General features: G+C 45.9%; 2 protein-coding genes and 2 long non-coding RNA genes across 4 annotated transcripts; all 4 read left to right on the forward strand.

Moving 5' to 3' along the window:
- Window positions 1-1,090: 1,090 nt before the first annotated feature.
- Window positions 1,091-2,397, forward strand: LOC145881545 (uncharacterized). Its single transcript, XR_014393107.1, has 2 exons — window positions 1,091-1,977; window positions 2,078-2,397. It is a non-coding gene; the product is annotated as an uncharacterized LOC145881545 (long non-coding RNA).
- A 337-nt stretch (window positions 2,398-2,734) lies between these two features.
- Window positions 2,735-46,863, forward strand: LOC123733063 (scavenger receptor cysteine-rich type 1 protein M130). The gene is made up of 15 exons (XM_082978285.1): window positions 2,735-2,752; window positions 13,913-13,942; window positions 14,174-14,249; window positions 14,787-15,221; window positions 15,347-15,625; window positions 16,083-16,394; window positions 16,498-16,586; window positions 16,713-16,742; window positions 43,574-43,603; window positions 43,835-43,910; window positions 44,573-44,878; window positions 45,004-45,231; window positions 46,085-46,405; window positions 46,509-46,597; window positions 46,729-46,863. The coding sequence occupies exons 1-15, from the start codon at window positions 2,735-2,737 to the stop codon at window positions 46,861-46,863; spliced, it is 2,454 nt and encodes an 817-aa protein (XP_082834411.1).
- An 8,770-nt stretch (window positions 46,864-55,633) lies between these two features.
- LOC145881543 (uncharacterized) lies at window positions 55,634-57,456 on the forward strand. The gene is made up of 3 exons (XR_014393103.1): window positions 55,634-55,719; window positions 56,900-57,041; window positions 57,137-57,456. It is a non-coding gene; the product is annotated as an uncharacterized LOC145881543 (long non-coding RNA).
- Window positions 57,457-71,372: 13,916 nt separating this feature from the next.
- LOC106609853 (leukocyte immunoglobulin-like receptor subfamily B member 3-like) lies at window positions 71,373-221,699 on the forward strand. Its single transcript, XM_082978286.1, has 5 exons — window positions 71,373-71,382; window positions 71,482-71,802; window positions 220,925-221,245; window positions 221,349-221,437; window positions 221,565-221,699. The coding sequence occupies exons 1-5, from the start codon at window positions 71,373-71,375 to the stop codon at window positions 221,697-221,699; spliced, it is 876 nt and encodes a 291-aa protein (XP_082834412.1).
- The last annotated feature ends 25,409 nt before the right edge of the window (window positions 221,700-247,108 follow it).

The raw sequence follows: 247,108 nt of genomic DNA on the forward strand, positions 1-247,108 counted from the left end.
CAGGACGGTCACAGCCACGTTCACTGGTTAGGTAGGACACAATATATCATTTAGATAGGAGCAACTGTAGTGATACATGGTTAGGTAGGACACAAGATATCATTTAGATAGGAACAACAGTAGTGATACATGGTTAGGTAGGACACAAGATATCATTTAGATAGGAGCAACTGTAGTGATACATGGTTAGGTAGGACACAAGATATCATTTAGATAGGAACAACAGTAGTGATACATGGTTAGGTAGGACACAAGATATCATTTAGATAGGAACAACAGTAGTGATACATGGTTAGGTAGGAAACAAGATATCATTTAGATAGGAACAACAGTAGTGACACATGCCCTCAATGTGAATTGATATTAATCCATAAATACAGAGCACAAGTACAACCCTTTTTATATAAACATTTGAAGGTAGTAAGAAAATAAACATGAAGTTAATATTTCAATAAGTCACCTGCTAGTAAATCACCTGCTGGTAATAGCTGCGTGACACATTGTAGTGCAGTGACCAACGGTGCTAGTTAGCTCGTCATTAACACGGCTAGCTAAACAAGCAGAAACCTGGTTAACTTGCTGAAATAGGTCTTCAATTTATGAACGGCAAAATAAATATATACATAGCCACATTCGCCATTGACTTTAGGATATATGAACCAGTTTTCCAAAACCACTATTGTGTTATAGAGTTTTAAACAGTTTTTATATACAGAGGAAGAGGACTGGAACCTGCTGTCAGAATATCTCTCTCAGCCTGAGGAGCAGGCAGACCAACTTCCCAAATAGGGGAGAACCACTCAAAACCCACTAGCTCTAGTTAATAACACAGCATAGTAGGCTATTGGTTGACAGACTGCCGCTGATCACATCACCGCCAGCCAGGGACGTCACTAGACATTAATGATTAGGGGGGCTAAGTCTCTTTTAGGGGGTCTGGCATACTCCCTCCGGTCCGTTTATTGTTAGCTAGCAGTCTCAAGCCACAGAAGTAGCTAACGTTAACTTAAACGTTGCATGTACACTAGATAGTGGTAAACTGCTGAGGCCATTGTGACTCGCTTGTGGGCGTGCTGGCAGCATATGGCAGCATATTTGATTGTGCGTCAAGAATTCAGCACAGCAAGTTTGTATGAAGATCTGGTTATTAAAGGGGTACATAGTTCAATAGTAATATCCTCTAAAACGCTCTGGTGACTAACACTTTGCTGCCCTGTTTCCAATTATCCACATGGCTGGCAGAACCTATTCAACTAAGTAAATACATTACAAAAATGTTTAAAAAACAATGTATTATTAGCTAACTAGCTACAGTGCAGGCTAACACAAATTAGCTGCTAAATTAACTAGCTAGTTAGCTATCTTGCCAACGTTATATACTGTATAGATAGCTAGCCAAGTGAATTAAATATCACCAGCTTCCTAACATCATATTAGCTCGGTATCTTGATGTATTTATCACTGTAAAAAACTAACTCCAAATGCATTTGTAGGTAGCTAGCTAACAGCCTTGGAGGGTGAAACGATAGCAGCCCCAACTGTCAAAGTGAGAGAGTAGACTATTCTGGATAGGGAAGGTACTTTTGTGTAGTTCCTGTCCCTAGAAGTAAGGATGGAGATAATAGTAACATTATATTCAGTACGGTATAATTTGACTATAATGAAGTCTGTTTCTTGTGAGGTTTTCGGTGCTCAGATAAAGAGAGCTGTGAAAGCCTGTCTACATATGAAGAGGTCCCAATGAAGAGCAGTGGTTCTCGCTTTAACTACCTTATTTTCTCAATAACAGTCTCTCCTTCACTTCATCCCTCTCCCCTTCTCCCTAAATCCTCTAGGTTATATCAGCTGTGTCGGTGAACCCCTCCTGCATCTGAACTGGCTACATAGAGGGCACAGCATGATCAGATTTGAGAGGTCACTTGGTCAGGTCAACAGGAAGTATTATTAAAGAGATGCTTGACATTGAAATACAGATAGGTCAGTTTTGCATTTCACCTCCTGATTGATGTTAGAATAAAAAATAAAAACGAGGCTTAAATATGCTCTCTCTCTCTCTCCATCTGTCTCTCGTCTGCAGATATGTTTTGATGTGAGAGGATGCCAACCCCCAGTCCCATCATCGCCACCTCACCTGCTTTTAAGAACCTTTGGGCCGACGAGAGACACTATTGTTTAATTGTGATGAACTGAGAGAATATTTAGGTAGCACTGTGATTCATTAATCATGTGCTGCCTTCCCTGCTCCTATGTGCTTACCTCTTTCCCTTTCTGTCTTTTACACCTCTTTCTTCCTCTGTTTTTATAATGCACAACACATCTGCATTGAAGTACAGATTGAACTTGTATTTATAACACTTGGATAAATGAGCTTTTCAATAAAGCATTTCACATTCTCTACTGGTTGAAATGAAGTCTCATTTTTTTGCCCAGAGTCATGTATTCATATCTAAATACATGGCTCTGCTTTGGTCTATTCCATTGATATTGTCAAACTGAACATTACATTGAACATGTGAGTCATTTAGCAGACGCTCTTATCCAGACAGACTTACAGTAGTGAGTGGATACATTTTCATACGTTGCATTGGCAGGACAATTCCATTAGTAGTAGGGAGGAGAGCAGAAACAGCCTAACACCTACGCTGATACTGTGTAACCTGTCTGCAGTCAACTAGCCATCCCGACTGAAGTGAAGGCCTTATTACAGAATGACAACACCTTCTCTTTCGTCGGCATGGCAACCTGTAAACATGTCAGTGGTGTCACAATGTTGCACAACAGCAGCAGAACATTCCATGGAGGGTCATTGTATCATTACACAGTGTCACTGTCAATTCTACTGTATTGGTACATGTGGTATTACAATACATTAGAAGATCTGTAGACGGCAGCATTGAAACAATTTCCAACACATAGTCAACTAGCAACCTGCTTTGTTTCAGTGCTGTTTAAAGATCCCAATTATTTTATTCTGCTGTTAGAGGCCATCAGTAGAGACAGTCAGGAAAATAGTATTTTTTCTGTCAAACCATGGGAAGTGTGTCTATATAGGTAAGTACATATACAATTAGGATTTTACTTTAAGGTTAAATGTACTGTAACTGTCTAGTTGTGAAGAGAATCTAAATATGTTGTTTATTGATCTCCTCTCCATTCTAGCACCATACGTTCTGTTGTTTACTGATCTCCTCTCCATTCTAGCACCATACGTTCTGTTGTTTACTGATCTCCTCTCATTCTAACACCATACGTTCTGTTGTTTACTGATCTCCTCTCCATTCTAGCACCATACGTTCTGTTGTTTACTGATCTCCTCTCCATTCTAGCACCATACGTTCTGTTGTTTACTGATCTCCTCTCCATTCTAGCACCATACGTTCTGTTGTTTACTGATCTCCTCTCCATTCTAGCACCATATGTTCTTCAGAAGCTGGACAGCATATGAATAGAATCCATCTTCTCTCACCCTCTCCCCACAAGACCTACATCACACAAGATGCTTCAGAATAACAACAACAAGCTGGTGAAGTTGCTACCCAACAGGAACAACCATGACAACAACAACAAGCTGGTGAAGTTGCTACCCAACAGGAACAACCATGACAACAACAACAAGCTGGTGAAGTTGCTACCCAACAGGAACAACCATGACAACAACAACAACAACAAGCTGGTGAAGTTACTACCCAACAGGAACAACCATGACAACAACAACAAGCTGGTGAAGTTGCTACCCAACAGGAACAACCATGACGACAACAACAAGCTGGTGAAGTTGCTACCCAACAGGAACAACCATGACAACAACAACAAGCTGGTGAAGTTGCTACCCAACAGGAACAACCATGACAACAACAACAAGCTGGTGAAGTTGCTACCCAACAGGAACAACCATGACGACAACAACAAGCTGGTGAAGTTGCTACCCAACAGGAACAACCATGACGACAACAACAAGCTGGTGAAGTTACTACCCAACAGGAACAACCATGACAACAACAACAAGCTGGTGAAGTTGCTACCCAACAGGAACAACCATGACAACAACAACAAGCTGGTGAAGTTACTACCCAACAGGAACAGCCATGACAACAACAACAACAACAAGCTGGTGAAGTTACTACCCAACAGGAACAACCATGACAACAACAACAACAAGCTGGTGAAGTTACTACCCAACAGGAACAACCATGACAACAACAACAAGCTGGTGAAGTTACTACCCAACAGGAACAGCCATGACAACAACAACAAGCTGGTAGATGCTTCTAGAAAAAACAATCAATTTGGAAACATTATGAAAAAGTTAATGTCACCACCATGGATGTTTAAGTTATATAGTCTACCAAGTGTTAATGTCTCCACCATGGATGTTTAAGTTATATAGTCTACCAAGTGTTAATGTCTCCACCATGGATGTTTAAGTTATATAGTCTACCAAGTGTTAATGTCACCACCATGGATGTTTAAGTTATATAGTCTACCAAGTGTTAATGTCACCACCATGGATGTTTAAGTTATATAGTCTACCAAGTGTTACCCTTTTTTGGATAGGGGGCAGTATTTTCACGGCTGGATAAAAAATGTACCCGATTTAATCTGATTATTACTCCTGCCCAGAAACTAGAATATGCATATAATTATTAGCTTTGGATAGAAAACACTCCAAAGTTTCTAAAGCTGTTTGAATGGTGTCTGTGAGTATAACAGAACTCATTTGGCAGGCCAAAACCTGAGAAGATTCTGTACAGGAAGTCCCCTGTCTGACCATTTCTTGGCCTTCTTGATCATCTCTATCCAAAACAGGGGATCTCTGCTGTAACGTGACACTTCCTACGGCTCCCATAGGCTCTCAGAAGGCGGCAAAAAGCTGAATGGTGGCTTTGCAGGCCCTGGCTGAAAAACATTAGCGCATTTGGATAGTGGTCGATCAGAGAACAGAGACTGGAGGCGCGTGCACGAGGCGACACCATGTTTTTATTCTTTCGTCTTTGAACGAAAACAACGACTCCCGGTCGGAATATTATCGCTTTTTTATGAGAAAAATAGCATAAAAATGTATTTTAAACAGCGGTTGACATGCTTCGAAGTACAGTAATGGAATATTTATAATTTTTTTGTCACGAAACGCGTCGGGCGCGTAACCCTTCGTCACCCTTGGATAGTGTCTTGAACGCACGAACAAAACGCCGCTATTTGGATAAAACTATGGATTATTTGGAACCAAACCAAGATTTGTTATTGAAGTAGAAGTCCTGGGAGTGCATTCTGACGAAGAACAGGAAAGGTAATCCAATTTTTCTTATAGTAAATCTGAGTTTGGTGAGGGTCAAACTTGGTGGGTGTCAAAATAGCTAGCCTGTGATGGCGAGCTATCTACTCAGAATATTGCAAAATGTGCTTTCACCGAAAAGCTATTTTAAAATCGGACACCTCGATTGCATAAAGGAGTTCTGTATCTATAATTCTTAAAATAATTGTTATGTTTTTTGTGAACGTTTATCGTGAGTAATTTAGTAAATTCACCGGAAGTGTTCGGTGGGAATGCTAGTTCTGAACGTCACATGTTCTGTCCTTTTGTTATTCTACTTGAATAAACTCAAGTCTTGAATGTAGTTTGAATTAATTTATTTCCATGTAAGGTTGTTGTTTACAGACACAGCTGTAAACTGACCTGACCCCAACCCTGACATACAACATCAGGTCTGTCGAAGAGGAGGGAGAAGGGTGGAAGTGAGCAACTGGGGGAGACAGGACATGAGGGAGAGAGAGGACTAACTGACAGACTGGTTTGGTAGAAGGAGACAGGACAGGAGGGAGAGATAGGACTAACTGACAGACTGGGTTGGTAGAAGGAGACAGGGGAGGAGGGAGAGAGAGATGAGAGAGAGATAGGACTTATTGACAGACTGGGTTGGTAGAAGGAGACGAGAGGAGGGAGAGAGAGGGTGAGGAACATAGTGTGTAAAAGGTGACTAACTTGTCTCTGCAGATGAAGATAGCTGACGTTGACAGCACCAGGGCTCAGCCGTCTAGTTACCACAGCTCACACTATTCTCTGATCCGTTCTGCATGTTTCCACATAACTGAGTTCCTGCAGATTGTGAAAAACAGGATGTGTCACACACTGCGGTCACACCAAAACAGCTCTTGGCTGTACGCCCAGACTTATCAATAAGTCACACAAGACAAGTTTGTATCAGTGAAAAAACACTAGCATTTAACAACATAAAATTATCTAAGTAACAAAAACAGCATAGCATGTCTAATTTGTAATTTACCACCACACCTGTTTTGTTGACTTGGGTAACAGTCCTCTAGCTTCTACACCACAGAAAGTTAGAGGTGACTTTCCCAAGTCAAGCACTGACAATTAGGTAAGATATTATAGGACACACTATGTGTAACAGCTGCTCTGTCAGCAGTTTCCTGTGGAGTTTTTCTAATGTCAATGTTTCCTGTAGGTAGGTGGGTTTAACCTCTCTAGGCTAGGCGGGACGAATTCGTCCCACCTACGTAACAGCCACGGCTATCCTGTGGTGCGATTTTCAAAACCTTAAAAATCCTATTACTTCAATTTCTCAAACATATGACTATTTTACAGCCTTTAAAGATAAGACTCTCGTTAATCTAACCACACTGTCCGATTTCAAAAAGGCTTTACAACGAAAGCAAAACATTAGATTATGTCAGCAGAGTACCAAGCCAGAAATAATCAGACACCCATTTTTCAAGCCAGCATATAATGTCACCAAAACCCAGAACACAGCTAAATGCAGCACTCACCTTTGATGATCTTCATCAGATGACAACCCTAGGACATTATGTTATACAATACATGCATGTTTTGTTCAATCAAGTTCATATTTATATCAAAAACCAGCTTTTTACATTAGCATGTGACGTTCAGAACTAGCATACCCCCCGCAAACTTCCGGGGAATTCGCTAACATTTTACTAAATTACTCACGATAAACGTTCACAAAAAGCATAACAATTATTTTAAGAATTATAGATACAGACCTCCTCTATGCACTCGATATGTCCGATTTTAAAATAGCTTTTTGGTGAAAGCACATTTTGCAATATTCTAAGTACATAGCCCAGGCATCACGGGCTCGCTATTTAGACACCCGGCAAGTTTAGCACTCACCATAATCATATTTACTATTATAAAAATTTCATTACCTTTTGTTGTCTTCGTCAGAATACACACCCAGGACAGCTACTTCAATAACAAATGTTGGTTTGGTCCAAAATAATCCATCGTTATATCCGAATAGCGGCGTTTTGTTCGTGCGTTCCAGACACTATCCGAAATAGTAAAGAAGTGTCACGCGCTTGGCGCAATTCGTGACAATAAAATTCTAAGTATTCCATTACCGTACTTCGAAGCATGTCAACCGCTGTTTAAAATCTATTTTTACGACATTTTTCTCGTAGAAAAGCGATAATATTCCGACAGGGAATCTCCTTTTCGGCAAACAGAGGAAAAAATCCCAAAGGCGGGGGCGGTCGGGGTCACGCGCATAAGCTAGTGTCTCTTGATCGGCCACTTGAGAAAGGCGATAATGTGTTTCCGCCTGGGGCTGGAATGACGACATTCTGTTTTTTCCCGGGCTCTGAGCGCCTATGGACGACGTGGGAAGTGTCACGTTAGAGCAGAGATCCTTAGTAAATGATAGAGATGGAAAAGAAGTTCAACAAATGGTCAGACAGGCCACTTCCTGTAAAGGAATCTCTCAGGTTTTGACCTGCCATTTGAGTTCTGTTATACTCACAGACACCATTCAAACAGTTTTAGAAAATTTAGGGTGTTTTCTATCCATATGTAATAAGTATATGCAGATTCTAGTTACTGAGTAGGAGTGGTAACCAGATTAAATCGGGTATGTTTTTTATCCAGCCGTGTCAATGCTGCCCCCTAGCCCTAACAGGTTAACTGATCTGATTTGCTTAAAAGTTTGTCACATCATAGAAGTCAGGAAGTATTGAGATAGAAGTAATATAGCCGAGCAGTATTTCTCACTCTCAGTCCACTCACTCATGACAGTACACTTGTTTCGTCAGTGGAGCCCCAGTTAGAGGCAGATATGATACCTGCAGTGATATTGACGATCCTGTTCTGGTGTACAGGTAAGATGCTGTTATACTGATATACACTTGTGACAGTTACTGAGAAATGTTTTGATATTGTAAGATATATTATCATTTGCAGGGTTAGTAAAGAACATGCAACTGGAAGCAGACAGTAAAAATCTGTCTTAAAGCAGGACAATGATGTGATGACCTGTAAATGTACTTTACTGTAGCCTAACTGTCCATCTGGGGACAGGCACTAATGTCAGTTAACTTGTTATGGATAGGGGGCAGTATTTTCACGGCCGGATAAAAAACGTACCCGATTTAATCTGATTATTACTCCTGCCCAGAAACTAGAATATGCATATAATGATTAGCTTTGGATAGAAAACACTCCAAAGTTTCTAAAACTGTTTGAATGGTGTCTGTGAGTATAACAGAACTCATTTGGCAGGCCAAAACCTGAGAAGATTCCTTACATGAAGTCCCCTCTCTGGCCATTTCTTGGCCTTCTACACTTCTTTATTGAAAACTGAGGATCTCTGCTGTAACGTGACACTTCCTACGGCTCCCATAGGCTCTCAGAAGGCGGCAGAATGTTGAATGATGACTTTGCAGGCCATGGCTGAACGAAAACAACGACTCCCGGTCGGAATATTATCGCTTTTTTACGAGAAAAATCGCATAAAAATTGATTTTAAACAGCGTTTGACATGCTTCGAAGTACGGTAATGGAATATTTTGAAATATTTTGTCACGAAACGCGCCGGGCGCGTCACCATTCGGATAGTGTCTTGAATGCACAACAAAACGCCGCTATTTGGATATAACTATGGATTATTTGGAACCAAACCAACATTTGTTATTGAAGTAGAAGTCCTGGGAGTGCATTCTGACGAAGAACAGCAAAGGTAATCCAATTTTTCTTATAGTAAATCTGAGTTTGGTGAGGGCCAAACTTGGTGGGTGTCAAAATAGCTAGCCTGTGATGGCGAGCTATCTACTCAGAATATTGCAAAATGTGCTTTCACCGAAAAGCTAGCGGAACGTCTAGATGTAAGAGGTTGGTGTGATGGTCAGTGTTATTAGAACCAAGGTAAGACCCAAATGCAGACAACAGGAGCAGGCAAAGACAGGTCAAGGCAGGCAGGGGTCGATAGTCCAGAGTAAGGGGACAAAGGTACAGGATGGCAGGCATGCTCAGGGTAGGCAGAGGTCGGTAATCCAGAAGAGGGCAGAGGTACAGATCAGCAAGCAGGCTCAGGCAGAGTGGTCAGGCAGACGGGCTCAGAGTCAGGACAAGCAGAGTGGTCAGGCAGGTGGGCTCAGAGTCAGGGCAGGCAAGGGTCAAAACCAGGAGGACAAGAAAACAGAGACTGGGGAAAAAGCAGGCGCAGACACAAACCACTGGTAGACTCGAACAAATACACAGGGGATAATGGGGAAGATGGGCTACACCTGGAAGGGGGTGGAGATAATCACAAAGACAGGTGAAACAGATCAGTGTGAGACACAATGTTCCCTCTAAATTGCAGATAAATCAGCCAACAGTGAGAAGCACGAGATTGAACTTCACTAAATGTTCTAGAACAGTGGTCACCAACCGGTTGATCTCCATGGCATTCCTAGTGGATCGCCAAACATTGCTGTAAAAACCCACGATAAAGCCTTGTGTTCCTATTAATGGGGGGGTCTCGGGCTGTTGGCAGTAGGTGCACCTGATTCAGTTGCCCTGCACGCCGGGTAGGCAAACTGTTGCCATATTGAACCATTTGATGTGTCTGAATGTACAAACTGCCTTTCTGGCTGGCCCAGAGAGCAAATCAAGTGCACTATAGGGCTACCGCTGGCCAATCGGATGTAGCCAGGAGTGGTATGGTGTTGATATCGTGTAGTCATAGTAACCAGGAGTGGTATGGTGTTGATATGGTGTAGACATAGTAACCAGGAGTGGTATGGTGTTGATATTGTGTAGTCATAGTAACCAGGAGTGGTCTGGTGTTGATATTGTGTTGTCATAGTAACCAGGACTTGTATGGTGTTGATATGGTGTAGTCATAGTAACCAGGAGTGCTATGGTGTTGATATGGTGTAGTCATAGTAACCAGGAGTGGTATGGTGTTGATATGGTGTAGTCATAGTAACCAGGAGTGGTATGGTGTTGATATTGTGCAGTCATAGTAACCAGGAGTGGTATGGTGTTGACATGGTGTAGTCATAGTAACCAGGAGTGGTATGGTGTTGATATGGTGTAGTCATAGTAACCAGGAGTGGTATGGTGTTGATATGGTGTAGTCATAGTAACCAGGAGTGGTATGGTGTTGATATTGTGCAGTCATAGTAACCAGGAGTGGTATGGTGTTGATATTGTGCAGTCATAGTAACCAGGAGTGGTATGGTGTTGATATGGTGTAGTCATAGTAACCAGGAGTGGTATGATGTTGATATGGTGTAGTCATAGTAACCAGGAGTGGTATGGTGTTGATATTGTGTAGTCATAGTAACCAGGAGTGGTATGGTGTTGATATGGTGTAGTCATAGTAACCAGGAGTGGTATGGTGTTGATATGGTGTAGTCATAGTAACCAGGAGTGGTATGGTGTTGATATTGTGTTGTCATAGTAACCAGGAATGGTATGGTGTTGATATGGTGTAGTCATAGTAACCAGGAGTGGTATGGTGTTGATATGGTGTAGTCATAGTAACCAGGAGTGGTATGGTGTTGATATTGTGTTGTCATAGTAACCAGGAATGGTATGGTGTTGATATGGTGTAGTCATAGTAACCAGGAGTGGTATGGTGTTGATATGGTGTAGTCATAGTAACTAGGAGTGGTATGGTGTTGATATTGTGTAGTCATAGTAACCAGGAGTGGTATGGTGTTGATATTGTGTAGTTATAGTAACCAGGAGTGGTATGGTATTGATATTGTGTAGTTATAGTAACCAGGAGTGGTATGGTGTTGATATGGTGTAGTTATAGTAACCAGGAGTGGTATGGTGTTGATATGGTGTAGTCATAGTAACCAGGAGTGGGATGGTGTTGATATCTCTGGCGTACCGTTGGACACTGCTGTTTATCTGTATTATTGCCCTGTCTGGAGAATGTAGCTGGGATCATATTTCTGAATTCCCAGAATGCCCTGTTAGGGTGAAAGAAGTTGAGGAGTCAAGGATCAGGGCTGTACAGCAAGTCTCCTATGTGGAGGTGGTGAAGAGAGTTGAAGGGAAAAGAGGCCACAGTTCTGAAGAAGATATGGAGGTGGATGTACCACAACCAGTTGCAAATGTTATACGTCAATCAAGTGATCTGGATACACTTATTGTGGAAAAGGTGGATTTTGTAGCATTTACAGCCACAGTTATTCATTGTACTGTACATTATTATAACTGCAGCCGAGAAGTTTTTGGGCCTCCAAGACTTACGGCAGAAGCACTTCAAGGACTACTGTCACCAGGAAATGTCCCTCCATCACAGGATCCCTCTGAGCCTGTGTAGGGACCTGATTAAAATAGAAAAGCAGGCTGATTTAGGGAGATAGGGAGGAGAAAAGAGAGGAGAGGAGAGGGGGAGGAGAAGCGGAGAGGGGAATAAGAGAAGCGGGGGGAGAAGCAGAGATGGGAATAAGAGAAGCGGGGGGAGAAGCGGAGAGGGGGATAAGAGGAGCGGGGGAGGAGAAAGGGAGGAGAGGAGAGGGGGAGGAGAGGAGAGGAGAAGAGAGGAGAGGGGGTAGGGGAGTAGAGGACATGAGAGGGGCTGAAGAGAGAGACGAGGAGGGGGGGAGAATAAGAGGGGGAGGGGAGAAGAGGAGAGGGGGAAAGAGGAGAGGGAGAGGAGAGGGGAGAAGAGGAGAGGGGGTGAGCGAGAGAAGAAGAGAAGGAGAGAATAGTAGAGGGGGAGAAGAGTAGAAGAGGAGAGGGGGGAGAAGCGGAGAGGGGGAAAGAGGAGGGGTGGTGGAGAGGGGGAGGAGAGGAGAGAGGGAAGAGAGGAGAGGGTGAGAAGGGGAGAGGAGGAGAATAGGAAAAGAGTAGATGAGAGGTGGAGAAAAGAAGAGGAGAAGAGAGGGGGAGAAGAGGAGACTGGGAGAAGTGAAAATGGAGAGAAGAGGAGAAGAGAGGGGTAGACTAAGAGGAGGAGGAGAAGAGAGGGGGAGGAGAAGAGGCGAGTGGGAGAACAGGAGAGGGGGAGAAGAGGAGAGGCGAGGGGGAGAAGAGAAGAAGAGGAGATGAGAGAGGGGAGAAGAGGAGAAGAGGCGAACAGAGTAGAGGAGAAGAGGAGAAGAGAGGGGGAGGAGAAGGGGGGAGAAGGGGGAGAAGAGGAGAAGAGAGGGGGAGGAGAAGAGGGGGGAAGAGGAGAAGAGTGGGGGAGGAGAAGAGAGGGGGGAGAAGAGGAGAAGAGAGGGGGAGGAGAAGAGAGGGGGAGGAGAAGAGAGGGTGAGGAGAAGAGAGGGGGAGAAGAGGAGAGAAGGGGGAGAAGAGGAGAAGGGAGGGGGAGGAGAAGAGGGGGAGAAGAAGAGAGGGGGAGGTGAAGAGGAGGGTGGGAGAAGAGGAGAGGGGGGTTAGAGATTGGAGAGGGGGAGAAGAGTAGAGGCGAGGGGGAGAAGAGTAGAGGCGAGGGGGAGGAGGAATGGGAGAGAAGAGGAAGAGGAGAGAAGAGGAGAAGAGAGGTGGAGAAGAGGAGGATAGAGGGGGAGAAGATCAGAAGAGAGAGGAGGAGAGGGGGAGAAGAGAAGAGGATATGAGGAGAAGGGGGGAGAGGAGAAGGGGAGGAAAGGAGTGGGGGGACTACCACCTAGTGGCCATAAGTGGAACTGTCCTGTCAGTGTGTTTTTACTGCTGGCTCAAAACAACACATGACCTGCATACATGATATGATTCATGTGTGAGTACTAAAAACATATGAATATAGTATTTTATAGTATATTTATTATATATGTGGGTCTGATAAGTAAACACTCTTAATGTTTAATGTTTTAGCACATTGTTTGCTGTAGCGTTAACAATCATTTAAAACATCCCCAAACCCTTTTTCCTCCTCCACCAAACTTTACAGTTGACACTACGCATTGGGGCAGGTAGCGTTCTCCTGGCATCCGCCAAACCCAGATTTGTACGTCGAATTGCCAGATGGTGAAGCGTGATTCATCACTCCAGAGAACACGTTTTTACTGCTCCAGAGTCCGATGTAGGCGATCTTTACACCTTTCCAGCCGACCCTTGGCATTTCCCATGGTGATCTTAGGCTTGTGTGCGGCTGCTCACCATGGAAACCCATTTCATGAAGCTCCCAACAAACAGTTATTGTGCTGACGTTGCTTCCAGAGGCAGTTTGGAACTCGTTAGTGAGTGTTGCAACCGAGGTCAGCCGCCGTTGTTCCTAGATGTTTCCACTTCACAATAACAGCACTTACAGTTGACCGGGGCAGCTCTAGCAGGGCAGAAATTTGACCATCTGAAAGTTGGCATCCTATGATGGTGCCATGTTGAAAGTCACTGAGCTCTTCATTAAGGCCATTCTACTGCCAATGTTTGTCTATGGAGATTGCATGGCTTGATTTTATACATCTGTCAGGAAGGGGTGTGGCTGAAATAGAATCCACTAATTTGAAGGGGTGTCCACATACTTTTGTATATATAGTGTATGTACACATGGGTGTTGTTGCACCATACCAACGATAAGCCTGTCTTCCCCATCACATCATGAAAGGTCATGTTGATGTTCATTTAACCTCTGTCTCTCTCTTCCTCTGACTCATCCCTTTCTCCTTTGTTTCTCTCTATCTCTCTGTCTCTTTCTCTCTCTTTCTCCTCTGTCTCTCTCTTTCTCCTCAGATCTCCAGGCTCAAAGCGTCAGTCCACCAGGTAGGTAGAGTATAAATCTACAGTGATTATAGCAGTTCAATATTAGTCAACTTTATTATCCCACATGGAGAAATTCATGTGTCCATACAAACCATTGTAAACCCCAATAACAAGTAGTGTTTTATGGAACTACTAATACTTGTCAACCACAAAGCACTACTGCTGTTAGAATAACAGAATCACTGTCATCATCTGTCCTCACCACTGTGTTTTCCTCTCTGCTGTTTACAGCTGAACTCTCAGTCAGACTGGTGGATGGGACCACTTCCTGTTCTGGGACAGTGGAAGTCTTCTACAGAGGAGAGTGGTCAGGTCTATGTCCTGGGTGGTGGTGGGACATGATGAGAGAGGTTAAGGTTGTGTGTAGGGAGCTGCACTGTGGCAATCCTGTAGCTGAATCTAGAGGACCTCTGATTCAATATGGAAGAAGAGGAGTCATACTATTTAGTTGTAGTGGGGATGAGTCTTCTATTAGACAGTGTAACATCATAGGAGGAGACCCTGGTTTCTGTTATGGTGAATATTATCATCATGTGACCTGTTCAGGTAAGAGACTGGTCATATTGAGAGATTTATTTATACATTATACAATATTACCATGTATCATGTTTATGTGTTTTTATTTCATTTAAATAGAGGGAGAGATGTCAGATGTATTTAAACATTATATTTGTGTTTGTCATATTGGTTTATGGGAGATGTTCATGGGCAGATCATTGTAGTTCAGATGGTACTGAAGTGAAGCTGCCTGATGGATGTCCAGCTGTTTATTTTCTATAAAGTGAAGTGAACTCATTCCTGTCTCCTGCCTGCATTATTCCCAACCCTATCCTGAGTGACTAAGAACCCATTTCTACCTCTTACAGTATCAAACATAGCAAACTACAATCTTTTATCCAACATATTTGTGTTTTGTCCTTGACAGTGTCATCAACAAAACTGATTGAATGTTCAACCAAGTCTTTTTCTCCAGAGTCTGTGCGGCTTGTGGATGGAGCTGGTCTCTGCTCTGGGAGAGTGGAGGTGAAGTCCAATCAGTCCTGGGCCTCAGTGTGTGAAGCTGACTTTGACCGGCAGGATGCAGAGGTAGTCTGTGGGGAGCTTGGCTGTGGGGCTCCTGCAGCTCTACAGGGGGGGCTCTATGGAGAAGGTGAGGGTCAGACCTGGGATAAAGAGTTCCAGTGTAAAGGCAAAGAGTCCCTTCTCCTGGACTGTGACACCTCAGACAGAGAAAACAACACCTGTCTACCTGGTAATGTTGTTGGACTCACCTGCTCAGGTAAGAAACAGTTTGTCACTCAATCAACATTGTTTCTCACCTAGAGTGGAGAATATGAGAGACAATATAGATGTGTTTTAGTGAGAAAATAGTAAGATTACTGTCTCTCTCTTTTCTTTTCTTAGAGCCTGATGATGTGAGGCTGGTGGGAGGAGGCAGTCGCTGTGCTGGTGGAGTGGAGCGGTACGACCAGGGAGAGTGGAGGACTGTGGGAGCTGGAGACTGGAACCTGAGGGATGTAGCTGTAGTAGTGTGTAGACAGCTGGGTTGTGGCTCCATTGTTTCAGTTCTACCTGGAGACACCACTAGAGGGAATAACATTATCTGTTCTGGGTCTGAGTCTGTACTGAGGGAGTGTTGGAGAATTTATTATCTCTCTCCTGGACTCACTGTGATCTGCTCAGGTAATAACAAGATATTATAATTATAGTCAACTGATTTCCTTCGTTCATACAACTTCCTCTGCACCTCTCATGATGACTGTTTAGCTTGTCAGTCTGCTATACTAAATAGATCACTCAGTCAAGTAGGAATCAAATACAACTTAAATATCCCAGAATGCTTTTGTATTTGAGTGTTATCTCAGTGAACGTCTCTACTCACTACCACTGTCACATGTCATGTTATTGTCATTTCTAAATGAGGAAAGTAGTTGAGGAGCTACGTTTTCTTTATCTCTCCTCTTGTTCCAGATGTCCTGCTGAAGCCTGATATCAACATATGTTGTCTCAGTGACTGTAGGCCCACTACTCATGTTGCCCTGTGAGGGAGGGTGGCTAGCACTGTTACATGCTGATGTTATTGTCATATCTATAGGAAACTAGTTGAAGAGGTTTTTCTTGTTCTCTTTTATTGATACAGTCCAGCCTGAAATCTCCCTGACTGACTCAATGGGAGGGGTCTCCAGGGGCCACCAGGGGCCCGAGGTGTTCAGGGGCTACAGCTTCACCATCACCTGCTCCACTCAGCCACAGTACCCAGGAGGCTCCTTCCTCCTCACGTTCACCGGCTCCAACAGAACCCAGACCCAGCCAGCTGTCAATCACTCTGCTGCCTTCCTCTTCCCTGCTGCAGATGACTCCCACCAAGGGAACTACAGATGTGTTTATGACAATTATGTTTTCTCTCATGACTTCTCCTCTGAGAGTGAGCTCCTCTCCCTCACCATCACAGGTAACTGAACATGAACCAGACTTATAACTTTGTCATTGACAGATTTCCCACAGATCTATGTGATGATGATCAGTCCCCTCATCAAAGGTGTTTCTGTTTGCAGCCTCTCCTCTGCCAGCCTTCATCATCATCATTGTTGTAGTGGTGCTGATCCTACTGACAGCCATCACCACCTTATACCTGTACTACAAGGTAAAGACATTTACTCAGACGTTACAAGTCATTTAAACTAGAGGGAGAGGGTGAGAGGAGAGGGAGGGAGAGAGAATGGAGATACTAGAGAGTAAATGTCTGACTGTTGGTGCTGTGTCTCCCTAGCCCACCAGGAGGCAGAAGAGAGTGAACAGGGTGAGCAGCATGGATCTTTATGTCAATGCCATGGAGATGGTCTCTCTGAGCTCCAGAGCTGAAGCTGGACCGGGAGAGGAGAGAGCAGCCCAGGGGACGGAGTAGGAGTAGAATGAAGCTGACCCTACATGCTGATCTTAGGTCAGTTTTGTGTTTTAAATGGATGGTCAGCAGTGGACTGGTGTTTAAAATGTGGTGACAAACCTGAAGTGGTTCTAATTTTAATAACAAGTTCAGAATTAGTTTATCTTTCTAGAACCTTGGAAGAAATCTAAAAGGAGTGACTGCAACCACCATTATTCCTTTTAGTTTGGTTTTTACCACCAGAGAAACATGGGGTTCTGGGTAACATGGGGTTCTGGGTAACATGGGATTTTGGGTACATTTATTTTCTCTTTAATTAGTGTCTCTTAGATTCTTTATCTTATTTAGTGTCTCTTAGATTCTTTATCTTATTTAGTGTCTCTTATATTCTTTATCTTATATAGTGTCTCTTAGATTCTTTATCTTATTTAGTGTCTCTTAGATTCTTTATCTTATTTAGTGTCTCTTAGATTCTTTATCTTATTTAGTGTCTCTTAGATTCTTTATCTTATTTAGTGTCTCTTAGATTCTTTATCTTATTTAGTGTCTCTTAGATTCTTTATCTTATTTAGTGTCTCTTAGATTCTTTGTCTTATTTAGTGTCTCTTAGATTCTTTGTCTTATTTAGTCTCTTAGATTCTTTATCTTATTTAGTGTCTCTTAGATTCTTTATCTTATTTAGTGTCTCTTAGATTCTTTATCTTATTTAGTGTCTCTTAGATTCTTTATCTTATTTAGTGTCTTAGATTCTTTATCTTATTTAGTCTCTTAGATTCTTTATCTTATTTAGTGTCTTAGATTCTTTATCTTATTTAGTGTCTTAGATTCTTTATCTTATTTAGTGGCTCTTAGATTCTTTATCTTATTTAGTCTCTTAGATTCTTTATCTTATTTAGTGTCTCTTAGATTCTTTATCTTATTTAGTGTCTCTTAGATTCTTTATCTTATTTAGTGTCTCTTAGATTCTTTATCTTATTTAGTGTCTCTTAGATTCTTTATCTTATTTAGTCTCTTAGATTCTTTATCTTATTTAGTGTCTCTTAGATTCTTTATCTTATTTAGTGTCTCTTAGATTCTTTATCTTATTTAGTGTCTTAGATTCTTTATCTTATTTAGTGTCTCTTAGATTCTTTATCTTATTTAGTGTCTCTTAGATTCTTTATCTTGAAGTGTTTCCATTATTAGTCCATGTATTATTATAATCATCTGGTCATTCTTGGTATTTTGAAACATTTCTCAACTCTCATGATGTTATTGATTATAAATGTTATAATATTGATTATTGATTATGATGTAGATTATTGTTATGATGTTGCTCTCTAAACTGCCATGTAATCAACTGAATGCTTTTAATAAAATTACAGGCTGTCAGTCTTGTGTGATTCCCCTCTTGGACAGACTACAACATACAGTATGAATTAACTGAGATCAGTATTGTGTGATTCCCCTCTTGGACAGACTACAACATATAGTATGAATTAACTGAGATCAGTCTTGTGTGATTCCCCTCTTGGACAGACTACAACATACAGTATGAATTAACTGAGATCAGTATTGTGTGATTCCCCTCTTGGACAGACTACAACATATAGTATGAATTAACTGAGATCAGTCTTGTGTGATTCCCCTCTTGGACAGACTACAACATACAGTATGAATTAACTGAGATCAGTCTTGTGTGATTCCCCTCTTGGACAGACTACAACATACAGTATGAATTAACTGAGATCAGTATTGTGTGATTCCCCTCTTGGACAGACTACAACATATAGTATGAATTAACTGAGATCAGTATTGTGTGATTCCCCTCTTGGACAGACTACAACAAATAGTATGAATTACAGTTTTTTACAATCGCTAGGACCCATTTCTCAATACTTAGGTCACTTTTTCAAAACTCTTCACAGTTCTCCTAACCAACTTTCAGCTTGGCACAGCAGTTCATTTCACATCCAAAATGCACTAAAACTACCAAATCACTTCATACATGTCTCAAATCAACTCGTTCTTCCATAACAGTAGCAAAGGTTGTCACCCAACAAGCACACTGTCACTCATAAAACAACGACCTAAACATCACTAACAACAGGCAGCATTACACAATGTTTTCTATACATAACAATAATGACACCTCTCTACTGTTTAGAATTCACTGTAGTATATGTTACAATAATGACACCTCTCTACTGTTTATAATTCACTGCAGTATATGTTACAGGAATGACACCTCTCTACTGTTTATAATTCACTGTAGTATATGTTACAATAATGACACCTCTCTACTGTTTATAATTCACTGCAGTATATGTTACAGGAATGACACCTCTCTACTGTTTATAATTCACTGTAGTATATGTTACAGGAATGATACCTCTCTACTGTTTATAATTCACTGCAGTATATGTTACAGGAATGATACCTCTCTACTGTTTATAATTCACTGCAGTATATGTTACAGGAATGACACCTCTCTACTGTTTATAATTCACTGCAGTATATGTTACAGGAATGACACCTCTCTACTGTTTACAATTCACTGCAGTATATGTTACAGGAATGACACCTCTCTACTGTTTACAATTCACTGCAGTATATGTTACAGGAATGAATCAGACATTGAGATTGAGGAATGGAGAGTCAGGTGGGAGGAACATAATTCCTCTGTGGGGTTGAGGAGTGGAGAGTAAGGTGGGAGGAACATAATTCCTCTGTGGGGTTGAGGAGTGGAGAGTAAGGTGGGAGGAACATAATTCCTCTGTGGGGTTGAGGAGTGGAGAGTCAGGTGGGAGGAACATAATTCCTCTGTGGGGTTGAGGAGTGGAGAGTCAGGTGGGAGGAACATAATTCCTCTGTGGGGTTGAGGAGTGGAGAGTCAGGTGGGAGGAACGTAATTCCTCTGTGGGGTTGAGGAGTGGAGAGTCAGGTGAGAGGAACATAATTCCTCTGTGGGGTTGAGGAGTGGAGAGTAATGTGGGAGGAACATAATTCCTCAGTGGGGTTGAGGAGTGGAGAGTCAGGTGGGAGGAACATAATTCCTCAGTGGGGTTGAGGAGTGGAGAGTCAGGTGGGAGGAACATAATTCCTCTGTGGGGTTGAGGAGTGGAGAGTAAGGTGAGAGGAACATAACCAGTAACCTTTTCCACTCTTGGTCCGGCTCAGCTTGACCCTGACCTCTGAAATGAATGATTTAAAAAACTGACAAAAGCAAATTAATTAAATTAGATTTAATCTCATCTGCAAAGAGAGTTACACATTTGCATGGAAGGGGAATGTACACTACATGACCAATAAGTATGTGGACACCTGCTCATCTAACATCTCATTCCAAAATCATGGGTCTTAATATGGAGTTGGTCCCCCCTTTGCTGCTATAACAGCCTCCACTCTTCTGGGAAGGCTTTCCACTAGATGTTGGAACATTGTTGTGGGGACTTGCTTCCATTCAGCCACAACAGCATTAGTGAGGTTGGGTGATTAGGCCTGGCTCACAGTCGGCGTTTCAACTCATCCCTAAAGGTATTCAATGGGGTTTAGGTCAGGGCTCTGTGCAGACCAGTAAAGTTCTTCCACATCGATCTCAACAAACTATTTCTGTATGGACCTCGCTTTGTGTACAGGGGGCATTGTCATTCTGAAACAGGACAGGGCCTTCTCCAAACTGTTGCCACAAAGTTGGAAGCACAGAATAGTCTAGAATGTCATTGTATGCTGTAGCGATTAGTTTTCCCTTCAATGGAACTAAGGGGCCTAACCCGATCCATTAAAAACAACCCCAGACCATTATTCATCCTCCACCAAACTTTACAGTTGGCACTCTGCATTGGGGCAGGTAGCATTCTCCTGGCATCTGCCAAACCCAGGCTTGTGGTTCGGACTGCCAGATGGTGAAACGTGATTCATCACTCCAGAGAACGCGTTTCCACTCCAGCCTACGCGTGGCATTGCGCATGGTGATCTTAGGCTTGTGTGCTGCTGCTCTGCTATAGAAACCCATTTCATGAAGCTCCAGACAAACAGTTCTTGTGCTGAAGTTTCTTCCAGAGGAAGTGTGGAACTCGGTAGTGAGTGTTGCAACCGAGGACAGTTGATTTTTACCCGCGATGCACTTCAGCACTCGCGGTCCCATTCTGTGAGCTTGTGTGAGCTACCACTTCGCGGCTAAGCCACTGCTGCTCCTAGACATATCCACTTCACAATAACAGCCCTTACAGTTGACCGGGGCAGCTAAAGCAGGGTACAAATGATGAACTGACTTGTTGGAAAGGTAACATACTATGATGGTGCCATGTTGATTGTCACTGAGTTCTTCAGTAAGGCCATTCTACTGCCAATGTTTGTTTATGGAGATTGCATGGCTGTGTGCTTGATTTTATTCACAGGTCAGGAACGGGTGTTGCTGAAATAGCCAAATCCACTAATTTGAAGGGTGTCCACATACTTTTGTACATACTGTAAGGTGTAGCTGGGTCGGCCCGTCCTCCACCACCCCAACACATCCCACTCAGCTTTAGGATCTTAGTGAAACATTCATTATTGGTTTCAGGAGTGTTAGGTCAAGGCCAGAGTGACAACCCACAGGACAGCAGACCACCAGGACAGGACTGAACAACCCAGCAGCTATTAAAACATGAAGTGATCATGTTTTTTATACAGACTCCTTTTGTCGTACAGTATTCCATATAAGGCATCCTGACCTCATGAAAGTTGACCAGTAAATCAAATCCAGTGATACATAATGAGACATTTCTGCCATCCATTGTGACATTGTTGGAGGATAACCAACCTTCTAATTAATGATAATGCATTTCTGAGCTGCTATAAATGGTTGGTTACATAGTTTCTTCTGATAACAGTCTCTGGTATCAACATTTCCAAGCCAACAAATACAGGGAGAATCTGTAGACATGTTGAGATAAAAGAGCATCCTCTTGACCAGAATTCAGCCAGAATTCACAAGACCATAACATCTGCAAATATGTCCCCTTTTGTGGATGGGGGGTTAATCAACCACAAGGCTACCTTGGTCCTAACTGTCACAGGTTACGTTGGTCCTAACTGTCTCATATGTCCTTCTCCCCCTCTCCTCTTCTCCCCTCTCCTCTCCTCTTCTCTCCCTCTCCTCTTCTCCCCCTCTCCTCTCCTCTTCTCCCCCTCTCCTCTCCTCTTCTCCCCCTCTCCTCTTCTCCACACTCTCCTCTTCTCCACACTCTCCTCTTCTCCACACTCTCCCCTTCTCTCCCTCTCCTCTTCTCCCCCTCTCCTCTTCTCCACACTCTCCTCTTCTCCCCCCTCTCCTCTTCTCCCCCTCTCCTCTTCTCCCCCTCTACCCTTCTCCCCCATCTCCTGATCTCATTCTCCCTCCCATTTATATAATATGCATTAGAAGAGGGGAGGGAGGGAGAAGAGAGTAATGATCAGAACCAGACCGAGGGGAGGGAAGGGGGAGGACCAGATGGAGGAAGGGGGAGAGTGAAAATATAATTTTATCACTGAGTTCTCACCAGTGATGTCATCATAACCAGTAACCTTTTCCTCTCTTGTCCCAGTCCAGCCTGACCCTGACATATAGCATCAGACCTGTTGAGTTGACTTGGGTAACAGACCTCTAGCTTCTACACCACATCCCCCCTTCTCCTGCTCTAACATGAGACCTCATCAGTACTCATTTTGGGTGCTGGTACTGTTTATATTTAGGTGCTGGAACATTAATCCAATATTCTATAAGAGGTGAACTCAAGCAGTAGACAGTTAGAGGTGATATTATAGGACACTATGTGAAACGTTGCTGCTCTGCCAGCAGTTTCCTGTGGAGTTTTTTTAACATATCAGTTTGCTGTAGTGTGTTCAACCACTGATCCAAGATAAGTTGCTAAGAAGTTTATCTCACATCATTGAGCTGAGTCAAGATCAACAAGTCCAACACTATATGCCAGGAAGAGAGAGAGAACTAGAGAGAGAGATGAGCAGAGAGAGAGAGAGGGAGGAGAGAGAAGGGGTGGGGAGAGCAGAGGACAGGAGGGGAGAGAGGAGGGTAGGGGAGGGAGGTGGGTAAGGGAGAGAAAAGGAGAGGGGAGAGGGAGATTTGTGGGGGAAAGAGAAAGAGAGAGAAGCGGAGGCTAGAGAGAAGGTGAGGGGAGAGAGATAATTGTGGATGAGAGAGAAAGAGTAAGGGAAGTGTTCCACAGGGTCCTCCAGCCAGATGGCTCCACTAGGGTCCTCTCAGCCAGATGGCTCCACTAGGGCCCTCTCAGCCAGCTGGCTCCACTAGGGCCCTCTCAGTCATCTGGCTCCACTAGGGCCCTCTCAGTCAGCTGGCTCCACTAGGGCCCTCTCAGTCAGCTGGCTCCACTAGGGCCCTCTCAGCCAGCTGGCTCCACTAGGGCCCTCTCAGTCAGCTGGCTCCACTAGGGCCCTCTCAGCCAGCTGGCTCCACTAGGGCCCTCTCAGTCAGATGGCTCCAGTAGGGCCCTCTCAGTCAGCTGGCTCCACTAGGGCCCTCTCAGTCAGCTGGCTCCACAAGGGCCCTCTCAGCCAGCTGGCTCCACTAGGGCCCTCTCAGTCAGCTGGCTCCACTAAGGCCCTCTCAGTCATCTGGCTCCACTAGGGCCCTCTCAGCCAGCTGGCTCCACTAGGGCCCTCTCAGTCAGAATTCTCCACTAGGGCCCTCTCAGTCATCTGGCTCCACTAGGGCCCTCTCAGTCATCTGGCTCCACTAGGGCCCTCTCAGTCAGCTGGCTCCACTAGGGCCCTCTCAGTCAGCTGGCTCCACTAGGGCCCTCTCAGTCAGATGGCTCCACTAGGGCCCTCTCAGCCAGCTGGCTCCACTAGGGCCCTCTCAGCCAGCTGCCTCCACTAGGGCCCTCTCAGCCATCTGGCTCCACTAGGGCCCTCTCAGTCAGCTGGTGTCTGTAGGAGAGTGTGAGCTGTGTGAACAAAAAGTAGAAGTACAAATGTCAAGGGAAATGAACTAAAGTGATAAATCTAGTCCTAGGTTTTATTTACTGTGGTGTTTGTTCTCCACTGGTTAACCTGTTCTCATCACAACAGGTCACACATTCTGCTGCCATGATTGCACACTGTGGTATTTCACCTAACAGATAAAGGAGCTTGTCAATATTATATTTGTTTTCAAATTATTTTGGGGTCCTTGTAATCTGAGAGAAATATGTGTCTGTTATATCGTCTTACATTTGACAGGAGGTTAGGAAGTGCAGTTCGTTTCCACCTCATTTTGTGAGCAGTGGGCACATAGCCTGTCTTCTCTCTGCCTATGGCGACCTCTCTCAATAGCAAGGCTATGTTCACTGAATCTGTAAATAGTCACTTTTTTTCTCAGTTTTCTATCAGTCATGGTGGGCAGCTAGTTTGCCATCATTTATGTATGTTTGGTTATAATTTGTTTGGGCCAGACTGTCTGAGTGCTGTGCTGAGGATTTGTTGGGTTAGTAGTGGTTTGTGAACTTAGCTTCAGGACCAGCTGGATGAAGGGACTTTTCTCTATGTTCATCTCTTGGCATTTCAGTGGTGGTCTCTTGTTTTGAGGTGGTTTAGAAATTGATGTCTTGTTTCTGGATATTAATTAGTGATGGCTATTAATTAGTGATGGATATTAATTAGTGATGATATTTATTAGTGATGATATTAATTAGTGATGGATATTAATTAGTGATGGATATTAATTAGTGATGGATATTAATTAGTGATGGACATTAATTAGTGATGGACATTAATTAGTGATGGACATTAATTAGTGATGGATATTAATTAGTGATGGATATTAATTAGTGATGGATATTAATTAGTGTTGATATTAATTAGTGATGGATATTAATTAGTGATGATATTAATTATTGATGGATATTGGTGTAATTCTGTCCTACATGCATTATTTGGGCCTTTTTCTCTGTACTCTAAGAATGTTATTGCAGAATTTCTTCATGCAGTATTTAAATGCTGTATTTAATAATCTTGATTGGTTAGTGGACCCAACAGTTTACCTCCATATAGGGCAATTGGTTCAATTGTAGATTTACCCATGATAAATGTTTTATTAAGTAATAGCCAATCAGCGTTGAGCTAAACTGAGTGATCTCAGCTGTGAATGGTCCTGGCGCACAAAAGAAAAGTGTAAAAGGTGTCGTGGACGAATCAGAATTAGTTGGCTAACATAGATAATTAAGATGTTTTATTAGTATAATATGCTTATTTGAGGTACTTGTCATTAGAAAGTGTCCATTGGACTCTGGTGTCTTTTCAGTTGCACGTCTACCTTAGCTGGGGCTCAGACACTTGGGGCCCAGAGAGGGGAGAGGTCAGATTTGTCATCATGAGAATGTGTCTTTACCTATTCTTAAACCATTTGAAGTGATGGCGTGATTAATGGGGAACCAATGACTTGTCTCCACAATGTCTGTGAGCAAGTCACTCCCTCCTTTTCTTTATTGTGGGGAGGATTATGGCAGTGTCTGGACCCTTGTATGTCCTCTGTTAGATCTCGCACTTATCCTGGGATATTATATGGCCTAGAGGCTCACTCCCTCCAGTGAGCCTGTCCAGGAGTAGGGTCAAGAGGGGGTTTGCTTGAGATGGGAGTATCGAGAGATGACAATTGATATATGCCATTGGATGAAATAGTTCTGTTCAATACCGTACCAGGGAGGGATGGTTCTAAGGAGACCAGATACTGGGCTATACCATTAATCCTGTTGATACAGCAGTTACTGTCTGCTGTGTTTTATTGATATCTGTCATACAAAACGTAACCTTTGTGAACTGTTACTAAGTATCTGTGGTTTGTCAATGTACGTTGAAGGGGGTGTATCGTTGCTATAAAAGATCCCTGTAGCCATTGACTAATCACCTTCCTGGTTCATTCGAGAGAGTGCATTAATGAAGGTCAAGAACCTTTGCAAAAGTATCTTAATTAAGTATTAAAGATGTAGTTTAACTCGGACTGGTGTGTTTGTAACTCCTCATTTGGTAATGCAGAAATTAGCCACAACAAAGGATGCCAGTTTGGCTTTGGCATCAAACCAATTATATCACAAGCCAAACGGCATAATTTGAGAAAAGAAATGTACTAGAAAAAATGAACTAGACCCCCACCTGTCTAGAACATAGAACAAGTCTCTCCTCTACCCCACTAGTCTAGTATATAACTCAACTCTCTCCCCGACCCCCACCAGTCTAGTACATAACTCAACTCTCTCCCTGACCCCCACCAGTCTAGTACATAACTCAACTCTTTCCCTGACCCCCACCAGTCTAGTACACAACTCTCTCCCTGACCCCCACCAGTGTAGTACATATCTCTCTCCCTGACCCCCACCCATCTAGTACAAAACTCACCTCTCTCCCTGACCCCCACCAGTCTAGAACATAACTCAACTCTCTCCCTGACCCCCACCAGTCTAGTACATAACTCTCTCCCTGACCCCCATCAGTCTAGTACATAACTCTCTCCCTGACCCCCACCAGTCTAGTACATAACTCAACTCTCGCCCTGACCCCCACCAGTCTAGTACATAACTCAACTCTCGCCCTGACCCCCACCAGTCTAGTACATAACTCAACTCTCTCTCTGACACCCACCAGTCTAGTACATAACTCTCTCCCTGACCCCCACCAGTCTAGAACATAACTCAACTCTCTCTCTGACACCCACCAGTCTAGTACATAACTCTCTCCCTGACCCCCACCAGTCTAGAACATAACTCACCTCTCTCCCTGACCCCCACCAGTCTAGAACATAACTCAACTCTCTCCCTGACCCCCACCAGTGTAGTACATATCTCTCTCCCTGACCCCCACCAGTCTAGTACATAACTCAACTCTCTCGCTGACCCCCACCAGTCTAGTACATAACTCAACTCACTCCCTGACCCCACCATTCTAGTACATAACTCACCTCTCTCCCTGACCCCCACCAGTCTAGAACATAACTCAACTCTCTCCCTGACCCCCACCAGTCTAGTACATAACTCTCTCCCTGACCCCCACCAGTCTAGTACATAACTCAACTCTCTCCCTGACCCCCACCAGTCTAGTACATAACTCAACTCTCTCCCTGACCCCAACCAGTCTAGTACATAACTCACCTCTCTCCCTGACCCCCACCAGTCTAGTACATAACTCAACTCACTCCCTGACCCCACCATTCTAGTACATAACTCACCTCTCTCCCTGACCCCCACCAGTCTAGAACATAACTCAACTCTCTCCCTGACCCCCACCAGTCTAGTACATAACTCTCTCCCTGACCCCCACCAGTCTAGAACATACCTCAACTCTCTCCCTGACCCCCACCAGTCTAGAACATAACTCAACTCTCTCCCTGACCCCCACCAGTCTAGTACATAACTCAACTCTCTCCCTGACCCCCACCAGTCTAGTACATAACTCTCTCCCTGACCCCCACCAGTCTAGTACATAACTCAACTCACTCCCTGACCCCACCATTCTAGTACATAACTCACCTCTCTCCCTGACCCCCACCAGTCTAGAACATAACTCAACTCTCTCCCTGACCCCCACCAGTCTAGTACATAACTCTCTCCCTGACCCCCACCAGTCTAGAACATAACTCAACTCTCTCCCTGACCCCCACCAGTCTAGAACATAACTCAACTCTCTCCCTGACCCCCAGCAATCAAATACATAACTCAACTCTCTCCCTGACCCCCACCAGTCTAGTACATAACTCTCTCCCTGACCCCCACCAGTCTAGTACGTAACTCACCTCTCTCGCTGACCCCCACCAGTCTAGAACATAACTCAACTCTCTCCCTGACCCCCACCAGTCTAGTACATAACTCTCTCCCTGACCCCCACCAGTCTAGTACATAACTCACCTCTCTCGCTGACCCCCACCTGTCTAGAACATAACTCAACTCTCTCCCTGACCCCCACCAGTCTAGAACATAACTCAACTCTCTCCCTGACCCCCACCAGTCTAGAACATAACTCAACTCTCTCCCTGACCCCCACCAGTCTAGTACATAACTCAACTCTCTCCCAGACCCCCACCAGTATAGTACATAACTCAACTCTCTCCCTGACCCCCACCAGTCTAGTACATAACTCAACTCTCTCCCTGACCCCCACCAGTCTAGTACATAACTCACCTCTCTCCCTGACCCCCACCAGTCTAGTACATAACTCAACTCAGTCCTTTCTCAATAGCAAGGCTATGCTCACTTCATTTGTACATTGCACATTTTCTCCTCAGTTTTCTATCATGTAGTCTGCCACCGTGTAACGTCTGTTTAGGGCCAAATAGTCTTGGGATTTTTATATTTTTTGGGAAAATACTTTTTTTTTTATCCGAGAGATATAAGAAAGATCAGGAAACACATTTCTTTCCTACATGTATTTAACCCCTTATTTGTGGAACTAAACTATCTCCATATATACTTGCATAAATGTGTTAACCTGTTATGGCTAGGGGGCAGTATTTTCACGGCTGGATAAAAAACGTACCCGATTTAATCTGGTTACCACTCCTACCCAGTAACTAGAATATGCATATACTTATTACATATGGATAGAAAACACCCTACAGTTTCTAAAACTGTTTGAATGGTGTCTGTGAGTATAACAGAACTCATTTGGCAGGCAAAAAACTGAGAAGGTTTCATGCAGGAAGTGGCCTGTCTGACAAGGTGTCGTTCTTCTTGTCTCTGTTTATTGAAGAGTGAGGATCTTAGCTGTCCCATGACACTTCCTACGGCTGCCATAGGGTCTCAGAAGGCGGTAAAAAGCTGAATCGTGGCTTTGCAGGCTCTGGCTGAATAAAAGTAGCGCATTTGGGTAGTGGCTGGTTACAGTACTGTGAGACTCAGGCTCGTGCCCGCGTCGACCGAAAGCTTTGTTTACTTTCCTCTGTTTAGCTAAATGGACATTCCCGGTCGGAATATTATCGCTTTTTTACGAGAAAAATGGCATAAAAATGGATTTTAAACAGCGTTTGACATGCTTCGAAGTACGGTAATGGAATATTTAGATTTTTTTTGTCACGAATTGCGCCATGCGCACGACCCTTATTTACCCTTTCAGATAGTGTCTGGAACGCACGAACAAAACGCCGCAATTTGGATATAACGATGGATTATTTTGGACCAAACCAACATTTGTTATTGAAGTAGCAGTCCTGGGAGTGCATTCTGACGAAGACAACAAAAGGTAATCAAACTTTTATAATAGTAAATCTGATATTGGTGAGTGCTAAACTTGCCGTGTGTCTAAATAGCTAGCCCTGTGATGCCGGGCTATGTACTTAGAATATTGCAAAATGTGCTTTCACCAAAACGCTATTTTAAAATCGGACATATCGAGTGCATAGAGGAGTTCTGTATCTATAATTCTTAAAATAATTGTTATGCTTTTTGTGAACGTTTATCGTGAGTAATTTAGTAAATTGTTAGCAAATTCCTCCGGAAGTATGCTAGTTCTGAACGTCACATGCTAATGTAAAAAGCTGTTTTTTGATATAAATATGAACTTGATTGAACAAAACATGCATGTATTGTATAACATAATGTCCTAGGTGTGTCATCTGATGAAGATCATAAAAGGTTAGTGCTGCATTTAGCTGTCTTCTGGGTTTATGTGACATTATATGCTAGCTTGAAAAATGGGTGTCTGATTATTTCTGGCTTTTTGAAATCGGACAGTGTGGTTAGATAAAGGAGAGTCTTGTCTTTGAAATGCTGTGAAATAGTCATATGTTTGAAAAATTGAAGTTTTTGTATTTTTGAGGAATTTGTAATTCGCGCCACGCCTATCATTGGATATTGGAGCAGGTGTTCCGCTAGCGGAACGTCTAGATGTAAGAGGTTAAACTGGTACCAGGAGACCTTCAGACGAGTCTTGTAAAGCTTGTGGACGTCCTAGATCATAACAACCTGTACGTGTTCCTGAGAGACTCACCTTTCCATAGTGGGGTCATGTTAGTGTGTCCTAGATCATAACAACCTGTACGTGTTCCTGAGAGACTCACCTGCTGTGGTCTACATTTTGTTCATCATCAAGCAGACCAGATCATTAGAGATGGTGGGAGAGCCTGTTAGGCTGTTTAAAATGGAAGAATATCATTTATATACTGTAGCATGAGACTAATACCTCTATATACATTTTAACAGGATTTGAGTGACGTTTTCTAAATTGTTTTCATAATTAAAATATAAATATATATATAATACATTTTTCACTGAGACATCATGGTGTGTACATCAATTTAAATCCCAACTTGTAAGGAAAGTATGAATAATAAAAAATCAACAATGTATTGGACAGGCCTATGAGGTCTAAAGGTCTGTCTTTCCAAGACATTCTGTTGATCTGCAAGCAGACCTGGTGATTCTAGATGGTGGGAGAGCCTGTTATTTATTCTGTTATGTTTTTCCACTGAAAACCTATCGACCATATAAGTGGATAGGACCCAGATTGCAGTTCCTATGGCTTCCACTAGATGTCAACAGTCTTTAGACATTGTTTCAGGCTTGTATTCTGAGAAATGAAGAAGAATGAGAGCATTTCATGAGGGTCGGTCGAATGAACCAGAGCTTTTTGGCGCACGACCGGGAGTGTGCCCTCCGTTCTTTTTCCTTTGTATTGAATACTCTATTGTCTGGTTGAAATATTATCGATTATAAAGACAATAGACAATCTGAGGATTAATAAAAAAGATTGTTTGACGTTTCCACGAACTTTACCGGTACTATTAGGATGTATTCTACTGTTGTAACCGCCTTTGAGCCAGTGGATTACTGAACAAAACACGCCAACAGTTTTTTGGACATAAAGAGGGACTTTATCGAACAAAACAAACATTTATTGTGTAACAGGGACTCTTGTGAGTGCAACCAAATGAAGTTCATCAAAGGTAAGTTATTCATTTTATCGCTATTTCTGACTTTCGTTACTCCTCTACTTGGCTTGAAATTGTTTGTATGCTTTTGTAAGCGTGGCGCTGTCCTCAGATAATCGCATGGTATGCTTTCGCCGTAAAGCCTTTTTGAAATCTGATACAGCGGCTGGATTAACAAGAAGTTAATGTCAAACGCTGTTTAAAATCAATTTTTATGCGATTTTCCTCGTAAAATAGCGATAATATTCCAACCGGACAACCTTGTATTCATTCAAACAGGTGAAGAAAAACATGGTGGTCTCTCGTGCCCGTGCATCTCCTGTCTCTGAGCCACTAGGCTGACCACTCACAAACAGAGTTTCTGGACCTTGCCCAGAGACAGCAGAGATCCCATTCCACTTTCTGGCGCCTCCAAAGAGCCAATGGAATCCTTAGAAATTGTCACGTAACAGCAGAGATACTGTAATTTCGATAGAGAGGCAACAGAAGGACCAGAAATTGTCAGACAGGCCACTTCCTGTATGGAATCTTCTCAGGTTTTGGCCTGCCATATGAGTTCTGTTATACTCACAGACATCATGCAAACAGTTTTAGAAACTTCAGAGTGTTTTCTATCCAAATCTACTAATAATATGCAAATATTTGACTCTGGGCCCGAGTAGTAGGCTGTTTAATTTGGGTACGTTTTTTATCCAAACTACTCAATACTGCCCCCGGTCCCAGAAAGGTTAACAAGAAGTTAATCTTTATTTGATGTATAACACTTGTATCTTCATGAAAGTTTATTGTGACTATTTCTGTAATTTGTATTTCGCGCTCTGCTGTTGGCCAGATGGGACGTTAAAAGGTTAAAGGTTAAAACAAATCAGGATGCTTGGTGGATGGATTCAGTGTAGATGTTCTGCTGTGTATCGAGGGGTTCATATGAAAGTGGTAGATTTGTAATTCTTTACAAGAGAAAGTTCTGGATTACTTTTCTGTGGGTGACCTCAGGCTACGGTCTTTGACAATTCAGCTACTTTGTTAATTGTCCTACAACTGTCACCTTATGTAACAACTGATTTACTCTGATTGGACTAGATCCATGTTGAGGTGAGACACGTCTGATTGGACTAGATCCATGTTGAGGTGAGACACATCTGATTGGACTAGATCCATGTTGAGGTGAGACATGGAGAGGAGAGGGGGGAGGAGAGGAGAAGAGAGGGAGAGAAGAGGAGAAGAGTGGAGAAGGGTAGAGGGGGGAGGGGAGGAGAAGAAAAGGAGAGGGGGAGAAGAGGAGAGGAGAGGAGAGGAGAAGGGGAGAAGGGGAGATAAGAAGAGAAGAGAGGGGGAGAAGAGGTGTGAGGGGAGGGGAGGGGAAGAAGAGGAGAGCGGGGAGAAGAGGAGAGGAGAAGGGGAGATAAGAGGAGAAGAGAGGGGGAGAAGAGGAGAGGGGGAGAATGGGGAGGAGAGGAGAGGGGGAGAAGAGGAGAGGAGAAGGGGAGGAGAGGAGAAGGGGAGGAGAGGAGAAGAGAGGGGGAGAATGGGGAGGAAAGGAGGAGAAAAGGTCAGAGGGGAGGGGAAGAAGTGGAGAGGGGGAGAAGAATAGAGGGGGGAGAAGAGGGGAGGAGAGGGTGAGAAGGGGAGAAGAAAGGGGAGAAGAGAGGGGGAGAAGGGAGGGGAGAGGGGGGAGGGGAGGAGAAGAAGAGGAGAGGGGGAGAAGAGGAGAGGAGAGGAGAAGGGGAGAAGGGGAGATAAGAGGAGAAGAGAGGGGGAGAAGAATAGAGGGGGGAGAAGAGGGGAGGAGAGGGTGAGAAGGGGAGAAGAAAGGGGAGAAGAGAGGGGGAGAAGGGAGGGGAGAAGGGGGAAGGGAAGAAGAGGAGAGGGGGAGAAAAGGGGAAGAGAGGGGAGGGGAGAAGGGGAGAAGAGAGGGGGAGAAAAGGAGTGGAGAGGGGGAGAAGAGGAGAGGGGGAGAAGAGTAGAGGGGGGAGAAGAGGAGAAGAGAGACTGGGAGAAGAGGAGGGAGAAGAGGAGAGGGAGAGAAGGAGAAGAGAGGGGGAGAAGAGGAGTAGAGAGGGGGAGAGGAGGAGAGGGGTAGAAGAGGAGAAGAGTAGAGGAGAGGGGAAGGAGAGGAGAGGGGAGGGGGAGAAGAGGAATAGAGAGGGGGAGAGGAGGAGAGGGGTACAAGAGGTGAAGAGTAGAGGAGAGGGGAAGGAGAGGAGAGGGGAGGGGAGAAGAGGAGAAGAGAGGAGTAGAAGAGGAAAGGGGGAGAAGAGGAGAGGGTTCAGAAGGGGAGAAGAGTAGAGGAGAGGGGGAGGAGAGGAGAGGGAGAGAAGAGGAGAGGGGGAGAAGAGACGAAGAGGAGAGGGGGAGAAGAGAGGGGGTGAAGAAGGGGAGAAGAGAGGGGGAGAAAAGGAGTGGAGAGGGGGAGAAGAGGAGAGGGGGAGAAGAGGAGAGGGGGAGAAGGGGAGAAGAGAGGGTGAGAAGAGGAGAGGGGGAGAAGAGGAGAATAGAGTGGGAGAAGAGGAGAAGAGAGGCGGAGAGGGGGAGAAGAGGGGAGGGGGAGAAGGGGAGAAGAGTAGAGGAGAGGGGGAGAAGAAGGTTGGGAGAAGAGAGGGGTAGAAGAGGGGGAGAAGAGGAGAGGAGAGGGGGAAAAGAGGAGAGGGGGAGAAGGGGAGAAGAGAGGGGGAGAAGAGGAGAGGAGAGGGGGAGAACAGGAGAGGGGCAGAAGGGGAGAAGAGTAGAGGAGAGGGGGAGGAGAGGAGAGGGAGAGAAGAGGAGAGGGGGAGAAGAGACGGAGAGAAGAAGCGGAGAAGAGAGTGGGAGAAGAGGAGAGGGGGAGGAGATGAGAGGGGGAGAAGAAAGGGGAGAAGTGGAGAGGGGGAGAAGAGAGGGGAAAAAGAGAAGAGGAGAGGGGAAGAAAAGGAGAGGGGGAGAAGAGGAGAGGGGGAGAAGAGAGGGAGAAGAAAGGGAGAAGAGGGGGAAGAAGAGGAGGGAGAGAAGAGGAGAGGGTGAGAAGAGGAGAAATTGAGAAGAGAGGGGGAGAAGATGATAGGGGGAGAAGAGGAGAGGTGGAGAGGAGGAAAGGGGAGAAGGGGAGAAGAGAGGGGGAGAAGGGAGGGGAGAAGGGAAGAAGAGGAGAGGGGGAGAAAAGGGGAAGAGAGGGGAGGGGAGAAGGGGAGAAGAGAGGGGGAGAAAAGGAGTGGAGAGGGGGAGAAGAGGAGAGGGGGAGAAGAGTAGAGGGGGGAGAAGAGGAGAAGAGAGACTGGGAGAAGAGGAGGGAGAAGAGGAGAGGGAGAGAAGGAGAAGAGAGGGGGAGAAGAGGAGTAGAGAGGGGGAGAGGAGGAGAGGGGTAGAAGAGGAGAAGAGTAGAGGAGAGGGGAAGGAGAGGAGAGGGGAGGGGGAGAAGAGGAATAGAGAGGGGGAGAGGAGGAGAGGGGTACAAGAGGTGAAGAGTAGAGGAGAGGGGAAGGAGAGGAGAGGGGAGAAGAGGAGAGGGTTCAGAAGGGAGAAGAGTAGAGGAGAGGGGGAGGAGAGGAGAGGGAGAGAAGAGGAGAGGGGGAGAAGAGACGGAGAGAAGAGGAGAGGGGGAGAAGAGAGGGGGTGAAGAAGGGGAGAAGAGAGGGGGAGAAAAGGAGTGGAGAGGGGGAGAAGAGGAGAGGGGGAGAAGAGGAGAGGGGGAGAAGGGAGAAGAGAGGGTGAGAAGAGGAGAGGGGGAGAAGAGGAGAATAGAGTGGGAGAAGAGGAGAAGAGAGGCGGAGAGGGGGAGAAGAGGGGAGGGGGAGAAGGGGAGAAGAGTAGAGGAGAGGGGGAGAAGAAGGTTGGGAGAAGAGAGGGGTAGAAGAGGGGGAGAAGAGGAGAGGAGAGGGGGAAAAGAGGAGAGGGGGAGAAGGGGAGAAGAGAGGGGGAGAAGAGGAGAGGAGAGGGGGAGAACAGGAGAGGGGCAGAAGGGGAGAAGAGTAGAGGAGAGGGGGAGGAGAGGAGAGTGAGAGAAGAGGAGAGGGGGAGAAGAGACGGAGAGAAGAAGCGGAGAAGAGAGTGGGAGAAGAGGAGAGGGGGAGGAGATGAGAGGGGGAGAAGAAAGGGGAGAAGTGGAGAGGGGGAGAAGAGAGGGGAAAAAGAGAAGAGGAGAGGGGAAGAAAAGGAGAGGGGGAGAAGAGGAGAGGGGGAGAAGAGAGGGAGAAGAAAGGGAGAAGAGGGGGAAGAAGAGGAGGGAGAGAAGAGGAGAGGGTGAGAAGAGGAGAAATTGAGAAGAGAGGGGGAGAAGATGATAGGGGGAGAAGAGGAGAGGTGGAGAGGAGGAAAGGGGAGAAGGGGAGAAGAGAGGGGGAGAAGAGGAGAGGAGAGGGGGAGAATGGGAGAGGGGGAGAATGGGAGAAGAGGAGAGGGGGAGAAGGGTAGATGAGAGGGGGAGAAGAGGAGACGGGGAGAAGGGGAGAAGAGGAGAGTAGAGGGGGAGGAAAGGAGAGGGGGAGAAAGGAGAGGGGGAGAAGATGAGAGGGGGAGAAAGGGAGAAGAGAGGGGGAGAAGGGGAGAAGAGAGGGGGAGAAGAGGAGAGGGGGAGAAGGGGAGAAGAGGAGAGTAGAGGGGGAGAAGAGGAGAGGGGGAGAAGGGGAGAAGAGGAGAGTAGAGGGGGAGAAGAGGAGAGGGGGAGAATGGGAGAGGGGGAGAAGAGGAGAGGGGAGGGGGAGAAAAGGAGAGGAAAGGGCAGAAGAGGAGAAGAGTTGAGGAGTGGGGGAGGAGAGGAGAGGTGGAGAAGAAGTTTGGGAGAGGAGAAGGGGAGAAGAGTGTGAGAAGAGGAGAGCAGAGGGGGAGAGAGAGGAGAAGAGAGGGGGAGAAGAGGAGAGGGGGAGAAGGGGAGAAGAGAGGGGGCGAAGAGGGGGAGAAGAGGAGTGGAGAGGGGGAGAACAGGAGAGGGGCAGAAGGGGAGAAGAGGAGAGGAGAGAGGGGAGAAGAGGCGGAGAAAGAGGAGAGGGGTAGAAGAGAGGGGGAGAAGAGGGGTGAGAGAAGAGAGGGGGAGAAGAGAGGGGGAGGAGAGGAGAGTGGGAGAAGAGGACAAGAGAGGGGGAAGAGGAGAGGAGAGGGTGAAAAGAGAGGGGGAGAAGAGGAAAAGAGAGCGGGGGAAGAGAAGAGGAGAGGGGGAGAAGAGGAGAGGGGGAGAAGAGAGGGTGAGAATAGAATGAGAGGGGGAGATGAGGAGAAGAGGGGGAGAAGAGAGAAGAGAAGATGAGAGGGGGAGAAGAGAGGGGAGAAGAGGAAAAGAGAGGGAGAGAATAAGAGAGGGGGAGAAGAGGAGAAGATAGGGGAGAAGAGGAGAGGGGAGGAGAGAGGGGGAGAAGAAGCAGAGAAGAGAGGGGGAGAAGAGGAGAGGAGAGGGGGAGAAGAGAGGGGAGAAGAGGAGAGGGGGAGAAGAGAGGGGAGAAGAGGAGAGGGGGAGAAGAGAGGGGAGAAGAGGAGAGGGGGAGAAGAGGAGAGGGGAAGAAGGGGAGAAGAGGAGAATAGAGGGGGAGAAGAGGAGAAGAGAGGCGGAGAAGGGGAGAAGAGGGGAGGGGGAGAAGAAGGTTGGGAGAAGAGAGGGGAGAAGAGGAGAGGGGGAGAAGAGGAGAGGTAGAGAAGAGGAGAGGGTGAGAAGTGGAGAAGAGAGGGGAGAAGAGGAGAGGGTGAGAAGAGGAGAATTGGAGAAGAGAGGGGGAGAAGAGGAGAGGGAGAGAAGTGGGAGTAGAGGGGGAGAAGAGGAGAGGGGGAGAAGAGAGGGGGAGAAGAGGAGAGGGGGAGAAGAGAAGGGGAGAAGAGGAGATGGGGAGTAAGGGAGAAAAGTGGGGAGAAGAGGAGAGGGGGAGAAGAGAGGGGAGAAGAGAAGAGGAGAGGGGGAGAAGAGGAGAGGAGAAGAAGGGGAGAAGAGGAGAATAGAGGGGGAGAAGAGGAGAAGAGAGGCGGAGAGGGGGAGGGGAGAAGAAGGTTGGGAGAAGAGAGGGGGAGAAGTGGGGAGAAGAGGAGAGGGGAGAAGAGGAGAGGTAGAGAAGAGGAGAGGGTGAGAAGAGAAGGGGAGAAGAGGAGTAAGGGAGAAGAGAGGGGGAGAAGAGAGGGGGAGAAGAGAGAAGAGAAGATGAGAGGGGGAGAAGAGAGGGGAGAAGAGGAGAAGAGAGGAAGGGAAGAGGAGAGGGGAGAAGAAGGGGGAAAAGAGGAGAAGAGAGGAAGGGAAGAGGAGAGGGAGAGAAGAAGGGGGAGAAGAGAGGAGAGGGGGAGAAGAGGAGAGGGGGAGAAGGGGAGAAGAGAGGGTGAGGAGAGGAGAAGGGGGGAAGAGAGGGGGAAAGAGGAGAAGAGAGGGGGAAGAGGAGAGGAGAGGGGGAGAAGAGGAGAGGGGGAGAAGAGGGGTGGGAGAAGAGAGGGGGAGAAGAGGAGAGGTAGAGAAGAGGAGAGGGTGAGAAGTGGAGAAGAGAGGGGAGAAGAGGAGAGGGTGAGAAGAGGAGAATTGGAGAAGAGAGGGGGAGAAGAGGAGAGGGAGAGAAGTGGGAGTAGAGGGGGAGAAGAGGAGAGGGGGAGAAGAGAGGGGGAGAAGAGGAGAGGGGGAGAAGAGAAGGGGAGAAGAGGAGATGGGGAGTAAGGGAGAAAAGTGGGGGAGAAGAGGAGAGGGGGAGAAGAGAGGGGAGAAGAGAAGAGGAGAGGGGGAGAAGAGGAGAAGAGAAGAAGGGGAGAAGAGGAGAATAGAGGGGGAGAAGAGGAGAAGAGAGGCGGAGAGGGGGAGGGGAGAAGAAGGTTGGGAGAAGAGAGGGGAGAAGTGGGGAGAAGAGGAGAGGGGGAGAAGAGGAGAGGTAGAGAAGAGGAGAGGGTGAGAAGAGAAGGGGAGAAGAGGAGTAAGGGAGAAGAGAGGGGGAGAAGAGAGGGGGAGAAGAGAGAAGAGAAGATGAGAGGGGGAGAAGAGAGGGGTGAAGAGGAGAAGAGAGGAAGGGAAGAGGAGAGGGGAGAAGAAGGGGAAAGAGGAGAAGAGAGGAAGGGAAGAGGAGAGGGAGAGAAGAAGGGGGAGAAGAGAGGAGAGGGGGAGAAGAGGAGAGGGGGAGAAGGGGAGAAGAGAGGGTGAGGAGAGGAGAAGGGGGAAGAGAGGGGGAAAGAGGAGAAGAGAGGGGGAAGAGGAGAGGAGAGGGGGAGAAGAGGAGAGGGGGAGAAGAGGGGTGGGAGAAGAGAGGGGGAGAAGAGAGGAGGAGAAGAGGAGAAGAGAGGGGGAGAAGAGGAGAAGAGAGGGGGAGGAGATGGGGAGAAGAGGAGAAGAGTAGAGGAGAGGGGGAGGAGAGGAGAGGGGGAGAAGAGGGGGAGAAGAGGAGAGGGGCAGAAGGGGAGAAGAGTAGAGGAGGTGGGAGGAGAGGGAGAGAAGAGTGTGACAATAGGAGAGGAGAGGGGGAGAAGAGGAGAAGAGAGGGGGAGAAGAAGGGGAAAGAGAGGGGGAGAAGAGGAGAGGAGAGGGGGAGAAGAGAAAAAGAGAGGGGGAGAAGAGGAGTAGAGAGGGGGAGAGGAGGATAGGGGGAGAAGAGGAGAAGAGTAGAAGAGAGGGCGAGGAGAGGAGAGGGGGAGCAGGGGAGAAGAGAGGGGGAGAAGAGGAGAGGAGAGGGGTAGAACAGGAGAGGGGCAGAAGGGGAGAAGAGTAGAGGAGAGGGGGAGGAGAGGAGAGGAGAGGGAGTGAAGGGGAGAGAAGAGAGGGGGAGAAGAAGCAGAGAAGAGAGGGGAGAAGAGGAGAGGAGAGGGGGAGAAGAGAGGGGAGAAGAGGAGAGGGGGAGAAGAGAGTGGGAGAGGGGAGCAGGGGAGAAGAGAGGGAGAGAAGAGTGGGAGAAGAGGAGAGGAGAGGGGTAGAACAGGAGAGGGGCAGAAGGGGAGAAGAGAAGAGGAGAGGGGAGGAGAGGAGAGGGAGAGAAGGGGAGAGGGGGAGAAGAGAGGGAGAAGAAGGAGAGAGAGAGGGGGAGAAGAGGAGAGGAGAGGGGGAGAAGAGAGGGAGAAGAGGAGAGGGGGAGAAGGGGAGAAGAGAGGGGGAGAAGAGGAGAGGGGAAGAAGGGGAGAAGAGGAGAATAGAGGGGGAGAAGAGGAGAAGAGAGGCGGAGAGGGGGAGAAGAGGGGAGGGGGAGAAGAAGGTTGGGAGAAGAGGGGGAGAAGTGGGGGAGAAGAGGAGAGGGGAGAAGAGGAGAGGTGGGGAGAAGAGGAGAGGGGGATAAGAGTAGAAGAGGGGTAGAAGAGGAGAGGGGGAGGAGAGGAGAGGGAGAGAAGAGGAGAGGGGGAGAAGAGAAGGAGAGGGGGGAGTAGAGGAGAGGAAAGGGGGAGAAGAGAAGGAGAGGGGGAGAGGGGGAGTAGAGGAGAGGAGAGGGAGAGAAGAGGATAGGGGGAGGAGAGGAGAAGAGAGGGGGAGAAGCGGAGAAGAGAGGGTGGGAAGAGAAGAGGAGAGGGGGAGAAGCGAGGGAGAAGAGAAGGGAGAAGAGGAGAGGGAGAGAAGAGGAGAGGGGGAGAAGAAGGGTGGGAGAAGAAAGGGGGAGAAGAAGGGGAGAAGAGAGGGGGAGAAGAGAGGGGGAGAAGGGGAGAAGAGGAGAGTAAAGGGGGAGAAGAGGAGAGGAGAGGGGGAGAAGAGGAGAGGGGGAGAAGAGGAGAGGAGAGGGAGGAGAAGAGAGGGGGAGAAGAGGAGAAGAGAGGGAGAGGGGGAGAAGAGGAGAAGAGAGGGGGAGAAGAGGAGAAGAGAGGGGGAGAAAAGAAGAGGAGAGGGGGAGAAGAGGAGAGGGGGAGAAGAGAGGGAGAGGAGAGGTAGAGAAGAGGAGAGGGGGAGAAGAGAAGGGGAGGAGGAGGAGAGGAGAGGAGAGGGGGAGAAGAGGAGAGGGAGGGGAGAAGAGAGGGAGAGGAGAGGTAGAGAAGAGGAGAGGGGGAGAAGAGAAGGGGAGGGGGTGAGGAGGAGAGGAGAGAGGGGGAGAAGAGGAGAAGAGAGGGGGAGAAGAGGAGAAGAGAGGGGAGAAGAGGAGAAGAGAGGGGAGAAGAGGAGAAGAGAGGGGAGAAGAGGAGAAGAGAGGGGGAGAAGAGAGGGGGAGAAGAGGAGAAGAGAGGGGGAGAAGAGAGGGGGAGAAGAGGAGAAGAGAGGGGGAGAAGAGGAGAAGAGAGGGGGAGAAGAGGAGAAGAGAGGGGGAGAAGAGAAGAGGAGAGGAGAAGAAGGGGGGTGGGAGAAGAGGAGTGGGGAGAAGAGGAGTGGGGAGAAGAGGAGAGGGGGAGAAGAGGAGAGGGGGATAAGAGTAGAAGAGGGGTAGAAGAGGAGAGGGGGAGGAGAGGAGAGGGAGAGAAGAGGAGAGGGGGAGAAGAGAAGGAGAGGGGGAGTAGAGGAGAGGAAAGGGGGAGAAGAGAAGGAGAGGGGGAGAGGGGGAGTAGAGGAGAGGAGAGGGAGAGAAGAGGATAGGGGGAGGAGAGGAGAAGAGAGGGGGAGAAGCGGAGAAGAGAGGGTGGGAAGAGAAGAGGAGAGGGGGAGAAGCGAGGGAGAAGAGAAGGGAGAAGAGGAGAGGGAGAGAAGAGGAGAGGGGGAGAAGAAGGGTGGGAGAAGAAAGGGGGAGAAGAAGGGGAGAAGAGAGGGGGAGAAGAGAGGGGGAGAAGGGGAGAAGAGGAGAGTAAAGGGGGAGAAGAGGAGAGGAGAGGGGGAGAAGAGGAGAGGGGGAGAAGAGGAGAGGAGAGGGAGGAGAAGAGAGGGGGAGAAGAGGAGAAGAGAGGGAGAGGGGGAGAAGAGGAGAAGAGAGGGGGAGAAGAGGAGAAGAGAGGGGGAGAAAAGAAGAGGAGAGGGGGAGAAGAGGAGAGGGGGAGAAGAGAGGGAGAGGAGAGGTAGAGAAGAGGAGAGGGGGAGAAGAGAAGGGGAGGAGGAGGAGAGGAGAGGAGAGGGGGAGAAGAGGAGAGGGAGGGGAGAAGAGAGGGAGAGGAGAGGTAGAGAAGAGGAGAGGGGGAGAAGAGAAGGGGAGGGGGTGAGGAGGAGAGGAGAGGGGGAGAAGAGGAGAGGGAGGGGAGAAGAGAGCGGGGGTAGAGGAGAGGGGGAGAAGAGGAGAAGAGAGGGGGAGAAGAGGAGAGGGAGAGAAGAGGAGAGGGGGAGGAGAGGAGAGGGGGAGGAGAGGGGGATAAGAGGAGAGGAGAGGGAGAGGAGAAGAGGAGAGGAGAGGGAGAGGAGAAGAGGAGAGGGAGAGGAGAAGATTGGGGGAGGAGAGGAGAGGGGGAGAAAAGGAGAAGAGGGGGAGAGGAGAGGAGAAGAGAGGGGAGAAGGGGGAGAAGAGGGAGAGAAGAGGAGAGGGGGTGAAGAGGAGAGGAGGGGAGAAGAGAGTGGGAGAAGGGGGAGGAGAGGGGAGGAGAGGGGGAGAAGAGTAGAAGAGAGGGGGAGAAGAGTAGAAGAGAGGGGGAGAAGAGTAGAAGAGAGGGGGAGAAGAGGAGAAGAGAGGGGGAGAACAGGAGAAGAGAGGGGGAGAAGAGAAGAGGAGAGGAGAAGAAGGGGGGTGGGAGAAGAGGAGTGGGGAGAAGAGGAGTGGGGAGAAGAGGAGAGGGGGAGAAGAGGAGAGGGGGATAAGAGTAGAAGAGGGGTAGAAGAGGAGAGGGGGAGGAGAGGAGAGGGAGAGAAGAGGAGAGGGGGAGAAGAGAAGGAGAGGGGGAGTAGAGGAGAGGAAAGGGGGAGAAGAGAAGGAGAGGGGGAGAGGGGGAGTAGAGGAGAGGAGAGGGAGAGAAGAGGAGAGGGGGAGGAGAGGAGAAGAGAGGGGGAGAAGATGAGAAGAGGAGAGGAGAAGAGAGGGGGAGAAGATGAGAGGAGAGGGGGAGAAGAGGAGAGGAGAAGAGAGGGGGAGAAGCGGAGAAGAGAGGGTGGGAAGAGAAGAGGAGAGGGGGAGAAGCGAGGGAGAAGAGAGGGGAGAAGAGGAGAGGGAGAGAAGAGGAGAGGGGGAGAAGAAGGGTGGGAGAAGAAAGGGTGAGAAGAGGAGAGGAGAAGAGAGTGGGAGAAGAAGGGGAGAAGAGAGGGGGAGAAGAGAGGGGGAGAAGGGGAGAAGAGGAGAGTAAAGGGGGAGAAGAGGAGAGGAGAGGGGGAGAAGATGAGAGGAGAGGGAGGATGGGAGGGGAAGAAGAGGAGAGGGGGAGAAGAGGAGAGGGGGAGAAGAGGAGAGGGGGAGAAGGGGAAGAGAGGGGGAGAAGGGGAGAAGAGAGGGGGAGAAGAGGAGAGGGGCAGAAGGGGAGAAGAGGAGAGGAGAGGGGGAGGAGAGGAGGGGGAGAGAAGAAGGTGAGAAGAGAGATTGGGAGAAGAGAGGGGGAGAAGAGGAGAAGAGAGGGGGGAGAGGTGGAGAGGAGAAGAAGGGGGGAGAATGCGGGAGGGGGGAGAAGAGGAGAGGGAGAGAAGAGGAGAGGGGGAGAAGGGGGGAGAGAGGAGAGGGGAGGAAAGTGGAGGAGAGGGGAGAGGAGAGAGGGAGAAGGGGAGAAGAGAGGGGGCAGAGAGGAGAGGGGAAGAAGCATAGAGGGTGAGATGTGTAGAGGGGGAGAAGAGGAGAGGAGGGGGAGAAGAGGAGGGGGGGAGAAGAGGACAGGAGAGGAGAGGGGGAGAAGAGGAGAGGAGAGGGAGAGAAGAAGAGAGGGGGAGAGGGGGAGAAGAGGAGAGGTGAGGGAGAGAAGAGGAGAATAGAGAGAGAGAGGAGAGTGGTTAGAAGAGAAGAGTAGAGGAGTGGAGGGAGGAGAGGGGAGGATAGTGGATAAGATTGGTTGAGAAGGGGGGAGAAGAGGGAGAGGAAGGGACTTGAGAGGAGAAGAGAGGGGGAGAAGGGGGGAGAAGAGGAGAGGAGAGGAGAGGGGGAGAAGGGGGGAGAAGAGGAGAGGAGAGGGGGAGAAGAGGAGAGAGGGGATGGGAGGGGAAGAAGAGGAGAGGTGGAGAAGAGAGGGGGAGAAGAGGAGAGGGGGAGAAGAGGAGAGTGGGAGGAGAGGAGAAGAGAGGGGGGATGGGAGGGGAAGAAGAGGAGAGGGGGAAGGGGAGGGGAAGAAGAGTAGAGGGGGAGAAGAGGAGCGGGGGAGGAGAGGGGGAGAAGAGGAGAGGAGAGGGGAGGGGGAGAAGAGGAGAGGGGGAGAAGAGGAGAAGAGAGGGTGAGAAGAGAAGAAGAGGGGGAGAAGAGGAGAAGCGAGGGGGAGAAGAGAGGGGAGAAGAGAAGAAGAGAGAGGTAGAAGTGGAGAGGGGCAGAAGAGAGCGGAGAAGAAAAGAGGAGAGAGTGAGAAGAGGAGAGGAGAGGTGGAGAAGAGGAGAGGAGAGGGGGAGAAGAGGAGAGGAAAGGGGGAGAAGAGGAGAGGGGGAGAAGAGAGGGAGAGAGTTGAGGGTAGAGGGGGAGAAGAGTAGAGGGGGAGGGGAAGAAAAGGAGACGAGAGGGTTAGAAGACGAGTGGGGAGAAGATTACAAGACAGTGGTAGAAGAGAGGGGGCAAAGTGAGAGGAGAGGAGAGGAGAGGAGAGGAGAGGAGAGGAGAGAGGGGCAGAAGGGGAGAAGAGGAGAAATGGAGAAGAGGAGGGAGAAGGGAAGAGGAGAGGGGGAGAAGAGAGGGGAAAGTCACTGAGCTCTTCATTAAGGCCATTCTACTGCCAATGTTTGTCTATGGAGATTGCATGGCTGAGTGCTTGATTTATACATCTGTCAGGAAGGGGTGTGGCGGAAATAGAATCCACTAATTTGAAGGGGTGTCCACATACTTTTGTATATATAGTGTATGTACACATGGGTGTTGTTGCACCATACCAACGATAAGCCTGTCTTCCCCATCACATCATGAAAGGTCATGTTGATGTTCATTTAACCTCTGTCTCTCTCTTCCTCTGACTCCTCCCTTTCTCCTTTGTTTCTCTCTATCTCTCTGTCTCTTTCTCTCTCTTTCTCCTCTGTCTCTCTCTTTCTCCTCAGATCTCCAGGCTCAAAGCGTCAGTCCACCAGGTAGGTAGAGTATAAATCTACAGTGATTATAGCAGTTCAATATTAGTCAACTTTATTATCCCACATGGAGAAATTCATGTGTCCATACAAACCATTCTAAACCCCAATAACAAGTAGTGTTTTATGGAACTACTAATACTTGTCAACCACAAAGCACTACTGCTGTTAGAATAACAGAATCACTGTCATCATCTGTCCTCACCACTGTGTTTTCCTCTCTGCTGTTTACAGCTGAATACTCAGTCAGACTGGTGGATGGGACCACTTCCTGTTCTGGGACAGTGGAAGTCTTCTCCAGAGGAGAGTGGTTGGGTCTATGTCCTGGGTGGTGGAGCATGATGAGAGATGTTAAGGTTGTGTGTAGAGAGCTGGACTGTGGGAATCCTGTAGCTGCATCTAGAGGACCTCTGTTTGAAGATGGAAGAAGAGGAGTCAGAATATTTAGTATTTGTAGTGGAGATGAGTCTTCTATTAGACAGTGTGGCATCATAGATGGACCTGGTTTCTGTAATGGTGGATATTATCATCATGTGACCTGTTCAGGTAAGAGACTGGTCATATTGAGAGATTTATTTATACATTATACAATATTACCATGTATCATGTTTTATGTGTTTTTATTTCATTTAAATAGAGGGAGATGTCAGATGTATTTAAACATTATATTTGTGTTTGTCATATTGGTTTATGGGAGATGTTCATGGGCAGATCATTGTAGTTCAGATGGTACTGAAGTGAAGCTGCCTGATGGATGTCCAGCTGTTTATTTTCTATAAAGTGAAGTGAACTTATTCCTGTCTCCTGCCTGCATTATTCCCAACCCTATCCTGAGTGACTAAGAACCCATTTCTACCTCTTACAGTATCAAACATAGCAAACTACAATCTTTTATCCAACATATTTGTGTTTAGTCCTTGACAGTGTCATCAACAAAACTGATTGAATGTTCAACCAAGTCTTTTTCTCCAGAGTCTGTGCGGCTTGTGGATGGAGCTGGTCTCTGCTCTGGGAGAGTGGAGGTGAAGTCCAATCAGTCCTGGGCCTCAGTGTGTGAAGCTGACTTTGACCGGCAGGATGCAGAGGTAGTCTGTGGGGAGCTTGGCTGTGGGGCTCCTGCAGCTCTACAGGGGGGGCTCTATGGAGAAGGTGAGGGTCAGACCTGGGATAAAGAGTTCCAGTGTAAAGGCAAAGAGTCCCTTCTCCTGGACTGTGACACCTCAGACAGAGAAAACAACACCTGTGTACCTGGTAATGCTGTTGGACTCACCTGCTCAGGTAAGAAACAGTTTGTCACTCAATCAACATTGTTTCTCACCTGGAGTGAAGAATATGAGAGACAATATAGGTGTGTTTTAGTGAGAAAATAGTAAGATTACTGTCTCTCTCTTTTCTTTTCTCAGAGCCTGATGATGTGAGGCTGGTGGGAGGAGGCAGTCGCTGTGCTGGTGGAGTGGAGCGGTACGACCAGGGAGAGTGGAGGACTGTGGGATCTGACTGGGACCAGGAGGGTGTAGCTGCAGTAGTGTGTAGACAGCTGGGTTGTGGCTCCACTGTTCCAGTTCTACCTGGAAACACCACTAGAGGGTTTGGAGTTATCTGTAATGGGGATGAGCCTGTACTGAGGGAGTGTGGGAGAAGTTATTATCTCCTTCCTGGACTCACAGTGATCTGCTCAGGTAATAACAAGATAGACTATATGGCCAAAAGTATGTGGACATCAGTGGATTTGGCTCTTTCAGCACACCTGTTGCTGACAGGTGTATAAAATCAAGCACACTGCCATGCAATCTCCATAGACAAACACAGTCAGTAAAATGTCCTTACTGAAGATCTCAGTGGCAAGTCTAGGAGCAACAACGGCTCAGCCGTGAAGTGGTAGACAACACAAGCTCCCAGAACGGACCGCTGAGGGCTGAACCACGTAGAGCATAAAAATAATCCTCTGTTGTAAAACTCACTGCTGAGTTCCACATACTTTAGTCCATGTATTATATCTCCTTCCTGGACTCACAGTGATCTGCTCAGGAAATATCAACATATTATAATTATATTCAACTGATTTCCTTCATTCATACAACTTCCTCTGCACCTCTCATGATGACTGTTTAGCTTGTCAGTCTGCTTTACTAAATAGATCACTTAGTCAAGTAGGAATCAAATACAACTTAAATATCCCAGAATGCTTTGTATTTGAGTGTTATCTCAGTGAACGTCTCTACTCACTACCACTGTCACATGTCATGTTATTGTCATATCTAAATGAGGAAAGTAGTTGAGGAGCTACGTTTTCTTTTTCTCTCCTCTTGTTCCAGATGTCCTGCTGAAGCCTGATATCAACATATGTTGTCTCAGTGACTGTAGGCCCACTATTCATGTTGCCCTGTGAGGGAGGGTGGCTAGCACTGTTACATGCTGATGTTATTGTCATATCTATAGGAAACTAGTTGAAGAGGTTTCTCTTGTTCTCTGTTATTGTTACAGATCTCCTGGTCCAGCCTGATATCTCCCTGACTGACTCAATGGGAGGGGTCTCCAGGGGACACCAGGGGCCCGAGATGTTCAGGGGCTACAGCTTCACCATCACCTGCTCCACTCAGCCACAGTACCCAGGAGGCTCCTTCCTCCTCACGTTCACCGGCTCCAACAGAACCCAGACCCAGCCAGCTGTCAATCACTCCGCTGCCTTCCTCTTCCCTGCTGCAGATGACTCCCACCAAGGGACCTACAGATGTGTTTATGACAATTATGTTTTCTCTCATAACTTCTCCTCTGAGAGTGAGCTCCTCTCCCTCACCATCACAGGTAACTGAACATGAACCAGACTTATAACTTTGTCATTGACAGATTTCCCACAGATCTATGTGATGATGATCAGTCCCCTCATCAAAGGTGTTTCTGTTTGCAGCCTCTCCTCTGCCAGCCTTCATCATCAGACATGTTGTAGTGCTGCTGATCCTACTAACAGCCATCACCACCTCCTACCTGTACTACAAGGTAAAGACATTTACTCAGACGTTACAAGTCATTTAAACTAGAGGGAGAGGGTGAGGGGGAGAGGGAGGGAGGGAGAGAGAATGGAGATACTAGAGAGTAAATGTCTGACTGTTGGTGCTGTGTCTCCCTAGCCCACCAGGAGGCAGAAGAGAGTGAACAGGGTGAGCAGCATGGATCTTTATGTCAATGCCATGGAGATGGTCTCTCTGAGCTCCAGAGCTGAAGCTGGACCGGGAGAGGAGAGAGCAGCCCAGGGGACGGAGTAGGAGTAGAATGAAGCTGACCCTACATGCTGATCTTAGGTCAGTTTTGTGTTTTAAATGGATGGTCAGCAGTGGACTGGTGTTTAAAATGTGGTGACAAACCTGAAGTGGTTCTAATTTTAATAACAAGTTCAGAATTAGTTTCTCTTTCTAGGACCTTGGAACAAATCTAAAAGGAGTGACTGCAACCACCATTATTCCTTTTAGTTTGGTTTTTACCACCAGAGAAACATGGGGTTCTGGGTAACATGGGGTTCTGGGTAACATGGGGTTCTGGGTAACATGGGGTTTTGGGTAACATTGGGTTTGGGTAACATGGGGTTCTGGGTAACATGGGGTTCTGGGTAACATGGGGTTCTGGGTTACATGGGGTTTGGGTAACATGGGGTTCTCGGTAACATGCGGTTCTGGGTAACATGGGGTTCTGGGTAACATGGGGTTCTGGGTAACATTGGGTTCTGGGTAACATGGGGTTATGGGTAACATGGGGTTATGGGTAACATGGGGTTCTGGGTAACATGGGGTTCTGGGTAACATGGGGTTCTCGGTAACATGGGGTTCTGGGTAACATGGGGTTCTGGGTAACATGGGGTTCTGGGTAACATGGGGTTCTGGGTAACATGGCGTTTTGGGTAACATGGGGTTTTGGGTAACATGGGGTTCTGGGTAACATGGGGTTCTGGGTAACATGGGGTTTGGATTATTTTAAGAGAGTAGCTCAATTACGTCTGTTTTGTGTTCCAGAATAAATTGAAGTTTTGAATATATTGCTTTTTGCTTTTGTCTTAGATTCTTATTTAGTGTCTTAGATTCTTTATCTTATTTAGTGTCTCTTAGATTCTTTATCTTATTTAGTGTCTCTTAGATTCTTTATCTTATTTAGTGTCTCTTAGATTCTTTATCTTATTTAGTGTCTCTTAGATTCTTTATCTTATTTAGTGTCTCTTAGATTCTTTATCTTATTTAGTGTCTCTTAGATTCTTTATCTTATTTAGTGTCTCTTAGATTCTTTATCTTATTTAGTGTCTCTTAGATTCTTTATCTTATTTAGTGTCTTAGATTCTTTATCTTATTTAGTCTCTTAGATTCTTTATCTTATTTAGTGTCTCTTAGATTCTTTATCTTATTTAGTGTCTCTTAGATTCTTTATCTTATTTAGTGTCTCTTAGATTCTTTATCTTATTTAGTGTCTCTTAGATTCTTTATCTTATTTAGTGTCTCTTAGATTCTTTATCTTATTTAGTGTCTCTTAGATTCTTTATCTTATTTAGTGTCTCTTAGATTCTTTATCTTATTTAGTGTCTCTTAGATTCTTTATCTTATTTAGTGTCTCTTAGATTCTTTATCTTATTTAGTGTCTCTTAGATTCTTTATCTTATTTAGTGTCTCTTAGATTCTTTATCTTATTTAGTGTCTCTTAGATTCTTTATCTTATTTAGTGTCTCTTAGATTCTTTATCTTATTTAGTGTCTCTTAGATTCTTTATCTTATTTAGTGTCTCTTAGATTCTTTATCTTATTTAGTGTCTCTTAGATTCTTTATCTTATTTAGTGTCTCTTAGATTCTTTATCTTGAAGTGTTTCCATTATTAGTCCATGTATTATTATAATCATCTGTTCATTCTTTGTATTTTGAAACATTTTTTAATAAAGGGGTTTGTTGTTGTTTACCTCTCATGATGTTATTGATTATAAATGTTATAATATTGATTATGATGTAGATTATTGTTATGATGTTGTTAGTAGTATATAGATAATAATTTAATTGATTATAAATGTTATGATATTGATTATGATGTAGATTATTGTTATGATGTTGTTAGTAGTCTAGAGATAATAATTTAATTGATTATAAATGTTATGATATTGATTATGATGTAGATTATTGTTATGATGTTGTTAGTAGTATATAGATAATGATGTTATTGATTATAAATGTAATGATATTGATTATTGATTATGATGTAGATTATTGTTATGATGTTGCTCTCTAAACTGCCATGTAATCAACTGAATGCTTTTAATAAAATGACAGGCTGTCAGTCTTGTGTGATTCCCCTCTTGGACAGACTACAACATACAGTATGAATTAACTGAGATCAGTCTTGTGTGATTCCCCTCTTGGACAGACTACAACATACAGTATGAATTAACTGAGATCAGTCTTGTGTGATTCTCCTCTTGGACAGACTACAACATACAGTATGAATTAACTGAGGTCAGTCTTGTGTGATTCCCCTCTTGGACAGACTACAACATACAGTATGAATTAACTGAGATCAGTCTTGTGTGATTCCCCTCTTGGACAGACTACAACATACAGTATGAATTAACTGAGATCAGTCTTGTGTGATTCCCCTCTTGGACAGACTACAACATACAGTATGAATTAACTGGTCATACATTTGTCAGGAGGTTAGGAAGTGCATCTCAGTTTACCCCTCAGTTTGTGGGCTGTGTGCACATAGCCTGTCTTCTCTTGAGAGCCAGGTACCACCTGTATATAGTCTTGCTATTGTTATTTTTCTGCTGCTCTTTAATTACTTGTTACTTTCATTTCTTATTCTTATTCATATTTTTTTAAACTGCATTGTTGATTGTGGCTCGTAAGTAATAATATTTGATTTGATTTGAGGTCTGCCTATGGCGGCCTTTCTCAATAGCAAGGCTATGCTCACTGAGTCTGTAGATAGTCAAAGCTTTCCTTAAGTTTGGGTCAGACAAAGTTGTCAGGTATTCTGCCACTGTGTTCTCTCTGTTCAGGGCTAAATAACATTCTAGTTTGCTCTTTTATTCTTTGTTAATTCTTTCCAATGTGTCAAGTAATTATCTTTTTGTTTATTCATGATTTGGTTGTGTCACGTCCTGATCCTTGTAAGAGGGCATTTTCCATAGTAGAGTGGTCAGGGCGTGACAGGTGGTTGTTTTGGGTGGTTTTGGTTTTCTGTTTCTATGTGGGGTTTTCTAGATTTCTATTTCTATGTTTCTGTTCTCTATGTTTTGGCCAGGTATGGTTTCCAATCAGAGGCAGCTGTCTATCGTTGTCTCTGATTGGAAGCCATACTTAGGCAGCCTGTTTTTCATGTGTGGGTAGTCGTTTTCCGTTTAGTCGAGTGCACACTACAGAACGGTTGTCGGTCGCTTGTTGTTTTGTTGAAGTGTTTTTTCATTAAAGAAAAGAGTGAGCACTATACACGACCCACGTTACAGGTTGGGTCTAATATGTTTGCTGTCCTGGGGCTCTGTGGGGTCTGGTTGTGTTTGTGAACAAAGCCCCAGTTCCAGCTATCTTAGGGGACTCTTCTGTCTCTCTCTCTCTCTCTCTCTCTGTCTCTCGCTCTTTTTGTCTGTCTTTCTGTCTCTCTCTCGCTCACACACACAGATGAGGGGCTAATAATAACACCTGCTAATTCAAACAGTGAGAAACTACAAACAAACAGAAAGAGAGAAGGGAAGACATCAATGTAGTTATTTATCCTCCATAGACTATGATGTATTGTTGTCCTGGTGTGTAGTTATTTATCCTCCATAGACTATGATGTATTGTTGTCCTGGTGTGTAGTTATTTTTCCTCCATAGACTATGATGTATTGTTGTCCTGGTGTGTAGTTATTTATCCTCCATAGACTATGATGTATTGTTGTCCTGGTGTGTAGTTATTTATCCTCCATAGATTATGATGTATTGTTGTCCTGGTGTGTAGTTATTTATCCTCCATAGACTATGATGTAATGTTGTCCTGGTGTGTAGTTATTTATCCTCCATAGACTATGATGTATTGTTGTCCTGGTGTGTAGTTATTTATCCTCCATAGACTATGATGTATTGTTGTCCTGGTGTGTAGTTATTTATCCTCCATAGACTATGATGTATTGTTGTCCTGGTGTGTAGTTATTTATCCTCCATAGACTATGATGTATTGTTGTCCTGGTGTGTAGTTATTTATCCTCCATAGACTATGATGTATTGTTGTCCTGGTGTGTAGTTATTTATCCTCCATAGACTATGATGTATTGTTGTCCTGGTGTGTAGTTATTTATCCTCCATAGACTATGATGTATTGTTGTCCTGGTGTGTAGTTATTTATCCTCCATAGACTATGATGTATTGTTGTCCTGGTGTGTAGTTATTTATCCTCCATAGACTATGATGTATTGTTGTCCTGGTGTGTAGTTATTTATCCTCCATAGACTATGATGTATTGTTGTCCTGGTGTGTAGTTATTTATCCTCCACATAGACTATGATGTATTGTTGTCCTGGTGTGTAGTTATTTATTCTCCATAGACTATGATGTATTGTTGTCCATGTGTGTAGTTATTTATCCTCCATAGATTATGATGTATTGTTGTCCTGGTGTGTAGTTATTTATCCTCCACAGACTATGATGTATTGTTGTCCTGGTGTGTAGTTATTTATCCTCCATAGACTATGATGTATTGTTGTCCTGGTGTGTAGTTATTTATCCTCCATATAGACTATGATGTATTGTTGTCCTGGTGTGTAGTTATTTATCCTCCACATAGACTATGATGTATTGTTGTCCTGGTGTGTAGTTATTTATCCTCCATAGACTATGATGTAATGTTGTCCTGGTGTGTAGTTATTTATCCTCCATAGACTATGATGTATTGTTGTCCTGGTGTGTAGTTATTTATCCTCCACATAGACTATGATGTATTGTTGTCCTGGTGTGTAGTTATTTATCCTCCACATAGACTATGATGTATTGTTGTCCTGGTGTGTAGTTATTTATCCTCCATGGACTATGATGTATTGTTGTCCTGGTGTGTCGTTATTTATCCTCCATAGACTATGATGTATTGTTGTCCTGGTGTGTAGTTACTTATCCTCCATAGACTATGATGTATTGTTGTGTGTGTGTGTGTGTGTGTGTGTGTGTGTGTGTGTGTGTGTGTGTGTGTGTGTGTGTGTGTGTGTGTGTGTGTGTGTGTGTGTGTGTGTGTGTGTGTGTGTGTGTGTGTGTGTGTGTGTGTGTGGTGATTGATGGGTGTGCAGTGAGTGAAAATGCAGAGCTGATTGATTGGTATGTGTTGAAGTGGTACTGGGCTGGGGAAACGTCTGCATACCTGGGCTGTTCCCCAATAATCTCTCCTTCCTCCCAAAGTGTGCACTTGTTCTCTTCCCTTCAAGGACAGGATTTGACAGGAATTGATTAGAATGGAAACTCATGCTATAACCTATGCCTTCACCAATCCAATGCTTTTACACTTTATGGGGAGTAGTGAAGGAGTGTACACTTCAGGAAGCAGTAAATACTTTTGGGATGCAGGCCTGGCCCAGGCTGGAGGATCTCCACATTGACCACTTGGCAAAGGGTGCCTATAAATTCTGTGGTGCTCTATTCTGGAATATTACCTGGCGTTTGTCGCCCCCTTGTGGAAATAACCTCTTATTGATCTGGCTTAATATAGAGATCTCTGCAGTTTGTACATCGCAGCACACAGTACAAATATTCGAGGTTAAAAGCCTATATTACCATTCTGCTAGCAGCAGGATAATATGCTGTCAATACAACATCAGATTATTTACTTCTAAATAAGAGTCCCCCTGTAAAGACGAGCTCAATTTGGAGAATATCGATTATTTTAACACTGTAGTGCAGTACAACTGTTTTTCACAGAAGTGCAACCACTTTAGAAACAAATAAATTGATAATTTGATGTATTTTAATATTGTATTATTTATACCAGCATTTCTTTAGAAAGTTTCCAAACTAAATACTGGTATGTTGAAAGCTGTTGTGTAGGCCAGTGGTGTAGTGGTGCCTGGAGAAGTGGGTATACAGTACTCTAATTTAGCAAAACATTTTCCAAACGGCCCAGTGAAGGAAAGGCCCCCAGTGTGAAAAATTATATGAGAAACAGTGATATACACTCTGAATGACCTAAAATGATGAATCCCATATTGGTCTTTCACAGTCAGACCAACCCAAGCTGTACTGTTCAGTAGGATAATAGTAGACCAACCCAAGCTGTACTGTTCAGTAGGATAATAGTAGACCAACCCAAGCTGTACTGTTCAGTAGGATAATAGTAGACCAACCCAAGCTGTACTGTTCAGTAGGATAATAGTAGACCAACCTAAGCTGTACTGTTCAGTAGGATAATAGTAGACCAACCCAAGCTGTACTGTTCAGTAGGATAATAGTAGACCAACCCAAGCTGTACTGTTCAGTAGGATAATAGTAGACCAACCCAAGCTGTACTGTTCAGTAGGATAATAGTAGACCAACCCAAGCTGTACTGTTCAGTAGGATAATAGTAGACCAACCCAAGCTGTACTGTTCAGTAGGATAATAGTAGACCAACCCAAGCTGTACTGGTCAGTAGGATAATAGTAGACCAACCCAAGCTGTACTGTTCAGTAGGATAATAGTAGACCAACCCAAGCTGTACTGTTCAGTAGGATAATAGTAGACCAACCCAAGCTGTACTGTTCAGTAGGATAATAGTAGACCAACCCAAGCTGTACTGTTCAGTAAGATAATAGTAGGCCAACCCAAGCTGTACTGTTTAGTAGGATAATAGTAGACCAACCCAAGCTGTACTGTTCAGTAGGATAATAGTAGACCAACCCAAGCTGTACTGTTCAGTAGGATAATAGTAGACCAACCCAAGCTGTACTATTCAGTAGGATAATAGTAGACCAACCCAAGCTGTACTGTTCAATAGGATAATAGTAGACCAACCCAAGCTGTACTGTTCAGTAGGATAATAGTAGGCCAACCCAAGCTGTACTGTTTAGTAGGATAATAGTAGACCAACCCAAGCTGTACTGTTCAGTAGGATAATAGTAGACCAACCCAAGCTGTACTGTTCAGTAGGATAATAGTAGACCAACCCAAGCTGTACTGGTCAGTAGGATAATAGTAGACCAACCCAAGCTGTACTATTCAGTAGGATAATAGTAGACCAACCCAAGCTGTACTGTTCAGTAGGATAATAGAATAACTATTATTGAAACAGAGAAACTGAGTCAGAAATTCACAGGTTTCAAAATTTCTTTCATTTTTTTTCTGGTTTTTGTTCTCAAAGTCTGACTTTTTTTAAACAGAAAAACAATACAATTGTATGTTCTAAGTACATAACAATGCTTAAACCACATCAGGAGACCACGTTTGAGGTTTGGGAAAAATGCTAAATGTTGATTTTTGCGAGTAGTTCCCCTTGAATTAAAGGTTAGTACAGGCACCTAGCACTATTGTTGGATTAGCAGTGTTTATATAGTACAGGCACCTAGCACTATTGTTGGATTAGCAGTGTTTATATAGTACAGGCACCTAGCACTATTGTTGGATTAGCAGTGTTTCTGTAGTACAGGCACCTAGCACTATTGTTGGATTAGCAGTGTTTCTGTAGTACAGGCACCTAGCACTATTGTTGGATTAGCAGTGTTTATATAGTACAGGCACCTAGCACTATTGTTGGATTAGCAGTGTTTCTGTAGTACAGGCACCTAGCACTATTGTTGGATTAACAGTGTTTCTGTAGTACAGGCACCTAGCACTATTGTTGGATTAGCAGTGTTTCTGTAGTACAGGCTCCTAGCACTATTGTTGGATTAGCAGTGTTTATATAGTACAGGCACCAGCACTATTGTTGGATTAGCAGTGTTTATATAGTACAGGCACCTGGTGTAACCAACTTCACACAGCCCCCCAGAAGAAAGGCACACGGACACCCACACTTCAGGTTGACTCAGTTTTTATCTGCAGTAAAAGATATCAAACAGTGATGACAGGCATTGACAGGACAGTCATATGTTCACTGCTCTCAGACTGAATCGACAAAGTGATTGTATAATAGACATGCGTTGAGTTTAGAAAATAACCAAAAAATACAGAAAAGCAGTAAAATAAAACAGTGATGACAGGCACTGACAGGACGGTCACAGCCACACGTTCACTGGTTAGGTAGGACACAAGATATAATTTAGATAGGAACAACAGTAGTGATACATGGTTAGGTAGGACACAAGATATCATTTAGATAGGAACAACAGTAGTGATACATGGTTAGGTAGGACACAATATATCATTTAGATAGGAACAACAGTAGTGATACATGGTTAGGTAGGAAACAAGATATCATTTAGATAGGAACAACAGTAGTGATACATGCCCTCAACGTGAAGTGATATTAATCCATCAATACAGAGCACAAGTGCAACCCTTTTTATATAAATATTTGAAGGTAGTAAGAAAATAAACATGAAGTTAATATTTCAATAAGTCACCTGCTAGTAAATCACCTGCTGGTAATAGCTGCGTGACACATTGTAGTGCAGTGACCAACGGTGCTAGTTAGCTCGTCATTAACACGGCTAGCTAAACAAGCAGAAACCTGGTTAACTTGCTGAAATAGGTCTTCAATTTATGAACGGCAAAATAAATATATACATAGCCACATTCGCCATTGACTTTAGGATATATGAACCAGTTTTCCAAAACCACTATTGTGTTATAGAGTTTTAAACAGTTTTTATATACAGAGGAAGAGGACTGGAACCTGCTGTCAGAATATCTCTCTCAGCCTGAGGAGCAGGCAGACCAACTTCCCAAATAGGGGAGAACCACTCAAACCCCACTAGTTGTTCTTTCAAAGAAAATAATACAAAAATGGTAAGTCCGAAGAACTCTCGTATTACCAACCTTACTACAATGGCAGCAAATATTTTTATCAATTCAGTAACACATAATGAAAGGAAACGTTAATTATATCACCCCTTTTCCTGAAGTGAATGGTTTCACCCACTACTCTCCCGGAACTGAGGCGTTGAGATCGACGTTGCGCGCGAGGTTGATGGAAACTCTACATTTTCACTTTGTTACACCTTTGGTGAGCAAAACAGCTAATAACTTAGCTAAATACTGACATTATCCTCAATCGAGATATCTGTCCGTCGTTTCAGCTCCAACTGAAGTTAAAGGTGCATTTCAGACACACATGTTCGTGTCTATTCAGGATGTAGTGTACTCAGACTGTCTAGCTCTAGCTAATAATACAGCATAGTAGGCTATTGGTTGACAGACAGCCGCTGATCACATCACCACCAGGCAGGGACATCACTAGACATTAATGGATGGGGGGGCTAAGCCTCTTTTAGGGGGGTCTGGCATACTCCCTCCGGTCCGTTTATTGTTAGCTAGCAGTCTCAAGCCACAGAAGTAGCTAACGTGAACTTAAACGTTGCATGTACACTAGATAGTGGTAAACTGCTGAGGCCGCCCATTGTGACTCGCTTGTGGACGTGCTGGCAGCAAATGGCAGCATGTTTGATTGTGCGTCAAGAATTCAGCACAGCAAGTTTGTATGAAGATCTGGTTATTAAAGGGGTACATAGTTCAATAGTAATATCCTCTAAAACGCTCTGGTGACTAACAAACTGCTGCCCTGTTTCCAATTATCCACATGGCTGGCAGAACCTATTCAACTAAGTAAATACATTACAAAAATGTTTTAATAAAACGATGTATTATTAGCTAACTAGCTACAGTGCAGGCTAACACAAATGAGCTGCTAAATTAACTAGCTAGTTAGCTATCTTGCCAACGTTATATAGTGTATAGATAGCTAGCCAAGTGAATTAAATATCACCAGCTTCCTAACATATTAGCTCGGTATCTTGATGTATTTATCACTGTAAAAAACAAACTCCAAATGCATTTGTAGGTAGCTAGCTAACAGCCTTGGAGGGTGAAATGATAGCAGCCCCAACTGTCAAAGTGAGAGAGAAGACTATTCTGGATAGGGAAGGTACTTTTATGTAGTTCCTGTCCCTAGAAGTGAGGATGGAGATAATAGTAACATTATATTCAGTACGGTATAATTTGACTATAATGAAGTCTGTTTCTTGTGAGGTTTTCGGTCCTCAGATACAGAGAGCTGTGAAAGCCAGTCTACATATGAAGAGGTCCCAATGAAGAGCAGTGGTTCTCGCTTTAACTACCTTATTTTCTCAATAACAGTCTCTCTCCTTCACTTCATCCCTCTCTCCCCTTCTCCCTAAATCCTCTAGGTTATATCAGCTGTGTCGGTGAACCCCTCCTGCATCTGAACTGGCTACATAGAGGGCACAGCATGATCAGATTTGAGAGGTCACTTGGTCAGGCCAACAGGAAGTATTATTAAAGAGATGCTTTACATTGAAATACAGATAGGTCAGTTTTGCATTTCACCTCCTGATTGATGTTAGATTAAAAAATAAAAACAAGGCTTAGATATGCTCTCTCTCTCATCAGTCTCTCGTCTGCAGATATGTTTTGATGTGAGAGGATGCCAACCCCCAGTCCCATCATCGCCACCTCACCTGCTTTTAAGAACCTTTGGGCCGACGAGAGACACTATTGTTTAATTGTGATGAACTGAGAGAATATTTAGGTAGCACTGTGATTCATTAATCATGTGCTGCCTTCCCTGCTCCTATGTGCTTACCTCTTTCCCTTTCTGTCTTTTACACCTCTTTCTTCCTCTGTTTTTATAATGCACAACACATGTGCATTGAAGTACAGATTGAACTTGTATTTATAACACTTGGATAAATGAGCTTTTCAATAAAGCATTTCACATTCTCTACTGGTTGAAATGAAGTCTCATTTTTTTGCCCAGAGTCATGTATTCATATCTAAATACATGGCTCTGCTTTGGTCTATTCCATTGATATTGTCAAACTGAACATTACATTGAACATGTGAGTCATTTAGCAGACGCTCTTATCCAGACAGACTTACAGTAGTGAGTGGATACATTTTCATACGTTGCATTGGCAGGACAATTCCATTAGTAGTAGGGAGGAGAGCAGAAACAGCCTAACACCTACGCTGATACTGTGTAACCTGTCTGCAGTCAACTAGCCATCCCGACTGAAGTGAAGGCCTTATTACAGAATGACAACACCTTCTCTTTCGTCGGCATGGCAACCTGTAAACATGTCAGTGGTGTCACAATGTTGCACAACAGCAGCAGAACATTCCATGGAGGGTCATTGTATCATTACACAGTGTCACTGTCAATTCTACTGTATTGGTACATGTGGTATTACAATACATTAGAAGATCTGTAGACGGCAGCATTGAAACAATTTCCAACACATAGTCAACTAGCAACCTGCTTTGTTTCAGTGCTGTTTAAAGATCCCAATTATTTTATTCTGCTGTTAGAGGCCATCAGTAGAGACAGTCAGGAAAATAGTATTTTTTCTGTCAAACCATGGGAAGTGTGTCTATATAGGTAAGTACATATACAATTAGGATTTTACTTTAAGGTTAAATGTACTGTAACTGTCTAGTTGTGAAGAGAATCTAAATATGTTGTTTATTGATCTCCTCTCCATTCTAGCACCATACGTTCTGTTGTTTACTGATCTCCTCTCCATTCTAGCACCATACGTTCTGTTGTTTACTGATCTCCTCTCATTCTAACACCATACGTTCTGTTGTTTACTGATCTCCTCTCCATTCTAGCACCATACGTTCTGTTGTTTACTGATCTCCTCTCCATTCTAGCACCATACGTTCTGTTGTTTACTGATCTCCTCTCCATTCTAGCACCATACGTTCTGTTGTTTACTGATCTCCTCTCCATTCTAGCACCATATGTTCTTCAGAAGCTGGACAGCATATGAATAGAATCCATCTTCTCTCACCCTCTCCCCACAAGACCTACATCACACAAGATGCTTCAGAATAACAACAACAAGCTGGTGAAGTTGCTACCCAACAGGAACAACCATGACAACAACAACAAGCTGGTGAAGTTGCTACCCAACAGGAACAACCATGACAACAACAACAAGCTGGTGAAGTTGCTACCCAACAGGAACAACCATGACAACAACAACAACAACAAGCTGGTGAAGTTACTACCCAACAGGAACAACCATGACAACAACAACAAGCTGGTGAAGTTGCTACCCAACAGGAACAACCATGACGACAACAACAAGCTGGTGAAGTTGCTACCCAACAGGAACAACCATGACAACAACAACAAGCTGGTGAAGTTGCTACCCAACAGGAACAACCATGACAACAACAACAAGCTGGTGAAGTTGCTACCCAACAGGAACAACCATGACGACAACAACAAGCTGGTGAAGTTGCTACCCAACAGGAACAACCATGACGACAACAACAAGCTGGTGAAGTTACTACCCAACAGGAACAACCATGACAACAACAACAAGCTGGTGAAGTTGCTACCCAACAGGAACAACCATGACAACAACAACAAGCTGGTGAAGTTACTACCCAACAGGAACAGCCATGACAACAACAACAACAACAAGCTGGTGAAGTTACTACCCAACAGGAACAACCATGACAACAACAACAACAAGCTGGTGAAGTTACTACCCAACAGGAACAACCATGACAACAACAACAAGCTGGTGAAGTTACTACCCAACAGGAACAGCCATGACAACAACAACAAGCTGGTAGATGCTTCTAGAAAAAACAATCAATTTGGAAACATTATGAAAAAGTTAATGTCACCACCATGGATGTTTAAGTTATATAGTCTACCAAGTGTTAATGTCTCCACCATGGATGTTTAAGTTATATAGTCTACCAAGTGTTAATGTCTCCACCATGGATGTTTAAGTTATATAGTCTACCAAGTGTTAATGTCACCACCATGGATGTTTAAGTTATATAGTCTACCAAGTGTTAATGTCACCACCATGGATGTTTAAGTTATATAGTCTACCAAGTGTTACCCTTTTTTGGATAGGGGGCAGTATTTTCACGGCTGGATAAAAAATGTACCCGATTTAATCTGATTATTACTCCTGCCCAGAAACTAGAATATGCATATAATTATTAGCTTTGGATAGAAAACACTCCAAAGTTTCTAAAGCTGTTTGAATGGTGTCTGTGAGTATAACAGAACTCATTTGGCAGGCCAAAACCTGAGAAGATTCTGTACAGGAAGTCCCCTGTCTGACCATTTCTTGGCCTTCTTGATCATCTCTATCCAAAACAGGGGATCTCTGCTGTAACGTGACACTTCCTACGGCTCCCATAGGCTCTCAGAAGGCGGCAAAAAGCTGAATGGTGGCTTTGCAGGCCCTGGCTGAAAAACATTAGCGCATTTGGATAGTGGTCGATCAGAGAACAGAGACTGGAGGCGCGTGCACGAGGCGACACCATGTTTTTATTCTTTCGTCTTTGAACGAAAACAACGACTCCCGGTCGGAATATTATCGCTTTTTTATGAGAAAAATAGCATAAAAATGTATTTTAAACAGCGGTTGACATGCTTCGAAGTACAGTAATGGAATATTTATAATTTTTTTGTCACGAAACGCGTCGGGCGCGTAACCCTTCGTCACCCTTGGATAGTGTCTTGAACGCACGAACAAAACGCCGCTATTTGGATAAAACTATGGATTATTTGGAACCAAACCAAGATTTGTTATTGAAGTAGAAGTCCTGGGAGTGCATTCTGACGAAGAACAGGAAAGGTAATCCAATTTTTCTTATAGTAAATCTGAGTTTGGTGAGGGTCAAACTTGGTGGGTGTCAAAATAGCTAGCCTGTGATGGCGAGCTATCTACTCAGAATATTGCAAAATGTGCTTTCACCGAAAAGCTATTTTAAAATCGGACACCTCGATTGCATAAAGGAGTTCTGTATCTATAATTCTTAAAATAATTGTTATGTTTTTTGTGAACGTTTATCGTGAGTAATTTAGTAAATTCACCGGAAGTGTTCGGTGGGAATGCTAGTTCTGAACGTCACATGTTCTGTCCTTTTGTTATTCTACTTGAATAAACTCAAGTCTTGAATGTAGTTTGAATTAATTTATTTCCATGTAAGGTTGTTGTTTACAGACACAGCTGTAAACTGACCTGACCCCAACCCTGACATACAACATCAGGTCTGTCGAAGAGGAGGGAGAAGGGTGGAAGTGAGCAACTGGGGGAGACAGGACATGAGGGAGAGAGAGGACTAACTGACAGACTGGTTTGGTAGAAGGAGACAGGACAGGAGGGAGAGATAGGACTAACTGACAGACTGGGTTGGTAGAAGGAGACAGGGGAGGAGGGAGAGAGAGATGAGAGAGAGATAGGACTTATTGACAGACTGGGTTGGTAGAAGGAGACGAGAGGAGGGAGAGAGAGGGTGAGGAACATAGTGTGTAAAAGGTGACTAACTTGTCTCTGCAGATGAAGATAGCTGACGTTGACAGCACCAGGGCTCAGCCGTCTAGTTACCACAGCTCACACTATTCTCTGATCCGTTCTGCATGTTTCCACATAACTGAGTTCCTGCAGATTGTGAAAAACAGGATGTGTCACACACTGCGGTCACACCAAAACAGCTCTTGGCTGTACGCCCAGACTTATCAATAAGTCACACAAGACAAGTTTGTATCAGTGAAAAAACACTAGCATTTAACAACATAAAATTATCTAAGTAACAAAAACAGCATAGCATGTCTAATTTGTAATTTACCACCACACCTGTTTTGTTGACTTGGGTAACAGTCCTCTAGCTTCTACACCACAGAAAGTTAGAGGTGACTTTCCCAAGTCAAGCACTGACAATTAGGTAAGATATTATAGGACACACTATGTGTAACAGCTGCTCTGTCAGCAGTTTCCTGTGGAGTTTTTCTAATGTCAATGTTTCCTGTAGGTAGGTGGGTTTAACCTCTCTAGGCTAGGCGGGACGAATTCGTCCCACCTACGTAACAGCCACGGCTATCCTGTGGTGCGATTTTCAAAACCTTAAAAATCCTATTACTTCAATTTCTCAAACATATGACTATTTTACAGCCTTTAAAGATAAGACTCTCGTTAATCTAACCACACTGTCCGATTTCAAAAAGGCTTTACAACGAAAGCAAAACATTAGATTATGTCAGCAGAGTACCAAGCCAGAAATAATCAGACACCCATTTTTCAAGCCAGCATATAATGTCACCAAAACCCAGAACACAGCTAAATGCAGCACTCACCTTTGATGATCTTCATCAGATGACAACCCTAGGACATTATGTTATACAATACATGCATGTTTTGTTCAATCAAGTTCATATTTATATCAAAAACCAGCTTTTTACATTAGCATGTGACGTTCAGAACTAGCATACCCCCCGCAAACTTCCGGGGAATTCGCTAACATTTTACTAAATTACTCACGATAAACGTTCACAAAAAGCATAACAATTATTTTAAGAATTATAGATACAGACCTCCTCTATGCACTCGATATGTCCGATTTTAAAATAGCTTTTTGGTGAAAGCACATTTTGCAATATTCTAAGTACATAGCCCAGGCATCACGGGCTCGCTATTTAGACACCCGGCAAGTTTAGCACTCACCATAATCATATTTACTATTATAAAAATTTCATTACCTTTTGTTGTCTTCGTCAGAATACACACCCAGGACAGCTACTTCAATAACAAATGTTGGTTTGGTCCAAAATAATCCATCGTTATATCCGAATAGCGGCGTTTTGTTCGTGCGTTCCAGACACTATCCGAAATAGTAAAGTGTCACGCGCTTGGCGCAATTCGTGACAATAAAATTCTAAGTATTCCATTACCGTACTTCGAAGCATGTCAACCGCTGTTTAAAATCTATTTTTACGACATTTTTCTCGTAGAAAAGCGATAATATTCCGACAGGGAATCTCCTTTTCGGCAAACAGAGGAAAAAATCCCAAAGGCGGGGGCGGTCGGGGTCACGCGCATAAGCTAGTGTCTCTTGATCGGCCACTTGAGAAAGGCGATAATGTGTTTCAGCCTGGGGCTGGAATGACGACATTCTGTTTTTTCCCGGGCTCTGAGCGCCTATGGACGACGTGGGAAGTGTCACGTTAGAGCAGAGATCCTTAGTAAATGATAGAGATGGAAAAGAAGTTCAACAAATGGTCAGACAGGCCACTTCCTGTAAAGGAATCTCTCAGGTTTTGACCTGCCATTTGAGTTCTGTTATACTCACAGACACCATTCAAACAGTTTTAGAAAATTTAGGGTGTTTTCTATCCATATGTAATAAGTATATGCAGATTCTAGTTACTGAGTAGGAGTGGTAACCAGATTAAATCGGGTATGTTTTTTATCCAGCCGTGTCAATGCTGCCCCCTAGCCCTAACAGGTTAACTGATCTGATTTGCTTAAAAGTTTGTCACATCATAGAAGTCAGGAAGTATTGAGATAGAAGTAATATAGCCGAGCAGTATTTCTCACTCTCAGTCCACTCACTCATGACAGTACACTTGTTTCGTCAGTGGAGCCCCAGTTAGAGGCAGATATGATACCTGCAGTGATATTGACGATCCTGTTCTGGTGTACAGGTAAGATGCTGTTATACTGATATACACTTGTGACAGTTACTGAGAAATGTTTTGATATTGTAAGATATATTATCATTTGCAGGGTTAGTAAAGAACATGCAACTGGAAGCAGACAGTAAAAATCTGTCTTAAAGCAGGACAATGATGTGATGACCTGTAAATGTACTTTACTGTAGCCTAACTGTCCATCTGGGGACAGGCACTAATGTCAGTTAACTTGTTATGGATAGGGGGCAGTATTTTCACGGCCGGATAAAAAACGTACCCGATTTAATCTGATTATTACTCCTGCCCAGAAACTAGAATATGCATATAATGATTAGCTTTGGATAGAAAACACTCCAAAGTTTCTAAAACTGTTTGAATGGTGTCTGTGAGTATAACAGAACTCATTTGGCAGGCCAAAACCTGAGAAGATTCCTTACATGAAGTCCCCTCTCTGGCCATTTCTTGGCCTTCTACACTTCTTTATTGAAAACTGAGGATCTCTGCTGTAACGTGACACTTCCTACGGCTCCCATAGGCTCTCAGAAGGCGGCAGAATGTTGAATGATGACTTTGCAGGCCATGGCTGAACGAAAACAACGACTCCCGGTCGGAATATTATCGCTTTTTTACGAGAAAAATCGCATAAAAATTGATTTTAAACAGCGTTTGACATGCTTCGAAGTACGGTAATGGAATATTTTGAAATATTTTGTCACGAAACGCGCCGGGCGCGTCACCATTCGGATAGTGTCTTGAATGCACAACAAAACGCCGCTATTTGGATATAACTATGGATTATTTGGAACCAAACCAACATTTGTTATTGAAGTAGAAGTCCTGGGAGTGCATTCTGACGAAGAACAGCAAAGGTAATCCAATTTTTCTTATAGTAAATCTGAGTTTGGTGAGGGCCAAACTTGGTGGGTGTCAAAATAGCTAGCCTGTGATGGCGAGCTATCTACTCAGAATATTGCAAAATGTGCTTTCACCGAAAAGCTAGCGGAACGTCTAGATGTAAGAGGTTGGTGTGATGGTCAGTGTTATTAGAACCAAGGTAAGACCCAAATGCAGACAACAGGAGCAGGCAAAGACAGGTCAAGGCAGGCAGGGGTCGATAGTCCAGAGTAAGGGGACAAAGGTACAGGATGGCAGGCATGCTCAGGGTAGGCAGAGGTCGGTAATCCAGAAGAGGGCAGAGGTACAGATCAGCAAGCAGGCTCAGGCAGAGTGGTCAGGCAGACGGGCTCAGAGTCAGGACAAGCAGAGTGGTCAGGCAGGTGGGCTCAGAGTCAGGGCAGGCAAGGGTCAAAACCAGGAGGACAAGAAAACAGAGACTGGGGAAAAAGCAGGCGCAGACACAAACCACTGGTAGACTCGAACAAATACACAGGGGATAATGGGGAAGATGGGCTACACCTGGAAGGGGGTGGAGATAATCACAAAGACAGGTGAAACAGATCAGTGTGAGACACAATGTTCCCTCTAAATTGCAGATAAATCAGCCAACAGTGAGAAGCACGAGATTGAACTTCACTAAATGTTCTAGAACAGTGGTCACCAACCGGTTGATCTCCATGGCATTCCTAGTGGATCGCCAAACATTGCTGTAAAAACCCACGATAAAGCCTTGTGTTCCTATTAATGGGGGGGTCTCGGGCTGTTGGCAGTAGGTGCACCTGATTCAGTTGCCCTGCACGCCGGGTAGGCAAACTGTTGCCATATTGAACCATTTGATGTGTCTGAATGTACAAACTGCCTTTCTGGCTGGCCCAGAGAGCAAATCAAGTGCACTATAGGGCTACCGCTGGCCAATCGGATGTAGCCAGGAGTGGTATGGTGTTGATATCGTGTAGTCATAGTAACCAGGAGTGGTATGGTGTTGATATGGTGTAGACATAGTAACCAGGAGTGGTATGGTGTTGATATTGTGTAGTCATAGTAACCAGGAGTGGTCTGGTGTTGATATTGTGTTGTCATAGTAACCAGGACTTGTATGGTGTTGATATGGTGTAGTCATAGTAACCAGGAGTGCTATGGTGTTGATATGGTGTAGTCATAGTAACCAGGAGTGGTATGGTGTTGATATGGTGTAGTCATAGTAACCAGGAGTGGTATGGTGTTGATATTGTGCAGTCATAGTAACCAGGAGTGGTATGGTGTTGACATGGTGTAGTCATAGTAACCAGGAGTGGTATGGTGTTGATATGGTGTAGTCATAGTAACCAGGAGTGGTATGGTGTTGATATGGTGTAGTCATAGTAACCAGGAGTGGTATGGTGTTGATATTGTGCAGTCATAGTAACCAGGAGTGGTATGGTGTTGATATTGTGCAGTCATAGTAACCAGGAGTGGTATGGTGTTGATATGGTGTAGTCATAGTAACCAGGAGTGGTATGATGTTGATATGGTGTAGTCATAGTAACCAGGAGTGGTATGGTGTTGATATTGTGTAGTCATAGTAACCAGGAGTGGTATGGTGTTGATATGGTGTAGTCATAGTAACCAGGAGTGGTATGGTGTTGATATGGTGTAGTCATAGTAACCAGGAGTGGTATGGTGTTGATATTGTGTTGTCATAGTAACCAGGAATGGTATGGTGTTGATATGGTGTAGTCATAGTAACCAGGAGTGGTATGGTGTTGATATGGTGTAGTCATAGTAACCAGGAGTGGTATGGTGTTGATATTGTGTTGTCATAGTAACCAGGAATGGTATGGTGTTGATATGGTGTAGTCATAGTAACCAGGAGTGGTATGGTGTTGATATGGTGTAGTCATAGTAACTAGGAGTGGTATGGTGTTGATATTGTGTAGTCATAGTAACCAGGAGTGGTATGGTGTTGATATTGTGTAGTTATAGTAACCAGGAGTGGTATGGTATTGATATTGTGTAGTTATAGTAACCAGGAGTGGTATGGTGTTGATATGGTGTAGTTATAGTAACCAGGAGTGGTATGGTGTTGATATGGTGTAGTCATAGTAACCAGGAGTGGGATGGTGTTGATATCTCTGGCGTACCGTTGGACACTGCTGTTTATCTGTATTATTGCCCTGTCTGGAGAATGTAGCTGGGATCATATTTCTGAATTCCCAGAATGCCCTGTTAGGGTGAAAGAAGTTGAGGAGTCAAGGATCAGGGCTGTACAGCAAGTCTCCTATGTGGAGGTGGTGAAGAGAGTTGAAGGGAAAAGAGGCCACAGTTCTGAAGAAGATATGGAGGTGGATGTACCACAACCAGTTGCAAATGTTATACGTCAATCAAGTGATCTGGATACACTTATTGTGGAAAAGGTGGATTTTGTAGCATTTACAGCCACAGTTATTCATTGTACTGTACATTATTATAACTGCAGCCGAGAAGTTTTTGGGCCTCCAAGACTTACGGCAGAAGCACTTCAAGGACTACTGTCACCAGGAAATGTCCCTCCATCACAGGATCCCTCTGAGCCTGTGTAGGGACCTGATTAAAATAGAAAAGCAGGCTGATTTAGGGAGATAGGGAGGAGAAAAGAGAGGAGAGGAGAGGGGGAGGAGAAGCGGAGAGGGGAATAAGAGAAGCGGGGGGAGAAGCAGAGATGGGAATAAGAGAAGCGGGGGGAGAAGCGGAGAGGGGGATAAGAGGAGCGGGGGAGGAGAAAGGGAGGAGAGGAGAGGGGGAGGAGAGGAGAGGAGAAGAGAGGAGAGGGGGTAGGGGAGTAGAGGACATGAGAGGGGCTGAAGAGAGAGACGAGGAGGGGGGGAGAATAAGAGGGGGAGGGGAGAAGAGGAGAGGGGGAAAGAGGAGAGGGAGAGTAGAGGGGAGAAGAGGAGAGGGGGTGAGCGAGAGAAGAAGAGAAGGAGAGAATAGTAGAGGGGGAGAAGAGTAGAAGAGGAGAGGGGGGAGAAGCGGAGAGGGGGAAAGAGGAGGGGTGGTGGAGAGGGGGAGGAGAGGAGAGAGGGAAGAGAGGAGAGGGTGAGAAGGGGAGAGGAGGAGAATAGGAAAAGAGTAGATGAGAGGTGGAGAAAAGAAGAGGAGAAGAGAGGGGGAGAAGAGGAGACTGGGAGAAGTGAAAATGGAGAGAAGAGGAGAAGAGAGGGGTAGACTAAGAGGAGGAGGAGAAGAGAGGGGGAGGAGAAGAGGCGAGTGGGAGAACAGGAGAGGGGGAGAAGAGGAGAGGCGAGGGGGAGAAGAGAAGAAGAGGAGATGAGAGAGGGGAGAAGAGGAGAAGAGGCGAACAGAGTAGAGGAGAAGAGGAGAAGAGAGGGGGAGGAGAAGGGGGGAGAAGGGGGAGAAGAGGAGAAGAGAGGGGGAGGAGAAGAGGGGGGAAGAGGAGAAGAGTGGGGGAGGAGAAGAGAGGGGGGAGAAGAGGAGAAGAGAGGGGGAGGAGAAGAGAGGGGGAGGAGAAGAGAGGGTGAGGAGAAGAGAGGGGGAGAAGAGGAGAGAAGGGGGAGAAGAGGAGAAGGGAGGGGGAGGAGAAGAGGGGGAGAAGAAGAGAGGGGGAGGTGAAGAGGAGGGTGGGAGAAGAGGAGAGGGGGGTTAGAGATTGGAGAGGGGGAGAAGAGTAGAGGCGAGGGGGAGAAGAGTAGAGGCGAGGGGGAGGAGGAATGGGAGAGAAGAGGAAGAGGAGAGAAGAGGAGAAGAGAGGTGGAGAAGAGGAGGATAGAGGGGGAGAAGATCAGAAGAGAGAGGAGGAGAGGGGGAGAAGAGAAGAGGATATGAGGAGAAGGGGGGAGAGGAGAAGGGGAGGAAAGGAGTGGGGGGACTACCACCTAGTGGCCATAAGTGGAACTGTCCTGTCAGTGTGTTTTTACTGCTGGCTCAAAACAACACATGACCTGCATACATGATATGATTCATGTGTGAGTACTAAAAACATATGAATATAGTATTTTATAGTATATTTATTATATATGTGGGTCTGATAAGTAAACACTCTTAATGTTTAATGTTTTAGCACATTGTTTGCTGTAGCGTTAACAATCATTTAAAACATCCCCAAACCCTTTTTCCTCCTCCACCAAACTTTACAGTTGACACTACGCATTGGGGCAGGTAGCGTTCTCCTGGCATCCGCCAAACCCAGATTTGTACGTCGAATTGCCAGATGGTGAAGCGTGATTCATCACTCCAGAGAACACGTTTTTACTGCTCCAGAGTCCGATGTAGGCGATCTTTACACCTTTCCAGCCGACCCTTGGCATTTCCCATGGTGATCTTAGGCTTGTGTGCGGCTGCTCACCATGGAAACCCATTTCATGAAGCTCCCAACAAACAGTTATTGTGCTGACGTTGCTTCCAGAGGCAGTTTGGAACTCGTTAGTGAGTGTTGCAACCGAGGTCAGCCGCCGTTGTTCCTAGATGTTTCCACTTCACAATAACAGCACTTACAGTTGACCGGGGCAGCTCTAGCAGGGCAGAAATTTGACCATCTGAAAGTTGGCATCCTATGATGGTGCCATGTTGAAAGTCACTGAGCTCTTCATTAAGGCCATTCTACTGCCAATGTTTGTCTATGGAGATTGCATGGCTTGATTTTATACATCTGTCAGGAAGGGGTGTGGCTGAAATAGAATCCACTAATTTGAAGGGGTGTCCACATACTTTTGTATATATAGTGTATGTACACATGGGTGTTGTTGCACCATACCAACGATAAGCCTGTCTTCCCCATCACATCATGAAAGGTCATGTTGATGTTCATTTAACCTCTGTCTCTCTCTTCCTCTGTCTCATCCCTTTCTCATTTATTTCTCTCTCTCTCTGTCTCTTTCTCTCTTTCTCCTCTGTCTCTCTCTTTCTCCTCAGATCTCCAGGCTCAAAGCGTCAGTCCACCAGGTAGGTAGAGTATAAATCTACAGTGATTATAGCAGTTCAATATTAGTCAACTTTATTATCCCACATGGAGAAATTCATGTGTCCATACAAACCATTCTAAACCCCAATAACAAGTAGTGTTTTATGGAACTACTAATACTTGTCAACCACAAAGCACTACTGCTGTTAGAATAACAGAATCACTGTCATCATCTGTCCTCACCACTGTGTTTTCCTCTCTGCTGTTTACAGCTGAACTCTCAGTCAGACTGGTGGATGGGACCACTTCCTGTTCTGGGACAGTGGACGTCTTCTACAGAGGAGAGTGGTTGGGTCTATGTTCTAGGTGGTGGGGCATGAAAGAGACCAAGATTTTGTGTAGAGACCTGGGATGTGGGAATGTTGTAGCTAAATCTAGAGGACCACCGTTTGAAGATGGAAGAAGAGGAATCAGCATATGGCTTTGTAGTGGAGATGAGTCTTCTATTACAGAGTGTAAAAAAATAGAAGGAGGAGCTGGTGTCTGTAATGCTACATATGAGTATCATCTTCATGTGACCTGTTCAGGTAAGAGACTGGTCATATTGAGAGATTTATTTATACATTATACAATATTACCATGTATCATGTTTTATGTGTTTTTATTTCATTTAAATAGAGGGAGAGATGTCAGATGTATTTAAACATTATATTTGTGTTTGTCATATTGGTTTATGGGAGATGTTCATGGGCAGATCATTGTAGTTCAGATGGTACTGAAGTGAAGCTGCCTGATGGATGTCCAGCTGTTTATTTTCTATAAAGTGAAGTGAACTTATTCCTGTCTCCTGCCTGCATTATTCCCAACCCTATCCTGAGTGACTAAGAACCCATTTCTACCTGTTACAGTATCAAACATAGCAAACTACAATCTTTTATCCAACATATTTGTGTTTAGTCCTTGACAGTGTCATCAACAAAACTGATTGAATGTTCAACCAAGTCTTTTTCTCCAGAGTCTGTGCGGCTTGTGGATGGAGCTGGTCTCTGCTCTGGGAGAGTGGAGGTGAAGTCCAATCAGTCCTGGGCCTCAGTGTGTGAAGCTGACTTTGACCGGCAGGATGCAGAGGTAGTCTGTGGGGAGCTTGGCTGTGGGGCTCCTGCAGCTCTACAGGGGGGGCTCTATGGAGAAGGTGAGGGTCAGACCTGGGATAAAGAGTTCCAGTGTAAAGGCAAAGAGTCCCTTCTCCTGGACTGTGACACCTCAGACAGAGAAAACAACACCTGTCTACCTGGTAATGTTGTTGGACTCACCTGCTCAGGTAAGAAACAGTTTGTCACTCAATCAACATTGTTTCTCACCTGGAGTGAAGAATATGAGAGACAATATAGGTGTGTTTTAGTGAGAAAATAGTAAGATTACTGTCTCTCTCTTTTCTTTTCTCAGAGCCTGATGATGTGAGGCTGGTGGGAGGAGGCAGTCGCTGTGCTGGTGGAGTGGAGTGGTACGACCAGGGAGAGTGGAGGACTGTGGGATCTGACTGGGACCAGGAGGATGTAGCTGCAGTAGTGTGTAGACAGCTGGGTTGTGGCTCCACTGTTCCAGTTCTACCTGGAAACACCACTAGAGGGTTTGGAGTTGACTGTGATGGGGATGAGCCTTCACTGAGGAAGTGTTGGAGAAATTATTATCTCCTTCCTGGACTCACAGTGATCTGCTCAGGTAATAACAAGATAGACTATATGGCCAAAAGTATGTGGACATCAGTGGATTTGGCTCTTTCAGCACACCTGTTGCTGACAGGTGTATAAAATCAAGCACACTGCCATGCAATCTCCATAGACAAACACAGTCAGTAAAATGTCCTTACTGAAGATCTCAGTGGCAAGTCTAGGAGCAACAACGGCTCAGCCGTGAAGTGGTAGACAACACAAGCTCCCAGAACGGACCGCTGAGGGCTGAACCACGTAGAGCATAAAAATAATCCTCTGTTGTAAAACTCACTGCTGAGTTCCACATACTTTAGTCCATGTATTATATCTCCTTCCTGGACTCACAGTGATCTGCTCAGGAAATATCAACATATTATAATTATATTCAACTGATTTCCTTCATTCATACAACTTCCTCTGCACCTCTCATGATGACTGTTTAGCTTGTCAGTCTGCTTTACTAAATAGATCACTCAGTCAAGTAGGAATCAAATACAACTTAAATATCCCAGAATACTTTTGTATTTGAGTGTTATCTCAGTGAACGTCTCTACTCACTACCACTGTCACATGTCATGTTATTGTCATATCTAAATGAGGAAAGTAGTTGAGGAGCTACGTTTTCTTTTTCTCTCCTCTTGTTCCAGATGTCCTGCTTAAGCCTGATATCAACATATGTTGTCTCAGTGACTGTAGGCCCACTACTCATGTTGCCCTGTGAGGGAGGGTGGCTAGCACTGTTACATGCTGATGTTATTGTCATATCTATAGGAAACTAGTTGAAGAGGTTTTTCTTGTTCTCTTTTATTGTTACAGATCTCCTGGTCCAGCCTGATATCTCCCTGACTGACTCATTGGGAGGGGTCTCCAGGGGCCACCAGGGGCCCGAGATGTTCAGGGGCTACAGCTTCACCATCACCTGCTCCAATCAGCCACAGTACCCAGGAGGCTCCTTCCTCCTCACGTTCACCGGCTCCAACAGAACCCAGACCCAGCCAGCTGTCAATCACTCTGCTGCCTTCCTCTTCCCTGCTGCAGATGACTCCCACCAAGGGAACTACAGATGTGTTTATGACAATTATGTTTTCTCTCATGACTTCTCCTCTGAGAGTGAGCTCCTCTCCCTCACCATCACAGGTAACTGAACATGAACCAGACTTATAACTTTGTCATTGACAGATTTCCCACAGATCTATGTGATGATGATCAGTCCCCTCATCAAAGGTGTTTCTGTTTGCAGCCTCTCCTCTGCCAGCCTTCATCATCATCATTGTTGTAGTGCTGCTGATCCTACTGACAGCCATCACCACCTTATACCTGTACTACAAGGTAAAGACATTTACTCAGACGTTACAAGTCATTTAAACTAGAGGGAGAGGGTGAGAGGAGAGGGAGGGAGAGAGAATGGAGATACTAGAGAGTAAATGTCTGACTGTTGGTGCTGTGTCTCCCTAGCCCACCAGGAGGCAGAAGAGAGTGAACAGGGTGAGCAGCATGGATCTTTATGTCAATGCCATGGAGATGGTCTCTCTGAGCTCCAGAGCTGAAGCTGGACCGGGAGAGGAGAGAGCAGCCCAGGGGACGGAGTAGGAGTAGAATGAAGCTGACCCTACATGCTGATCTTAGGTCAGTTTTGTGTTTTAAATGGATGGTCAGCAGTGGACTGGTGTTTAAAATGTGGTGACAAACCTGAAGTGGTTCTAATTTTAATAACAAGTTCAGAATTAGTTTATCTTTCTAGAACCTTGGAAGAAATCTAAAAGGAGTGACTGCAACCACCATTATTCCTTTTAGTTTGGTTTTTACCACCAGAGAAACATGGGGTTCTGGGTAACATGGGGTTCTGGGTAACATGGGGTTTTGGGTACATTTATTTTCTCTTTAATTAGTGTCTCTTAGATTCTTTATCTTATTTAGTGTCTCTTAGATTCTTTATCTTATTTAGTGTCTCTTAGATTCTTTATCTTATTTAGTGTCTCTTAGATTCTTTATCTTATTTAGTGTCTCTTAGATTCTTTATCTTATTTAGTGTCTCTTAGATTCTTTATCTTATTTAGTGTCTCTTAGATTCTTTATCTTATTTAGTGTCTCTTAGATTCTTTATCTTATTTAGTGTCTCTTAGATTCTTTATCTTATTTAGTGTCTCTTAGATTCTTTATCTTATTTAGTGTCTCTTAGATTCTTTATCTTATTTAGTGTCTCTTAGATTCTTTATCTTATTTAGTGTCTCTTAGATTCTTTATCTTATTTAGTGTCTCTTAGATTCTTTATCTTATTTAGTGTCTCTTAGATTCTTTATCTTATTTAGTGTCTCCATTATTAGTCCATGTATTATTATAATCATCTGTTCATTCTTTGTATTTTGAAACATTTCTCAACTCTCATGATGTTATTGATTATAAATGTTATAATATTGATTATTGATTATGATGTAGATTATTGTTATGATGTTGCTCTCTAAACTGCCATGTAATCAACTGAATGCTTTTAATAAAATTACAGGCTGTCAGTCTTGTGTGATTCCCCTCTTGGACAGACTACAACATACAGTATGAATTAACTGAGATCAGTATTGTGTGATTCCCCTCTTGGACAGACTACAACATATAGTATGAATTAACTGAGATCAGTCTTGTGTGATTCCCCTCTTGGACAGACTACAACATACAGTATGAATTAACTGAGATCAGTATTGTGTGATTCCCCTCTTGGACAGACTACAACATATAGTATGAATTAACTGAGATCAGTCTTGTGTGATTCCCGTCTTGGACAGACTACAACAAATAGTATGAATTACAGTTTTTTACAATCGCTAGGACCCATTTCTCAATACTTAGGTCACTTTTTCAAAACTCTTCACAGTTCTCCTAACCAACTTTCAGCTTGGCACAGCAGTTCATTTCACATCCAAAATGCACTAAAACTACCAAATCACTTCATACATGTCTCAAATCAACTCGTTCTTCCATAACAGTAGCAAAGGTTGTCACCCAACAAGCACACTGTCACTCATAAAACAACGACCTAAACATCACTAACAACAGGCAGCATTACACAATGTTTTCTATACATAACAATAATGACACCTCTACTGTTTAGAATTCACTGCAGTATATGTTACAATAATGACACCTCTCTACTGTTTATAATTCACTGCAGTATATGTTACAGGAATGACACCTCTCTACTGTTTACAATTCACTGCAGTATATGTTACAGGAATGAATCAGACATTGAGATTGAGGAATGGAGAGTCAGGTGGGAGGAACATAATTCCTCTGTGGGGTTGAGGAGTGGAGAGTAAGGTGGGAGGAACATAATTCCTCTGTGGGGTTGAGGAGTGGAGAGTAAGGTGGGAGGAACATAATTCCTCTGTGGGGTTGAGGAGTGGAGAGTCAGGTGGGAGGAACATAATTCCTCTGTGGGGTTGAGGAGTGGAGAGTAAGCTGGGAGGAACATAATTCCTCTGTGGGGTTGAGGAGTGGAGAGTCAGGTGAGAGGAACATAATTCCTCTGTGGGGTTGAGGAGTGGAGAGTAATGTGGGAGGAACATAATTCCTCAGTGGGGTTGAGGAGTGGAGAGTCAGGTGGGAGGAACATAATTCCTCTGTGGGGTTGAGGAGTGGAGAGTAAGGTGAGAGGAACATAACCAGTAACCTTTTCCACTCTTGGTCCGGCTCAGCTTGACCCTGACCTCTGAAATGAATGATTTAAAAAACTGACAAAAGCAAATTAATTAAATTAGATTTAATCTCATCTGCAAAGAGAGTTACACATTTGCATGGAAGGGGAATGTACACTACATGACCAATAAGTATGTGGACACCTGCTCATCTAACATCTCATTCCAAAATCATGGGTCTTAATATGGAGTTGGTCCCCCCTTTGCTGCTATAACAGCCTCCACTCTTCTGGGAAGGCTTTCCACTAGATGTTGGAACATTGTTGTGGGGACTTGCTTCCATTCAGCCACAACAGCATTAGTGAGGTTGGGCGATTCGGCCTGGCTCGCAGTCGGCGTTTGAATTCATCCCTAAAGGTATTCAATGGGTTTTAGGTCAGGGCTCTGTGCAGGCCAGTAAAGTTCTACCACATCGATCTCAACAAACTATTTCTGTATGGACCTCGCTTTGTGTACAGGGGGCATTGTCATGCTGAAACAGGACAGGGCCTTCCCCAAACTGTTGCCACAATGTTGGAACCACAGAATAGTCTAGAATGTCATTGTATGGTGTAGCGATTAGATTTCCCTTCAATGGAACTAAGGGGCCTAGCCTGAACCATGAAAAACAACCCCAGATCATTATTCATCCTCCACCAAACTTTACAGTTGGCACTCTGCATTGGGGCAGGTAGCATTCTCCTGGCATCTGCCAAACCCAGGCTTGTGGTTCGGACTGCCAGATGGTGAAACGTGATTCATCACTCCAGAGAACGCGTTTCCACTCCAGCCTACGCGTGGCATTGCGCATGGTGATCTTAGGCTTGTGTGCTGCTGCTCTGCTATAGAAACCCATTTCATGAAGCTCCAGACAAACAGTTCTTGTGCTGAAGTTTCTTCCAGAGGAAGTGTGGAACTCGGTAGTGAGTGTTGCAACCGAGGACAGTTGATTTTTACCCGCGATGCACTTCAGCACTCGCGGTCCCATTCTGTGAGCTTGTGTGAGCTACCACTTCCTGGCTAAGCCACTGCTGCTCCTAGACATATCCACTTCACAATAACAGCCCTTACAGTTGACCGGGGCAGCTAAAGCAGGGTACAAATGACGAACTGACTTGTTGGAAAGGTAACATACTATGATGGTGCCATGTTGATTGTCACTGAGTTCTTCAGTAAGGCCATTCTACAGCCAATGTTTGTCTATGGAGATTGCATGGCGGTGTGCTCAATTTTATTCACAGGTCAGGAACAGGTGTGGCTAAAATAGCCAAATCCACTCATTTGAATGGGTGTCCACATACTTTTGTACATACTGTAAGGTGTAGCTGGGTCGGCCCGTCCTCCACCAACCCAACACATCCCACTCAGCTTTAGGATCTTAGTGAAACATTCATTATTGGTTTCAGGTGTGTTAGGTCAAGGCCAGAGTGACAACCCACAGGACAGCAGACCACCAGGGCAGGACTGAACAACCCAGCAGTTATTGTAAACATGAAGTGGTCATCTTTTAATACAGACTCCTTTTGTCGTACAGTATTCCATATAAGGCATCCTGACCTCATGAAAGTTGACCAGTAAATCAAATACAGTGATACATAACGAGACATTTCTGCCATCCATTGTGACATTGTTGGAGGATAACCAACCTTCTAATTCATTATAATGCATTTCTGAGCCTCTATAAATGGTTGGTTACACAGTTTCTTCTGTTAACAGTCTCTGGTATCAACATTTCCAAGCCAACAAATACAGGGAGAATCTGTAGACATGCTGAGATAAGACCATAACATACGCAACTATGCAAATATGTGGGGGGGGGGGTCTCTTTTAATCAACCACAAGGCTACCTTGGGGGAAGGGAGGGAGTAATGGTAAGAACCAGAGAGAGGGGAGGGAAGGGGGAGGACAAGATGGAGGAGGGGGGAGAGAGAAAATATCATTGTACCACTGACTTCTCACCAGTGATGTCATCATAACCAGTAACCTTTTCCTCTCTTGGCCCAGTCCAGCCTGACCCTGACATATAGCATCAGACCTGTTGAATTGACTTGGGTAACAGACCTCTAGCTTCTACACCACATCCCCCCTTCTCCTGCTCTAACATGAGAACTCATCAGTACTCATTTTGGGTGCTGGTACTGTTTATATTTAGGTGCTGGAACATTAAGCCAATATTCTATAAGAGGTGAACTCAAGCAGTAGAAAGTTAGAGGTGATATTATAGGACACTATGTGAAACGTTGCTGCTCTGCCAGCAGTTTCCTGTGGAGTTTTTTTTTAACAGATCAGTTTGCTGTAGTGTGTTCAACCACTGATCCTAGATAAGTTGCTAAGAGAGATAAGGGGAGGTAGAGAGGAGTGTAGAGGAGAGAGGAGGACAGAGGAGTGAGGAGTGTTGGGGAGAGAGGAGTGTAGAGGAGAGAGGAGTGTAGAGGAGAGAGGAGTGTTGGGGAGAGAGGAGTGTTGGGGAGAGAGGAGTGTAGAGGAGAGAGGAGTGTAGAGGAGAGAGGAGGGTGGAGGAGAGAGGAGGGCAGTGGAGAGAGGAGGGTAGTGGAGAGAGGAGGGTAGTGGAGAGAGGAGGGTAAAGGAGGCTCCACTAGGGCCCTCTCAGCCAGCTGTCTCCTCTAGGGCCCTCTTAGCCAGCTGGCTCCTCTAGGGCCCTCTCAGCCAGATGGTTCCACTAGGGCCCTCTCAGTCAGCTGGTGTGTGTAGGAGAGTGTGAGCTGTGTGAACAAAAAGTAGAAGTATAAATATCAAGGGAAATGAACTAAAGTGATAAATCTAGTCCTAGGTTTTATTTACTGTGGTGTTTGTTCTCCACTGGTTAACCTGTTCTCATCACAACAGGTCACACATTCTGCTGCCATGATTGCACACGGCGGTATTTTACCTGTCAGATACAGGAGCTTGTCAATATTATATTTGTTTTCAAATGATTTTTAGGTCTTTGTATTCTGAGGGAAATATCTGTCTCTTATATTGTTGTACATTTGTCAGGAGGTTAGAAGGTACAGCTCAGTTTCCACCTCATTTTATGGGCCGTAGCCTGTCTTCTCTCTGCCTGTTCCAATCCTTTCTCAATAGCAAGGCTATGCTCTCTTCATTTGTACATTGTACATTTTTTCCTCAGTTTTCTAGCAGATTGTCTGTCACGATGTAATGTCTGTTTATGGCCAAATTGTCTTGGGGTTTTTATATTTTGTGGTTTTTTGGGGGGGGCATCTGAGAGATGTAAGAAAGTCCAGGAAACTCATAATATAATTTTATTTACCTATATTTAACCCTTTATTTTGGGAACTAAACTATCTCCATATCTACTTCCATAAATGTGTTAACTGGTACCAGGAGACCTTCAGACGAGTCTTGTAAAGCTTGTGGACGTTCTAGATCATAACAACCTGTACGTGTTCCTGTGAGACTCACCTTTCCATAGTGGGGTCATGTTAGTGTGTCCTAGATCATAACAACCTGTACGTGTTCCTGAGAGACTCACCTTTCCATAGTGGGGTCATGTTAGTGTGTCCTAGATCATAGCAACCTGTACGTGTTCCTGAGAGACTCACCTTTCCATAGTGGGGTCATGTTAGTGTGTCCTAGATCATAACAACCTGTACGTGTTCCTGAGAGACTCACCTTTCCATAGTGGGGTCATGTTAGTGTGTCCTAGATCATAACAACCTGTACGTGTTCCTGAGAGACTCACCTTTCCATAGTGGGGTCATGTTAGTGTGTCCTAGATCATAACAACCTGTACGTGTTCCTGTGAGACTCATCTTTCCATTGTGGGGTCATGTTAGTGTGTTGTCCAAACGGTTCTGACACTACAGACAGAAGTTGGCAGATGGACTGTATGACTTCAGACGATGCTTATGGGGTCGTAGAGCAAAACAGAGAACATCATCGTGTTCCTGAGTCTCATCTTTCCATAGTTTACAGGCCAAACTGATCGGACGTTACAGACATTTTCGTGAGGACACCCATTTTCTGAATGTTTTAAGGTCTGACAAACACAGCTCTGTGACCTTTCACCTCAGATGAGGAATGGAGATATTAGTGGATGTGTTGGATTGAGATGCAAAACATATCTCTAGTTTAAACAGTTGGATTTTAATGGGGATTGTTTTTTAATGTTAATTACATTTCCGCAGGACCATAGAAATTGCATTCTAAGGGTTAAATTGTAAATGAAAAGAGCATCAAACATGGATTGTGTGTTGAAGGGTACAGAGATGTGGTAGTCATATAATAATCATGCTGTGGTCTACATTTTGTTCATCATCAAGCAGACCAGATCATTAGAGATGGTGGGAGAGCCTGTTAGGCTGTTTAAAATGGAACAATATCATTTATATACCGTAGCATGAGACTAATACCTCTATATACATTTTAACAGGATTTGAGTGACGTTTTCTAAATTGTTTTCATAATTAAAATATAAATATATAATACATTTTTCACTGAGACATCATGGTGTGTACATCAATTTAAATCCCAACTTGTAAGGAAAGTATGAATAATAAAAAATCAACAATGTATTGGACAGGCCTATGAGGTCTAAAGGTCTGTCTTTCCAAGACATTCTGTTGATCTGCAAGCAGACCTGGTGATTCTAGATGGTGGGAGAGCCTGTTATTTAAAATGGAAGAATATAACTTACTGTAGCCTATATAATGTAACAATGACAATAATCCCTTCATATATACTGTAATTGAAGGTTATTTTAGTGTCATAAAAAGTGTTCATTAAAACAAATCAGGATGCTTGGTGGATGGATTCAGTGTAGATGTTCTGCTGTGTGTCCAGGTGTTTATATGAAAGTGGTAGATTTGTAATTCTTTACCAGAGAAAGTTGTGGATTACTTTTCTGTGGGTGACCTAAGGCTTCGGTCTTTGACAATTCAGCTACTTTGTTAACAGTTCTACAACTGTCACCTTATGTAACAACTGATTTACTTTACAAAAGGCACATCTCAATATGTGGTCCAGGTGCCTTAGTGTTCCTATAAAAACCTGTGTCCAAACTCAGCATTAAATAGTATCTAATCAGAATAGTGTACAGAGATAAGTTATTGCACCTATTGAAATGTTATGTGTTTTTACTGTTTATTCTGTTGCATTAAAAAAGTCACTGTTGCCAATTAGATCAATATCAGTGTGAACACGTCTGATTGGACTAGATCCATGTTGAGGTGAGACACGTCTGATTGGACTAGATCCATGTTGAGGTGAGACACGTCTGATTGGACTAGATCCATGTTGAGGTGAGACCCGTCTGATTGGACTAGATCCATGTTGAGGTGAGACACGTCTGATTGGACTAGATCCATGTTGAGGTGAGACACGTCTGATTGGACTAGATCCATGTTGAGGTGAGACACGTCTGATTGGACTAGATCCATGTTGAGGTGAGACACGTCTGATTGGACTAGATCCATGTTGAGGTGATACACGTCTGATTGGACTAGATCCATGTTGAGGTGAGACCCGTCTGATTGGACTAGATCCATGTTGAGGTGAGACACGTCTGATTGGACTAGATCCATGTTGAGGTGAGACCCGTCTGATTGGACTAGATCCATGTTGAGGTGAGACACGTCTGATTGGACTAGATCCATGTTGAGGTGAGACACGTCTGATTGGACTAGATCCATGTTGAGGTGAGACCCGTCTGATTGGACTAGATCCATGATGAGGTGAGACACGTCTGATTGGACTAGATCCATGTTGAGGTGAGACACGTCTGATTGGACTAGATCCATGTTGAGGTGAGACACGTCTGATTGGACTAGATCCATGTTGAGGTGAGACCTGTCTGATTGGACTAGATCCATGTTGAGGTGACACACGTCTGATTGGACTAGATCCATGTTGAGGTGACACACGTCTGATTGGACTAGATCCATGTTGAGGTGAGACACGTCTGATTGGACTAGATCCATGTTGAGGTGAGGCCATTCCATAGGTCTATATTGCAGTAGTGGGTCTGTGGTTTTCTGTAAAACAAAATGGTTCTTTGGTTCTGGTCAGTTAAGATAATCAGAAATACTATGAAACATCCCCACTTTTAGAACCGACTAAAAAGACATGCTCACATGCAAACAAAAGACAATAATTCAATTGACCAAACTATTTTAAAAAATGACAAAATCATAAATGTTATGAGATAAAACAACTTGTTGATCAAGTTTAGCAATTTGAATTAAAATGACCATAAATCAACATTGTAGATGATAAAAGATTTGTGTAAAGTTTAAGATTTACTGGTTGTGATACAGTGCATTGAGAAAGTATTCAGACCACTTGACTTTTAACACATTTTGATATGTTACAGGCTTATTCCAAAATTGAATAAATAGTTTTTTCCCCCCACAATCTACACACTATACAACATAATGACAAAACAAAAACAGGGTTTTAGAAATGTTTGCAAATTTATGAAAAATAAACACCTGAAATAAACTCAGCAAAAAAAGAAACGTCCCTTTTTCAGGACCCTGTCTTTCAAAAATAATTAGTAAAAATCCAAGTAACTTCATTGTAAAGGGTTTAAACACTGTTTCCCATGCTTGTTCAATGAACCATAAACAATTAATGAACATGCACCTGTGGAACGGTCGTTAAGACACTAACAGCTTACAGATGGTAGGCAATTAAGGTCACAGTTATGAAAACGTAGGACACTAAAGAGGCCTTTCTACTGACTCTAAAAACACCAAATGAAAGATGCCCAGGGTCCCTGCTCATCTTCGTGAACGTGCCTTAGGCATGCTGCAAGGAGGCATGAGTACGGCAGATGTGGCCAGGGCAATAAATTGCAATGTCCGTACTGTGAGACTCCTAAGACAGCGCTACAGGGAGACATGACGGACAGCTGATCGTCCTCGCAGTGGCAGACCACGTGTAGCAACACCTGCACAGGATCGCTACATCCGAACATCACACCTGGGGGACAGGTACAGGATGGCAACAACAACTGCCCGAGTTACACCAGGAACGCACAATCCCTCCATCAGTGCTCAGACTGTCCGCAATAGACTGAGAGAGGCTGGACTGAGGGCTTGTAGGCCTGTTGTAATGCAGGTCCTCAACAGACATCACTGACAACAACGTTGCCTATGGGCTCAAACCTTCCGTCGCTGGACCAGACAGGTGTCGTGTCTTTGGCATCATTAAAAGTGAAGACTTATTTAATCCAATCAATTCTCTGTTATTATTATTACATGATTAAACTTTTCATGTAAATGTAATTAACTAGGAAGTCGGGGCACCAAGGAAAATCATCAGATTACAATGTTATAATTTTCCTAATTTAACTCTTCAGATATTTTTTCATCTGATCAATTAGTGTTCTAATTAATGAATTATTCTTTACCTCACGTTAGTCTTTTTCCAAACGTTGTAAACAGTTGTTTATCTGCACGAACCCAGCCTTTACTATGAATCATCCATACGCCAATTGGCTGAATCATTTATTTACTAACTAACTAAATAATCACAGAAATGCATCAATGGATACTTCAGAGTACCAATCAGAAATGTTCTTATAGAATAGATGTTTTGGCGGTTGTCGGTCTTCTCATCCCAGGTTGACATAATTTCTAGCTGCGGACTACTAATTAGTATCTAAGATTTGCTCTTATTCTGTCGGATCGATAGTTTCAGAGTTGAACCATTTCCCGTTGTGTAGCCAATGCTCCACGGGGTACAGTTAGGAATTCAACAACCATTGTAACCTTGTGGTCTAAAGAGCATTTCCTCAGGAGGGGTTTTTATTCATAACAACAGGAAAGGGCGGATCCATGACGACAGATCATGTCTCCGCTCACGGAGGCAGGCCAATGACTTAGTTAAACTTTAAAGGGAATACAATTCTCTCACATTTAAGGTTTAACATCACATTACATGTTTCACAAATTGTTTCATCTTTACTCATTCATTTTATACTAGTATTAGATGCAAACCTCATAATTGAGAAATTTTCGCATTCAGAGATATAGTTATGTGTGTTTCCTGTCCTCTCTGAGGTCACCAAATGAAACACACTCGTCATACCCGTCCCGTAAGTGTCCACGGACCATTCCCACCTTCTCACAAGTGGACATTATGTTTCAAATTCCCATGTTGGGGATTTAGGAGTTCATGTGAAATCCTTTGTTCTCTCTGTGTCTCTCTCTCTCTGCATGACCAGGGGGAGAGTCTCTGCCAGGAATTTATGGCCTGAGATAACAGAACCTGGGTGTAGGAGAGAGTGAGTGAGAGAGAGGGGATGCCACGATCTATACCCAGAAAGGGCCACATCATGACACCTACTAAAGAATGTATAAATAAAACTGGTTAACCTCTATGGCAGGGGTGTCAAACTGAAATACCCAGTGGGCCAAAATGTAATACCTGAACAAAGTTGCGGGCCAACATTGAACAAATGAACCTTTTAATATGGACCCAAACAAGTTTTGCTTTAACATTGAATATGGAACAAGCATCGCTTATTACCATACAATATATCATTTAATAGTGGAGACATGCAAAATCGAATTTCAAATTAAAAAAACACATCAATGGCATTCCTTTATTAAATAAATACAATTTAAATAAAAATCGTATGCCTCTTTTCTATTTGCGGCCTTCTGATTTAAATACCAAAATAAACTTTTTCCACTGGCTAATAATTTTACAAATAAAATGATAATACTCCACGGATGAAGACTGACAGCTGAGCAGTATCAGATGCGTCGCAGCTCTCATCCACAGCGAGGGAGAACGCAACAAAATCTTTTCCCTTTTCCATCAGCTGGTCATACAGATTGGTGGCAAGATCACATGTGCGATCAGCTACTGTGTTCCTGCTCAGGCTCACGTTTGAAAATGCTTGCTTTTTCTCTGGGCATACGAGGTCACAAACTTTCATCATGCACTTTTTCACTAACTCTCCCTCATTAAAGGGCCGGGCTGATTTTGCGATCTCTGCTGCCACTATATAACTAGCCTTTACAGCAGCCTCACTTTGCAATGTGGCTTTTTTGAACATATTCTGTTGTGAAACCAAACTTCTTTTCATCTCCTCTACTTTCTGGCTCCTTTGAGTCATGTCCAGGTCCTTGTATTTGTCATGGTGTTTCGTTTCATAGTGTCGTCTAATGTTGTACTCCTTACTTACAGCCACGTTGACTCCACAAACAAGACAAACAGGTTTGTCTTTTACATATGTAAACAGATATTCTGCCTCCCACTTGTCCAGAAAGCTCCTGTTTTCTGCCTTTCTTTTCGCCATTTTTGGGAAGGGATAGCGCGCTGACAGTTGTAGCGTCTATGTTGCTATGACTACTGTCACAGAAGAGAGGGCGTTTCTGGGTCCTGTCCTGATTGGCGCGCGAAAACAACAGCAGAGCATTATGGGATTCGTAGTATTAGCGGTGAATGCGCTGTATAATACCGGCGGGCCAGCTCTAGTAGTAATTTGGTATTGTCTCACGGGCCAAATATAATTACCAGAGTTTGACACCCATGCTCTATGGGCTAGGTGGGACCTACTCAACAGCCAGTTGAATCCTGTGGCGCGTTATTCAAATACCTTAGAAATGCTATTACTTACATTTTTCTAAAATATGACTATTTTACACCATTTTAAAGATAAGACTCTCGTTAATCTAACCACACTGTCCGATTTCAAAAAGGCTTTACAACGAAAGCAAAACATTAGATTATGTCAGCAGAGTACCCAGCCAGAAATAATTAGACACCCATTTTTCAAGCTAGCATATAATGTCACATAAACCCAAACCACAGCTAAATGCAGCACTAACCTTTGATGATCTTCATCAGATGACAACCCTAGGACATTATGTTATACAATACATGCATGTTTTGTTCAATCAAGTTCATATTTATATCAAAAACCAGCTTTTTACATTAGCATGTGACTAGCATGTGACTAGCATTCCCACCGAACACTGCCGGTGAATTTACTAAATTACTCACGGTAAACGTTCACAAAAAGCATAACAATTATTTTAAGAATTATAGATACAGAACTCCTCTATGCACTCGATATGTCCGATTTTAAAATAGCTTTTCGGTGAAAGCACATTTTGCAATATTCTCAGTAGATAGCCCGGCATCACAGGGCTAGCTATTTAGACACCCAGCAAGTTTAGCACTCATCAAAGTCAGATTTACTATAAGAAAAATGTTATTACCTTTGCTGTCTTCGTCAGAATGCACTCCCAGGACTTCTACTTCAATAACAAATGTTGGTTTGGTCCAAAATAATCCATCGTTATATCCAAACAGCGGCGTTTTGTTCGTGCGTTCAAGACACTATCCGAAAGGGTAAATAAGGTTGGCGAGCATGGCGCAATTCGTGACAAAAAAAATTCGAATTATTCCATTACCGTACTTCGAAGCATGTCAACCGCTGTTTAAAATCTATTTTTATGCCATTTTTCTCATAAAAAAGCGATAATATTCCGACCGGGAATCTGCGTTTAGGTAAACAGACAAAAGAAAAGAAAGCATTCGGTCGACGCGGGCACGCGCCTAAGCCCATAGTACTCTGAGTGGCCATTTGCCAAAAGCGATAAAGTCTTTCAGCCAGAGCCTGCCTCGATATCGTTCAGCTTTTTCCCGGGCTCTGAGAGCCTATGGGAGCCGTAGGAAGTGTCACGTTATTGCACAGATCCTCAGTCTTCAATAAAAAGTGCCAAGATGAAACACTTGTCAGACAGGCCACTTCCTGCATGAAATCTTCTCAGGTTTTGGCCTGCCATATGAGTTCTGTTATACTCACAGACACCATTCAAACAGTTTTAGAAACTTTAGGGTGTTTTCTATCCAAAGCCAATAATTATATGCATATTCTAGTTACTGGGCAGGAGTAGTAACCAGATTAAATCGGGTACGTTTTTTATCCGGCTGTGTCAATACTGCCCCCTAGCCCTAACAGGTTAAATAGATTTAACTTCATCCTAATCTTCTACCGGGGTAACCAGTTGACCTGAGCAGCCCGATGAAAACTCACACTGTCAAAAATTAGAACATACATTAGGTTCTCAGGATAACCTGACCCTCTCTGCTCTGGCTGGTAAAGACTGTCATGTAAGGTGTTGAGGAAATAAAGGAGATGGGCAGTGTGGTCTGGTCCAAGGGTGGCATGGTGGTGGAGGACCCTATTGTGGCTCATAGCTGCACATAATATTATGGTGACATTTCCCCCGCGCTGGACAGGTACCTCAATGATGATACATTGTGCAATGATGTTCCTTCCTCTCGTCTTCTTCTTCGCTAAATTGATTCCAGCCTCATCTATGAATATGAGTTCCTGGAGGATGGGACTTGCATCCAACTCCATGATTTTCTGAAATGACAGTAAATACTGTAATTGCTGAATAGTAAAGTTCACTGGCAACATCAATGAGTCTCTAATGTTACTACAGAGTAATACTAGTATATTACTGGTAACATCAATGAGTCACTAATGTTACTAGAGAGTAATACTAGTATATTACTGGTAACATCAATGATACTCTAATGTTTCTAGAGAGTAATACTAGTATATTACTGGTAACATCAATGATACTAAGATGTTACTAGAGAGTAATACTAGTATATTATTGGTAACATCAATGATACTCTGATGTTACTAGAGAGTAATACGAGTATATTACTTACTGCAGATATTTGTAGTGTTTATCTTTCACTCTTTGGGGATTCCTTTCAAATGGGACTGTAGATGTGCTTCATCCAGAGATGGTGTTTATTAAGGATGTGGGTTATGGTTGATAAACTCACTCTGATGTTACGGAAGATGACAGGGTTTTCAATCATCTGTTGATGGCTTTCCTGCAGTCTTATGGCATTATGTTCAACTACCATTTACACAATGGCAGCCTCCTGTTCTCCTGTAAATAGACGTGTTGTACCACGTGGTGGTCGTCTTTCAGTTCTACAACAACAACATAGCATCCAGTACAGTAAACACTACAGTAATACAGTATACAAGATAAACATGTTACACAGTAGTATAGCTCCCAGTTTCCTCCATACAGTACAGTAAACACTACAGTAATACAGTATACAAGATAAACATGTTACACAGTAGTATAGCTCCCAGTTTCCTCCATACAGTACAGTAAACACTACAGTAATACAGTATACAAGATAAACATGTTACAGAGTAGTATAGCTCCCAGTTTCCTCCATCCAGTACAGTAAATACTACAATAATACAGTATACAAGATAAACATGTTACACAGTAGTATAGCTCCCAGTTTCCTCCATACAGTACAGTAAACACTACAGTAATACAGTATACAAGATAAACATGTTACAGAGTAGTATAGCTCCCAGTTTCCTCCATACAGTACAGTAAACACTACAGTAATACAGTATACAAGATAAACATGTTACAGAGTAGTATAGCTCCCAGTTTCCTCCATACAGTACAGTAAACACTACAGTATTACAGTATACAAGATAAATATGTTACAGAGTAGTATAGCTCCCAGTTTCCTCCATCCAGTACAGTAAATACTACAATAATACAGTATACAAGATAAACATGTTACAGAGTAGTATAGCTCCCAGTTTCCTCCATACAGTACAGTAAATACTACAGTAATACAGTATACAAGATAAACATGTTACAGAGTAGTATAGCCCCCAGTTTCCTCCATCCAGTACAGTAAACACTACAGTATTACAGTATACAAGATAAACATGTTACAGAGTAGTATAGCTCCCAGTTTCCTCCATACAGTACAGTAAACAGTACAGTAATACAGTATGTGTATTGGAATCTCCAGTCTTTACTGTGCTTTATGTTGTACTTCTGTCAAGTAGTAAAAGTAGTAGAGAGGTCCAATGTCTGCAGTACAAACCTCTTCTCATTGTGGAACGTCTGGATGATGGATGCTATGGTGAAGTGGCTCAGATTGGGGTGTATTCTCTGTCCAGCCTCTATCAAGGTCAAACCATGGTTGACCACATGGTCTGTCCAGCCTCTATCAAGGTCAAACCATGGTTGACCACATGGTCTGTCTAGCCTCTATCAAGGTCAAACCATGGTTGACCACATGGTCTGTCTAGCCTCTATCAAGGTCAAACCATGGTTGACCACATGGTCTGTCTAGCCTCTATCAAGGTCAAACCATGGTTGACCACATGTTCTGTCCAGCCTCTATCAAGGTCAAACCATGGTTGACCACATGGTCCACCACAGTCGCTCAAATTTCATCACAGATTACTCTCCTTGTTCTTGGTCTTCCTCCTCTTCCTCCTCCTCTACCTCTCTCTGCCAGTTTGCTTCCATTGTTCTCCAAATACAGGAGGACTCATCTGTGGTCTTTTTATCCATACCAAAGGTCTGATTGTGAAGTGAACATTTACGCAACTGGTGTTACCACTTGTGCAGAGTGAAAGTGATCAATTGGTAATTGATCTCAGCTTGTTGAACAGTGCTGCTTTTCATTTACACACAAGAGATTTTACTTGTGAAGGTTGTGCGAAAGGTAGAGAATTGTGTGTTGTGTTTTGCCAAATGTTTGTTGTACAATTGAAATCTGAGTGTAAAGCTAAACATGGACCAGTAGTATTGTAGATGTGGTGTCTGGTTCTGATAAATGAGTTACAGGTTTGGGTCATTGGTCCTCATGGGCCAGTAGTATTGTAGATGTGGTGTCTGGTTCTGATAAATTAGTTACAGGTTTGGGTCATTGGGCCTCATGGGCCAGTAGTATTGTAGATGTGGTGTCTGGTTCTGATAAATTAGTTACAGGTTTGGGTCATTGGTCCTCATGGGCCAGTAGTATTGTAGATGTGGTGTCTGGTTCTGATAAATGAGTTACAGGTTTGGGTCATTGGTCCTCATGTTCCAGTAGTATTGTAGATGTGGTGTCTGGTTCTGATAAATTAGTTACAGGTTTGGGTCATTGGTCCTCATGTTCCAGTAGTATTGTAGATGTGGTGTCTGGTTCTGATAAATGAGTTACAGGTTTGGGTCATTGGTCCTCATGGGCCAGTAGTATTGTAGATGTGGTGTCTGGTTCTGATAAATCAGTTACAGGTTTGGGTCATTGGTCCTCATGTTCCAGTAGTATTGTAGATGTGGTGTCTGGTTCTGATAAATGAGTTACAGGTTTGGGTCATTGGTCCTCATGGGCCAGTAGTATTGTAGATGTGGTGTCTGGTTCTGATAAATTAGTTACAGGTTTGGGTCATTGGGCCTCATGGGCCAGTAGTATTGTAGATGTGGTGTCTGGTTCTGATAAATTAGTTACAGGTTTGGGTCATTGGTCCTCATGGGCCAGTAGTATTGTAGATGTGGTGTCTGGTTCTGATAAATGAGTTACAGGTTTGGGTCATTGGTCCTCATGGGCCAGTAGTATTGTAGATGTGGTGTCTGGTTCTGATAAATGAGTTACAGGTTTGGGTCATTGGGCCTCATGGGCCAGTAGTATTGTAGATGTGGTGTCTGGTTCTGATAAATGAGTTACAGGTTTGGGTCATTGGTCCTCATGGGCCAGTAGTATTGTAGATGTGGTGTCTGGTTCTGATAAATGAGTTACAGGTTTGGGTCATTGTGTCTCATGTTCCAGTAGTATTGTAGATGTGGTGTCTGGTTCTGATAAATGAGTTACAGGTTTGGGTCATTGGGCCTCATGTTCCAGTAGTATTGTAGATGTGGTGTCTGGTTCTGATAAATGAGTTACAGGTTTGGGTCATTGGTCCTCATGGGACAGTTTTAGTGTGTAAACAATTAGGAAAAACTGTAAGGTCAGTTGTATTAAGTGATGGTCAAATGTATTTAAACAAATGAGAAGAGAATCATATGAAAGTCTTGTGAGCATTGTATTGTGAAAGGATATTACTTTATATGAAATGTATTTCTAAATGAATCACTGATTAGGTTTGGTGGAAAAGTTACTGTGTGATTTGGTGTGTTGAACTTGAATTGAAAATGTGCTGAAAGTTTAGAAAAAACAGCCTTGTTGATGATCTGTTGTGAGTTTTGTTCTAATAGTTGTGAAATGTTACCACATACTGGTGAAAATATCAAATAGTAGAAAAGAGATGAAACAACAAGTGATACAAATAAAATACAAGTCAAATAAAGAACAGAGCAGCAGATGATGAGGGTCAAGTGTGTGTGTGTGTGTGTGTGTGTGTGTGTGTGTGTGTGTGTGTGTGTGTGTGTGTGTGTGTGTGTGTGTGTGTTGTGTCGGTATGCATATCTCTGTCTGTGTTGTGTTGGTGTGGGATTTGTGTGTCAATGTAGTGTGTGATTGAGTGTGTATATAGTATGAATATATAGTATTGTATATATAGTGTGTATCTAGTGTGAATATATAGTATTGTATATATAGTGTGTATATAGTGTGAATATATAGTATTGTATATATAGTGTGAATATATAGTATTGTATGTATAGTGTGTGTATAGTTTGAATATATAGCATTGTGTATATAGTTTGAATATATAGTATTGTATATATTTTGTGAATATATAGTATTGTATATATAGTGTGTATATAGTGTGAATATATAGTATTGTATACATAGTGTGTATATTGTGTGAATATATAGTATTGTATATATAGTGTGTATATAGTGTGAATATATAGTATTATGAGTGAGTGTGTATATATAGTATTGTGAGTGTATGTAGGGTCAGTGCAGATAGTCCAGGTAAACATGAATTAACTATTTATCAGTCTTATGACTATTTAGCAGGGTTAGAGTTAGGGTTACCAGAGTTCATAGTGGAAACTTCACTATGTTAACAACTATTAACCATGCTGGCACTCCAGGCACTGCCCCCTAGGGGTGGGATGTGGGTACTGGAAATGGACTGTCTTACTGTGGCCTAAGCTTCAGGGTTTTTCCTAGGTAAAGACCAGGATCAGCTTCCCCAACCCCAAGGTCATGGCAAGAAGGGATCCTGCTATTGTCAAATTCACATCAAAAGGTGATATTTTTAGCATTTTAGCTAATCCTAACCTTAACCTAATTCTCCTAACCTGCTATGAAAAGGGAAATATGACGTTTATCTGACAAAAGATGGATCCATTTTAGCCATGACACAACCCCAAACCTATCCTTAACCACTTGTTGAGGAAAAGCAAAACTGACCCAAGATCAGCATCTAGGTGCAACTTCCCCCAACTCCTTTAAGGTGGCCTAACCACTTACCTCCCTCTAAACTATACCTAACAACAGAGTATATTATTATTATAGATAGATAACCACTTACCTCCCTCTATTCTGTACCTAACAACATAGTATATTATTATTATAGATAGATAACCACTTACCTCCCTCTATTCTGTACCTAACAACATAGTATATTATTATTATAGATAGATAACCACTTACCTCCCTCTATTCTGTACCTAACAACATAGTATATTACTATCAACACATTACGGACAGACAGACAGACAGACAGATAGACAGACAGACAGACAGACAGACAGACAGACAGACAGACAGACAGACAGACAGACAGACAGACAGACAGACAGACAGACAGACAGACAGACAGACAGACAGACAGACAGACAGACAGACAGACAGACAGACAGACAGACAGACCTACTAGTCACCCCTCCACTCTCTCCCTGAGTCCAGGCCCCAGACAGACAGAACAGCAACACCATCAGAACTATAGTAGTCTTCATTCTGAAATGACTCTGGTCTTCTTCAGAAGTAGTGCAGTAGTCTACAGGGTTCAGAACTCACCTTTTTAAACACTTCTTATCACTCACATCATGAGGTTTCACATGTGTTTGGTTACATAGTGCCCAATGTTCTGCTTAGTGATAAAACAGCAAACATTAAGAGTGTTTACTTGTCAGACCCACATATATAATAAATATACTATAATATACTATATTCATATGGTTTTAGTACTCACACATGAATCAGATCATGTATGCAGGTCATGTGTTGTTTTGAGCCAGCAGTAAAAACACACTGACAGGACAGTTCCTCTTATGGCCACTAGGTGGTAATCTGGTGTCACAGACGCAGGACTGTAGACTAGAAAGAAGCATTGCACCAATTATCTCTCCTTTCTCCTAAAGTGTGCACTTTTTCCCTTCCCTTCCCAATGACTGGTAAACTAAATATGGTGGAAAAACCCACTTGATAACAGAAGGTAGAGTCCTCTGAGTGGAACGGTGGGAGACAAACAGTTTCCTCCTCTCCCCTTCTCCCATCCTCCTCTTCTCTCTCTCCTCTTTTCTCCCCCTCTCCTCTTCTCCCCCTCTCCTCTTCTCCCCCTCTACCCTTCTCCCCCATCTCCTGATCTCATTCTCCCTCCCATTTATATAATATGCATTAGAAGAGGGGAGGGAGGGAGACGAGAGTAATGATCAGAACCAGACCGAGGGGAGGGAAGGGGGAGGACCAGATGGAGGAAGGGGGAGAGTGAAAATATCATTTTATCACTGACTTCTCACCAGTGATGTCATCATAAGCAGTAACCTTTTCCTCTCTTGTCCCAGTCCAGCCTGACCCTGACATATAGCATCAGACCTGTTGAGTTGACTTGGGTAACAGACCTCTAGCTTCTACACCACATCCCCCCTTCTCCTGCTCTAACATGAGACCTCATCAGTACTCATTTTGGGTGCTGGTACTGTTTATATTTAGGTTCTGGAACATTAAGCCAATATTCTATAAGAGGTGAACTCAAGCAGTAGACAGTTAGAGGTGATATTATAGAACACTATGTGAAACGTTGCTGCTCTGTCAGCAGTTTCCTGTGGAGTTTTTTTAACAGATCAGTTTGCTGTAGTGTGTTCAACCACTGATCCAAGATAAGTTGCTAAGAAGTTTATCTCACATCAAAGACGTACTGAACTAATGAGAGAGAAGTCATATAGCCGAGCAGTATGTTCCACTCTTCAGTCCAAACTTTATGACAGTGACTTGTATATGTCAGTGGAGCCCCAGTTAGAGACAGACATGATATCTACAGGGATATTGATGATCATTTTCTGGGCCACAGGTAAGATGCTGTTATATTAATATACACTTGTGACAGTTACTGAGATATGTTTTGATATTGTAAGATATGTTACCATTTGCAGGGATAGTAAAATAACATGCAACTGGAAGCAGACAGTAAAAATGTGTCTCAAAGCAGGACAATGATGTGATCACCTGTAAATGTACTTTACTGTAGCCTAACTGTCCATCTGGGGACAGGCACTAATGTCAGTTAAGTTGTGATGGTGTCATGCATCTGACTATTGTATATTCAGTGTGTCAATGATTGATTGTATCTGTCTCTATGTAAATGAGAGTATATATTATATATTATATTGGTGTTATGTTAGAGTAGGAGAAGGGAGGGCTGTAGATGCTAGAGGTCTATGAGCTGAGTCAAGATAAACAAGTCCAACACTATATGTCAGGAAGAGTGAGAGAGCGAGAGAGAGATGGAAGAGAGAGGAGGGGTGGGGAGAGAGATTTGAGGAGGAGGAGAGAGAGAGGAGGGTAGGGAGAGAGGAGGGTTGGGGAGAGAGAAAGGGAGGGGAGATGGGAGGGGAGGGGAGGGGAGATGGGAGGGGAGGGGAGGGCATAGAGCACGATAGGTGAGAGAGAAGGAGAGGGGAGAAAGGAAGGTAGGAGAGGGGAGAGAGAAGGGTGAGGGGAGAGAGAAGGGTGAGGGGAGAGAGAAGGGTGAGGGGAGAGAGAAGGGTATAGGAGGGTATAGGGTATAGGAGGAGGGTAAGTGAGAGAGGAGAAGGGGGAGGGGAGGGGAGATGGGAGGGTAGGGGAGAGGAGGGCAGGGGAGAGAGAGGAGGGTGGAGGAGACTGGAGGGTTGGGGATATAGGGTAGGGGAGAGAAGAGGGGAAAGGAGGGTCGGGAGGAGAGTAGAGGAGAGAGGAGGGTTGGGGAGAGAGAGGAAGGTAGAGGAGAGAGGAGGGTAGTGGAGAGAGAAGAGGAGGGTAGTGGAGAGAGAATGGGAGGTGAGAAAGGAGGGTAGGGGAGAGAGATTTGAGAAGGAGAAAGGAGGGTAGGGTAGACGAGGGTAGAGGAGAGAGGGAAGGGTAGAGGAGAGAGGAGGGTAGGGACGAGAGGAGGGTAGAGGAGAGAGGAGGGTAGGGGAGAGAGGAGGGTAGGGGAGAGAGAGATGTGTGGAAGTGAGAGGAGGGTAGGGGAGAGAGGAGGAATGTGTGTACACATGGGTGTTGTTGCACCATACCAATGATAAGCCTGTCTTCCCCATCACATCATGAAAGGTCATGTTGATGTTCATTTAACCTCTGTCTCTCTCTTCCTCTGACTCCTCCCTTTCTCCTTTGTTTCTCTCTATCTCTGTCTCTTTCTCTCTCTGTCTCTTTCGCTCTCTCTTTCTCCTCAGATCTCCAGGCTCAAAGCGTCAGTCCACCAGGTAGGTAGAGTATAAATCTACAGTGATTATAGCAGTTCAATATTAATCAACTTTATTATCCCACATGGAGAAAGTCATGTGTCCATACAAACCATTCTAAACCCCAATAACAAGTAGTGTTTTATGGAACTACTAATACTTGTCATATTATATATTATATTGGTGTCATGTTAGAGTAAGAGAAGGGTGGGGGTGTAGATGATAGAGGTTTGTTGCCCAAGTCAACAGGTCTGATGCTGTCTGTCAGGAAGAGAGGGAGAGGAGTAGAGAGAGAGGAAGGAGAGAGACGAGGGGACAGAGGACGGGAGGGGAGATAGAGTGGAGGGGAGGAGAGAGAAGGAGATGTCAACAAGATGGGGCTGACAGACTAACATGCAGTCAACTGAATAACTTTTCATTACTGACTTCTCACCAGTGATGTCATCATAACCAGTAACCTTTTCCACTCTTGGTCCGGCTCAGCTTGACCCTGACCTCTGAAATTAATGATTTAAAAAACTGACAAAAGCAAATGTATTAAATTAGATTTAATCTCATCTGCAAAGAGAGTCACACATTTGCATGGAAGGGGAATGTACACTACATGACCAATAAGTATGTGGACACCTGCTCATCTAACATCTCATTCCAAAATCATGGTTATTAATTTGGAGTTGGTCTCCCTTTGCTGCTATAACAGCCTCCACTCTTCTGGGAAGGCTTTCCACTAGATGTTGGAACATTGCTGCCAGGACTTGCTTCCATTCAGCCACAACAGCATTAGTGAGGTTGGGCGATTCGGCCTGGCTCGCAGTCGGCGTTTGAATTCATCCCTAAAGGTATTCAATGGGGTTTAGGTCAGGGCTCTGTGCATGCCAGTAAAGTTCTTCCACATCGATCTCAACAAACTATTTCTGTATGGACCTCGCTTTGTGTACAGGGGGCATTGTCATGCTGAAACAGGACAGGGCCTTCCCCAAACTGTTGCCACAAAGTTGGAACCACAGAATAGTCTAGAATGTCATTGTATGCTGTAGCGATTAGATTTCCCTTCAATGGAACTAAGGGGCCTAACCCGATCCATTAAAAACAACCCCAGACCATTATTCATCCTCCACCAAACTTTACAGTTGGCACTATGCTTTGGGGCAGGTAGCGTCCTCCTGGCATCTGCCAACCCCAGGTTTGTGGTTCGGACTGCCAGATGGTGAAACGTGATTCATCACTCCAGAGAACGCATTTCAACTCCAGCCGAAGCTTGGCATTGAGCATGGTGATCTGAGGCTTGTGTGCCGCTGCTCTGCCATAGAAACCCATTTCATGAAACTCCAGACGAACAGTTCTTGTGCTGAAGTTGCTTCCAGAGGAAGTGTGGAACTCGGTAGTGAGTGTTGCAACCGAGGACAACTGATTTTTACGCGCGATGCACTTCATCACTCGCGGTCCCGTTCTGTGAGCTTGTGTGAGCTACCACTTCCTGGCTAAGCCACTGCTGCCAGACATTTCCACTTCACAATAACAGCCCTTACAGTTGACCGGGGCAGCTGAAGCAGGGTACAAATGATGAACTGACTTGTTGGAAAGGTAACATACTATGATGGTGCCATGTTGATTGTCACTGAGTTCTTCAGTAAGGCCATTCTACAGACAATGTTTGTCTATGGAGATTGCATGGCGGTGTGCTCAATTTTATTCACAGGTCAGGAACAGGTGTGGCTAAAATAGCCAAATCCACTCATTTGAAGGGGTGTCCACATGCTTTTGTATATACTGTAAGGTGTAGCTGGGTCGGCCCGTCCTTCACCAACCCAACACATCCCACTCAGCTTTAGGATCTTAGTGAAACATTCATTATTGGTTTCAGGAGTGTTAGGTCAAGGCCAGAGTGACAACCCACAGGACAGCAGACCACCAGGACAGGACTGAACAACCCAACAGCTATTGAAAACAGGAAGTGGTCGTGTTTTTTATACAGACTCCTTTTGTCGTACAGTATTCCATATAGGGCATCCTGACCTCATGAAAGTTGACCAGTAAATAAAATCTGATACATAATGAGACATTTCTGCCATCCATTGTGACATTGTTGGAGGATAACCAATACCTCCAATTAATGATAATGCATTTCTCAGCCTCTATAAATGGTTGGTTACACAGTTTCTTCTGATAACAGTCTCTGGTATCAACATTTCCAAGCCAACAAATACAGGGAGAATCTGTAGACATGTTGAGATAAAAGAACATCCTCTTTACCAGAATTCAGCCAGAATTCACAAGACCATAACATCTGCAAATATGTCCCCTTTTGTGGATGGGGGGTTAATCAACCACAAGGCTACCTTGGTCCTAACTGTCACAGGTTACATTGGTCCTAACTGTCTCATATGTCCTTCTCCCCCTCTCCTCTTCTCCACACTCTCCTCTTCTTCACACTCTCCTCTTCTCCACACTCTCCTCTTCTCCACACTCTCCTCTTCTTCACACTCTCCTCTTCTCCACACTCCTCTTCTCCACACTCCTCTTCTCCACACTCTCCTCTTCTCCACACTCTCCTCTTCTCCACACTCTCCTCTTCTCCACACTCTCCTCTTCTCCACACTCTCCTCTTCTCCACACTCTCCTCTTCTCCACACTCTCCTCTTCTCCTCTATCTCCTCTTCTCCCCCATCTCCTTTATATAATATGCATTAGAAGAGTGGCGGGAGGGAGGGAGGGAGGGAGAAAAGAGTAATGATCAGAACCAGAGAGAGGGGAGGGAAGGGGGAGGACCAGATGGAGGAAGGGGGAGAGTGAAAATATCATTTTATCACTGACTTCTCACCAGTGATGTCATCATAACCAGTAACCTTTTCCTCTCTTGTCCCAGTCCAGCCTGACCCTGACATATAGCATCAGGCCTGTTGAGTTGACTTGGGTAACAGACCTCTAGCTTCTACACCACATCCCCCCTTCTCCTGCTCTAACATGAGACCTCATCAGTACTCATTTTGGGTGCTGGTACTGTTTATATTTAGGTTCTGGAACATTAAGCCAATATTCTATAAGAGGTGAACTCAAGCAGTAGACAGTTAGAGGTGATATTATAGAACACTATGTGAAACGTTGCTGCTCTGCCAGCAGTTTCCTGTGGAGTTTTTTTAACCTCTATGGGCTAGGCGGGACGTAATCGTCCCACCTACTTAACAGCCAGTGTAATCCAGTGGCGCGATTTTCAAATACCTTAAAAATCCTATTACTTCAATTTCTCAAACATATGACTATTTTACAGCTATTTAAAGACAAGACTCTCGTTAATCTAACCACACTGTCCGATTTCAAAAAGGCTTTACAACGAAAGCAAAACATTAGATTTGTCAGCAGAGTACCAAGCCAGAAATAATCAGACACCCATTTTTCAAGCTAGCATATAATGTCACAAAAACCCAGAAGACAGCTAAATGCAGCACTAACCTTTGATGATCTTCATCAGATGACAACCCTAGGACATTATGTTATACAATACATGCATGTTTTGTTCAATCAAGTTCATATTTATATCAAAAAACAGCTTTTTACATTAGCATGTGACGTTCAGAACTAGCATACTAGCAAACTTCCGGGGAATTTACTAACAATTTACTAAATTACTCACGATAAACGTTCACAAAAAGCATAACAATTATTTTAAGAATTATAGATACAGAACTCCTCTATGCACTCGATATGTCCGATTTTAAAATAGCTTTTTGGTGAAAGCACATTTTGCAATATTCTAAGTACATAGCCCAGCCATCACGGGCTAGCTATTTAGACACCCGGCAAGTTTAGCCTTCACCAAAATCAGATTTACTATTACAAAAGTTTGATTACCTTTTGTTGTCTTCGTCAGAATGCACTCCCAGGACTGCTACTTCAATAACAAATGTTGGTTTGGTCCAAAATAATCCATCGTTATATCCGAATAGCGGCGTTTGTTCGTGCGTTCCAGAAATAAAAAGAAATCTAAATATTCCATTACCGTACTTCGAAGCATGTCAACCGCTGTTTAAATTCCATTTTTATGCCATTTTTCTCATGAAAAAGTGATAATATTCCGACTGGGAATCTGCGTTTAGGTAAACAGACGAAAGAAAATAAAGCGTTCGGTCGACTTGGGCACGCGCCTAAGCCCATAGTACTCTGATCGGCCACTTGCCAAAAGCGATAATGTGTTTCAGCCAGAGGCTGCCTCGATATCGTTCAGCTTTTTCCCGGGCTCTGAGAGCCTATGCGAGCCGTAGGAAGTGTCACGTTAGAGCAAAGATGCTCAGTCTTCAATAAAAAGAGCCAAGATGAAACACAACTTCTCAGACAGGCCACTTCCTGCATGGAATCTTCTCAGGTTTTGGCCTGCCATTTGAGTTCTGTTATACTCACAGACACCATTTAAACAGTTTTAGAAACTTTAGGGTGTTTTCTATCCAAAGCCAATAATTATATGCATATTCTAGTTACTGGGCAGGAGTAGTAACCAGATTAAATCGGGTACGTTTTTTATCCGGCTGTGTCAATACTGCCCCCTAGCCCTAACAGGTTAACTTTTATTGTGAACACGACTAATAAACAAAACAATAAACGAACGAACAGTCTTGTAGGCTCACACAGCAGTACAAAGAACAACCTCCCACAAAGGGACAGGTAAAAACATGGCTACCTAAGTATGACTCTCAATCAGCAACAACGATGAACAGCTGTTCCTGAATGAGAGCCATACCAGGCCAACAAAGAAATACACAACATAGATACATCATAGAAATACACAACATAGAACAATGACAAAACCCCTGGAATACATAAACCACACACCCCTCTACAAACACACACACCCCGAACCATATAAAACACGTCCTGACCAAACTATAATAACAAATAACCCCTTTACTGGTCAGGACGTGACAATTGTAAAGGGTTTAAACTCTGTTTCCCATGCTTGTTCAATGAACCATAAACAATTAATGAACATGCACCTGTTTAATAAGACACTAACAGCTTACAGATGGTAGGCAATTAAGGTCACAGTTATGAAAACTTAGGACACTAAAGAGGCCATTCTTCCGACTCTAAAAAACACCAAATGAAAGATGCCCAGGGTCCCTGCTCATCATCGTGAACGTGCCTTAGGCATGCTGCAAGGAGGCATGAGGACTGCAGATGTGCCCGGGGCAATAAATTGCGATGTCCGTATTGTGAGATGCCTAAGACAGCGCTACAGGGAGACAGGACGGACAGCTGATCGTCCTCGCAGTGGTAGAACTCGTGTAACAACACCTACACAGGATCGGTACATCCGAACATCACACCTGGGGGACAGGTACAGGATGGCAACAACAACTGTCCGAGTTACAACAGGAAAGCACAATCCTTCCATCAGTGCTCGGACTGTCCGCAATAGGCTGAGGGAGGCTGGACTGAGGGCTTGTAGGCCTGTTGTATGACAGGTCCTCAACAGACATCACTGACAACAACGTTGCCTATGGGCACAAACCTTCCGTCGCTGGACCAGACAGGTGTCGTGTCTTTGGCATCATTAAAAGTGAAGACTTATTTAATCCAATCAATTCTCTGTTATTATTATTATGTGATTAAACTTTTCATGTAAATGTAATTAACCAGGAAGTCGGGGCACCAAGGAAAATCATCAGATTACAATGTTATAATTTTCCTAATATAACTCTTCAAATATTTTAAAATCTGATCAATTAGTATTCTAATTAATTAAGGATTGTTTACCTCACGTTAGTCTTATTCCAAACGTTGTAAACAGTTGTTTATCTGCACGAACCCAGCCTTTACTATGAATCATCCATACGCCAATTGGCTTAATCATTTATTTACTAACTAAATAATCACAGAAATGCATCAATGGATACTTCAGAGTACCAATCAGAAATGTTCTCATAGAATAGATGTTTCGGTGGTTGTCGGTCTTCTCATCCCAGGTTGACATAATTTCTAGCTGCGGACTACTAATTAGTATCTAAGATTTTCTCTTATTCTGTCGGATCGATAGTCTCAGAGTTGAACCATTTCCCGTCGTGTAGCCAATGCTCCACGGGGTACAGTTAGGAATTCAACAACCATTACAACCTTAGAGTACACTGAGGTTTTTATGGTCTAAAGAGGATTTCCTCAGGAGGGGTTTTTATTCATAACAACAGGAAAGGGCGGATCCATGACGACAGATCATGTCTCCGCTCACGGAGGCGGGCCAATGACTTAGTTAAACTTTAAAGGGAATACTATTCTCTCACATTAAAGGTTTAACATCACATTACATGTTTCACAAATTGTTTCATCTTTACTCATTCATTTTATACTAGTATTAGATGCAAACCTCATAATTGAGAAATGACATCTACTAAAGAATTTCTAAATAAAACTGGTTAAATGGATTTAACTACATCCTAATCTTCTACCGGGGTAACCAGTTGACTTGAGCAGCCCGATGAAAACTCACGCTGTCCCAAATTAGAACATACATTAGCTTCTCAGGATCACCTGACCCTCTCTGCTCTGGCTGGTAAAGACTGTCATGTAAGGTGTTGAGGAAATGAAGGAGATGGGCAGTCTGGTCCAAGGGTGGCATGTTGGTGGAGGACCCTATTGTGGCTCATAGCTGCACATAATGTTATGGTGACATTTCCCCCGTGCTGGACAGGTACCTCAATGATGATGCATTGGCCAAGGATGTTCCTTCCTCTCCTCCTCTTCTTCGCTAAATTGAATCCAGCCTCATCTATGAATATGAGTTCCTGGGAGATGGGACTTGAATCCAACTCCATGATTTGCTGAAATGACAGAAAATACTATAATTGCTGTATAGTAAAGTTCACTGGTAACATCAATGAGTATCTGATGTTTCTACAGAGTAATACTAGTATATTACTTACTGCAGATATTTGTAGTGTTTATCCTTCACTCTTTGGGAATTCCTTTCAAATGGGACTGTAGATGTGCTTCATCCAGAGATGGTGTTTATTAAGGATGTGGGTTATGGTTGATAAACTCACTCTGATGTTATGGAAGATGGCAGGGTTTTCAATCATCTGTTGATGGCTTTCCTGCAGTCTTATGGCATTATGTTCAACTACCATTTACACAATGGCAGCATCCTGTTCTCCTGTAAATAGACGTGTTGTACCACATGGTGGTCGTCTTTCAGTTTTACAACAACAACATAGCATCCAGTACAGTAAACACTACAGTAATGCAGTATACAAGATAAACATGTTACACAGTAGTATAGCCCCCAGTTTCCTCCATACAGTACAGTAAACACTACAGTAATACAGTATACAAGATAAACATGTTACAGAGTAGTATAGCTCCCAGTTTCCTCCATACAGTACAGTAAATACTACAGTAATACAGTATACAAGATAAACATGTTACAGAGTAGTATAGCTCCCAGTTTCCTCCATCCAGTACAGTAAACACTACAGTAATACAGTATACAAGATAAACATGTTACAGAGTAGTATAGCTCCCAGTTTCCTCCATACAGTAATACATGAAACATGTACTTTGTTTCCCCTTCCAGTATGTATTGGAATCTACAGTCTTTACTGTGCTTTATGTTGTACTTCTGTCAAGTAGTAAAAGTAGTAGAGAGGTCCAATGTCTGCAGTACAAACCTCTTCTCATTGTGGAACGTCTGGATGATGGATGATATGGTGAAGTGGCTCAGATTGGGGTGAACTCTCTGCCCAGCCTCTGTCAAGGTCAAACCATGGTTGACCACATGGTCCACCACAGTCGCTCAAATTTCATCACAGATTACTCTCCTTGTTCTTGGTCTTCCTCCTCCTCCTCTATCTCTCTCTGCCAGTTTGCTTCCATTGTTCTCCAAACACAGGAGGACTCATCTGGTGTGTTTTTATCCATACCAAAGGTCTGATTGTGAAGTGAACGTTTACAGAACTGGTGCTACCACTTGTGCAGAGTGAAAGTTATCAATTGGTAATTGAGCTCAGCTTGAGAGATTTTAGTTGTGAAGGTTGTGCCAAAGGTAGAGAATTGTGTGTTGTGTTTTGCCAAATGTTTGTTGTAGAATTGAAATCTGAGTGTAAAGCTAAACATGGACCAGTAGTATTGTAGATGTGGTGTCTGGTTCTGATAAATGAGTTACAGGTTTGGGTCATTGAGTCTCATGTTCCAGTAGTATTGTAGATGTGGTGTCTGGTTCTGATAAATTAGTTACAGGTTTGGGTCATTGGTCCTCATGTTCCAGTAGCATTGTAGATGTGGTGTCTGGTTCTGATAAATGAGTTACAGGTTTGGGTCATTGGGCCTCATGGGCCAGTAGTATTGTAGATGTGGTGTCTGGTTCTGATAAATGAGTTACAGGTTTGGGTCATTGTGTCTCATGTTCCAGTAGCATTGTAGATGTGGTGTCTGGTTCTGATAAATTAGTTACAGGTTTGGGTCATTGGTCCTCATGGGCCAGTTTTAGTGTGGAAACAATTAGGAAAAACTGTAAGGTTGTTGTATTAAGTGATGGTCAAATGTACTTAAACAAATGAGAAGAGAATCATATGAAAGTATTGTGAGCATTGCATTGTGAAAGGAAATTACTTCATATGAAGTGTATTTCTAAATGAATCACTGATTAGGTTTGGTGGAAAAGTTACTGTGTGATTTGGTTATTACTACTGGTTATTACTACTGCCCAGAAACTAGAATATGCATATAATTATTGGCTTTGGATAGAAAACACCCTAAAGTTTCTAAAACTGTTTGAAGGTGTCTGTGAGTATAACAGAACTCATATGGCAGGCAAAAACCTGAGAAGATTCTGTACAGGAAGTGCCCTCTCTGACCATTCCTTGGGCTTCTTGACTCTGAAACCTTAGGATCTTTGCTGTAACGTGACACTTCCTACGGCTCCCATAGGCTCTCAGAAGGCGGGAAAAAGCTGAATCGTGTCTTTGCAGCCCCTGGCTGAAAAACATTACCGCCTTTGGTAAGTGGTCTATCAGAGTACAATGAGACTGAGGCGCGTGCACGAGGCGACCCCATGTTTTTATTTTCTCTCTTTTTGAACTAAAACACGGTTTCCCGGTCGGAATATTATCGCTTTTTTACGAGAAAAATTGCATAAAAATTGATTTTAAACAGCGGTTGACATGCTTCGAAGTACGGTAATGGAATATTTAGAATTTTTTTGTCACGAAACGCGTCGGGCGCGTCACCCTTATTTACCCTTCGGATAGTGTCTTGAACGCACGAACAAAACGCCGCTATTTGGATATAACTATGGATTATTTGGGACCGAACCAACATTTGTTATTGAAGTAGAAGTCCTGGGAGTGCATTCTGACAAAGAACAGCAAAGTTAATAACATTTTTCTTATAGTAAATCTGACTTTGGTGAGGGCTAAACTTGGTGGGTGTCTAAATAGCTAGCCCTGTGATGCCAGGCTATCTACTTAGAATATTGCAAAATGTGCTTTCACCGAAAAGCTATTTTAAAATCGGACATAGCGAGTGCATAGAGGAGTTCTGTATCTATAATTCTCAAAATAATTGTTATGTTTTTTGTGAACGTTTATCGTGAGTAATTTAGTAAATTCACCGGAAGTTTGCGGGGGGTATGCTAGTTCTGAACGTCACATGCTAATGTAAAAAGCTGGTTTTGATATAAATATGAACTTGATTGAACAAAACATGCATGTATTGTATAACATAATGTCCTAAGATTGTCATCTGATGAAGATCATCAAAGGGTAGTGCTGCATTTAGCTGTGGTTTGGGTTTATGTGACATTATATGCTAGCTTGAAAAATGGGTGTCTGATTATTTCTGGCTGACATAATCTAATGTTTTGCTTTCGTTGTAAAGCCTTTTTGAAATCGGACAGTGTGGTTAGATTAACGAGAGTCTTGTCTTTAAAATGGTGTAAGATAGTCATATGTTTGAGAAATTGAAGTAATAGCATTTCTAAGGTATTTGAATAACGCGCCACGGGATTCCACTGGCTGTTACGTAGGTGGGACTATTTCGTCCCACCGACCCTAGAAAGGTTAAACAAATGAGAAGAGAATCATATGAAAGTAAACTGAAAATGTGCTGAAAGTTTAGAAAAAACAGCCTTTTTAATGAGAGCAGAGCTGCAGCAGATGATGAGGGTCAAGTGTGTGTGTGTGTGTGTGTGTGTGTGTGTGTGTGTGTGTGTGTCTTTGTGTTGGTTTGGGATTTGTGTGTCAATGTAGTGTGTGATTGAGTGTGTATATAGTGTGAATATATAGTATTGTATATAGAGTGTGAATATATAGTATTGTATATAGAGTGTGGATATAGTATTGTATATATAGTGTGTATATAGTGTGAATGTATAGTATTGTATATATAGTGTGAATATATAGTATTGTATATATAGTGTGAATATATAGTATTGTGTGTGTATATATTATTGTATATATAGTGTGTGAATAAATAGTATTGTATATATAGTGTGTATATAGTGTGAATATATAGTATTGTATATATAGTGTGTATATAGTGTGAATATATACTATTGTATATATAGTGTGTATATAGTGTGAATATATAGTATTGTATATATAGTGTGTATATAGTGTAAATATATAGTATTATGAGTGAGTGTGTATACATAGTATTGTGAGTGTATGTAGGGTCAGTGCAGGTAAACATGAATTAACTATTTATCAGTCTTATGACTCTTTATCAGGGTTAGAGTTACCAGAGTTCATAGGGGAAACTTCACTATGTTAACAACTATTAACCATGCTGGTAGTCCAGGCACTGCCCCCTAGGGGTGGGATGTGGGTACTGGAAATGGACTGTCTGACTGTGGCCTAAGCTTCAGGGTTTTCCCTCAGTAAAGACCAGGATCAGCTACCCCAACCCCAAGGTCATGGCAAGAAGGGATCCAGCTATTGTCAAATTCACATCAAAAGGTGATCTTTTTTTACATTTTAGCTAATCCTAACCCTTTTCCTAACCTTAACCTAATTCTCCTAACCTGCTATGAAAAGTGAAATATGACGTTTATCTGACAAAAGATGGATCCCTTTTAGGCATGACCGAACCCCAAACCTATCCTTAACCACTTGTTGAGAAAAAGCAAAACTGACCCAAGATCAGCATCGAGGTGCAACTTCCCCCAACTCCCTTGGGTGGCCTAACCACTTACCTCCCTCTATTCTGTACCTAACAACAGAGTATATTACTATCAACACATTACGAGCAGACAGACAGAACTACTTCTCACCCCTCCACTCTCTCCCTGAGTCCAGGCCCCAGACAGACAGACAGACAGACAGACAGACAGACAGACAGACAGACAGACAGACAGACAGACAGAACTACTTCTCACCCCTCCACTCTCTCCCTGAGTCCAGGCCCCAGACAGACAGAACAGCAACACCATCAGAACTATAGTAGTCTTCATTCTGAAATGACTCTGGTCTTCTTCAGAAGTAGTGCAGTAGTCTACAGGGTTCAGAACTCACCTTTTTAAACACTTCTTATCACTCACATCATGAGGTTTCACATGTGTTTGGTTACATAGTGCCCAATGTTCTGCTTAGTGATAAAACAGCAAACATTAAGAGTGTTTACTTGTCAGACCCACATATATAATAAATATACTATAATATACTATATTCATATGCTTTTAGTACTCACACATGAATCAGATCATGTATGCAGGTCATGTGTTGTTTTGAGCCAGCAGTAAAAACACACTGACAGGACAGTTCCTCTTATGGCCACTAGGTGGTAATCTGGTGTCACAGACGCAGGACTGTAGACTAGAAAGAGGCATTGTCCCAATTATCTCTCCTTTCTCCTAAAGTGTGCACTTGTTCCCTTCACTGAAATGACTGGTACACTAACTATGGTGGAAAAACCCACTTGATAACAGAAGGAATAGTCCTGTGGGAAACAAACAGTACCTCCTCTCCCATTCTCCCATCCTCCTCTCCTCTCTCTCCTCCTCTCCCCTCTACCTTTCTCCCCCCTCAGATCTTCTCCCTCCTCTCCTCTCCTTTTCTCCCCCCTCTCCTCTCCTATTCTCCCCCTCTCTTCTTCTCCCTCTCTCTTCTCCCTTCTCTTCTCCCCCCATGGCTCCCCTCTTCTCCCCCTTTCCCCTTCTTCTACCTCCCCTGACTTTATATAATATAAATTAAAGGATGGGAGGGAGACAGAGAGGGGGGAGGGGAAGGGGAGTAGAGTAGAGAGGGAGGAGGGGGGAGATGGGAGAGAAAAAATATATTTTTATAACTGACTTATCAACAGTGATGTCATCATAACCAGTAACCTGTTCCTCTCTTGTCCCAGCCCAGCCTGACCCTGACATATAGCATCAGACCTGTTGAGTTGACTTGGGTAACAGACCTCTAGCTTCTACACCACATCCCCCCTTCTCCTGCTCTAACATGAGACCTCATCAGTACTCATTTTGGGTGCTGGTACTGTTTATATTTAGGTGCTGGAACATTAAGCCAATATTCTATAAGAGGTGAACTCAAGCAGTAGAAAGTTAGAGGTGATATTATAGGACACTATGTGAAACGTTGCTGTTCTGGCAGCAGTTTCCTGTGGAGTTTTTCTAATGTCAGTGTTTCCTGTAGCTAGGTGGGTTTAACCACTGATCTTGTCTGCTTAAAAGTGTGTCACGTCATATAAGTAAGGAAGTAATGAGATAGAAGTCATATAGCCTAGTAGTATTTCTCACTCTTCAGTCCTCTCTTCATGACAGTAGACATTATAGCTCAGTAGAGCCCCAGTTGGAGACAGATATGATATCTGCAGTGATTTTGATGATCATTTTCTGGAGCACAGGTAAGATGCTGTTATATTAATATACACTTGTAACACTTACTGAGATATGTTTTGATATTGTAAGATATGTAACCATTTACAGGGTTAGTAAAAGAACATGCAACTGGAAGCAGACAGTAAAAATGTGTCTCAAAGCAGGACAATGATGTGATCACCTGTAAATGTACTTTACTGTAGTCTAACTGTCCATCTGGGGACAGGCACTAATGTCAGTTAAGTTGTGATGGTGTCATGCATCTGACTGTTGTATATTCAGTGTGTCAATGATTGATTGTATCTGTCTCTAATTTAATGAGAGTATATTTTATATATTATATTGGTGTTATGTTAGAGTAGGAGAAGGGAGGGCTGTAGATGCTAGAGGTCTATGAGCTGAGTCAACATCAACAGGTCCAACACTATATGTCACGAAGAGTGAGAGAGCGAGAGAGAGATGGAAGAGAGAGGAGGGGTGGGGAGAGAGATTTGAGGAGGAGGAGAGAGAGAGGAGGGTAGGGAGAGAGGAGGGTTGGGGAGAGAGAAAGGGAGGGGAGATGGGAGGGGAGGGCATAGAGCACGATAGGTGAGAGAGAAGGGGAGGGGAGAAAGGAAGGTAGGAGAGAGGAGGTGAGGGGAGAGAGGAGGGTGAGCCGAGAGAGAAGGGTATAGGAGGGTATAGGGAATAGGAGGAGGGTAAGGGAGAGAGGAGAAGGGGGTTAGCGAAAGAGGTAGAGGAGAGAGGACTGTAGGGGAGAGAGGGTAGGGGCGAGAGAAGGGGAGGAGAGAAGGGGGAGGGGATAGAGGCTAAGGTAGAGAGAACGGGAAGGTAGGGGAGAGAGAAGGGTAGATGAGGGGAGAGAGGAGGGTAGAGGAGAGAGAGGATGGGAGGGGAGGGAGAAGGAGGGGAGAGGAGAGTAGAGGAAAGAGGAGGGGAGAGAGGATGGGAGGGGATAGTGGAGGGTAGGAGAGAGATATTTGTGAAGGAGAAATGAGGGTAGGGGAGAGGATGGTAGGAGAGAGAGAAGGGTAAATGAGAGATATATTTGTGAAGGAGATAGGAGGGTAGGGGAGAGGAGGGTGGAGGAGACTGGAGGGTTGGGGATAGAGGGTAGGGGAGAGAGAGGAAGGTAGAGGAGAGAGGAGATTAGTGGAGAGAGAAGAGGAGGGTAGTGGATAGAGAATGGGAGGTGAGAAAGGAGGGTAGGGGAGAGAGATTTGAGAAGGAGAAAGGAGGGTAGGGTAGACGAGGGTAGGAGAGAGGGAAGGGTAGAGGAGAGAGGAGGGTAGGGACGAGAGGAGGGTAGAGGAGAGAGGAGGGTAGGGGAGAGAGGAGGGTAGGGGAGACGAGGGTAGAGGAGAGAGGGAAGGGTAGAGGAGAGAGGAGGGTAGGGAATAGAGAGATTTGTGGAGGAGAGAGGAGGGTAGGGGAGCGAGTTGGGTAGAGGATAGGGGAGGGGAGAGAGAGATGTGTGGAAGTGAGAGGAGGGTAGGGGAGAGAGGAGGGTGGAGAAGAGAGAGGGGTGGAAGAGAGAGGATGGTAGGGGATACACCATACCAACGATAAGCCTGTCTTCCCCATCACATCATGAAAGGTCATGTTGATGTTCATTTAACCTCTGTCTCTCTCTTCCTCTGACTCCTCCCTTTCTCCTTTGTTTCTCTCTATCTCTCTGTCTCTTTCTCTCTCTTTCTCCTCTGTCTCTCTCTTTCTCCTCAGATCTCCAGGCTCAAAGCGTCAGTCCACCAGGTAGGTAGAGTATAAATCTACAGTGATTTTTGCAGTTCAATATTAGTCAACTTTATTATCCCACATGGAGAAAGTCATGTGTCCATACAAACCATTCTAAACCCCAATAACAAGTAGTGTTTTATGGAACTATTAATACTTGTCATATTATATATTATATTGGTCTCATATTAGAGTAGGAGAAGGGGGGTGTAGAGGATAGAGGTCTGTTACCCAAGTCAACAGGTCTGATGCTGTCTGTCAGGAAGAGAGGGAGAGGAGCAGAGAGAGAGGAAGGAGAGAGACGAGGGGACAGAGGACGGGAGGGGAGATAGAGTGGAGGGGAGGAGAGAGAGGGAGATGTCAACAAGATGGGGCTGACAGACTAACATGCAGTCAACTGAATATCTTTTCATTACTGACTTCTCACCAGTGATGTCATCATAACCAGTAACCTTTTCCACTCTTGGTCCGGCTCAGCTTGACCCTGACCTCTGAAATGAATGATTTAAAAAACTGACAAAAGCAAATGTATTAAATTAGATTTAATCACATCTGCAAAGAGAGTTACACATTTGCATGGAAGGGGAATGTACACCACATGACCAAAAGTATGTGGACACCTGCTCATCTAACATCTCATTCCAAAATCATGGGCCACACAATGGAGTTTGTCCCCCCTTTGCTGCTATAACTGCCTCCACTCTTCTGGGAAGGCTTTCCACTAGATGTTGGAACATTGCTGTGGGGACTTGCTTCCATTCAGCCACAACAGCATTAGTGAGGTTGGGTGATTAGACCTGGCTCACAGTCGGTGTTTCAATTCATCCCTAAAGGTATTCAATGGGGTTTAGGTCAGGGCTCTGTGCAGGCCAGTAAAGTTCTTCCACATCGATCTCAACAAACTATTTCTGTATGGACCTCGCTTTGTGTACAGGGGGCATTGTCATGCTGAAACAGGAAAGGGCCTTCCCCAAACTGTTGCCACAAAGTTGGAACCACAGAATAGTCTAGAATGTCATTGTATGCTGTAGCGATTAGTTTTCCCTTCAATGGAACTAAGGGGCCTAACCGGAACCATGAAAAACAACCCCAGACCATTATTCCTCCTCCACCAAACTTTACAGTCAGCACTATGCATTGGGGCAGGTAGCGTCCTCCTGGCATCTGCCAAACCCAGGTTTGTGGTTCGGACTGCCAGATGGTGAAACGTGATTCATCACTCCAGAGAACGTGTTTCCACCACAGCCGAAGCTTGGCATTGCGCATGGTGATCTGAGGCTTGTGTGCTGCTGCTCGGCCATAGAAACCCATTTCATGAAACTCCAGACGAACAGTTCTTGTGCTGAAGTTGCTTCCAGTGGAAGTGTGGAACTCGGTAGTGAGTGTTGCAACCGAGGACAGATGATTTTTACGCGCGATGCACTTCATCACTCGCGGTCCCGTTCTGTGAGCTTGTGTGAGCTACCACTTCCTGGCTAAGCCACTGCTGCCAGACATTTCCACTTCACAATAACAGCCCTTACAGTTGACCGGGGCAGCTAAAGCAGGGTACAAATGATGAACTGACTTGTTGGAAAGGTAACATACTATGATGGTGCCATGTTGATTGTCACTGAGTTCTTCAGTAAGGCCATTCTACAGTCAATGTTTGTCTATGGAGATTGCATGGCGGTGTGCTCAATTTTATTCACAGGTCAGGAACAGGTGTGGCTAAAATAGCCAAATCCACTCATTTGAATGGTTGTCTACATGCTTTTGTATATACTGTAAGGTGTAGCTGGGTCGGCCCGTCCTCCACCACCCCAACCCAACACATCCCACTCAGCTTTAGGATCTTAGTGAAACATTCATTATTGGTTTCAGGAGTGTTAGGTCAAGGCCAGAGTGACAACCCACAGGACAGCAGACCACCAGGACAGGACTGAACAACCCAACAGCTATTGAAACATGAAGTGATCATGTTTTTAATACAGACTCCTTTTGTCGTACAGTATTCCATATAAGGCATCCTGACCTCATGAAAGTTGACCAGTAAATCAAATCCAGTGATACATAATGAGACATTTCTGCCATCCATTGTGACATTGTTGGAGGATAACCAACCTTCTAATTAATGATAATGCATTTCTGAGTGGCTATAAATGCTTGGTTACACAGTTTCTTCTGATAACAGTCTCTGGTATCAACATTTCCAAGCCAACAAATACAGGGAGAATCTGTAGACATGTTGAGATAAAAGAGCATCCTCTTGACCAGAATTCAGCCAGAATTCACAAGACCATAACATCTGCAAATATGTCCCCTTTTGTGGATGGGGGGTTAATCAACCACAAGGCTACCTTGGTCCTAACTGTCACAGGTTACATTGGTCCTAACTGTCACAGGTTACATTGGTCCTAACTGTCTCATATGTCCTTCTCCCCCTCTCCTCTTCTCCCCTCTCCTCTCCTCTTCTCTCCCTCTCCTCTTCTCCCCCTCTCCTCTCCTCTTCTCCCCCTCTCCTCTCCTCTTCTCCCCCTCTCCTCTTCTCCACACTCTCCTCTTCACCACACTCTCCCCTTCTCTCCCTCTCCTCTTCTCCCCCTCTCCTCTTCTCCACACTCTCCTCTTCTCCCCCCTCTCCTCTTCTCCCCCTCTACCCTTCTCCCCCATCTCCTGATCTCATTCTCCCTCCCATTTATATAATATGCATTAGAAGAGGGGAGGGAGGGAGAAGAGAGTAATGATCAGAACCAGACTGAGGGGAGGGAAGGGGGAGGACCAGATGGAGGAAGGGGGAGAGTGAAAATATCATTTTATCACTGAGTTCTCACCAGTGATGTCATCATAACCAGTAACCTTTTCCTCTCTTGTCCCAGCCCAGCCTGACCCTGACATATAGCATCAGACCTGTTGAGTTGACTTGGGTAACAGACCTCTAGCTTCTACACCACATCCCCCCTTCTCCTGCTCTAACATGAGACCTCATCAGTACTCTTTTTGGGTGCTGGTACTGTTTATATTTAGGTGCTGGAACATTAATCCAATATTCTATAAGAGGTGAACTCAAGCAGTAGACAGTTAGAGGTGATATTATAGGACACTATGTGAAACGTTGCTGCTCTGCCAGCAGTTTCCTGTGGAGTTTTTTTAACATATCAGTTTGCTGTAGTGTGTTCAACCACTGATCCAAGATAAGTTGCTAAGAAGTTTATCTCACATCATTGAGCTGAGTCAAGATCAACAAGTCCAACACTATATGCCAGGAAGAGAGAGAGAACTAGAGAGAGAGATGAGCAGAGAGAGAGAGAGGGAGGAGAGAGAAGGGGTGGGGAGAGCAGAGGACAGGAGGGGAGAGAGGAGGGTAGGGGAGGGAGGTGGGTAAGGGAGAGAAAAGGAGAGGGGAGAGGGAGATTTGTGGGGGAAAGAGAAAGAGAGAGAAGCGGAGGTTAGAGAGAAGGTGAGGGGAGAGAGATAATTGTGGAGGAGTGAGAAAGAGAGAGAAGGGGAGTAGAGAGAGAAGGGGAGTGGAGAGAGATTTGTGGATGAGAGAGAAAGAGTAAGGGAAGTGTTCCACTAGGGTCCTCTCAGCCAGATGGCTCCACTAGGGCCCTCTCAGCCAGCTGGCTCCACTAGGGCCCTCTCAGCCAGCTGGCTCCACTAGGGCCCTCTCAGTCATCTGGCTCCACTAGGGCCCTCTCAGTCAGCTGGCTCCACTAGGGCCCTCTCAGCCAGCTGGCTCCACTAGGGCCCTCTCAGTCAGCTGGCTCCACTAGGGCCCTCTCAGCCAGCTGGCTCCACTAGGGCCCTCTCAGTCAGATGGCTCCAGTAGGGCCCTCTCAGTCAGCTGGCTCCACTAGGGCCCTCTCAGTCAGCTGGCTCCACAAGGGCCCTCTCAGTCAGCTGGCTCCACTAAGGCCCTCTCAGTCATCTGGCTCCACTAGGGCCCTCTCAGTCAGCTGGCTCCACTAGGGCCCTCTCAGTCAGATGGCTCCACTAGGGCCCTCTCAGTCATCTGGCTCCACTAGGGCCCTCTCAGTCATCTGGCTCCACTAGGGCCCTCTCAGTCAGCTGGCTCCACTAGGGCCCTCTCAGTCAGATGGCTCCACTAGGGCCCTCTCAGCCAGCTGGCTCCACTAGGGCCCTCTCAGCCAGCTGCCTCCACTAGGGCCCTCTCAGCCATCTGGCTCCACTAGGGCCCTCTCAGTCAGCTGGTGTCTGTAGGAGAGTGTGAGCTGTGTGAACAAAAAGTAGAAGTACAAATGTCAAGGGAAATGAACTAAAGTGATAAATCTAGTCCTAGGTTTTATTTACTGTGGTGTTTGTTCTCCACTGGTTAACCTGTTCTCATCACAACAGGTCACACATTCTGCTGCCATGATTGCACACTGTGGTATTTCACCTAACAGATAAAGGAGCTTGTCAATATTATATTTGTTTTCAAATTATTTTGGGGTCCTTGTAATCTGAGAGAAATATGTGTCTGTTATATCGTCTTACATTTGACAGGAGGTTAGGAAGTGCAGTTCGTTTCCACCTCATTTTGTGAGCAGTGGGCACATAGCCTGTCTTCTCTCTGCCTATGGCGACCTCTCTCAATAGCAAGGCTATGTTCACTGAATCTGTAAATAGTCACTTTTTTTCTCAGTTTTCTATCAGTCATGGTGGGCAGCTAGTTTGCCATCATTTATGTATGTTTGGTTATAATTTGTTTGGGCCAGACTGTCTGAGTGCTGTGCTGAGGATTTGTTGGGTTAGTAGTGGTTTGTGAACTTAGCTTCAGGACCAGCTGGATGAAGGGACTTTTCTCTATGTTCATCTCTTGGCATTTCAGTGGTGGTCTCTTGTTTTGAGGTGGTTTAGAAATTGATGTCTTGTTTCTGGATATTAATTAGTGATGGCTATTAATTAGTGATGGATATTAATTAGTGATGATATTTATTAGTGATGATATTAATTAGTGATGGATATTAATTAGTGATGGATATTAATTAGTGATGGATATTAATTAGTGATGGACATTAATTAGTGATGGACATTAATTAGTGATGGACATTAATTAGTGATGGATATTAATTAGTGATGGATATTAATTAGTGATGGATATTATTTAGTGATGGATATTAATTAGTGATGGATATTAATTAGTGTTGATATTAATTAGTGATGGATATTAATTAGTGATGATATTAATTATTGATGGATATTGGTGTAATTCTGTCCTACATGCATTATTTGGGCCTTTTTCTCTGTACTCTAAGAATGTTATTGCAGAATTTCTTCATGCAGTATTTAAATGCAGTATTTAAAATCTTGATTGGTTAGTGGACCCAACAGTTTACCTCCATATAGGGCAATTGGTTCAATTGTAGATTTACCCATGATAAATGTTTTATTAAGTAATAGCCAATCAGCGTTGAGCTAAACTGAGTGATCTCAGCTGTGAATGGTCCTGGCGCACAAAAGAAAAGTGTAAAAGGTGTCGTGGACGAATCAGAATTAGTTGGCTAACATAGATAATTAAGATGTTTTATTAGTATAATATGCTTATTTGAGGTACTTGTCATTAGAAAGTGTCCATTGGACTCTGGTGTCTTTTCAGTTGCACGTCTACCTTAGCTGGGGCTCAGACACTTGGGGCCCAGAGAGGGGAGAGGTCAGATTTGTCATCATGAGAATGTGTCTTTACCTATTCTTAAACCATTTGAAGTGATGGCGTGATTAATGGGGAACCAATGACTTGTCTCCACAATGTCTGTGAGCAAGTCACTCCCTCCTTTTCTTTATTGTGGGGAGGATTATGGCAGTGTCTGGACCCTTGTATGTCCTCTGTTAGATCTCGCACTTATCCTGGGATATTATATGGCCTAGAGGCTCACTCCCTCCAGTGAGCCTGTCCAGGAGTAGGGTCAAGAGGGGGTTTGCTTGAGATGGGAGTATCGAGAGATGACAATTGATATATGCCATTGGATGAAATAGTTCTGTTCAATACCATACCAGGGAGGGATGGTTCTAAGGAGACCAGATACTGGGCTATACCATTAATCCTGTTGATACAGCAGTTACTGTCTGCTGTGTTTTATTGATATCTGTCATACAAAACGTAACCTTTGTGAACTGTTACTAAGTATCTGTGGTTTGTCAATGTACGTTGAAGGGGGTGTATCGTTGCTATAAAAGATCCCTGTAGCCATTGACTAATCACCTTCCTGGTTCATTCGAGAGAGTGCATTAATGAAGGTCAAGAACCTTTGCAAAAGTATCTTAATTAAGTATTAAAGATGTAGTTTAACTCGGACTGGTGTGTTTGTAACTCCTCATTTGGTAATGCAGAAATTAGCCACAACAAAGGATGCCAGTTTGGCTTTGGCATCAAACCAATTATATCACAAGCCAAACGGCATAATTTGAGAAAAGAAATGTACTAGAAAAAATGAACTAGACCCCCACCTGTCTAGAACATAGAACAAGTCTCTCCTCTACCCCCACTAGTCTAGTACATCACTCAACTCTCTCCCCGACCCCCACCAGTCTAGAACATAACTCAACTCTCTCCCTGACCCCCACCAGTCTAGTACATAACTCAACTCTCTCCCCGACCCCCACCAGTCTAGAACATAACTCAACTCTCTCTCTGACACCCACCAGTCTAGTACATAACTCTCTCCCTGACCCCCACCAGTCTAGAACATAACTCAACTCTCTCTCTGACACCCACCAGTCTAGTACATAACTCTCTCCCGGACCCCCACCAGTCTAGTACATAACTCAACTCTTTCCCTGACCCCCACCAGTCTAGTACACAACTCTCTCCCTGACCCCCACCAGTGTAGTACATATCTCTCTCCCTGACCCCCACCCATCTAGTACAAAACTCACCTCTCTCCCTGACCCCCACCAGTCTAGAACATAACTCAACTCTCTCCCTGACCCCCATCAGTCTAGAACATAACTCAACTCTCTCCCTGACCACCACCAGTCTAAAACATAACGCTACTCTCTCCCTGACCCCCAGCAATCTAGTACATAACTCAACTCTCTCCCTGACCCCCACCAGTCTAGTACATAACTCAACTCTCGCCCTGACCCCCACCAGTCTAGTACATAACTCTACTCTCTCCCTGACCCCCACCAGTCTAGAACATAACTCAACTCTCTCCCTGACCCCCACCAGTCTAGTACAATACTCTACTCTCTCCCTGACCCCCACCATTCTAGTACATAACTCACCTCTCTACCTGACCCCCACCAGTCTAGTACATAACTCAACTCTCTCCCTGACCCCAACCAGTATAGTACATAACTCACCTCTCTCCCTGACCCCCACCAGTCTAGAACATAACTCAACTCTCTCCCTGACCCCCACCAGTCTAGTACATAACTCTCTCCCTGACCCCCACCAGTCTAGAACATAACTCAACTCTCTCCCTGACCCCCACCAGTCTAGTACATAACTCTCTCCCTGACCCCCACCAGTCTAGAACATAACTCAACTCTCTCCCTGACCACCACCAGTCTAAAACATAACGCTACTCTCTCCCTGACCCCCACAAGTCTAGAACATAACTCAACTCTCTCCCTGACCCCCAGCAATCTAGTACATAACTCAACTCTCTCCCTGACCCCCACCAGTCTAGTACATAACTCTCTCCCTGACCCCAACCAGTCTAGTACATAACTCAACTCTCGCCCTGACCCCCACCAGTCTAGTACATAAATCAACTCTCTCCCTGACCCGTACCAGTCTAGTACATAACTCTCTCCCTGACCCCCACCAGTCTAGAACATAACTCAACTCTCTCCCTGACCCCCACCATTCTAGTACATAACTCAACTCTCTCCCCGACCACCACCGGTCTAGTACATAACTCAACTCTCTCCCTGACCCCCACCAGTCTAGTACATAACTCAACTCTCTCCCTGACCCCCACCAGTCTAGTATATAACTCAACTCTCTCCCTGACCCCCACCAGTCTAGTACATAACTCAACTCTCTCCCTTACCCCCACCAGTCTAGTACATAACTCTCTCCCTGACCCCCACCAGTCTAGAACATAACTCAACTCTCTCCCTGACCCCCACCAGTCTAGTACATAACTCAACTCTCTCCCTGACCCCCACCAGTCTAGTACATAATTCTCTCCCTGACCCTCACCAGTCTAGAACATAACTCAACTCTCTCCCTGACCCCCACCAGTCTAGAACATAACTCTCTCCCTGACCCCCACCAGTCTAGTACATAACTCACCTCTCTCGCTGACCCCCACCAGTCTAGAACATAACTCAACTCTCTCCCTGACCCCCACCAGTCTAGTACATAACTCTCTCCCTGACCCCCACCAGTCTAGTACATAACTCACCTCTCTCGCTGACCGCCACCAGTCTAGAACATAACTCAACTCTCTCCCTGACCCCACCAGTCTAGAACATAACTCAACTCTCTCCCTGACCCCCACCAGTCTAGTACATAACTCAACTCTCTCCCTGACCCCCACCAGTCTAGTACATAATTCTCTCACTGACCCCCACCAGTCTAGAACATAACTCAACTCTCTCCCTGACCCCCACCAGTCTAGAACATAACTCAACTCTCTCCCTGACCCCCACCAGTCTAGTACATAACTCAACTCTCTCCCTGACCCCCACCAGTCTAGTACATAACTCAACTCTCTCCCTGACCCCCACCAGTCTAGTACATAATTCTCTCACTGACCCCCACCAGTCTAGTACATAACTCACCTCTCTCGCTGACCCCCACCAGTCTAGAACATAACTCAACTCTCTCCCTGACCCCCACCAGTCTAGTACATAACTCTCTCCCTGACCCCCACGAGTCTAGTACATGACTCACCTCTCTCGCTGACCCCCACCAGTCTAGAACATAACTCAACTCTCTCCCTGACCCCACCAGTCTAGAACATAACTCAATTCTCTCCCTGACCCCCACCAGTCTAGTATAAAACTCAAATCTCTCCCTGACCCCCACCAGTCTAGTACATAACTCAACTCTCTCCCTGACCGACACCAGTCTAGTACATAACTCAACTCTCTCCCTGACCCCAACCAGTCTAGTAGATAACTCACCTCTCTCCCTGACCCCCACCAGTCTAGAACATAACTCAATTCTCTCCCTGACCCCCACCAGTCTAGTATATAACTCAACTCTCTCCCTGACCCCCACCAGTCTAGTACATAACTCAACTCTCTCCCTGACCCACACCAGTCTAGTACATAACTAAACTCTCTCCCTGTCCCCCACCAGTCTAGAACATAACTCAACTCTCTCCCTGACCCCCACCAGTCTAGAACATAATTCAACTCTCTCCCTGACCCCCACCAGTCTAGTACATAACTCTCTCCCTGACCCCCACCAGTCTAGAACATAACTCAACTCTCTCCCTGACCCCCACCAGTCTAGTACATAACTCAACTCTCTCCCTGACCCCCACCAGTCTAGTACATAACTCAACTCTCTCCATGACCCCCACCAGTCTAGTATATAACTCAACTCTCTCCCTGACCCACACCAGTCTAGTACATAACTCAACTCTCTCCCTGACCCACACCAGTCTAGTACATAACTCAACTCTCTCCCTGACCCCCACCAGTCTAGAACATAACTCTCTCCCTGACCCCCACCAGTCTAGTACATAACTCACCTCTCTCGCTGACCCCCACCAGTCTAGAACATAACTCAACTCTCTCCCTGACCCCCACCAGTCTAGTACATAACTCTCTCCCTGACCCCCACCAGTCTAGTACATAACTCAACTCTCTCCCTGACCCCCACCAGTCTAGAAAATAACTCAACTCTCTCCCCGACCACCACCGGTCTAGTACATAACTCAACTCTCTCCCTGACCCCAACCAGTCTAGTACATAACTCAACTCTCTCCCTGACCCCCACCAGTCTAGTACATAACTCTCTCCCTGACCCCAACCAGTCTAGTACATAACTCGCCTCTCTCCCTGACCCCCACCAGTCTAGAACATAACTCTCTCCCTGACCCCCACCAGTCTAGTACATAACTCAACTCTCTCCCTGACCCCCACCAGTCTAGTATATAACTTAACTCTCTCCCTGACCCCCACCAGTCTAGTACATAACTCAACTCTCTCCCTGACCCACACCAGTCTAGTACATAACTCAACTCAACTCTCTCCCTGACCCCCACCAGTCTAGTACATAACTCAACTCTCTCCCTGACCCCCACCAGTCTAGTATATAACTTAACTCTCTCCCTGACCCCCACCAGTCTAGTATATAACTTAACTCTCTCCCTGACCCCAACCAGTCTAGTACATAACTCAACTCTCTCCCTGACCCCCACCAGTCTAGTATATAACTCAACTCTCTCCCTGACCCCCACCAGTCTAGTACATAACTCAACTCTCTCCCTGACCCCAACCAGTCTAGTATATAACTCACCTCTCTACCTGACCCCAACCAGTCTAGTACATAATTCAACTCTTTCCAAAAGAATGTCCTTCCTACCTTTTGTTTATGTTTTTATCAAAAGGGAAAGGTTTGGAAACACCCAAACATACATTAACACAGAAAAAGCATGATTCATCTCATATGACCTAATAGTACTGTAGAGCTCTTTTTACTTCCATACAATATAGCTGGTCTCCCTGTTCTGTCTCTATGTGTCCACTGCCCTGCAGAGCCCCAACACAACACATCCCACTCAGCTTTAGGGTCTTAGGGAAACATTCATTACTGGTTTCAGGTGTGTTAGGTCAAGGCCAGAGTGACAACACACAGGATGACAGACAACCAGGACAGGACTGAGCAACCCAGCAGCTATTGAAAACATGAAGTGGTCATCTTTTAATACAGACTGCTTTTGTTGTACTGGTTTCAATATAAGACATCCAGACCTTATTCAAGTTGTCCAGTATTCCCGTATAAGAGGTGAACTCAAGCAGTAGAAAGTTAGAGGTGATATTATAGCAGACACTACGAAACGTTGCTGCCATGTGAGCAGTTTCCTGTGGGGGTTTTCAAAACAGATGAGTTTTCTGTACGTAGCTAGGTTCAACCACTGATCAAAGATAAGTTGCTAAGAAGTTTATCTCACATCATTGACGTAAGGAACAAATGAGATAAAAGTCATAAAGCCTAGCAGTATGTTCCACTGTTCAGTCCTCTCTCCCTGACCCCCACCAGTCTAGTACATAACTCAACTCTCTCTCTGACCCCCACCAGTCTAGTATATAACTCAACTCTCTCCCTGACCCCCACCTGTCTAGTACATAACTCAACTCTCTCCCTGACCCCCACCAGTCTAGTATATAACTTAACTCTCTCCCTGACCCCCACCAGTCTAGTACATAACTCTACTCTCTCCCTGACCCCCACCAGTCTAGTACATAACTCTACTCTCTCCCTGACCCCCACATGTATTTCTACACACCCCATTTAGCCATACCCCTAGTTTAGCTGTATTTCTACACACCCCATTTAGCCATACCCTAGGTTTAGCTGTATTTCTAAGATTTGGTATGGGTACTCAGATCCTCAAAAGGTTCTACAGCTGCACCATCGAGAGCATCCTGACGGGTTGCAACACTCCCTGGTATGGCAACTGCTTGGCCTCTAACCACAAGGCACGACAGAGGGTAGTGCCTACGGCCCAGTACATCACTGGGGCCAAGCTTCCTGCCATCCAGGACTTCTGATTCCAGGCGGTGTCAGAAGAGGGCCTTAAAAATTGTCAGCGACTCCAGCCACCCTAGTCAGACTGTTCTCTCTGCTACCGCACGGCAAGTGGTACCGGTGCCCCAAGTCTAGGTTCAAGAGGCTTCTAAACAGCTTCTACCCCCAAGACATAAGACTCCTGAAAATTGTATCAAATGGCTTTACAGACTATTTGCATTGTCTCTCCCCCCCTCTTCTATGCTGCTGCTACTCTGTTATTATCTATGCATAGTCACTTTAACAACTCCACCTACATGTACATATTACTTATATAGCCTCCACATTGACTCTGTACATTGACTCTGTACCGGTACCCCCTGTATATAGCCTCCACATTGACTCTGTACCAGTACCCCTGTATATAGCCTCCACATTGACTCTGTACTGGTACCTCCTGTATATAGCCTCCACATTGACTCTGTACTGGTACCCCCTGTATATAGCCTCCACATTGACTCTGTACAGGTACCCCTGTATAAAACCTCACTATTGTTATTTTACTGCTGCTATTTAATTACTTGTTACTTTTATCTCCTTTTTTAGGTATTTTCTTAAAACTGCATTGTTGGTTAAGGGCTTGTAAGTAAGCATTTCACTGTTGTATTCGGCGCATGTGACAAATAAAATATGATTTGATATAAACTAATCTGCAGAGGTTCACTTTTCCATGGAAGGGGAATGTGTGTTCACATGGGTGTTGTTGCACCATACCAACGATAAGCCTGTCTCCTCCATCACATCATGAAAGGTCATGTTGATGTTCATTTGTCGTCCTCCCCTCTCCCACTCTCTCAATTCAATTCAATTCAAAGGGGCTTTATTGGCATTGGAAACAGATGTTAACATTGCCAAGCAAGTGAATAAACAATCACAAACTGTTAACATTAAACACACAATTGTTTCAAAAGAGAAAGACATTTGAAATGTTACGTTATTAACTATGTAAAAAAACAAACACAATAAAACGAGTGTATCAGTCCTGACCTGTACAGGCCGTCGCTCAATACACTGTAAATGAAATATAAAACAGTCTCTAAATGAATATAAAGTAACTCACAGACTAATTCAACTACTTACACTTACTTACACAACCAGCTGGCTCCACTAGGGCCCTCTCAGCCAGCCGGCTCCACTAGGGCCCTCTCAGCCAGCTGGCTCCACTAGGGCCCTCTCAGCCAGCTGGCTCCACTAGGGCCCTCTCAGCTAGCTGAATCCACTAGGGCCCTCTCAGCTAGCTGGCTCCACTAGGGCCCTCTCAGCCAGCCGGCTCCACTAGGGCCCTCTCAGCCAGCTGGCTCCACTAGGGCCCTCTCAGTCAGCTGGTGTGTGTAGGAGAGTGTGACCTGTGTGAACAAAAAGTAGAAGTATAAATGTCAAGGGAAATGAACTAAAGTGATAAATGTAGTCCTAGGTTTTATTTACTGTGGTGTTTGTTCTCCACTGGTTACCCTGTTCTCATCACAACAGGTCACACATTCTGCTGCCATGATTGCACACTGTGGTATTTCACCTAACAGATACAGGAGATTGTCAATATTATATTTGTTTTCAAATTATTTTGGGGTCCTTGTAATCTGAGGGAAATATGTGTACCTTATATCGTTGTACATTTGGCAGGAGGTTAGGAAGTGCAGCTCAGTTTACATTTCATTTTGTGGGCAGTGGGAAAATAGCCTGTCATCTGTCTGCCTGTTTCAATCCTTTCTCAATAGCAAGGCTAAGCTCACTTCATTTGTACATTGTACATTTTCTACTCAGTTTTCTATGATGTAGTCTGCCACCGTGTAATGTCTGTTTAGGGCCAAATAGTATTGGGATTTTTATATTTTTTGGTAAAATACGTTTTTTTATCCGAGAGATATGAGAAAGATCAGGAAACAATTTTTTTTCTACATTTATTTAACCCCTTATTTGTGGAACTAAACTATCTCCATATATACTTCCATAAATGTGTTAAACTGGTACCAGGAGACCTTCAGGCGAGTCTTGTATAGCTTGTGGACGTTCTAGATCATAACAACCTGTACGTGTTCCTGAGAGACTCACCTTTCCATAGTGGGGTCATGTTAGTGTGTCCTAGATCATAACAACCTGTACGTGTTCCTGTGAGACTCATCTTTCCATAGTGGGGTCATGTTAGTGTGTCCTAGATCATAACAACCTGTACGTGTTCCTGAGAGACTCACCTTTCCATAGTGGGGTCATGTTAGTGTGTCCTAGATCATAACAACCTGTACGTGTTCCTGAGAGACTCACCTTTCCATAGTGGGGTCATGTTAGTGTGTCCTAGATCATAACAACCTGTACGTGTTCCTGAGAGACTCACCTTTCCATAGTGGGGTCATGTTAGTGTGTCCTAGATCATAACAACCTGTACGTGTTCCTGAGAGACTCACCTTTCCATAGTGGGGTCATGTTAGTGTGTTGTCCAAACGGTTCTGACACTACAGACAGAAGTTGGCAGATGGACTGTATGACTTCAGACGATGCTTATGGGGTCGTAGAGCAAAACGGAGAACATCATCGTGTTCCTGAGTCTCATCTTTCCATAGTTTACAGGCCAAACTGATCGGATGTTACAGACATTTTTGTGAGGACACCCATTTTCTGATAGTTTCAAGGTCTGACAAACACAGCTCTAGCTCTGTGAACTTTCACCTCAGATGAGGAAAGGAGATATTGGTGGATGTGCTGGATTGAGATGCAAAACATTTCTCTAGTTTAAACAGATTGATTTTGATGGGGATTGTTCTTTAATGTTAATTAGATTTCTACAGGTTCACTGAAATGGTATTCTAAGGGTTAAATGGTATTCTAAGGGTTCAATTGTAAATGAAAAGAGCATCTACCAAACATGGATTGTGTGTGGAGGGGGTACAGAGATGTGGTAGTCATATAATAATCATGCTGTGGTCTACATTTTGTTCATCATCAAGCAGACCAGATCATTAGAGATGGTGGGAGAGCCTGTTAGGCTGTTTAAAATGGAAGAATATAATTTATATACTGTAGCATGAGACTAATACCTCTATATACATTTTAACAGGATTTGAGTGACGTTTTCTAAATAGTTTTCATAATTAAAATAAATATATATAATTCATTTTTCACTGAGACATCATGGCGTGTCCATCAATTTAAATCTTAACTTGTAACGAAAGTATAAATATGAAAAAATCAACAATGTATTGGACAGGCCTATGAGGTGTAAAGGTCTGTCTTTCCAAGACATTCTGTTCATCTGCAAGCAGACCTGGTGATTCTAGATGGTGGGAGAGCCTGTTATTTAAAATGGAAGAATATAACTTACTGTAGCCTATATAATGTAACAATGACAAGAATCCCTTCATATATACTGTAGTTTAAGGTTATTTTAGTGTCATAAAAAGTGTTCATTAAAACAAATCAGGATGTTTGGTGGATGGATTCAATGTAGATGTTCTGCTGTGTATCGAGGTGTTTATATGAAAGTTGTAGATTTGTAATTCTTTACAAGAGAAAGTTGTGGATTACTTTTCTTTGGGTGACCTCAGGCTTTGACAATTCAGCTAAGTGTTTAATAGGGATAGCCCCCTTTTTTCCTTTAACTGCCTGTAGCTCAGGCCCTGAAGCAAGGATATGCATATTCTTGGTACCATTTGAAAGGATGTAGGAGAATATATCACAATAGACCTGGTAGAAGAAAATACAATGAAAAAACCAACCAATCTTTTTTTTACCACCATCTTTGAAATACAAGAGAAATGTCATAGTTCTAGCCATCACTCTGGTTGTAATTCTGATAGTGTACACAAGATGGCAGCAATGTATGTGCAAAGTTTCTGATGGATAACTTGAAGTATGACTGAACTACACGACTTTTAGTGTGAATTCTCCAGGTACATTTGGGCAAATCGTGAAGGAGACATTCACATTCATATAACATTTTTCTGCAAGAATATTGTCAAATCTGTATACTTGGACTTTGATTTAGCTTTTCCAGTATTAGTAGCCATATTATAAGTTCAACATTTGCGAACAACCAGTTTTCATAACTCTGAATATCCTTCTAATTTTTGTCAAAAAGAAAAAGGCATGCTGTCACAAAAGGTTAGCGCCTACATTTTGAGCCCAGCTCATTGGCTTTCTGGCTATCTTTGTTTGACCCCGATTGGTGCATATTTGACAAAGATACAGTTCTTCAAGTGATGGCAGCCCGCGTCATCGGCGTGCCATGAAGGCGTCGCTCACTAACCAAATATGGTGTCCTATAGCATATACTACAGCCCTAATGAAATAGTGAAGTCTTGTTACCTTCTAGGATCTCTGAGGAATAGATATGAACATAATTTGACCCGTTGAAACAACGTTTAGGGTGAGATTCCTTCCTTTGCAAATTGAACAAGTCGAAATACAAAATCGATCGTGCATGCTATATGGACCTTTTTAGGTTAAGAAAAATGATTATATCTAACAAAACGACACTTCATGTTTTCTCTGGGACCCTTTGGATGATAAATCAGAGCAAGATTTCAGAATGTAAGTACACATTTCACCTTCAGTGGTGAATTTATCAAACCTATCGTTCTGAAAAAGTGTTTTGCTGTTAGGAGCTCTCCTCAAACAATAGCATGGTCTTTTTTCGCCATAACAGCTACTGTAAATTGGACAGTGCAGTTATATTAACAAGAAGTTAAGCTTTCAGCCAATATAAGACACTTATATGTACCGACATTTGTTGTTTCTCTAAAATCTGCGATCGTGACACAAAATGCAGCATAATTTACAAGCTGCCTAAGCTACTTAGTCCTACAACTGTCACCTTATGTAACAGCTGATTTACTTAACAAAATATGTGGTCCAGGTGCCTTAGTGTTCCTATAAAAACCTGTGTCCAAACTCAGCATTAAATAGTATCTAATCAGAATAGTGTACAGAGATAAGTTATTGCACCTATTGAAATGTAATGTGTTTTTTTTTACTGTTTATTCTGTTGCATTAAAAAAGTCACTGTTGCCTATTAGATCAATATCAGTGTGAACACGTCTGATTGGACTAGATCCATGTTGAGGTGAGACACGTCTGATTGGACTAGATCCATGTTGAGGTGAGACACGTCTGATTGGACTAGATCCATGTTGAGGTGAGACCCGTCTGATTGGACTAGATCCATGTTGAGGTGAGACACGTCTGATTGGACTAGATCCATGATGAGGTGAGACACGTCTGATTGGACTAGATCCATGTTGAGGTGAGACCCGTCTGATTGGACTAGATCCATGTTGAGGTGAGACCCGTCTGATTGGACTAGATCCATGTTGAGGTGAGGCCATTCCATAGGCCTATATTGCAGTAGTGGGTCTGTGGTTTTCTGTAAAACAAAATGGTTCTTTGGTTCTGGTCAGTTAAGATAATCAGAAATACTATGTAACATCCCCACTTTTAGAACCGACTAAAATTGACATGCTCACATGCAAACAAAAGACAATAATTCAATTGACCAAACAATAAAATTTTTGGACAAAATCATAAATGTTTTGAAATAAAACCAAACTTGTTGATCAAGTGTAGCAATTTGAATTGAAATGACCGTAAATCAACATTGCAGATGATAAAAGGCTTGAATTAAAGTTAAACATTTACTGGTTGTGATACAGTGCATCCAGAAAGTATTCAGACCACTTGACTTTTAACACATTTTGATATGTTACAGCCTTATTCCAAAATTGAATAAATAGTTTCCCCCCCCACAATCTACACACTATACACCATAATGACAAAGCAAAAACAGGGTTTTAGAAATGTTTGCCAATTTATGAAAAATAAACACCTGAAATAAACTCAGCAATAAAAGAAACGTCCCTTTTTCAGGACCCTGTCTTTAAATTATATATTTTTTTAATCCAAATAACTTCATTGTTGTCACGGTCATCGTATGAAAGGGACCAAGGCGCAGCGGGTTGAGTGCTCATCTTAACTTTTATTGTGAACACGACTAATAAACAAAACAATAAACGAACGAACAGTCTTGTAGGCTCACACAGCAGTACAAAGAACAACCTCCCACAAAGGGACAGGTAAAAACATGGCTACCTAAGTATGACTCTCAATCAGCAACAACGATGTACAGCTGTTCCTGATTGAGAGCCATACCAGGCCAACAAAGAAATACATAGATACATCATAGAAATACACAACATAGAACAATGACAAAAACCCCGGAATACATAAACCAAACACCCATCTACAAACACACACACCCCAACCATATAAAACAAATACCCCCTGCCACATCCTGACCAAACTATAATAACAAATAACCCCTTTACTGGTCAGGACGTGACAGTACTCCCCCCCCAAAGGTGCAGACCCCGGATGCACCTGACAAAAAAAAATAACTACAAAAATAAACCCCTTAAACTAAAGGGAGGGAAGGGAGGGTGGCTCGGCCAGTCCCACCGACCGGCCCCCCTCGCCGTGGCCTGAGCAGCCGGCCCGGCGCCTGGGCCCGGCGAGGGCGACGGGACCGGCGTGGGCGCCTGGGACTCTGGACGTGGGCGACTCGGGCCTGGACGTGGGCGACCTGGGACCGGACTGTAGGGCGCTCTGGATCCGGCTGTGGGCGACCTGGGACCGGACTGTGGGCGCCGGGACTCCGGCGTAGGGCGCCTGGGACCTGGACTGTAGGGCGACTCTGGCCTGGACTGTAGGGCGACTCTGGGATCTCTGGACTGTAGGGCGATTCTGGGATCTCTGGACTGTAGGGCGACTCTGGGATCTCCGGACTGTAGGGCGACTCTGGGATCTCCGGACTGTAGGGCGACTCTGGGATCTCTGGACTGTAGGGCGACTCTGGGATCTCTGGACTGTAGGGCGACTCTGGGATCTCCGGACTGTAGGGCGACTCTGGGCCCGGCGGGGCGCCGGTCTCCGGACTGTAGGGCGACTCTGGGCCGGCGGGGCGCCGGTCTCCGGACTGTAGGGCGACTCTGGGAGCTCCAGACTGTAGGGCGCCGGGCCTGGCGTGGCGACCGGCTGCGCCGGTTCCGGACTGTAGGCCGACTCGGACTCGCCGTTCCGGACTGTAGGCCGACCTGGCAGCTCCGGTTCCGGACTGTAGGCCGTCTCTGGCAGCTCCGGTTCCGGACTGTAGGCCGTCTCTCTCGGCTCCGGACTGTAGGCCGTCTCACTCGGTTCCGGACTGTAGGCCGTCTCACTCGGTTCCGGACTGTAGGCCGACTCACTCGGTTCCGGACTGTAGGCCGACTCACTCGGTTCCGGACTGTAGGCCGTCTCACTCGGTTCCGGACTGTAGGCCGTCTCTCTCGGTTCCGGACAGTGGGCCGTCTCACTCGGTTCCGGACAGTAGGCCGTCTCTCTTGGTTCCGGACAGTGGGCCATCTCTCTTGGTTCCGGACAGTTGGCCATCTCTCTTGGTTCCGGACAGTGGGCCGTCTCTCTTGGTTCCGGACAGTGGGCCGTCTCTCTTGGTTCCGGACAGTGGGCCGTCTCTATACGGGGCACTGTCGCCGGAAGCTCTGGACGAGGCACTGTTGCCGAACACTCTGGACGAGGCACTGTTGCCGGAAGTTCTGGACGAGGCACTCTTGCCGGAAGTTCTGGACGAGGCACTGTTGCCGGAAGTTCTGGACGAGGCACTGTTGCCGGACACTCTGGACGAGGTACTGTCGTCGGAAGCTCGGGACTGGGCTTACGCACTGGAAGCCTGGTGCGTGGTGCTGGTACTGGCGGTAACAGATTGGAGACACGCACCTCCGGGCTAGTGCGAGGAGCGGGAAAACGATACACTGGGCCGTGAAGCATTACTGGCGGTCTGGAGCATACAACCCCTACGGCCTGAGTGCTCACTCGAGCATGACACTTGCGAGGGGCTGGAATCATTTTCATCGGACTGTTCGTGCGCATAGGCGAGATTGTGCGCACTTCCGCATAGTACGGTGCTCCTCTGATCCTCTGTTCCCCATAATAATCACGGATAGTTGGCTCAGGTCTATTGCCTGGCCTAGCCAAACTACCCGTGTGACCCCCCAATTTTTTTGGGGGGGGCTGCCTCTCCGGCTTCCTTGCCAGCCGAGTTCCCATATAATAATCCCGGTCTTCACTCCACCTTCACTGTTCCACCCTTGCTATTTCCACCTGTCTCCATGGGAGGCGATCCCTTCCAGCCTGGATTTCCTCCCATGTGTAGGATCCTTTACCCTCCAAGATGTCTTCCCAAGTCCAGTACTCCTTATAGTCCACCTGCTGCTCCTTTCTTCGCTGCTTGGTCCGTTGGTGGTAGGAGGTTCTGTCATGGTCGTCGTATGAAAGGGACCAAGGCACAGCGGGTTGAGTGCTCATCTTAACCTGTTAGGGCTAGGGGGCAGTATTGACACGGCTGGATAAAAAACGTACCCGATTTAATCTGGTTACTACTCCTGCCCAGTAACTAGAATATGCATATAATTATTGGCTTTGGATAGAAAACACCCTAGAGTTTCTAAAACTGTTTGAATGGTGTCTGTGAGTATAACATAACTCATATGGCAGGCAAAAACCTGAGAAGATTTCATGCAGGAAGTGGCCTGTCTGACAAGGTGTCATTCTTCTTGTCTCTGTTTATTGAAGAGTGAGGATCTTAGCTGTACCGTGACACTTCCTACGGCTGTCATAGGCTCTCAGAAGGCGGCAAAATGCTGAATCGTGGCTTTGCAGGCTCTGGCTGAAACAAAGTAGCGTGTTTGGGTAGTGGCTGGTTACAGTACTGTGAGACACAGGCTCGTGCCCGCGTCGACCGAAAGCTTTGTTTTCTTTCCTCTGTTTAGCTAAATGGAGATTCCCGGTCGGAATATTATCGCTTTTTTACGAGAAAAATGGCATAAAAATGGATTTTAAACAGCGGTTGACATGCTTCGAAGTACAGTAATGGAATATTTCGATTTTTTTTGTAACGAATTGCGCCATGCGCACGACCCTTATTTACCCTTTCAGATAGTGTCTGGAACGCACGAACAAAACGCCGCAATTTGGATATAACGATGGATTATTTTGGACCAAACCAACATTTGTTATTGAAGTAGCATTCCTGGGAGTGCATTCTGACGAAGACAACAAAAGGTAATCAAACTTTTATAATAGTAAAGCTGATATTGGTGAGTGCTAAACTTGCCGGGTGTCTAAATAGCTAGCCCATGATGCCTGGGCTATGTACTTAGAATATTGCAAAATGTGCTTTCACCAAAAGCTATTTTAAAATCGGACATATCGAGTGCATAGAGGAGTTCTGTATCTATAATTCTTAAAATAATTGTTATGCTTTTTGTGAACGTTTATCGTGAGTAATTTAGTAAATTGTTAGTAAATTCCCCGGAAGTTTGCGGGGGGTATGCTAGTTCTGAACGTCACATGCCAATGTAAAAAGCTGGTTTTTGATATAAATATGAACTTGATTGAACAAAACATGCATGTATTGTATAACATAATGTCCTAGGTGTGTCATCTGATGAAGATCATCAAAGGTTAGTGCTGCATTTAGCTGTCTTCTGGGTTTTTGTGACATTATATGCTAGCTTGAAAAATGGGTGTCTGATTATTTCTGGCTGGGTACTCTGCTGACATAATCTAATGTTTTGCTTTCGTTGTAAAGCCTTTTTGAAATCGGACAGTGTGGTTAGATTAACGAGAGTCTTGTCTTTAAATAGCTGTAAAATAGTCATATGTTTGAGAAATTGAAGTAATAGCATTTCTAAGGTATTTGAAAATCGCGCCACTGGATTAGACTGGCTGTTGCGTAGGTGGGACGAATTCGTCCCGCCTGCCCTAGAGAGGTTAACTTTTATTTTGAACACGACTAATAAACAAAACAATAAACGAACGAACAGTCTTGTAGGCTCACACAGCAGTAGAAAGAACAACCTCCCACAAAGGGACAGGTGTAAACATGGCTACCTAAGTATGACTCTCAATCAGCAACAACGATGTACAGCTGTTCCTGATTGAGAGCCATACCAGGCCAACAAAGAAATACACAACATAGATACATCATAGAAATACACAACATAGAAAAATGACAAAACCCCTGGAATACATAAACCACACACCCCTCTACAAACACACACACACCCCGAACCATATAAAACACGTCCTGACCAAACTATAATAACAAATTACCCCTTTACTGGTCAGGACGTGACAATTGTAAAGGGTTTAAACTCTGTTTCCCATGCTTGTTCAATGAACCATAAACAATTAACCTGTTATGGCTAGGGGGCAGTATTTTCACGGCTGGATAAAAAACATACCCGATTTAATCTGGTTACCACTCCTACCCAGTAACTAGAATATGCATATACTTATTACATATGGATAGAAAACACCCTAAAGTTTCTAAAACTGTTTGAATGGTGTCTGTGAGTATAACAGAACTCAAATGGCAGGTCAAAACCTGAGAGATTCCTTTACAGGAAGTGGCCTGTCTGACCATTTCTTGAACTTCTTTTCCATCTCTATCTTTTACTAAGGATCTCTGCTCTAACGTGACACTTCCTACGTCGTCCATAGGCGCTCAGAGCCCGGGAAAAAACAGAATGTCGTCATCCTAGCCCCAGGCTGAAACACATTATCGCCTTTCTCAAGTGGCCGATCAAGGGACTCTGGGCTTAGGCGCGTGACCCGACTGCCCCCGCCTTTGTGATTTTTTCCTCTGTTTGCCGAAAAGGAGATTCCCTGTCGGAATATTATCACTTTTCTACGAGACAAATGGCGTAAAAATTGATTTTAAACAGCGGTTGACATGCTTCGAAGTACGGTAATGGAATATTTAGAATTTTTTTGTCACGAATTGCGCCATGCGCACGACCCTTCTTTACCATTTTGGATAGTGTCTGGGACGCACGAACAAAACGCCGCTATTCGGATATAACGATGGATTATTTTGGACCAAACCAACATTTGTTATTGAAGTAGCAGTCCTGGGAGTGCATTCTGACGAAGACAACAAAAGGTAATGAAACTTTTATAATAGTAAAGCTGATATTGGTGAGTGCTAAACTTGCCGGGTGTCTAAATAGCTAGCCCGTGATGCCTGGGCTATGTACTTAGAATATTGCAAAATGTGCTTTCACCAAAAAGCTATTTTCCAATTTGTAAGTCGCTCTGGATAAGAGCGTCTGCTAAATGACTTAAATGTAAATGTAATGTAAAATCGGACATATCGAGTGCATAGAGGAGGTCTGTATCTATAATTCTTAAAATAATTGTTATGCTTTTTGTGAACGTTTATCGTGAGTAATTTAGTAAAATGTTAGCGAATTCCCCGGAAGTTTGCGGGGGGTATGCTACTTCTGAACGTCACATGCTAATGTAAAAAGCTGGTTTTTGATATAAATATGAACTTGATTGAACAAAACATGCATGTATTGTATAACATAATGTCCTAGGATTGTCATCTGATGAAGATCATCAAAGGTTAGTGCTGCATTTAGCTGTGGTTTGGGTTTATGTGACATTATATGCTAGCTTGAAAAATGGGTGTCCGATTATTTCTGGCTGGGTACTCTGCTGACATAATCTAATGTTTTGCTTTCGTTGTAAAGCTTTTTTGAAATCGGACAGTGTGGTTAGATTAACGAGAGTCTTGTCTTTAAAATGGTGTAAAATAGTCATATGTTTGAGAAATTGAAGTAATAGCATTTCTAAGGTATTTGAATAACGCGCCACGGGATTCCACTGGCTATTACGTAGGTGGGACTATTTCGTCCCACCGACCCTAGAAAGGTTAAACAAATGAGCAGAGAATCATATGAAAGTAAACTGAAAATGTGCTGAAAGTTTAGAAAAAACAGCCTTTTTGATGAGAGCAGAGCAGCAGCAGATGATGAGGGTCAAGTGTGTGTGTGTGTGTGTGTGTGTGTGTGTGTGTGTGTGTGTGTGTGTGTGTGTGTGTGTGTGTGTGTGTGTGTGTGTGTGTGTGTCTTTGTTGTGTTGGTTTGGGATTTGTGTGTCAATGTAGTGTGTGATTGAGTGTGTATATAGTGTGAATATATAGTATTGTATATATAGTGTGAATATATAGTATTGTATATATAGTGTGGATGTAGTATTGTATATAGAGTGTGGATATAGTATTGTATATATAGTGTGTATATAGTGTGAATGTATAGTATTGTGTATATAGTGTGAATATATAGTACTGTATATATAGTGTGAATATATAGTATTGTATGTATAGTGTGTATATAGTTTGAATATATAGTATTGTATATATAGTGTGTATATAGTGTGAATATATATTATTGTATATAGTGTGTATATAGTGTGAATAAATAGTATTGTATATATAGTGTGTATATAGTGTGAATATATAGTATTGTATGTATAGTGTGTATATAGTGTAAATATATAGTATTGTATATATAGTGTGTATGTAGTGTGAATATATAGTATTGTATATATAGTGTGTATATAGTGTGAATATATAGTATTGTATATATAGAGTGTATATATATTATTATGAGTGAGTGTGTATATATAGTATTGTGAGTGTATGTAGGGTCAGTGCAGATAGTCCAGGTAAACATTAATTAATGTTATATTAATGTTATATTAGTTAATCTTATGACTATTTAGCAGGGTTAGAGTTAGGGTTACCAGAGTTCATAGGGGAAACTTCACTATGTTAACAACTATTAACCATGCTGGTAGTCCAGGCACTGCCCCCTAGGGGTGGGATGTGGGTACTGGAAATGGACTGTCTGACTGTGGCCTAAGCTTCAGGGTTTTACCTCGGTAAAGACCAGGATCAGCTACCCCAACCCCAAGGTCATGGCAAGAAGGGATCCAGCTATTGTCAAATTAACATCAAAAGGTGATCTTTTTAGCATTTTAGCTAATCCTAACCCTTTTCCTAAGCTTAACCTAATTCTCCTAACCTGCTATGAAAAGTGAAATATGACGTTTATCTGACAAAAGATGGATCCCTTTTAGCCATGACCGAACCCCAAACCTATCCTTAACCACTTGTTGAGAAAAAGCAAAACTGACCCAAGATCAGCATCGAGGTGCAACTTCCCCCAACTCCCTTGGGTGGCCTAACCACTTACCTCCCTCTATTCTGTACCTAACAACAGAGTATATTATTATTATAGATAGATAACCACTTACCTCCCTCTATTCGGTACCTAACAACAGAGTATATTACTATCAACACATTACGAGCAGACAGACAGAACTACTTCTCACCCCTCCACTCTCTCCCTGAGTCCAGGCCCCAGACAGACAGACAGACAGACAGACAGACAGACAGACAGACAGACAGACAGACAGACAGACCTACTAGTCACCCCTCCACTCTCTCCCTGAGTCCAGGTCCCAGACAGACAGAACAGCAACACCATCAGAACTATAGCAGTCTTCATTCTGAAATGACTCTGGTCTTCTTCAGAAGTAGTGCAGTAGTCTACAGGGTTCAGAACTCACCTTTTTAAACACTTCTTATCAATCACATCATGAGGTTTCACATGTGTTTGGTTACATAGTGCCCAATGTTCTGCTTAGTGATAAAACAGCAAACATTAAGAGTGTTTACTTGTCAGACCCACATATATAATAAATATACTATAATATACTATATTCATATGCTTTTAGTACTCACACATGAATCAGATCATGTATGCAGGTCATGTGTTGTTTTGAGCCAGCAGTAAAAACACACTGACAGGACAGTTCCTCTTATGGCCACTAGGTGGTAATCTGGTGTCACAGACGCAGGACTGTAGACTAGAAAGAAGCATTGTCCCAATTATCTCTCCTTTCTCCTAAAGTGTGCACTTGTTCCCTTCACTGAAATGACTGGTACACTAAATATGGTGGAAAAACCCACTTGATAACAGAAGGAATAGTCCTGTGGGAAACAAACAGTACCTCCTCTCCCATTCTCCCATCCTCCTCTCCTCTCTCTCCTCCTCTCCCCTCTCCCTTTCTCCCCCCTCCGATCTTCTCCCTCCTCTCCTCTTCTCTTCTCCCTCTCTCCTCTCCTATTCTCCCCCCTCTCTTCTTCTCTCCTCTCCTTTTCTCCCCCCTCTCCTCCCCCCTCTCCTCTTCTCCCCCCTCTCCTCTTCTCCCCCCATGGCTCCCCTCTTCTCCCCCTTTCCCCTTCTTCTACCTCCCCTGACTTTATATAATATAAATTAAAGGATGGGAGGGAGACAGAGAGGGGGGAGGGGAAGGGGAGTAGAGTAGAGAGGGAGGAGGGGGGAGATGGGAGAGAAAAAATATATTTTTATAACTGACTTATCAACAGTGATGTCATCATAACCAGTAACCTGTTCCTCTCTTGTCCCAGCCCAGCCTGACCCTGACATATAGCATCAGACCTGTTGAGTTGACTTGGGTAACAGACCTCTAGCTTCTACACCACATCCCCCCTTCTCCTGCTCTAACATGAGACCTCATCAGTACTCATTTTGGGTGCTGGTACTGTTTATATTTAGGTGCTGGAACATTAATCCAATATTCTATAAGAGGTGAACTCAAGCAGTAGAAAGTTAGAGGTGATATTATAGAACACTATGTGAAACGTTGCTGTTCTGCCAGCAGTTTCCTGTGGAGTTTTTCTAATGTCAGTGTTTCCTGTAGCTAGGTGGGTTTAAGCACTGATCTTGTCTGCTTAAAAGTGTGTCACGTCATATAAGTAAGGAAGTAATGAGATAGAAGTCATATAGCCCAGCAGTATTTCTCACTCTTCAGTCCTCTCTTCATGACAGTAGACATTATAGCTCAGTAGAGCCCCAGTTTAAGACAGATATGATATCTGCAGTGATTTTGATGATCATTTTTTGGAGCACAGGTAAGATGCTGTTATATTAATATACACTTGTGACAGTTACTGAGATCTGTTTTGATATTGTAAGATATGTTACCATTTGCAGGGTTAGTAAAATAACATGCAACTGGAAGCAGACAGTAAATGTCACGTTCCTCGTATTCTCCCTCATCGGAAGATATGTCGAAATCACTCGATGACCAATACGCAGCAGGTTGACTGTTCCACATCATATTTATTTTAGATGGAAACGACAAAACAAAATAAACACTCAGAGGAGAAAGGTGACAGTTTCACAGGTGAAACGAAACACAGTGCAAAATTACAATTACCCACAAAAATCAAACAAACACACCCCACTATATGGGACTCTCAATCAAAGGCAGATAGACAACACCTGCCTTCAACTGAGAGTCCCAACCCCAATTAACCCAACAGACATACACTCACCAAACTCCACATAGAAATACCTAACCTAGAACCTACCCCAACACTCACAACCCCACTATACCATAACCAAACATAACTGCCACGTCCTGACCAAATATAATACAAAAAAACCTAAGTATATGGTCAGGACGTGACAGTAAAAATGTGTCTCAAAGCAGGACAATGATGTGATCACCTGTAAATGTACTTTACTGTAGTCTAACTGTCCATCTGGGGACAGGCACTAATGTCAGTTAAGTTGTGATGGTGTCATGCATCTGACTGTTGTATATTCAGTGTGTCAATGATTGATTGTATCTGTCTCTATGTAAATGAATGAGACATTATATTTTATATTGATGTTATGTTAGAGTAGGAGAAGGGAGGGCTGTAGATGCTAGAGGTCTATGAGCTGAGTCAACATCAACAGGTCCAACACTATATGTCACGAAGAGAGAGAGAACAAGAGAGAGATGGAAGAGAGAGGAGGGGTGGGGAGAGAGATTTGAGGAGGAGGAGAGAGAGAGGAGGGTAGGGAGAGAGGAGGGTTGGGGAGAGAGAAAGGGAGGGGAGATGGGAGGGGAGGGGAGGGCATAGAGCACGATAGGTGAGAGAGAAGGGGAGGGGAGAAAGGAAGGTAGGAGAGAGGAGGTGAGGGGAGAGAGGAGGGTGAGCCGAGAGAGAAGGGTATAGGAGGGTATAGGGAATAGGAGGAGGGTAAGGGAGAGAGGAGAAGGGGGTTAGCGAAAGAGGTAGAGGAGAGAGGACTGTAGGGGAGAGAGGGGAGGGGCGAGAGAAGGGGAGGAGAGAAGGGGGAGGGGATAGAGGCTAAGGTAGAGAGAACGGGAAGGTAGGGGAGAGAGAAGGGGAGGAGAGGGGAGAGAGGAGGGTAGAGGAGAGAGGATGGGAGGGGAGGGAGAAGGGTAGATGAGGGGAGAGAGGAGGGTAGAGGAGAGAGAGGATGGGAGGGGAGGGAGAAGGAGGGGAGAGGAGAGTAGAGGAAAGAGGAGGGGAGAGAGGATGGGAGGGGATAGTGGAGGGTAGGAGAGAGATATTTGTGAAGGAGAAATGAGGGTAGGGGAGAGGATGGTAGGAGAGAGAGAAGGGTAAATGAGAGATATATTTGTGAAGGAGATAGGAGGGTAGGGGAGAGGAGGGCAGGGGAGAGAGGAGGGTGGAGGAGACTGGAGGGTTGGGGATAGAGGGTAGGGGAGAGAGAGGAAGGTAGAGGAGAGAGGAGATTAGTGGAGAGAGAAGAGGAGGGTAGTGGAGAGAGAATGGGAGGTGAGAAAGGAGGGTAGGGGAGAGAGATTTGAGAAGGAGAAAGGAGGGTAGGGTAGACGAGGGTAGGAGAGAGGGAAGGGTAGAGGAGAGAGGAGGGTAGGGACGAGAGGAGGGTAGAGGAGAGAGGAGGGTAGGGGAGAGAGGAGGGTAGGGGAGACGAGGGTAGAGGAGAGAGGGAAGGGTAGAGGTGAGAGGAGGGTAGGGAATAGAGAGATTTGTGGAGGAGAGAGGAGGGTAGGGGAGCGAGTTGGGTAGAGGATAGGGGAGGGGAGAGAGAGATGTGTGGAAGTGAGAGGAGGGTAGGGGAGAGAGGAGGGTGGAGAAGAGAGAGGGGTGGAAGAGAGAGGATGGTAGGGGATACACCATACCAACGATAAGCCTGTCTTCCCCATCACATCATGAAAGGTCATGTTGATGTTCATTTAACCTCTGTCTCTCTCTTCCTCTGACTCCTCCCTTTCTCCTTTGTTTCTCTCTATCTCTCTGTCTCTTTCTCTCTCTTTCTCCTCTGTCTCTCTCTTTCTCCTCAGATCTCCAGGCTCAAAGCGTCAGTCCACCAGGTAGGTAGAGTATAAATCTACAGTGATTTTTGCAGTTCAATATTAGTCAACTTTATTATCCCACATGGAGAAAGTCATGTGTCCATACAAACCATTCTAAACCCCAATAACAAGTAGTGTTTTATGGAACTATTAATACTTGTCATATTATATATTATATTGGTCTCATATTAGAGTAGGAGAAGGGGGGTGTAGAGGATAGAGGTCTGTTACCCAAGTCAACAGGTCTGATGCTGTCTGTCAGGAAGAGAGGGAGAGGAGCAGAGAGAGAGGAAGGAGAGAGACGAGGGGACAGAGGACGGGAGGGGAGATGGGGGGGGAGAGAGAGGGAGATGTCAACAAGATGGGGCTGACAGACTAACATGCAGTCAACTGAATATCTTTTCATTACTGACTTCTCACCAGTGATGTCATCATAACCAGTAACCTTTTCCACTCTTGGTCCGGCTCAGCTTGACCCTGACCTCTGAAATGAATGATTTAAAAAACTGACAAAAGCAAATGTATTAAATTAGATTTAATCACATCTGCAAAGAGAGTTACACATTTGCATGGAAGGGGAATGTACACCACATACCAAAAGTATGTGGACACCTGCTCATCTAACATCTCATTCCAAAATCATGGGCCACACAATGGAGTTTGTCCCCCCTTTGCTGCTATAACTGCCTCCACTCTTCTGGGAAGGCTTTCCACTAGATGTTGGAACATTGCTGTGGGGACTTGCTTCCATTCAGCCACAACAGCATTAGTGAGGTTGGGTGATTAGACCTGGCTCACAGTCGGTGTTTCAATTCATCCCTAAAGGTATTCAATGACTTGTTGGAAAGGTAACATACTATGATGGTGCCATGTTGATTGTCACTGAGTTCTTCAGTAAGGCCATTCTACAGACAATGTTTGTCTATGGAGATTGCATGGCGGTGTGCTCGATTTTATTCACAGGTCAGGAACAGGTGTGGCTAAAATAGCCAAATCCACTCATTTGAATGGGTGTCTACATGCTTTTGTATATACTGTAAGGTGTAGCTGGGTCGGCCCGTCCTCCACCAACCCAACACATCCCACTCAGCTTTAGGATCTTAGTGAAACATTCATTATTGGTTTCAGGAGTGTTAGGTCAAGGCCAGAGTGACAACCCACAGGACAGCAGACCACCAGGACAGGACTGAACAACCCAGCAGCTATTGAAACATGAAGTGGTCATCTTTTAATACAGACTCCTTTTGTCGTACAGTATTCCATATAAGGCATCCTGACCTCATGAAAGTTGACCAGTAAATCAAATCCAGTGATACATAACGAGACATTTCTGCCATCCATTGTGACATTGTTGGAGGATAACCAACCTTCTAATTAATGATAATGCATTTCTGAGTGGCTATAAATGGTTGGTTACACAGTTTCTTCTGATAACAGTCTCCGGTATCAACATTTCCAAGCCAACAAATACAGGGAGAATCTGTAGACATGTTGAGATAAAAGAGCATCCTCTTGACCAGAATTCAGCCAGAATTCACAAGACCATAACATCTGCAAATATGTCCCCTTTTGTGGATGGGGGGTTAATCAACCACAAGGCTACCTTGGTCCTAACTGTCACAGGTTACGTTGGTCCTAACTGTCTCATATGTCCTTCTCCCCCTCTCCTCTTCTCCCCTCTCCTCTCCTCTTCTCTCCCTCTCCTCTTCTCCCCCTCTCCTCTCCTCTTCTCCCCCTCTCCTCTCCTCTTCTCCCCCTCTCCTCTTCTCCACACTCTCCTCTTCTCCACACTCTCCCCTTCTCTCCCTCTCCTCTTCTCCCCCTCTCCTCTTCTCCACACTCTCCTCTTCTCCCCCCTCTCCTCTTCTCCCCCTCTCCTCTTCTCCCCCTCTACCCTTCTCCCCCATCTCCTGATCTCATTCTCCCTCCCATTTATATAATATGCATTAGAAGAGGGGAGGGAGGGAGAAGAGAGTAATGATCAGAGCCAGAGAGAGGGGAGGGAAGGGGGAGGACCAGATGGAGGAAGGGGGAGAGTGAAAATATCATTTTATCACTGACTTCTCACCAGTGATGTCATCATAACCAGTAACCTTTTCCTCTCTTGTCCCAGTCCAGCCTGACCCTGACATATAGCATCAGACCTGTTGAGTTGACTTGGGTAACAGACCTCTAGCTTCTACACCACATCCCCCCTTCTCCTGCTCTAACATGAGACCTCATCAGTACTCATTTTGGGTGCTGGTACTGTTTATATTTAGGTGCTGGAACATTAATCCAATATTCTATAAGAGGTGAACTCAAGCAGTAGACAGTTAGAGGTGATATTATAGGACACTATGTGAAACGTTGCTGCTCTGCCAGCAGTTTCCTGTGGAGTTTTTTTAACATATCAGTTTGCTGTAGTGTGTTCAACCACTGATCCAAGATAAGTTGCTAAGAAGTTTATCTCACATCATTGAGCTGAGTCAAGATCAACAAGTCCAACACTATATGCCAGGAAGAGAGAGAGAACTAGAGAGAGAGATGAGCAGAGAGAGAGAGAGGGAGGAGAGAGAAGGGGTGGGGAGAGCAGAGGACAGGAGGGGAGAGAGGAGGGTAGGGGAGGGAGGTGGGTAAGGGAGAGAAAAGGAGAGGGGAGAGGGAGATTTGTGGGGGAAAGAGAAAGAGAGAGAAGCGGAGGTTAGAGAGAAGGTGAGGGGAGAGAGATAATTGTGGAGGAGTGAGAAAGAGAGAGAAGGGGAGTGGAGAGAGAAGGGGAGGGGAGCGAGATTTGTGGATGAGAGAGAAAGAGTAAGGGAAGTGTTCCACTAGGGTCCTCTCAGCCAGATGGCTCCACTAGGGCCCTCTCAGCCAGCTGGCTCCACTAGGGCCCTCTCAGTCATCTGGCTCCACTAGGGCCCTCTCAGTCAGCTGGCTCCACTAGGGCCCTCTCAGTCAGCTGGCTCCACTAGGGCCCTCTCAGCCAGCTGGCTCCACTAGGGCCCTCTCAGTCAGCTGGCTCCACTAGGGCCCTCTCAGCCAGCTGGCTCCACTAGGGCCCTCTCAGTCAGATGGCTCCAGTAGGGCCCTCTCAGTCAGCTGGCTCCACTAGGGCCCTCTCAGTCAGCTGGCTCCACAAGGGCCCTCTCAGCCAGCTGGCTCCACTAAGGCCCTCTCAGTCATCTGGCTCCACTAGGGCCCTCTCAGTCAGCTGGTGTCTGTAGGAGAGTGTGAGCTGTGTGAACAAAAAGTAGAAGTACAAATGTCAAGGGAAATGAACTAAAGTGATAAATCTAGTCCTAGGTTTTATTTACTGTGGTGTTTGTTCTCCACTGGTTAACCTGTTCTCATCACAACAGGTCACACATTCTGCTGCCATGATTGCACACTGTGGTATTTCACCTAACAGATAAAGGAGCTTGTCAATATTATATTTGTTTTCAAATTATTTTGGGGTCCTTGTAATCTGAGAGAAATATGTGTCTGTTATATCGTCTTACATTTGACAGGAGGTTAGGAAGTGCAGTTCGTTTCCACCTCATTTTGTGAGCAGTGGGCACATAGCCTGTCTTCTCTCTGCCTATGGCGACCTCTCTCAATAGCAAGGCTATGTTCACTGAATCTGTAAATAGTCACTTTTTTTCTCAGTTTTCTATCAGTCATGGTGGGCAGCTAGTTTGCCATCATTTATGTATGTTTGGTTATAATTTGTTTGGGCCAGACTGTCTGAGTGCTGTGCTGAGGATTTGTTGGGTTAGTAGTGGTTTGTGAACTTAGCTTCAGGACCAGCTGGATGAAGGGACTTTTCTCTATGTTCATCTCTTGGCATTTCAGTGGTGGTCTCTTGTTTTGAGGTGGTTTAGAAATTGATGTCTTGTTTCTGGATATTAATTAGTGATGGCTATTAATTAGTGATGGATATTAATTAGTGATGATATTTATTAGTGATGATATTAATTAGTGATGGATATTAATTAGTGATGGATATTAATTAGTGATGGATATTAATTAGTGATGGATATTAATTAGTGATGGACATTAATTAGTGATGGATATTAATTAGTGATGGATATTAATTAGTGATGGATATTAATTAGTGATGGATATTATTTAGTGATGGATATTAATTAGTGATGGATATTAATTAGTGTTGATATTAATTAGTGATGGATATTAATTAGTGATGATATTAATTATTGATGGATATTGGTGTAATTCTGTCCTACATGCATTATTTGGGCCTTTTTCTCTGTACTCTAAGAATGTTATTGCAGAATTTCTTCATGCAGTATTTAAATGCAGTATTTAAAATCTTGATTGGTTAGTGGACCCAACAGTTTACCTCCATATAGGGCAATTGGTTCAATTGTAGATTTACCCATGATAAATGTTTTATTAAGTAATAGCCAATCAGCGTTGAGCTAAACTGAGTGATCTCAGCTGTGAATGGTCCTGGCGCACAAAAGAAAAGTGTAAAAGGTGTCGTGGACGAATCAGAATTAGTTGGCTAACATAGATAATTAAGATGTTTTATTAGTATAATATGCTTATTTGAGGTACTTGTTATTAGAAAGTGTCCATTGGACTCTGGTGTCTTTTCAGTTGCACGTCTACCTTAGCTGGGGCTCAGACACTTGGGGCCCAGAGAGGGGAGAGGTCAGATTTGTCATCATGAGAATGTGTCTTTACCTATTCTTAAACCATTTGAAGTGATGGCGTGATTAATGGGGAACCAATGACTTGTCTCCACAATGTCTGTGAGCAAGTCACTCCCTCCTTTTCTTTATTGTGGGGAGGATTATGGCAGTGTCTGGACCCTTGTATGTCCTCTGTTAGATCTCACACTTATCCTGGGATATTATATGGCCTAGAGGCTCACTCCCTCCAGTGAGCCTGTCCAGGAGTAGGGTCAAGAGGGGGTTTGCTTGAGATGGGAGTATCGAGAGATGACAATTGATATATGCCATTGGATGAAATAGTTCTGTTCAATACCGTACCAGGGAGGGATGGTTCTAAGGAGACCAGATACTGGGCTATACCATTAATCCTGTTGATACAGCAGTTACTGTCTGCTGTGTTTTATTGATATCTGTCATACAAAACGTAACCTTTGTGAACTGTTACTAAGTATCTGTGGTTTGTCAATGTACGTTGAAGGGGGTGTATCGTTGCTATAAAAGATCCCTGTAGCCATTGACTAATCACCTTCCTGGTTCATTCGAGAGAGTGCATTAATGAAGGTCAAGAACCTTTGCAAAAGTATCTTAATTAAGTATTAAAGATGTAGTTTAACTCGGACTGGTGTGTTTGTAACTCCTCATTTGGTAATGCAGAAATTAGCCACAACAAAGGATGCCAGTTTGGCTTTGGCATCAAACCAATTATATCACAAGCCAAACGGCATAATTTGAGAAAAGAAATGTACTAGAAAAAATGAACTAGACCCCCACCTGTCTAGAACATAGAACAAGTCTCTCCTCTACCCCCACTAGTCTAGTACATAACTCAACTCTCTCCCCGACCCCCACCAGTCTAGAACATAACTCAACTCTCTCCCCGACCCCCACCAGTCTAGTACATAACTCAACTCTTTCCCTGACCCCCACCAGTCTAGTACACAACTCTCTCCCTGACCCCCACCAGTGTAGTACATATCTCTCTCCCTGACCCCCACCCATCTAGTACAAAACTCACCTCTCTCCCTGACCCCCACCAGTCTAGAACATAACTCAACTCTCTCCCTGACCCCCATCAGTCTAGTACATAACTCTCTCCCTGACCCCCACCAGTCTAGTACATAACTCAACTCTCGCCCTGACCCCCACCAGTCTAGTACATAACTCTACTCTCTCCCTGACCCCCACCAGTCTAGAACATAACTCAACTCTCTCCCTGACCCCCACCAGTCTAGTACAATACTCTACTCTCTCCCTGACCCCCACCATTCTAGTACATAACTCACCTCTCTACCTGACCCCCACCAGTCTAGTACATAACTCAACTCTCTCCCTGACCCCAACCAGTCTAGTACATAACTCACCTCTCTCCCTGACCCCCACCAGTCTAGAACATAACTCAACTCTCTCCCTGACCCCCACCAGTCTAGTACATAACTCTCTCCCTGACCCCCACCAGTCTAGAACATAACTCAACTCTCTCCCTGACCCCCACCAGTCTAGTACATAACTCAACTCTCTCCCTGACCCCCACCAGTCTAGTACATAACTCTCTCCCTGACCCCCACCAGTCTAGTACATAACTCAACTCTCTCCCTGACCCCCACCAGTCTAGAACATAACGCTACTCTCTCCCTGACCCCCACCAGTCTAGAACATAACTCAACTCTCTCCCTGACCCCCAGCAATCTAGTACATAACTCAACTCTCTCCCTGACCCCCACCAGTCTAGTACATAACTCTCTCCCTGACCCCCACCAGTCTAGTACATAACTCACCTCTCTCGCTGACCCCCACCAGTCTAGAACATAACTCAACTCTCTCCCTGACCCCCACCAGTCTAGTACATAACTCTCTCCCTGACCCCAACCAGTCTAGTACATAACTCACCTCTCTCGCTGACCCCCACCAGTCTAGAACATAACTCAACTATCTATCCAACCCCCACCAGTCTAGTACATAAATCAACTCTCTCCCTGACCCGTACCAGTCTAGTACATAACTCTCTCCCTGACCCCCACCAGTCTAGAACATAACTCAACTCTCTCCCTGACCCCCACCATTCTAGTACATAACTCAACTCTCTCCCCGACCACCACCGGTCTAGTACATAACTCAACTCTCTCCCTGACCCCCACCAGTCTAGTACATAACTCAACTCTCTCCCTGACCCCCACCAGTCTAGTACATAACTCAACTCTCTCCCTGACCCCCACCAGTCTAGTACATAACTCTCTCCCTGACCCCCACCAGTCTAGTACATAATTCTCTCCCTGACCCTCACCAGTCTAGAACATAACTCAACTCTCTCCCTGACCCCCACCAGTCTAGTACATACTCATCTCTCCCTGACCCCCACCAGTCTAGTACATAACTCAACTCTCTCCCCGACCACCACCGGTCTAGTACATAACTCAACTCTCTCCCTGACCCCCACCAGTCTAGTACATAACTCAACTCTCTCCCTGACCCCCACCAGTCTAGAACATAACTCAACTCTCTCCCTGACCCCCACCAGTCTAGTACATAACTCACTCTCTCCCTGACCCCCACCAGTCTAGAACATAACTCAACTCTCTCCCTGACCCCCACCAGTCTAGTACATAACTCTCTCCCTGACCCCCACCAGTCTAGAACATAACTCAACTCTCTCCCTGACCCCCACCAGTCTAGTACATAACTCAACTCTCTCCCTGACCCCCACCAGTCTAGTACATAACTCTCTCCCTGACCCCCACCAGTCTAGAACATAACTCAACTCTCTCCCTGACCCCCACCAGTCTAAAACATAACGCAACTCTCTCCCTGACCCCCACCAGTCTAGAACATAACTCAACTCTCTCCCTGACCCCCACCAGTCTAGTACATAACTCAACTCTCTCCCTGACCCCCACCAGTCTAGTACATAACTCTCTCCCTGACCCCCACCAGTCTAGAACATAACTCACCTCTCTCGCTGACCCCCACCAGTCTAGAACATAACTCAACTCTCTCCCTGACCCCCACCAGTCTAGTACATAACTCTCTCCCTGACCCCAACCAGTCTAGTACATAACTCACCTCTCTCGCTGACCCCCACCAGTCTAGAACATAACTCAACTCTCTCCCTGACCCCCACCAGTCTAGTACATAACTCAACTCTCTCCCTGACCCCCACCAGTCTAGTACATAACTCTCTCCCTGACCCCCACCAGTCTAGAACATAACTCAACTCTCTCCCTGACCCCCACCAGTCTAGTACATAACTCAACTCTCTCCCTGACCCCCACCAGTCTAGTACATAACTCAACTCTCTCCCTGACCCCCACCAGTCTAGTACATAACTCAACTCTCTCCCTGACCCCCACCAGTCTAGTACATAACTCAACTCTCTCCCTGACCCCCACCAGTCTAGTACATAACTCAACTCTCTCCCTGACCCCCACCAGTCTAGTACATAACTCTCTCCCTGACCCCCACCAGTCTAGTACATAACTCTCTCCCTGACCCCCACCAGTCTAGAACATAACTCAACTCTCTCCCTGACCCCCACCAGTCTAGTACATAACTCAACTCTCTCCCTGACCCCCACCAGTCTAGTACATAACTCTCTCCCTGACCCCCACCAGTCTAGAACATAACTCAACTCTCTCCCTGACCACCACCAGTCTAAAACATAACGCTACTCTTTCCCTGACCCCCACAAGTCTAGAACATAACTCAACTCTCTCCCTGACCCCCAGCAATCTAGTACATAACTCAACTCTCTCCCTGACCCCCACCAGTCTAGTACATAACTCTCTCCCTGACCCCCACCAGTCTAGTACATAACTCACCTCTCTCGCTGACCCCCACCAGTCTAGAACATAACTCAACTCTCTCCCTGACCCCCACCAGTCTAGTACATAACTCTCTCCCTGACCCCAACCAGTCTAGTACATAACTCACCTCTCTCGCTGACCCCCACCAGTCTAGAACATAACTCAACTCTCTCTCCTGACCCCCACCAGTCTAGTACATAAATCAACTCTCTCCCTGACCCGCACCAGTCTAGTACATAACTCTCTCCCTGACCCCCACCAGTCTAGAACATAACTCAACTCTCTCCCTGACCCCCACCAGTCTAGTACATAACTCAACTCTCTCCCCGACCCCCACCGGTCTAGTACATAACTCAACTCTCTCCCTGACCCCCACCAGTCTAGTACATAACTCAACTCTCTCCCTGACCCCCACCAGTCTAGTACATAACTCAACTCTCTCCCTGACCCCCACCAGTCTAGTACATAACTCAACTCTCTCCCTGACCCCCACCAGTCTAGTACATAACTCTCTCCCTGACCCCCACCAGTCTAGTACATAATTCTCTCCCTGACCCTCACCAGTCTAGAACATAACTCAACTCTCTCCCTGACCCCCACCAGTGTAGTACATATCTCTCTCCCTGACCCCCACCCATCTAGTACAAAACTCACCTCTCTCCCTGACCCCCACCAGTCTAGAACATAACTCAACTCTCTCCCTGACCCCCACCAGTCTAGTACATAACTCTCTCCCTGACCCCCACCAGTCTAGTACATAACTCAACTCTCTCCCTGACCCCCACCAGTCTAGTACATACTACTCTCTCCCTGACCCCCACCAGTCTAGAACATAACTCAACTCTCTCCCTGACCCCCACCAGTCTAGTACAATACTCTACTCTCTCCCTGACCCCCACCAGTCTAGTACATAACTCACCTCTCTACCTGACCCCCACCAGTCTAGTACATAACTCAACTCTCTCCCTGACCCCCACCAGTCTAGTACATAACTCACCTCTCTCCCTGACCCCCACCAGTCTAGAACATAACTCAACTCTCTCCACTGACCCCCACCAGTCTAGTACATAACTCTCTCCCTGACCCCCACCAGTCTAGAACATAACTCGACTCTCTCCCTGACCCCCACCAGTCTAGTACATAACTCAACTCTCTCCCTGACCCCCACCAGTCTAGTACATAACTCTCTCCCTGACCCCCACCAGTCTAGTACATAACTCAACTCTCTCCCTGACCACCACCAGTCTAAAACATAACGCTACTCTCTCCCTGACCCCCACAAGTCTAGAACATAACTCAACTCTCTCCCTGACCCCCAGCAATCTAGTACATAACTCAACTCTCTCCCTGACCCCCACCAGTCTAGTACATAACTCTCTCCCTGACCCCCACCAGTCTAGTACATAACTCACCTCTCTCGCTGACCCCCACCAGTCTAGAACATAACTCAACTCTCTCCCTGACCCCCACCAGTCTAGTACATAACTCTCTCCCTGACCCCAACCAGTCTAGTACATAACTCACCTCTCTCGCTGACCCCCACCAGTCTAGAACATAACTCAACTATCTATCCAGACCCCCACCAGTCTAGTACATAAATCAACTCTCTCCCTGACCCGTACCAGTCTAGTACATAACTCTCTCCCTGACCCCCACCAGTCTAGAACATAACTCAACTCTCTCCCTGACCCCCACCAGTCTAGTACATAACTCAACTCTCTCCCTGACCCCCACCGGTCTAGTACATAACTCAACTCTCTCCCTGACCCCCACCAGTCTAGTACATAACTCAACTCTCTCCCTGACCCCCACCAGTCTAGTACATAACTCAACTCTCTCCCTGACCCCCACCAGTCTAGTACATAACTCAACTCTCTCCCTGACCCCCACCAGTCTAGTACATAACTCTCTCCCTGACCCCCACCAGTCTAGTACATAACTTCTCTCCCTGACCCCCACCAGTCTAGAACATAACTCAACTCTCTCCCTGACCCCCACCAGTCTAGTACATAACTCAACTCTCTCCCTGACCCCCACCAGTCTAGTACATAACTCTCTCCCTGACCCCCACCAGTCTAGTACATATCTCTCTCCCTGACCCCCACCAGTCTAGTACATAACTCACCTCTCTCCCTGACCCCCACCAGTCTAGAACATAACTCAACTCTCTCCCTGACCCCCACCAGTCTAGTACATAACTCTCTCCCTGACCCCCACCAGTCTAGTACATAACTCAACTCTCTCCCTGACCCCCACCAGTCTAGTACATAACTCAACTCTCTCCCTGACCCCCACCAGTCTAGAACATAACTCAACTCTCTCCCTGACCCCCACCAGTCTAGTACATACTCTACTCTCTCCCTGACCCCCACCAGTCTAGTACATAACTCACCTCTCTACCTGACCCCCACCAGTCTAGTACATAACTCAACTCTCTCCCTGACCCCCACCAGTCTAGTACATAACTCACCTCTCTCCCTGACCCCCACCAGTCTAGTACATAACTCAACTCTCTCCCTGACCCCCACCAGTCTAGTACATAACTCTCTCCCTGACCCCCACCAGTCTAGAACATAACTCAACTCTCTCCCTGACCCCCACCAGTCTAGAACATAACTCAACTCTCTCCCTGACCCCCACCAGTCTAGAACATAACTCAACTCTCTCCCTGACCCCCAGCAATCTAGTACATAACTCAACTCTCTCCCTGACCCCCACCAGTCTAGTACATAACTCTCTCCCTGACCCCCACCAGTCTAGTACATAACTCACCTCTCTCGCTGACCCCCACCAGTCTAGAACATAACTCAACTCTCTCCCTGACCCCCACCAGTCTAGTACATAACTCTCTCCCTGACCCCCACCAGTCTAGTACATAACTCACCTCTCTCGCTGACCCCCACCAGTCTAGAACATAACTCAACTCTCTCCCGACCCCCACCAGTCTAGTACATAACTCAACTCTCTCCCTGACCCCCACCAGTCTAGTACATAACTCTCTCCCTGACCCCCACCAGTCTAGAACATAACTCAACTCTCTCCCTGACCCCCACCAGTCTAGTACATAACTCAACTCTCTCCCTGACCCCCACCAGTCTAGTACATAACTCAACTCTCTCCCTGACCCCCACCAGTCTAGTACATAACTCAACTCTCTCCCTGACCCCCACCAGTCTAGTACATAACTCAACTCTCTCCCTGACCCCCACCAGTCTAGTACATAACTCAACTCTCTCCCTGACCCCCACCAGTCTAGTACATAACTCTCTCCCTGACCCCCACCAGTCTAGTACATAACTCTCTCCCTGACCCCCACCAGTCTAGAACATAACTCAACTCTCTCCCTGACCCCCACCAGTCTAGTACATAACTCAACTCTCTCCCTGACCCCCACCAGTCTAGTACATAACTCTCTCCCTGACCCCCACCAGTCTAGAACATAACTCAACTCTCTCCCTGACCACCACCAGTCTAAAACATAACGCTACTCTCTCCCTGACCCCCACAAGTCTAGAACATAACTCAACTCTCTCCCTGACCCCCACCAGTCTAGTACATAACTCAACTCTCTCCCTGACCCCCACCAGTCTAGTACATAACTCTCTCCCTGACCCCCACCAGTCTAGTACATAACTCACCTCTCTCGCTGACCCCCACCAGTCTAGAACATAACTCAACTCTCTCCCTGACCCCCACCAGTCTAGTACATAACTCTCTCCCTGACCCCAACCAGTCTAGTACATAACTCACCTCTCTCGCTGACCCCCACCAGTCTAGAACATAACTCAACTCTCTCCCTGACCCCCACCAGTCTAGTACATAAATCAACTCTCTCCCTGACCCGTACCAGTCTAGTACATAACTCTCTCCCTGACCCCCACCAGTCTAGAACATAACTCAACTCTCTCCCTGACCCCCACCAGTCTAGTACATAACTCAACTCTCTCCCCGACCACCACCGGTCTAGTACATAACTCAACTCTCTCCCTGACCCCCACCAGTCTAGTACATAACTCAACTCTCTCCCTGACCCCCACCAGTCTAGTATATAACTCAACTCTCTCCCTGACCCCCACCAGTCTAGTACATAACTCAACTCTCTCCCTTACCCCCACCAGTCTAGTACATAACTCTCTCCCTGACCCCCACCAGTCTAGTACATAATTCTCTCCCTGACCCTCACCAGTCTAGAACATAACTCAACTCTCTCCCTGACCCCCACCAGTGTAGTACATATCTCTCTCCCTGACCCCCACCCATCTAGTACAAAACTCACCTCTCTCCCTGACCCCCACCAGTCTAGAACATAACTCAACTCTCTCCCTGACCCCCACCAGTCTAGTACATAACTCTCTCCCTGACCCCCACCAGTCTAGTACATAACTCAACTCTCGCCCTGACCCCCACCAGTCTAGTACATAACTCTACTCTCTCCCTGACCCCCACCAGTCTAGAACATAACTCAACTCTCTCCCTGACCCCCACCAGTCTAGTACAATACTCTACTCTCTCCCTGACCCCCACCAGTCTAGTACATAACTCACCTCTCTACCTGACCCCCACCAGTCTAGTACATAACTCAACTCTCTCCCTGACCCCAACCAGTCTAGTACATAACTCACCTCTCTCCCTGACCCCCACCAGTCTAGAACATAACTCAACTCTCTCCACGACCCCCACCAGTCTAGTACATAACTCTCTCCCTGACCCCCACCAGTCTAGAACATAACTCGACTCTCTCCCTGACCCCCACCAGTCTAGTACATAACTCAACTCTCTCCCTGACCCCCACCAGTCTAGTACATAACTCTCTCCCTGACCCCCACCAGTCTAGAACATAACTCAACTCTCTCCCTGACCACCACCAGTCTAAAACATAACGCTACTCTCTCCCTGACCCCCACAAGTCTAGAACATAACTCAACTCTCTCCCTGACCCCCAGCAATCTAGTACATAACTCAACTCTCTCCCTGACCCCCACCAGTCTAGTACATAACTCTCTCCCTGACCCCCACCAGTCTATTACATAACTCACCTCTCTCGCTGACCCCCACCAGTCTAGAACATAACTCAACTCTCTCCCTGACCCCCACCAGTCTAGTACATAACTCTCTCCCTGACCCCAACCAGTCTAGTACATAACTCACCTCTCTCGCTGACCCCCACCAGTCTAGAACATAACTCAACTATCTATCCAACCCCCACCAGTCTAGTACATAAATCAACTCTCTCCCTGACCCGTACCAGTCTAGTACATAACTCTCTCCCTGACCCCCACCAGTCTAGAACATAACTCAACTCTCTCCCTGACCCCCACCATTCTAGTACATAACTCAACTCTCTCCCCGACCACCACCGGTCTAGTACATAACTCAACTCTCTCCCTGACCCCCACCAGTCTAGTACATAACTCAACTCTCTCCCTGACCCCCACCAGTCTAGTATATAACTCAACTCTCTCCCTGACCCCCACCAGTCTAGTACATAACTCAACTCTCTCCCTTACCCCCACCAGTCTAGTACATAACTCTCTCCCTGACCCCCACCAGTCTAGTACATAACTCTCTCCCTGACCCCCACCAGTCTAGAACATAACTCAACTCTCTCCCTGACCCCCACCAGTCTAGTACATAACTCAACTCTCTCCCTGACCCCCACCAGTCTAGTACACAACTCTCTCCCTGACCCCCACCAGTGTAGTACATATCTCTCTCCCTGACCCCCACCCATCTAGTACAAAACTCACCTCTCTCCCTGACCCCCACCAGTCTAGAACATAACTCAACTCTCTCCCTGACCCCCATCAGTCTAGTACATAACTCTCTCCCTGACCCCCACCAGTCTAGTACATAACTCAACTCTCGCCCTGACCCCCACCAGTCTAGTACATAACTCTACTCTCTCCCTGACCCCCACCAGTCTAGAACATAACTCAACTCTCTCCCTGACCCCCACCAGTCTAGTACAATACTCTACTCTCTCCCTGACCCCCACCATTCTAGTACATAACTCACCTCTCTACCTGACCCCCACCAGTCTAGTACATAACTCAACTCTCTCCCTGACCCCCACCAGTCTAGAACATAACTCGACTCTCTCCCTGACCCCCACCAGTCTAGTACATAACTCAACTCTCTCCCTGACCCCCACCAGTCTAGTACATAACTCTCTCCCTGACCCCCACCAGTCTAGAACATAACTCAACTCTCTCCCTGACCACCACCAGTCTAAAACATAACGCTACTCTTTCCCTGACCCCCACCAGTCTAGAACATAACTCAACTCTCTCCCTGACCCCCAGCAATCTAGTACATAACTCAACTCTCTCCCTGACCCCCACCAGTCTAGTACATAACTCTCTCCCTGACCCCCACCAGTCTATTACATAACTCACCTCTCTCGCTGACCCCCACCAGTCTAGAACATAACTCAACTCTCTCCCTGACCCCCACCAGTCTAGTACATAACTCTCTCCCTGACCCCAACCAGTCTAGTACATAACTCACCTCTCTCGCTGACCCCCACCAGTCTAGAACATAACTCAACTATCTATCCAACCCCCACCAGTCTAGTACATAAATCAACTCTCTCCCTGACCCGTACCAGTCTAGTACATAACTCTCTCCCTGACCCCCACCAGTCTAGTACATAACTCAACTCTCGCCCTGACCCCCACCAGTCTAGTACATAACTCTACTCTCTCCCTGACCCCCACCAGTCTAGAACATAACTCAACTCTCTCCCTGACCCCCACCAGTCTAGTACAATACTCTACTCTCTCCCTGACCCCCACCATTCTAGTACATAACTCACCTCTCTACCTGACCCCCACCAGTCTAGTACATAACTCAACTCTCTCCCTGACCCCAACCAGTATAGTACATAACTCACCTCTCTCCCTGACCCCCACCAGTCTAGAACATAACTCAACTCTCTCCCTGACCCCCACCAGTCTAGTACATAACTCTCTCCCTGACCCCCACCAGTCTAGAACATAACTCGACTCTCTCCCTGACCCCCACCAGTCTAGTACATAACTCAACTCTCTCCCTGACCCCCACCAGTCTAGTACATAACTCTCTCCCTGACCACCACCAGTCTAAAACATAACGCTACTCTCTCCCTGACCCCCACAAGTCTAGAACATAACTCAACTCTCTCCCTGACCCCCAGCAATCTAGTACATAACTCAACTCTCTCCCTGACCCCCACCAGTCTAGTACATAACTCTCTCCCTGACCCCCACCAGTCTATTACATAACTCACCTCTCTCGCTGACCCCCACCAGTCTAGAACATAACTCAACTCTCTCCCTGACCCCCACCAGTCTAGTACATAACTCTCTCCCTGACCCCCACCAGTCTAGTACATAACTCACCTCTCTCGCTGACCCCCACCAGTCTAGAACATAACTCAACTATCTATCCAACCCCCACCAGTCTAGTACATAAATCAACTCTCTCCCTGACCCGTACCAGTCTAGTACATAACTCTCTCCCTGACCCCCACCAGTCTAGTACATAACTCAACTCTCTGCCTGACCCCCACCAGTCTAGTACATAACTTAACTCTCTCCCTGACCCCCACCAGTCTAGTACATAACTCAACTCTCTCCCTGACCCCCACCAGTCTAGTATATAACTTAACTCTCTCCCTGACCCCCACCAGTCTAGTACATAATTCAACTCTCTCCCTGACCCCAACCAGTCTAGTACATAACTCAACTCTCTCCCTGACCCCCACCAGTCTAGTATATAACTCAACTCTTTCCAAAATAATGTCCTTCCTACCTTTTGTTTATGTTTTTATCAAAAGGGAAAGGTTTGGAAACACCCAAACATACATTAACACAGAAAAAGCATGATTCATCTCATATGACCTAATAGTACTGTAGAGCTCTTTTTACTTCCATACAATATAGCTGGTCTCCCTGTTCTGTCTCAATGTGTCCACTGCCCTGCAGAGCCCCAACACAACACATCCCACTCAGCTTTAGGGTCTTAGGGAAACATTCATTACTGGTTTCAGGTGTGTTAGGTCAAGGCCAGAGTGACAACACACAGGATGACAGACAACCAGGACAGGACTGAGCAACCCAGCAGCTATTGAAAACACGAAGTGGTCATCTTTTAATACAGACTGCTTTTGTTGTACTGGTTTCAATATAAGACATCCAGAGCTTATTCAAGTTGTCCAGTATTCCCGTATAAGAGGTGAACTCAACCAGTAGAAAGTTAGAGGTGATATTATAGCAGACACTACGAAACGTTGCTGCCATGTGAGCAGTTTCCTGTGGGGGTTTTCAAAACAGATGAGTTTTCTGTACGTAGCTAGGTTCAACCACTGATCAAAGATAAGTTGCTAAGAAGTTTATCTCACATCATTGATGTAAGGAACAAATGAGATAAAAGTCATAAAGCCTAGCAGTATGTTCCACTGTTCAGTCCTCTGTCCCTGACACCCACCAGTCTAGTACATAACTCAACTCTCTCCCTGACCCCCACCAGTCTAGTACATAACTCAACTCTCTCCCTGACCCCCACCAGTCTAGTATATAACTCAACTCTCTCCCTGACCCCCACCAGTCTAGTACATAACTCAACTCTCTCCCTGACCCCCACCAGTCTAGTACATAACTCAACTCTCTCCCTGACCCCCACCAGTCTAGTACATAACTCTACTCTCTCCCTGACCCCCACCAGTCTAGTACATAACTCTACTCTCTCCCTGACCCCCACCAGTCTAGTACATAACTCAACTCTCTCCCTGACCCCCACCAGTCTAGTACATAACTCAACTCTCTCCCTGACCCCCACCACTCTAGTACATAACTCAACTCTCTCCCTGACCCCCACCAGTCTAGAACATAACTCAACTCTCTCTCTGACCCCCACCAGTCTAGTACATAACTCTCTCCCTGACCCCCACCAGTCTAGAACATAACTCAACTCTCTCCCTGACCCCCACCAGTCTAGTACATAACTCTCTCCCTGACCCCCAGCAGTCTAGAATATAACTCAACTCTCTCCCTAACCCCCACCAGTCTAGTACATAACTCTCTCCCTGACCCCCACCAGTCTAGTACATAACTCAACTCTCTCCCTGACCCCCACCAGTCTAGTACATAACTCAACTCTCTCCCTGACCCCCACCAGTCTAGAACATAACTCAACTCTCTCCCTGACCCCCACCAGTCTAGTACATAACTCTCTCCCTGACCCCCACCAGTCTAGAACATAACTCAACTCTCTCCCTGACCCCCACCAGTCTAGTACATAACTCTCTCCCTGACCCCCAGCAGTCTAGAACATAACTCAACTCTCTCCCTGACCCCCACCAGTCTAGTACATAACTCTCTCCCTGACCCCCACCAGTCTAGTACATAACTCACCTCTCTCCCTGACCCCCACCAGTCTAGAACATAACTCAACTCTCTCCCTGACCCCCACCAGTCTAGAACATAACTCAACTCTCTCCCTGACCCCCACCAGTCTAGAACATAACTCAACTCTCTCCCTGACCCCCACCAGTCTAGAACATAACTCAACTCTCTCCCTTACCCCCACCAGTCTAGTACATAACTCTCTCCCTGACCCCCACCAGTCTATAACATAACTCAACTCTCTCACTGACCCCCACCAGTCTAGAACATAACTCAACTCTCTCCCTGACCCCCACCAGTCTAGTACATAACTCTCTCCCTGACCCCCACCAGTCTAGTACATAACTCACCTCTCTCGCTGACCCCCACCAGTCTAGAACATAACTCAACTCTCTCCCTGACCCCCACCAGTCTAGTACATAACTCTCTCCCTGACCCCCACCAGTCTAGTACATAACTCACCTCTCTTGCTGACCCCCACCAGTCTAGAACATAACTCAACTCTCCCCCTGACCCCCACCAGTCTAGAACATAACTCAACTCTCTCCCTGACCCCCACCAGTCTAGTACATAACTCAACTCTCTCCCTGAACCCCACCAGTCTAGTACATAACTCAACTCTCTATCCAACCCCCACCAGTCTAGTACATAACTCAACTCTCTCCCCGACCACCACCGGTCTAGTACATAACTCAACTCTCTCCCTGACCCCCACCAGTCTAGTACATAACTCAACTCTCTCCCTGACCCCCACCAGTCTAGTACATAACTCTCTCCCTGACCCCAACCAGTCTAGTACATAACTCGCCTCTCTCCCTGACCCCCACCAGTCTAGAACATAACTCTCTCCCTGACCCCCACCAGTCTAGTACATAACTCAACTCAACTCTCTCCCTGACCCCCACCAGTCTAGTATATAACTCAACTCTCTCCCTGACCCCCACCAGTCTAGTACATAATTCAACTCTCTCCCTGACCCCAACCAGTCTAGTACATAACTCAACTCTCTCCCTGACCCCAACCAGTCTAGTACATAATTCAACTCTTTCCAAAATAATGTCCTTCCTACCTTTTGTTTATGTTTTTATCAAAAGGGAAAGGTTTGGAAACACCCAAACATACATTAACACAGAAAAAGCATGATTCATCTCATATGACCTAGTAGTACTGTAGAGCTCTTTTTACTTCCATACAATATAGCTGGTCTCCCTGTTCTGTCTCTATGTGTCCACTGCCCTGCAGAGCCCCAACACAACACATCCCACTCAGCTTTAGGGTCTTAGGGAAACATTCATTACTGGTTTCAGGTGTGTTAGGTCAAGGCCAGAGTGACAACACACAGGATGACAGACAACCAGGACAGGACTGAGCAACCAAAAGCTATTGAAAACATGAAGTGGTCATCTTTTAATACAGACTGCTTTTGTTGTACTGGTTTCAATATAAGACATCCAGACCTTATTCAAGTGGTCCAGTATTCCCTTATAAGAGGTGAACTCAAGCAGTAGAAAGTTAGAGGTGATATTATAGCAGACACTACGAAACGTTGCTGCCATGTGAGCAGTTTCCTGTGGGGGTTTTCAAAACAGATGAGTTTTCTGTACGTAGCTAGGTTCAACCACTGATCAAAGATAAGTTGCTGAGAAGTTTATCTCACATCATTGACGTAAGGAACAAATGAGATAAAAGTCATAAAGCCTAGCAGTATGTTCCACTGTTCAGTCCTCTCTCCCTGACCCCCACCAGTCTAGTACATAACTCAACTCTCTCCTCTGACCCCCACCAGTCTAGTACATAACTCAACTCTCTCCCTGACCCCCACCAGTCTAGTACATAACTCAACTCTCTCCCTGACCCCCACCAGTCTAGTATATAACTCAACTCTCTCATCTCGACCCACCACCGAGTCTAGTACATAACTCAACTCTCTCCCTGACCCCCACATGTATTTCTACACACCCCATTTAGCCATACCCCTAGTTTAGCTGTATTTCTACACACCCCATTTAGCCATACCCTAGGTTTAGCTGTATTTCTAAGATTTGGTATGGGTACTCAGATCCTCAAAAGGTTCTACAGCTGCACCATCGAGAGCATCCTGACGGGTTGCAACACTCCCTGGTATGGCAACTGCTTGGCCTCTAACCACAAGGCACGACAGAGGGTAGTGCCTACGGCCCAGTACATCACTGGGGCCAAGCTTCCTGCCATCCAGGACTTCTGATTCCAGGCGGTGTCAGAAGAGGGCCCTAAAAATTGTCAGCGACTCCAGCCACCCTAGTCAGACTGTTCTCTCTGCTACCGCACGGCAAGTGGTACCGGTGCCCCAAGTCTAGGTTCAAGAGGCTTCTAAACAGCTTCTACCCCCAAGACATAAGACTCCTGAAAATTGTATCAAATGGCTTTACAGACTATTTGCATTGTCTCTCCCCCCCTCTTCTATGCTGCTGCTACTCTGTTATTATCTATGCATAGTCACTTTAACAACTCCACCTACATGTACATATTACTTATATAGCCTCCACATTGACTCTGTACATTGACTCTGTACCGGTACCCCCTGTATATAGCCTCCACATTGACTCTGTACCAGTACCCCTGTATATAGCCTCCACATTGACTCTGTACCGGTACCACCTGTATATAGCCTCCACATTGACTCTGTACCGGTACCCCTGTATATAGCCTCCACATTGACTCTGTACATTGACTCTGTACCGGTACCCCCTGTATATAGCCTCCACATTGACTCTGTACCAGTACCCCTGTATATAGCCTCCACATTGACTCTGTACTGGTACCTCCTGTATATAGCCTCCACATTGACTCTGTACTGGTACCCCCTGTATATAGCCTCCACATTGACTCTGTACAGGTACCCCTGTATAAAACCTCACTATTGTTATTTTACTGCTGCTATTTAATTACTTGTTACTTTTATCTCCTTTTTTAGGTATTTTCTTAAAACTGCATTGTTGGTTAAGGGCTTGTAAGTAAGCATTTCACTGTTGTATTCGGCGCATGTGACAAATAAAATATGATTTGATATAAACTAATCTGCAGAGGTTCACTTTTCCATGGAAGGGGAATGTGTGTTCACATGGGTGTTGTTGCACCATACCAACGATAAGCCTGTCTCCTCCATCACATCATGAAAGGTCATGTTGATGTTCATTTGTCGTCCTCCCCTCTCCCACTCTCTCAATTCAATTCAATTCAAAGGGGCTTTATTGGCATTGGAAACAGATGTTAACATTGCCAAGCAAGTGAATAAACAATCACAAACTGTTAACATTAAACACACAATTGTTTCAAAAGAGAAAGACATTTGAAATGTTACGTTATTAACTATGTAAAAAAACAAACACAATAAAACGAGTGTATCAGTCCTGACCTGTACAGGCCGTCGCTCAATACACTGTAAATGAAATATAAAACAGTCTCTAAATGAATATAAAGTAACTCACAGACTAATTCAACTACTTACACTTACTTACACAACCAGCTGGCTCCACCAGGGCCCTCTCAGCCAGCTGGCTCCACTAGGGCCCTCTCAGCCAGCTGGCTCCACTAGGGCCCTCTCAGCCAGCTGGCTCCACTAGGGCCCTCTCAGCCAGCTGGCTCCACTAGGGCCCTCTCAGCTAGCTGGCTCCACTAGGGCCCTCTCAGCTAGCTGGCTCCACTAGGGCCCTCTCAGCCAGCCGGCTCCACTAGGGCCCTCTCAGCCAGCTGGCTCCACTAGGGCCCTCTCAGTCAGCTGGTGTGTGTAGGAGAGTGTGACCTGTGTGAACAAAAAGTAGAAGTATAAATGTCAAGGGAAATGAACTAAAGTGATAAATCTAGTCCTAGGTTTTATTTACTGTGGTCTTTGTTCTCCACTGGTTACCCTGTTCTCATCACAACAGGTCACACATTCTGCTGCCATGATTGCACACTGTGGTATTTCACCTAACAGATACGGGAGATTGTCAATATTATATTTGTTTTCAAATTATTTTGGGGTCCTTGTAATCTGAGGGAAATATGTGTATCTTATATCGTTGTACATTTGGCAGGAGGTTAGGAAGTGCAGCTCAGTTTACATTTCATTTTGTGGGCAGTGGGCAAATAGCCTGTCATCTGTCTGCCTGTTTCAATCCTTTCTCAATAGCAAGGCTAAGCTCACTTCATTTGTACATTGTACATTTTCTACTCAGTTTTCTATGATGTAGTCTGCCACCGTGTAATGTCTGTTTAGGGCCAAATAGTATTGGGATTTTTATATTTTTTGGGAAAATACGTTTTTTTATCCGAGAGATATAAGAAAGATCAGGAAACAATTTTTTTTCTACATTTATTTAACCCTTTATTTTGGGAACTAAACTATCTCCATATATACTTCCATAAATGTGTTAACTGGTACCAGGAGACCTTCAGGCGAGTCTTGTAAAGCTTGTGGACGTCCTAGATCATAACAACGTGTACGTGTTCCTGAGAGACTCACCTTTCCATAGTGGGGTCATGTTAGTGTGTCCTAGATCATAACAACCTGTACGTGTTCCTGTGAGACTCATCTTTCCATAGTGGGGTCATGTTAGTGTGTTGTCCAAACGGTTCTGACACTACAGACAGAAGTTGGCAGATGGACTGTATTACTTCAGACAATGCTTATGGGGGTCGTAGAGCAAAACATGATCGTGTTCCTGAGTCTCATCTTTCCATAGTTTACAGGCCAAACTGATCGGACTTAATCTTGAGCATCTGATCCCGTTAGCGGGATCAAAATCCAGCGAAAAATCATATCGCCAATTAGCATTAAAAAATTATCATAATTTTTTACAAAAATAAAAAATATTTTTTTTTTTTTTTTATAGATACACCTCTCCTGAATCGACCCACGTCGTCCGATTTCAAAAAGGTTTTACAGGAAAAGCAAATCATTAGATTATATTAGATGAGTCCATCGTAAAAAGCAGCTTCATAGCCATTTTCCGACCAACCACTTCCATCACATATTATCAATAAACAGCTAAATGTAGCACTAACCTTTTACAAACTTCATCAGATGGCACCCCTAGGACATCATGTTATACAATGCATGCATTCTTTTGTTCAATAAAGGTCATATTTATATATAAAAACAGCATTTTACATCTCTGTCTGACGTTGACTACCTAATTTCCCCTCAAAAGCGTCCCGGTAAACAATGCTACGTTTCAATAAATTGCTATACTATAACGATTTTTTAAATGTATATTGTCAATCTAACATTTATAGATGAATATCTCTTGAGAACACCCGTCATACCAGATTTTAAATTAACTTTACTGGGTAATCACACTTTGCGATAAAAGGAGATGCGATACTCAGAAAATCAGCTAATATACAGTGCTCGGCGCCATCTTGGATGCAACAGTATGAACCATCTCATCTTCAATAATATTGTCAATAATCGCCTACCTTTAGTTGTCTTCATCAGAAAGCATCCCAGGTCCACAACAGATGTATTTTCGGTCAAAAAGTCCATACTTCACGTTCCATTAGCCTGATGTTGGTAGCGCGTCCTATGGCTCTCTCCAAACGCAGCTCTGCACTTCATACTGAAAGCAATCCTCGCGCATGTAGGTTCGTTCAAACATGTCAAACGTTGTATAAAATAAATGTTCAGGGCCTCTAACACCAAGAGAGCCAATAAGATTCGAGGGGGATGATTTCATTGCCTTTAAAACCGTTTCCAAAGGTGGGGGCAGACATGGCCGCCGGCGTCATAATGGTGATGGCCCATCCCCTGTGACCAATTTCAAACTCCTGTCATTCACTGAGTTTTGACTCTATAAGGCTCAAACCACTGTGAAAGGACTGGCGACATCTAGTGGAAGCAATAGGAAGTGCCAAAATATTCCTAAACCCCTGTGTTTTTCAATGGGATAGGTTTAAACTCAATACAACACATCAGGTATCCACTTCCTGTCAGAAAATGTCTCAGGGTTTTGCCTGCCAAATGAGTTCTGTTATACTCACAGACACCATTCAAACAGTTTTAGAAACTTTAGAGTGTTTTCTATCCATATATAATAAGTATATGCATGCCCTATCTTCTGAGTTTGATTAGTAGGCCGTTGAAAATGGGAACGATTTTTTTTCAAAATGCGCTGTGGCGCCCCCTATCCTAGGGTATCTTAACAGACATTTTTGTGAGGACACCCATTTTCTGATAGTTTCAAGGTCTGACAAACACAGCTCTAGCTCTGTGAACTTTCACCTCAGATGAGGAAAGGAGATATTGGTGGATGTGCTGGATTGAGATGCAAAACATTTCTCTAGTTTAAACAGATTGATTTTGATGGGGATTGTTCTTTAATGTTAATTAGATTTCTACAGGTTCACTGAAATGGTTGACTAAGGGTTAAATGATATTCTAAGGGTTAAATGGTATTCTAAGGGTTAAATGGTATTCTAAGGGTTAAATTATAAATGAAAAGAGCATCTACCAAACATGGATTGTGTGTGGAGGGGTACAGAGATGTGGTAGTCATATAATAATCATGCTGTGGTCTACATTTTGTTCATCATCAAGCAGACCAGATCATTAGAGATGGTGGGAGAGCCTGTTAGGCTGTTTAAAATGGAAGAATATAATTTATATACTGTAGCATGAGACTAATACCTCTATATACATTTTAACAGGATTTGAGTGACGTTTTCTAAATAGTTTTCATAATTAAAATAAATATATATAATTCATTTTTCACTGAGACATCATGGCGTGTCCATCAATTTAAATCTTAACTTGTAACGAAAGTATAAATATGAAAAAATCAACAATGTATTGGACAGGCCTATGAGGTGTAAAGGTCTGGCTTTCCAAGACATTCTGTTCATCTGCAAGCAGACCTGGTGATTCTAGATGGTGGGAGAGCCTGTTATTTAAAATGGAAGAATATAACTTACTGTAGCCTATATAATGTAACAATGACAAGAATCCCTTCATATATACTGTAGTTTAAGGTTATTTTAGTGTCATAAAAAGTGTTCATTAAAACAAATCAGGATGTTTGGTGGATGGATTCAATGTAGATGTTCTGCTGTGTATCGAGGTGTTTATATGAAAGTTGTAGATTTGTAATTCTTTACAAGAGAAAGTTGTGGATTACTTTTCTTTGGGTGACCTCAGGCTTTGACAATTCAGCTAAGTGTTTAATAGGGATAGCCCCCTTTTTCCTTTAACTGCCTGTAGCTCAGGCCCTGAAGCAGGGATATGCATATTCTTGATACCATTTGAAAGGATGTAGGAGAATATATCACAATAGACCTGGTAGAAGAAAATACAATGAAAAAACCAACCAATCTTTTTTTTACCACCATCTTTGAAATACAAGAGAAATGTCATAGTTCTAGCCATCACTCTGGTTGTAATTCTGATAGTGTACACAAGATGGCAGCAATGTATGTGCAAAGTTTCTGATGGATAACTTGAAGTATGACTGAACTACATGACTTTTAGTGTGAATTCTCCAGGTACATTTGGGCAAATCGTGAAGGAGACATTCACATTCATATAACATTTTTCTGCAAGAATATTGTCAAATCTGTATACTTGGACTTTGATTTCGCTTTTCCAGTATTAGTAGCCATATTATAAGTTCAACATTTGCGAACAACCAGTTTTCATAACTCTGAATATCCTTCTAATTTTTGTCAAAAAGAAAAAGGCATGCTGTCACAAAAGGTTAGCGCCTACATTTTGAGCCCAGCTCATTGGCTTTCTGGCTATCTTTGTTTGACCCCGATTGGTGCATATTTGACAAAGATACAGTTCTTCAAGTGATGGCAGCCCGCGTCATCGGCGTGCCATGAAGGCGTCGCTCACTAACCAAATATGGTGTCCTATAGCATATACTACAGCCCTAATGAAATAGTGAAGTCTTGTTACCTTCTAGGATCTCTGAGGAATAGATATGAACATAATTTGACCCGTTGAAACAACGTTTAGGGTGAGATTCCTTCCTTTGCAAATTGAACAAGTCGAAATACAAAATCGATCGTGCATGCTATATGGACCTTTTTAGGTTAAGAAAAATGATTATATCTAACAAAACGACACTTCATGTTTTCTCTGGGACCCTTTGGATGATAAATCAGAGCAAGATTTCAGAATATAAGTACACATTTCACCTTCAGTGGTGAATTTATCAAACCTATCGTTCTGAAAAAGTGTTTTGCTGTTAGGAGCTCTCCTCAAACAATAGCATGGTCTTTTTTCGCCATAACAGCTACTGTAAATTGGACAGTGCAGTTATATTAACAAGAAGTTAAGCTTTCAGCCAATATAAGACACTTATATGTACCGACATTTGTTGTTTCTCTAAAATCTGCGATCGTGACACAAAATGCAGCATAATTTACAAGCTGCCTAAGCTACTTAGTCCTACAACTGTCACCTTATGTAACAGCTGATTTACTTAACAAAATATGTGGTCCAGGTGCCTTAGTGTTCCTATAAAAACCTGTGTCCAAACTCAGCATTAAATAGTGTCTAATCATAATAGTGTACAGAGATAAGTTATTGCACCTATTGAAATGTAATGTGTTTTTTTTACTGTTTATTCTGTTGCATTAAAAAAGTCACTGTTGCCTATTAGATCAATATCAGTGTGAACACGTCTGATTGGACTAGATCCATGTTGAGGTGAGACACGTCTGATTGGACTAGATCCATATTGAGGTGAGACACGTCTGATTGGACTAGATCCATGTTGAGGTGAGACACGTCTGATTGGACTAGATCCATGTTGAGGTGAGACCCGTCTGATTGGAATAGATCCATGTTGAGGTGAGGCCATTCCATATGCCTATATTGCAGTAGTGGGTCTGTGGTTTTCTGTAAAACAAAATGGTTCTTTGGTTCTGGTCAGTTAAGATAATCAGAAATACTATGTAACATCCCCACTTTTAGAACCGACTAAAATTGACATGCTCACATGCAAACAAAAGACAATAATTCAATTGACCAAACAATAACATTTTTGGACAAAATCATAAATGTTTTGAAATAAAACCAAACTTGTTGATCAAGTGTAGCAATTTGAATTGAAATGACCGTAAATCAACATTGCAGATGATAAAAGGCTTGAATTAAAGTTAAACATTTACTGGTTGTGATACAGTGCATTCAGAAAGTATTCAGACCACTTGACTTTTAACACATTTTGATATGTTACAGCCTTATTCCAAAATTGAATAAATAGTTTCCCCCCTCACAATCTACACACTATACACCATAATGACAAAGCAAAAACAGGGTTTTAGAAATTTTTGCCAATTTATGAAAAATAAACACCTGAAATAAACTCAGCAATAAAAGAAACGTCCCTTTTTCAGGACCCTGTCTTTAAATTATATATTTTTTTAATCCAAATAACTTCATTGTTGTCACGGTCATCGTATGAAAGGGACCAAGGCGCAGCGGGTTGAGTGCTCATCTTAACTTTTATTGTGAACACGACTAATAAACAAAACAATAAACGAACGAACAGTCTTGTAGGCTCACACAGCAGTACAAAGAACAACCTCCCACAAAGGGACAGGTAAAAACATGGCTACCTAAGTATGACTCTAAATCAGCAACAACGATGTACAGCTGTTCCTGATTGAGAGCCATACCAGGCCAACAAAGAAATACATAGATACATCATAGAAATACACAACATAGAACAATGACAAAAACCCCGGAATACATAAACCAAACACCCATCTACAAACACACACACCCCAACCATATAAAACAAATACCCCCTGCCACATCCTGACCAAACTATAATAACAAATAACCCCTTTACTGGTCAGGACGTGACAGTACTCCCCCCCCAAAGGTGCAGACCCCGGATGCACCTGACAAAAAAAAATAACTACAAAAATAAACCCCTTAAACTAAAGGGAGGGAAGGGAGGGTGGCTGCCGTCACCGACGGCTCCCGTGCTACACCCCCCCTCCCCAAACCTCCTACAGTGGAGGTGGCTCAGGCCTTAGTTCCCCACCTGACCAGTCCACCCCTACTGAATACCTTGGCCTGAAGCATGTCACTGTAGACCCTGGACTGTACTCTGGGAGCTCCGGACTGTAGGGCGACTCTGGGATCTCTGGACTGTAGGGCGACTCTGGGATCTCTGGACTGTAGGGCGATTCTGGGATCTCTGGACTGTAGGGCGACTCTGGGATCTCTGGACTGTAGGGCGACTCTGGGATCTCCGGACTGTAGGCCGACTCACTCGGTTCCGGACAGTAGGCCGTCTCACTCGGTTCCGGACTGTAGGCCGTCTCACTCGGTTCCGGACTGTAGGCCGTCTCACTCGGTTCCGGACTGTAGGCCGTCTCACTCGGTTCCGGACAGTAGGCCGTCTCTCTTGGTTCCGGACAGTGGGCCGTCTCTATACGGGGCACTGTAGTCGGAAGCTCTGGACGAGGCACTGTTGCCGAACACTCTGGACGAGGCACTGTTGCCGGAAGTTCTGGACGAGGCACTCTTGCCGGAAGTTCTGGACGAGGCACTGTTGCCGGAAGTTCTGGACGAGGCACTGTTGCCGGATACTCTGGACGAGGTACTGTCGTCGGAAGCTCGGGACTGGGCTTACGCACTGGAAGCCTGGTGCGTGGTGCTGGTACTGGCGGTACCAGATTGGAGACACGCACCTCCGGGCTAGTGCGAGGAGCGGGAACAGGATACACTGGGCCGTGAAGCATTACTGGGGGTCTGGAGCATACAACCCCTACGGCCTGAGTGCTCACTCGAGCATGACACTTGCGAGGGGCTGGAATCATTTTCACCGGACTGTTCGTGCGCATAGGCGAGATTGTGCGCACTTCCGCATAGTACGGTGCTCCTCTGATCCTCTGTTCCCCATAATAATCACGGATAGTTGGCTCAGGTCTATTGCCTGGCCTAGCCAAACTACCCGTGTGACCCCCCAATTTTTTTTGGGGGGGCTGCCTCTCCGGCTTCCTTGCCAGCCGAGTTCCCATATAATAATCCCGGTCTTCACTCCACCTTCACTGTTCCACCCTTGCTATTTCCACCTGTCTCCATGGGAGGCGATCCCTTCCAGCCTGGATTTCCTCCCATGTGTAGGATCCTTTACCCTCCAAGATGTCTTCCCAAGTCCAGTACTCCTTATAGTCCACCTGCTGCTCCTTTCTTCGCTGCTTGGTCCGTTGGTGGTAGGAGGTTCTGTCATGGTCGTCGTATGAAAGGGACCAAGGCACAGCGGGTTGAGTGCTCATCTTAACTTTTATTTTGAACACGACTAATAAACAAAACAATAAACGAACGAACAGTCTTGTAGGCTCACACAGCAGTAGAAAGAACAACCTCCCACAAAGGGACAGGTGTAAACATGGCTACCTAAGTATGACTCTCAATCAGCAACAACGATGTACAGCTGTTCCTGATTGAGAGCCATACCAGGCCAACAAAGAAATACACAACATAGATACATCATAGAAATACACAACATAGAAAAATGACAAAACCCCTGGAATACATAAACCACACACCCCTCTACAAACACACACACACCCCGAACCATATAAAACACGTCCTGACCAAACTATAATAACAAATAACCCCTTTACTGGTCAGGACGTGACAATTGCAAAGGATTTAAACTCTGTTTCCCATGCTTGTTCAATGAACCATAAACAATTAACCTGTTATGGCTAGGGGGCAGTATTTTCACGGCTGGATAAAAAACATACCCGATTTAATCTGGTTACCACTCCTACCCAGTAACTAGAATATGCATATACTTATTACATATGGATAGAAAACACCCTAAAGTTTCTAAAACTGTTTGAATGGTGTCTGTGAGTATAACAGAACTCAAATGGCAGGTCAAAACCTGAGAGATTCCTTTACAGGAAGTGGCCTGTCTGACCATTTCTTGAACTTCTTTTCCATCTCTATCTTTTACTAAGGATCTCTGCTCTAACGTGACACTTCCTACGTCGTCCATAGGCGCTCAGAGCCCGGGAAAAAACAGAATGTCGTCATCCCAGCCCCAGGCTGAAACACATTATCGCCTTTCTCAAGTGGCCGATCAAGGGACTCTGGGCTTAGGCGCGTGACCCGACTGCCCCCGCCTTTGTGATTTTTTTCCTCTGTTTGCCGAAAAGGAGATTCCCTGTCGGAATATTATCACTTTTCTACGAGAAAAATGGCGTAAAAATTGATTTTAAACAGCGGTTGACATGCTTCGAAGTACGGTAATGGAATATTTAGAATTTTTTTGTCACGAATTGCGCCATGCGCGCGACCCTTCTTTACCATTTCGGATAGTGTCTGGGACGCACGAACAAAACGCCGCTATTCGGATATAACGATGGATTATTTTGGACCAAACCAACATTTGTTATTGAAGTAGCAGTCCTGGGAGTGCATTCTGACGAAGACAACAAAAGGTAATGAAACTTTTATAATAGTAAAGCTGATATTGGTGAGTGCTAAACTTGCCGGGTGTCTAAATAGCTAGCCCGTGATGCCTGGGCTATGTACTTAGAATATTGCAAAATGTGCTTTCACCAAAAAGCTATTTTCCAATTTGTAAGTCGCTCTGGATAAGAGCGTCTGCTAAATGACTTAAATGTAAATGTAATGTAAAATCGGACATATCGAGTGCATAGAGGAGGTCTGTATCTATAATTCTTAAAATAATTGTTGTGCTTTTTGTGAACGTTTATCGTGAGTAATTTAGTAAAATGTTAGCGAATTCCCCTGAAGTTTGCGGGGGGTATGCTAGTTCTGAACGTCACATGCTAATGTAAAAAGCTGGTTTTTGATATAAATATGAACTTGATTGAACAAAACATGCATGTATTGTATAACACAATGTCCTAGGGTTGTCATCTGATGAAGATCATAAAAGGTTAGTGCTGCATTTAGCTGTCTTCTGGGTTTTTGTGACATTATATGCTAGCTTGAAAAATGGGTGTCTGATTATTTCTGGCTTGGTACTCTGCTGACATAATCTAATGTTTTGCTTTCGTTGTAAAGCCTTTTTGAAATCGGACAGTGTGGTTAGATAAAGGAGAGTCTTATCTTTAAAATGCTGTGAAATAGTCATATGTTTGAAAAATTGAAGTTTTTGTATTTTAGAGGAGTTTGTATTTCACGCCACGCCCATCATTGGATATTGGAGCAGGTGTTCCGCTAGCGGAACGTCTAGATGTAAGAGGTTAATGAACATGCACCTGTTTAAGACACTAACAGCTTACAGATGGTAGGCAATTAAGGTCACAGTTATGAAAACTTAGGACACTAAAGAGGCCATTCTACTGACTCTAAAAAACACCAAATGAAAGATGCCCAGGGTCCCTGCTCATCATCGTGAACGTGCCTTAGGCATGCTGCAAGGAGGCATGAGGTCTGCAGATGTGCCCGGGGCAATAAATTGCAATGTCCGAACTGTGAGACTCCTAAGACAGCGCTACAGGGAGACAGAACGGACAGCTGATCGTCCTCGCAGTGGTAGACCTCGTGTAACAACATCTGCACAGGATCGGTACATCCGAACATCACACCTGGGGGACAGGTACAGGATGGCAACAACAACTGCCCGAGTTACAACAGGAAAGCACAATCCTTCCATCAGTGCTCAGACTGTCTGCAATAGACTGAGAGAGGCTGGACTGAGGGCTTGTTGGCCTGTTGTAAGGCAGGTCCTCAACAGACATCACTGACAACAACGTTGCCTATTGGCACAAACCTTCTGTCGCTGGACCAGACAGGTGTCGTGTCTTTGGCATCATTAAAAGTGAAGACTAATTTAATCCAATCAACTCTCTGTAATTATTATTACGTGATTAGACTAATCATGTAAATGTAATTAACTAGGAAGTTGGGGCACCAAGGAAAATCATCAGATTACAATGTTATAATTTTCCTAATATAACTCTTCAAATATTTAAAAATCTGATCAATTAGTATTCTAATTAATTAAACAGCGGTTGACATGCTTCGAAGTACGGTAATGGAATATTTAGAATTTTTTTGTCACGAAATGCACCATGCTCGTCACCCTTATTTACCCTTTCGGATAGTGTCTTGAACGCACTAACAAAACGCCGCTGTTTGGATATAACAATGGATTATTTGGGACCAAACCAACATTTGTTATTGAAGTAGCAGTCCTAGGAGTGCATTCTGACGAAGAACACCAAAGGTAATCAAACTTTTCTAATAGTAAATCGGAGTTTGGTGAAGGCTAAACTTGCTGGGTGTCTAAATAGCCCTGTGATGCCGGGCTATCTACTGAGAATATTGCAAAATGTGCTTTCACCGAAAAGCTATTTTAAAATCGGACGTATCGAGTGCATAGAGGAGTTCTGTATCTATAATTCTTTAAATAATTGTTATGTTTTTTGTGAACGTTTATCGTGAGTAATTTAGTAAATTCACTGGCAGTGTTCGGTGGGAATGCTAGTCACATGCTAGTCACATGCTAATGTAAAAAGCTGTTTTTTGATATAAATATGAACTTGATTGAACAAAACATGCATGTATTGTATAACATAATGTCCTAGGGTTGTCATCTGATGAAGATCATCAAAGGTTAGTGCTGCATTTAGCTGTGGTTTGGGTTTATGTGACATTATATGCTAGCTTGAAAAATGGGTGTCCGATTATTTCTGGCTGGGTACTCTGCTGACATAATCTAATGTTTTGCTTTCGTTGTAAAGCTTTTTTGAAATCGGACAGTGTGGTTAGATTAACGAGAGTCTTTAAAATGGTGTAAAATAGTCATATGTTTGAGAAATTGAAGTAATAGCATTTCTAAGGTATTTGAATAACGTGCCACGGGATTCCACTGGCTGTTACGTAGGTGGGACTATTTCGTCCCACCGACCCTAGAAAGGTTAAACAAATGAGAAGAGAATCATATGAAAGTAAACTGAAAATGTGCTGAAAGTTTAGAAAAAACAGCCTTTTTGATGAGAGCAGAGCAGCAGCAGATGATGAGGGTCAAGTGTGTGTGTGTGTGTGTGTGTGTGTGTGTGTCTTTGTTGTGTTGGTTTGGGATTTGTGTGTCAATGTAGTGTGTGATTGAGTGTGTATATAGTGTGAATATATAGTATTGTATATATAGTATTGTATATATAGTGTGGATATAGTATTGTATATATAGTGTGTATATAGTGTGAATGTATAGTATTGTATATATAGTGTGAATATATAGTATTGTGTGTATATATAGTGTGTATATAGTGTGAATATATAGTATTGTATATATAGTGTGAATATATAGTATTGTATATATAGTGTGTATATAGTGTGAATATATAGTATTGTATATATAGTGTGTATATAGTTTGAATATATAGTATTGTATATATAGTGTGTATATAGTGTGAATATATAGTATTGTATATATAGTGTGTATATAGTGTGAATATATAGTATTATGAGTGAGTGTGTATATATAGTATTGTGAGTGTATGTAGGGTCAGTGCAGATAGTCTAGGTAAACATTAATTAATGTTATATTAATGTTATATTAATTAATCTTATGACTATTTAGCAGGGTTAGAGTTAGGGTTACCAGAGTTCATAGGGGAAACTTCACTATGTTAACAACTGTTAACCATGCTGGTACTCCAGGCACTACCCCCTAGGGGTGGGATGTGGGTACTGGAAATGGACTGTCTGACTGTGGCCTAAGCTTCAGGGTTTTACCTCGGTAAAGACCAGGATCAGCTTCCCCAAACCCAAGGTCATGGCAAGAAGGGATCCAGCTATTGTCAAATTAACATCAAAAGGTGATCTTTTTAGCATTTTAGCTAATCCTAACCCTTTTCCTAACCTTAACCTAATTCTCCTAACCTGCTATGAAAAGTGAAATATGACGTTTATCTGACAAAAGATGGATCCCTTTTAGCCATGACCGAACCCCAAACCTATCCTTAACCACTTGTTGAGAAACAGCAAAACTGACCCAAGATCAGCATCGAGGTGCAACTTCCCCCAACTCCCTTGGGTGGCCTAACCACTTACCTCCCTCTATTCTGTACCTAACAACAGAGTATATTATTATTATAGATAGATAACCACTTACCTCCCTCTATTCTGTACCTAACAACAGAGTATATTACTATCAACACATTACGAGCAGACAGACAGAACTACTTCTCACCCCTCCACTCTCTCCCTGAGTCCAGGCCCCAGACAGACAGACAGACAGACAGACAGACAGACAGACAGACAGACAGACAGACAGACAGACAGACAGACAGACAGACAGACAGACAGACAGACAGACAGACAGACAGACAGACAGACAGACAGACAGACAGACAGACAGACAGACCTACTAGTCACCCCTCCACTCTCTCCCTGAGTCCAGGCCCCAGACAGACAGAACAGCAACACCATCAGAACTATAGCAGTCTTCATTCTGAAATGACTCTGGTCTTCTTCAGAAGTAGTGCAGTAGTCTACAGGGTTCAGAACTCACCTTTTTAAACACTTCTTATCAATCACATCATGAGGTTTCACATGTGTTTGGTTACATAGTGCCCAATGTTCTGCTTAGTGATAAAACAGCAAACATTAAGAGTGTTTACTTGTCAGACCCACATATATAATAAATATACTATAATATACTATATTCATATGCTTTTAGTACTCACACATGAATCAGATCATGTATGCAGGTCATGTGTTGTTTTGAGCCAGCAGTAAAAACACACTGACAGGACAGTTCCTCTTATGGCCACTAGGTGGTAATCTGGTGTCACAGACGCAGGACTGTAGACTAGAAAGAAGCATTGTCCCAATTATCTCTCCTTTCTCCTGAAGTGTGCACTTGTTCCCTTCCCTTCACTGAAATGACTGGTACACTAAATATGGTGGAAAAATCCACTTGATAACAGAAGGAATAGTCCCGTGGGAAACAAACAGTACCTCCTCTCCCATTCTCCCATCCTCCTCTCCTCTCTCTCCTCCTCTCCCCTCTCCCTTTCTCCCCCCTCCGATCTTCTCCCTCCTCTCCTCTTCTCTTCTCCCTCTCTCCTCTCCTATTCTCCCCCCTCTCTTCTTCTCCCTCTCTCCTCTTCTCCCCCTTCCCTCTCCTCTTCTCTCCCTCCCCTCTCCTCTTCTCCCCCTCTCCTCTTCTCCCCACCCTCCTCTCCTGTTCTCCCCTTCTCCACTCTCTCCTCTTCTCTCCCCCTCTCCTCTTCTCCACACTCTCCTTTTCTCTCCCCCCTCTCCATTTCTCCCCCGGTCCTCTCCTATTCTCCCCCTCTCTTCTTCTCCCTCTCTCTTCTCCCTTCTCCCCTCTCCTTTTCTCCCCCCTCTCCTCCCCCCTCTCCTCTTCTCCCCCCTCTCCTCTTCTCCCCCCATGGCTCCCCTCTTCTCCCCCTTTCCCCTTCTTCTACCTCCCCTGACTTTATATAATATAAATTAAAGGATGGGAGGGAGACAGAGAGGGGGGAGGGGAAGGGGAGTAGAGTAGAGAGGGAGGAGGGGGGAGATGGGAGAGAAAGAATATATTTTTATCACTGACTTCTCACCAGTGATGTCATCATAACCAGTAACCTGTTCCTCTCTTGTCCCAGCCAAGCCTGACCCTGACATATAGCATCAGACCTGTTGAGTTGACTTGGGTAACAGACCTCTAGCTTCTACACCACATCCCCCCTTCTCCTGCTCTAACATGAGACCTCATCAGTACTCATTCTGGGTGCTGGTACTGTTTATATTTAGGTGCTGGAACATTAAGCCAATATTCTATAAGAGGTGAACTCAAGCAGTAGAAAGTTAGAGGTGATATTATAGGACACTATGTGAAACGTTGCTGCTCTGTCAGCAGTTTCCTGTGGAGTTTTTTTAACAGATCAGTTTGCTGTAGTGTGTTCAACCACTGATCCAAGATAAGTTGCTAAGAAGTTTATCTCACATCAAAGACGTAATGAACTAATGAGAGAGAAGTCATATAGCCGAGCAGTATGTTCCACTCTTCAGTCCACTCATGACAGTGGACCTGTATAGCTCAGTGGAGACCCAGTTAGAGACTGATATGATACCTGCTGGGCTATTGATGATCCTGTTCTGGGGCACAGGTATGATGCTGTTATACTGATATCCACTTGTGACATATGTTTTAATATTGTTAATATATTATAATTTGCAGGGCTAGTAAAATAAAAATCTGTCTCAAAGCAGGACAATGACGTGATCACCTGTAAATATAATTCTCCACCTGGGGACCTTTTTTCTATTTTGTCCTCTGCTTTGTGAGTGATGATGTCACAGACTCAGGTCTGTTCAAAAGCTGGAGGTCTGTGACCTGAGTCAAGATCAACAAGCCTGATGCTGTATGTCAGAGAGAGAGAGAGAGAGAGAGAGAGAGAGAGGGGGGAGTAGAGAGGAGTAAAGATGAGCAGAGAGAGAAGGAGGAGAGAGGGGGTGGGGATGGCAGAGGAGAGAGTAGTGGAGAGAGAGGAGAGGAGGAGACATAGCATTGCCGGGGGAAGTAGGGGTTTTAATGTAGCAGAGGGTGCTGGGTATTTTTTGAGGGCTGAGGGTGCTGTGTAATTAAGGGTGCTGAGATTGCTGGGTGTAATGGGTGGTGGGTGCTGGGTGGTGGGTGCTGGGTGGTGGGTGCTTGGGTCGTGGTGGTGGGTGCTGGGTGGTTGGTGCTGGGCAGTGGGTGCTGGGTTGTGGGTGCTGGGTGGTGGGTGGTGGGTGCTGGGTAGTGGGTGCTTAGTGTTGGGCAGAAGTGCTGGGTGGTGGGTGCTGGGGTAGTAGAGTGGTGGGTGCTGGGTGGTGGGTGCTGGGGTAGTAGAGTGGTGGGTGCTGAGTGATGGGTGCTGGGTGGTGGGTGCTGGGTGGTGGGTGATGGGTACTGGGTGGTGGGTGCTGGGTGGTGGGTGCTGGGGACTGGGTGGTGGGTGCTGGGTGGTGGGTGCTGGGTACTGGGTGATGGGTGCTGGGTACTGGGTGGTGGGTGTTGGGTGCTGGGGTAGTAGAGTGGTGGGTGCTGAGTGATGGGTGCTGGGTGATGGGTACTGGGTGGTGGGTGCTGGGTGGTGGGTGCTGGGTACTGGGTGCTGGGTGGTGGGTGCTGGGTACTGGGTGATGGGTGCTGGGTACTGGGTGGTGGGTGGTGGGTGTTGGGTGCTGGGTGGTGGGTGTTGGGTGCTGGGTGGTGGGTGCTGGGTGCTGGGTGGTGGGTGGTGGGTGCTGGGTGCTGGGTGGTGGGTGCTGGGTGGTGGGTACTGGGTGGTGGGTACTGGGTGGTGGGTGGTGGGTACTGGGTGGTGGGTGCTGGGTGATGGGTGCTGGGTGGTGGGTGCTGGGTGACGGGTGGTGGGTGATGTGTGTTGGGTGGTGGTGGTGGGTGCTGGGTGGCGGGTGCTGGGTGGTGGGTGCTGGGTGGCGGGTGCTGGGTGGTGGGTGCTGGGTGGCGGGTGCTGGGTGGTGGGTGGCGGGTGCTGGGTGATGGGTGCTGGGTGATGGGTGCTGGGTGGTGGGTGCTGGGTGGTGGGTGCTGGGTGGTGGGTGGTAGGTGACGGGTGGTGGGTGCTGGGTGGTAGGTGCTGGGTGGTGGGTGATGGGTGCTGGGTCTCCCCCCTCCAGTGTATCTGAGTTGATTCCATTGTGACGAGGCACCGTGATAAAGTCACTCTCACTAAACTGGAAATGTACTGGAATACAACTTTTAGATCGCAAAAATGTTTATTATACACATCAGATTTTAATCATTGTGTCATAACTATTGAGGTCTTCTCTCGAACGAGCCATTGATCATATTTTTGAGATATTCCTGCCTCTAGAAATGTGTAATTTAATGGAGAGTCTAGCACGTTTCTCCTATTTGTCTGCCTCTATAGTCCAGGGTGCATTGCATGGTGCCTTTGCCAGAGATATTATAGAAAGGAGATAGGAATCCAATGAATAATGATATGTATAATGGCCCACATAGCAGACTGTCGACCAATCGCGTTCACGTTGTCATGCAGTATCACGTGGTTGCTAAGCTAATCCTCACCAATCCCTTCTCAAATTCATTTTATATGTCAAGAAACGTCCCTATTTTCTTTTTTTCGTTGTGAAATCTGTTGATTTCTGTTGATTTCACATGAGATTTCACAACAATTTTCCATGTTGCTACCAACCTTATTATAACGTTAAAATTAAACATTTGTTAAAAAAAATAATTGTTCTCACATATTAGTCTCACATATCAACTACAAAATCCACAATGCAATGTTTTCTCTATGGGAAGATTTCTACAACGATTTTCCATCTTGCTACCAACCTTATTATAATGCCAAAATGAAACATTTGCTTACAGAAATGATTGTTCTGACATACTAGTGTTATTTAACACTGTAAAGTAAAGGAATGAGTAGTTTTGGGTGGATTTTTACTTTAATGTGCAGATTTTCCTTTTGTATTTCATGATTTTCTTCATTCTTTGGTCGAGTCTATTTGTCGTTACGCGTCCTTGTCGATTGTAGTTCTAAGTAATTCCTTTGATATGTTCCTTTTAGTTCAATACATGTGTAGGATTTATCTGCCATAGTTTACATTCACAGTCAGCTGTTTTATGCTCCGGTTAGTTTCACATTGATGTGGGTATTTGAAGTCAGCCTTTGAAGTTGGTATTAAAGATCTATTTCATTGTACTGATCCACCAGTAGACTAAATTAGTCAATGTAGCCTATATGTGATGAGGTTGAGTAGTACATTGTACACTACATTCCACAGACCTTTACAACTTCTTAGGGATCAAATCCCTTTATGGCAGAGTGCCAAATTCAAATTAAATTACAAAAAATATTTAACTTTCATGAAATCACAAGTGTAATACATAAAAATAAAGCTTAACTTCTTGTTAATCCAGCCACCGTGTCAGATTTCAAAAAGACTTTACGGCGAAAGCAAACTATGTGATTATCTGGACAGCACCCCATCATACAAATGCATGACAAACATTTTTCAACCAGGGAGGTGCGACACGAAAGTCAGAAATAACGATATAATTCATGCCTTACCTTTGAAGATCTTCTTCTGTTGGCACTCCAAAATGTCCCAGAAACATCACAAATGGTCCTTTTGTTCGATTAATTCCTTCTTAATATCCCCAAAAGGTCAATTTTTGCGGCGCGTTTGATTCAGAAATACACCGGTTCCAACTCGCCCAACATGACTACAAATTATCTAATAAGTTACCTGTAAACTTGGTCCAAACATTTCAAACAACTTTCCTAATCCATCCTTAGGTATCCTAAAACATAAATAATCGATAAAATTTAAGATGGAATATACTGTGTTCAATAGCGGATAAAAACAAAGTGTAGCGAGCTCCAGGTCACGTGCAAAATACAATAGAGTCCACTTGGCTTGACACTCACAGAGAACAGCCGTACTTATTCATTTCTCTAAAGAAAAACATCAACTCATTTCTAAAGACTGTTGACATCTAGTGGAAGCCATAGAAACTGCAACCAGGTTCCTGATAAATGTAGTTTCCCATAGAAAATGAATTGAAAACACAGTGACCTCAATTTGTTTTTTTTCCTGGATGGTTTTTCCTCGGGGTTTCGCCTGCCAAATCAGTTCTGTTATACTCACAGACATTATTCAAACTGTTTTAGAAACTTCAGAGTGTTTCTATCCAAATCTACTAATAACATGCATATCCTAGCTTCTGGGCCTGAGTAGCAGGCAGTTTACTTTGGGCATGCTTTTCATCCGGATGTGAAAATACTGCCCCCTAGCCCTAAGAGGATTTAAACTTAATATAAACCTAATATTGCAGTGATAATTAATGTCTGGAGGCATTTTTGCTAGTTTTTGCTGTACTCCAAATAGTATTTTACAGTTTTTAAGTACAGTAAATTATCAGGTGGGGGGATTTCTACAAACCCCATTTAGCCATACCCTAGGTTTAGCTGTATTTATACACACCCCATTTAGCCATACCCTAGGTTTAGCTGTATTTCTACACACCCCATTTAGCCATACCCTAGGTTTAGCTGTATTTCTACACACCCCATTTAGCCATACCCTAGGTTTAGCTGTATTTCTACACACCCCATTTAGCCATACCCTAGGTTTAGCTGTATTTATACACACCCCATTTAGCCATACCCTAGGTTTAGATGTATTTATACACACCCTATTTAGCCATACCCTAGGTTTAGATGTATTTATACACACCCCATTTAGCCATACCCTAGGTTTAGATGTATTTATACACACCCCATTTAGCCATACCCTAGGTTTAGATGTATTTATACACACCCTATTTAGCCATACCCTAGGTTTAGCAGTATTTCTACAGCCCCAAACATCATAATGTGGCTATGGGACAGAAGAGCAGAGGGGAGATGGAGAGAGAGGGAGATGTCAACAGAGATAGGTCTGACAGACTAACATGCAGTTAACTCAATATCTTTTCATTACTGACTTCTCACCAGTGATGTCATCATAACCAGTAACCTTTTCAACTCTTGGTCCGGCTCAGCTTGACCCTGACCTCTGAAATTAATGATTTAAAAAAACAGACGAAAGCAAATGTATTTAATTAGATATAAACTGATCTGCAAAGTGAGTTACACATTTGCATTGAAGGGAATGTACACTACATGACCAAAAGTATGTGGACACCTGCTCATGTAACATCTCATTCCAAAATCATGGTCATTAATATGGAGTTGGTCCCCCTTTGCTGCCATAACAGCCTCCATTCTTCTGGGAAGGATTTCCACTAGATGTTGGAACATTGCTGCCAGGACTTGCTTCCATTCAAACACAAGAGCATTAGTGAGGTTAGGCGATTAGGCCTGGATCGCAGTCGACGTTTCAGTTCATCCTGTGGTGTACAGCAGGTCAGCCACCAGGGGGAGACTCGTCGAGGCCTGGTAACAGATGGAGTATACATCACGAGGCGATGGCTCCATCTGCTGGACGTGCCAGGTCTCGACGGGTTCTCCGGCCAGGACTAATTGGGGCTGTTTGGGGGTTGGTGAGTAATCAAGGGCTGATTGCTCACCAGCTGTGCAAGGCCCATAAAGCTGCCAGAAAGGCAGCACACAGAGACAGTGGGGAGGAAAGGACTGCTGTATATTTGGGGAAGGTTACAGAGGTAACAGGAATGAGTGCAGTTTTGATCCCGAGTGGATACAGCAAAACCCGGAGCCCAGAAGACGGTCTCCCGGAGATCCGTTTCTATCCTTTTCTTTTTTGATTTACTATTGAAATGACCATCCTTGAAACAGAGCTAATCCTTCTCTGTCCGTGTCTGATCCATTTTGACCAAACCCCCAGGTCTGCCACAATCCCTTAAGGCATTCAATGGGTTTTAGGTCAGGGCTCTGTGCAGGCCAGTAAAGTTCTACCACATCGATCTCAACAAACTATTTCTGTATGGACCTCGCTTTGTGTACAGGGGGCATTGTCATGCTGAAACAGGAAAGGGCCTTCCCAAACTGTTGCCACAAAGTTGGAACCACAGAATAGTCTAGAATGTCATTGTATGCTGTAGCGATTAGTTTTCCCTTCAATGGAACTAAGGGACCTAACCGGAACCATGAAAAACAACCCCAGACCATTATTCCTCCTCCACCAAACTTTACAGTCAGCACTATGCATTGGGGCAGGTAGCGTTCTCCTGGCATCTGCCAAACCCAGGTTTGTGGTTCGGACTGCTAGATGGTGAAACGTGATTCATCACTCCAGAGAACGCGTTTCCACTCCAGCCTACGTGTGGCATTGCACATGGTGATCTTAGGCTTGTGTGCTGCTGCTCTGCTATAGAAACCCATTTCATGAAGCTCCAGACAAACAGTTCTTGTACTGAAGTTGCTTCCAGAGGAAGTTTGGAACTCAGTAGTGAGTGTTGCAACCGAGGACTGATGATTTTTATGCGCGATGCACTTCAGCGGTCCTGTTCTGTGAGCTTGTGTGAGCTACCACTTCGCGGCTAAGCCACTGCTGCTACTAGACATATCCACTTCACAATAACAGCCCTTACAGTTGACCGGGGCAGCTAAAGCAGGGTAAAAATGATCAACTGACTTGTTGGAAAGGTAACATACTATGATGGTGCCATGTTGATTGTCACTGAGTTCTTCAGTAAGGCCATTCTACATACAATGTTTGTCTATGGAGATTGCATGGCGGTGTGCTCAATTTTATTCACAGGTCAGGAACAGGTGTGGCTGAAATAGCCAAATCCACTAATTTGAAGGGGTGTCCACATACTTTTGTATATACTGTAAGGTGTAGCTGGGTCGGCCCGTCCTCCACCAACCCAACACATCCCACTCAGCTTTAGGATCTTAGTGAAACATTCATTATTGGTTTCAGGTGTGTTAGGTCAAGGCCAGAGTGACAACCCACAGGACAGCAGACCACCAGGACAGGACTGAACAACCCAACGGCTATTGAAACATGAAGTGGTCATCTTTTAATACAGACTCCTTTTGTCGTACAGTATTCCATATAAGGCATCCTGACCTCATGAAAGTTGACCAGTAAATCAAATCCAGTGATACATAACGAGACATTTCTGCCATCCATTGTGACATTGTTGGAGGATAACCAACCTTCCAATTAATGATAATGCATTTCTCAGCCTCTATAAATGGTTGGTTACACAGTTTCTTCTGATAACAGTCTCTGGTATCAACATTTCCAAGCCAACAAATACAGGGAGAATCTGTAGACATGTTGAGATAAAAGAGCATCCTCTTGACCAGAATTCAGCCAGAATTCACAAGACCATAACATCTGCAAATATGTCCCCTTTTGTGGATGGGGGGTTAATCAACCACAAGGCTACCTTGGTCCTAACTGTCACAGGTTACGTTGGTCCTAACTGTCTCATATGTCCTTCTCCCCCTCTCCTCTTCTCCCCTCTCCTCTCCTCTCCTCTTCTCCCCCTCTCCTCTTCTCCACACTCTCCTCTTCTCCCCCCTCTCCTCTTCTCCCCCTCTCCTCTCCTCTTCTCCCCCTCTCCTCTCCTCTTCTCCCCCTCTCCTCTTCTCCACACTCTCCTCTTCTCCCCCCTCTCCTCTTCTCCCCCTCTCCTCTTCTCCCACTCTACCCTTCTCCCCCATCTCCTGATCTCATTCTCCCTCCCATTTATATAATATGCATTAGAAGAGGGGAGGGAGGGAGAAGAGAGTAATGATCAGAACCAGACTGAGGGGAGGGAAGGGGGAGGACCAGATGGAGGAAGGGGGAGAGTGAAAATATCATTTTATCACTGACTTCTCACCAGTGATGTCATCATAAGCAGTAACCTTTTCCTCTCTTGGCCCAGTCCAGCCTGACCCTGACATATAGCATCAGACCTGTTGAGTTGACTTGGGTAACAGACCTCTAGCTTCTACACCACATCCCCCCTTCTCCTGCTCTAACATGAGACCTCATCAGTACTCATTTTGGGTGCTGGTACTGTTTATATTTAGGTGCTGGAACATTAAGCCAATATTCTATAAGAGGTGAACTCAAGCAGTAGAAAGTTAGAGGTGATATTATAGAACACTATGTGAAACGTTGCTGCTCTGCCAGCAGTTTCCTGTGGAGTTTTTTTAACAGATCAGTTTGCTGTAGTGTGTTCAACCACTGATCCAAGATAAGTTGCTAAGAAGTTTATCTCACATCATTGAGCTGAGTCGAGATCAACAAGTCCAACACTATATGCCAGGAAGAGAGAGAGAACTAGAGAGAGAGATGAGCAGAGAGAGAGAGAGAGGGAGGAGAGAGAAGGGGTGGGGAGAGCAGAGGACAGGAGGGGAGAGAGGAGGGGAGGGGAGAGAGGAGGGTAGGGGAGGGAGGTGGGTAAGGGAGAGAAAAGGAGAGGGGAGAGGGAGATTTGTGGGGGAAAGAGAAAGAGTAAGGGAAGTGTTCCACTAGGGTCCTCTCAGCCAGATGGCTCCACTAGGGCCCTCTCAGTCATCTGGCTCCACTAGGGCCCTCTCAGTCATCTGGCTCCACTAGGGCCCTCTCAGTCAGCTGGCTCCACTAGGGCCCTCTCAGTCAGCTGGCTCCACTAGGGCCCTCTCAGTCAGCTGGCTCCACTAGGGCCCTCTCAACCAGCTGGCTCCACTAGGGCCCTCTCAGTCAGATGGCTCCAGTAGGGCCCTCTCAGTCAGCTGGCTCCACTAGGGCCCTCTCAGTCAGCTGGCTCCACAAGGGCCCTCTCAGCCAGCTGGCTCCACTAGGGCCCTCTCAGCCAGCTGGCTCCACTAGGGCCCTCTCAGTCAGCTGGCTCCACTAGGGCCCTCTCAACCAGCTGGCTCCACTAGGGCCCTCTCAGTCAGATGGCTCCACTAGGGCCCTCTCAGTCAGCTGGCTCCACTAGGGCCCTCTCAGTCAGCTGGCTCCACAAGGGCCCTCTCAGCCAGCTGGCTCCACTAGGGCCCTCTCAGTCAGATGGCTCCACTAAGGCCCTCTCAGTCATCTGGCTCCACTAGGGCCCTCTCAGTCAGATGGCTCCACTAGGGCCCTCTCAGCCAGCTGGCTCCACTAGGGCCCTCTCAGTCAGATGGCTCCACTAGGGCCCTCTCAGTCAGCTGGCTCCACTAGGGCCCTCTGTCAGCTGGCTCCACTAGGGCCCTCTCAGCCAGCTGGCTCCACTAGGGCCCTCTCAGTCAGATGGCTCCACTAGGGCCCTCTCAGCCAGCTGGCTCCACTAGGGCCCTCTCAGCCAGCCGGCTCCACTAGGGCCCTCTCAGCCATCTGGCTCCACTAGGGCCCTCTCAGTCAGCTGGTGTCTGTAGGAGAGTGTGAGCTGTGTGAACAAAAAGTAGAAGTACAAATGTCAAGGGAAATGAACTAAAGTGATAAATCTAGTCCTAGGTTTTATTTACTGTGGTGTTTGTTCTCCACTGGTTACCCTGTTCTCATCACAACAGGTCACACATTCTGCTGCCATGATTGCACACTGTGGTATTTCACCTAACAGATACGGGAGCTTGTCAATATTATATTTGTTTTCAAATTATTTTGGGGTCCTTGTAATCTGAGAGAAATATGTGTCTGTTATATCGTCTTACATTTGACAGGAGGTTAGGAAGTGCAGTTCGTTTCCACCTCATTTTGTGAGCAGTGGGCACATAGCCTGTCTTCTCTCTGCCTATGGCGACCTCTCTCAATAGCAAGGCTATGTTCACTGAATCTGTAAATAGTCACTTTTTTTCTCAGTTTTCTATCAGTCATGGTGGGCAGCTAGTTTGCCATCATTTATGTATGTTTGGTTATAATTTGTTTGGGCCAGACTGTCTGAGTGCTGTGCTGAGGATTTGTTGGGTTAGTAGTGGTTTGTGAACTTAGCTTCAGGACCAGCTGGATGAAGGGACTTTTCTCTATGTTCATCTCTTGGCATTTCAGTGGTGGTCTCTTGTTTTGAGGTGGTTTAGAAATTGATGTCTTGTTTCTGGACATTAATTAGTGATGGCTATTAATTAGTGATGGCTATTAATTAGTGATGGATATTAATTAGTGATGACATTTATTAGTGATGATATTAATTAGTGATGGATATTAATTAGTGATGGATATTAATTAGTGATGGACATTAATTAGTGATGGATATTAATTAGTGATGGATATTAATTAGTGATGGATATTATTTAGTGATGATATTAATTAGTGTTGGATATTAATTAGTGATGGATATTAATTAGTGTTGATATTAATTAGTGATGGATATTAATTAGTGATGATATTAATTATTGATGGATATTGGTGTAATTCTGTCCTACATGCATTATTTGGGCCTTTTTCTCTGTACTCTAAGAATGTTATTGCAGAATTTCTTCATGCAGTATTTAAATGCAGTATTTAAAATCTTGATTGGTTAGTGGACCCAACAGTTTACCTCCATATAGGGCAATTGGTCCAATTGTAGATTTACCCATGATAAATGTTTTATTAAGTAATAGCCAATCAGCGTTGAGCTAAACTGAGTGATCTCAGCTGTGAATGGTCCTGGCGCACAAAAGAAAAGTGTAAAAGGTGTCGTGGACGAATCAGAATTAGTTGGGTAACATAGATAATTAAGATGTTTTATTAGTATAATATGCTTATTTGAGGTACTTGTCATTAGAAAGTGTCCATTGGACTCTGGTGTCTTTTCAGTTGCACGTCTACCTTAGCTGGGGCTCAGACACTTGGGGCCCAGAGAGGGGAGAGGTCAGATTTGTCATCATGAGAATGTGTCTTTACCTATTCTTAAACCATTTGAAGTGATGGTGTGATTAATGGGGAACCAATGACTTGTCTCCACAATGTCTGTGAGCAAGTCACTCCCTCCTTTTCTTTATTGTGGGGAGGATTATGGCAGTGTCTGGACCCTTGTATGTCCTCTGTTAGATCTCACACTTATCCTGGGATATTATATGGCCTAGAGGCTCACTCCCTCCAGTGAGCCTGTCCAGGAGTAGGGTCAAGAGGGGGTTTGCTTGAGATGGGAGTATCGAGAGATGACAATTGATATATGCAATTGGATGAAATAGTTCTGTTCAATACCGTACCAGGGAGGGATGGTTCTAAGGAGACCAGATACTGGGCTATACCATTAATCCTGTTGATACAGCAGTTACTGTCTGCTGTGTTTTATTGATATCTGTCATACAAAACGTAACCTTTGTGAACTGTTACTAAGTATCTGTGGTTTGTCAATGTACGTTGAAGGGGGTGTATCGTTGCTATAAAAGATCCCTGTAGCCATTGACTAATCACCTTCCTGGTTCATTCGAGAGAGTGCGTTAATGAAGGTCAAGAACCTTTGCAAAAGTATCTTAATTAAGTATTAAAGATGTAGTTTAACTCGGACTGGTGTGTTTGTAACTCCTCATTTGGTAATGCAGAAATTAGCCACAACAAAGGATGCCAGTTTGGCTTTGGCATCAAACCAATTATATCACAAGCCAAACGGCATAATTTGAGAAAAGAAATGTACTAGAAAAAATGAACTAGACCCCCACCTGTCTAGAACATAGAACAATTCTCTCCCCGACCCCCACCAGTCTAGAACATAACTCAACTCTCTCCCTGACCCCCACCAGTCTAGTACATAACTCAACTCTTTCCCTGACCCCCACCAGTGTAGTACATATCTCTCTCCCTGACCCCCACCCATCTAGTACAAAACTCACCTCTCTCCCTGACCCCCACCAGTCTAGAACATAACTCAACTCTCTCCCTGACCCCCATCAGTCTAGTACATAACTCTATCCCTGACCCCCACCAGTCTAGAACATAACTCAACTCTCTCCCTGACCCCCACCAGTCTAGTACATAACTCAACTCTCTCCCTGACCCCTACCAGTCAAGTACATAACTCACCTCTCTACCTGACCCCCACCAGTCTAGTACATAACTCAACTCTCTCCCTGACCCCAACCAGTCTAGTACATAACTCACCTCTCTCCCTGACCCCCACCAGTCTAGAACATAACCCCCCTGCCCCCACAGCTGACTCTCACCCCCCTGACCACCACCAGTCTAGTACATAGCTCAACTCTCTCCCTGACCCCCACCAGTCTAGTACATAACTCAACTCTATCCCTGACCCCCACCATTCTAGTACATAACTCACCTCTCTACCTGACCCCCACCAGTCTAGTACATAACTCAACTCTCTCCCTGACCCCAACCAGTCTAGTACATAACTCACCTCTCTCCCTGACCCCCACCAGTCTAGAACATAACTCAACTCTCTCCCTGACCCCCACCAGTCTAGTACATAACTCTCTCCCTGACCCCCACCAGTCTAGAACATAACTCAACTCTCTCCCTGACCCCCACCAGTCTAGTACATAGCTCAACTCTCTCCCTGACCCCCACCAGTCTAGAACATAACTCAACTCTCTCCCTGACCCCCACCAGTCTAGTCATAGCCACCCCCCTGCCCCCACCAGCTGCAACTCCTCTCTCCTGACCCCCAGCAATCTAGTACATAACTCAACTCTCTCCCTGACCCCCACCAGTCTAGTACATAACTCTCTCCCTGACCCCCACCAGTCTAGTACATAACTCACCTCTCTCGCTGACCCCCACCAGTCTAGAACATAACTCAACTCTCTCCCTGACCCCCACCAGTCTAGTACATAACTCTCTCCCTGACCCCAACCAGTCTAGTACATAACTCACCTCTCTCGCTGACCCCCACCAGTCTAGAACATAACTCAACTCTCTCTCTGACCCCCACCAGTCTAGAACATAACTCAACTCTCTCCCTGACGCCCACCAGTCTAGAACATAACTCAACTCTCTCCCTGACCCCCACCAGTCTAGTACATAACTCAACTCTCTCCCTGACCCCCACCAGTCTAGTACATAACTCAACTATCTATCAAACCCCCACCAGTCTAGTACATAAATCAACTCTCTCCCTGACCCGTACCAGTCTAGTACATACCACCTCTCTCCCTGACCCCCACCAGTCTAGAACATAACTCAACTCAGTCCTTTCTCAATAGCAAGGCTATGCTCACTTCATTTGTACATTGCACATTTTCTCCTCAGTTTTCTATCATGTAGTCTGCCACCGTGTAACGTCTGTTTAGGGCCAAATAGTCTTGGGATTTTTATATTTTTTGAGAAAATACTTTTTTTTTATCCGAGAGATATAAGAAAGATCAGGAAACACATTTCTTTCCTACATGTATTTAACCCCTTATTTGTGGAACTAAACTATCTCCATATATACTTGCATAAATGTGTTAACCTGTTATGGCTAGGGGGCAGTATTTTCACGGCTGGATAAAAAACGTACCCGATTTAATCTGGTTACCACTCCTACCCAGTAACTAGAATATGCATATACTTATTACATATGGATAGAAAACACCCTACAGTTTCTAAAACTGTTTGAATGGTGTCTGTGAGTATAACAGAACTCATTTGGCAGGCAAAAAACTGAGAAGGTTTCATGCAGGAAGTGGCCTGTCTGACAAGGTGTCGTTCTTCTTGTCTCTGTTTATTGAAGAGTGAGGATCTTAGCTGTCCCGTGACACTTCCTACGGCTGCCATAGGGTCTCAGAAGGCGGTAAAAAGCTGAATCGTGGCTTTGCAGGCTCTGGCTGAATAAAAGTAGCGCATTTGGGTAGTGGCTGGTTACAGTACTGTGAGACTCAGGCTCGTGCCCGCGTCGACCGAAAGCTTTGTTTACTTTCCTCTGTTTAGCTAAATGGACATTCCCGGTCGGAATATTATCGCTTTTTTACGAGAAAAATGGCATAAAAATGGATTTTAAACAGCGTTTGACATGCTTCGAAGTACGGTAATGGAATATTTAGATTTTTTTTGTCACGAATTGCGCCATGCGCACGACCCTTATTTACCCTTTCAGATAGTGTCTGGAACGCACGAACAAAACGCCGCAATTTGGATATAACGATGGATTATTTTGGACCAAACCAACATTTGTTATTGAAGTAGCAGTCCTGGGAGTGCATTCTGACGAAGACAACAAAAGGTAATCAAACTTTTATAATAGTAAATCTGATATTGGTGAGTGCTAAACTTGCCGTGTGTCTAAATAGCTAGCCCTGTGATGCCGGGCTATGTACTTAGAATATTGCAAAATGTGCTTTCACCAAAAAGCTATTTTAAAATCGGACATATCGAGTGCATAGAGGAGTTCTGTATCTATAATTCTTAAAATAATTGTTATGCTTTTTGTGAACGTTTATCGTGAGTAATTTAGTAAATTGTTAGCAAATTCCTCCGGAAGTTTGCGGGGGGTATGCTAGTTCTGAACGTCACATGCTAATGTAAAAAGCTGTTTTTTGATATAAATATGAACTTGATTGAACAAAACATGCATGTATTGTATAACATAATGTCCTAGGTGTGTCATCTGATGAAGATCATAAAAGGTTAGTGCTGCATTTAGCTGTCTTCTGGGTTTATGTGACATTATATGCTAGCTTGAAAAATGGGTGTCTGATTATTTCTGGCTTTTTGAAATCGGACAGTGTGGTTAGATAAAGGAGAGTCTTGTCTTTGAAATGCTGTGAAATAGTCATATGTTTGAAAAATTGAAGTTTTTGTATTTTTGAGGAATTTGTAATTCGCGCCACGCCTATCATTGGATATTGGAGCAGGTGTTCCGCTAGCGGAACGTCTAGATGTAAGAGGTTAAACTGGTACCAGGAGACCTTCAGACGAGTCTTGTAAAGCTTGTGACGTCCTAGATCATAACAACCTGTACGTGTTCCTGAGAGACTCACCTTTCCATAGTGGGGTCATGTTAGTGTGTCCTAGATCATAACAACCTGTACGTGTTCCTGAGAGACTCACCTTTCCATAGTGGGGTCATGTTAGTGTGTCCTAGATCATAACAACCTGTACGTGTTCCTGAGAGACTCACCTGCTGTGGTCTACATTTTGTTCATCATCAAGCAGACCAGATCATTAGAGATGGTGGGAGAGCCTGTTAGGCTGTTTAAAATGGAAGAATATCATTTATATACTGTAGCATGAGACTAATACCTCTATATACATTTTAACAGGATTTGAGTGACGTTTTCTAAATTGTTTTCATAATTAAAATATAAATATATATATAATACATTTTTCACTGAGACATCATGGTGTGTACATCAATTTAAATCCCAACTTGTAAGGAAAGTATAAATAATAAAAAATCAACAATGTATTGGACAGGCCTATGAGGTCTAAAGGTCTGTCTTTCCAAGAGATTCTGTTAATCTGCAAGCAGACCTGGTGATTCTAGATGGTGGGAGAGCCTGTTATTTATTCTGTTATGTTTTTCCACTGAAAACCTATCGACCATATAAGTGGATAGGACCCAGATTGCAGTTCCTATGGCTTCCACTAGATGTCAACAGTCTTTAGACATTGTTTCAGGCTTGTATTCTGAGAAATGAAGAAGAATGAGAGCCTTTCATGAGGGTCGGTCGAATGAACCAGAGCTTTTTGGCGCGCGACCGGGAGTGTGCCCTCCGTTCTTTTTCCTTTGTATTGAATACTCTATTGTCTGGTTGAAATATTATCGATTATAAAGACAATAGACAATCTGAGGATTAATAAAAAAGATTGTTTGACGTTTCCACGAACTTTACCGGTACTATTAGGATGTATTCTACTGTTGTAACCGCCTTTGAGCCAGTGGATTACTGAACAAAACACGCCAACAAAACTGAGTTTTTTGGACATAAAGAGGGACTTTATCGAACAAAACAAACATTTATTGTGTAACAGGGACTCTTGTGAGTGCAACCAAATGAAGTTCATCAAAGGTAAGTTATTCATTTTATCGCTATTTCTGACTTTCGTTACTCCTCTACTTGGCTTGAAATTGTTTGTATGCTTTTGTAGTCGGGGCGCTGTCCTCAGATAATCGCATGGTATGCTTTCGCCGTAAAGCCTTTTTGAAATCTGATACAGCGGCTGGATTAACAAGAAGTTAATGTCAAACGCTGTTTAAAATCAATTTTTATGCGATTTTCCTCGTAAAATAGCGATAATATTCCAACCGGACAACCTTGTATTCATTCAAACAGGTGAAGAAAAACATGGTGGTCTCTCGTGCCCGTGCATCTCCTGTCTCTGAGCCACTAGGCTGACCACTCACAAACAGAGTTTCTGGACCTTGCCCAGAGACAGCAGAGATCCCATTACACTTTCTGGCGCCTCCAAAGAGCCAATGGAATCCTTAGAAATTGTCACGTAACAGCAGAGATACTGTAATTTCGATAGAGAGGCAACAGAAGGACCAGAAATTGTCAGACAGGCCACTTCCTGTATGGAATCTTCTCAGGTTTTGGCCTGCCATATGAGTTCTGTTATACTCACAGACATCATGCAAACAGTTTTAGAAACTTTAGAGTGTTTTCTATCCAAATATACTAATTGTATGCATATTCTAGTTTCTGGGCAGGAGTAGTAACCAGATTAAATCGGGTACGTTTTTCATCCAGATGTGAAAATACTGCCCCCTACCCAAGAGAGGTTAAAATGACTGTTGACATCTAGTGGAAGCCTTAGGAAGTGCAAGTTGACCCCACAGACACTGTAGTTTCAATAGAACATAATTTGAAATGACTACAACCCTCAGAGTGCCCACTTCCTGACTGGATACCTCTCAGGTTGTTGCCTGCCATATGAGTTCTGTTATACTCACAGACATCATGCAAACAGTTTTAGAAACTTCAGAGTGTTTTCTATCCAAATCTACTAATAATATGCAAATATTTGACTCTGGGCCCGAGTAGTAGGCTGTTTAATTTGGGTACGTTTTTTATCCAAACTACTCAATACTGCCCCCGGTCCCAGAAAGGTTAACAAGAAGTTAATCTTTATTTGATGTATAACACTTGTATCTTCATGAAAGTTTATTGTGACTATTTCTGTAATTTGTATTTCGCGCTCTGCAATTTCGCCGGATGTTGGCCAGATGGGACGCTAAAAGGTTAAATGTTAAAACAAATCAGGATGCTTGGTGGATGGATTCAGTGTAGATGTTCTGCTGTGTATCGAGGGGTTCATATGAAAGTGGTAGATTTGTAATTCTTTACAAGAGAAAGTTCTGGATTACTTTTCTGTGGGTGACCTCAGGCTTCGGTCTTGGACAATTCAGCTACTTTGTTAACAGTCCTACAACTGTCACCTTATGTAACAACTGATTTACTCTGATTGGACTAGATCCATGTTGAGGTGAGACACATCTGATTGGACTAGATCCATGTTGAGGTGAGACATGGAGAGGAGAGGGGGGAGGAGAGTAGAAGAGAGGGAGAGAAGAGGAGAAGAGTGGAGAAGGGTAGAGGGGGAGGGGAGGAGAAGAAGAGGAGAGGGGGAGAAGAGGAGAGGAGAGGAGAGGAGAAGGGGAGATAAGAAGAGAAGAGAGGGGGAGAAGAGGTGTGAGGGGAGGGGAGGGGAAGAAGTGGAGAGGGGGAGAAGAATAGAGGGGGGAGAAGAGGGGAGGAGAGGGTGAGAAGGGGAGAAGAAAGGGGAGAAGAGAGGGGGAGAAGGGAGGGGAGAGGGGGGAGGGGAGGAGAAGAAGAGGAGAGGGGGAGAAGAGGAGAAGGGGAGAAGGGGAGATAAGAGGAGAAGAGAGGGGAGAAGAGGTGTGAGGGGAGGGGAGGGGAAGAAGAGGAGAGGGGGGAGAAGAGGAGAGGAGAAGGGGAGATAAGAGGAGAAGAGAGGGGGAGAAGAGGAGAGGGGGAGAATGGGGAGGAGAGGAGAGGGGGAGAAGAGGAGAGGAGAAGGGGAGAAGAGGAGAGGAGAAGGGGAGAAGAGGAGAGGAGAGGGGGAGAAGAGGAGAGGAGAGGGGGAGAAGAGGAGAAGGGGAGGAGAGGAGAAGAGGGGGAGAATGGGGAGGAAAGGAGGAGAAAAGGTCAGAGGGGAGGGGAGGGGAAGAAGTGGAGAGGGGGAGAAGAGGGGAGGAGAGGGTGAGAAGGGGAGAAGAAAGGGGAGAAGGGAGGGGAGAAGGGAGGGGAGAAGGGGGAGGGGAAGAAGAGGAGAGGGGGAGAAAAGGGAGGGGAGAAGAGGTGAGGGGGAGAAGATGAGATGGGGAGAAGAGATGGAGAGGGGGAGATGAGGAGAAGAGAGTGAGAGAAGAGGGGGGAGATAAGAGGGGGAGAAGAAGAGAAGGGGAGAAGAGGAAGAGAGGGGGAGAAGAGAGACTGGGAGGAGAGGAGAGGGGGAGAAGGGGGGAGAAGAGAAGAGAGACTGGGAGAAGAGGAGAGGAAGGGGGAGTTGAAGAGAGGGGGAGAAGAGTCGAGGGGGAGAAGAGTCGAGGGGGAGAAGAGGAGAATCGCGTGAGAGAAGAGGGGGGAGAAGAGGAGGAAGAGAGGGGGAGAAGAGTCGAGGGGAGAAGAGGAGATTCGCGTGATAGAAGAGGGGGGAGAAGAGGAGGAAGAGAGGTGCAGAAGAAGAGAAGAGATGGGGAGAAGAGGACAGAGGGAGAAGAGCAGAGGGGGAGAAGAGTAGAGGGGGAGAAGAGGGGGGTAGAAGGGGGGAAGAGAGGAAAGGGGGAGGGGAGGGGAAGAAAAGGTGAAGAGAGAGGGAGAAGAGGAGAAGACAGGGAGAGAAGAGGGGGGAGAGAGGGGTGAAAAGAGGAAAGGGGGAGAAGAGGAGAAGAGGAGAGGGGAGAAGGGGAGAAGAGAGGGAGAGGAGAAGAGGAGAGAGGGAGAAGAGAGAGGGAGAAGAGGGGTGGGAGAAGCGAGGGGGAGAAGAGGAGAGGAGAGTGGGAAGGACATGAGAGGGAGGGGAGGGGAAAGGGGAGAAGAGTAGAGGGGGGAGAAGAGGAGAAGAGAGACTGGGAGAAGAGGAGAGGAAGGGGCAGGTGAAGAGAGGGAGAGAAGGTCGAGGGGAGAAGAGGAGAAGAGAGTGAGAGAAGAGGGGGGAGAAGAGGAGAGGGAGAGAAGTGGGGAGTAGAGGGGGAGAAGAGAAGATGGGGAGAAGGGGAGAAGAGAGGGTGAGAAGAGGAGAGGAAGAGAAGGAGAAGAGAGGGGGAGAAGAGGAGTAGAGAGGGGGAGAGGAGGAGAGGGGTAGAAGAGGAGAAGAGTAGAGGAGAGGGGAGGGGGAGAAGAGGAGAAGAGAGGAGTAGAAGAGGAAAGGGGGAGAAGAGGAGGGGCAGAAGGGGAGAAGAGTAGAGGAGAGGGGAGAAGAGACAGAGAGAAGAGGAGAGGGGGAGAAGAGAGGGGGTGAAGAAGGGGAGAAGAGAGGGGGAGAAAAGGAGTGGAGAGGGGGAGAAGAGGAGAGGAGAGGAGAGGGGGAGAAGAGGAGAGGAGAGGGGGAGAAGGGGAGAAGAGAGGGTGAGAAGAGGAGAGGAGAGGGGGAGAAGAGGAGAATAGAGTGGGAGAAGAGGAGAAGAGAGGCGGAGAGGGGGAGAAGAGGGGAGGGGGAGAAGGGGAGAAGAGTAGAGGAGAGGGGGAGAAGAAGGTTGGGAGAAGAGAGGGGTAGAAGAGGGGGAGAAGAGGAGAGGAGAGGGGGAAAAGAGGAGAGGGGGAGAAGGGGAGAAGAGAGGGGTAGAAGAGGGGGAGAAGAGGAGAGGAGAGGGGGAGAACAGGAGAGGGGCAGAAGGGGAGAAGAGTAGAGGAGAGGGAGAGGAGAGGGGGAGAAGAGACGGAGAGAAGAAGCGGAGAAGAGAGTGGGAGAAGAGGAGAGGAGAGGGGGAGGAGATGAGAGGGGGAGAAGAAAGGGGAGAAGTGGAGAGGGGGAGAAGAGAGGGGAAGAAGAGAAAGGGAGAGGGGGAGGAGAGGAGAGGGGGAGAAGAGGAGAGGGGGAGAAGAGGAGAGGGGGAGAAGAGGAGAGGGGGAGAAGGGGAGAAGAGAGGGGAGAAGAGGAGAGGAGAGGGGGAGAAGAGAGGGGGAGAAGAGGAAAATAGAGGGGGGAAGAGAAGACGATAGGGGGAGAAGAGTAGAGGGGGAGAAGAGAAGAGGAGAGGGGGAGAAGAGGAAAAGAGAGGGGGAGAAGACGAAAAGAGAGGGAGAGAAGAAGAGAGGGGGAGAAGAGAAGAGGAGAGGGGGGAAGGGGAGAAGAGGAGAAGAGAGGGAGGGAAGAGGAGAGGGGGAGAAGAGGGGGTAGAAGAGAGGGGTGAAAAGAGGAGAGGAGAGGGGGAGAAGAGAGGGGGAGACGAAGTGGAGAAGAGAGGGGGAGAAGAGGAGAGGAAAGGGGGAGGAGAGGAGAGAAGAGGAGAGGGGGAGAAAAGAGGGGAGAAGAGGAGAGGGAGAGAAGAGAGGGGGAGAAGAGAAGAGGGTGAGAAGAGAAGAGGAGAGGGGGAGAAGGGGAGAAGAGAGTTGGAGAAGAGGAGAGGAAGGATGGGATGGGGAGAAGGGGAGAAGAGAGTTGGAGAAGAGGAGAGGAAGGATGGGAGGGGGAGAAGATGAGAGGGGGATAACAGAGGGGAGAAGTGGAGAGGGGGAGAAGAGAGGGGAAGAAGAGAAGAGGAGAGGGGGAGGAGAGGAGAGGGGGAGAAGAGGAGAGGGGGAGAAGAGGAGAGGGGGAGAAGAGAGGGGGAGAAGAGGAGAGGGGGAGAAGGGGAGAAGAGAGGGGGAGAAGAGGAGAGGAGAGGGGGAGAAGGGAGGGGGAGAAGAGGAAAATAGAGGGGGGAAGAGAAGACGATAGGGGGAGAAGAGTAGAGGGGGAGAAGAGAAGAGGAGAGGGGGAGAAGAGGAAAAGAGAGGGAGAGAAGAGAAGAGGAGAGGGGGGAAGAGGAGAAGAGAGGGAGGGAAGAGGAGAGGGGGAGAAGAGGGGGTAGAAGAGAGGGGTGAAAAGAGGAGAGGAGAGGGGGAGAAGAGAGGGGGAGACGAAGTGGAGAAGAGAGGGGGAGAAGAGGAGAGGAAGGGGAGGGAGAGGAGAGGGAGGGGAGAAGAGGGGAGAAGAGGAGAGGGAGAGAAGAGAGGGGGAGAAGAGAAGAGGGTGAGAAGAGAAGAGGAGAGGGGGAGAAGGGGAGAAGAGAGTTGGAGAAGAGGAGAGGAAGGATGGGAGGGGGAGAAGGGGAGAAGAGAGTTGGAGAAGAGGAGAGGAAGGATGGGAGGGGGAGAAGATGAGAGGGGGATAAGAGAGGGGAGTAGAAAGATAGAAGAGGAGTGGAGAGGGGGGAGAAGAGATTGAGAGAAAAGGAGAGGGGGAGAAGAGGGGGGGAGAAGAGGGGTGGGAGAAGAGAGGGGGAGAAGAGGAAAAGAGGGGGGAAGAGAAGAGGAGAGGGGGAGAAGGAGAGAAGAGAGGGTGAGAAGATGAAAAGAGGGAGAGAAGAAGAGAGGGGGAGAAGAGGGATAGGAGAAGAAAAGGGGAGAAGAGGAGAAGAGAGGGGGAGGAGAGGAGAGGGGGAGAAGAGGGGGGAGAAGAGGAGAAGAGAGGGGGAGGAGAGGAGAGAGGGGAGAAGAAGGGTGGGAGAGGAGAGGGGGAGAAGATGGTGAGAAGAGGAGAGGAGAGGGGGAGAAGAGGAGAAGAGAGGGGTAGAAGAGGAAAGGGGGAGAAGAGGAGAGGGGCAGAAGGGGAGAAGAGTAGAGGAGAGGGGGAAAAGAGGGGGAGAAGGGGAGAAGAGAGGGGGAGAAGAGGGGGGGAAGAGGAGTGGAGAGGGGGAGAACAGGAGAGGAGAGGGAGAGAAGAGAATAGAGAGGGAGAAGAGGGGGAGAGGGAGAGAAGAGGGGAGGGGTAGAAGGGGAGAAGAGTAGAGGAGAAGGGTAGGAGAGGAGAGGGAGAGAAGAGGAGATGGGTAGAAGAGAGGGGGAGAAGAGGAGAGGGGTAGAAGAGAGGGAGAGGAGAGGAGAGGAGAGGGGGAGAAGAGAGGGGAGAAGAGGAGAGGAGAGGAAGGATGGGAGGGGAAGAAAAGGAGAGGGGGAGAAGAGGAGGGGAGGGGGGAGAAGAGGGGGAGAAGAGGGGGGAGAAGAGAAGAGGAGAGGGGGAGAAGGGGAGAAGAGAGTTGGAGAAGAGGAGAGGAAGGATGGGAGGGGAAGAAGAGGGGGAGAAGAGGAGAGGGGGATAAGAGAGGGGAGTAGAAAGATAGAAGAGAGGGGGAGAAGAGGAGAGGGGGAGAAGAGGGGGAGAAGAGGAGTGGAGAGGGGGGAGAAGAGATTGAGAGAAAATGAGAGGGGGAGAAGAGAGGGGAAAAAGAGAGGGGGAGAAGAGGAAAAGAGGGGGGAAGAGAAGAGGAGAGGGGGAGAAGGAGAGAAGAGAGGGTGAGAATAGAAGGAGAGGGGGAGATGAGGAGAAGAGAGGGAGAGAAGAGAGAGGAGAAGAGAAGATGAGAGGGGAGAATAGAAGAGGAGAGGGGGAGAATAGAAGAGGAGAGGGGGAGAAGAGGGATAGGAGAAGAAAAGGGGAGAAGAAAAGAGGAGAGGTGGGAAGGGGAGAAGAGGAGAAGAGAGGGAGGGAAGAGGAGAGGGGGAGAAGAAGGGGTTGAAGAGAGGGGTGAAAAGAGGAGAGTGGGAGAAGGGGAGAAGAGGAGAGGGGGGGAAGATGAGAAGAGAGGGGGAGAAGAGGAGAGGGGCAGAAGGGGAGAAGAGAGGGGGAGAGGAGAAGAGGGGGAGAGGTGGAGAAGAGAGGGGGAGAAAAGTAGGGGAGAGGGGGAGAAGAGGAGAGTGGCAGAAGGGGAGAAGAGTAGAGGAGAGGGAGAGAAGCGGAGAGGAGGAGAAGAGGGTTGGGAGAAGAGAGGGGGAGAAGAGGAGAGGGGGAGAAGAGGAGAGGGAGAGAAGAGGAAAAGAGGGAGAGAAGAAGAGAGGGGGAGAAGAGGGATAGGAGAAGAAAAGGGGAGAAGAAAAGAGGAGAGGGGGGAAGGGGAGAAGTGGAGAAGAGAGGGAGGGAAGAGGAGAGGGGGAGAAGAGAGGGGGAGAAGAGGAGAGGGGAGAAGAGGGGTGGGAGAAGAGAGGGGGAGAAGAGGAGAGGGAGAGAAGAGGAGAAGAGAGGGAGAGAAGAGGAGAGGGGTAGAAGAGAGGGGGAGAAGAAGTGGAGAAGAGAGGGGGAGGAGAGGAGAGGAGAGGGGGAGAAGAGAGGGGAGAAGAGGAGAGGAAGGATGGGAGGGGAAGAAAAGGAGAGGGGGAGAAGAGAGGGGGAGTAGAAAGATAGAAGAGAGGGGGAGAAGTGGAGAAGAGAAGGGGAGAAGAGAGGGGGAGAAGAGGAGAGGAGAGGGGGAGAAGAGGAAAATAGAGGGGGGAAGAGAAGCGGATAGGGGGAGAAGAGTAGAGGGGGAGAAGGAGAGAAGAGAGGGTGAGAATAGAAGGAGAGGGGGGGAGATGAGGAGAAGAGAGGGGGAGAAGAGAGAGGAGAAGAGAATATGAGAGGGGGAGAAGAGAGGGGAGAAGAGAAGAGGAGAGGGGGAGAAGAGGAAAAGAGAGGGGGAGAAGATGAAAAGAGGGAGAGAAGAAGAGAGGGGGAGAAGAGGGGTAGGAGAAGAAAGGGGGAGAAGAGGAGAGGGAAGAAGGGGAGAGGAGAGGGAGAGAAGAAGAGAGGGGGAGAGGGGAGAAGAGGAGAGGAGAGGGGGAGAAGAGTAGAGGGGGAGAAGGGGAGAAGAGAGGGGGAGAAGAGGGGGGGAAGAGGAGTGGAGAGGGGGAGAACAGGAGAGGGGCGAGAAGGGGAGAAGAGTAGAGGAGAGGGGGGAGAAGAGATTGAGAGAAGGTGGAGAGGGGGAGAAGCAAGTGGTAGAAGAGGAGAGGGGGAGAAGAGAGGGGGAGAAGAAGGGGAGAGGAGAGGAGAGGAGAGGGGGAGAAGAGGAGAGGAGAGGGAGAGAAGAAGAGAGGGGGAGAAGAAGAGGAGAGGAGAAGGGGAGAAGAGAAGAGGAGAAGGGTAGGAGAGGAGAGGGAGAGAAGAGGAGAGGGGGAGAAGAAAGGGGGAAGTAGAGAGGGGGAGAAGAGGGTTAGAAGTGGAGAGGAGAGGTGGAGAAGATGAGAAGAGAGGGGGAGAAGAGGAGAGGGGCAGAAGTGGAGAAGAGTAGAGGGGAGGGGGAGAAGAAGTGTGGGAGAAGAGAGGGGGAGAAGAGGGGGGGAAGAGGAGTGTAGAGGGGGAGAACAGGAGAGGGGCGGAAGGGGAGAAGAGTAGAGGAGAGGGGGGAGAAGATATTGAGAGAAGAGGAGTGGGGGAGAAGAGAGGGGAGAAGAAGGGGAGAGAGAGGGGGAGGAGGAGAGGAGAGAGTAGAGGGGGAGAAGAGGGGGAGAGGGAGAGAAGAGGGGAGGGGGAGAAGAAGGGTGGGAGTAGAGACGGGGGAGAAGAGGGTGAGAAGAGGAGAGGAGAGGGGGAGAATGCGGAGAAGAAAGGGGGAGAACAGGAGGGGGGCAGAAGGGGAGAAGAGTAGAGGAGAGGGAGAGAAGAGGAGAGGGGGAGAAGAAGGGTGGGAGAAGAGAGGGGGAGAAGAGGACAGGAGAGGGGGGGAAGAGGAGAGGAGAGGGGAGAAGAGGAGAGGAGAGGGAGAGAAGAAGAGAGGGGGAGAGGGGGAGAAGAGGAGAGGAGAGGGAGAGAAGAGGAGAATAGAGAGGGCGAAGAGGGGGAGAGGGAGAGAAGAGGGGAGGGGTAGAAGGGGAGAAGAGTAGAGGAGAAGGGTAGGAGAGGAGAGGGAGAGAAGAGGACAGGGGGAGAAGAAGGGTGGGAGTAGAGAGGGGGAGGAGAGGAGAGGGGGAGAAGAGGAGAAGAGAGGGGGAGAAGAGGAGAGGGGGAGCAGGGGAGAAGAGAGGGGGAGAAGAGGGGAGAAGAGAGGGGGAGAAGAGCAGAGGAGAGGGGCAGAAGGGTAGAAGAGTAGAGGAGAGGGGGAGGAGAGGAGAGGGAGAGATGAGGAGAGGAGAGGAGAGACGAGGAGAGGGGGAGAAGGGGAGAAGACAGGGTGAGAAGAGGAGAGGAGAGGGAGAGAAGAGGAGTAGAGAGGGGAGAGGAGGAGAGGAGGAGAGGGGGAGAAAAGGAGAAGAGTAGAGGAGAGGGGGAGGAGAGGAGAGGGGGAGAAGAAGGGTGGGAGAGGAGAGGGGGAGAAGAGGGTGAGAAGAGGAGAGGAGAGGGGGAGAAGAGTAGAGGAGAGGGGTAGAAGAGGAAAGGGGGAGAAGAAGAGAGGGAAGAAGGGGAGAAGAGTAGAGGAGAGGGGGAGAAGAGGAGAAGAGAGGGGAGAAGAGGAGAGGGGGAGAAGGGGAGAAGAGGGGGGGAGAAGAGGGGGGGAAGAGGAGTGGAGAGGGGGAGAACAGGAGAGGGCGGAAGGGGAGAAGGGTAGATGAGAGGGGGGAGAAGAGATTGAGAGAAGAGGAGAGGGGGAGAAGAGGAGAGGAGAGGGAGAGAAGAAGAGAGGGGGAGAAGAGAAGAGGAGAGGGGGAGAAGAAGGGTGGAAGTAGAGAGGGGGAGAAGAGGGTTAGAAGAGGAGAGGAGAGGTGGAGAAGAGGAGAAGAGAGGGAGAGGAGAGGAGAGGGAGAGAAGAAGAGAGGGGGAGAGGGGGAGAAGAGGGGAGGGGGAGAAGAAGGGTGGGAGTAGAGACGGGGGAGAAGAGGGTGAGAAGAGGAGAGGAGAGGGGGAGAATGCGGAGAAGAAAGGGGGAGAACAGGAGGGGGGCAGAAGGGGAGAAGAGTAGAGGAGAGGGAGAGAAGAGGAGAGGGGGAGAAGAAGGGTGGGAGAAGAGAGGGGGAGAAGAGGACAGGAGAGGGGGGGAAGAGGAGAGGAGAGGGGAGAAGAGGAGAGGAGAGGGAGAGAAGAAGAGAGGGGGAGAGGGGGAGAAGAGGAGAGGAGAGGGAGAGAAGAGGAGAATAGAGAGGGCGAAGAGGGGGAGAGGGAGAGAAGAGGGGAGGGGTAGAAGGGGAGAAGAGTAGAGGAGAAGGGTAGGAGAGGAGAGGGAGAGAAGAGGACAGGGGGAGAAGAAGGGTGGGAGTAGAGAGGGGGAGGAGAGGAGAGGGGGAGAAGAGGAGAAGAGAGGGGGAGAAGAGGAGAGGGGGAGCAGGGGAGAAGAGAGGGGGAGAAGAGGGGGAGAAGAGAGGGGGTGAAGAGCAGAGGAGAGGGGCAGAAGGGTAGAAGAGTAGAGGAGAGGGGGAGGAGAGGAGAGGGAGAGATGAGGAGAGGAGAGGAGAGACGAGGAGAGGGGGAGAAGGGGAGAAGACAGGGTGAGAAGAGGAGAGGAGAGGGAGAGAAGAGGAGTAGAGAGGGGAGAGGAGGAGAGGAGGAGAGGGGGAGAAAAGGAGAAGAGTAGAGGAGAGGGGGAGGAGAGGAGAGGGGGAGAAGAAGGGTGGGAGAGGAGAGGGGGAGAAGAGGGTGAGAAGAGGAGAGGAGAGGGGAGAAGAGTAGAGGAGAGGGGTAGAAGAGGAAAGGGGGAGAAGAAGAGAGGGAAGAAGGGGAGAAGAGTAGAGGAGAGGGGGAGAAGAGGAGAAGAGAGGGGAGAAGAGGAGAGGGGGAGAAGGGGAGAAGAGGGGGGGAGAAGAGGGGGGGAAGAGGAGTGGAGAGGGGGAGAACAGGAGAGGGGCGGAAGGGGAGAAGGGTAGATGAGAGGGGGGAGAAGAGATTGAGAGAAGAGGAGAGGGGGAGAAGAGGAGAGGAGAGGGAGAGAAGAAGAGAGGGGAGAAGAGAAGAGGAGAGGGGGAGAAGAAGGGTGGAAGTAGAGAGGGGGAGAAGAGGGTTAGAAGAGGAGAGGAGAGGTGGAGAAGAAGAGAAGAGAGGGAGAGGAGAGGAGAGGGAGAGAAGAAGAGAGGGGGAGAGGGGGAGAGGGGAAGAAGAGGGGAGGGGGAGAAGGGGAGAAGAGTAGAGGAGAAGGGTAGGAGAGGAGAGGGAGAGAAGAGGACAGGGGGAGAAGAAGGGTGGGAGTAGAGAGGGGGAGGAGAGGAGAGGGGGAGAAGAGGAGAAGAGAGGGGGAGAAGAGGAGAGGGGGAGCAGGGGAGAAGAGAGGGGGAGAAGAGAGGGGGTGAAGAGCAGAGGAGAGGGGCAGAAGGGTAGAAGAGTAGAGGAGAGGGGGAGGAGAGGAGAGGGAGAGATGAGGAGAGGAGAGGAGAGACGAGGAGAGGGGGAGAAGGGGAGAAGACAGGGTGAGAAGAGGAGAGGAGAGGGAGAGAAGAGGAGTAGAGAGGGGAGAGGAGGAGAGGAGGAGAGGGGGAGAAAAGGAGAAGAGTAGAGGAGAGGGGGAGGAGAGGAGAGGGGGAGAAGAAGGGTGGAGAGGAGAGGGGGAGAAGAGGGTGAGAAGAGGAGAGGAGAGGGGGAGAAGAGTAGAGGAGAGGGGTAGAAGAGGAAAGGGGGAGAAGAAGAGAGGGAAGAAGGGGAGAAGAGTAGAGGAGAGGGGGAGAAGAGGAGAAGAGAGGGGAGAAGAGGAGAGGGGGAGAAGGGGAGAAGAGGGGGGGAGAAGAGGGGGGGAAGAGGAGTGGAGAGGGGGAGAACAGGAGAGGGGCGGAAGGGGAGAAGGGTAGATGAGAGGGGGGAGAAGAGATTGAGAGAAGAGGAGAGGGGGAGAAGAGGAGAGGAGAGGGAGAGAAGAAGAGAGGGGGAGAAGAGAAGAGGAGAGGGGGAGAAGAAGGGTGGAAGTAGAGAGGGGGAGAAGAGGGTTAGAAGAGGAGAGGAGAGGTGGAGAAGAGGAGAAGAGAGGGAGAGGAGAGGAGAGGGAGAGAAGAAGAGAGGGGGAGAGGGGGAGAGGGGAAGAAGAGGGGAGGGGGAGAAGGGGAGAAGAGTAGAGGAGAAGGGTAGGAGAGGAGAGGGAGAGAAGAGGAGAGGGGGAGAAGATGGGTGGGAGTAGAGAGGGGGAGAAGAGGGTGAGAAGAGGAGAGGGGGAGAAGAGGAGAAGAGAGGGGGAGAAGAGGAGAAGAGTAGAGGAGAGGGGGAGGAGAGGAGAGGGGGAGAAGAAGGGTGGGAGAGGAGAGGGGGAGAAGAGGGTGAGAAGAGGAGAGGAGAGGGGGAGAAGAGTAGAGGAGAGAGGGGGAGAAGAGGAGAGGGGAGAAGGGGAGAAGAGAGGGGGAGAAGACGGGGGGAAGAGGAGTGGAGAGGGAGAGAACAGGAGAGGGGCGGAAGGGGAGAAGAGTAGAGGAGAGGGGGGTGAAGAGATTGAGAGAAGAGGAGAGGGGGAGAAGAGAGGGGGAGAAGAAGGGGAGAAGAGAGGGGGAGAAGAGGAGAGGAGAGGGGGAGAAGAGAAGAGGAGAGGGAGAGAAGAAGAGAGGGGGAGGAGGGGAGAAGAGAGGGTGAGAAGAGGAGAGGAGAAGAGAAGAGGAGAGGAGAGGGTGAGAGGGGGCGAAGACGGGAGGGGGAGAAGGGGAGAAGAGTAGAGGAGAAGGGTAGAAGAAGTGTTTGAGAAGAGAGGGGGAGAAGAGGGTGAGAAGAGTGGAGGAGAGGGGGAGAAGAGTAGAGGAGAGGGGTAGAAGTGGAAAGGGGAGAAGAGGAGAGGGAAGAAGGGGAGAAGAGGAGAGGGAAGAAGGGGAGAAGATTAGAGGAGAGGGGGAGAAGAGGAGAAGAGAGGGGGAGAAGAGGAGAGGGGGAGAAGGGGAGAAGAGAGGGGGAGAAGAGGGGGGGAGGAGGAGTGGAGAGGGGGAGAACAGGAGAGGGGCGGAAGGGGAGAAGGGTAGAGGAGAAGGGTAGGAGAGGAGAGGGAGAGAAGAGGAGAGGGGGAGAATAAGGGTGGGAGTAGAGACGGGGGAGAAGAGGGTGAGAAGAGGAGAGGAGAGGGGGAGAAGAGGAGAAGAGAGGGGGAGAACAGGAGGGGGGCAGAATAGGAGAAGAGTAGAGGAGAGGGGGAGAAGAGGAGAGGGAGAGAAGAGGAGAGGGGGAGAAGAAGGGGAGAAGAGGAGAGGGGGAGAAGAGGAGAGGAGAGGGGGAGAAGAGGAGAGGAGAGGGGAGAAGAGGAGAGGAGAGGGGAGAAGAGGAGAGGAGAGGGAGAGAAGAAGAGAGGGGGAGAAGAGGAGAGGAGAGGGAGAGAAGAGGAGAATAGAGAGGGAGAAGAGGGGGAGAGGGAGAGAAGAGGGGAGGGGTAGAAGGGGAGAAGAGTAGAGGAGAAGGGTAGGAGAGGAGAGGGAGAGAAGAGGAGAGGGGGAGAAGAAGGGTGGGAGTAGAGAGGGGGAGAAGAGGAGAAGAGAGGGGGAGAAGAGGAGAAGAGAGGGGGAGAAGAGGAGTAGAGGGGGGAGAAGAGGAGAAGAGTAGAGGAGAGGAGAAGAGAGGGGGAGAAGAGGAGAGGGGGAGAAGGGGAGAAGGGAGGGGGAGAAGAGGGGAGAAGAGGAGTGGAGAGGGGGAGAACAGGAGAGGGGCAGAAGGGGAGAAGAGTAGAGGAGAGGGGGGAGAAGAGATTGAGAGAAGAGGAGAGGGGGAGAAGCGAGTGGTAGAAGAGGAGAGGGGGAGAAGAGAGGGGGAGAAGAAGGGGAGAGGAGAGGAGAGGAGAGGAGAGGGGGAGGAGAGGAGAGGGAGAGAAGAAGAAAGGGGGAGAAGAAGGGGGGAAGTAGAGAGGGGGAGAAGAGGGTTAGAAGTGGAGAGGAGAGGTGGAGAAGAGGAGAAGAGAGGGGGAGAAGAGGAGAGGGGCAGAAGTGGAGAAGAGTAGAGGGGAGGGGAAGGAGAGGAGAGGGAGAGAAGAGGACAGGAGAGGGGGGAAGAGGAGAGGAGAGGAGAGGGGAGAAGAGGAGAGGAGAGGGAGAGAAGAAGAGAGGGGGAGAGGGGGAGAAGAGGAGAGGAGAGGGATAGAAGAGGAGAATAGAGAGGGAGAAGAGGAGAGGAGAGGGATAGAAGAGGAGAATAGAGAGGGAGAAGAGGGGGAGAGGGAGAGAAGAGGGGAGGGGTAGAAGGGGAGAAGAGTAGAGGAGAAGGGTAGGAGAGGAGAGGGAGAGAAGAGGAGAGGGGGAGAAGAAGGGTGGGAGTAGAGAGGGGGAGGAGAGGGTGAGAAGAGGAGAGGAGAGGGGGAGAAGATGAGAAGAGAGGGGGAGAAGAGGAGAGGTGGAGCAGGGGAGAAGAGAGGGGGAGAAGAGGGGGAGAAGAGCAGAGGAGAGGGGGAGAACAGGAGAGGGGCAGAAGGGTAGAAGAGGAGAGGAGAGGGGGAGGAGAGGAGAGGGAGAGATGAGGAGAGGAGAGGAGAGACGAGGAGAGGGGGAGAAGGGGAGAAGACAGGGTGAGAAGAGGAGAGGGAGAGAAGAGGAGTAGAGAGGGGAGAGGAGGATAGGAGGAGAGGGGGAGAAGAGGAGAAGAGTAGAGGAGAGGGGGAGGAGAGGAGAGGGGGAGAAGAGGGGGAGAAGAGGAGTGGAGAGGGGGGAGAAGAGATTGAGAGAAAAGGAGAGGGGGAGAAGAGAGTGGTAGAAGATGGGTGGGAGAAGAGAGGGGGAGAAGAGAGGAGGAGAAGAGGAGAGGAGAGTGGGAGAAGAGGAAAAGAGAGGGGGAAGAGAAGAGGAGAGGAGAGGGGGAGAAGAGAGGGGGAGAAGAGGAAAAGAGAGGGGGGAAGAGAAGGGGAGAGGGGGAGAAGAGGAGAGGGGAGAAATAGAGAAGAGAGGGTGAGAATAGAAGGAGAGGGGGAGATGAGGAGAAGAGAGGGGGAGAAAAGAGAGAAGATGAGAGGGGGAGAAGAGAGGAGAGAAGAGAAGAGGAGAGGGGGAGAAGAGGAAAAGAGAGGGGGAGAAGAGGGAGAGAATACGAGAGGGGGAGTAGAAGAGAGGGGGAGAAGAGGAGAGGAGAGGGGGGAAGGGGAGAAGAGGAGAAGAGAGGGAGGGAAGAGGAGAGGGGGAGAAGAGGGGTTGGAAGAGAGGGGTGAAAAGAAGAGAGGAGAGGGGGAGAAGAGAGGGGGAGAAGAAGTGGAGAAGAGAGGGGGAGAAGAGAAGAGGAGAAGGGGAAAAGAGAGTTGGAGAAGAGGAGAGGAAGGATGGGAGGGGAAGAATAGGAGAGGGGGAGAATAGGAGAGGGGGATAAGAGAGGGGAGCAGAAAGATAGAAGAGAGGGGGAGAAGAGGAGAGGGTGAGAGGGGGAGAAGAGGGGGAGAAGAGGAGTGGAGAGGGGGGAGAAGAGATTGAGAGAAAATGAGAGGGGGAGAAGAGAGGGGGAGAAGAGGGGTGGGAGAAGAGAGGGAGAGAAGAGGAAAAGAGGGGGGGAAGAGAAGAGGAGAGGGGGAGAAGGAGAGAAGAGAGGGTGAGAATAGAAGGAGAGGGGGAGATGAGGAGAAGAGAGGGAGAGAAGAGAGAGGAGAAGAGAAGATGAGAGGGGAGAATAGAAGAGGAGTGGGGGAGAAGAGGGATAGGAGAAGAAAAGGGGAGAAGAAAAGAGGAGAGGTGGGAAGGGGAGAAGAGGAGAAGAGAGGGAGGGAAGAGGAGAGGGGGAGAAGAAGGGGTTGAAGAGAGGGGTGAAAAGAGGAGAGTGGGAGAAGGGGAGAAGAGGAGAGGGGGAGAAGATGAGAAGAGAGGGGGAGAAGGGGAGAAGAGAGGGGGAGAGGAGAAGAGAGGGGGGAAGAGGAGAGGGGGAGAAGAGGAGAGGGGGAGAAGAGGAGAAGAGAGGGGGAGAAGAGGAGAGGGGGAGAGGTGGAGAAGAGAGGGGGAGAAAAGTAGGGGAGAGGGGGAGAAGAGGAGAGTGGCAGAAGGGGAGAAGAGTAGAGGAGATGGGGAGGAGAGGAGAGGGAGAGAAGCGGAGAGGAGGAGAAGAGGGTTGGGAGAAGAGGAGAGGGGGAGATGAGGAGAGGGGGAGAAGAGGAGAGGGAGAGAAGAGGAAAAGAGGGAGAGAAGAAGAGAGGGGGAGAAGAGGGATAGGAGAAGAAAAGGGGAGAAGAAAAGAGGAGAGGGGGGAAGGGGAGAAGAGGAGAAGAGAGGGAGGGAAGAGGAGAGGGGGAGAAGAGAGGGGGAGAAGAGGAGAGGGGAGAAGAGGGGTGGGAGAAGAGAGGGGGAGAAGAGAGGGGGAGAAGAGGAGAGGGGAGAAGCGGAGAGGGAGAGAAGAGGAGAAGAGAGGGGGAGAAGAGGAGAGGGGAGAAGAGGGGTGGGAGAAGAGAGGGGGAGAAGAGAGGGGGAGAAGAGGAGAGGGGAGAAGCGGAGAGGGAGAGAAGAGGAGAAGAGAGGGAGAGAAGAGGAGAGGGGGAGAAGAGAGGGGGAGAAGAAGTGGAGAAGGGAGGGGGAGGAGAGGAGAGGAGAGGAAGGATGGGAGGGGAAGAAAAGGAGAGGGGGAGAAGAGAGGGGGAGTAGAAAGATAGAAGAGAGGGGGAGAAGTGGAGAAGAGAGGGGGAGAAGAGGAGAGGGGGAGAAGGGGAGAAGAGGGGGAGAAGAGGAGAGGAGAGGGGGAGAAGAGGAAAATAGAGGGGGGAAGAGAAGCGGATAGGGGGAGAAGAGGAGAGTGGCAGAAGGGGAGAAGAGGGGGTGAGAATAGAAGGAGAGGGGGAGATGAGGAGAAGAGAGGGGGAGAAGAGAGAGGACAAGAGAATATGAGAGGGGGAGAAGAGAGGGGAGAAGAGGAGAGGGGGAGAAGAGGAAAAGAGAGGGGGAGAAGACGAAAAGAGAGGGAGAGAAGAAGAGAGGGGGAGAAGAGGGGTAGGAGAAGAAAGGGGGAGAAGAGAAGAGGAGAGGGGGGAAGGGGAGAAGAGGAGAAGAGAGGGAGGTAAGAGGTTAGGGAGAGAAGAAGGAAGAGGGGGAGAAGAGGAGAGTGGCAGAAGGGGAGGAGAGGAGAGGGAGAGAAGAGGAGAGGGGGAGAAGAGAGGCTGAGAAGAGGAGAGGAGAGGGAGAGAAGAGGAGAAGAGAGAGAGGGAGGGAGAGAAGTGGAGAGGAGGAGAAGGGGAGAAGAGAGGGTGAAAAGAGGAGAGGGGGAGAGGAGGAGAAGAGAGGTGGAGAAGAGGAGGGGAGAGGGGGAGAAGAGGAGAGTAGCAGAAGGGGAGAAGAGTAGACAGGGGGAGGAGAGGAGAGGGGGAGAAGAGTAGACAGGGGGAGGAGAGGAGAGGGAGAGAAGGGGGGAAGAGGAGTGTAGAGGGGGAGAACAGGAGAGGGGCGGAAGGGGAGAAGAGTAGAGGAGAGGGGGGAGAAGAGATTGAGAGAAGAGGAGAGGGGGAGAAGAGAGGGGAGAAGAAGGGGAGAAGAGAGGGGGAGAAGAGGAGAGGAGAGGGGGAGAAGAGGAGAAGAGAGGGGGAGAAGAGGAGAGGGGGAGAGGGGGAGAAGAGGAGAGGAGAGGGAGAGAAGAGGAGAATAGAGGGGGAGAAGAGGGGGAGAGGGAGAGAAGAGGGGAGGGGGAGAAGAAGGGTGAGAAGAGGAGAGGAGAGGGGGAGAAGAGTAGAGGAGAGGGGTAGAAGAGGAAAGGGGGAGAAGAAGAGAGGGAAGAAGGGGAGAAGAGTAGAGGAGAGGGGGAGAAGAGGAGAAGAGAGGGGGAGAAGAGGAGAGGGGGAGAAGGGGAGAAGAGGGGGGGAGAAGGGGGGGAAGAGGAGTGGAGAGGGGGAGAACAGGAGATGGGCGGAAGGGGAGAAGGGTAGAGGAGAGGGGGGAGAAGAGATTGAGAGAAGAGGAGAGGGGGAGAAGAGAGGGCAGAAGAAGGGGAGAAGAGAGGGGAGAAGAGGAGAGGAGAGGGGGAGAAGAGGAGAGGAGAGGAGAGGGGGAGAAGAGGAGAGGAGAGGGAGAGAAGAAGAGAGGGGAAGAAGGGGAGAAGAGAGGGGAGAAGAGGAGAGGAGAGGGAGAGGAGAGGAGAAGGGGAGAAGAGAAGAGGAGAGGGAGAGGAGAGGGGGAGAAGAAGGGTGGAAGTAGAGAGGGGGAGAAGAGGGTGAGAAGAGGAGAGGAGAGGAGAGGAGGAGAGGAGAGGTGGAGAAGAGGAGAAGAGAGGGGGAGAAGAGGAGAGGAGCAGAAGTGGAGAAGAGTAGAGGGGAGGGGGAGGAGAGGAGAGGGAGAGAAGAGGAGAGGGGGAGAATGGGAGAAGAGAGGGGGAGAAGAGGGGGAGAACAGTAGAGGGGCAGAAGGGGAGAAGAGTAGAGGAGAGGGGGAGGAGAGGAGAGGGAGAGAAGAGGACAGGAGAGGAGAGGGGGAGAAGAGGAGAGGAGAGGGAGAGAAGAAGAGAGGGGGAGAGGGGGAGAAGAGGAGAGGTGAGGGAGAGAAGAGGAGAATAGAGGGGGAGATGAGGGGGAGAGGGGAAGAAGAGGGGAGGGGGAGAAGGGGAGAAGAGTAGAGGAGAAGGGTAGGAGAGGAGAGGGAGAGAAGAGGAGAGGGGGAGAAGATGGGTGGGAGTAGAGAGGGGGAGAAGAGGGTGAGAAGAGGAGAGGAGAGGAGAGGAGGAGAAGAGGAGAAGAGAGGTGGAGAAGAGGAGAGGAGAGGGGGAGAAGAGTAGAGGAGAGAGGGGGAGAAGAGGAGAGGGGAGAAGGGGAGAAGAGAGGGGGAGAAGACGGGGGGAAGAGGAGTGGAGAGGGGGAGAACAGGAGAGGGGCGGAAAGGGAGAAGAGTAGAGGAGAGGGGGGTGAAGAGATTGAGAGAAGAGGAGAGGGGGAGAAGAGAGGGGGAGAAGAAGGGGAGAAGAGAGGGGGAGAAGAGGAGAGGAGAGGGGGAGAAGAGAAGAGGAGAGGGAGAGAAGAAGAGAGGGGGAGGAGGGGAGAAGAGAGGGTGAGAAGAGGAGAGGAGAGGGTGAGAGGGGGCGAAGACGGGAGGGGGAGAAGGGGAGAAGAGTAGAGGAGAAGGGTAGAAGAAGTGTTTGAGAAGAGAGGGGGAGAAGAGGGTGAGAAGAGGGGAGGAGAGGGGGAGAAGAGTAGAGGAGAGGGGTAGAAGTGGAAAGGGGGAGAAGAGGAGAGGGAAGAAGGGGAGAAGAGTAGAGGAGAGGGGGAGAAGAGGAGAAGAGAGGGGGAGAAGAGGAGAGGGGGAGATGGGGAGAAGAGAGGGGGAGAAGAGGGGGGGAGGAGGAGTGGAGAGGGGGAGAACAGGAGAGGGGCAGAAGGGGAGAAGGGTAGAGGAGAGGAGGGAGAAGAGATTGAGAGAAGAGGAGAGGGGGAGAAAAGAGGGGAGAAGAAGGGGAGAAGAGGAGAGGAGAGGGGGAGAAGAGGAGAGGAGAGGAGAGGGGGAGAAGAGGAGAGGAGAGGGAGAGAAGAAGAGAGGGGGAGAAGGGGAGAAGAGAGGGTGAGGAGAGGAGAGGAGAAGGGGAGAAGAGAAGAGGAGAAGGGTAGGAGAGGAGAGGGAGAGAAGAGGAGAGGGGGAGAAGAAGTGTGGGAGAAGAGAGGGGGAGAAGAGGGTGAGAAGAGGAGAGGAGAGGTGGAGAAGAGGAGAAGAGAGGGGGAGAAGAGGAGAGGGGCAGATGTGGAGAAGAGTAGAGGGGAGGGGGAGGAGAGGAGAGTGAGAGAAGAGGAGAGGGGGAGAAGAAGTGTGGGAGAAGAGAGGGGGAGAAGAGGGTGAGAAGAGGAGAGGAGAGGGGGAGAAGAGGAGAAGAGAGGGGGAGAAGAGGAGAGGAGGGGGAGAAGGGAGGGGGAGAAGAGGAGAGGAGAGGGGGAGAAGAGGAGAGGGGGAGAAGGGGAGAAGAGTGGGTGAGAAGTGAAGAGGAGAAGAGAGGGGGAGAAGAGGAGAGGGGGAGCAGGAGAGAAGCGAGGGGGAGAAGAGGGGGATAAGAGGAGAGGGGGAGAACAGGAGAGGGGCAGAAGGGGAGAAGAGTAGAGGAGAGGGGAAGGAGAGGAGAGGGAGGATGGGAGGGGGAGAAGGGAGGGGGAGAAGAAAGGGAGAAGAGAGGGGGAGAAGAGGAGAGGAGAGGAGAGGGGGAGAAGAGGAGAGGAGAGGGAGAGAAGAGGAGAGGGGGAGAAGGGGAGAAGAGTGGGTGAGAAGTGGAGAGGAGAGGGGGAGAAGAGGAGAAGAGAGGGGGAGAAGAGGAGAGGGGGAGCAGGAGAGAAGCGAGGGGGAGAAGAGGGGGATAAGAGGAGAGGGGGAGAACAGGAGAGGGGCAGAAGGGGAGAAGAGTAGAGGAGAGGTAGAGAATAGAGAGGTAGAAACTAGAAGAGAGGGGGAGAGGGGGAGGAGAGGAGAGGGAGAGAAGAGAGGGGGGGATGAGAGGGGGAGAAGAGAGGGGAGAAGAGGAGAGGGGGAGAAGAGAGGGGGAGAAGAGAAGAGGAGAGGGGGAGAAGAGGAGAGGGGGAGAAGGGGAGATGAGAGGGGGAGAAGAGGAGAGGAGAGGAGAGGAAGGGGGAGAAGAGGAGAAGGGGAGAAGAGGAGAAATGGAGAAGAGGAGAGGAGAGGGGGAGAAGAGGGGAGAAGAGGAGAGGGGGAGAATAGGAGATGGGGAGAATAGGAGAGGGGGAGAAGAGGAGAGGTGGAGAAGAGGAGAAGGGGAGAAGAGGAGAGGGGGAGAAGAGGAAAGGGGGAGAAGGGGAAGAGAGGGGGAGATGGGGAGAAGAGAGGGGGAGAAGAGGAGAGGAGAGGGGGAGAAGAGGAGAGGAAAGGGGAGAAGACGAGAGTAGAGCGGGGAGAGAAGAGGAGAAGAGAGGGGGAGAAGAGAGGGGAGAAGAGGATAGGGGGTGAAGGGGAGAGAAGAGGAGAGGGGGAGAAGAGAAGAGGAGATGGGAGGAGAGGAGAGTGAAAGAACATGAGAGGAGAGGAGAGGGGAAAGGGGAGAAGAGTAGAGGGGGGAGAAGAGGAGAGGTAGAGAAGAGGAGAGGAGAGGGTGAGAAGAGGAGAAATGGAGAAGAGGAGAGGAGAGGGGGAGAGGAGAGGGACAGAAGAGGAGAGGGAGAGAAGTGGGGAGTAGAGGGGGAGAAGAGGAGAGGGGGAGAATGGGAGAGGGGGAGAAGAGGAGAGGAGAGGGGGAGAAGAAGAGAGGGGGAGAAGGGGAGAAGAGAGGGTGAGGAGAGGAGAGGAGAAGGGGAGAAGAGAAGAGGAGAAGGGTAGGAGAGGAGAGGGAGAGAAGAGGAGAGGGGGAGAAGAAGTGTGGGAGAAGAGAGGGGGAGAAGAGGGTGAGAAGAGGAGAGGAGAGGTGGAGAAGAGGAGAAGAGAGGGGGAGAAGAGGAGAGGGGCAGATGTGGAGAAGAGTAGAGGGGAGGGGGAGGAGAGGAGAGTGAGAGAAGAGGAGAGGGGGAGAAGAAGTGTGGGAGAAGAGAGGGGGAGAAGAGGGTGAGAAGAGGAGAGGAGAGGGGGAGAAGAGGAGAAGATAGGGGGAGAAGAGGAGAGGAGGGGGAGAAGGGAGGGGGAGAAGAAAGGGAGAAGAGAGGGGGAGAAGAGGAGAGGAGAGGGGGAGAAGAGGAGAGGGGGAGAAGGGGAGAAGAGTGGGTGAGAAGTGAAGAGGAGAAGAGAGGGGGAGAAGAGGAGAGGGGGAGCAGGAGAGAAGCGAGGGGGAGAAGAGGGGGATAAGAGGAGAGGGGGAGAACAGGAGAGGGGCAGAAGGGGAGAAGAGTAGAGGAGAGGGGAAGGAGAGGAGAGGGAGGATGGGAGGGGGAGAAGGGAGGGGGAGAAGAAAGGGAGAAGAGAGGGGGAGAAGAGGAGAGGAGAGGAGAGGGGGAGAAGAGGAGAGGAGAGGGAGAGAAGAGGAGAGGGGGAGAAGGGGAGAAGAGTGGGTGAGAAGTGGAGAGGAGAGGGGGAGAAGAGGAGAAGAGAGGGGGAGAAGAGGAGAGGGGGAGCAGGAGAGAAGCGAGGGGGAGAAGAGGGGGATAAGAGGAGAGGGGGAGAACAGGAGAGGGGCAGAAGGGGAGAAGAGTAGAGGAGAGGTAGAGAATAGAGAGGTAGAAACTAGAAGAGAGGGGGAGGAGAGGAGAGGGAGAGAAGAGAGGGGGGGATGAGAGGGGGAGAAGAGAGGGGAGAAGAGGAGAGGGGGAGAAGAGAGGGGGAGAAGAGAAGAGGAGAGGGGGAGAAGAGGAGAGGGGGAGAAGGGGAGATGAGAGGGGGAGAAGAGGAGAGGGGGAGAATAGGAGAAACGGAGAAGAGGAGAGGAGAGGGGGAGAAGAGGATAGGGGGAGAAGAGGAAAGGGGGAGAAGGGGAAGAGAGGGGGAGATGGGGAGAAGAGAGGGGGAGAAGAGGAGAGGAGAGGGGGGGAAGAGGAGAGGAAAGGGGAGAAGACGAGAGTAGAGCGGGGAGAGAAGAGGAGAAGAGAGGGGGAGAAGAGAGGGGAGAAGAGGATAGGGGGTGAAGGGGAGAGAAGAGGAGAGGGGGAGAAGAGAAGAGGAGATGGGAGGAGAGGAGAGTGAAAGAACATGAGAGGAGAGGAGAGGGGAAAGGGGAGAAGAGTAGAGGGGGGAGAAGAGGAGAGGTAGAGAAGAGGAGAGGAGAGGGTGAGAAGAGGAGAAATGGAGAAGAGGAGAGGAGAGGGGGAGAGGAGAGGGACAGAAGAGGAGAGGGAGAGAAGTGGGGAGTAGAGGGGGAGAAGAGGAGAGGGGGAGAATGGGAGAGGGGGAGAAGAGGAGAGGAGAGGGGGAGAAGAGGAGAGGTTGAGAAGAGGAGAAGAGATGGGGAGAAGAGGAGAGGAGAGGGGGAGAAGAGAAGAGAGGGGGAGAAGAGGAGAGGGTGAGAAGAGGAGAGGGGGAGGAGGGGGAGAAGAGGAGAAGAGAGGGGGAGAAGAGGAGAGGAGAGGGAGGATGGGAGGGGAAGAAGAAGAGAGGGGGAGAAGGGAGGGGGAGAAGAAAGGGAGAAGAGAGGGGGAGAAGAGGAGAGGAGTGGGGGAGAAGAGGAGAGGGGGAGAAGGGGAGAAGAGTGGGTGAGAAGTGAAGAGGAGAAGAGAGGGGGAGAAGAGGAGAGGGGGAGCAGGAGAGAAGCGAGGGGGAGAAGAGGGGGATAAGAGGAGAGGGGGAGAACAGGAGAGGGGCAGAAGGGGAGAAGAGTAGAGGAGAGGGGAAGGAGAGGAGAGGGAGGATGGGAGGGGGAGAAGAAAGGGAGAAGAGGAGAGGAGAGGAGAGGAGAGGAGAGGAGAGGAGAGGAGAGGGGGAGAAGAGGAGAGGGAGAGAAGAGGAGAGGGGGAGAAGGGGAGAAGAGTGGGTGAGAAGTGGAGAGGAGAGTGGGAGAAGAGGAGAAGAGAGGGGGAGAAGAGGAGAGGGGGAGCAGGAGAGAAGCGAGGGGGAGAAGAGGGGGATAAGAGGAGAGGGGGAGAACAGGAGAGGGGCAGAAGGGGAGAAGAGTAGAGGAGAGGGGAAGGAGAGGAGAGGGAGGATGGGAGGGGAAGAAAAGGAGAGGGGGAGAAGAGGAGAAGGGGAGAACAGGAGAGGGGCAGAAGGGGAGAAGAGTAGAGGAGAGGTAGAGAATAGAGAGGTAGAAACTAGAAGAGAGGGGGAGAGGGGGAGGAGAGGGAGAGAAGAGAGGGGGGGATGAGAGGGGGAGAAGAGAGGGGAGAAGAGGAGAGGGGGAGAAGAGGAGAGGGGGAGAAGGGGAGAGGAGAGGGGGAGAAGAGGAGAGGAGAGGGGGAGAAGAGGAGAGGGGGAGAAGAGGACATGAGAGGGGGAGAAGAGGAGAGGAGAGGGAGGATGGGAGGGGAAGAAAAGGAGAGGGGGAGAAGAGGAGAGGGGGAGAAGGGGAGAGGCGGAGAAGAGGAGAAGGGGAGAAGAGGAGAGGGGGAGAAGAGGAGAGGAGAGGGAGGATGGGAGGGGAAGAAAAGGAGAGGGGGAGAAGAGGAGAGGGGGAGAAGGGGAAGAGAGGGGGAGATGGGGAGAAGAGAGGGGGAGAAGAGGAGAGGAGAGGGGGAGAAGAGGAGAGGGGGAAGAGAGGGGGAGATGGGGAGAATAGAGGGGGAGAAGAGGAGAGGAGAGGGGGAGAAGAGGAGAGGAAAGGAGAGGAGGAGAAGAGGAGAGGAGAGGAGAGGGGGTGAAGAGGAGAGGAGAGGAGAGGAGGAGAAGAGGAGAGGGGGAAGAGAGGGGGAGATGGGGAGAAGAGAGGGGGAGAAGAGGAGAGGAGAGGGGGAGAAGAGGAGAAGAGAGGGGAGGAGAGGAGAGGAGAAGGGGGAGAGGGGGAGAAGGGAGGGGGAGAAGAAAGGGAGAAGAGAGGGGGAGAAGAGGAGAGGAGAGGAGAGGGGGAGAAGAGGAGAGGAGAGGGAGAGAAGAGGAGAGGGGGAGAAGGGGAGAAGAGTGGGTGAGAAGTGGAGAGGAGAGGGGGAGAAGAGGAGAAGAGAGGGGGAGAAGAGGAGAGGGGGAGCAGGAGAGAAGCGAGGGGGAGAAGAGGGGGATAAGAGGAGAGGGGGAGAACAGGAGAGGGGCAGAAGGGGAGAAGAGTAGAGGAGAGGTAGAGAATAGAGAGGTAGAAACTAGAAGAGAGGGGGAGGAGAGGAGAGGGAGAGAAGAGAGGGGGGGATGAGAGGGGGAGAAGAGAGGGGAGAAGAGGAGAGGGGGAGAAGAGAGGGGGAGAAGAGAAGAGGAGAGGGGGAGAAGAGGAGAGGGGGAGAAGGGGAGATGAGAGGGGGAGAAGAGGAGAGGGGGAGAATAGGAGAAACGGAGAAGAGGAGAGGAGAGGGGGAGAAGAGGATAGGGGGAGAAGAGGAAAGGGGGAGAAGGGGAAGAGAGGGGGAGATGGGGAGAAGAGAGGGGGAGAAGAGGAGAGGAGAGGGGGGGAAGAGGAGAGGAAAGGGGAGAAGACGAGAGTAGAGCGGGGAGAGAAGAGGAGAAGAGAGGGGGAGAAGAGAGGGGAGAAGAGGATAGGGGGTGAAGGGGAGAGAAGAGGAGAGGGGGAGAAGAGAAGAGGAGATGGGAGGAGAGGAGAGTGAAAGAACATGAGAGGAGAGGAGAGGGGAAAGGGGAGAAGAGTAGAGGGGGGAGAAGAGGAGAGGTAGAGAAGAGGAGAGGAGAGGGTGAGAAGAGGAGAAATGGAGAAGAGGAGAGGAGAGGGGGAGAGGAGAGGGACAGAAGAGGAGAGGGAGAGAAGTGGGGAGTAGAGGGGGAGAAGAGGAGAGGGGGAGAATGGGAGAGGGGGAGAAGAGGAGAGGAGAGGGGGAGAAGAGGAGAGGTTGAGAAGAGGAGAAGAGATGGGGAGAAGAGGAGAGGAGAGGGGGAGAAGAGAAGAGAGGGGGAGAAGAGGAGAGGGTGAGAAGAGGAGAGGGGGAGGAGGGGGAGAAGAGGAGAAGAGAGGGGGAGAAGAGGAGAGGAGAGGGAGGATGGGAGGGGAAGAAGAAGAGAGGGGGAGAAGGGAGGGGGAGAAGAAAGGGAGAAGAGAGGGGGAGAAGAGGAGAGGAGTGGGGGAGAAGAGGAGAGGGGGAGAAGGGGAGAAGAGTGGGTGAGAAGTGAAGAGGAGAAGAGAGGGGGAGAAGAGGAGAGGGGGAGCAGGAGAGAAGCGAGGGGGAGAAGAGGGGGATAAGAGGAGAGGGGGAGAACAGGAGAGGGGCAGAAGGGGAGAAGAGTAGAGGAGAGGGGAAGGAGAGGAGAGGGAGGATGGGAGGGGGAGAAGAAAGGGAGAAGAGGAGAGGAGAGGAGAGGAGAGGAGAGGAGAGGAGAGGGGGAGAAGAGGAGAGGGAGAGAAGAGGAGAGGGGGAGAAGGGGAGAAGAGTGGGTGAGAAGTGGAGAGGAGAGTGGGAGAAGAGGAGAAGAGAGGGGGAGAAGAGGAGAGGGGGAGCAGGAGAGAAGCGAGGGGGAGAAGAGGGGGATAAGAGGAGAGGGGGAGAACAGGAGAGGGGCAGAAGGGGAGAAGAGTAGAGGAGAGGGGAAGGAGAGGAGAGGGAGGATGGGAGGGGAAGAAAAGGAGAGGGGGAGAAGAGGAGAAGGGGAGAACAGGAGAGGGGCAGAAGGGGAGAAGAGTAGAGGAGAGGTAGAGAATAGAGAGGTAGAAACTAGAAGAGAGGGGGAGAGGGGGAGGAGAGGGAGAGAAGAGAGGGGGGGATGAGAGGGGGAGAAGAGAGGGGAGAAGAGGAGAGGGGGAGAAGAGGAGAGGGGGAGAAGGGGAGAGGAGAGGGGGAGAAGAGGAGAGGAGAGGGGGAGAAGAGGAGAGGGGGAGAAGAGGACATGAGAGGGGGAGAAGAGGAGAGGAGAGGGAGGATGGGAGGGGAAGAAAAGGAGAGGGGGAGAAGAGGAGAGGGGGAGAAGGGGAGAGGCGGAGAAGAGGAGAAGGGGAGAAGAGGAGAGGGGGAGAAGAGGAGAGGAGAGGGAGGATGGGAGGGGAAGAAAAGGAGAGGGGGAGAAGAGGAGAGGGGGAGAAGGGGAAGAGAGGGGGAGATGGGGAGAAGAGAGGGGGAGAAGAGGAGAGGAGAGGGGGAGAAGAGGAGAGGGGGAAGAGAGGGGGAGATGGGGAGAATAGAGGGGGAGAAGAGGAGAGGAGAGGGGGAGAAGAGGAGAGGAAAGGAGAGGAGGAGAAGAGGAGAGGAGAGGAGAGGGGGTGAAGAGGAGAGGAGAGGAGAGGAGGAGAAGAGGAGAGGGGGAAGAGAGGGGGAGATGGGGAGAAGAGAGGGGGAGAAGAGGAGAGGAGAGGGGGAGAAGAGGAGAGGAAAGGGGAGAAGACGAGAGTAGAGCGGGGAGAGAAGAGGAGAAGAGAGGGGGAGAAGAGAGGGGAGAAGAGGATAGGGGGTGAAGGGGAGAGAAGAGGAGAGGGGGAGAAGAGAAGAGGAGATGGGAGGAGAGGAGAGTGAAAGAACATGAGAGGGGAGGGGAAAGGGGAGAAGAGTAGAGGGGGGAGAAGAGGAGAGGTAGAGAAGAGGAGAGGAGAGGGTGAGAAGAGGAGAAATGGAGAAGAGGAGAGGAGAGGGGGAGAGGAGAGGGACAGAAGAGGAGAGGGAGAGAAGTGGGGAGTAGAGGGGGAGAAGAGGAGAGGGGGAGAATGGGAGAGGGGGAGAAGAGGAGAGGAGAGGGGGAGAAGAGGAGAGGTTGAGAAGAGGAGAAGAGATGGGGAGAAGAGGAGAGGAGAGGGGGAGAAGAGAAGAGAGGGGGAGAAGAGGAGAGGGTGAGAAGAGGAGAGGGGGAGGAGGGGGAGAAGAGGAGAAGAGAGGGGAGGAGAGGAGAGGAGAAGGGGGAGAGGGGGAGAAGGGAGGGGGAGAAGAAAGGGAGAAGAGAGGGGGAGAAGAGGAGAGGAGAGGGGGAGAAGAGGAGAGGGGGAGAAGGGGAGAAGAGTGGGTGAGAAGTGAAGAGGAGAAGAGAGGGGGAGAAGAGGAGAGGGGGAGCAGGAGAGAAGCGAGGGGGAAAAGAGGGGGATAAGAGGAGAGGGGGAGAACAGGAGAGGGGCAGAAGGGGAGAAGAGTAGAGGAGAGGGGAAGGAGAGGAGAGGGAGGATGGGAGGGGGAGAAGGGAGGGGGAGAAGAAAGGGAGAAGAGAGGGGGAGAAGAGGAGAGGAGAGGAGAGGGGGAGAAGAGGAGAGGGAGAGAAGAGGAGAGGGGGAGAAGGGGAGAAGAGTGGGTGAGAAGTGGAGAGGAGAGGGGGAGAAGAGGAGAGGAGAGGGGGAGAAGAGAAGCGAGGGGGAGAAGAGGGGGATAAGAGGAGAGGGGGAGAACAGGAGAGGGGCAGAAGGGGAGAAGAGTAGAGGAGAGGGGAAGGAGAGGAGAGGGAGGATGGGAGGGGGAGAAGGGAGGGGGAGAAGAAAGGGAGAAGAGAGGGGGAGAAGAGGAGAGGAGAGGGGGAGAAGAGGAGAGGGAGAGAAGAGGAGAGGGGGAGAAGGGGAGAAGAGTGGGTGAGAAGTGGAGAGGAGAGGGGGAGAAGAGGAGAGGAGAGGGGGAGAAGAGAAGAGAGGGGGAGAAGAGGAGAGGGTGAGAAGAGGAGAGGGGGAGGAGGGGGAGAAGAGGAGAAGAGAGGGGAGGAGAGGAGAGGAGAAGGGGGGAGAGGGAGAGAAGAGGAGAGGGGGAGAAGGGGAGAGTGGAGAAGGGGAGAAGACGAGAGTAGAGGGGGGAGAGAAGAGGAGAAGAGAGGGGGAGAAGAGAGGGGGTGAAGCGGAGAAGAGAGGGGGAGAAGAGAGGGGAGAAGAGAAGAGGAGATGGGAGGAGAGGAGAGTGAAAGGACATGAGAGGGGAGGGGAAAGGGGAGAAGAGTAGAAGGGGGAGAAGAGGAGAGGAGAGGGAGGATGGGAGGGGAAGAAGAGGAGAGGGGGAGAAGAGGAGAGGGGGAGGAGAGGGGGAGAAGGGGAAGAGAGGGGGAGAAGGGGAGAAGAGAGGGGGAGAAGAGGAGAGCGGCAGAAGGGGAGAAGAGGAGAGGAGAGGGGGAGGAGAGGAGGGGGAGAGAAGATGAGTTTGGGGAGAAGAAGGGTGGGAGAAGAAAGGGTGAGAAGAGGAGAGGAGAAGAGAGGGGGAGAAGAAGGGGAGAAGGGGAGAAGAGGAGAGTAAAGGGGGAGAGGGGGAGAAGAGGAGAGGGGGAGAGGGGGAGAAGAGGAGAGGGGAGGGGGAGAAGAGGAGAGGGGAGGGGGAGAAGAGGAGAGGAGAGGGGGAGAAGAGGAGAGGGGGAGAAGAGGAGAGGAGAGGGAGGATGGGAGGTGAAGAAGAGGAGAGGGGGAGAAGGGAGGGGGAGAAGAAAGGGAGAAGAGAGGGGGAGAAGAGGAGAGGAGAGGAGAGGGGGAGAAGAGGAGAGGGGGAGAAGAGGAGAGGAGAGGGGGAGAAGAGGAGAGGTTGAGAAGAGGAGAAGAGATGGGGAGAAGAGGAGAGGAGAGGGGGAGAAGAGAAGAGAGGGTGAGAAGAGGAGAGGGGGAGGAGGGGGAGAAGAGGAGAAGAGAGGGGAGGAGAGGAGAGGAGAAGGGGGGGGAGGGAGAATAGAGGAGAGGGGGAGAAGGGGAGAGTGGAGAAGGGGAGAAGACGAGAGTAGAGGGGGGAGAGAAGAGGAGAAGAGAGGGGGAGAAGAGAGGGGGTGAAGCGGAGAAGAGAGGGGGAGAAGAGAGGGGAGAAGAGAAGAGGAGATGGGAGGAGAGGAGAGTGAAAGGACATGAGAGGGGGAGAAGAGGAGAGGGGGAGAAGAGGAGAAGGGGAGAAGAGAGGGGGAGAAGAGGAGAGCGGCAGAAGGGGAGAAGAGGAGAGGAGAGGGGGGGGAGAGAAGAGGAGAGGGGGAGAAGAAGGGTGGGAGAAGAAAGGGTGAGAAGAGGAGAGGAGAAGAGAGGGGGAGAAGAAGGGAAGAAGAGAGGGGGAGAAGAGGAGAAGCGAGGGGGTAAGAGAAGAGGATAGGGGGAGAAGAGGAGAGGGGGACAAGGGGAGAGGAGAGGATAGGGGGAGAAGAGAAGAAGAGAGGAGAGGGGGAAAAGAGGGGTGGTAGAAGAGATGGGAGAAGGGGAAGAGAGGGGGAGAAGGAGAGAAGAGAGGGGGAGAAGAGGAGAGGGGCAGAAGGGGAGAAGAGGAGAGGAGAGGGGGAGGAGAGGAGGGGGAGAGAAGAGGAGAGGGGGAGAAGAAGGTGAGAAGAGAGGGGGAGAAGAGAGGGGGAGAAGATGAGAAGAGAGGGGGGAGAGGTGGAGAGGAGAAGAAGGGGGGAGAATGCGGGAGGGGGGAGAAGAGGAGAGGGAGAGAAGAGGAGAGGGGGAGAAGGGGGGAGAGAGGAGAGGGGAGAAAAGTGGAGGAGAGGGGAGAGGAGAGGGGGAGGAGAGGAGAAGAGAGGGGAGAAGAGGAGAGGAGAGGGGGAGAAGGGGAGAAGAGAGGGGGCAGAGAGGAGAGGGGAGAAGAGGGGAGGGGAGAAGAGGAGAGGAGAGGGGGAGAAGAGGAGAGGGGGAGAAGAGGAGAGGGGGAGAAGAGGAGAAGGGGAAGAGAGGGAGAAGGGGAAGAGAGGGAGAGAAGAGGAGAGGGGCAGAAGGGGAGAAGAGGAGAGGAGAGGGGGAGGAGAGGAGGGGGGGAGAAGAGGAGAGGAAAGGGAGGATGGGAGGGTAAGAAGAAGAGAGGGGGAGAAGAGGAGAAGCGAGGGGGTAAGAGAAGAGGATAGGGGGAGAAGAGGAGAGGGGGACAAGGGGAGAGGAGAGGATAGGGGGAGAAGAGAAGAAGAGAGGAGAGGGGGAAAAGAGGGGTGGTAGAAGAGATGGGAGAAGAGGAGAGGGGGAGAAGGAGAAGAGAGGGGGAGAAGGAGAGAAGAGAGGGGGAGAAGAGGAGAGGGGCAGAAGGGGAGAAGAGGAGAGGAGAGGGGGAGGAGAGGAGGGGGAGAGAAGAGGAGAGGGGGAGAAGAAGGTGAGAAGAGAGGGGGAGAAGAGAGGGGGAGAAGATGAGAAGAGAGGGGGGAGAGGTGGAGAGGAGAAGAAGGGGGGAGAATGCGGGAGGGGGGAGAAGAGGAGAGGGAGAGAAGAGGAGAGGGGGAGAAGGGGGGAGAGAGGAGAGGGGAGAAAAGTGGAGGAGAGGGGAGAGGAGAGGGGGAGGAGAGGAGAAGAGAGGGGAGAAGAGGAGAGGAGAGGGGGAGAAGGGGAGAAGAGAGGGGGCAGAGAGGAGAGGGGAGAAGAGAGGGGAAAGTCACTGAGCTCTTCATTAAGGCCATTCTACTGCCAATGTTTGTCTATGGAGATTGCATGGCTGAGTACTTGATTTATCCATCTGTCAGGAAGGGGAGTGGCTGAAATAGAATCCACTAATTTGAAGGGGTGTCCACATACTTTTGTATATATAGTGTATGTACACATGGGTGTTGTTGCACCATACCAACGATAAGCCTGTCTTCCCCATCACATCATGAAAGGTCATGTTGATGTTCATTTAACCTCTGTCTCTCTCTTCCTCTGACTCCTCCCTTTCTCCTTTGTTTCTCTCTATCTCTCTGTCTCTTTCTCTCTCTTTCTCCTCTGTCTCTCTCTTTCTCCTCAGATCTCCAGGCTCAAAGCGTCAGTCCACCAGGTAGGTAGAGTATAAATCTACAGTGATTATAGCAGTTCAATATTAGTCAACTTTATTATCCCACATGGAGAAATTCATGTGTCCATACAAACCATTGTAAACCCCAATAACAAGTAGTGTTTTATGGAACTACTAATACTTGTCAACCACAAAGCACTACTGCTGTTAGAATAACAGAATCACTGTCATCATCTGTCCTCACCACTGTGTTTTCCTCTCTGCTGTTTACAGCTGAACTCTCAGTCAGACTGGTGGATGGGACCACTTCCTGTTCTGGGACAGTGGAAGTCTTCTACAGAGGAGAGTGGTTAGGTCTATGTTCTAGGTGGTGGGGCATGAAAGAGATCAAGATTTTGTGTAGAGAGCTGGGATGTGGGAATGTTGTAGCTAAATCTAGAGGACCACCGTTTGAAGATGGAAGAAGAGGAATCAGCATATGGCTTTGTAGTGGAGATGAGTCTTCTATTACAGAGTGTAAAAAAATAGAAGGAGGAGCTGGTGTCTGTAATGCTACATATGAGTATCATCTTCATGTGACCTGTTCAGGTAAGAGACTGGTCATATTGAGAGATTTATTTATACATTATACAATATTACCATGTATCATGTTTTATGTGTTTTTATTTCATTTAAATAGAGGGAGAGATGTCAGATGTATTTAAACATTATATTTGTGTTTGTCATATTGGTTTATGGGAGATGTTCATGGGCAGATCATTGTAGTTCAGATGGTACTGAAGTGAAGCTGCCTGATGGATGTCCAGCTGTTTATTTTCTATAAAGTGAAGTGAACTTATTCCTGTCTCCTGCCTGCATTATTCCCAACCCTATCCTGAGTGACTAAGAACCCATTTCTACCTCTTACAGTATCAAACATAGCAAACTACAATCTTTTATCCAACATATTTGTGTTTAGTCCTTGACAGTGTCATCAACAAAACTGATTGAATGTTCAACCAAGTCTTCTTCTCCAGAGTCTGTGCGGCTTGTGGATGGAGCTGGTCTCTGCTCTGGGAGAGTGGAGGTGAAGTCCAATCAGTCCTGGGCCTCAGTGTGTGAAGCTGACTTTGACCGGCAGGATGCAGAGGTAGTCTGTGGGGAGCTTGGCTGTGGGGCTCCTGCAGCTCTACAGGGGGGGCTCTATGGAGAAGGTGAGGGTCAGACCTGGGATAAAGAGTTCCAGTGTAAAGGCAAAGAGTCCCTTCTCCTGGACTGTGACACCTCAGACAGAGAAAACAACACCTGTCTACCTGGTAATGCTGTTGGACTCACCTGCTCAGGTAAGAAACAGTTTGTCACTCAATCAACATTGTTTCTCACCTGGAGTGAAGAATATGAGAGACAATATAGGTGTGTTTTAGTGAGAAAATAGTAAGATTACAGTCTCTCTCTTTTCTTTTCTCAGAGCCTGATGATGTGAGGCTGGTGGGAGGAGGCAGTCGCTGTGCTGGTGGAGTGGAGTGGTACTACCAGGGAGAGTGGAGAATTGTGGGAACTGACTGGCTCTTACCTTGGGGATACACATACAGTGGCAGTGCCAAGATCAGGAAGAATTTAGCTGTAGTAGTGTGTAGACAGCTGGGTTGTGGCTCCACTGTTTCAGTACTACCTGGAAAAACCACTCGAGGGTTTGGAGTTCACTGTGAAGGTTTTGAGCCTTCACTGAGGGAGTGTTTGTCAATTTATGATCTCCTTCCTGGACTCACAGTGATCTGCTCAGGTAATAACAAGATATTATAATTATATTCAACTGATTTCCTTCATTCATACAACTTCCTCTGCACCTCTCATGATGACTGTTTAGCTTGTAAGTCTGCTTTACTAAATAGATCACTCAGTCAAGTAGGAATCAAATGCAACTTAAATATCCCAGAATGCTTTTGTATTTGAGTGTTATCTCAGTGAACGTCTCTACTCACTACCACTGTCACATGTCATGTTATTGTCATATCTAAATGAGGAAAGTAGTTGAGGAGCTACGTTTTCTTTTTCTCTCCTCTTGTTCCAGATGTCCTGCTGAAGCCTGATATCAACATATGTTGTCTCAGTGACTGTAGGCCCACTACTCATGTTGCCCTGTGAGGGAGGGTGGCTAGCACTGTTACATGCTGATGTTATTGTCATATCTATAGGAAACTAGTTGAAGAGGTTTTTCTTGTTCTCTTTTATTGTTACAGATCTCCTGGTCCAGCCTGATATCTCCCTGACTGACTCAATGGGAGGGGTCTCCAGGGGCCACCAGGGGCCTGAGGTGTTCAGGGGCTACAGCTTCACCATCACCTGCTCCACTCAGCCACAGTACCCAGGAGGCTTCTTCCTCCTCACGTTCACCGGCTCCAACAGAACCCAGACCCAGCCAGCTCTCAATCACTCTGCTGCCTTCCTCTTCCCTGCTGCAGATGACTCCCACCAAGGGAACTACAGCTGTGTTTATGACAATCATGTTTTCTCTCATGACTTCTCCTCTGAGAGTGAGCTCCTCTCCCTCACCATCACAGGTAACTGAACATGAACCAGACTTATAACTTTGTCATTGACAGATTTCCCACAGATCTATGTGATGATGATCAGTCCCCTCATCAAAGGTGTTTCTGTTTGCAGCCTCTCCTCTGCCAGCCTTCGTCATCAGACACGTTGTAGTGCTGCTGATCCTACTGACAGGCATCACCACCTCCTACCTGTACTACAAGGTAAAGACATTTACTCAGACGTTACAGGTCATTTAAACTAGAGGGAGAGGGTGAGGGGGAGAGGGAGGGAGAGAGAATGGAGATACTAGAGAGTAAATGTCTGACTGTTGGTGCTGTGTCTCCCTAGCCCACCAGGAGGCAGAAGAGAGTGAACAGGGTGAGCAGCATGGATCTTTATGTCAATGCCATGGAGATGGTCTCTCTGAGCTCCAGAGCTGAAGCTGGACCGGGAGAGGAGAGAGCAGCCCAGGGGACGGAGTAGGAGTAGAATGAAGCTGACCCTACATGCTGATCTTAGGTCAGTTTTGTGTTTTAAATGGATGGTCAGCAGTGGACTGGTGTTTAAAATGTGGTGACAAACCTGAAGTGGTTCTAATTTTAATAACAAGTTCAGAATTAGTTTATCTTTCTAGAACCTTGGAAGAAATCTAAAAGGAGTGACTGTAACCACCATTATTCCTTTTAGTTTGGTTTTTACCACCAGAGAAACATGGGGTTCTGGGTAACATGGGGTTCTGGGTAACATGGGGTTCTGGGTAACATGTGGTTTTGGGTAACATGGGGTTCTGGGTAACATGGGGGTTTGGGTAACATGGGGGTTTGGGTAACATGGGGGTTTGGGTAACATGGGGTTCTGGGTAACATGGGGTTCTGGGTAACATGGGGTTCTGGGTAACATGGGGTTCTGGGTAACATGGGGTTCAGGGAAACATGGGGTTCTGGGTAACATGGGGTTCTGGGTAACATGGGGTTTGGTTAACATGGGTTCTGGGTAACATGGGGTTCTGGGTAACATGGGGTTCTGGGGGTAACATGGGGTTCTGGGGGTAACATGGGGGTTTGGGTAACATGGGGGTTTGGGTAACATGGGGTTCTGGGTAACATGGGTTTTGGTAACATGGGTTTGGTAACATGGGGTTCTGGGTAACATGGGTTTTGGTAACATGGGTTTGGTAACATGGGGGTTCTGGGTAACATGGGGTTCTGGGTAACATGGGGGTTTGGGTAACATGGGGGTACATGGGGGTTTGGGTAACATGGGGTTCTGGGTAACATGGGGGTTTGGGTAACATGGGGGTTTTGGTAACATGGGTTCTGGGTAACATGGGGTTTTGGTAACATGGGGTTTTGGTAACATGGGGTTTTGGGTAACATGGGGTTTTGGGTAACATGGGGTTTTGGTAACATGGGGTTCTGGGTAACATGGGGTTTAGATTATTTTAGAGAGTTGCTCAATTACATCTGTTTTGTGTTCCAGAATGTATTGCTTTTAGCTTTTGTCTTCATGTCTTTATATTATTTAGTGTCTCTTAGATTCTTTATCTTATTTAGTGTCTCTTAGATTCTTTATCTTATTTAGTGTCTCTTAGATTCTTTATCTTATTTAGTGTCTTAGATTCTTTATCTTATTTAGTGTCTCTTAGATTCTTTATCTTATTTAGTGTCTCTTAGATTCTTTATCTTATTTAGTGTCTCTTAGATTCTTTATCTTATTTAGTGTCTCTTAGATTCTTTATCTTATTTAGTCTCTTAGATTCTTTATCTTATTTAGTGTCTCTTAGATTCTTTATCTTATTTAGTGTCTCTTAGATTCTTTATCTTATTTAGTGTCTCTTAGATTCTTTATCTTATTTAGTGTCTCTTAGATTCTTTATCTTATTTAGTGTCTCTTAGATTCTTTATCTTATTTAGTGTCTCTTAGATTCTTTATCTTATTTAGTGTCTCTTAGATTCTTTATCTTATTTAGTGTCTCTTAGATTCTTTATCTTATTTAGTGTCTCTTAGATTCTTTATCTTATTTAGTGTCTCTTAGATTCTTTATCTTATTTAGTGTCTCTTAGATTCTTTATCTTATTTAGTGTCTCTTAGATTCTTTATCTTATTTAGTGTCTCTTAGATTCTTTATCTTATTTAGTGTCTCTTAGATTCTTTATCTTATTTAGTGTCTCTTAGATTCTTTATCTTATTTAGTGTCTCTTAGATTCTTTATCTTTAAGTGTTTCAATTATTAGTCCATGTATTATTATAATCATCTATAAACGTGATGATATTGATTATAAATGTTATGATATTGATTATTGATTATGATATATCATTGTTATGATGTTAGTAGTATAGAGATAATGATGTTATTTTCTTATGAAGGTGTTCCTAATGATTTGTCCACTCAGTGTATAGTTGATGTGAGTTCAGATGATGTAGCTGTCATGTTATTTACTATTTCCAGATAAAGACCTGTTGTTCTCTAAACTGCCATGTAATCACTGAATGCTTTTAATAAACTCCCAGGCTGTGTCTTGTGTGATTTCCCCTCCAGTTTTTTATTTCCCAGTGGTCAAGGAGTTATTGATCATTAATGATTCCATCAGTGACACCAGACATCAGCTCAGCACCTTGACCCTTAGTGACCTCTCCCCCAGACAGACAGACAGACAGACAGACAGACAGACGCAGAATTCTGCATCTTCATATCACAATAACAGCTTTCTACTGCAACTGGAGGTGTTCTGAATATCACTACACAGGACAACAACTCCCATTGTTAGAGACATATACATGAGCATCTTGTCACTATATACAGATCTCTGGGTGGGTGGCCACACTTTTCCACCTGCTACGTTAGGTTAGATACACACAGACCACATGACAGAGGAATGTATACAACACAACTACGAGAGGGACGGAGACAGTTGATGAAAGTTTACCTTATCTACTGTGAAGAACTAGTAAAATGATTAGGTCCGACAGGTCTGCAGTATATTTATACAGGCTACCTAAATAGGATGACTATAGACAGTACAGGATGGATGGGGAACTATCTAAACAGAATTACTAAAGACAGTACAGGATGGGGAACTATCTAAATAGGATGACTATAGACAGTACAGGATGGATGGGGAACTATCTAAATAGGATGACTATAGACAGTACAGGATGGGGAACTATCTAAATAGGATGACTATAGACAGTACAGGATGGATGGGGAACTATCTAAACAGAATTACTAAAGACAGTACAGGATGGGGAACTATCTAAATAGGATGACTATAGACAGTACAGGATGGATGGGGAACTATCTAAATAGGATGACTATAGACAGTACAGGATGGATGGGGAACTATCTAAACAGAATTACTAAAGACAGTACAGGATGGGGAACTATCTAAACAGGATGACTATAGACAGTACAGGATGGGGAACTATCTAAACAGGATGACTATAGACAGTACAGGATGGGGAACTATCTAAACAGAATTACTAAAGACAGTACAGGATGGGGAACTATCTAAACAGAATTACTAAAGACAGTACAGGATGGGGAACTATCTAAACAGGATGACTATAGACAGTACAGGATGGGGAACTATCTAAACAGGATGACTATAGACAGTACAGGATGGGGAACTATCTAAACAGAATTACTAAAGACAGTACAGGATGGGGAACTATCTAAACAGGATGACTATAGACAGTACAGGATGGGGAACTATCTAAACAGAATTACTAAAGACAGTACAGGATGGATGGGGAACTATCTAAACAGGATGACTATAGACAGTACAGGATGGATGGGGAACTATCTAAACAGAATTACTAAAGACAGTACAGGATGGGGAACTATCTAAACAGGATGACTATAGACAGTACAGGATGGGGAACTATCTAAACAGGATGACTATAGACAGTACAGGATGGGGAACTATCTAAACAGAATTACTAAAGACAGTACAGGATGGGGAACTATCTAAACAGAATTACTAAAGACAGTACAGGATGGATGGGGAACTATCTAAACAGGATGACTATAGACAGTACAGGATGGATGGGGAACTATCTAAACAGAATTACTAAAGACAGTACAGGATGGGGAACTATCTAAACAGAATTACTAAAGACAGTACAGGATGGGGAACTATCTAAACAGGATGACTAAAGACAGTACAGGATGGGGAACTATCTAAACAGGATGACTAAAGACAGTACAGGATGGGGAACTATCTAAACAGGATGACTAAAGACAGTACAGGATGGGGAACTATCTAAACAGAATTACTATAGACAGTACAGGATGGGGAACTATCTAAACAGAATTACTAAAGACAGTACAGGATGGGGAACTATCTAAACAGGATGACTATAGACAGTACAGGATGGGGAACTATCTAAACAGGATGACTATAGACAGTACAGGATGGGGAACTATCTAAACAGGATGACTAAAGACAGTACAGGATGGGGAACTATCTAAACAGGATGACTAAAGACAGTACAGGATGGGGAACTATCTAAACAGGATGACTATAGACAGTACAGGATGGGGAACTATCTAAACAGGATGACTATAGACAGTACAGGATGGGGAACTATCTAAACAGGATGACTATAGACAGTACAGGATGGGGAACTATCTAAACAGGATGACTAAAGACAGTACAGGATGGATGGGGAACTATCTAAACAGAATTACTAAAGACAGTACAGGATGGATGGGGAACTATCTAAACAGAATTACTAAAGACAGTACAGGATGGATGGGGAACTATCTAAACAGAATTACTATAGACAGTACAGGATGGATGGGGAACTATCTAAACAGGATGACTATAGACAGTACAGGATGGGGAACTATCTAAACAGGATGACTATAGACAGTACAGGATGGGGAACTATCTAAACAGGATGACTATAGACAGTACAGGATGGGGGGGGAACTATCTAAACAGGATGACTAAAGACAGTACAGGATGGGGAACTATCTAAACAGGATGACTATAGACAGTACAGGATGGGGAACTATCTAAACAGGATGACTAAAGACAGTACAGGATGGGGAACTATCTAAACAGGATGCATATAGACAGTACAGGATGGATGGGGAACTATCTAAACAGGATGACTAAAGACAGTACAGGATGGATGGGGAACTATCTAAACAGGATGACTAAAGACAGTACAGGATGGATGGGGAACTATCTAAATAGGATGACTATAGACAGTACAGGATGGGGAACTATCTAAACAGAATGACTAAAGACAGTACAGGATGGGGAACTATCTAAACAGGATGACTAAAGACAGTACAGGATGGATGGGGAGAACTATCTAAACAGGATGACTATAGACAGTACAGGATGGATGGGGAGAACTATCTAAACAGGATGACTATAGACAGTACAGGATGGATGGGGAACTATCTAAACAGGATGACTAAAGACAGTACAGGATGGGGGGGGGAACTATCTAAACAGGATGACTATAGACAGTACAGGATGGGGAACTATCTAAACAGAATGACTAAAGACAGTACAGGATGGGGAACTATCTAAACAGGATGACTATAGACAGTACAGGATGGATGGGGAACTATCTAAACAGGATGACTATAGACAGTACAGGATGGATGGGGAACTATCTAAACAGGATGACTATAGACAGTACAGGATGGATGGGGAACTATCTAAACAGGATGACTATAGACAATACAGGATGGGGAACTATCTAAACAGAATTACTAAAGACAGTACAGGATGGGGAACTATCTAAACAGGATGACTATAGACAGTACAGGATGGGGAACTATCTAAACAGGATGACTAAAGACAGTACAGGATGGGGGGGGGGGGGGGGGACTATCTAAACAGGATGACTATAGACAGTACAGGATGGGGGGGGGGGGGAACTATCTAAACAGGATGACTATAGACAGTACAGTATGGGGGGGCGGGGACTATCTAAACAGGATGACTAAAGACAGTACAGGATGGGGGGGGGGGAACTATCTAAACAGGATGACTATAGACAGTACAGGATGGATGGGGGGGGGGACTATCTAAACAGGATGACTAAAGACAGTACAGGATGGGGGGGGGGGGGGAACTATCTAAACAGGATGACTAAAGACAGTACAGGATGGGGAACTATCTAAACAGGATGACTAAAGACAGTACAGGATGGGGGGGGGAACTATCTAAACAGGATGACTATAGACAGTACAGGATGGGGGGGGGGGGGGAACTATCTAAACAGGATGACTATAGACAGTACAGGATGGGGGGGGAACTATCTAAACAGGATGACTAAAGACAGTACAGGATGGGGAACTATCTAAACAGGATGACTATAGACAGTACAGGATGGGGAACTATCTAAACAGGATGACTAAAGACAGTACAGGATGGGGAACTATCTAAACAGGATGCATATAGACAGTACAGGATGGGGAACTATCTAAACAGGATGACTAAAGACAGTACAGGATGGATGGGGAACTATCTAAACAGGATGACTAAAGACAGTACAGGATGGATGGGGAACTATCTAAACAGGATGACTAAAGACAGTACAGGATGGATGGGGAACTATCTAAATAGGATGACTAAAGACAGTACAGGATGGATGGGGAGAACTATCTAAACAGGATGACTATAGACAGTACAGGATGGATGGGGAACTATCTAAACAGGATGACTAAAGACAGTACAGGATGGGGGGGGAACTATCTAAACAGGATGACTATAGACAGTACAGGATGGGGAACTATCTAAACAGAATGACTAAAGACAGTACAGGATGGGGAACTATCTAAACAGGATGACTAAAGACAGTACAGGATGGGGAACTATCTAAATAGGATGACTATAGACAGTACAGGATGGGGAACTATCTAAATAGGATGACTATAGACAGTACAGGATGGATGGGGAACTATCTAAACAGGATGACTATAGACAGTACAGGATGGATGGGGAACTATCTAAACAGGATGACTAAAGACAGTACAGGATGGGGGGGGAACTATCTAAACAGGATGACTATAGACAGTACAGGATGGGGAACTATCTAAACAGAATGACTAAAGACAGTACAGGATGGGGAACTATCTAAACAGGATGACTAAAGACAGTACAGGATGGGGAACTATCTAAACAGAATTACTAAAGACAGTACAGGATGGGGAACTATCTAAATAGGATGACTATAGACAGTACAGGATGGATGGGGAACTATCTAAACAGGATGACTATAGACAATACAGGATGGGGAACTATCTAAACAGGATGACTATAGACAGTACAGGATGGGGAACTATCTAAACAGGATGACTATAGACAGTACAGGATGGGGAACTATCTAAACAGGATGACTATAGACAGTACAGGATGGGGGGGGGGGGGGGAACTATCTAAACAGGATGACTATAGACAGTACAGGATGGGGGGGGGGGGGGAACTATCTAAACAGGATGACTATAGACAGTACAGGATGGGGGGGGGGGGGGAACTATCTAAACAGGATGACTATAGACAGTACAGGATGGGGGGGGAACTATCTAAACAGGATGACTAAAGACAGTACAGGATGGGGAACTATCTAAACAGGATGACTATAGACAGTACAGGATGGGGAACTATCTAAACAGGATGACTAAAGACAGTACAGGATGGGGAACTATCTAAACAGGATGCATATAGACAGTACAGGATGGGGAACTATCTAAACAGGATGACTAAAGACAGTACAGGATGGATGGGGAACTATCTAAACAGGATGACTAAAGACAGTACAGGATGGATGGGGAACTATCTAAACAGGATGACTAAAGACAGTACAGGATGGATGGGGAACTATCTAAATAGGATGACTAAAGACAGTACAGGATGGATGGGGAGAACTATCTAAACAGGATGACTATAGACAGTACAGGATGGATGGGGAACTATCTAAACAGGATGACTAAAGACAGTACAGGATGGGGGGGGAACTATCTAAACAGGATGACTATAGACAGTACAGGATGGGGAACTATCTAAACAGAATGACTAAAGACAGTACAGGATGGGGAACTATCTAAACAGGATGACTAAAGACAGTACAGGATGGGGAACTATCTAAATAGGATTACTATAGACAGTACAGGATGGGGAACTATCTAAATAGGATGACTATAGACAGTACAGGATGGATGGGGAACTATCTAAACAGGATGACTATAGACAGTACAGGATGGATGGGGAACTATCTAAACAGGATGACTAAAGACAGTACAGGATGGGGGGGGAACTATCTAAACAGGATGACTATAGACAGTACAGGATGGGGAACTATCTAAACAGAATGACTAAAGACAGTACAGGATGGGGAACTATCTAAACAGGATGACTAAAGACAGTACAGGATGGGGAACTATCTAAACAGAATGACTAAAGACAGTACAGGATGGGGAACTATCTAAACAGAATTACTAAAGACAGTACAGGATGGGGAACTATCTAAATAGGATGACTATAGACAGTACAGGATGGATGGGGAACTATCTAAACAGGATGACTATAGACAATACAGGATGGGGAACTATCTAAACAGGATGACTATAGACAGTACAGGATGGGGAACTATCTAAACAGGATGACTATAGACAGTACAGGATGGGGAACTATCTAAACAGAATTACTAAAGACAGTACAGGATGGGGAACTATCTAAACAGGATGACTATAGACAGTACAGGATGGGGGGGGGAACTATCTAAACAGGATGACTATAGACAGTACAGGATGGGGGGGGGGGGAACTATCTAAACAGGATGACTATAGACAGTACAGGATGGGGGGGGGAACTATCTAAACAGGATGACTAAAGACAGTACAGGATGGGGGGGGGGACTATCTAAACAGGATGACTATAGACAGTACAGGATGGGGGGGGGAACTATCTAAACAGGATGACTATAGACAGTACAGGATGGGGGGGGGGAACTATCTAAACAGGATGACTATAGACAGTACAGGATGGGGGGGGAACTATCTAAACAGGATGACTAAAGACAGTACAGGATGGGGAAAACAAACACAACTGAAATATTTCATTATTTCATAGTCATTTCCTATTTTTCTATTGAGCACTACCCAATGTGGACCTGACATAGACAATGGAATATTTGACATGTTTTCGTAGTTGAATGTTCACTATTTCTGTCTTTGGATTTTCCATTAAAAATCTCTAAAATCATTGTAACACCAGCAGTAAATCACACAGAGACACCTTTTGATTGTCTTTTCAAAATAAAGGTTTGTTTTTAAATTAAAGACAGATAAGATGTTGTGGGTCATGAATTTTCATCTATACCAATGACATTAGTTCCTGTATTTATCTGTACAGTGACCTTGGTTTAGTCCCAAATGACCCTGGTTAAAGAGCCCCATGGACCCTGGTCAAAAGTAGTGGTGAACTATATAGGGAACAGGGCACCATGGAGTATAGGGGGAAGTTTTACCTAGACGCTGATCTTGGGTCAGTTTTTTATTTCACTCAATAATGGTTCATGTTAGGATTGGGGGAGGAGAAGCTGATCCTAGATCTGTACCTAGTGGAAACTTCACCCAGAGCCTACAGTCTTCACTGCAGTTACACCATGAACCAGACACTCTGGGAGAATCTCAGATAGTTACACCATGAACCAGACACTCTGGGAGAACATCACTTCCATTTCCTTGATTCCTCATTTCCTCTCTCCTTGTCTCCTTTTCAAATCCCATTGGAGGAGAAGGTTTGAGTGGATGGACCTCCTGATGTTGTTTTCCGATAGTGTGTAGGTTAGGTTGAACCCCAAATTACACAATATTCTCTTTAAATTGCATACCTACCCTAAATATAATTGTATTTGTCACATTGTTTGAATACAACTGGTGCAGACTATACTGTTTCACTATACTGTGATATGCTTGATTATGAGCCTCTTTCCAACAACGAAGAGTTAAACAAATTATAATAATAGTAACAGAAGAGGAATAAAATAACACACACAACAATAGAGATACATACATGGAGTACCAGATCAATGTACAGCTATATACAGGAAGTACCAGATCAATGTAGAGCTATATACAGGAAGTACCAGATCAATGTACAGCTATATACAGGAAGTACCAGATCAATGTGGAGCTATATACAGGGAGTACCAGATCAATGTAGAGCTATATACAGGAAGTACCAGATCAATGTGGAGCTATATACAGGAAGTACCAGATCAATGTACAGCTATATACAGGAAGTACCAGATCAATGTGGAGCTATATACAGGAAGTACCAGATCAATGTAGAGCTATATACAGGAAGTACCAGATCAATGTGGAGCTATATACAGGAAGTACCAGATCAATGTGGAGCTATATACAGGAAGTACCAGATCAATGTAGAGCTATATACAGGAAGTACCAGATCAATGTAGAGCTATATACAGGAAGTACCAGATCAATGTAGAGCTATATACAGGAAGTACCAGATCAATGTGGAGCTATATACAGGAAGTACCAGATCAATGTACAGCTATATACAGGAAGTACCAGATCAATGTAGAGCTATATACAGGAAGTACCAGATCAATGTGGAGCTATATACAGGAAGTACCAGATCAATGTACAGCTATATACAGGAAGTACCAGATCAATGTGGAGCTATATACAGGAAGTACCAGATCAATGTGGAGCTATATACATGGAGTACCAGATCAATGTGGAGCTATATACATGGAGTACCAGATCAATGTGGAGCTATATACATGTAGTACCAGATCAATGTAGAGCTATATATGTACATGTAGTACCAGATCAATGTGGAGCTATATACAGGAAGTACCAGATTGATGTGGAGCTATATACAGGAAGTACCAGATCAATGTGGAGCTGTATACAGGGAATACCAGATCAATGTGGAGCTATATACAGGAAGTACCAGATCAATGTGGGCTATATACATGTAGTACCAGATCAATGTGGAGCTATATACATGGAGTACCAGATCAATGTGGAGCTATATACATGTAGTACCAGATTAATGTGGAGTTATATACAGGGAGTACCAGTACCAGATCAATGTGGAGCTATATACAGGGAGTACCAGATCGATTTGTAGCTATATACAGGGAGTACCAGATCAATGTGGAGCTATATACAGGGAGAACCAGTACCAGATCAATATGAAGCTATATGCAGGTAATACTTGATTAATATGGCGATATAAACATGGAGAAGAATATCAATGTGGAGGTATAAACAGGGAGTATCAGTACCAGATCCATATGGAACTAAATACAGGGAGTACCTGATCAATGTGGAGCTATATACAGGTGAGGAATCAGCCCAGAACTACACGGGAGGATCTTGTCAATGATCTCAAGGCAGCTGGGACCATAGTCACCAAGAAAACAATTGGTAACACACTACGCCATGAAGGACTGAAAATCCTGCAGCGCCCGCAAGGTCCCCCTGCTCAAGAATACATATACATGCCCGTCTGAAGTTTGCCAATGAACATCTGAATGATTCAGAGGACAACTGGTGAAAGTGTTGTGGTCAGATGAGACCAAAATGGAGCTCTTTGACATCAACTCAACTCGCCGTGTTTGGAAGAGGAGGAATGCCGCCTATGACCCCAAGAACACCATCTCCACCGTCAAACATGGAGGTGGAAACATTAGGCTTTGGGGGTGTTTTTCTGCTAAGGGGACAGGACAACTTCACCGCATCAAAGGATGGGGCCATGTACCGTCAAATCTTGGGTGAGGAGTGGGACAAAATCCCTCCTGAGATGTGTGCAAACCTGATGGCCAACTACAAGAAACGTCTGACCTCTGTGATTGCCAACAAGGGTTTTGCCACCAAGTACTAAGTCATGTTTTGCAGAGGGGTCAAATACTTATTTCCCTCATTAAAATAGGAATCATTTTCTAACATATTTGACATGCTTTTTTCTGGATTTTTTTGTTGTTATTCTGTCTCTCACTGTTAAAATAAACCTACTATTAAAATTATAGACTGATCATTTCTTTGTAAGTGGGCAAATGTACAAAATCAGCAGGGGATCAATGTGGAGCTATATACAGGGAGTACCAGATCAATGTGGAGCTATATACAGGGAGTAGCAGATCAATGTGGAGCTATATACAGGGAGTAGCAGTACCATATCAATTTGGAGCTTTATGCAGGGAGTACCAGTACCTGATCAATGTGGAGCTAAATGTATATACAGAGAGTATCAGATCAATGTGGAGCTTTATACAGGGAGTACCAGTACCTGATCAATGTGGAGCTTTATACAGGGAGTACCAGTACCTGATCAATGTGGAGCTAAATGTATATACAGAGAGTACCAGATGAATTGGCAGTTATGGGGTTGGGGGGGATCGGATGGATGGCCAAATGAAGAAAAGTAATGGAAAATCTGATAGAAATGAAAGATCTGGTGTTCCTGAATAATGGCTGAGGAACCAGGATTGATTTAGCCATAGGGAAAGAGTCTGCCTTGGACCTCACTCTGGTATGTAGTGCCACAGGGAAAGAGTCTGCCTTGGACCTCACTCTGGTATGTAGTGCCATAGGGAAAGAGTCTGCCTTGGACCTCACTCTGGTATGTAGTGCCACAGGGAAAGAGTCTGCCTTGGACCTCACTCTGGTATGTAGTGCCACAGGGAAAGAGTCTGCCTTGGACCTCACTCTGGTATGTAGTGCCACAGGGAAAGAGTCTGCCTTGGACCTCACTCTGGTATGTAGTGCCACAGGGAAAGAGTCTGCCTTGGACCTCACTCTGGTATGTAGTGCCATAGGGAAAGAGTCTGCCTTGGCCCTCACTCTGGTATGTAGTGCCACAGGGAAAGAGTCTGCCTTGGACCTCACTCTGGTATGTAGTGCCATAGGGAAAGAGTCTGCCTTGGACCTCACTCTGGTATGTAGTGCCATAGGGAAAGAGTCTGCCTTGGACCTCACTCTGGTATGTAGTGCCACAGGGAAAGAGTCTGCCTTGGACCTCACTCTGGTATGTAGTGCCACAGGGAAAGAGTCTGCCTTGGACCTCACTCTGGTATGTAGTGCCACAGGGAAAGAGTCTGCCTTGGACCTCACTCTGGTATGTAGTGCCACAGGGAAAGAGTCTGCCTTGGCCCTCACTCTGGTATGTAGTGCCACAGGGAAAGAGTCTGCCTTGGACCTCACTCTGGTATGTAGTGCCACAGGGAAAGAGTCTGCCTTGGACCTCACTCTGGTATGTAGTGCCACAGGGAAAGAGTCTGCCTTGGCCCTCACTCTGGTATGTAGTGCCACAGGGAAAGAGTCTGCCTTGGACCTCACTCTGGTATGTAGTGCCACAGGGAAAGAGTCTGCCTTGGACCTCACTCTGGTATGTAGTGCCATAGGGAAAGAGTCTGCCTTGGACCTCACTCTGGTATGTAGTGCCATAGGGAAAGAGTCTGCCTTGGACCTCACTCTGGTATGTAGTGCCATAGGGAAAGAGTCTGCCTTGGACCTCACTCTGGTATGTAGTGCCACAGGGAAAGAGTCTGCCTTGGACCTCACTCTGGTATGTAGTGCCACAGGGAAAGAGTCTGCCTTGGACCTCACTCTGGTATGTAGTGCCACAGGGAAAGAGTCTGCCTTGGACCTCACTCTGGTATGTAGTGCCACAGGGAAAGAGTCTGCCTTGGACCTCACTCTGGTATGTAGTGCCACAGGGAAAGAGTCTGCCTTGGACCTCACTCTGGTATCTAGTGTGACGACAGGAATCTGTGAGTGGGAGGTATGTGAGGAGTTGACAGTAGGGAGTGATAATTACCCAATAGTTTGCACAGTAGGCCTGAGGAAGGGGGAGGTGTCAGTGGATGGAGTAGGCAGGTGGGAGTTTGGAAGGGCAAAGTGGGATCGGTTTTATGAGCTGAGTGAACAGGTGATGGCTCGGGTGGATATGAGAGGGGATGTGGATAGTATGAATAACTGGGTGAGAACAGAGTTAGTGGGGGCAGCTAGAGGTTACACCTAAGAGTTCAGGGAGGAGGAGGAGGAAAGCAGTCCCATGGTGGACGGAGGAGTGTGGGGCAATGGTGAGGAGTAGGAACAGAGCATTTAGAGTACTGAAAAGGAACAGGGCATTTACAGTACTGAAAAGGAACAGGGCATTTAGAGTACTGACAAGGAACAGGGCATTTAGAGTTCTGTAAAGGAACAGGCCATTCCGTGTACTATTAATGAACAGGGCATTTAGAGTTCTGTAAAGGAGCAGGCCATTTAGAGATCTGTAAAGGAACAAGGTATTAAGAGTAGTGAAAAGGAACACAGCATTTAGAATAGTGTAAAATAACAGGGCATTTAGTGTCTTGTAAAGGACATTAATTATGTTGAATGCACCATTTACCACGGCAGAGGTGAAAAGGGCAATAGGTAAGGCTGGGTTAACTTCACCTGGGAAAGATGAGGTATGCTATGTTATGTTGGCACATCCTAGTGATAAGGCACTGGATAAGGCATTGGTGTTGTACAACATAGTGTGGGAGGAGGGCAAACTACCAGGCAGCTGGAAGGAGGCAGTAGTGGTACCAATCAACTACCAGGCAGCTGGAAGGAGGCAGTAGTGGCACCAATCAAATACCAGGCAGCTGGAAGGAGGCAGTAGTGGTACCAATCAACTACCAGGCAGCTGGATGTAGACAGTAGTGGTACCAATCAGCTACCAGGCAACTGGAATGAGGCAGTAGTGGTACCAATCAACTACCAGGCAGCTGGAAGGAGGCAGTAGTGGTACCAATCAAATACCAGGCAGCTGGATGTAGACAGTAGTGGTACCAATCAGCTACCAGGCAACTGGAATGAGGCAGTAGTGGTACCAATCAACTACCAGGCAACTGGAATGATGCAGTAGTGGTACCAATCAACTACCAGGCAACTGGAATGATGCAGTAGTGGTACCAATCAACTACCAGGCAGCTGGAAGGAGGCAGTAGTGGTACCAATCAGCTACCAAGCAGATGGAAGGAGACAGTAGTGGTACCAATCAATACCAGACAGCTGAAAGGAGGCAGTAGTGGTACCAATCAATACCAGACAGCTGAAAGGAGGCAGTAGTGGTACCAATCAATACCAGACAGCTGAAAGGAGACAGTAGTGGTACCAATCAACTACCAGGCAGCTGGAAGGAGGCAGTAGTGGTACCAATCAACTATCAGGCAGCTGGAATGAGGCAGTAGTGGTACCAATCAACTACCAGGCAGCTGGAATGAGGCAGTAGTGGTACCAATCAAATACCAGGCAGCTGGAATGAGGCAGTAGTGGTACCAATCAACTACCAGACAGCTGGAAGGAGGCAGTAGTGGTACCAATCAACTACCAGGCAGCTGGAATGAGGCAGTAGTGGTACCAATCAAATACCAGGCAGCTGGAATGAGGCAGTAGTGGTACCAATCAACTACCAGACAGCTGGAAGGAGGCAGTAGTGGTACCAATCAAATACCAGGCAGCTGGAATGAGGCAGTAGTGGTACCAATCAACTACCAGACAGCTGGAAGGAGGCAGTAGTGGTACCAATCAACTACCAGGCAGCTGGAATGAGGCAGTAGTGGTACCAATCAAATACCAGGCAGCTGGAATGAGGCAGTAGTGGTACCAATCAACTACCAGACAGCTGGAAGGAGGCAGTAGTGGTACCAATCAACTACCAGGCAGCTGGAATGAGGCAGTAGTGGTACCAATCAACTATCAGGCAGCTGGAATGAGGCAGTAGTGGTACCAATCAACTACCAGACAGCTGGAAGGAGACAGTAGTGGTACCAATCAACTATCAGACAGCTGGAAGGAGACAGTAGTGGTACCAATCAGGACGACAGGGAAGGACACAACGAGGCCAACAAGCATTTTGCCAATAGCTTTAACATCAAATGTATGTAAGATTATGGAACGTATGATTAAGGAGAGGCTAACTAACTTCCTGGAGAGCAGGGGGCTAGTATCACCACGTCAGAGTGGGTTCAAGAAGGGTAGGGTAACTGTGGACCCAGTGCTCTGCTTAGAAACAGAGGGCAGGAAGGCTCAGCTGAACAAGGAGACTATTGTAGCTGTATTTTTGATTTGGATAAAGTGTATGATATGATGTGGAAGGAGGGGTTGTTAATCAAGCTTGATAATATGGGGGTAGGAGGAAGAACGTACAACTGGATATAAAGCATTTCCTGTTTGGAAGGTCTATCCAGGTGAGGGTGAGGAAGTCTCTATCAGGCAGCTACCTGGTGGATAGTGGTACACCACTGTGGAGCGTGATTAGTCCTCTGTTGTTCTCAATCACGATCAATGATGTTTACAAGATATGGCTGAACATTGGGAGGTCGTTATTTGCAGAGGATGGGGCCTTGTGGAATAGGGGAAGAAATGTACCATAAATACTCAGGAAGGTACAGGAAGCAATTGATGAGGTAGAGTGGTGGGCATTAAAGTGGCGCTTCAGATTCTCTGTAGTGAACTCAGACAGTGTGGAGGAAGGTGGGAGGTTTTAATGGGAGAAACTTGGAGAGCGTGGGGGCCTTCAGGTTCCTTGGGGTATTCTTTGACACTAGACTGACCTGGGCAGAACACATTGAGAGAGAGGTGGGGGCCTTCAGGTTCCTTGGGGTATACTTTGACACTAGACTGACCTGGGCAGAACACATTGAGAGAGAGGTGGGGGCCTTCAGGTTCCTTGGGGTATACTTTGACACTAGACTGACCTGGGCAGAACACATTGAGAGAGTGGCGGGGGCCTTCAGGTTCCTTGGGGTATACTTTGACACTAGACTGACCTGGGCAGAACACATTGAGAGAGACGTGGGGGCCTTCAGGTTCCTTGGGGTATACTTTGACACTAGACTGACCTGGGCAGAACACATTGAGAGAGTGGCGGGGGCCTTCAGGTTCCTTGGGGTATTCTTTGACAGTAGACTGACCTGGGCAGAACACATTGAGAGAGTGGCGGGGGCCTTCAGATTTCTTGGGGTATTCTTTGACACTAGACTGACCTGGGCAGAACACATTGAGAGAGAGGTGGGGGCCTTCAGGTTCCTTGGGGTATACTTTGACACTAGACTGACCTGGGCAGAACACATTGAGAGAGAGGTGGGGGCCTTCAGGTTCCTTGGGGTATACTTTGACACTAGACTGACCTGGGCAGAACACATTGAGAGAGTGGCGGGGGCCTTCAGGTTCCTTGGGGTATACTTTGACACTAGACTGACCTGGGCAGAACACATTGAGAGAGACGTGGGGGCCTTCAGGTTCCTTGGGGTATACTTTGACACTAGACTGACCTGGGCAGAACACATTGAGAGAGTGGCGGGGGCCTTCAGGTTCCTTGGGGTATTCTTTGACAGTAGACTGACCTGGGCAGAACACATTGAGAGAGTGGCGGGGGCCTTCAGATTTCTTGGGGTATTCTTTGACACTAGACTGACCTGGGCAGAACACATTGAGAGAGTGGCGGGGGCCTTCAGATTTCTTGGGGTATACTTTGACACTAGACTGACCTGGGCAGAACACATTGAGAGAGAGGTGGGAAAGTGTAAGAAGGTACTAAATGTGATGCGCTGTCTGTCAGGGAAGGAGTGTGGGGGCTGGGCGTTCCTCAATGAGGACCATGTACAGTGGGGCAAAAAAAAAATTGTCAGCCACCAATTGTGCAAGTTCTCCCACTTAAAAAGATGAGAGAGGCCTGTCATTTTAATCATAGGTACACGTCAACTATGACAGACAAAATGAGAAAAAAAATCCATAAACTCACATTGTAGGATTTTTTATGAATTTATTTGCAAATTATGGTGGAAAATAAGTATTTGGTCACCTACAAACAAGCAAGATTTCTGGCTCTCACAGACCTGTAACTTCTTCTTTAACCTGTTAGGGCTAGGGGGCAGTATTTACACGGCCGGATAAAAAACGTACCCGATTTAATCTGGTTATTACTACTGCCCAGAAACTAGAATATGCATATAAGTATTGGCTTTGGATAGAAAACCCCCTAAAGTTTCTAAAACTGTTTGAATGGTGTCTGTGAGTATAACAGAACTCATATGTCAGGCAAAAACCTGAGAAGATTCCTTACAGGAAGTGGCCTGTCTGACAAGTTCTTGTTCTTCTTGACTCTCTTTATTGAAAACTGAGGATCTTTGCTGTAACGTGACACTTCCTACGGCTCCCATAGGCTCTCAGAACCCGGGAAAAAGCTGAATGATGTAATTCCAGCCCCTGGCTGAAAAACATTAGCGCCTTTGGTAAGTGGTCTATCAGAGGACAATAAGACTGAGGCGCATGCACGAGGGGATCCCATGTTTTTATTTAATCTCTCTTTGTACTAAAACACAGATTCCCGGTCGGAATATTATCGCTTTTTTAGAAGAAAAATGGCATAAACATTGATTTTAAACAGCGGTTGACATGCTTCGAAGTACGGTAATGGAATATTTAGATTTTTTTTGTCACAAATGCGTCGGGCGCGTCACCCTTATTTACCCTTCGGATAGTGTCTTGAACGCACGAACAAAACACCGCTATTTGGATATAACTATGGATTATTTTGAACCAAACCAACATTTGTCATTTAAGTAGAAATCCTGGGAGTGCATTCTGACCAAGAACAGCAAAGGTAATAACATTTTTCTTATAGTAAATCTGACTTTGGTGAGGGCTAAACTTGGTGGGTGTCTAAATAGCTAGCCCTGTGATATCGGGCTATCTACTTAGAATATTGCAAAATGTGCTTTCACCAAAAAGCTATTTTAAAATCGGACATATCGAGTGCATAGAGGAGTTCTGTATCTATAATTCTTAAAATAATTGTTATGCTTTTTGTGAACGTTTATCGTGAGTAATTTAGTAAATTGTTAGTAAATTCCCCGGAAGTTTGCGGGGGGTATGATAGTTCTGAACGTCACATGCTAATGTAAAAGCTGTTTTTTGATATAAATATGAACTTGATTGAACAAAACATGCATGTATTGTATAACATAATGTCCTAGGGTTGTCATCTGATGAAGATCATCAAAGGTTAGTGCTGCATTTAGCTGTCTTCTGGGTTTTTGTGACATTATATGCTAGCTTGAAAAATGGGTGTCTGATTATTTCTGGCTTGGTACTCTGCTGACATAATCTAATGTTTTGCTTTCGTTGTAAAGCCTTTTTGAAATCGGACAGTGTGGTTAGATTAACGAGAGTCTTGTCTTTAAATAGCTGTAAAATAGTCATATGTTTGAGAAATTGAAGTAATAGGATTTAAGGTATTTGAAAATCGCGCCACTGGATTACACTGGCTGTTGCGTAGGTGGGACGAATTCGTCCCGCCTAGCCCAGAGAGGTTAACTTCATCAGAAGGCACTTCCAGGGATCCCAGGTCCCCAACAAATGTAGTTTTGTTCGAAAAAGTTAATAATTTATGTCCCAATAGCTTCTTCTTGTTAGCGCGTTCCGAAGGCACCTCAAAATGTTCCGTCGTGCGCGGGACTTCTCCTCACGAAAGCCCCCCCCCCCAAATATTTAAGTTCGTTCAAACATGTCAAACGTTGTATAACATAAATCTTTAGGGCCTTTTTCAACCAGAGCTTCAATAATATTCCATGGGGACGGTTGCATTGTCTTTCAAAACGTTTCGAAAGGGGAGGGTAGCAAGGGGCGCCCGCATCATAATGGTGATGGCCCTCCCCATGTGACCAAGATCAACAGCCACTCATTCGGTCAGTTTTCACAGTAGAAGACTCAAACCTCTTTGTAAAGACTGGGGACATCTAGTGGAAGCCATAGGAAGTGCTCAATGAATCCTAACTCACGGTGTGATTTATAGGCAAAGTGCTGAAGTTGAGTCCGCAAATCAGATTTCCACATCCTGTTAGAAACTGTCTCGGGGTTTTGACTGCCATGGGCTAGGCGGGACGAATTCGTCCCACCTACGTAACAGCCACTTGAAGCCTGTGGCGCGATTTTCAAAACCTTAAAAATCATATTACTTCAATTTCTCAAACATATGACTATTTTACAGCTATTTAAAGACAAGACTCTCGTTAACCTGTTAGGGCTAGGGGGCAGTATTTGCACGGCTGGATAAAAAAATGTACCCGATTTAATCTGGTTACTAATCCTACCCAGTAACTAGAATATGCATATACTTATTATATATGGATAGAAAACACCCTAAAGTTTCTAAAACTGTTTGAATGGTGTCTGTGAGTATAACAGAACTCATTTGGCAGGCAAAACCCTGAGACAGATTCTGACAGGAAGTGGATATCTGATGTGTTGTATTACCTTTAAACCTATGCCATTGAAAAACACAGGGGCTGAGGAATATTTTGGCACTTCCTATTGCTTCCACTAGATGTCACCAGCCTTTACAAAGTGTTTTGAGTCTTCTGGAGGGAGATCTGACCGAACAAGAGCCATGGAACGATGATGGCCCATTAGACACCTGGCGCGCGAGTTCATGTTGGGTACCCTCGTTCCAATACGTTATAAAAGAGAATGCATTCGTCCACCTTGAATATTATTCATGTTCTGGTTAAAAAAGGCCCTAATGATTTATGCTATACAACGTTTGACATGTTTGAACGAACGTAAATATATTTTTTCCCCTCGTTCATGAAGTGAAGTCCGGCGGGCTTAGATCATGTGCTAACAAGACGGAGATTTTTGGACATAAATGATGAGCTTTTTTGAACAAAACTACATTCGTTATGGACCTGTGATAGCTGGAAGTGACATCTGATGAAGAGAATCAAAGGTAATGGATTATTTACATAGTATTTTCGATTTTAGATCTCCCCAACATGGCGGCTAGTCTGTATCGCAACGCGTATTTTTCTGGGCGCAGTGCTCAGATTATTGCAAAGTGTGATTTCCCAGTAAGGTTATTTTTAAATCTGGCAAGTTGATTGCGTTCAAGAGATGTAAATCTATAATTCTTTAAATGACAATATAATATTTTACCAATGTTTTCTAATTTTAATTATTTAATTTGTGGTGCTGACTTGAATGCCGGTTATTGGAGGGAAACGATTTCCTGAACATCAACGCCACAGTAAAACGTTGTTTTTGGATATAAATATGAACTTGATAGAACTAAAAATGCATGCATTGTCTAACACAATGTCCTAGGAGTGTCATCTGTTGGAGATTGTAAAAGGTTAGTGCATAATTTCAGCTGATTTTATGTTTTTGGTGACGCCTGTCTTTGAATTGGCACAACATTACACACAACTCTTGTAAATGTACTGTCCTAACATACTCTAAATTTATGCTTTCGCCGTAAAACCTTTTTGAAATCGTAAAACGTGGTTAGATTAAGGAGATGTTTATCTTTCAAAGGGTGTAAAATAGTTGTATGTTTGAAAAATGTGAATTTTGACATTTATTTGGATTCAAATTTGCCGCTCTTGAAATGCACCTGCTGTTGATGGAGTGCACCACGGGTGGGACGCTTGCGTCCCACCTAGCCCATAGAGGTTCATCTAACCACACTGTCCGATTTCAAAAAGGCTTTACAACGAAAGCAAAACATTAGATTATGTCAGCAGAGTACCAAGCCAGAAATAATCAGACACCCATTTTTCAAGCTAGCATATAATGTCACAAAAACCCAGAAGACAGCTAAATGCAGTACTAACCTTTGATGATCTTCATCAGATGACAACCCTAGGACATTATGTTATACAATACATGCATGTTTTGTTCAATCAAGTTCATATTTATATCAAAAACCAGCTTTTTACATTAGCATGTGACGTTCAGAACTAGCATACCCCCCGCAAACTTCCGGAGGAATTCGCTAACATTTTACTAAATTACTCACGATAAACGTTCACAAAAAGCATAACAATTATTTTAAGAATTATAGATACAGACCTCCTCTATGCACTCGATATGTCCGATTTTAAAATAGCTTTTTGGTGAAAGCACATTTTGCAATATTCTAAGTACATAGCCCAGGCATCACGGGCTAGCTATTTAGACACCCGGCAAGTTTAGCACTCACCATAATCATATTTACTATTATAAAAGTTTGATTACCTTTTGTTGTCTTCGTCAGAATGCACTCCGAGGACTGCTACTTCAATAACAAATGTTGGTTTGGTCCAAAATAATCCATCGTTATATCCGAATAGCGGCGTTTTGTTCGTGCGTCCCAGACACTATCTGAAATGGTAAATCAGTGTCGCGCGCATGGCGCAATTCGTGACAAAAAAAATCTAAATATTCCATTACCGTACTTCGAAGCATGTCAACCGCTGTTTAAAATCCATTTTTATGCCATTTTTCTCGTACAAAAGCGATAATATTCCGACCGGGAATGTCCATTTAGCTAAACTGAGGAAAGTAAACAAAGCTTTCGGTCGACGCGGGCACGAGCCTGAGTCTCACAGTACTGTAACCAGCCACTACCCAAACGCGCTACTTTTTTTCAGCCAGAGCCTGCAAAGCCACGATTCAGCTTTTTGCCGCCTTCTGAGACCCTATGGCAGGCGTAGGAAGTATCACGGGACAGCTAAGATCCTCACTCTTCAATAAACAGAGACAAGAAGAACGACACCTTGTCAGACAGGCCACTTCCTGCCTGAAACCTTGTCAGGTTTTTGCCTGCCAAATGAGTTCTGTTATGCTCACAGACACCATTCAAACAGTTTTAGAAACTTTAGGGTGTTTTCTATCCATATGTAATAAGTATATGCATATTCTAGTTACTGGGTAGGAGTGGTAACCAGATTAAATCGGGTACGTTTTTTTATCCAGCCGTGTCAATACTGCCCCCTATCCTAAACAGGTTAAACTCACAGACACCATTCAAACAGTTTTAGAAACTTTAGGGTGTTTTCTATCCACATCTATTAATTATATGCATATCCTAGCTTCTGAGTTTGAGTAGGAGGCCGTTGAAAATGGGCACGTATTTTTTTCAAAAATCGCTGTAGCGCCCCCTATCCTGGGCGTGCGTCAAGAGGTTAATGGATTATCAGAAATGTACACTAGAGTTTTTCCAGTATGTGCCATTACGGGTGTTATGATTAAGAAAGTTCCCTGGTGCAAGTCTACTGTTGAACAGGATGTTGGATCTGTCTGAGATGTGTATGTGTGGTCCGGATTTCTGTAAAACTATTGAGATGATCTCTCCTTTAAAAACCCAAAGGTGAGTGAGTTTGTAGGACCACTGATGGACAAGAGGGCCCCTACAGTTGATGTCTAAAGATGTTTGTAGGACCACTGATGGACGAAAGGGCCCCTACAGTTTATGTCTAAAGATGTTTGTAGGACCACTGATGAAAGAGAGGGCCCCTACAGTTGATGTCTAAAGATGTTTGTAGGACCACTGATGGAAGAGAGGGCCTCTACAGTTGATGTCTAAAGCTGTTTGTAGGACGGCTGATGGAAGAGAGGACCTCTACAGTTGTTGTCTAAAGATGTTTTCCTCTCCCCTCTTATTGGTCTCGTCCAGAGAAGAAGACTTTGTGGGATACTTTGACAGCGATGGTGTTCTGATTTTCACGGCAGTAATTCTGTTCTGTTTCTTCTGGGCAAGACGATTGGCCCAGTGTATCTTCAAATGTGGTTCCACTTACAGTTCAACAAGATACTGAGGTTGGCTCACGATGGTAGTATGACAGGCCATCTTGGGGTCAACAAGACGTACGACTGTATCTTGTGTAACTTCTTCTGGCCTCCTCTGAACAGGATGTTGTGGCTTACTGTCAATCCTTTCACGTTTGCCAGCGGATGGTTAAACCGAACCAAACAGTGCCCAAAGCAAAGAATGGTAACTAGTTTCTCTTAAACATCAGGTGCGCTGCCACTCATTTCCCTGAGGCCAGAAGAAGTTACACTCTGGAAAATCACTAGAGTACAGTCCAATCAAATCAAATTTAAAGTAACACAAGAAATGTACATAACAATAACGAGGATATATACATGGGGTACCGGTAGCAGCAGTGGGGGAGGGGTGGGGGTCAATGTAAATAGTACAGGTGGCCATATGATTAGTTTAGCTTTTAAGCAGTCTTATTGCTTGGGGGTAGAAGCTGTTAATGAGCCTTTTGGTCATAGACTTGGCACTCTGGTACCGCTTGCCGTGCGGGAGCAGAGAAACAGTCTATGACATGGGTGACTGGAGGCTTTGACAATTTTTTGGGCCTTCCTCTGGCACCGCCTAGTATATAGGTGCTGGATTTGAGGAAGCTTGGCCCCAGTATTGGTCCGTACGCATTACCCTCTGTAGCGCCTTACGGTCAGATGCTGAGCAGTTGCCATACCAAGCAGTAATGCAACCGGTCAGGATGCTCTCGATGGTGCAGCTGTATACGTTTTTGAGGATCTGGGGACCCATGCCAAATCCTTTCAGTCTCCTGACGGGGAAATGGGTTGTCGTGCCCTCTTCAGGACTGTCTTGGTGTGTTTGGACCATGATAGTTTGTTGGTGATGTGGACACCAAGGAACTTAAAACTCTCAACCCGCTCCACTTCAGTCCTCCTCCCTATAGGCTGTCTCATCGTTGTCGGTGATCAGGCCTACCACTGTTTTGTCATCAGCAAACTTAATGATGGTGTTGGACTTGTACTTGGCTGCGCAGTTGTTTGTGAACAGGGAATACAGGAGGGGACTAAACACGCACCCTTGAGGGGCCTCAGTGTTGAGGATCAGCGTGGCGGATGTGTTGTTACCTACCCTTACCACCTGGGGGCGGCCCATCAGGAATTCCAGGATCCAGTTGCAGAGGGGGGTGTTTAGTCCCAAGGTCCTCAGCTTAGTGATGAGCTTTGAGGGCACTATGGTGTTGAACGCTGAGCTGTTGTCAATGAACAGCATTCTCACATAGGGGTTAATTTTATCCAGGTGGGAAAGGGCTGTGTGATTGAGATTGCATCATCTTTGGATCTGTTGGGGCGGTATGTGATTTGGAGTGGGTCTAGTGTTTCAGGCATGATGGTGTTGATGTGAGCCATGACCAGCCTTTCAAAGCACTTCACGGCTACAGAGGTGAGTGCTACGGGTTGGTATTCACTTAGGCACAGAGACTATGGTGGTGTGTTTGAAACATGTAGGTATTACAGACTCGGCCAGGGAGAGGTTAAAAATGTCAGTGAAGACACTTGCCAGTTGGTCAGCGCATGCTTTGTGTACACATCCTGTTAATCCTTCTGGCCCCTCTGCTTTGTGAATGTTGACTTGTTTAAAGGTCTTGCTCACATCGGCTTCGGAGAGCGGGATCAAACATGTCCGTGGTAAGGACAACTTGGTTTATGATTGTCTTTCAAGGTTGGGCAGTCATGTGTTAGCCAGTGTGTGGCCCTGGCACACATTTTGTTTTAACTGCATGTTTTTCCGTATTGAAGATGAGTTTTCTTTTAGTTGGGCTCGTCCCAAGAGGATGAGTTACAGAAATGTACAAAGATTTTTCAATTTACCTTGGTTTTTCCAAAACTTCAGAGTTTTAGGTAACTATAAGAAAGAAAAGCTAAGACAACTTTTAAGAGAATATATATATATATATATTCTCTTAAAAGTTGTCTTAATAAACAAAAACAGTTGAATAAATAAACAAAAACAGTTGTTTTGTCTTATGAGAGAACACAAGTCTCCCAACATTACTGGACAAAAACAAAGTGGACTGGGTTCAACTGAGTTCAACTCAATAACTGCCAGTAAAACTGTCATGGCCCTGATCCAACCAGTTCCCATCAACATGACTGTCTGGGTGCGCCCACAATGGAGCCCTATTCCTTATATAAGTCACTGTTTCTAGAAGTAGTGCACTATGTAGGGAATAGAGTGCCATGTTGACCAGAGATTCAGTTTACTTAACTTGACCCTGTTCCTGCACCCCACTCACTCCTCACTCTCAGTTAAACAAATAGAGAC

This window comes from Salmo salar, chromosome 08, assembly GCF_965601325.2.
Source record: "Salmo salar chromosome 08, fSalSal1, whole genome shotgun sequence".
In the NCBI taxonomy this organism is placed as follows: Eukaryota; Metazoa; Chordata; class Actinopteri; order Salmoniformes; family Salmonidae; genus Salmo; species Salmo salar.

What these genes read in the sequence shown, in the direction of transcription:
- LOC123733063 (XM_082978285.1), top strand. An exon ending in CCTCTCCCTCACCATCACAG is followed by an intron (nt 16,395 to 16,497) that starts GTAACTGAACAT and finishes TTCTGTTTGCAG; the next exon opens with CCTCTCCTCTGCCAGCCTTC. An exon ending in CCTTATACCTGTACTACAAG is followed by an intron (nt 16,587 to 16,712) that starts GTAAAGACATTT and finishes GTGTCTCCCTAG; the next exon opens with CCCACCAGGAGGCAGAAGAG.
- LOC106609853 (XM_082978286.1), top strand. An exon ending in CCTCTCCCTCACCATCACAG is followed by an intron (nt 221,246 to 221,348) that starts GTAACTGAACAT and finishes TTCTGTTTGCAG; the next exon opens with CCTCTCCTCTGCCAGCCTTC. An exon ending in CCTCCTACCTGTACTACAAG is followed by an intron (nt 221,438 to 221,564) that starts GTAAAGACATTT and finishes GTGTCTCCCTAG; the next exon opens with CCCACCAGGAGGCAGAAGAG.